The sequence below is a fragment of the Lineus longissimus genome, chromosome 16, assembly GCF_910592395.1.
Source record: "Lineus longissimus chromosome 16, tnLinLong1.2, whole genome shotgun sequence".
NCBI lineage: Eukaryota > Metazoa > Nemertea > Pilidiophora > Heteronemertea > Lineidae > Lineus > Lineus longissimus.
In genome coordinates this window covers 15,230,643-15,494,335 of record NC_088323.1, presented here as the reverse complement: position 1 = coordinate 15,494,335, position 263,693 = coordinate 15,230,643, and the positions used below count along the sequence as shown (strand labels likewise).

At 42.4% G+C, this 263,693-nt stretch overlaps 7 protein-coding genes and 1 long non-coding RNA gene across 23 annotated transcripts; 4 read left to right on the top strand and 4 right to left on the bottom strand.

Annotated features, from left to right (window-relative positions):
- Positions 1 to 11,853: 11,853 nt before the first annotated feature.
- LOC135500580 (probable serine carboxypeptidase CPVL) lies at positions 11,854 to 27,922 on the bottom strand. 2 transcript variants are annotated; one of them, XM_064792122.1, is made up of 13 exons: positions 27,783 to 27,922; positions 26,445 to 26,624; positions 25,866 to 25,984; positions 24,162 to 24,276; positions 23,697 to 23,755; positions 22,686 to 22,765; positions 21,204 to 21,270; positions 19,848 to 19,976; positions 19,362 to 19,493; positions 17,955 to 18,053; positions 16,734 to 16,907; positions 14,448 to 14,630; positions 11,854 to 13,615 (listed from the first exon to the last, which is right to left on the bottom strand). In XM_064792122.1, the coding sequence occupies exons 2-13, from the start codon at positions 26,620 to 26,622 to the stop codon at positions 13,517 to 13,519; spliced, it is 1,434 nt and encodes a 477-aa protein (XP_064648192.1). In that variant the 5' UTR covers positions 26,623 to 26,624; positions 27,783 to 27,922; the 3' UTR covers positions 11,854 to 13,516. The 2 variants fall into 2 exon arrangements, with proteins under 2 accessions (XP_064648192.1, XP_064648193.1); XM_064792123.1 differs by having other exon boundaries at positions 27,779 to 27,915.
- Positions 27,923 to 43,000: 15,078 nt separating this feature from the next.
- LOC135500226 (SWI/SNF-related matrix-associated actin-dependent regulator of chromatin subfamily D member 1-like) lies at positions 43,001 to 68,682 on the bottom strand. Of its 4 annotated transcripts, XM_064791526.1 has the most exons (15): positions 68,570 to 68,682; positions 67,292 to 67,466; positions 66,599 to 66,628; positions 62,288 to 62,332; positions 57,292 to 57,376; positions 55,239 to 55,476; positions 54,943 to 55,002; positions 54,076 to 54,201; positions 53,065 to 53,166; positions 49,593 to 49,754; positions 49,035 to 49,132; positions 47,900 to 47,954; positions 47,186 to 47,266; positions 45,373 to 45,495; positions 43,001 to 43,800 (listed from the first exon to the last, which is right to left on the bottom strand). In XM_064791526.1, exons 1-15 carry the CDS (start codon positions 68,642 to 68,644, stop codon positions 43,645 to 43,647), a joined length of 1,611 nt encoding a protein of 536 aa, XP_064647596.1. In that variant the 5' UTR covers positions 68,645 to 68,682; the 3' UTR covers positions 43,001 to 43,644. The 4 variants fall into 4 exon arrangements, with proteins under 4 accessions (XP_064647596.1, XP_064647598.1, XP_064647597.1 ...); XM_064791528.1 differs by lacking the exon at positions 62,288 to 62,332; XM_064791527.1 differs by lacking the exon at positions 66,599 to 66,628.
- A 241-nt stretch (positions 68,683 to 68,923) lies between these two features.
- Positions 68,924 to 74,102, top strand: LOC135500408 (INO80 complex subunit C-like). Its single transcript, XM_064791865.1, has 5 exons — positions 68,924 to 69,087; positions 69,531 to 69,635; positions 70,180 to 70,288; positions 70,988 to 71,055; positions 72,034 to 74,102. Exons 1-5 carry the CDS (start codon positions 68,998 to 69,000, stop codon positions 72,163 to 72,165), a joined length of 504 nt encoding a protein of 167 aa, XP_064647935.1. The 5' UTR covers positions 68,924 to 68,997; the 3' UTR covers positions 72,166 to 74,102.
- Positions 74,103 to 75,126: 1,024 nt separating this feature from the next.
- Positions 75,127 to 85,885, bottom strand: LOC135500107 (WW domain binding protein VOPP1-like). Of its 3 annotated transcripts, none has more exons than XR_010449402.1 (5): positions 85,698 to 85,885; positions 83,850 to 83,980; positions 82,540 to 82,795; positions 75,409 to 81,275; positions 75,127 to 75,365 (listed from the first exon to the last, which is right to left on the bottom strand). XR_010449402.1 is itself a non-coding variant. In XM_064791317.1 (4 exons), exons 1-4 carry the CDS (start codon positions 85,761 to 85,763, stop codon positions 81,024 to 81,026), a joined length of 705 nt encoding a protein of 234 aa, XP_064647387.1. In that variant the 5' UTR covers positions 85,764 to 85,885; the 3' UTR covers positions 75,127 to 81,023. The 3 variants fall into 3 exon arrangements, 1 of the variants encoding a protein (XP_064647387.1); XR_010449401.1 differs by having other exon boundaries at positions 75,127 to 75,588; positions 75,653 to 81,275; XM_064791317.1 differs by having other exon boundaries at positions 75,127 to 81,275.
- Positions 85,886 to 90,011: 4,126 nt separating this feature from the next.
- On the top strand, positions 90,012 to 112,372 carry LOC135500443 (uncharacterized). Its single transcript, XM_064791922.1, has 6 exons — positions 90,012 to 90,066; positions 98,182 to 98,250; positions 98,851 to 98,998; positions 101,031 to 101,173; positions 102,628 to 102,772; positions 111,264 to 112,372. Exons 2-6 carry the CDS (start codon positions 98,190 to 98,192, stop codon positions 111,565 to 111,567), a joined length of 801 nt encoding a protein of 266 aa, XP_064647992.1. The 5' UTR covers positions 90,012 to 90,066; positions 98,182 to 98,189; the 3' UTR covers positions 111,568 to 112,372.
- LOC135500744 (uncharacterized) lies at positions 105,904 to 108,245 on the bottom strand. Its single transcript, XR_010449514.1, has 3 exons — positions 108,108 to 108,245; positions 106,831 to 106,927; positions 105,904 to 106,340 (listed from the first exon to the last, which is right to left on the bottom strand). It is a non-coding gene; the product is annotated as an uncharacterized LOC135500744 (long non-coding RNA).
- Positions 112,373 to 115,669: 3,297 nt separating the features above from the next.
- Positions 115,670 to 123,453, top strand: LOC135500181 (histone-lysine N-methyltransferase PRDM9-like). Its single transcript, XM_064791428.1, has 11 exons — positions 115,670 to 115,808; positions 116,577 to 116,708; positions 117,506 to 117,579; positions 117,826 to 117,949; positions 118,586 to 118,720; positions 119,302 to 119,378; positions 120,041 to 120,250; positions 120,712 to 120,797; positions 121,082 to 121,166; positions 121,606 to 121,714; positions 122,375 to 123,453. The coding sequence occupies exons 1-11, from the start codon at positions 115,670 to 115,672 to the stop codon at positions 123,451 to 123,453; spliced, it is 2,250 nt and encodes a 749-aa protein (XP_064647498.1).
- A 2,450-nt stretch (positions 123,454 to 125,903) lies between these two features.
- On the top strand, positions 125,904 to 260,337 carry LOC135500338 (tyrosine-protein phosphatase non-receptor type 4-like). Of its 10 annotated transcripts, none has more exons than XM_064791744.1 (30): positions 125,904 to 126,041; positions 147,423 to 147,577; positions 151,069 to 151,182; positions 155,090 to 155,125; positions 158,276 to 158,318; positions 165,916 to 165,994; positions 167,309 to 167,406; positions 167,646 to 167,766; positions 169,823 to 169,916; positions 173,284 to 173,372; positions 174,474 to 174,537; positions 176,078 to 176,241; positions 180,767 to 180,835; positions 183,890 to 183,937; positions 188,800 to 188,853; positions 192,672 to 192,698; positions 197,131 to 197,433; positions 198,912 to 199,080; positions 200,093 to 200,122; positions 237,511 to 237,594; positions 239,986 to 240,018; positions 243,764 to 243,814; positions 246,502 to 246,715; positions 248,346 to 248,594; positions 249,425 to 249,492; positions 249,954 to 250,229; positions 251,454 to 251,602; positions 252,148 to 252,283; positions 252,966 to 253,011; positions 253,136 to 260,337. In XM_064791744.1, exons 2-30 carry the CDS (start codon positions 147,434 to 147,436, stop codon positions 253,174 to 253,176), a joined length of 3,093 nt encoding a protein of 1,030 aa, XP_064647814.1. In that variant the 5' UTR covers positions 125,904 to 126,041; positions 147,423 to 147,433; the 3' UTR covers positions 253,177 to 260,337. The 10 variants fall into 10 exon arrangements, with proteins under 10 accessions (XP_064647814.1, XP_064647815.1, XP_064647818.1 ...); XM_064791745.1 differs by lacking the exon at positions 183,890 to 183,937 and adding an exon at positions 183,195 to 183,227 and having other exon boundaries at positions 174,474 to 174,549; XM_064791748.1 differs by lacking the exon at positions 183,890 to 183,937 and having other exon boundaries at positions 174,474 to 174,549.
- The last annotated feature ends 3,356 nt before the right edge of the window (positions 260,338 to 263,693 follow it).

Below are 263,693 nucleotides of genomic sequence, written 5' to 3'. Positions count from 1 at the left end.
GACCAAAAAACTACGGGTATCGCATCAAAGAGAGTCAAGAGACTGTGTGCAAAGTCCGAGGGTTCACCCTGAACTATGGTAATAGTCAAAAAATCAATTTCGAAACCATGAGGGACTTGGTACAAAACCTGAATTTTTCCGACACCCTTTCGGTCGAAAATCCTTACAAAATTCGGCGACGTAAGGATTTCAAAATTACCACAGTTCGGGAGGTGAAAAAGTACGGCTTAGTATACGACAAGCGTTACCTGACAGACGATTTCTTTACATTGCCTTTTGGCTATTAGCTATTATGACATCTCTCTCTCACGTGTATTATTTCGGTGTATTCCTGTTTCGCCTATTCCTGTTCCGCCTATTCCTGTTCCGCCTATTCCTGTTCCGCCTATTCCTGTTTCGCCTAATTCCTTATTCACCTATTCCTGATTCGCCTACTTCCTGTTTCGCCTATTCCTGTTTCGCCTAATTCCTGTTTCGCCTATTCCTGTTTCGCCTATTCAAAAGTATTGCTAACCTCCCCACAGACGTAGGAATATGAACCATCCCTTACTATAGTGTTAAAGGCTATCATTAAGAATAAAGTCTGAAATAATGGATTTAGCGACATGTCAATTATTTCAGTATTATTCGGAATAACTTTGGAAAATTATACATAGCTTACATTGGCTTATGTTTTAGCTTATTTTAAAAGGCAAGAAATAAAATTGTAAGAAAGTTTTACCCTTTCATTAGATTTGAGAAAGGTTTCTCAGACCTGCATTTTATATTGTGGATTCTCTATCTTTTGTCTTAGTCAGTAACTGGCTACGTAATAGAAAGAATACCTATAGCTACATTGTTTTTTACTATGACATGGGTTTTACAGCTGATTTTGATCAAATAATTATGAGAATGTACAGTATTATGTATTTTTATCAAAAACTCATGAATTCCTGTTTTATAAAATAAGCGACTGCTTTACTCTACTTAATCTATTAGTTTTTACTGTGTGTCAGTATAGTCATATGGTCAAATAAGTCCCGGACTGTCCCCGCTTTCAACGTGACTCTTTCAAAACGGTCATGGCATGGTTTGTTAATAAAGTTGATGGCATTTGATTAGTCAAATTGTCATCACATCGTTAACATCATCCAATTGTTCCCTCACATTTTTCCCATAAAATGGACATGCATCCCTAAGGTTCCCCCTGGGAGAGTCGATTTATTGTAGGGGTACTGGAAAGTAGGCGAAACAGGAAGTAGGCGAAACAGGTATAGGCGAAACAGGAAATAGGCCAAACAGGAAATAGGCCAAACAGGAATAGGCGGAACAGGAATAGGCGAAAAAGGAATAGGCGAAACAGGAATAGGCGAAACAGGCATAAACCATTATTTCACCATAGTGAAGTTTACGCGCTCCTTGAGCGCTATTATCATCATTGTACATCTGATATTATTATTTTATAAACATCATTGAACTGTATCGTGCTTACATATATGTCATTTTATAAGGGATGTTATTGTAAAAATTATTGCCAGTGTCATTTTTTAGTCAACATGAAACATCGTTATCATCTCCATCATCATCATCATCATCATCAGCACTGCAGACAACTCCATCCATGCCAGAGATATTAGTTTTTTCTATTATGGTTTCTGCGCCAGAAAACAGGTATAATACCTTGATAGCACTATTACAGACTGTATCATCATCATTATCACCAACATCCACGGTACAATAGATCATTATCTGTTTTTGCTCTAGACAGTTACACTATAACCTATAACAGTATTTTTTTGTTGAATCCCTCATTATATTAGTCGAGATCTCAGCATGCATATTTCAAGTGGAGACCTTCTCTTGAAACATCCATTCACATGTCTAGTAGCAGGGCCTACCATGTGCGGGAAGTCTTTCTTTGTACAACGATTGATATCCAATGCTGCCTCTACTATTGACCCTCCACCTGATAGCATTGTTTGGTGCTATGGAGGCGTATGGCAGAGGCGTTTGCAGCGTTTCCAAATGTGGAGTTCGTCTCTGGTCTGAATTTTTCTGAAGATACATCTGTAGATGAGCGAACATTGCTCATTATCGACGATTTAACGTGTGAAACAGATGAAAAAGTCACAAAGATCTTCACCAAGGATTGTCATCATTTGAACCGGAGAGTCATCTTTATCGTACAGAACTTTTTTTTTCACGGGAGACAGCAGCGCACCATATTATGTGGTGTTATTCAAAAATCCAAGAGACGTGTCTCAGATCACACATTTGGCAAAGCAAATTTCTCCTGGTAATACCAAAGCCCTTCCGGAAGCTTTTGCCGATGCGACGCGTCAACCCTTTGGATATCTATTCTTGGATTTTAGCATCAGTTATTCGATATGGCAAAATATCACATTAAACATTACGTGCGCCAACTCAAAGCACTGAAATCTGCTCAGGTTAAGAAAAGACGCCAGATTCTTCAAACAGCCGACAAAGGGCTCCTTAATGCGGTGGGGGAGTCTGCGAGCAACTGTTTAAAAGGCTACGTACCCCTTAATAGAAATCAATTTAAATGTCTGAAGAAACACAAGCACTCCCTCCGTAAATTAGCGTGCAAGAAGACATCGTTAAAGGAACGAAAACGGCTCATTCAAAAGGGTGGTTTTCTTGGAGCACTGCTAGGCCCCGTGATTAGAGCCATTGGAAGTATTTTTGGTGGTTGATAAATAGCCGCATAATGAGTCAGATGCGCAAAATGGCGTTAATACCTCATGAGATGGTAGATAAATATCTGTATCAGCAACGCCACAAAGAGGATACCAAACCCCAGGCATACAACGCAATGGGTATTGATCAAGAAATGCAAAAAATACTGTCCTCAACAACTATGAATGAGTATGACAAGGCCACAGCATACTCGCAGTTGCTTCGCAAGTACTTGGGAACAATACATTCCCCATCACTAGATTTAAACGCTGGAACAATAGGACAAGCCCAAAATGCTGTTACAACGACTGCCCAAGCTGCGGATACAACTGCTGTAAACCAAATGGCTGCCCAGCCCTCCGTATTGTCTCCGCTTTCCCCCAAGGCGATATTGCAGCAAGTACCCGGGTACTCAAAACCAAAGGCCAAAAAATTAGTACAGGCATTGCAGGACGACCCAAAATTTAGCTGGAACGAAAGCGGCGAAATTTCAATTAACGGAGACGTCATTAAAGGAAGCGATATCAAGTCGGTCATACAAAACGCCTCTTCAAACGCAAAACATTCTAGCCCTCCTGTCGGCGTTGATTCGGTCCTATCTTATCTCGATGGTAAGGGTGAAATATCCAGTAACATGATTACGAACAGGGAATGGAAGAAAAAACTCAAACTCAATGATAGGGAGGGTATAGGGGTCAATAAAACGCCCAAGTCGAGGAGGAGAGACCCATTAGCTTTTTGGAACTCTCCGACGTTTCACAGACAGAGTTCTCCTGTATTCGACAGTCCTGATACCATCTTCTCCACATGAAAATATGACGACAAAAATGAAAGCTGGGAAGCGTGGTAGTGACAAAGCAGCCAGGCTATTGAAAAAGATCTATTACACACCTGGTATTTCCGGTAGTTTTGGAGGTGTAAATACCTTAAAGAGGGTGGTCGGTAGTAAGATATCGACCTCTGACATCAAGAAATGGTTAAGAAGTCAAGCCACATACACGCTCCACATGCCGATCCGTCGCCATTTCAAACGAAGGCGTATTGTTGTCGCCGACGTCGCCGAACAGTGGGAAGCGGATCTCGTTGATTTGTGTAGAATAGTCAAATATAATAAACCTCATAAATATTTGCTCACAGTGATCGATTATCTTTCGAAATTCGCGTTGGTGGTCCCTTTAAGAACTAAAACAGGGGCAGAACAGGTGGATTCATTCTCTAAAATATTTGCCACATCCAAGCGAAAACCAAAACATTTAAGAACCGATAAGGGGGGGGTGAGTTTCTGGGCAAGAAATTTCAAGCCTTTCTAAAAAAAGAAAATATCAATTTTTTTACTTCGAATAATGAGGTTAAAGCAGCTATAATCGAGCGTTTCAACATAACTTTCAAATAACACATGTTTTGTGCCTTTACATGGCAGAACACTCTGTCATACCTGTCAATTCTTCAGAAACTTGTACATTCATACAACAACATGTGGCATAGGAGCATCAAGAGGAAACCCAGCGAGGTGAACGAGGGTAATGCAGATGACTTTTGGCACGTACTCTACTCAAAAGAAAACCTATCAACAAAAAACGTCAAATTCAAATTTGAAATTGGCGATAAGGTAAGGATTGGCAAGACAAAAATGCTATTCGAAAAATCTTATTTACCCAACTGGTCAACAGAAATCTTCACTATAAAAAGACGCGTTAAAAGTCATCCAACCCTGTACGGCGTCCATGACGCGCAAGGTGAAAACATCTTAGGCACTTTCTACGAAAAAGAGCTGCAGAAAGTAGATGTGTCGCCAGAAAAGACCTATAAATTCGAGAGAATACTTGCAGAACCCGGCAGGGGTAGAACAAAAGAATATTTAGTTAAATGGGATGGATATCCAGCAAAGTTCAACAGTTGGGTGCGCAAGGCAGACGTTCAACATCTATGATTTATTCTACACTGTCACAGACACGTTTGATATTTGAGTAAACAAAGCATGATTGCAGAAATGTCACGCGGATCTGAAAACAAGGAAGGCGACGGCAACGATTCAATCACTTCACAACAGAAGAATTGGAAACTTTTTGGTCACAATGTCCCTAAACCCGAGATAATTTCTTTGCCCAGATCATAATTATTTACATAGTGATCGTTACTGCTCTCATTGATATAGCTATTGCCAACGGTGAAAGTACTGTGTGGATCTCTCTCTCCTGTGCAGCTGTTTAGGTTACTTGTTACCAAATCTATCAATACCCGAGAACACGCGTGCATTAACCAAGAAACGTTTTCCCAATTAAGGCAAAATGACTACTTTTAATGACCATTTTTATGTTTCTTTACCCTGCAATAGCTCCTTGAAATACTTTCCCGACAATACAATAGGTCATTACACAAAGCAGCTCAGCGCAGCCATCAGACTTGGCTCTGCTGAAAATTTGGAGGTCGGCCTTGCGGAGATAAAATATCCACGCACTTGGAGCAATGTCAACGAAACCAATAACACTTTTCACATTTACATCCCAACCAGCGATGACCCCGACCCAAAAACGGGTAAAATCCCTGAAGCTTGGAAGACATGCACAATACCTACTGGTCACTATAGTGGACGCCTCTTTTGTCACACTTCTGCAGGCATTCATTTGGAAACGTGATGCAAAAATAGCAATACAACAATTTTATTCAAGTGTTTTATAATACAGCATTAGAAAGATGCGGAATGAATACAATGTTTTCTCTTGACATCTTGACAGCCGGACATCAACATGAGTAGAGACAATTTCTATGGACGCTTGTCTATGCCCTGGTGATGGAAAATACCACACATTTCTATGGATCGCACGCATCGGCGATGTTTCGGAACGTGCCGGTGTAAAAGTAGAAAGTGTCCCCCTCCCCCTGGAAAAATAAGACCCTGGAAGTCAAGGACACTGTAGAGCCCAGTCTTTAATTTAGTTTCAAAATCTTAGGATAGGAGGCAGCTCTGGTTTGGACCTTTTAAATTTGCCTCCCTTTTGACATTTTTGATTGGTTATGGTTCTGTGGACCTCTAGGTAGCCCCTTACATTCTATGTGGGCCTCTTTTGGACTTGAAGATGGTGGAGGAGGTTTAGAAAGGATGTTGTTCCCTTTCTTTTCCAATTTCTTCTTGGAAGTTTTGGATTTTAAGGATTTGTAATCTGTGGGATTTATAGTGAACCAGTGGAGCAAAGTTTGGTGAGTTTTTTATTTTAATTATCTTTATAATTTTTCTGTAATTTTGAAGTTAAGATATAGGGCCTATGGTTGGTAATTTTGTATGCAATGTTATGCATGTGCATTTTGCAGCACATGTTTTAGGCCCTTGCCTCGGGTCATTTGCTGGGTTAATTGACCAATGCACCCTCATTTCAAATGTGACAGATGGTTTGAAAATAACCTTCACCGTTTCAAGGACAAGAGTGGGCAAACACTCATCTTTCTCGGTCAAGGTCATTCTCAAAGCATTCCTATCCTCCAAGGTCAAGGCCATGGGAGGTCAAGATCACTTGAAACTAGGGCAAGGCTAACTAGGTCAATTAAAGGTCAAGGCCATGGGAGGTCAAGGTCACTTAAAACTAGGGCAAGGCTAACTAGGTCAATTAAAGCCATCTTTCTCGGTCAAGGTCATTCTCAAATCATTCCTTTCCTCCAAGGTCAAGGTCATGGGAGGTCAAGGTCACTTGAAACTAGGGCAATGCTAACTAGGTCAATTAAATCGCCAGGTACCTGCTATACTACTTACGACATGGTCCCTCCTTATCTCTTGAACAGACCTTTTGAGTGAATGAGTGGGCATTGTGTTTTTCATGGCAGGGTGGTCAACAGACCTTTTACAAAAGGTGGACATTATTATCTAAATTTGAATATTGACAGGCCTATTCAATTATTATTGTGGTGGGTTGTTGATCAATTTGAATGCTTTTAAGAAGTGACTTGTGGTCATTTACCTTTTTGTGTTCATTTTAAATTTGAATTTATATTGGAATGAATTGATCAACTGGTAGTTTCTTGCATGGCCCATTGTAGGCTTATTTGTGAGGCGTAACCTTGTGGTGGTAGATCAATTTCATTGCCCTTTCTGGGTTCGTGGGTATATTCCACTCTTTGTGGCCATTATGCACCATCATTATCTAGTCCATTTTAGGCCTATTTGAAAAATAACAAATGCATAGTGCATCTTCATAGGCTTTTTAAAAATAACAATGAAATATAAATGGATGTAGGCTTATAAAGGGGGAGTCTTCATGATGAAATGTCAGAAAGCAAAATGCCACGAACACAAGAAGCTGTGGAGCTTGCTCCAAACAGAAGAGCCGATATCATTCAGCTGAGAGAAGACGGTCTCTCTCTCCGTGCGATTGCAGCCGCTATTGGTTGTAGTAAGTCGACGGTATCAAACATAATCAGGAGATACAGAGAGGAAGGGGACACCAGGAGAAGGGATAGACCGGGGTGACCGCATGCCACCAACGACAGGATAAATAGACACATAGGCAGGAGATCAACAGAGAACCCTTTCTTGTTACCAAAACAGCTAAGAGCAGAGATGGGTATGGAGGCCAGCACCTGCACCATTTAACGGCGGCTGGTGGACGTTGGTCTGAATGGGAGAATTTCAGCCAAGAAGGACATGCTGAATGAAGGCCACAGGAATCAACGCTTGGCATTTGCAGAGGTATTTATTGCCATACTTATAAATAAATTATTACTATAGACAAAAAATGTATAGTATTGCCTTTAAGGGACCCCTGCAATGTAGGCCTATTTTTGATGATTCGGCCTGGCACTCCGTAATTTGATACAACCAATCAAAAAAGACCAATTTGAAATAATCGATGGCCATATGAACTGATTTGAAACTAAATGGTCATTTGCAACCCCCTCCTTCACCCTGCTTTGAACCGTAATATTTACCGCTTTATATTTTGTCTTTCCAGGCCCATCGTGACTGGACAGTTGACCAATGGCAGCAGGTCACATTTGATGTTGGTGAGTTTGGCCAAGTGTGGATACGAAGACGTGTTAATGAACGGTTCCTGAGAAACAACATCCAAGAAGTGAAGAAGAGTGGTAGATTTAGTGTGCCAACGTGGGCGTGGATGGACAACTCTGGGAACGGGACAATCCACCGAATAGATGGACGTTTCAACCAACATCAATACAGACAGATATTGGAACGGTGTATCCCGGAGTTCCGGCAGCATTTTCCAGATGGATTCCCTTTCCAGCATGACAGGTAAGCCTTCTTAACTTCTTAAAACATGATGCTTGTGTTATTATTGTAAAAGACACGAGTCACATTTTCTGGTTGGGCGGTAAAGAGGAAGAGAAACTGATAGTAGCCAAAATGATTGAAAAACCTAGCAAATTCCCCACTTTAATACTGAGCCGTGCATACAAATTGCATGCATCAGATGGTCGCCAAAATAATAAACCGGGACGGATAATTAACTTTTCTAAACACCCACATAGCGCCAGCAAAAATCCTAATATAAATGTGTTCATATTTTAAAATTTCAGGTCTCCAGTCCACACGGCTCGTGTGATCCGAGGCTTCCTAGAAGAACAGCAACTAGTCGTTATTGATTGGCCGCCCAAGGGATGCGACATGAGCCCAATCGAAAACGCTTGGGCTCAAGTTCTGCATGAGATTAATCATATTGGCATCAACAACCAGGACGAACTGTGGGTGCGAGTAGAAGAGGGATGGAACAACCTGCGGAGGAATGTGAACTATTGGGCTACTTTAATTAACTCTATGCCAGAGAGGATGGCAGCTGTTGTTGAAGCAAGGGGAGGGTGGACAAGGTATTAGGCTGTGTAGTATTGTTGAGGGGAGGGTGTATGAAATTATATATTTGCAGGTAATAAATCATTTGGTATGAAATAAGATCTTTCAATTTCATTTTCAGTGAACAGTTTGCCATTAGTCCTCTATATATAGTAAAAGTTGAAAACAGACGTGGCTTGTCAGGCCCTCTTAATCACTGTCCCCAAAATAACTGTCGCCATTCCTTTAGCATAAATTAGCGTAGTAGGCTACTCGTTCCATACAGTCAATTAAAATGGTTACGTGCAGGGCAAGCTATACTGATAAAGTGTGAAGTAAAGGACAGACAATGTTTCCGGGACACCCTGTAGACTCTTCATAACAAATAACAATCAACATCTAGGCCACTTCATGTCACTTGAATAATTGTGTTGGGATTCCCAGATTAGTAATCTGACATGACCAGTTAATTAAAATGACAACCATGTAACGCAATTGGTAATAGACCTGACAATAATCGTTGGGCCTGTGCCGAGTCATTGTGAAACAGACATATCACAATACAAGACAATTGGCATTCATTCACAACCACTTCACTTCATTTGGAGTTGACAATGGTTTAATGGGACTATGTCAAAGGTGTCTCCAGTGGGGTAAAAATCATTACCGTAAAAGTGGCCAAAAACCACATTTCTAGTTTGAATTATTTCAAAAACTGGATATATTATGAAAGGCCTTCATGAGTCGAACATGAGGATGTAATTTTTATTGGGGAATTCCTGCTAATAAAGAAGAAGTGAAAAAGAGACATTTACCAAATTTCTCCTATCAAAGGCAAAACTAAACAGATTTTTAAAATTTTAGCATTATTCAATAGCCAAGATCATTTGCTACAATCGGTGTTAGGTGAATGTGTCTGCTTAGCCTAGTTTTTGAGAAATTCAAGAAAAACTGGTGTCCATTTACTTTTGACCATGAGTGTACATTAGAATCTTCCTCAATAGCGGCCGCCTCTGTTACAAGGACATCTCTCTTATAAGATCACTGATTTTTGGTCCTAAATTTGAAATCGACAATGAGAGTGCTTGTTGGCTTTTGATTTTGAAATGTTGACATACCATTCGTGTACAGTGGAATCTTCCTCAATAGTAGACACCTCTGTAATCAGGACACCTCTCTTTAAGGGGACAGCATTACTCAGTCCCAAAGGTGTCCTTAAAGGAAGAATACGGGCAGGAGGCAGGAAGGACAGATAAAGTTACGCAAAATTGCTGATAGGTGACGCTCTGATCTCACAGTACATCAAAACTATTTTCGCTTGTATCAGCAATATAGTGATGTTGTTTAATCGAACACAACCTGGACCCTAGATGGGTAAAAAAGTCACACAGAGACGGAAAGTTTTATCCCCTATCTCCTGCCTATACTCCCCCTTTAAACTGTGATTATTGAAAAGACAGAAATTCTATCTTCAAAAATCATATTTGAACATTGTACAGTTAGTGTCTTAAAGTTTATCTGTAGAAACCATCAGTTTTGAACTGATTTCTTTAATGCATAATATCTGTTGTACTATATTTGCAGCTATCTATGCACATCCTGTATCCTCCCCCCCCCCCCCCCCCCTCTTCCCCCTGCTTAGGCGATATCATGATTTGGCAGGATTGCAGAGAGCTCTATACTGTGTGCATGAGTTTAAGCCAGCCATGAGCTGTCTTTACCATATATACCTATGTGTAGGGCCCTTTGTTGGCTCAAACCAGTGTACACAGTTAATAGAGTTCGGCCAGAGTACGGGACTGCCGAGAGCTCTATACTGTGTGCATGAGTTTAAGCCAGCCATGAGCTGTCTTTAACATATATACCTATATGTAGGGCCCTTTGTTGGCTCAAACCAGTGTACACAGTTAATAGAGTTCGGCCAGAGTACGGGACTGCCGAGAGCTCTATACTGTGTGCATGGTTTAAGCCAGCCATGAGTTGTCTGAATGATGTAAAGACCTATGTGTAGGGGCATTTTGTTGGCTTAAACCAATGCACACAGTCGATAGAAGTCGGCTTAAACTGGTACACGCAGTTGATAGGAAGTAAAAGCACTCGATTTGTAAATACATGATATTGTGCATGTGACCCATCAGATTAAATCAGGTTGAAGTTTGCCTGGCCTAGTTTCAGGCGATCACTGACAATTAATACAGGATATGACATGAAGTGCTTCCCCCTCTAGATACCAGTGTATAAATACCCCTTGCCTACACTCGGTATAGACCAGTAAAGGCCATTTTTCTGTCCCAAGATACGATACCAGAGAATAGCAATGATACACAATGTATTACAAAACCCAAATTCAAATTCAAATTCAAATTTGATTAAAAATCAAACATATCACAGAGTGACACGTATGCGGCAAGATAAGGACTGCATATTGGGTACAAACACAGGAGTGAAATAAATTACAAAATATTTAATGAAAACTACTAAGATAGGGTCCCATCTTTCTCAAATTAAACATATTACATGTATTCACAAAGTTAAGAACATGAATCAAAACATCGTTATCGTGACTTCCAAGTATTTTATAAAAAACATCAACAGATGTACAAGGGTGAACTCCCGTACAGGAAGAACACACATTACCACTCATTTATGAAAACGGATTTTTTTTCGTTTATGTGTCTGTAATGTCATGTCTGTATCGCCAGAAGAAAGGGTTAAGACTGAGCAGACGTTTTGTATGTATAAATATACCGTGGACCAACATGTATTTGCCGAGTCTAGTTTGAGGTCCAGTTTGCCTGAGGGATCCCAGGTGTGAGGTTGAGATAGGAAAAACATTTAAATCTTGGTATGAGGTTTCCTTGGAGTGCATTTTGGGACCTCAGCTGTGAGGTCTAGTTTGACTTAGCGATTTTGGAGTTCACTCGGATACCTGAGCTGTGAGGTCCAGTTTGCCTGAGGGATCCCAGGTGTGAGGTTGAGATAGGAAAAACGTATAAATCTTGATATGAGGTTTCCTTAGAGTGCATTTTGGGACCTCAGCTGTGAGGGCTAGTTTGACTTGAGGGTACCACGGGTGAGGTTGGAGTGACTTGGGACCGGAGGTGTAAGGTCCAGATTGACAAGGGGTCACAGGAGTGAAAATGAGATAGGAAAAACTGTCCCAGCCTCGATGGTGGAGTTTATTCAGCGGCTTCAGCTGTCCCAGGTACACTTGGGTAGGGTTGAGGTGATATCCCCTCCCAACCAAATAGGGTACCTGGGCCCGTCTTCAAGACCCCGGTGAGATATAAGCTCTACCAGCACAGAAGAGACCAGCTACTGCCCCAGTTACATGAGCTGTATCACATACATCCCAGAGGTTCATGAGCTACTCGAGTAAAAATACCACACAAGACATGTTTTAATGATCAGTAGTTTATTACAAATATTCATGCAAAAATATGTTCTTGGAATATTTCAATAGATCACATATTGACATTATCACAACACATTCATACAAAAATAACACCTACACATTGCTTTTAATTTATCTCAGATTGGATATTCCATTCGTCTTTGGCTGCATACTGAAGTGTGTTTTTTAAATGAAAGTTTTAGCAACAGTGTGGAGTGATGTCCACAACACAGTGATTGAATGGAGTTCAGACTATTTTGTCTAAAAATGTTATACACTGACAGGGTTTCCACCAGAAAAAATATTTTGGGTACGGACTAAAAGTGACTGGCGAAGCCTGTCACCAGATGCCAGAGACCAAGGGGTTGTGACTGGCTTTGAGTCGGGTACATGTACTTGATATCTGGATGGCTTCATGTGACTCACTGACTTGAATCAGTCTCTCTAATCACAGCTGCATTCATTCTGTAGTCTTGTAACATGTATATTCAACACTAAATTCACAAAAAAAAATTCGAACTGATTTTTTCGGTACTTATCTTTACCCTAGGATTTATTTTGGGTACGTCATTTTACCCATTTTATCCTCCGGTGGAATCCCCGACTGATCTCTGGACACTCTCACTCGATATACACCCAACGTTGTCTGCGGAGAATGCCTCACTTTCGATTCCTGCACTGGGGGTAATGGGTATATTCGGGAAAAGATCCAAATACACATCACGAACATTCCAGAGAGCTCTACCTTGGCCTTTCTGGGGAAAGTCTATTTGGCCCATCAGTTTAACCAGTTATTACTCAAACAACCAGGTGAAGGTTCAAGGGAGCGTTTTTCAGCTCTGACCCCCCCCTCCCCAATGCTTTTGTCGACACCCTACTCTCTAATGTTCCCATCTGGCAAAGAACGTGGGAACTTGTTCAGAAGTCTCGTGGGAACTTTCTCCATTGTGCGTCGGTTGAGTATGGACAGGGTTCGAAAGACCAGGGCTATATTCCCAATAACTACGAGGGTCCAATTATCACATTCTTTTGCTACAGAGGGCTATTTTGATGCAAAGAGGGTATTTTTTCAATCAGCTATATCCCGTCAGCATGAAAATGTGCACTTGTTCATGCTATACAACCAAGAAATGGGCAATTGGATTGTTTTTATTGTGGTATAGCAGGGTATGCTGATGACACACTTGTATAGTGTTTTCATATGGTTTTAGCCAAAGGTTCTCAGTTAAACTGAGGAATGTGACCAGATCACATTAACCAAAAGATAGTGGACAAAAGATAGTGCACAACACTAGATTATTCATATTTCACGGTGTCAACTAAAGCCGGTCAACTATGACACCGGCTGCCCAGGGCTGTGTAACATAACGATTTGTGATCACAATATTTACATCACTTTGTACCTTTGACCATATCTCTCTGAAAAACGCAACACACAGTGGTCATGCTCCCAACAGAGTCGACGAGATACAGCGACAGTTTCAGTTAGTGTCAGCTTTAAACGCCAGAGGACAGCGTTGGTGCGTCTGCAACTTTTATGAAAAGATGTCATGTCGTTTACGCTGATAGAGATTTTAACCCTTGAAATTAATCGTGAATACGAGTCTCGTCATTTGTTACGTTTGTGCGGAATTTGTCTTGTACTTTCAGGGTTTCTGCCTTGACGCTGCGGTTTAGAAGAACGGTCTCCCGCTGATGAAGCGGTTGATGAGATCGTGGCCAACCTCCGGTTGGTCATGGGGGAGAATGTGTCCGGCAGAGCGTACAATCACCTGGTAAAAACAAGAGGTTTTTGAAATAACAAGAAGTTCTTGACCCTTTGAAGACATAAGTCGTAGTTCCACCTATCATAAAACCCCGTGTTTTTTCAAGACCCGTGTCTTCGCCGTGTGTAAAAAAACCCGGGGCGCACTTACACCTATCAGTGGTGTTAGATAATGGTTAATAGCCCCGGCGACAGGTGCGCTGTAGGTAGGGAGCTCTCCTGTGTTTCTTTCCCGTTGGAGGGGAATTTCGCTTGCGCAATACCGAGGCAACTACACCGCGCCATCTGTCGCCGGGTCTTAGAACTTGCAATTGCCGGGGCTATTCAGATTCCACCTATCAAAAAACCTGTGTTGAACACGGGTCTAAATTAGCCCCCGATTAGCCCCATCGAGCTCGATGGGGCTAATAGACACGGGGATTTGACACACGGGTCTATTTAGACACGGCAATTCATAGGTGTTAGCGCAAAAGACACGGGGATTTGATAGGTGGAGGTACGACTTAAAATCAAACTTACAACCTTACAATGTTCGAATCTCGAAGTTCCGAATTTGAGTCATATGCTATTCCGTTCACCAATATCGTTTATCGCATTAACCTTCATAATGTAAACAGTGGAACCTCCCTTGGCAGACGCCTCTCTATTAAGGACAACCTCTCTTTTAAGGACACAAATCGCATGAGATGATAATTGCCTCTTTGCAGTCGCGATCTGTGAGTCAATATCAAGCACATTGATTTTACCTGCAGACAAGAGATCCTTTGTTGCATGCAGCAGTGATAATAATTGCAGGGAGCTGCAATTTAAACCGCTGGTGTGCGTGGCACTCTACTCACCTGGTAGAAATCGTGTACCCGTCGCACATAACCTGCCACTTCCCCATCATCGGGGTGAACCTTCCAAATATGGCGCTCTGCTCGCTTATATTCATCTAGGTGTTGCCACGGGACAGTCATAAGGAAGCTCTCTGTCGATGGAACCGGAATGATGACATCGAGTTGTCCATTATAAATCATCACCTGAGGACAAAGAGAGAAAAATTAGACGCACAAAATTCTAATTGACTATGAGATGTAATGTTAGTTCTCACCGAACAATGAAGTTCAACCCTTTCGCAGCTAAACTATTCAAAAGTGTCGCCATCTATACTGTAAGGAAGAAACTAATTATCCCCGAGTGCGTATGGCGTGTTTAGAGAGGGTGCGACCACGTGCTGGTCAATTTGTATTTTAGATGGGTTTGACGTGCCATTCACGTCACCCGCAGTGAAATGGTTAACGAAATACAACATTCTCAAAGTGCTTTATATTGATTCCCCCCCCCCGTCTATAATGAAGCCTTTCTGTAGGGCTTACTTGACTTTGCGCAAAGAAAATAATGCAACCCAACGAGTGAAACCGTTCCTAGGTGCATTTTCCTATATACAATGCACAGCCTGGTCATCCTAGGAACGTGGTTACATGGGGAGTTATCATTGCAAAAGTAGACCAAATGGAAGCTTGAGTCAATCAAGGTTAACACTGTAAAATATTCTCAAAGCGCTTCATATCGATTTTTCTTCATAATTTTGAAGATTCAATCTTTAAGGTTAGGCCTATAGGAAAATGAAATGGCCAGGGCCATTGTGCTCACCTCATGTGGAGGAAAGATGGATAAAGAGCATGGTATTGTGTCATGTAGTGTTAGGTTTGATGTAGGTCCAAGCAATTACAATTTCCCCAAAATGGCCAATTTACAGTACATTCGACCTATGTGACCTTGAAAAGCAGGTCAAATCAAAGAAGACCCGGGTGACACATTGAATGGTTGTTAGAATTAGATGTACCTATGATATAAAATTGGTGCCAATCGGGCAAGTCATTACTAGAAATAATGGCATTTTGAAGAATTTAGGATTTGGCCCCCTCCCTGGAGGCCAAACGGCAAATCAGATCGCACCAAACTTCGGTACCTGAGATCACCTGACCAAGGGGTACATGTGTACTTAATTTGTGATCAATAGTCATTGCAGTTAAGAAACGTGCCATAGTTACGGCCTGACGGCGAATTTACGCCATTTGACCTCTGTGAACTTGACAAGAAGGTCAAATTAAAAACCTGTGTGACATATACTGTATGGTGGTTAGATGTACCCATGATATCAAATTGGTGGCAATCGGGCAAGAAGTTAAGGAATAATCACATTTTTAAGGTTTTTGGATTTTGCCACCTGGTGGTCAAGTGGTGAATCATATTGGACCAAACTTCGGTCCCTGAGATCACCTGACTAAGGGGTAAATGTGTACCAAATTTGGTATCAATAGTCATTGCAGTTTAGAAACGTGCCATCGTTACATCCTAATGGCCAATTTACACCATTTGACCTCTGTGACCTTGAAAAGGAGGTCAAATCAAAAACCTGGAGGATATATGATGCACCTTTGCTAGAAGTACCTACCATATTTTTTTCAAAATTTCCCGACTACTATTAAGGGAGATATTGCATATTTTCACTTTTAACGTTTGGCCCCCTGGTGGCCAAACCATGAAACGAATCGGACCGAAACTTGGTCTCCAAGGTGTCATTACATAAGGGTACATGTGTACCAAGTTTCAACTCAATAGCTCTAACAGTTACGAAACGTGCCCTGCTAACGGACGACGGACGACGACGGACGACGACGACGACGACGACGACGACGACGACGACGACGACGACGGACGACGGACGCCACGGTATGGGATAAGCTCACCTCTGCTAAGAGGTGAGCTAATGAGCAATGACTCCTCTTTTTCCCATCTAATTCAAGATAACTGAGACTGATTGAAGAATTATTGAAATATTGAATTTTTGCCCAAAAATCACAACTTTCCACTCAAAGATCCACCTGATATTTCCACCATCTGCAAAAAAAACACTCAACACACTGGGCTAGAGGCCAAATCATTCGCTATCAAAATACATAACATGAATGGTGTAGACACCTGGGGGGAAAATATGAACTAAACGTGGTAAAAACTTATTAAAAAGTACATGTCTGGCAATGAAAGTGTTTAATGCATATCACTGTCTATTCTATTCAAACCAATTATGTCCCAATGACTCTGCCTCAGCAATATAAGATCACACACCCCTCACTCACCTTATAGTAGTTCATAAGCACCGCCAACCAGGGTTTTATCGACTGCATCACATCCGTCAAGAGGTGTTTTTCTACCTCTGTTCCTGCATTAAACGTGAGATTTCCAACGTGGATTGCCAGGCGAACTTCGGGCAGTGCAAGGAATTTGTAGAAAAAGTTGAAATCTGCGGGTGACTGAAAACTCAGAATTTCAATCGGTTCAGAATATTATGCCTACACTCATTATAACACAAGATGACTTGTTTTCTTGGCAAGGATGTTTCAAGCTCTGCTAACTACAGTGGAACCTCTGTTAGCGGACACCTCTCTATTAAGGACACCCTTGGGACAGACCAGTGCAGCTGTCCTTGATAGAGAGGTGTCCTGATTAGAGAGGTGAAATTGAATGGAAACAACCAATTTTGGCCCAGAACTAGTGTTCTTAATGGAGAGGTTGTCCTTAATAGAGAGGTGTCCGCTAATGGGGGTTCCACTGTACATGAGTTTCACGAAACAATCATAAGGAATGTTGTCAAGCTGCTCTTAGCATGCGCACTTGCATTTTTTCGATGTACAGTGGACCCTCCCTTAGCGGACACCCCTCTACTAAGGACAACCTTTCTATTATGGACACAATTTCTGGTCCCCAATTGGTTGTTTCTATTCAATTTGACCTCTGTAATCAGAACACCTCTCTATTAAGGACAGCATTTGTCCGTCACGAGGGTGTCCTTAATAGAGGGGTTCTACTGTATCTTAAGTGCCCAGTTTTACCTGTTAGATCTCCTATGTGGTATTTTTCATCAATATCTTGGCAACTGCCCAATTAGGAAAAATCTTTGAAAGTTTAGTTTACAAGCACTTCCATATCTTTCCTTTTGCGAGTCCAAAGTGTGCTAAATCTTGCACCTGGCTGGACATCAGGGGCAGAAAGAGAGAGGGGGCCGCAGAGTTTAGGGTGCAGCACAAAGACATGAGCAGCATTTTATAGCACTTTTCTCACAAGAAAAACGTGATTTTTTAAAAGTTGACAGAAGAGGGGCCGGGGCCAGGTCGGGCCAGGGCCAGGGCCAGGTCGGGCCCCCTGGATCCGCCTCTGGAATAGCCTGAGGTCTTTTCTCTACAAAGTGTTCAGCAAGAACAGTCATGTCTATCTCGCCGAAATTTGCTGGTAATACGTGATGAAAATGCTAGGCCTCAAACATGGATTATGCATGCTTGAAGTGTGTTTGAGATACCAACCTTTGTCCGCATGTAGTTGTAGTAATCGGTTGACCCCGTCACGTTCGTATAGAAAGAGGGATACGGAGCTAGGTCACCGTTCAGCAAATTATCAAACGTCTGTCAAACAATATGAGAATGTCGTTAAAGGAGGATTAACAAATGTTTAAAAAAGAATATAATATCAAAAAGATTATCAATTGTCTAAAAACCATATAAGAATGTTGTTAAAGGGGGACTATATAGACCCAGGAGAATCAATTCCCCAGATTGCTGAGAATCTGACAGGTATTCCAGTTTGCAGAGATAGTCTCTTCTTGGGAAGGAAGAATTATTCTATAAAGTTGCAAAAGCCGTGTGGCTAATCGTAATATTGTTGTTTTCATCTGGTAATAAGGTTATTCATGATTTATCACTATCATCATCTAACCGGCGTCGTAACCCTATTGGATTTTTGCCAGAGGTATGGAGTCCACTAAAGGCTACTGTCCACCTATGTGGGATCTTTTACTTCCCCTGGCATAGACACTCAGGTACAAGGGACCACAGCTTTTAGTCTCATCCGACAGACCCTCAAGTATTTCATACGTTATATTTTTTGTAAAGAGCCAGGAGTTTTAGTTCCTTGAAAGCCACGCCGGTTCATCCAGAAAGACAATCCTGGGTTCTCCCCGGGATCGAACCCAGGCCCTATTGCGTGGTTGCCAGCAGTGTTAACCACTAGGCTCTGGGTTTTTCCCGGAATCGATCCGGGGCCCTATTGCGTGGTAGCCAGCAGTGTTGACCACTAGGCTCTGGGTTCTCCCTGGGGTCGAACCCAGGCCCTCTTGCGTGGTAGCCAGCAGTGTTAACCACTAGGCTCTGGGTTCTCCCTGGGATCGAACCCGGGCCCTATTGCGTGGTAGCCAGCAGTGTTAACCAATAGGCTCTGGGTTCTCCCCGGGATCGAACCCGGGCCCTTTTGCGTGGTAGCCAGCAGTGTTAACCAGTAGGCTCTGGGTTCTCCCCGGGATCGAACCCAGGCCCTCTTGCGTGGTAACCAGCAGTGTTAACCACTAGGCTCTGGGTTCTCCCCGGGATCGAACCCAGGCCCTCTTGCGTGGTAACCAGCAGTGTTAACCACTAGGCTCTGGGTTCTCCCCGGGATCGAACCCAGGCCCTCTTGCGTGGTAACCAGCAGTGTTAACCACTAGGCTCTGGGTTCTCCCTGGGATCGAACCCGTGCCCTATTGCGTGGTAGCCAGCAGTGTTAACCAATAGGCTCTGGGTTCTCTCAAGGATCGAACCCAGGCCCTCTTGCGTGGTAACCAGCAGTGTTAACCACTAGGCTACGAGGCTTCTCATCTGCGCACAATATAGAGAAAAATGTGCTGCCAGTTTGTCCCAGGGAAATGGCAAATATGTTTGGAATTAGAGTATTTCACCAACCTTGAAAGCATTGATCCACTGTTTTTGTTGAATCTGCTCCACGATCTGATCTGTCTGCGTCTTGGCGTATGCACTCTGGTTCTCATCCATGAGGCCCGCATTGTAAACGAACCCAGAAAACGCCGGGAACATCTGAAATACAAAATAATTCAATGAAAATTCGAGAGCAGTGTAGCTCAGTTGGTTGGCTGTCAGCCCAGTGTTTACATCCAGAGTAGACCTCTGTTCTTGGAATGCGTCCCCAATTACAACATGACTTACCATTTCTGGATCACAAAGCCCATCCCCAATTACGATATGACTTACCATTTCGGGATCACAGAGCCCATCCCCAATTACGATATGACTTACCATTTCGGGATCACAGAGCCCGTCACCAATTACGATATGACTTACCATTTCGGGATCACAGAGCCCATCCTCAATTACGATATGACTTACCATTTCGGGATCACAGAGCCCGTCCCCAATTTCAATATGACTTACCATTTCAGGATCACAGAGCCCATCCCCAATTGCGATCCCACGCAGGTTGATCATGGATTTGGCACTTCCATTTGCTTGGACAGAGTGGATTTTATACGCGATGGCTGGCACATACTTCCCAGCATACGACTGTAACGAAAGATATTCTCAAGAATGACCACTCTAGACGTGAGAGAGCTATGCTTCTCTTGTATAAAGCCTGACTTACATATCTGAGCTCCTCCCATCCGTTGACCCCGGGTGATCCCTGAGGTCTGAAGACAACTGTCTCCTGAGGATCCCCATGTGTCGCCTGGAGACGTTGGGTGGCAGGAGCTTCCTTCTGCAGGCGGCCAGACTTTGAAACAAACTCAGTCATGATATTCAAAAGGCTGCGTCTGTTGCCATTTTCAGGCTAAAAACCCATCTACTTGGCAGATGATTTAAGACACCGCATCAGAACAATTTTTGGGATTCTGCGGTTTACTGATGTAAATTTCAATTTCAATTCAATTCAACTACTACTGTCCTCCAAACCGTGAAATCACCTCACTGGCAAATTCTTCACATTCCACCAAAAATCACTCTTCACGCCAATAATCAGTTTTTCTTCAACATAATCATGAGACTAAATCTATGTGTAATGTCATTTTAATCGATTTGACAATTTCAACACAAAGTCAACACTCCAGGAGGGTCAAAAACCAAAATAAAATTGAATTTTGAGGCACCAACAATCACACACTCACAACTGAACAATGCATATTTTGGGTAATTGAGCGGCCTGGGTCCAGTTGTTTAAAGCTTTGCGATCTCCGAAAGGTGGTTTGACGGAAATCATCATCATTGAGTGTTGCCAGTTAGCTCCATTTGGTTTAAACGCTGCTACCTTCCGCCAGGTTTTAGCGGAACCTCAAGGGTGATGCCAAGTCTAATGGTGGCTACTAAAACTTATGCAAGTATCAATTCATTTCTTGTACCCCCCCTCCTCAAGGGTAGTTGAGCTATCACCACTAATCTTTGCCGATGCTTGAGTAGTGTTTATATTTCCTTCAGTGAAAATTTGGTGAAGCTGGAAAGAATAAGGATGCTAATGTGTCGATGTCTTGTCGAACATACAGCCTTACCCAGTAAAATTAGTCCGGTTACTTTATATGACGGTGATAACTGATATATTGTTGATGGTGATGTCTTGACGAAAGAAAAAGTAGCATTGGTGAAAAAAGGGTGATGCTTGAGCCTTAAGATGTCGTTATAGGGTGATAAGGTGTCGTACCCTTGAGGAGGGGGGGTACAAGACACGAATTGATACTTGCATTAGCTGTGGCTAAACTACCCAGGGTTTGAACAACAAGGCCCAGATGGTCTGAATATTACCTCGCCGGTGACGTAAAAGTCAAGTTGGCTGTACTCGTAGTAGATTTGGAAAAACTGGACCAGGGCGCTGCAAAGATGAATGATAATACATGTAAGTTATTGTACAGCTTGAATTTGAAATTTGTAATTGAATTTGAAATTTGTAATTGAATTTGAAATTTTTAACTGTGATAATGTGCTTTGAATATACATTTCAACATTGCCATTGTGTAGACTGATATACAAATACTACGAATACCAAGTTTCAGCAAATTTGTATGCATAATAACTCCACTACGACATTGTGTATTAACTGCATTTCTATTTTCCTGGACCACCAGTAATTACGAATGGCATGAACAAACGTGAGAGTATTCCAGGAAAAAACTTCAGGATTTCTTTCCTCGCGACTTTTTTCTCCCAAACTGCGAGTATCGCTGCCAATACGGTATCACGCCTTTGTTTCAGCAGACGAGCTGTGAGGTGCTAAAACCTTGTTAGCGCAAACATGCTAATGGTATATCACCTTTGTAGCATGGGAAATGTCAGATGCAGCATGATAGTTAGCAAGGGCAAAGGAAGCTAGGGGGCAAAAAATTACCTCCAACCAGATGTCGCAAAAAACATGTTTTGGGCCGAAAACCCCGCCCAGAGAGCCTTTTGCCCCCCCCCCCCGACCAAAAAGCTAGCTCCACCCCTATTTTGTTTTTAGATATATAGAGAGTGTGGGGGGGACGCTGGCATTATCCAAGCATATGTACATTTCAAGTCAATAGGTTTTCATACCCGGTGGGGGTCCAAGTTGACTTTGGTGCGCTGTGTCTTTCAACCAGTATAATTCAATAGTGACAGTAACTATCAAACAGACTAAAAATAAGGTCATTTATCATAAACCCTAAATGTACTGATCCATCAGACATGTTATGAAAAACATCAAACTTTGCCACAAAAAATAACGGTATGTACAAAAAACTTCTCCAAAATCATGGAAATTGTCATCAATTATGGAATGCTTTTGCTGGAATCCCCTGGACTTACCAGAAATTCGTTTTCAAGCAAACAAGTTTTCTGACATCGACATGCTATTAACACTCTGTGGATCCAACGCCGCGTTTTGCAACCAGAATAACCGCGATCGTCATGACAACCGTCAAACAAACTAAACATAAATAGGACATTTCTATTCGAGGTGTTTAGCAAATCTGGAATCACCTTGACCCACTTTTCACTCTGTTTTTCTACAATCCCAAAAATAGAAGAGTTTGCGGCCGTCATTGCAAATATGGGCGTTCTTCGCCGTCCTCTTTCACAAAAACATGTGAGTGAAGTTTGCGCGAGCGCCACCCAACGTCTGTTTTTTTATACGACCGCGTTCTTCGACGTCCTCTTTCACAAAAACATGCAAGACAAGTTTGCGCGAGCGACGACCGCTTACAAAAACATGTACAGATTTTTTGCGGTTTTCACGGCCCATACGCAAATGCCTCAGACAAAACTACTCACCTGTACATATCATTTCCAACGTCTTCTTCATCTGTTGCATACCCGGCCTCATTCTCGGTAAAGCTGAATCCAGTGCCAACCTAGAACAAATCAAGACAGTTTCATAATGGACTGCTGAAAATATGCGACTTGTTCCAGTGTACTATAGACAACCTACCAGTAAAGAAGGAGACATTTGAGGAAACGGAGCCTAACGGACCAGTAATTAGGGACCTATTGAGAATGCGCGACCGCCGGGATTATTCTATTCTAAGTAAAACAGAGATTGAGCAGATGCTAAATGTAGTGTGTACAGATGAGACTTGATTAAACTGTATGTAATAACTATGTTCTTATTATAACGCCTGTAATTGCACAAATATACATGTACATGCACCCTATTAACTCACTGTCTATTGTACTTCGTACGAAATAAATAAATAAAAAAAAAAAAAAAAAAAAAGGAATGCCGTTCATAATTACTGGTGGTCAAGGAAAATACAAGCACGGTTATACAAAATGCCGCAGTACAGTGATTATGCATACAAATTTGCTGAAACTTGGAATTCATAGCATTGTTTATCTGTTGACACAACGGCAATGCCTTAGCATATAAGGTAGAATGGGGTAATTGTAGCCCCTGCATTGTTTGATGCATGGGGATATCAATCAATATCATTGGCAGGGGCTACAATTAAACCGGGGCTACAATTACCCCATTCTACCTCATAGTGTAGACTTTCTCACAAATGGCAGTTACATGTATTTGTAAAATCTGAAGAAAAAAAATTTGAGGTAAGTATTCACCGTTGACCTTACAAATGTGTAAGTAGAGTATATACAACTACAGTTGGACCCCCCTTGGCAGACACCTCTCTATTAAATACAACCTCTCTATTCAGGACACTAGTTTTAGTCCCAAGTAGGTTATTTCCATTAAATTCAACCTCTCTAATCAGGACACCTCTCTATCAAGGACAGCACTTGTCAGTCCTGAGGGTGTCCTTAATAGAGTGGTTTAAGTGAACTTACCGGGTTATCCACATATAACATAGAGTAGTTCGTCTGCCACGTTGTATTTCTCGGCACCACTAGAACACAAAAACATTCATGAAGGACAGATATTTTCTACCAAACTCAGGCCACACTTCTTTAATAAGTTGGATTACGAAACTTCAGATGCAAAACCTGTGGGTGGAGCGGAAATTACTCAAAATCAAATTACTCAGACTCAAAATCTATGTGGGGCCGGGGAAATAAAATAAAAATATGCTTATTTTTTATCAATTTTAGTCTCAGATCATACAAGGGGACCAAAAAAATCAAAATTGGTTGAAATTGGTCGTCGGGAAAACATTTTTCCATCTATATCTATTTCACGGTCGGGGAGAAAAAAAACTGTGTCAAAAACGATTGTCATACCACTATGAGTAAAAGCAAGAATTGCTAAAGACAAAGATCAAGTCTTTATCAATTCTTGGTAAATGTTATACTCACATTGTGCTTTTGCATTCACTCCAAAAGGCCCATGCTCGACGAAGAGGCCGAACATTGAAGAACCCCCGGGGCCTCCCTGGAGCCACATAACCACTGGAGCTTTTGTTGGATTGACCTAAAAAGAAGAAAGGCCTATTTCAGGGTTTAAGGTAAATGGGGCTGAGAAAAGGGAAAGTGCATTCTTCAAACAAAGGCGAAACTGCCCTGGTGTCTTCACCACTTGAAAGCTGCAGTCTTGGCCCTGCAAACCTGGTGACTTATGATCGCGATTGTATCAGCCAATGCAGGGTCTCTTACAATGAGCGATCTCAATTGCAGGTACTGAGCTGGGAGGCTCATTGCCCAGTGGGTAACACAAGATTGGGACCGGGTCCAGCTGGGAAGCTCATGGCCCAGTGGGTAACACAAGATAGGGCCTGGGTCCAGCTGAGAGGCTCATTGCCCAGTGGGTAACACAAGATTGGGACCGGGTCCAGCTGAGAGGCTCATGGCCCAGTGGGTAACACAAGATAGGGCCTGGGTCCAGCTGAGAGGCTCATTGCCCAGTGGGTAACACAAGATAGGGCCTGGGTCCAGCTGGGAGGCTCATGGCCCAGTGGGTAACACAAGATAGGGTCTGGGTCCAGCTGAGAGGCTCATTGCCCAGTGGGTAACACAAGACAGGGCCTGGGTCCAGCTGGGAGGCTCATGGCCCAGTGGGTAACACAAGATAGGGCCTGGGTCCAGCTGGGAGGCTCATGGCCCAGTGGGTAACACAAGACAGGGCCTGGGTCCAGCTGGGAGGCTCATTGCCCAGTGGGTAACACAAGATAGGGCCTGGGTCCAGCTGAGAGGCTCATTGCCCAGTGGGTAACACAAGATAGGGCCTGGGTCCAGCTGGGAGGCTCATTGCCCAGTGGGTAACACAAGATAGGGCCTGGGTCCAGCTGAGAGGCTCATTGCCCAGTGGGTAACACAAGATAGGGCCTGGGTCCAGCTGAGAGGCTCATTGCCCAGTGGGTAACACAAGATAGGGCCTGGGTCCAGCTGGGAGGCTCATGGCCCAGTGGGTAACACAAGATAGGGCCTGGGTTGAGCTGGGGAGGCTCATGGCCCAGTTGGTAACACAAGACAGGGCCTGGGTCCAGCTGGGAGGCTCATGGCCCAGTGGGTAACACAAGACAGGGCCTGGGTCCAGCTGGGAGGCTCATGGCCCAGTGGGTAACACAAGATAGGGCCTGGGTCCAGCTGGGAGGCTCATGGCCCAGTGGGTAACACAAGATAGGGCCTGGGTCCAGCTGGGAGGCTCATGGCCCAGTGGGTAACACAAGATAGGGCCTGGGTCCAGCTGGGAGGCTCATGGCCCAGTGGGTAACACAAGATAGGGCCTGGGTCCAGCTGGGAGGCTCATGGCCCAGTGGGTAACACAAGATAGGGCCTGGGTCCAGCTGGGAGGCTCATGGCCCAGTGGGTAACACAAGATAGGGCCTGGGTCCAGCTGGGAGGCTCATGGCCCAGTGGGTAACACAAGACAGGGCCTGGGTCCAGCTGGCGAGGCTCATGGCCCAGTGGGTAACACAAGATAGGGCCTGGGTCCAGCTGGGAGGCTTATGGCCCAGTGGGTAACACAAGATAGGGCCTGGGTCCAGCTGGGGAGGCTCATGGCCATGTGGGTAACACAGGATTGATTTGGCCCAGAATGAAATAGAAGGGAACTTATCTCACCTTTGCTGGGAAGAACCAGAAGAACAGGTTACTGTTGTACGGCTTGTTGACGGTGAGATATCCTGCATAGCTTTTCACATTGGTTCCTTTCAAGGGGCCCACCAAACTCAGCTGTCGGGCTGGAAACATAAGGACCAAAAATTAACCAAGATGGCCAGGAGACACATCCGCCTTGAGAGCTGGGGCTGAAGGTGCGAAAACAATAATATTGGTAGGTCAATTTGATGAGCTGTTGGTCAGCCCTGCCCAGTTGAAGGGACACCCTCTGCCTGGCTGGATGGGCTCTCCATCCAAGCTTGATGGCATGCCCCGGCTGAATGGGGCACGACTGACGAGCTGGATAGCACAATCTGCACCCAACAGTCGGGGTGGGACCAGACTGCTCCATTGGTTAAAAGGTCCAAATACTAATGTGAACTAGATTTACGGAAGGAGATGGCTTTTAGTTGAGCTATCTTCGGTGTTTTTTGTCTCCACTGCCGACTGAGCAACTGGGGTCTGATTTCTAGCAAGATGGGCTGGTACGGACTTGAAAATTGTAGATTGGAGCCATGGATTGGCCACAAACCAATCTCTTACCCTTTTCAATTTGTCCGCTTTCAAGCAGAGGTGTCAGAAACAAGGGTTTGCCCGGGTCGATTCCATTCTTCACCATAGGGGGCGTCACATCGAGGAACATCGATCGCAGCGGTCCTCCACAGATGACAGTCAATGGAGAGAGCAGAAGGAGAAGAACGTTGAGTGTAATTTTTGCCATTGCTGCAAAATAGATAATGAATAAAGGAGTCAATCAAATTTTATGAATTTGCTTCAGGATGGACCCAAGGATAAACTAGACATGCAGTGGAACCTACCTTAGCGGACACCTCTCTACTGGGGACAACCTCTCTGTTAAGGACACTAGGTTTTGTCCCAAAGTGGTTGTTTCCATTTAGTTTGACCTCTCTCATCAGGACACCTCTCTATCAAGAACAGTACTTGCCAAACCCAGTGTCACTAATAGAGAGGTTCTACTGAATTTTCTTCGTGCTTTTCACCAAAAAATCTAGATGGAGGTATTTTTGCACTATCTTTACGATTATATAAATTGGGATTGCCTGATATGCACTATGCCATGACAATGTCTCGTAATGTCAAAAACTGGGGAGACAAAACTATTGGTCAACACCTGACCATGAGCACAGATCACGGAGAGGGTGGATTTATAGCTGTGGCAGAGAAAGGGTTAATTTTGACGACTATACTGGGGTCCCTGTCTTCTCATTCGTCGACAGGGTGAGGGGCAGTACCGTTGTGTTGGTGAGCGTGGAGTGTGGTCCCACTACCAGCATGTGGCTGTGCCGGGGGGGGGGGGGCTTAGAAAGGGCTGGGTATGCACATCGGTGTCCCGGAAAAAGCTGGCAAGGGATGAGTATTCATATCAAAGCAGCTGGCATGCGCAGGGTCTTCAGAAAAGTTGCAAAAAACCATGGTATTGCAACTTTCTGCTGAATTTATTCACTAAAACACAACATTGCATGGTTAGCCTCAAGGAAAGCCGGATAGCCCTGATTTTAACACAAATCTTTTCTTTTGGGAGAGACCCCACCTCGTCCCTTTGGCCCACTCCCAGCTTGTCACTGTAGTGGCACTGTGGAGATACATTAAGATCACAACACAACCCAAACTCAAATAGGCCCTTTGCCAGGCGTTGTCAGATACGCCGGTGCCGTACCACCTATTTGGAAAAGACTGTTTGGGAAAACTATTTTCGTCCAAAATATGCATGAAAAGCAAATGTTTTGAGTGCTTGAGGGGAGGGCAGGCCCCGCCCACAGGCCACAGTCAGGTCCCTCCCCTCTCAGTCTAAGTAAATATGGCCCTGATGAGAGAGCTTACTGCCTAAAGCTTAGAAATATCTCCCCTAAACGTACCTACCTAATCACCGGTTCCCAATCCAGCAATGCCTTTCAACAACTAGATACTGAACTTTGTCTCAGATAACTCACATGAGAGATCAGCAGTCACTCAAATCGATTTTGGAACAAAAGTTTGGACATCTGACATTGGACTTCCGCGTTTGAGGTTGTATGACCGACGTACCATTGTGGGCTGTTTCGAAATCGCGGAACAATATTGCGGTGAAATGGAATGGGGAGCAATCATAAATTTCGGAACAATTATGGTGTCAGGGAATTGGGAGTGGTCATTGTTTTTATCAGAAAGTATTCGGAAACCTTTAGTCATTCTGATTATAGCATACCTTTGGTCATTCTAATAAGAATATTGTGACTTTTGCTCTTGTGTAATTGTAAAGATATTTCCCCTGCCCCCCCCCCCAAGACTCATCATACCTTATGCTTCGTGAAAGTATAAATAAGGTGGTGATATACAGCGCTCGAATCCCAGGATTGAGTAGTGGGTCTGTACACTCCGGCCTCGTCACTCATCCTCATGGGGCATTGGACCGCCCCGGGAGTCTACAAGGCAGGGGCCACTTCCGGCTGGTCGTGATTTCCAGTTTTTGTTATAAAATCTGGGTTTCTTTCTCGTTCGTCATTACAAAATATCGCGAGGCAGTGTTCATTGAAAACCACACGTTATATATAGCAGGATGCCCGCTGGAGGCATTGCGTAATGTTTTTTTATTTTGATATGGCAGCCGCCGTCGATGGGCGCCACCGTGGCGATGGTATAAATGATGAAGAACTTGACTAGTCTCAGTCACTGATCCCGAGGTCTATCGTCAACAACCCCTGGAGGTCTCTTGTGATGTTTTGCCAGAACGTACTCGAACAGGTTATGGGGATGGACATTGACCGTCGTGTGCGGGACTCCAAAACCCAGTCATTCCTGGACCAGCCATCTGAATTTAAATGCGACCAGCTCACAAAGGAGACATTTTCCCAGCGAGTGCGCTTCCGCCCCACGCAGAACATCCACCCTGAGAAGAATGCGAAGACGCCCTGCGCCAAGAAGGGCAAGAATGTGGAGTTGTCCAGGGACCAGTGCGACCTAGTCATCCAAGGTGCCGTGGTATTGGCATGCGGAGGGGGCGGTCCACTGCATTTCGCGAGGTAGGTAACTTTTATCCGGGTGTTCCCTTCCCTGCTTTTATCAAACTTTCTAATCGGGGATGCGGTTTCCAGATGTGCCAGTCACCATTAGTTAAAAGGACTCTTTAAAAAGCAGCTAAGTAGGCAAGATTAAGTTACATTAAGTGGCCAATAGGGGTATCTTGTATTTTACAGTGCGTCGAAACTTTTCACGATTGCACGAGTTGCGAGGCAGTTGTGAATATCAGGCTGGCCTATGGTTATATCCTGTTTATTGCAGTTCAATTATTTTCAATTGTCCTCTTTATTTAGAGAAGTCGCGGTCCTGCTGGAATTCATTTTGTATGAAAAACCAACATGTCTCATGCCCAAGTTGTCCCTTAAGACCTCACTTACACTCCCATGACAGTCCATTCGTAGGTCGTTGAGGGACGAGGCCGGTCCACTGATTCTGGAGTGCAACCTTTCATTGTTGTGATCGCATCTGAAGTCGAGGCTCGCGAACAAAAGCATACCCTAAGTTCAGAGGTCAACTTAAGTTCTTTCACTGAAACAGTGTCCGCGAAACAAACCAATCTTCATATTATTTTAGACTCCGATCACCAATTCCTGGCATCGCACTGTGTTTCCCATATACGGCTCTACGGCTCTCAGACTCGGCTCTGGAGCAGTCTCTGGTCCTGGCCAGCCCATCTCGTCAATCTGATTTGGTCTCCTTTGTTAGGGTGAGGAACGAGGCCGGTCCACTGCGTCCGGAGTTTATCTCACAATAGAGTCGTTTAGGTTTCATTACGTTTGCCAGTACGTCAGGTCGTACATCATTTGCGTGCATTTCATTTACAGGCACATTCTGGAAGAAATGAACGACGATGACACAGCAATGATCCAAGCGCCAGAAAAAGTCAAGAAGGACGCATGGATGACCATGATCGCGCTGGTGGGGACACCATCTAAAGTTCGGGAGGGCACCTACCGGTCAAGGTGTTCGTCTCTCAGCTCGTCACGGAGAGGGAGTCTTATCGGCGACCGGCCGGCACCAAACAGCCCAACGGGTCAGCCATTAATGAATGCTTTTGCCCACGCGTTGACTCAGCGAATGGAATCACGCGAGTTCCATGCTCCCAGGCTCACGCACCGGCAAATGGAGATGTCAACTTTTGAGCTGGTGAAGAAGGTGCAGAGGGTCACCTTCCTCGCGCCAAGCATCCCTTATGACCCAGAAGACGAGGCAAATCCGTGTCCATGCAACGCTGCGAGTAACACGTTCAAATATCTCGAGAAGCAGTGCCGGATAAGATCCAGTGATGCGCTTCATTACAACAGATACAAGAACTTCGACAAGTTCTCGTATATTCTCACGGGAGAGTTGGGCGCGGTAAACATGGCGATTGCGCTCTATTTGTCGGCGGTTGAAGGCGTGGCTGTAGTTGATTGTGATGGCGCTGGGCGTTCAGTCCCCCTGGTCAACCAAATCACATACGCGGACAAGTTCTCGGTCTCCCCTACTGCTATCATGTCACCGCAGCCAGGGCCAGAGTTTGACAATATCGCGTCAACGCTGCTGGACTTTCCATGCGGGAAAGAGAAGATGGTCGAGGAAGTTGCGGCTGCGCTGATCTCCGACGAAGACGGACCTTTCCATCCGTACATCGGGTACGGCACGTACGTCATCACAGGGGAGCAAATGGGTGACGTACCCGTTTTCGGTTCCTATTCCATGACCCTGGAAGTTGGCAAAGCAATGGATGATTACAAGGGAAAGGAACGCGCGGAAACAATCTCGAACGTATTGACGGCGCATGGACGCCCGAACAGTGTCGTTTTCCACGGCTACGTTACGGAAAAAGTGCTCCAAAGTGACAAGGTCAAGGATACCGGGTACCTCGTCATCACAGATATCAATGACGAAGACAACAAGTTTAAACTTTGGTACAAAAATGAGATCATACTTGCCGGGCGCCCGGGTGAGTCACCATCTTATATGGCACCGGATTCCATCTGTATCCTGCCTGCGGACGAGGGTCCAATGGACATATCATCAATCCCAGACCCAATGTCAACAGATGATCGTCTGGAAGTCTTCCTACTGGTCATCCAGGCAGACGACAAGATCAAAAATGATAAAGTCATCAAAAGTTTCGAGAGTATTTACAAAATGTTCAAAACATCGAATGATCTTTATTACGATGGAGAATATATCCCATGGTGCAAAGCAAATTACGAGGACACCGACGCAGACGTTTGCAAAAACAATGTAACCCACTTCACTCCGATAAAAATCTGTATACAAGAGCCTGAATCGTGTGTGAGTCGTTTCACGTTACCGTTTACGTTTAATCCATAAATTCTAAAGGTCTCCAATATTGTGTAGTCTTCCATGGCGTGGAGACAAAGCGAAGTTGATGGTCACTCTCCGTAGAAGAGGTTACGCGTGTCAGGTTTGATGTTTACAATCTTGACACCAGAGGCGCTGATTTCGTCTTATGACGTCTAAAATTTCTAAATTTCGTCACTGTGCGAGTTCGTGATGCACTCCATCCTGATATCAGGCTTTTTTTACTCCTATGTAGTATCAAGAGGCGGAGTATTGACCGGCTTCGTCAACGGGTGTTACTTGTCAGTGACCACGTGAGCGTGTGTTGGAGGGGGAACAGGTTTGGGGAACTTTTTAAATCTGTTTGTCTGCGATATATAAATTCCTGTGCAGTTATGAATTAGGTGTCTAGCAGTCAACATGATGTTGTGTAGGCCTATGCAAACGATGTCAATATCTATTACCAGGTATCATGTCATTGCAAACTGATATTTCGCCGTTCTGCAAAATATAATAAGCCCCCCTATGGCGAGGCGGGTTGTTCGTCGGTAATCTGCGAGACGAGAAATTGGATTGTCGAACAGCGCTGATAAATCGGCATGGGAGGGTAGGGCCCGGGGGTGGGGCGGCACAGAAAAATGATAATTGTCACTCCACTGGCGAAAATGTAAACTACTCTGATATGTACCGGGGCGCGACAAGACGAGGGCGGTCGTGTAACAGGTGGTCCACTCCGTCCGGAGTGTAGAATGTATGCAGAGGAAAGTGGGGTATAGTGGGAAATCTTTGGGCTGTTGTCTGTGAGAGGAATTGAATGTCAATAGGTGGATTTCATTGTACCATAGAGTTCAATAAACGTATTCATATAAGATATACAGCATGTTTTTTTAGGCAGCCCAACCACGGCGAATAACCGTAGCGGAATAACCGTATATCAGAGCCGGGTGTCTTCAAGAAGGATTCTCATCTTGGAGGAGACTGTTCTCTCATATATCAGAGCTAAGTGTCTACAAGAAAGATTCTCATCCTGGAGGAGACCGTCCTCCCATATATCAGAGCCATGTGTCTTCAAGAAGGATTCTCATCCTGGAGGAGATTCTCCTCCCATATATCAGAGCCATGTGTCTTCAAGAAGGTTTCTCATCCTGGAGGAGATTCTCCTCCCATATATCAGAGCCATGTGTCTTCAAGAAGGTTTCTCATCCTGCAGGAGACTGCCCTCCCAGATATTAGAGCCGGGTGTCTACAAGAAAGATTCTCATCCTGGAGGAGACCATCCTCCCATATATCAGAGCCGGGTGTCTTCAAGAAGGATTCTCATCTGTGAGGAGACTGTCCTCTCATATATCAGAGCCAGGTGTCTTCATGAAGGATTCTCATCTTGGAGGAGACTGTCCTCTCATATATCAGAGCCAGGTGTCTACAAGAAAGATTCTCATCCTGGAGGAGATTGTCCTCCAATATATCAGAGCCAGGTGTCTTCAAGAATGATTCACATCTTGGAGGAGACTGTCCTCTTATATATCAGAGTCAGGTCTATACAAGAAAGATTCTCATCCTGGAGGACACTGTCCTCCCATATATCAGAGCCGGGTGTCTTCATGAAGGATTCTCATCTTGGAGAAGACTGTCCTCCCATATATCAGAGCTGGGTGTCTACAAGAAAGATTCTCATCCTGGATGAGATTCTCCTCTCATATATCAGAGCCGGGTGTCTACAAGAAAGATTCTCATCCTGGAGGAGACTCTCCTCTCATATATCAGAGCCGGGTGACTTCAAGAAGGATTCCCATCCTGGAGGAGACTCTCCTCTCATATATCAGAGCCGGGTGTCTTCAAGAAGGATTCCCATCCTGGAGGAGATTCTCCTCTCATATATTAGAGCCATGTGTCTTCAAGAAGGATTCCCATCCTGGAGGAGACTCTCCTCTCATATATCAGAGCCAGGTGTCTTCAAGAAGGATTCCCATCCTGGAGGAGATTCTCCTCCCATATATCAGAGCCGGGTGACTTCAAGAAGGATTCCCATCCTGGAGGAGATTCTCCTCTCATATATCAGAGCCATGTGTCTTCAAGAAGGATTCCCATCCTGGAGGAGACTCTCCTCTCATATATCAGAGCCAGGTGTCTTCAAGAAGGATTCCCATCCTGGAGGAGATTCTCCTCCCATATATCAGAGCCGGGTGACTTCAAGAAGGATTCCCATCCTGGAGGAGATTCTCCTCTCATATATTAGAGCCATGTGTCTTCAAGAAGGATTCCCATCCTGGAGGAGACTCTCCTCTCATATATCAGAGCCAGGTGTCTTCAAGAAGGATTCCCATCCTGGAGGAGATTCTCCTCCCATATATCAGAGCCAGGTGTCTTCAAGAAGGATTCCCATCCTGGAGGAGATTCTCCTCTCATATATCAGAGCCATGTGTCTTCAAGAAGGATTCCCATCCTGGAGGAGATTCTCCTCTCATATATTAGAGCCAGGTGTCTTCAAGAAGGATTCCCATCCTGGAGGTGACTGTCCTCCCATATATCAGAGCTGGGCGTCTTCAAGAAGGATTCCCATCCTGGAGGAGATTCTCCTCTCATATATCAGAGCCGGGTGACTTCAAGAAGGATTCTCATCCTGGAGGAGACTGTCCTCTCATATATCAGAGCCAGGTGTCTTCAAGAAGGATTCCCATCCTGGAGGAGATTCTCCTCCCATATATCAGAGCCGGGTGACTTCAAGAAGGATTCCCATCCTGGAGGAGATTCTCCTCCCATATATCAGAGCCGGGTGTCTTCAAGAAGGATTCCCATCCTGGAGGAGATTCTCCTCCCATATATCAGAGCCGGGTGTCTTCAAGAAGGATTCCCATCCTTGAGGAGATTCTCCTCTCATATATTAGAGCCGGGTGTCTTCAAGAAGGATTCCCATCCTGGAGGAGACTGTCCTCTCATATATCAGAGCCAGGTGTCTACAAGAAGGATTCTCATCCTGGAGGAGACTGTCCTCCATATATCAGCGCCAGGTGTCTACAAGAAAGATTCTCATCCTGGAGGAGACTGTCCTCTCATATATCAGAGCCAGGTGTCTACAAGAAAGATTCTCATCCTGAAGGAAACTGTCCTCCCATATATCAGAGCTGGGTGTCTTCAAGAAGGATTCTCATCTTGGAGGAGAATGTCCTTTCATATATCAGAGCCGGGTGTCTTCATGAAGGAATCTCATCTTGGAGGAGACTGTCCTCTCATATATCAGAGCTGGGTGTCTTCAAGAAGGATTCTCATCTTGGAGGAGACTGTCCTCCCATATATCAGAGCCGGGTGTCTACAAGAAAGATTCTCATCCTGGAGGAGACTGTCCTCCCATATATCTGAGCCGGGTGTCACCTGTGTCACTTCTGCCTTTGGTAGAGCTTTTCTTTTGGAGATGGGCCAAAACACCCTACTAGGCAGTACAAGTAGCCTTCTCGAAGTAGCTCATGCCCCCAAGACACCTCGTGTACCTTGGACAATATCAGGGCCTTGTGTCTTTGGTAGAAGGTCAACCTAACTATGCCTAACACCCTGCTTGGCAACTCAAGTAGCTTACCTGTAGCTCATGTACCCACGGCACCTTATGTCCCTAGGACAGCAAGAGGTCTCTTCTGCCACTGGTATATAGAGCTTCTATCTCACGGTAGTCTTAAAGACAGGCCAGAGTACCCTACTAAGCTACTCAAGTGGCTGACTCGGCATAGCTCATGTAGTTGGGACAGTATCAGGGCCCTTCCGTCTTTGAGCAACTGTCTCAATGTACACTTGAAGACGGACCAGAGTACCCTACTAAGCTACTCAAGCGGCCGACTCGGCATAGCTCATGTAGTTGGGACAGTACCAGGGCCCTTCCGTCTTTGAGCCACTGTCTCGATGTACACTTGAAGACGGACCAGAGTACCCTACTAAGCTACTCAAGCGGCCGACTCGGCATAGCTCATGTAGTTGGGACAGTACCAGGGCCCTTCCGTCTTTGAGCCACTGTCTCAATGTACACTTGAAGACGGACCAGAGTACCCTACTAAGCTACTCAAGTGGCTGACTCGGCATAGCTCATGTAGTTGGGATAGTACCAGGGCCCTTCCGTCTTTGAGCCACTGTCTCAATGTACACTTGAAGACGGACCAGAGTACCCTACTAAGCTACTCAAGCGGCCGACTCGGCATAGCTCATGTAGTTGGGACAGTACCAGGGCCCTTCCGTCTTTGAGCCACTGTCTCAATGTACACTTGAAGACGGACCAGAGTACCCTACTAAGCTACTCAAGTGGCCGACTTGGTATAGCTCATGTAGTTGGGATAGTACCAGGGCCCTTTCGTCTTTGAGCCACTGTCTCAATGTACACTTGAAGACAGGCCAGAGTACCCTACTAAGCTACTCAAGTGGCCGACTCGGTATAGCTCATGTAGTTGGGACAGTACCAGGGCCCTTCCGTCTTTGAGCCACTGTCTCAATGTACACTTGAAGACAAGCCAGAGTATCCTACTAAGATACTCAAGTGGCCGACTTGGTATAGCTCATGTAGTTGGGACAGTATCAGGGTCCTTCCGTCTTTGAGCCACTGTCTCAATGTACACTTGAAGACGGACCAGAGTACCCTACTAAGATACTCAAGTGGCCGACTCAGCATAGCTCATGTAGTTGGGACAGTACCAGGGTCCTTCCGTCTTTAGTAGAGCTACTGTCTCAATGTACACTTGAAGACGGACCAGAGTATCCTACTAAGCTCCTCAAGTGGCCGACTCGGCATAGCTCATGTAGTTGGGATAGTACCAGGGTCCTTCCGTCTTTGAGCCACTGTCTCAATGTACACTTGAAGACGGACCAGAGTATCCTACTAAGCTACTCAAGTGGCTGACTTGGAATAGCTCATGTAGCTGGGACAGTACCAGGGTCCTTCCGTCTTTGAGCCACTGTCTCACTGTACACTTGAAGACAGGCCAGAGTACCCTACAAAGCTACTCAAGTGGCCGACTTGGAATAGCTCATGTAGTTGGGACAGTACCAGGGTCCTTCCGTCTTTAGTAGAGCTACTGTCTCAATGTACACTTGAAGACGGACCAGAGTACCCTACTAAGCTACTCAAGTGGCCGACTCGGTATAGCTCATGTAGTTGGGACAGTACCAGGGTCCTTCCGTCTTTGAGCCACTGTCTCAATGTACACTTGAAGACAGGCCAGAGTACCCTACTAAGCTACTCAAGTGGCCGACTTGGCATAGCTCATGTAGTTGGGACAGTATCAGGGTCCTTCCGTCTTTAGTAGAGCTACTGTCTCAATGTACACTTGAAGACAGGCCAGAGTACCCTACTAAGCTACTCAAGTGGCCGACTCGGTATAGCTCATGTAGTTGGGACAGTATCAGGTTCCTTCCGTCTTTGAGCCACTGTCTCACTGTACTCTTGAAGACAGGCCAGAGTACCCTACTAAGCTACTCAAGTGGCCGACTCAGCATAGCTCATGTAGTTGGGACAGTATCAGGGCCCTTCCGTCTTTGAGCCACTGTCTCAATGTACACTTGAAGACGGACCAGAGTATCCTACTAAGCTACTCAAGTGGCCGACTCGGCATAGCTCATGTAGTTGGGACAGTACCAGGGTCCTTCCGTCTTTGAGCCACTGTCTCAATGTACACGTGAAGACAGGCCAGAGTACCCTTCTAAGCTACTCAAGTGGCCGACTCAGCATAGCTCATGTAGTTGGGATAGTACCAGGGTCCTTCCGTCTTTGAGCCACTGTCTCAATGTACACTTGAAGACAGGCCAGAGTATCCTACTAAGCTACTCAAGTGGCCGACTCAGCATAGCTCATGTAGTTGGGATAGTACCAGGGTCCTTCCGTCTTTGAGCCACTGTCTCAATGTACACTTGAAGACGGACCAGAGTACCCTACTAAGCTACTCAAGTGGCTGACTCGGCATAGCTCATGTAGTTGGGATAGTACCAGGGTCCTTCCGTCTTTGAGCCACTGTCTCAATGTACACTTGAAGACAGGCCAGAGTATCCTACTAAGCTACTCAAGTGGCCGACTCAGCATAGCTCATGTAGTTGGGATAGTACCAGGGTCCTTCCGTCTTTGAGCCACTGTCTCAATGTACACTTGAAGACAGGCCAGAGTATCCTACTAAGCTACTCAAGTGGCCGACTCAGCATAGCTCATGTAGTTGGGATAGTACCAGGGTCCTTCCGTCTTTGAGCCACTGTCTCAATGTACACTTGAAGACGGACCAGAGTACCCTACTAAGCTACTCAAGTGGCTGACTCGGCATAGCTCATGTAGTTGGGATAGTACCAGGGTCCTTCCGTCTTTGAGCCACTGTCTCAATGTACACTTGAAGACAGGCCAGAGTATCCTACTAAGCTACTCAAGTGGCCGACTTGGTATAGCTCATGTAGTTGGGACAGTATCAGGGCCCTTCCGTCTTTGAGCCACTGTCTCAATGTACACTTGAAGACAGGCCAGAGTACCCTACTAAGCTACTCAAGTGGCCGACTCAGCATAGCTCATGTAGTTGGGACAGTATCAGGGCCCTTCCGTCTTTGAGCCACTGTCTCAATGTACACTTGAAGACAGGCCAGAGTACCCTACTGAGCTACTCAAGTGGCCGACTCAGCATAGCTCATGTAGTTGGGATAGTACCAGGGTCCTTCCGTCTTTGAGCCACTGTCTCAATGTACACTTGAAGACAGGCCAGAGTATCCTACTAAGCTACTCAAGTGGCCGACTCAGCATAGCTCATGTAGTTGGGATAGTACCAGGGTCCTTCCGTCTTTGAGCCACTGTCTCAATGTACACTTGAAGACGGACCAGAGTACCCTACTAAGCTACTCAAGTGGCTGACTCGGCATAGCTCATGTAGTTGGGATAGTACCAGGGTCCTTCCGTCTTTGAGCCACTGTCTCAATGTACACTTGAAGACAGGCCAGAGTATCCTACTAAGCTACTCAAGTGGCCGACTTGGTATAGCTCATGTAGTTGGGACAGTATCAGGGCCCTTCCGTCTTTGAGCCACTGTCTCAATGTACACTTGAAGACAGGCCAGAGTACCCTACTAAGCTACTCAAGTGGCCGACTCAGCATAGCTCATGTAGTTGGGACAGTATCAGGGCCCTTCCGTCTTTGAGCCACTGTCTCAATGTACACTTGAAGACAGGCCAGAGTACCCTACTGAGCTACTCAAGCGGCCGACTTGGTATAGCTCATGTAGTTGGGACAGTATCAGGGCCCTTCCGTCTTTGAGCCACTGTCTCACTGTACACTTGAAGACAGGCCAGAGTACCCTACTAAGCTCCTCAAGTGGCCGACTTGGTATAGCTCATGTAGTTGGGATAGTACCAGGGTCCTTCCGTCTTTAGTAGAGCTACTGTCTCAATGTACACTTGAAGACGGACCAGAGTACCCTACTAAGCTACTCAAGTGGCCGACTCGGCATAGCTCATGTAGTTGGGACAGTATCAGGGCCCTTCCGTCTTTGAGCCACTGTCTCAATGTACACTTGAAGACGGACCAGAGTACCCTACTAAGATACTCAAGCGGCCGACTTGGTATAGCTCATGTAGCTGGGACAGTATCAGGGCCCTTCCGTCTTTGAGCCACTGTCTCAATGTACACTTGAAGACAGGCCAGAGTACCCTACTAAGCTACTCAAGTGGCCGACTTGGTATAGCTCATGTAGTTGGGACAGTATCAGGGCCCTTCCGTCTTTGAGCCACTGTCTCACTGTACACTTGAAGACGGACCAGAGTACCCTACTGAGCTACTCAAGCGGCCGACTCGGCATAGCTCATGTAGTTGGGACAGTATCAGGGTCCTTCCGTCTTTGAGCCACTGTCTCAATGTACACTTGAAGACAGGCCAGAGTATCCTACTAAGATACTCAAGCGGCCGACTCGGCATAGCTCATGTAGTTGGGACAGTATCAGGGCCCTTCCGTCTTTGAGCCACTGTCTCACTGTACACTTGAAGACGGACCAGAGTACCCTACTAAGCTACTCAAGTGGCCGACTTGGTATAGCTCATGTAGTTGGGATAGTACCAGGGTCCTTCCGTCTTTGAGCCACTCTCTCAATGTACACTTGAAGACAGGCCAGAGTATCCTACTAAGCTACTCAAGCGGCCGACTTGGCATAGCTCATGTAGTTGGGATAGTACCAGAGTCCTTCCGTCTTTGAGCCACTGTCTCACTGTACACTTGAAGACAGGCCAGAGTACCCTACTAAGCTACTCAAGTGGCCGACTTGGCATAGCTCATGTAGTTGGGATAGTACCAGGGTCCTTCCGTCTTTGAGCCACTGTCTCACTGTACACTTGAAGACGGACCAGAGTACCCTACTAAGCTACTCAAGTGGCTGACTCGGCATAGCTCATGTAGTTGGGATAGTACCAGGGTCCTTCCGTCTTTGAGCCACTGTCTCAATGTACACTTGAAGACGGACCAGAGTACCCTACTAAGCTACTCAAGTGGCTGACTTGGCATAGCTCATGTAGTTGGGACAGTATCAGGGCCCTTCCGTCTTTGAGCCACTGTCTCACTGTACACTTGAAGACAGACCAGAGTACCCTACTAAGCTACTCAAGTGGCTGACTCGGTATAGCTCATGTAGTTGGGATAGTACCAGGGTCCTTCCGTCTTTGAGCCACTGTCTCACTGTACACTTGAAGACGGACCAGAGTACCCTACTAAGCTACTCAAGTGGCCGACTTGGTATAGCTCATGTAGTTGGGATAGTACCAGGGTCCTTCCGTCTTTGAGCCACTGTCTCAATGTACACTTGAAGACAGGCCAGAGTATCCTACTAAGCTACTCAAGCGGCCGACTTGGCATAGCTCATGTAGTTGGGATAGTACCAGAGTCCTTCCGTCTTTGAGCCACTGTCTCACTGTACACTTGAAGACAGGCCAGAGTACCCTACTAAGCTACTCAAGTGGCCGACTTGGCATAGCTCATGTAGTTGGGATAGTACCAGGGTCCTTCTGTCTTTGAGCCACTGTCTCAATGTACACTTGAAGACGGACCAGAGTACCCTACTAAGCTACTCAAGTGGCTGACTCGGCATAGCTCATGTAGTTGGGATAGTACCAGGGTCCTTCCGTCTTTGAGCCACTGTCTCACTGTACACTTGAAGACGGACCAGAGTATCCTACTAAGCTACTCAAGTGGCTGACTCGGCATAGCTCATGTAGTTGGGACAGTATCAGGGCCCTTCCGTCTTTGAGCCACTGTCTCAATGTACACTTGAAGACAGGCCAGAGTACCCTACTAAGCTACTCAAGTGGCCGACTCGGCATAGCTCATGTAGTTGGGACAGTATCAGGGCCCTTCCGTCTTTGAGCCACTGTCTCAATGTACACTTGAAGACGGACCAGAGTACCCTACTAAGCTACTCAAGTGGCCGACTCGGCATAGCTCATGTAGTTGGGACAGTATCAGGGCCCTTCCGTCTTTGAGCCACTGTCTCAATGTACACTTGAAGACGGACCAGAGTACCCTACTAAGCTACTCAAGTGGCCGACTCGGCATAGCTCATGTAGTTGGGACAGTATCAGGGCCCTTCCGTCTTTGAGCCACTGTCTCAATGTACACTTGAAGACGGACCAGAGTACCCTACTAAGCTACTCAAGTGGCCGACTCGGCATAGCTCATGTAGTTGGGACAGTATCAGGGCCCTTCCGTCTTTGAGCCACTGTCTCAATGTACACTTGAAGACGGACCAGAGTACCCTACTAAGATACTCAAGCGGCCGACTTGGTATAGCTCATGTAGTTGGGACAGTATCAGGGCCCTTCCGTCTTTGAGCCACTGTCTCAATGTACACTTGAAGACAGGCCAGAGTATCCTCCTAAGCTACTCAAGCGGCCGACTTGGCATAGCTCATGTAGTTGGGATAGTACCAGAGTCCTTCCGTCTTTGAGCCACTGTCTCACTGTACACTTGAAGACAGGCCAGAGTACCCTACTAAGCTACTCAAGTGGCCGACTTGGCATAGCTCATGTAGTTGGGATAGTACCAGGGTCCTTCCGTCTTTGAGCCACTGTCTCACTGTACACTTGAAGACGGACCAGAGTACCCTACTAAGCTACTCAAGTGGCTGACTCGGTATAGCTCATGTAGTTGGGACAGTATCAGGGTCCTTCCGTCTTTGAGCCACTGTCTCAATGTACACTTGAAGACGGACCAGAGTACCCTACTAAGCTACTCAAGTGGCTGACTTGGCATAGCTCATGTAGTTGGGACAGTATCAGGGCCCTTCCGTCTTTGAGCCACTGTCTCAATGTACACTTGAAGACGGACCAGAGTACCCTACTGAGCTACTCAAGTGGCCGACTTGGCATAGCTCATGTAGTTGGGACAGTACCAGGGCCCTTCCGTCTTTGAGCCACTGTCTCACTGTACACTTGAAGACAGTCCAGAGTACCCTACTAAGATACTGAAGTGGCTGACTCGGCATAGCTCATGTAGTTGGGACAATATCAGGACCTTGTGTCTTTGGAAGAACACCCTACTAGGCAACTCAAGTAGCCTGCTCGGAGAAGCTCATGTCCCCAAGGCACCTCATGTATCTTGGACAATATCAGGACCTTGTGTCTTTGGAAGAACACCCTACTAGGCAACTCAAGTAGCCTGCTCGGAGAAGCTCATGTCCCCAAGGCACCTCATGTATCTTGGACAATATCAGGGCCTTGTGTCTTTGGAAGAACACCCTACTAGGCAACTCGAGTAGCCTGCTCGGAGTAGCTCATGTCCCCAAGGCACCTCATGTACCTTGGACAATATCAGGGCCTTGTGTCTTTGGAAGAACACCCTACTAGGCAACTCGAGTAGCCTGCTCGGAGTAGCTCATGTCCCCAAGGCACCTCATGTACCTTGGACAATATCAGGGCCTTGTGTCTTTGGTAGAACACCCTACTAGGCAACTCGAGTAGCCTGCTCGGAGTAGCTCATGTCCCCAAGGCACCTCATGTACCTTGGACAATATCAGGGCCTTGTGTCTTTGGAAGAACACCCTACTAGGCAACTCGAGTAGCCTGCTCGGAGTAGCTCATGTCCCCAAGGCACCTCATGTACCTTGGACAATATCAGGGCCTTGTGTCTTTGGTAGAACACCCTACTAGGCAACTAGAGTAGCCTGCTCGGAGTAGCTCACATACTTGGGACAGCATAATGCCCTTCTGCCTCAGTTACAGCTAGGATTCCAATGTGCTCTAGAAGACAGACCCAAGTACCCTTCTTGGCACCTGAAGGAGCCCACTTGAAGTACTCAAGGACCTTTGGGCTCTATCTGTGACGGTCTCACGGATAAAACTGTACTCCAGCTAAGCTACAAATTCAAGATGGAGAGTTTTCTCATCTCCACTTGCCCAGGGACCCCTCAGCATTCAGTCAAATTCGACCATACCCGGTACACCGGACGCACCAGAATGAATACCAAAATAAAGACCGGGAATTGTTCCAAACCGTTGCTATTGAGAAACTATTCAAAGATTTCAAGTTGATTTAGTCATTTTATGGTCGGCCATTTTGTGTTGAGAGTTTTAAACCTGTTGATACAGTGGATCCTCCCTTAGTGGAAACCTCTCTATCAAGAACAACCTCTATTAAGGACACAAGTTGTGGTCCCACAGTGGTTACTTCCATTCAATTTGACCTCTCTCATCAGGACACATCTCTATTAAGGACAGTACTTGTCAGTCCTGAGGGGTGTCCATAATAGTGAGGTTCTACTGTACATGTTTCATGCATGTCAGCATAAAAGGAAAACAAAAGAAATTTACATTATGAAAGTTTATTCAATATTTTTTTACAAGAATGAATACAAAAACAACATACATACATCGTGACCTCAAGATGCCCAAATTACATATCAGGTATGGTACAATTATAGGCCCTGTGTGACCTTCGAATGCATCCATCAGTGTTCTACACTGTAGGAGCTATACTTAGGAGTTTACCTTATAATAGCAGAATAACGCCTTTTGAGATGCAGAAAATGCTTCGGGGGCAGGGAGGGGGGCAGTTATCGCTAAAAACAATATTTTTTGGTCTGAATTAAGGACATGTGGCACCCCTTTAACTGTTAAAGGCAAATACAGTTCATGAAAAAAATTGAATTTGTATTTGAATTGAAAATTTGCTTCTGCGTATCATGTAGCAATAACTTTTAGCATTGCCATTGTGACGACAGATATACAATTACTATATCAATGACGTTGTCAATTTCAGCAAATTCGCACAAAAACTTCACTCCGGCAGTGTGAATAACAGCATTTTTATTTCCTCGGACCACCAGTCATCACAAACACTGAAACAGCGCCCCCTTTAACCTTAGTGAAGTGAACACCATGCAACTGAAAGGCCTCAGCTGTATTTAGTCAAAGTGGCAGCATATTTATTCCAATCTTTTATTTACTCTCGTCTGTTTATGTATTGCGGATTCCAAGCGCCTGTTCCAACTCGACCCGGCGCTGCTGGACTTTCCCGTAGAAATAGCGACACACGGCCTCGCCGGCCCACGGCTGATGGAAGTAGTCAGCTTTCCTCTCCTCCTCCGGATTACCAACAACATCGGTCATCGTCTGAAACAAAGAAATCGACACAGGATATTTTAAAGAACCTGCTTGGTATCCTTTGAAAGGGCCCGGATCAGGATTATTGACTGGTTTACCCTGATAGCCTGCTGGTTAACGCTGGTACCAATAGGGCCAGGGTTTGATCTCAGACAGAACCCAGGATTATATTTCTGGATGAACCGGCATGGCCTTCAGGGGACTAAAATTCCTGGCTCTTCACGGTCCTTCGAATGAGACTCAAAACCGAGGTTCCTTGTATCTGGTGTCTATGCCAGGGCAGGGTTAAACACCCCACCTAGTGAGAAACATGAGTAGCTTGCGTGGACTCTACCTCTGGCCGAAGTCCAAGTCACTAGGGCAATGAACCCAATTAGTGGCGGCTTGCTATAACGCTCATCCCGCCTTGGAGGAGGCATACTCCCTGAATAAAATCACCTCCAAGTGCACAGCAAATTCTGTTTAGCCTCTTCTTCATTTTTTGTGTTCAGTCCAGTTTGTAACAAGGCACAAGTGTGCAAAGTCGGGATGCTTGTAACTTTAGGAATCAGTACCACTGGCGGTCCTTGGTTGTCTAATCAAGGCTTGGTAGTTCTGATTCGACAAGATGCACCCCGGCTAGATAAAACATATGTTTTCATCGACGATTCTACGATAAAGGATCTTCATCACAGAATCATTGATCGCCCATGGTGGAATTAAAGGTGATGTATCTGCGTCAAAGACACAGTGACGGAATCTTTTGCCTGTGATGCCGAGATGAAACAGGTGCTTAGCTCTTTTGCCTGTGATGCCGAGATAAAACAGGTGCTTAGCTCTTTTGCCTGTGATGTGTTGATAAAACAGGTGCTTAGCTCTTTTGCCTGTGATGCCTAGATAAAACAGGTGCTTAGCTCTTTTGCCTGTGATGCATAGATAAAACCGGTGCTTAGCTCTTTTGCCTGTGATGTGTTGATAAAACAGGTGCTTAGCTCTTTTGCCTGTGATGCATAGATAAAACAGGTGCTTAGCTCTTTTGCCTGTGATGTGTTGATAAAACAGGTGCTTAGCTCTTTTGCCTGTGATGCATAGATAAAACAGGTGCTTAGCTTTTTTGCCTGTGATGCATAGATAAAACAGGTGTTTAGCTCTTTTGCCTGTGATGCATAGATAAAACAGGTGCTTAGCTCTTTTGCCTGTGATGCATAGATAAAACAGGTGCTTAGCTCTTTTGCCTGTGATGAATAGATAAAACAGGTGCTTAGCTCTTTTGCCTGTGATGCCTAGATAAAACAGGTGCTTAGCTCTTTTGCCTGTGATGCATAGATAAAACAGGTGCTTAGCTCTTTTGCCTGTGATGCATAGATAAAACAGGTGCTTAGCTTTGGAGATTCAGACAAGCAGTTCCCTCCAGACGGGCCAAACCATTTGCCAGACAGGGGAGTCCTAGTAGTCCATGTAGTGCATTGCATTAGTACTTCATGTACATGTGACCCCCTATTGGGCAGTACCCATTCACTCATCCCCTGGGAACAGATGTTACTAGTTTAAACATGTAATCAGCTGCTTCACAGGCCAGAGTCAGCAATCTCAGAAACTTACCTTCAAGTCTCGGTTCTGAGAGAGGAGCCAGTTGTTTATAAACTGTTGTGGATCTTTGGCGAACCCAAGGAGGAAGTCACGATTTGTCTTCAGTTGGTTGATTGTGCCAACGGTCTCATGAATCTGTAACAAAAATGAAATTTTCAAAATTGAAAATTTGATTAGTGATCTGTGGTTAACTGATACAAAGTGTAAAATTCCTGGGAAAAATTGTCGGTATTTCGCTGTCACAGGCTCATTCTTGATGATGTATAGTCCAATTCTGGCCAAGTAAGTGTTTTTAAATGCTTTGGACTTTTAACGTTTCAGATGAAATATGACTTCCTATTTAACTTTGTAAGAAATTCCCAAAAATCAGAGTGATGTTTTTGTGAAATTGACTATAACCAATACAGTATTATAATAACTTACAACATTTATTTCTCATATAACGTTTTTCCTGGTTTCCCTCCTCAAATGCTTTTGGGATACCATATTATTATTATTATCACCTCGGTCTCCACAGAAATCAATCAGGGATTTCAAGGAGCAACCAGGTGCTCACTTGAACTCAACCAGTAGAGTAGGGGAACCAAGTGATTCGGCAGAGTGTCGAACCCACGACCTCTTGAACATGAGGCCCAAACTCTTCTACTACACTACTGCGGCCCCCTAATACGTGTTTCTTTCGTAACCTGATAAGCAGTTACTCTATCCTGTCAATTTTCGTGACGGGACTCCCTTTCACCTCATTCATGACTCGTCCATGATCAATGAGCCATCACTTGTAAATCCTTCTCAAATGGTTTTATTATTAAAAACTTAAAGTTAAAGTGATACTATGATGTGATTTACAACTTTGCGGAAATACGTCCGTTTTTAATTGTTGATCACAAATGTGAAGCTCAAATTTTCCATTTTTGATTAGATTTATTATAAAATCGCTGAATGTAAACCACCGCGACCGCGAAAATGTTCACGTTGTGACGTCATCAAGGAAAACGGCATCGAAGCGAGCCGTCCGGGCGGGAATAAACCATCAATTTCTAGAAAATGTGCATTTCGATTCGAAAACCTACCGATTTATGAGAAAGTGACGTAGTCATTTGTCAAAAACAGCTAAAACATTATGTGGTGAAATTGGACATGAGCTACCCTTTAAAGTTTTGGGTTTATAGTCTGATACCAACTATGATAAAGCTATAGCCTAGCGATAGGCTATAGGTTATCATCAGACTTTACACTTTAAGCCTCGTCTGTCCTGAAACCTTTCAGTAGACCTCCGATGAGCTGCTAACCAGCGCTGTAATCTGAGACTTCCTGACCGGTACCCATTTATACACCAGGGTGCAGAGGCAGATGAGACAAAGAGACCTGCCTACAGTCTCACGCAAACAGTGGGGTTGAACCCAGGACCTCTTGACAACTAGTCCAGAGTCCCAGCCACTTAACCAATGTGGCTTCTTCTTGTTCAATCAAATATGACATTTCTAAAGCGCCCAAATTTGGTGAAAAATTTCACCAACTCTCAGGCGCCTTTGAAATACACTCGAAAAAGGTGTGCTTTTATCATCTTTCCAAAAGCTGCCTTTGACTCCGCAAGTCTAATGTGTGTGGGCAGCCCATTCCATAGGAGTGGCGCCGCCTTGTAGAAGGATCTGTCACCAAAACGTATGCACTTGGTGCGTGGCTCCTGTAGAAGGAAAGCGGCATCAGCCCCGAGGGAATAGGCTGACCCACATCGGCGTTGTACCATATCAGTCAGGTAAGCCGGTGCCGCTCCATGGACTGCCTTGTGTAACTTGACCTTGTTGCAGTGGCTCCCTCTGCTTACCTTATTATCGAGATTAGCAATTTCTTGTTGACTCTGTGTTGACAACAAGAAGGAATTCATCTGCTGCTTCAATGTGTCGTCCTGAAATTCAGACAAAACGATGATCACAGTAACTGAAATACTCTAGATTCACCAATGTAAGACTCGTTCTGAATATTCAATTCAGGCTTGATATCAGACACATGGTCCTTTAGTGCCATTCAAAAATTCATCCGGAACTTAAAGGGAGAGTATAGGCAAGAGCTAGGTGGGCCAGGTCAAGTTACACAAACTTGCGTATAGGTGTCTCCACTACTTCGCAGGAAATCTACACTATCCACGCTTGTACGAGGAATAATTTCATCACCAATTTAGACCAGATTAGCTATGTAACTGAACAAATAAGTCACCCCAGACCAAAATTTAGGCCTTTTTGGCCGCTATTTCTCAATACTTGACTTGCCAAACTCAGCTCGACGCCGAACTGCAGCGCCACTCGCGGACAAAGATAGAACAACTCGACATTTTTTTCACCGGTTTTCTCGCTGCGCATGCGTACCAGCGGAAATCAACAAAAGATGACGCTGGTACGCATGCGCAGCGAGAAAACCGGTGAAAAAAATGTCGAGTTGTTCTATCTTTGTCCGCGAGTGGCGCTGCAGTTCGGCGTCGAGCTGAGTTTGGCAAGTCAAGTATTGAACACATCTGGGTTGCTGGATGTCAGGTATGACTTACCACTTCAACATCAATGTCATAGCAAGATGTCTTCTTGGAATCAGGACCCTCAACACTGAAAAAATAATAAAAAACCTTCTCATATACAGCAGAACCTCCCTTAGCCGACACCTCTCTATTAAGGACAACCTCTCTATTGAGGCCACTACTTATGGTCCCAAATTTGTTGTTTTGATTCAATTGGACCTCTCTAATCAGGACAATTCCCTATAAAGGACAACACTTATCAGTTCCAGGGGTGTCCTTAATAGAGAGGTTCTACTGTAACAGACTTTCTCATATAACCTGAAAGTTTTTTGGGTCAGGTTTTTCCCTGATAAGGTCATATCGTGGGACTTCACACTTTTATCCTTGTCTGTTTTGAAACAATTCAGAAGAACTCAGATCGGCAGCTCAATCAAACTATATTTTCAGAGAAGAGCAAGGATATTTTGAGGAATACAGTATCATGTCCTGTGTTCTTCATATGATACAGTATATATACAGTAGAACCTCCCTTACCGGACACCCCTCTATAAAGGACAACCTCTCTATTAAGGACAACCTCTCTATCAAGGACAACCTCTCTATCAAGGACAACCTCTCTATTAAGGACAACCTCTCTATCAAGGACAACCTCTCTATCAAGGACAACCTCTCTATCAAGGACAACCTCTCTATTAAGGACAACCTCTCTATTAAGGACAACCTCTCTATTAAGGACAACCTCTCTATCAAGGACAACCTCTCTATTAAGGACAACCTCTCTATCAAGGACACTGGGTTTGGTCCCAAATTGGTTGTTTCCATTCAATTTGACCTCTCTAATCAGGACACCTCTCTATTAAGGACAGCACTTGTCAGCCCTGTGTGTGTTCTTAATAGAGAGGTTCCACTGTATAATAATAATTTTGATATAGTGCTTTTCCATGTTTCCCTGTTCAAAGTGCTTTTGGGATACCATATTATTACACCGGTCTCCACTGAAATCCATCAGGGGTTTCAAGGAGGAACCAGAAGGCGCTCACTTGACCAGCAGGGGAACTAAGCAGTGACTCGGTAGGGAGTCGAACCCACGACCTCTTAATCATGAGGCCAACTCTCTTCTACAGCGCTACCGCTGCACATAATAAAAAAAAAACTAAATGCAACTTACGTGATGATGTGATTGATAACGATTGGGTCTGGTGGCATCAGCAGGGGGTGAAGTCGCTGGGGAATCTCGGCAAATTTCATCCGGCTACACTCGAAGATCTGAAATACAAGCGATTCACGGAAATATGATTTCTCATTTTCTGAACATGCGGTTTCGAAACCAGAGAGAAGCTATGGCAGCCAAAAACTTCTTAATGGGGGCTTTATGTCTTGCACAAGAGCCAATCAGAATGATCACTTTAAGAAAGCTTTCAAATACAGTAAAACCCCTCTGTTAAGGACACCCATTCGGCTGTCAAATGTTGTTCTTTACTGCGAGCTGTCCTGATTAAAGAGGCGAAGATTGAATGCAAGTTACCAATTTGGGACCAAATACAGTGTCCTTTACAAAGAGGGTGTCCTTAGTAAAGAGGTGTCCGCTAAGGGAGGTTCCAAAGTATTTTCAGCATCACACACAACAGATGAAAACATTGATTTTGACAAAAACTTCAATTTTGTTCAGGTTTTTGTCTGTTGAGTTAACTTAGTTGACACAGTCAAGTCGATTTCCCCGGCTCACCTGCAAAAGAAACTGGTCACAGTTGATGTACTCTCTCTCATGTGGATCTTGAAGTTTATGTGTTTTGATGTACTGCCACAGAGAGTTAATGATGACTGGTCTCGTCTGTGTGTGAACTCCAAGCAGCCGGGCCAGACGGGGATCGAGTTTGAACTGCATCGGCTGGAAAGAGAAAACAAGATTACATGAGGTTATTCTTTAGCTTTTTCAAGAACCCTAAAAGAGACTTAAATGTGTTCAATACCCTTGCCAGCCGAAACTGAAATTGTACATAGGTAGTACAGTAGAACCTCTCTATTAAGGACACCCTCGGCACTGGCAAATGCTGTCCTTAATAGAGAGGTGTCCTGATTATAGAGGTCAAATTGAATGGAAAGTACCAATTTGGGACCAAAACTAGTGTCCTTAATAGAGAGGTGTCCGCTAAGGGAGGTTCTACTGTACATGTGAAGCCTACTGTGGACAATGTGTGAAGTTTAAATTGACCGAAGTCAGCATTGAGAACTCCCTTGGTTTTTATCAAGCAGTGAAACAGAACGGCAGTATCTTTGCTTGGGCCTTATCAAGAAGGAGTGGCTTCATATGAGTGAGGGCAAAAACGCATAAGGGAGCATCCATTAAGTACGTACGCACTGAGGGGGGGAGGGGGGGTCTATGAAATCCGTACACTATGCGTACAGGGGGGAGGGGGGGTTAATGGTCTTGCGTACGTACGCAACCCAAGAACCATTTTTTGAACAAATAAAAAATAAATATTATCATAATAATCTTCTCCTCTTTCTTATTCTTATGTGGATAATCATACTTGTTCTTCACAAGATGTGTGAACTCATACGCTTCTGGGTTCGGATGTTACCCGACTACGATGTTTTAGCAATTTCAAGCGCCGTTTAATTTCCTGGTAATGCGTGTCGCCGTCGGAGAAAAATTACGCAGTCGACTTGCCAATACGACGCCAATCCGATTGTGGCGCCACAATGTAGCAAAATGAGGTACTATGTCTGTTCGTCTGCTAGGGAATTCTCTAGGCGTACGCTCGTACAGGGGGGAGGGGGTATGAGGCAATGCGTACAAGGTGCATACAGGGGGGAGGGGGGTCTCAAAATTGGCATTTTCGTGCGTACGTACTTAATGGACGCTCCCTATTCTGAAGTAATAAGTTTTTTGTGAGCGGTATCAACTGTCTCACCAGATACACCTCATGACATACACTTCAACGAATGAGCTGCTTAGATGCAGGGGCTGCTATTGCATTCAGGAGCTCGAGCAGCAGCTGATGTTGTGAACGCCATCATGGAGAACAGCGGTGACAAGAAGGAGAGTGTAAAGCTTGCAGCACACTGGACGCCAACTCCGGCGGCAAGGCGCGTTTTTTGCCGCAAGAGTCCTGAACGCCTGAAAAATCCGTAGTGTGCTACGGACGGCGTCAGGCAAACGCCACTTGCCGCCAGATATCTAGCATGTTTGATTTTTGACGCCTGTAGCGGCGTCTGAACGCCAGTGAATGCAAGAAGAATCCAGGTGTGCTACGGATCGCCGCCAGAGTTGGCGTCAACCAGCGTCAACGGCGAGGCTTTGGCCAATCAGCTTGCGTCTTGACATCACATGATATCAAAATGGCAGCCCCCACGATTCTTGGAAGTGGGAGACAAGACCACTAATGAATATTCATAGGTTGGAGGGTCGAGGCCTATCAATTAGACGAGTGCATGTTTTTTACTCTCAAGTACATATTTGGAGAGGTATTGAAAAAATATTTGCTGTGGCAAGTCTACAGATATAAAGAAATTATTTGATGAAAAAATTAATTTCGAATTTTGCTAATTGGGTAATAGGGGGCGTGTTTTGAGTTTTTTCTGCCAGTTGGCTGAAAACAGTGGAAATATCAAAGTCTGTCTAATTTGTCGATTATAAAAAAATTTCCGTGGTCAATCACCAATTTCCATCGCACCAGTTACTCGCAAGACTAACCCGTATATCATATCCGAATTTCAGTTTCACTACTTGACGCGTTCTTTGATGCGTCGCGGTCAAACATTGACAATTTAACTGCTAAAAGGCTTAAAAAATCAATTGTGGTCTTGTCTCGTGGCGGAAAAGACGCTACTGGACGCCAATTCTGAGTAGGTGTGCTATGAGCGCGATCCACTGCCGCCAACTCTGGCGTCGAGCGGCGTTCAGTCGCGTTCAGTCTGACGCGCCTTGCCGCCGAAGTTGGCGTCCAGTGAGCTGCAAGCTTTAGACTAATGTGGTCCATCGAGAGTTTGAAAGAGAAGGCAGTTTAGGAGATGGTGAAGTTAGTCGATGAAGGGAAGGGATTTCTGTGAGAGGAGGGAGGTTACGCTCAGCTCCGACTCCCACTCCCACTTCGGGTGATTCCCTTTTTGTGAACTACGTCATCAATAAGAACGGGGTTTCACCGCGTTATGGTACAGTAGAACCTCTCTTTAAGGACACCCTTGGGACTGACAAGTGCTGTCCTTAATAGAGAGGTGTCCTGATGAGAGAGGTCAAATTGAATAGAAACACCCAATTTGGGACTAAAAGCAGTGTCCTTAATAGAGAGGTGTCCGCTATGGGAGGTTCTTCTGTATTTACTCGCTCGTGAAAACGACTGGGACCTGCCAGAGTCGTAAGTATTCTCCGACTACTCCGACTTGAAAAAATCAATATTTCTTAATAAATTATTATCATAAAATGGGTTTTTAACTCTTTGTAATAGTTATGTAGAACAAGTGCATCAAGTTTAGTTGGTTACGACACCTATCGTTACGGAGCGGAACTGACTACCCGGCTGATGAGTCGGGTTCGGAATACCTAACCGCGTCATCGCGTCACTCTATCTATCTATCTATCTATGTATCACATTTATATAGCGCCCTTATCAGTCCTATATTGGGCCGTTCAAAGGCGCTTAACAAAAACAGAGTCTCTATAAGAAGTATAGTCTTTGACAACAATAAACAATTCTAATGTTCGTAATGTTGTTGAAAAAGGTAGGTCTTGAGGAGTGTCTTAAAAGTTGTGATGGAGTCCGCATTTCGAATATTACTAGGGAGGTCATTCCAGAGTGCTGCTGCGGCACACTGGAATGTACGCTCGCCAAATCTAGTCTTTGTGCGCGGGGGCACTAGCGAGATGGTATCTGCTGATCGAAGTACTCGCCGTGACTGACGGATCTCTAAAAAGTCAGACAGGTACCTGGGGTTGGAGTTGGAGTCGGGAGTCGGAGTGGGAGTGGGAGCTGATCTTAACTTCCCTAGTATCAAGTAGCTCTGGGAGGGATTTGAAGAATGGGGCTTCGAGGACTACTGGCATGATTTGAGAAGGAGGGCCAGTGTCGTAACCAGAAGTGTTGTTAAACTAAGATCAAGGCTACACTTTCACCAGAGAGGGTAAGATACCAATAACGCAATACTCAGGGTGGGGGAGGTGGGGGAGGTGGGGGGGTTCTGCGACATTCATACCTTACCTGGTAATCTAACATCAGTAAGACTGTACATTTGACATTCTGATCTCCCGGACGCTTCACCTGAAACCCATCAGTCTCCTGCGTGGAGGGTGTCCGATGCCACTGGAAATATGAAATTGACATACTACTATGGATGTCGATTGCAAAAATAAGTCAATTTGAACGTTTTTGAAATCTGAAACACCTTTTTCAAGCATTTCAGCCATCAAATAACAGCTTTAATAGTACATATCGTGTACCAATTCTAATATGTAAAGAGCAAGCTCTAGTGAACTCACACAACTGTATGTCCTAGCAGACGATTTTTAAATACATGATGTCCAACACCCGCACTTCAGTGGCGCCGGTGTGAATAAATCGACTTGTGTGAATGATCAATGGCTCATTACCTCATGAAATAATTGCGTCACGAGGAAGGAAACAATGGGATTCACGTCGGACATCGTAACTGTGGGTGCGGTGCGTCATGAATGCAGGATCGGCCAACGCACGGCCCGTATGGAATGTGACAAACTGTACCGGAACCAGAATTGTGTCATGGGTCTGCACAAATTTTTTCAGATTCGATGGACATGGACATGATGGATATATGAATTTTGTTTACACTTTACATACAGTGTATACGTAACCATTACACTCACTACGTTGTGTGTGTGATGAACTGCACAAGCGGGGAAAGGGGGGAAGACCGTGACCTTCCCTTGACACAGAATAGAGTAAGATAGTGACTATGACGAACAGGTGGTACAATCTTCAAAACAAGTTAACATCTTAAAATTAAATAACGAGTTGAGCAGATTTTCAACTGGGACATTTTATAACCTCTATAAACAATATTGGGATGTTACATTGTCAGTAGGAGGAAACCAGAGACCCCGGAGGAAACCTACTGTCGAAGACAACCACCCTCTCATACATAAGTGCGTCAGGACTGATGGGAATCGAACCAAGGACCTCAGAGGTGACAGGTGCGGGTGTTACAACTGCACCACCGCGACACCCCAAGCTTACCTCAACCAGGTGGTTATCTGGTCCGTACAGATCCTTATCGAGCTCGATCACCAAACTCTTGAAGAATGACGAGAATTTGCGTTTGACTTTGCTCTGGTCCGTTGACTTGCTGGCATTGCTGTATTGCTGGAAAAAAAACGTCCATAAAAATGAAACCAGAACTTAAAGGGAACTGGAACCGCCGAGCGATTTATTCAACTTTTCGACTTTCACCGCCCGAGAAAGTCAAACTTCCAACTTCCTATTCGAGTTCAGATTTGTAGCTCCGCCCCCAGTGCCCGAGCATGCGCAGTTCAATTTGTTATTATTGAGAATCATGTGAGAATCACGTGAGTCATGCGATCTTTCATTCATGAGTTTTCATACTAAATTCCATAGTAGTGACGTCACTCAATGATTGACAGCTAGGCGCCATGTTTCATTCATGCCTCGTTCTGATCACCCGATACGCGGGAAATGAAAACGAGGTCATACGAACTGGCTTGGCGGTTCCAGTTCCCTTTAATCAAGTCAACTTGATAAGTAAATGTCACTGTCTTTTTGGGTTGCTCTGTGAAAATGACAGCACCAATACACCTTTCCAGAAATGGGGCGCCGAGTGTCCGAAATAGTGATGTCATAAGGGGAAACTAGGCCTTATGGTGGAGGGACAAACGAGATAGTCATGGTTGACCAACACACTTGAATGCCTTTAATGACAGACAAGGGGGAAAAAGTTAGTTCCGATGCAAGCCACCAATTTAGGGAAGCATGTATAGCCAAAAGTAAACAAAAAGAATTTCTCAAAAAAAAAAAAATTTTTTCTTCCTTTTCCCTTTATGCTACTCCCGCCCCCTTTTGACAGAGTAGGTCAGTCAGTATACTTACATCATCCAGTAATCTCCCTTCGACCCTCAGCTCCCACGACGGTACATTTTCATCCCCTTCCTGAATATGAAATGAAAATACTCATATAAATTTATAAGTGAATCTCAAATTTCCGATCATCAACTTAGTAAGTGGTGATAACTAGTGATGACAGATGAGAACTGATCACATACTGGTAAGATTTTTTACAGTTTTTGGAATGAAATTTAACATTTTGATAGGGTCCACTTGTCATGAAACATGCCATGACTCTCATCAGACTAAAAACAAAACACAACACCTAATAAGATTTTTACCGATTTGGCCTCCGTGTCGTGCTTCGCCGGGAAATATGTATTCGAAATAAAGATCCGTAACTTTCTCTTCACTTTCATTGGTCGTTTCAGCGCCTCCTGTATGTCCAATCTCTTCCTCATAATCGTCGAGTCAAGTTTGCGCTCGAACGATAACAAATCCATGTATGCTTGAGACTCGGGGACCAAGTCTCGCACACGTTGCGGAAGAATCTTGTCTGCAACCTTTTTCTTCTTTTTCCTGTTAGAAAAAAAAAGGAGAAAACTTGATGAAGAATAAACAGTGAATTTGACATAACGGTGATCATCGCAAACCAAATGAAATGGCCAGGGCCATTGTGCTCACCTCATGTGGAGGAAAGATGGATAAAGAGCATGGTATTGTGTCATGTAGTGTTAGGTTTGATGTAGGTCCAAGCAATTACAATTTCCCCAAAATGGCCAATTTACAGTACATTCGACCTCTGTGACCTTGAAAAGTAGGTCAAATCAAAGAAGACCCGGGTGACACATTGAATGGTTGTTAGAATTAGATGTACCTATGATATAAAATTGGTGCCAATCGGGCAAGTCATTACTAGGAATAATGGCATTTTGAAGAATTTAGGATTTGGCCCCCTCCCTGGAGGCCAAACGGCAAATCAGATCGCACCAAACTTCGGTACCTGAGATCACCTGACCAAGGGGTACATGTGTACTTAATTTGTGATCAATAGTCATTGCAGTTAAGAAACGTGCCATAGTTACGGCCTGACGGCGAATTTACGCCATTTGACCTCTGTGACCTTGACAAGAAGGTCAAATTAAAAACCTGTGTGACATATACTGTATGGTGGTTAGATGTACCCATGATATCAAATTGGTGGCAATCGGGCAAGAAGTTAAGGAAAAATCACATTTTTAAGGTTTTTGGATTTTGCCCCCTGGTGGTCAAGTGGTGAATCATATTGGACCAAACTTCGGTCCCTGAGATCACCTGACTAAGGGGGTAAATGTGTACCAAATTTGGTATCAATAGTCATTGCAGTTTAGAAACGTGCCATCGTTACATCCTAACGGCCAATTTACACCATTTGACCTCTGTGACCTTGAAAAGGAGGTCAAATCAAAAACCCGGAGGATATATGATGCACCTTTGCTAGAAGTACCTACCATATTTTTTTCAAAATTTCCCGACTACTATTAAGGGAGATATTGCATATTTTCACTTTTAACGTTTGGCCCCCTGGTGGCCAAACCATGAAACGAATTGGACCGAAACTTGGTCTCCAAGGTGTCATTACATAAGGGTACACGTGTACCAAGTTTCAACTCAATAGCTCTAACAGTTACGAAACGTGCCCTGCTAACGGACGACGGACGACGACGACGACGACGACGCCGACGACGACGACGACGACGACGACGACGACGACGACGACGACGACGACGACGGACGACGGACGCCACGGTATAAGATAAGCTCACCTCTGCTAAGAGGTGAGCTAAAGACCCATTGGCCAGAAACACACACTATTCTCTCTGAAAGTGAGAGGAGTGAAATACCGAAAGGCTCTGGTTCAGCTGGTATTTAAGAAGTTATGAAATCTTGTGGCCAGGTGGCATGCAAGCCACTCTCCCACACCTAATCCTACACCCATGTGTTAACCACCAGAATATGAGGCTCCTTCAATTTTGTTTTTTATTTTCAATGTACAATTCATTAGGCCTACTCTGGCTGCAGCATTTTTGGTGTTCCACAATCAATCGCTGGTCTGAACAAAATGTGAACCATCACAGCAAAACCAGGCGCATGTCGCTCTGAGCTTGGCAGATTGAGACGGACTGTTTGTTCATTTCTCTATTGTCTGCCTCTAGTGAAATATGAGCACATCAATTTCTTCCATTATCTCCTAGTGTCATCTAGGCTCATCTTCTGTGCTTGGTTTCACTGTGACGGGTCACAAATATGGAAGCATAACATCACATTTTTCACTCACAAAACCGTGTCACAAAAGAAGATCGCAAAGATGTCCGGGTTGACATTTTTCTATCTACGAAATTAGAAAAGACTTACGGTGCTTTACTCAACTGTTGCTGGTGAGCACGCATCTCCTGGGCCTGACGTTTTCGCTCCATTGCACTCCCCATTCTGTGCATAGCTGAAGAAAAGAAAATCAAAATCAAATACCATGGAATACAGCAAGAATTTAGATTCTGAGTTAGGAAGAGGGGACAAGTGATGCCAGCAGTATAGTTTCAAAGTCTTTCAAAAAAAGTAAAGGATTTTCTGGGAATACAGTGGAACCTCCCTTAGCAGACACCTCTCTATTAAGGACAACCTCTCTATTAAGGACACAAGTTTTGATCCCAAATTTGGTGTTTCCATTCAATTTTGCTTCTCTAATCAGGACACCTCTCTATTAAGGACAGCACTTGTCAGTCCCGAGGGTGTCCTTAGTAGAGAGGTTCTACTGTATCGGGACAAACTCTCCATACATTCGTGACACCTTATTAATATGACTTTGAAGGCACTTGAAAAATTTACATATTCCAAAAGAGGTAAGTTTTTCCGTAATGGGAGACTTATTTTCCTAAACAACATAAATGCACTTTATTCATATATATTTGTCCTACGTGTCTCATGATAAACTAGTACAGTGGAACCTCCCTAAGCGGACACCTCTCTATTAAGGACAACCTTCCTATTAAGAACACTAGTTTTGGTCCCAAACTGGTTGTTTCCATTCAATTTTTACCTCTGTAATCAGGACACCTCACTATTAAGGACAGCAATTGTCAGTCCCGAGGGTGTCCTTAATAGAGAGGTTCTACTGTATTTGGGTGCTACCTCTCTTAGAGAATTCTTCATAACCTGATAAAATTCTTAACAACACCAATATGGTGATTCAAATATTGAGATATATTTGTTACGGGTTGCAGAAAATTTACATCAGACTCACCAGAATCATTTGAGGACTGGTGAAATTGAGCGGCAAATGGATTTTCGAGAGTTAGCCCCTCAATTTCAGAGAACTGACAATCACCCTTGAAATTAGCATTCATTTCATTTTGAAAGATTTCTACTGCTTCAGGATATCAAGTCCTTGCGAAAATGGTGGCGACTGTGGTCAATCTTTAATTTCTGAGTCACCCAGCCACAAAGCAAAGGACTCTGGCAGGTCTGTGGTCGATTTCCAGTGGCCTATAACTGATCACTGCTATAAACACTACAATTGTTTTTAAAGTGGAAGCATTCTTAAACATTCAAAGACCAAGCAATCTAAACTATATCTTGCAGCACTACCGTCCTAAATTCTCAAGCAAACAAAACCTTGACAATGCTGAATGCAGCAAAATGCTAAATTAGCTGAAAGTAAAACACCGTTCAGTTTAAAATTTGCAACGAGACACAGATTCTGAAGCAAGGGAGTAAGTCTTCTTTAACTGGAAATAAGACACTGAAAAAATTTCTGATCAAATGTGACCCGTCACAGTAAAACCAGGCGCATGTCGCACAGAAGATGAGCCTAAGGCCGAAGTTACATAGGCCTCATTCGTTCATTTACCACGAGTCACTTTCCGGGTTTTTCTTTCATTCCTCGGTGAATGCACGCCACAAGGCCGTGCTTTTACAGGTGAACGAAAGCAAAAGGGGAAAATGAGTCCTGGGAAATGAACGAATGAGGTCTATGTAACTTCGGCCTAAATGACACCAGGAGATAATGGAAGAAATTGATGAGCTCATATGTCACAAAAGGCAGACAACAGAGAAATGAACAAACAGTCCGTCTCAAGCTGCCAAGCTCTGAGCGACGTGACGTGTGCCTGGTTTTGCTGCGACGGGTCACAAATCTACAACACAGTGAAAGCTGGGTAGTCCTGATCACACAGAAAAATATTGAGACCTGAGCGTCAAATAGGACATTATTCACTCTATAAACAATATCGGGCAATTATAATGTATGTAGGAGGAAACCGGAGACCCAGAGGAAATCTACGCTGTCAAAGAGAGTTGCCCTCTCATATGAGTATCCAAGGATTGACTTGGATTCGAACCTGGGGCCGCAGAAGTGACATGCATTGATGTTTCAACTGCGCAATACACAAACATCATTGAAGATCACAGATTGGACACAATCTCTCTGAGTCAGAACCTGACGTGAAGTCTCTGCTGATAGCTTTGATACAGATTTGCACGTATGATTGAAGAAATTGACAAGGAGTTGAGATTTACAGAGCTAGGAGACAAGACAGTTAAGATACATATTGTAATGGCCAATCTCAAGACACTTCAGGTTGCTTTTATATTACAGTGAAACCTACCTCAGCAGACACCTCTCTAATAAGGACACCCTCTGCAATAAGGACTCACTCTCAAATAAGGACACCCTCTCTATTTAGGACACCCTTGACCACCAAGGTTTTGCAACTTATCAAGATACATTGTTTACCCGGCAACCTTGATAAGGAATATAGACTATGAGGTTCAGGCCCTCCCTTAGCGGACACCTCTCTATAAAGGACACCCTCTCTATTTAAGACACCTGCTCTACATCTTGACCACCAAGGTTTTTACAACTCTTCAAGATATACCCCAGCAATGTAAAAAGGGAGTATGAGGTTGAGGCCACCTTTAGCAGACACCTCTCTATTAAGGACACCTTCTCTATTAAGGACACTAGGTTTGGTCCCAAATTACTTGTTTCCATTCAAATTTACCTCTCTAATCAGGAAACCTCTCTAATCAGGACACCTCTCTAATAAAGACAGTATTTGTCAGTCCCGAGGGTGTCCACAATAGTGATGTTGAACTGCCCATATATCTCAAGATCAATTTTGATAAGGTCAATTTGAGACGGCATATTTGAGGAAAATATAAGACATGGTTGATTTGACCGTGAAGGATGGGCTAGATGACAGATAACATTCAAATTACATGTAATTCATTCAGTTGCAAGGTTAGAAAGTGAACACCAGGTAAGAAAATTAAAGTTTTCATTCATGAAGAAAGTGACAGAAAGTCTTATGTTAAAGCAACTCGGAAACAAGCAATTTTTGTTGCTGCAACCTGCTACAATTATCACTGCGATGAGCAATGAAAAGATCACTCGGCTGCGTGAAAAACTATCGATCGCTAGGTCTGATATTGATCACTGATTTCACTCAGCGATGACGGATATTTGTCACAGGTGCCTGCAATCATCACCGCAAACGGGAGACTTTTGTCACATGTGATCATGATTGTAGGTTGCTGCAATAAAAATTGCTTCGTTTGAGGTTTTCAGTGTCAATTTCACACCCACCATTCATCATGATATTAGTAAGACTGATAGAAATCTAGGCCACACCATTTATTATTTGCGTTTCATGCTCAGCACCTGTTTGTCTGTTATGACTTTTCCTCATCCAGAATTGATTAAATTTACATTAGTTTCAGTTTCTTAACTAACTTCACAGTCTTACAGTAGTGACAGTCCAATTTGATGCCAGAAACTACCATTTTCCATGCAGCAAACTATATTATTTCAAATCACTCTTAAATTCGACATGCAAGTTAACCCCCCCCCCCCCCTGTCCAAGGTGTCCACCCTGAACCAAGCCTTGAATTAAGATTCACGCAAATGCCAATTTTGATGTTTGATTCTTTTAAAAGGTCATATTTCACAGTTACATGTATATGGAATTAAAATGCATTTTAAAGTTTTTTAGCCATCTGGTAGTATAAGTATTGCATGATGATTCAACCCATTCACTACTGGAGATTTTTGACGTTATTCAGTTGACCACTGGACCACACAGTGTCATTCCCGGCAATGATGTAATGACGTGCAATGCGTCATGCATCGAAGTACATTGCGTCATGACATCATCAGACAAAATTCCAGTCGACAGGAGTGTGAGTCTTTGCACGTCGGTACGAAATTTCAAGCAACAGTAGTGAAGTGGTTAAATGACAAACGGATTTCTGAAAAAAAGTATCTAATGTCACAGCCAACTGTGTTCAAAACAGGGAAAAAAGACATTAGTCACGCCCTCTTTACAAAAAGTGGAAAAACAATACATTGAATAGATTTCTGACGACAACCTGTCAGCAATCAAAAAATTGTCAGAGAATTGGGTACAACTGCTCTAAACCAGAAACTAGGTTTCATAACAAAACTGACCACAGGGTGCTTGGGGGTACAATCATACAAACTGTTAGCTCAAGCTAAAAGTGGCTATCAAGGGGGAGTGAGGTACAGATTGGATTCCACTTTGAAATCGACACTCAAGATTCACAAAAGCCGCAAATGAAAATTGTCTGAAATACCAGAACATGCAGATGTTAGCGATGGGTTAATAAGAACCACCTTGATCATTCTGGGGTAGACGTCATTTTATTGACCTTTGATTTTATTTACGTATATGTGTACGTATACGTTACGTATGCGTATACGTATACGGGGTATACGTCATTTTATTGACTTTTGATTTTATTTACGTATACGTGTACGTATACGTTACGTATGCGTATACGGGGTATACGTCATTTTATTGACCTTTGATTTTATTTACGTATACGTGTACGTATACGTTACGTATGCGTATACGGGGTAAATGTCATTTTATTTACGTATATGTGTACGTATACGTTACGTACGTATACGTTACGTATGCGTATACGGGGTATATGTCATTTTATTTACGTATATGTGTACGTATACGTTACGTATGCGTATACGGGGTATACGTCATTTTATTGACCTTTGATTTTATTTACGTATACGTTACGTATGCGTATACGGGGTATACGTCATTTTATTTACCTTTGATTTTATTTGCTCATTTGTTAATTTCAAGGTAAATTACATTCGCCAAAGTGCAGTCGCTGAAACGACTTTGCTCAAACTCACTTGCCCTTATCAACATGGACATAATTTGACTCCAGAAAATTACTTAATTAGGGTGTATATTTCGTTTTCTGAAGAGATGTGACGTCTACCCCAGACAAGTCAAGATGCAAAATAAACAGGTCAGCCGGCAGACAATCGGAAGCGTCACATGACCTCGGCGACAGGCCGGGTACTTACACGGGTCTTTATCCTTATCGGGATCCTGTTTTCGCTCCTTCTTTGCTGGAGGTCAAAGGGGGAATTTTAAATTTGACGGTCGGAAATGGAGAGCTCAGATACAAAAGTTTCCAATCCATATTTGCCCTTTATACTCCTGAGAAAAAGCAATCAGTTTGACTCGATTGAAAATGCATCCGAAATTTCAAAAGGTTTTTCTTCAAAAACAAATGAAAGCATTTTCCATGATTGGTTTGAAGTTTGGCGTAAAGTCATATTAAGGTGTCAAAGTACAGTGGAACCTCCCTTAGTGGACACCTCTCTATTGAGGACAACCTCTCTATTGAGGACAACCTCTATATTGAGGACAACCTCTCTATTGAGGACAACCTCTCTATTGAGGACAACCTCTCTATTGAGGACAACCTCTCTATTGAAGACAACCTCTCTATTGAGGACAACCTCTCTATTAAGGACAAATTTGGTCCCGAATTGGTTGTTTCCATTCAATATGACCTCTCTAATCAGGGCACCTCTCTATTAAGGACAGCACGTGTCTGTCCTGAGGGGGTTCTTGATAGGGAGGTTCTACTGTACATGAATGGATTATTATCAATGTGATCCTTGGAAACTTTTGCGAGCTCTTCGAATGTTGATGTAGGTGTGGAGTTAGTGATGTGATTTAGTAACTACATGTACTACTATTGAAACAATTTCAGTTTTTAGGTAACGTGACTATGCATGGTTGTTTGACTTTGACTGACCACCTCACTCATGAGGCTGAGAAGTTCGCCCAGAGCCCAGTCGGTGCTCTTTTTACCAGGTGCTTTGATAGACATCCCTAATTGTCAGGCCTTTCAATTACGTGGAGACCTCTACACCCTGTATTTTTTTAGCCTATTTTGGGAGACATGTTTTTTTGCTTTTTAGCTTAATTTGGGGACATTTCATCGCGCAAATTTGCCTGAACAGCGACGTCATAGATCAAAGTTAGTGACTGATATCACCACATGCACCTGAAAAATCATAATTTTAGGGTAAAACTATAAAATTAGGCCATTTGGATGAGATTTGGTTATGTTAGGGGTCAAAAAACGCTTCAGGGGGTCATATTATTTAAAAAAAAAAAAAAAAAAAAAAAGACTTAATTTGGGGACATCCTGTACGGCCTACACCGTTATATGGTGTAGGAATCATGTAATTGAGAGGCCTGAATTGTGCAGTCTATTTATGGTGCAATCAGTTAGAATTCGTTACGATGGACCGCTATTTTAGTTAAGTGCACCATGACGCTGGAATATCAGTCTACAAGACGTGTTTCAGCTAAAAGAGTTTCACTAAAAAATTCACAATACTTTTTTTCGAAATGTTTTCTTTTTGCCATGCCATTTTCACTTATGGCTAATTGTAATTTAAAATAGGGCGCTGCAGCCTGCCCAAGCCCTTCTCTGCCCTGCCTTTCCAGATGATCACCCATCCGTCGACCCCAGGCGATCCCCGAGGTCTGAAGACAACTGTCTCCTGAGGATCCCCGGGTATGGCCTGGGACATACACTGGTGGTCAGAAATATTAGGACATTTTCAAATCTAAAAGTCATTTTCCTCCCTTGCTGTCCATTTGTCTCTAACCTGAACATTTTTAGCTTGGCACCTGGGTTATATAAGCCCACGTGATTGCCCATACCAAAGGTAATACTAATAGCATTCCGCGAAGATGACGTCACTGCAGCTGCTGCCCTCTATTTCCCCATCGCTGAATTACAGGCAATGTTGGACAAACATGCGGTTTCGTAATGGATTCAGGCTTTCCAACTAGGGCAGTTAGATTCAATTTGGCACATGTCCGAGTGTTGGAAATACTTCATAATTGTTCTGAATATTTCGCTCTCTGACTCTATGGTATCATTCATGCTAAAATCAATGCAGGGTCAAAGATAATTGACTTTGAAATAAGCTCAAATGCGTAGAAATAAGTGTCGATGTCCGACTGTCACGTGACTAAAACGTCATGAATATTTTATTCAAATGACCTTGTGAGCTATAAATAGTAACTTCGCGGGATGCTATTGGCGTGGGGTTCTGATATATGAGGGAGGGAGCCTCATAGCCTAGTGGTTGACACCGCTGGCTACCACGCAATAGGGCCCGGGTTCGATCCCGGGGAGAACCCAGGATTGTATTTCTGGATGAACCGGCGTGGCTTTCAAGGAACTAAAATTCCTGGCTCTTCACAATACGTACATTAACGTATGAAATACTCGAGGGTCTGTCGGATGAGACTAAAAGCTGTGGTCCCTTGTACCTGAGTGTCTATGCCAGGGCAAGTAAAAGATCTCACATAGGTGGACAGTAGCCTATAGTGGACTCCATACCTCTGGCAAAAATCCAATAGGGTTACGACGCCGGTAATGATGATAGATGATGAATAACAAAGACAATAATGATGCGCTTAGTCCATACTTGTCCCCTCAAACAACTTAGGCCTATGAATTTGAGAGGCTTGAATGGCACCCATCATAATTATCTTTGTTGTCCATGGATCAGCAACCCATTGTCAATAAACTCTTGTGATGGACAATCACAGGGGATATTATTACTCACTTTGCAAGACATAAATGTTCTGATTAATAAGAAAAATAATCAGTGGTTAGAGACAAAAGGAAGGCTAAAGAGGAAAATGACTTAGGCCCAAATTCATAAAGGGCGTTTAAGGGTTAGACGCGTGTAACTTCTCTCTAATCATTTTCAGGGCCTATTCATATTCTGCGAAGATTTACATGAAGGACCAGAATCTGTCTATTCAGTAGTTAATCGCTGTTTTAAGCTAAACGCACTTTATGAATTTGGCCCTTAGAATTTTGAAAGTGTCCTAATATTTCTGAACACCACAGTAGTCATTCGGTGGCAGGAGCTTCCTTATACAGGCAGCCAGACTTTGGAACGAACTCAGTCATGATATTCAAAAGGCTAAGACTGTTGCCATTTTCAGGCGTGGGCTAAAAACTCATCTTCTCAGATGATGTTTTTGAAGCAACACATCAGAGCAAATTCATTTCGGATTTAGCGGTATACAACTACAAGTGTAAATTTCATTCATTCATTCATACTAGCTGAAACACCAGTCTCGTGTCACAATGCATGATGCAATGCATTGAGTGATGTCATTACCACACACTACGTCATAAATCAACAAATCCAGCGTCATAAATCAACAAATCCAGCGTCATAAATCAACAAATCCAGCGTCATAAATCAACAAATCCAGCGTCATAAAGCATCATAACTTTGTTTGGTGGTTTCACACATCAGACAGATATTTTGATGAAAATGACATTCAAACGATGTTATGGTTGATAAACCTGAAAGCAGAGACAAATGAACTCATGACTAAAAGGTATAATTAAGAATTCCTTATACAGTAAAACCTCTCTATTAAGGACACCCTCCGGACTGACAAGTGCTGTCCTTGTCTTTAGAAGGGAGGTGTCCTGATAAGAGAGGTCAAATTGAATGGAAACTACCACTTTGCGACCAATCCTCATGTCCTTAATAGAGAGGTGTCCGCTAAGGGAGGTTCCACTGTATTTCCAATTTAGTCATGTGCCCATGATCTCTTCATTCATTCATCACTATCATTACCAGTTCGTAACCCTATTGGATTTTTGCCAGAGGTATGGAGTCCACTAGGCTACTGTCCACCTATGTGGGATCTTTTACTTGCCCTGGCATAGACACTCAGGTACAAGGGCCACAGCTTTTAGTCTCATCCGACAGACCCTCAAGTATTTCATACGTTGTACATTTACAGCAGAGTCTCACTTTGCGGACACCTCTCTAATAAGGACACCCTTTCAATTAAGGGGACTCATTTCGGACCCAAATTTGTTTTTTCCATTAAATTTGATCTCTCTCATCGGAACACCTCTCTTTTAAGGACAGTACTCGTCAGTCCAGAGGGTGTCCTTAATAGAGAGGTTCTACTGCAATGGTCTCTGCAGCGTACCATTCTAATCTAAATCACCGAGCTCATCTTTTACAAAATGTTGTTTTTTTTCCTACAAGTGCACCGTATAAAGGTTAAGATCACAAGCTATCACATTCTACTTGCAACTAGCGACTGTAATTCTAAGTAGCAAAGCTTGGAAGTTTAAAAACTTCATCTAACTACTTTGTCAATGCAGATATCAACATAAGCTGGTAAATTCATATCATAATATAGCCGATTATGGGAATTGTCTGAATTTTTCCAAACAAAATACGTTGTACATTTTTAAGAAATGTTTTATTTATTACACATTTAGTTAGCAACTCAGACAGTCATGCATCACTCACCTTTCCCTGAGGGACTGCTTGTGGAGGCAGCTAAACGAACGCAAAAATATGAAGCCTATTTTAAAACCCGAGTCCACCTATATTCACTTAATAGTACTTTTTCCAAAACGACAAGCAAAATTGTGATTAATATGTTTTTCTTCAAAGCAAGGGTTCAATAAACATTCCATAGGCCGTAAGTGAAAATAAATTTAGGACATTTCGAAAGTACCCTTTTTTCACAGGCAGCGTAAGTTAACCACGACATAAAAGTCATGTTTTAAATCAAATCATCACCAAAAGCATTCAAAATATCATGAACATTGAAAGGCATGGACAACTTCAAGTAAATTGCTTGAATAAGCTTGTATATTATTACTTTGCCATGGTAAACAAACATTGCCTGTGAAAAGGGTCGTTTCAAAATGACCGAAATTTATTTTCGCAGGGCGTCTATCACCTGACCAAAATTGAGAACATTTCAAAAGTTGGACTACTGTTTAGTTTTAAAAGTACACCACAATAATGCGTCTTGTGCATTTGAAAGATTTTGTGGACGTCGCAATAAAATGATTTCTCTGAGTAAACAATTGGACAGTATTTTTATAACTTATTCTGATTTTGTTGACTGTTGTAAAAAAGAATCGAAAGCAAGAAAAAAATAATTCTCTCCACAACGGAGACCAGTTCTTAAGAAATATTATCAATGCATACATTTTGGCATCCTTGCGGGCATCATGCCGCCCGGCATCGGTCCTTTCGGGCCACCATACGGGCTATGCTGCATCGGAGGCTGACCATGCATCGGCCCAGGCATTCCCATCCTTGGGGGTCCACCTCCCATCTGCTGACCAGGGCCGGGCTGGCCATATGATGGCCGTGGTCCACTCTGAAAGTCAGAAAGACAAGCAATAAATCAGCAGCTCATTAAACATATGGAGACACAAACAAAACCGTATAAGGGTACAAATCAAGCACATTCTGGATTGGGCTGCAGCTTAGGACCACCTCAAGGCTCAAAGTCAAATGGTGCGTTGTCAATTATCATCACCATCTGACTGATGCAGATGTTGTGCCCTGTTACTGTGTTGTTAGTGTTACTGTATTGTTAGTGTTACTGTGTTGTTAGTGTTACTGTTATTGTTAAGTGTTACCGGTACCGCTACCTTTTTGGAAGACGGTGTCATGATGTAGACGACAATGAGAAGACGAGTCCTGTACAAGTGAAAATAGTCTGGTCTACGACGTGACAATGAATAAGTGTTCGAACCTTAACGTGTGACTGGGTATAAAAAGCAAGCAAGGCCAAGGTCCAGGCCTAGACAAGACCAGAGAAGGACGGCCGGGTACGGTACCAGATACATGAGTGACCAGAAGTTTGGGGAGTGACGACATAAGAAATAGCTATGGAAAGTGTGTAAGACAATGAGGAACCGGCGTTAAGATAAATGCCAGTGGCGGCGCCACAATCGATCGTACCTTCTGACGCCATGACGTCATTTTCTGGTCTGTTGACGTCGCATTAGGCCAATCACGGGAAACCATTGCGTACATTTTTGCACAGGATTTCAACAACAGAAAATGTGCCCAATGACTGGCATCGCGCATATTTTCCGCAAAATTATCTTAAGAAACTGATAGCTCAATAGATTTAAAACAGGAAGATGCAAACGTCGCCGAAATCGGTCGAAAATAACCGATTGTTTTCGGGCTTAGAAATAACATGATAATGCATTGGAAATGGAGAGTTTCGGTATGATCGATTGCAGCGCCACGCGGCGGATAAATCGCGCCGGTTCCTCATTGATCAACATTGGTTTATGTACACTGTGACCAGTGTGCCGACCTGATCGATGTACATGGTATCAATCATGTACACAAATGTACAGAGCTTGTAGTACACAAAACGAACAAAGAATGATTTTTGCAAGAGATTATCATAGATTTCCAATGGTTGTAATGAACGGATTGCGATGAAAATTGGCGACCTACAGGATAACCCCCTGGTTGTTGAAATGGTGGTCCCATTGGTCCACCTTGTTGAGGAAATCGTTGCTGTTGCGGCATATTTTGCGGCACACCGGGTGGATAACCAGGTCTAGACGCCATCTTGATAATTGATAGAGCATAAATTAATTTGTACCCCAAGAATGCACATTTTGTTAGTCAGTCACTTATGATCTCAAATTATTTCATGTTTCCAATATTTATTATATCCCTCATGTTTTTATTAAGATTATTAACGGAAGAATAAAGTTAGCCACGCATAATAGCGAAACTGATCTTATTACAAAAATTAATGCTCCCTCATAATAGACTTTACCACCAGATGGCAACATTGTATTTCCGGAATTAAATTCGCACAAAAATCTAAATCTTCATTCATTTTGCACATTTTCATCCATTTCGCGTTGATAAAAATGTCGTCTACACCAAAAAGGAAACCGTCCAAAAGAACTGGAAGTCCTGGTGGAGGCTCTCAGTCGTCAAAAAAGAAGAAAAGTGCGACTGTAGGTGAAATTCTCCAACTCCCAAAATGAACAAGAGCAACTCATGGCGTATGAACTCCGCTGCCGTTTTGAAATTTCAGATTTTTACTTTGTGTTTCAGTACATGCATGTGATTGTTTTCACAGTATAGTCGAACAATGAGGTGGTGTAGGCCCTACTGTAAAAAAAAATAGTCACCCTTGGCCATCTGTCTTTTCCTATGGTGTTTGTGTCATCCCCGCAAGCGACAAGGCTTCATAGTAGAGGTGACGTCCTCTCAGTCCAGTCCAATCACATCATCTGATTCGAATTATGTCATTGCTTTCACTGCAGAACTAAAGTTTTAGTGTTGGCTTCAGTTAGTAAATAGTTCTAAATCTAAGCAGTGAAAGTTTTACCAGCTACCCAAGTTTTCATTGCGATACAAAGAAAAGGCAGCTCCTCACCTTTTTATTTCATTTCAGCCTTCTGGAGTCCCAGACCAAGATAGCCAGGATATCGGAAATGCTGCTGAAACAGTTGCCATGGAAACAGAGAAAATCCCCGTGTTCAAGGATGCAAAGTTTGTTGTAAGCAATCAGATTGAACTACAGTAAAACCTCTCTATTAGGGACACCCTCGGGACTGACAAGTGCTGTCCTTAATAGAGAGGTGTCCTGATAAGACGGGTCTAATTGAATGGAAACAACCACTTTGGGACCAAAACTAGTGACTTTAATAGAGAGGTTGTCCTTGATAGGGAGGTGTCCGCTAAGAGAGGTTCCACTGTATCTTCCAGATTTTCACCGCCTCTGTCTCTAAATCCGAACCCGGCCCTGTAGAGATTCCCTTGGCACGTATGTTCCCATCCTGAGGTTGAGGGTTGTTTCACTCCTACGTCATGTACAAAACCCTTGGGAAGTGGCTGTTCTGATTACTTGAAACACCCGTACATCGTTGTATAGAACAATAAAATAATTTTATACAAGTTCATCAAATATTTTACTCTCTGAAGATTTGGTTGAATATCTTATGCCTATTTCATGGTGAAATGCTGTTTTAAAGTATTTTTGAAATTGACAATACCTGCAGCAAGGCGGGCAGCATAACTGGTGTAATCCTTTTCAATTTCAGCATTCAACCAAAGGAGCTGCGGGTAACAAAAAGACAAGAGTTTGGAAAAACCTTAAGCAGATCGTAGCAGCGGATAGGCAGTTACCATGGCAACCAACAGATACACTTTGTAGGTATTTAACCCGATAAGAGACTGCGGACTATTTTTCGATGGGGAGAGCGGGTTTCTGACAATTGCCAGGTCATACTATAATTTGAGGCCTGTTGTCTGTCTGTCTGTCTTGTTCCAGTGCTCCGCAAAGGTCCTTACACACGTGAGGTCGACAAGCTAAGGTCAAAGTCAATGTCATACAGTCCAAAGTGAACGTAGGATCTTGTCCCACTTCCAGGCCAACTCTTTACCAAAATCAAATGGGAAGGTTCTCCGACTTTCCATTTACCAGTTACTGTTTGGACATAAGAGTGAATGGGAAGGTTCTCCCACTTTCCACTAACCACTTGCTGTTTGGACATCAGCATGAATGGGAAGGTTCTCCCACTTTCCACTAACCACTTGCTGTTTGGACATCAGCATGAATGGGAAGGTTCTCCCGCTTTCCACTAACCACTTGCTGTTTGGACATCAGCATGAATGGGAAGGTTCTCCCACTTTCCACTAACCACTTGCTGTTTGGACATCAGCATGAATTGGAAGGTTCTCCCGCTTTCCACTAACCACTCACTGTTTGAACATCAGAATGAATGGGAAGGTTCTCCCACTTTCCATTTACCAGTTACTGTTTGGATATCAGAAATGAGCAATTGTGTTGATTTGTTGTTTTGTTTCATTTTGCCTAGTCTCTTGAATAAATTCTGAATTCTATTCTAGATGGTAGCATTGAGGCACCACCCTCGTTTAAACCAGCCAAGAAGTATTCAGACATCACAGGATTACCTGTAAGTAAATTAAATCCTCATTCTTGGATATGGCCTCAGGTCAGTGGCGTAGTGGTAGGAGAGATATACCTTAAAGGGGTACACCATTCATAATTACTTGTGGTCAAGTTAAAGTGATACCATGATGTGATTTACAACTTTGCAAAAATACGTCCGTTTTTAATTGTTGATCACAAATGTAAAGCTCAAATTTTCCATTTTTGATTAGATTTATTATAAAATCGCTGAATGTAAACCACCGCGACCGCGAAAATGTTCATGTTGTGACGTCATCAACGAAAAACGGCATCGAAGCGAGCCTTCCGGGCGGGATTAAACCATCAATTTCTGGAAAATGTGCATTTCGATTCGAAAACCTTACCGATTTATGAGAAAGTGACGTTGTCATTTGTCAAAAACAGCTAAAACATTATATGGTGAAATTTGACACGAGTTACCTTTAAATAGAAATCCACTAATACACAATGCCGTAGTGGAGTTATCATGTGTACAAATTTATTGAAACTTTGTATTTATAGTATTTGTCTATCTGTCTACAGAAAGGCAGTGCTAAAATTTATATTTAGTATCTATTAACGCAATTGAAAATTTTCAAATTCAATTACAAATTCAAATTTTTTAACGAATGGCGTTAGCCTTTAAGTCAATCCCGCCTTGGCGAAGGAATGGTTCTTGGAGAAAATCACCTCCAAGTGCAGAACGAACGCTAGAGAGAGAGTCAGGAGGCTGTAGGTTCACCTCTCAGAAGGACAACTTTTCCATGGGAGGATCTTTGATTCTTTCTTGTCATTCAGTTCCCTATAGCCTCATTCGGGGCAATAACATAGTGCCATGATTGCATTATGTGTCATTGTGCATTGGCAATGAGGTCATGAGACAAGAATTATTGTCTGTCCTTAGGTACGTCATCACACTACACTGAAATATCAGCCATCAGAGTTAGTCTCATCTAGTACGTCTTCCGTTTTCCTTTTCTAGGCAAAATACACAGATCCGCAGACTAAACTACGTTACGCTACTCCAGATGAATACACCAGGATTCGGATGTTGCCTCAAGACATCGTTGCTGGTTTGTTGACGTTGAGGAAAGCTAACGCTCCAGTTCCTTGAGAAGCAGAATGCAGGAGGAGGAACTTCTCAACAGGTCTCGGGAAAAGTTGAGGTGCAACATCTATAGGCCTCGTGCTGCAAGACATTGTTGTTGGTTTATTGACGTTCAAGAAGGCTAACACTCCCGTTCCTTGAGCTGTAGAATAAAGGCTAATGTAACTTCTCAACAGGTCTCTGTAACCTTTAAAGGTGCATTTTAAATCTAGGCTCGGTCCGTGCCACAAGACATTGTTGTTGGTTTGTTGACGTTCAAAAAGGCTTACATTCCCGTTCCTTGAGCTGTAGAATAAAGGCTAATGTATCTCCTCAACAGATCTCTGTAAACTTTAAAGGTGCATTTTAAACCAGGCTCGGTCGGTGCCACAAGACATTGCTTGTGTTCCATTTCCCAGACAAGCAGAATATTCCTTGCAAGACTGCTCATGAGGTCTTGGTACAGGTTAAAGGTGCACATTAAAGTGATACTATGATGTGATTTACAACTTTGCGGAAACACGTCCGTTTTTAATTGTTGATCACAAATGTAAAGCTCAAATTTTCCATTTTTGATTAGATTTATTATAAAATCGCTGAATGTAAACTACCGCGACTGCGAAAATGTTCATGTTGTGACGTCGTCAACGAAAACGGCATCGAAGCGAGCTGTCCCGGCGGGATTAAACCATCAATTTCTAGAAAATGTGCTCCAATGTCTAGAAAATGTGCTCCAATGTAGCCCCATCGAGCTCGATGGGGCTAATCGGGGGCTAATTTAGACCCGTGTTCAACACAGGTTTTTTGATAGGTGGAATCTGAATAGACACGGCAATTGCAAGTTCTAAGATCCGGTGACAGATGGCGCGGTGTAGTTGCCTCGGTATTGCGCATGCGAAATTCCCCTCCAACCGGAAAGAAACACAGGAGAGCTCCCTACCTACAGCGCACTTGTCGCCGGGGCTATTAACCATTATCTAACACCACTGATAGGTGTAAGTGCTTCCCGGGTTTTTTGACACACGGCGAAGACATGGGTCTTGAAAAAACACGGGGTTTTATGATAGGTGGAACTGCGACTTATGTCACTAAACTAAAATGTAGATTTAAAAGTCAGGACTGAGGAATTCTTTATAACTACATTCATGTTTGCCGAGATCTGGCTAAACAATCTGAAAGTTTGAGTGAAGAAAGTTGGACTTAAAGGCCCAGAATTAATCCTACGACTGATGCTATTTCAAAATATTGAACAGGACACTGATGTCTTTCAAAAAGCATGATGTTCAGGCAGGTCTTAGTTTCCAAAGAAATAGTGTCAAAATCAGTTGGTTGGGGAATGATCTTGAAGGTTTTGTTCCACAACCAGGGAGAAAATATTTTGTCAACTGTCGCATTGAGCAACTTTTGTAAAAATATTTGACAGAAAACTGGAAATTCTAAGCTTTCTAGCTAAATGAAATGATGCATAGTCTTTATCAAAATGTTTTTGTCTTTGTTGAATGTAATAAGTACTGAAAGTGGTAGAAGGCATGTACCTTGGGATTTTAAGCCAGGTCTTCTATATCCTTAATTCTAGTGGTGAAACATTAACCCAAGCAGCCAACTTTATTTATGAAGCCTCTACATAGCTTTCCATCAAAACTAAAACTTCCATCGTGCCTGCTTCCATTCCACTGTTTCATCTTTTGTAATATACATGTACATATTTTATAACGCATTTATTTTGCTGTTAGTGTTATATGATTTCTCTGTAGACTCTAACGTTTTTTTGTTGTTTTTTTTGTTATCATTTGTACCGGTAGTCACATCACCTCCGCACGCTGATGGTCAGGGTACATTTCCTAAGACAGATCCCTGCCTGTTTTACTTTCCTCTGCATCTTCTCTCTATCCCGCACCAGTTTATTGTATTTTCTAAACCTATATGAATGTAGTATTCATCTGGCTCAATAAACTGCTTTGAATTTGAATTGAATTTGTAATAGATCCTCCCGGCATAAGGGACACTCAGCATCAAACTCATCTGCATGGATGTGCTGTCTGTTGAATCTCATTGACAGCAGATATTGATGTACATGTATTGTAATTGTCTTAAGCTCTCTATTTTCTGAACCGCTCTAATGTGTTTGGCAGTTGCAATGCTCTAAATGGCCTGCCATCGTACAGCCTCTACCAGGCAAGCTTCCAACATCCGTTTTCGTGGTGGGCATGCTTCTACTTTTTGTGTTGGTGTGTAAGACGAGACACTGGTACCTCAAACCAGAAAGCTCTTGGCAGATGAGCTCATCAGCTGTGGCAAGGGATTCATAGGCAAACTCAGAAACAGTACCTGGGCAGATTTCCAATCGCTCAGCCTTGACCAGCAGGGCGTTTAGAAAATCGAGAACTCCAAAAAACCAACCTGGCAAATGCTGGCTGATTGTGTAGTACCCCCAGGTATATGGCACGGCTTAACCCGCCGGCCATGAGGGAATTCCTTTATGCCCCAGTGGTTGGCGCGTTGGCCCCAGAGTGGAAGTTAAGCAACGTCGAGCGCGGTCAACCTTTGGATCGGTGACTGGTGCGTATAATACATCTGGCAGACCTTCCCACGCGATGCGAGCTTTGGATTTGTAGTTCGGTACTGAGACGCATGAAGCGCTAAGTAGGATCGCGGACGATCCATCTCTGTCCGAAGGGGGGAATGATATGTAGTACCCCCAGGTATATGGCACGGCTTAACCCGCCGACCATGAGGGAATTCCTTTATGGCCCAGTGGTTGGCGCGTTGGCCCCAGAGTGGAAGTTAAGCAACGTTGAGCGCGGTCAACCTTTGGATCGGTGACCGGCGCGTATAATACACTGATCAGCAGTGGACGGCCATGCTTCGAGGAGGAGGACTCTTCAACCACAAACTACGACCAAAGTCTGAAGCCTCCAGCTACCAGTAGCATCAAATCGGGAGGCGACGCATAATACGACGTTGGACAGCACAAACAAAAGACTAATATAAAATGGTTAGATGATCTTTATTTACAAGTAGAACATTACATAAATACGTGCACATTTGGTTACAAATATCAGAAATATATGTTCTCAATCAATAGTGATTTGCATCAGATTAAGATTTTACAAAAATAGTCTCTTTATAGACAAATTACAAATTAGCAGAGTTCATACATACATGTCCTACACACTCTTTATAACCTACAAGTCACTAGAGACAGCCTCTGGGTCAACAGAGTCAACCTCTAGGTCAAATAGAGGTAGCCTCAAGGCCAGCAGAGTCAACATCTAGGTCTCTAGGTCAATAGAGGTAGCCTCAAGGCCAGCAGAGTCAACCTCTGGTCTCTAGGTCAATAGAGGTAGCCTCAAGGCCAACAGAGGCAGCCTCTAGGTCAAATAGAGGTAGCCTCAAGGCCAGCAGAGTCAACCTCCCGGCCTCTGCAGCCTCTAGGTCAATAGAGGCAGCCTCAAGGCCAACAGAGGCAGCCTCTTGGTCAAATAGAGGCAGCCTCTTGGTCTAATAGAGGTACCCCAAGGCCTCTGAAGCCTCGAGACCGACCGAAGTCCTATGGAGGCTGGGAGAGTAAAACGTGTTAGGATCACCACTAACTTTGACAATTCCAGATTTGTCTATTTTGGATGATTTCTAAAATAGCTACGATTTAAGCAACACAGAATATGAGGCCCGTCTCCACGACAAAATGATTCATGTTAGTCTCAAAAGAGAGACAATCAATTAAAGACTGAAGTAGTCAAGTAGTCCCTGGTTCAACCCCCACAGGTGGAAATGGGTACCAGTCAGATATGCTCAGGTTGTAAGCCTGATTGAGCGGCCCATCTGAGTCCTACTGACATGTTTCGCAACAGACCTGGGGAAAGGTGTAATGTCAGGTGAAACCTCCACTCACTCTTAAACAATTGTCATCCGACAATAAAAAGGAAACGTAATTTCTTTAAATGATTGTGATCCATAATTGCGGTCACACTCCCCATACCTCCAATTACAATCCCATTCAAGTCCTTCACAGGTTTCCTCTACATCTCGTTATGTCACATATGAGTGTCACACAAGAGTGAGTCTAAAGGCTGGTTTACACATGCAACTTTTTAGGAGAAACACATAGAAACTAAGAGAAACTTGACTGACAGGCTATGTAATTTGAACCATGAAACCTAAAAGTTTCTTCGTGTAGCATGTGTGAACTGGTCAAGAAACATGAAGAAACATGATGAAACCCCTTTCTTGAAACCTTGTAAAACTAGGAGAAACATGAAACAATTTACGAACATGCTCGTAAATTCTGGACAGGCTTCATCAAGTTTCTACAAGTGTCAATTACATTTTAACTCTGTGGCCAATCAGACTGTGATAAAAAGTCATGTGATTTTTACTCCATATCCAAAATGGCAAAATGGCTAAAAGTGACAAGTCAAATGCATATGAGTGGACTTTTGTTTCATAGTGTTTCACTGTGTAAACGTCCAAGGTAAGGTTTCTCGATGTTTCATGTTTCTCAATGTTTCTCCATGTTTCATTGGAAAAAGTTGCAAGATTTGTGGAGGGCGGACCCGTCATCACCCAAGTCATTGGTCAATCAAAGTACTGTCAAAACTTGCTTCAGATTAGCTGATGCCTGCTTCAGACTTTTCTTTTAAAGACATGTAAATATTCAAACTATGTTTCTTCCAGTTGGTATCGGAGAACATTCAGTTGAAAACTAGCCTAGGTCATCTTTTGTCCAACGAAGTTTGATAGGAAGACTGGCCTTTAAATACACAACAGTGAGGAGGGAGATATCTCGAGTACAAGTATTAATAGTTTTATATAAAATCAATTGAAAGTGACACGTAGTTTAGAATCAATTATAAGACAGCTCTGTAGGAATTACAAATATACATCCTACAGAAATTTACTATCAATCATCAATGAGGTTGAATGAGGCAATCCTAAAAATGCTCTCACAAGCGTATAGTGCCTAGTGCCTTCGATTATTTCCGCCTTGCTATATATAAAAATCAACTTTCACCTCGATGTGCATGCCCAGTTTGGCTTAGCAGATGAATGCTCTCATAGCAGGCTCAAGTAACAGTCAAGAAGCATCAAAAAGTGTGACCAAACACTTGATCGGGGTGCATGAGCTGCCAAATTTACTCACTATTTGTCACATTGGCCACTTGAGTCCAAGCTCTTCCATTTCCAACCCTGATTTTATCAAAGAACTGAATTGCTATACACCAAAACTGATCTGTTGACATCGCAAAGCTGGCATTGCAGGATTGTTTGCCGACAACTTCTGCCGGCCATTTTATCCCAAGACACCCGTCCCTGCACCTGAAGCTCACTTCAGAAGACAAGGCACTAGTGCCAAAAAAGAATGCCGGAGTGCTGCCTTTGTAAAAACACTGCCCTAGTAAACGGAAGCCTTTTTAGTATTCCTGTACAAAACCAGCAGAGCCAGAAGCACTTCCGTGATACCCTTGAAGAGTTCTCCACAGGGTTTTCTCAATGTTGGCTCCTACCCTTGAATTCACGTTGTTTTGCCAGTGTGCAACACAAGGTAGGGTGGCCAGCAATTTAAGGTCGGGTGGCCCTATGGAAACCCTTTACAAAATTCTAGAGCAAGGTAGGGTGGCTCTACCAAGGTATGGTGGGCTGCCCTGGATAATTACCTTGTGGAGAACACTGCTTTCTTTTGGTCATTCTAAACATCGTCCACCAGGTTTAAAATCAGGTATAAAGTCATCAAAATAAAATTTAAGAGCCATAAATGTAATAAGTACACCATAAAACACATTTCCTGAAAATTTCATGACATTTGGGTGTAAGATCAGGGAGATGTTGTCTAAAATCACAAGGCTCCTGTAGTATTGGGAAGTCCCATCATTTCCTCCAAGTCAAATCCATCATGGCTGCCGACTGAGTGCAGGTGGGCGCTGGTACATTTTAGACAACAACTCGCTTATCTAGCCCACAAATGTCATGAAACGATCAGATAATGTGGAAAATGTCTTCCTTATTTCGTTTATGACCATTAGATTTTATTTTGATGACTTTAAATATGCTTTTGAACCTGGTGGATGCTGTTAAGTATGACCCCTTTCTTTGGTGCAAAGAAGCGCTATATTGATTGACAGTCAGGGAATGTTCTGACATCGAATATGAGCGACTTACAATTGTGTTTGTCACATGGAGAAATACCTCTGCCCACTATAAAGCAATTATTACAATATATATACCTGAGTTGGTGGATTAAAAACACTTTTGATATGTGAAGTGGCTTAGTGATTTTAGTCCCTACACAAGTTATCTCAGGGCTCTTAAAGGGGAACGCCATTCGTAATTGCTGGTGGTCCAGGAAAATAGAAATGCAGTTATACACAATGGTGAAGTACAGTTCATGCATATGACTTGCTGAAACTTGTTTTTTGAATATCTGTATAAATCTGTCAACTGCTGGCATTGCAGACATTTATATCCGGAACGTCTTACACAATTGGAAAGATTTAAATTCAATTCTAAGTTTCAAATTTTGAACGAACGGCATAGCCCTTTAAAAGTAGCCAGTAACAAAATCTTCTAGGTTACAGTATGTCATAGAATAGATTTAGAATTTAAAATCACTCACTCAGTTTCCATTTTGGAAGTTGTTCATCCCCATTTCTCTGCATGGACTATTCTAGTTAATGCATAATAGTGGACCATAATAATGATTGTGGGGGTGTAAGGTTAAAATTATTTTTGTTCAAGATTACCACTGGTTGCACAAACATCAGCCGAATATTTTGAATAATTTTATGTGAAGATTTTTCATTGTTCGTGGCAGCTTGAAAGTAGTACATATTCAAAAATAATTCAAATACAAATCAAATGAAAAAATAAATGTTGATGTCCAAAAATAGAATTTACTTTCCACAACAATGAACTTCAACACGAAGAAATCAGAAAAACTTAAAAGAACAGTGTTAACATGAATAAATTCCACCTCTTCGATCAAAACTGGAGACAAAAATCATTTCAATAGCACTAATGCCTGGATTTTTTAACAGAGTTGTCCATGTTTTTGAAAAAGAAATTCATGCACCATTTCTTTAAAATTTGTCATGCTACAATACTGGTTCTTGCATTCACCAAACAGGAAATGATCTGCCAAGGCACACTAAGTATCACAGTTAAGCTTAGCCATTGAATAGATATACAGGTACATAGAAATGAAGCACCCACTCCTAAAAGCCGAATCAATAAAGACTAGAATTGAACTTGAGAATAAATGAAATGGCCAGGGCCATTGTGCTCACCTCATGTGGAGGAAAGATGGATAAAGAGCATGGTATTGTGTCATGTAGTGTTAGGTTTGATGTAGATCCAAGCAATTACAATTTCCCCAAAATGGCCAATTTACAGTACATTCGACCTCTGTGACCTTGAAAAGTAGGTCAAATCAAAGAAGACCCGGGTGACACATTGAATGGTTGTTAGAATTAGATGTACCTATGATATAAAATTGGTGCCAATCGGGCAAGTCATTACTGGGAATAATGGCATTTTGAAGAATTTAGGATTTGGCCCCCTCCCTGGAGGCCAAACGGCAAATCAGATCGCACCAAACTTCGGTACCTGAGATCACCTGACCAAGGGGTACATGTGTACTTAATTTGTGATCAATAGTCATTGCAGTTAAGAAATGTGCCTGACGGCGAATTTACGCCATTTGACCTCTGTGACCTTGACAAGAAGGTCAAATTAAAAACCTGTGTGACATATACTGTATGGTGGTTAGATGTACCCATGATATCAAATTGGTGGCAATCGGGCAAGAAGTTAAGGAATAATCACATTTTTAAGGTTTTTGGATTTTGCCCCCTGGTGGTCAAGTGGTGAATCATATTGGACCAAACTTAGGTCCCTGAGATCACCTGACTAAGGGGTAAATGTGTACCAAATTTGGTATCAATAGTCATTGCAGTTTAGAAACGTGCCATCGTTACATCCTAACGGCCAATTTACACCATTTGACCTCTGTGACCTTGAAAAGGAGGTCAAATCAAAAACCCGGAGGATATATGATGCACCTTTGCTAGAAGTACCTACCATATTTTTTTCAAAATTTCCCAACTACTATTAAGGGAGATATTGCATATTTTCACTTTTATCGTTTGGCCCCCTGGTGGCCAAACCATGAAATGAATCGGACCGAAACTTGGTCTCCAAGGTGTCATTACATAAGGGTACATGTGTACCAAGTTTCAACTCAATAGCTCTAACAGTTACGAAACGTGCCCTGCTAACGGACGACGGACGACGACGACGACGACGACGACGGACGACACGGTATGGGATAAGCTCACCTCTGCTAAGAGGTGAGCTAAAAACCAAATCGGCCTAAATTTTACAACTAGAAATTTTCAAAGTCGAGTTAAATTTTTCAACAAGGAAGTTTGCCTTTGGTCTAGTCTAACATCAGTCTTTCAGTAAACACCAGTCACAACCTAGTTAGACGCTAGATAGCCAATTCGGAATTTGATAAGGAAATGGGATAAGTGGAGTTTTTAGAATCAGGTGCTTCAATTCTGGTTGAATGATACGAACTGCTCTATTTAAACATTTAACCCATCCCACCCCATGATTTGAAAGTCTGTAATCTTTCTAACACGCTTAGTAGAAGGCTCAATGGGCAAAGTTTACAATGTTCTGACAGTACCTGGAGGAAAACTTATCGACAACATCAGAGTACCGGGCCTTTAGTGTGAACCTAATATTGTCTCAAAGTCTTCTTAGTAATAATTTTCAATAATTTTCCTAAAATGTGGTTAGGGTGAAACATTTGCATATACACACTCCACCACCATCAAGATGACATGGATTAGAAACAACTCCCTGCTTGTAAAGTTAGGTCGCCACGGTTACTGTTGTGGGTAAGGAGTTGAATTCTGCTGGGGATACGGCGCTTGTCCTTGTGTAGGATACGGCGCAGCCTCTCCTGGAGTCTGGCTTGACGGCGCAGCGACGTACGGCGGTGGCCTAGCAGCACCACCATCTGGTCCGGTTTGATACGGCATAGCAGCAAATCCGGGTTGCGTGGGGTAGGGAGCTCTCATTTGACCATCGGGATGTGTTTTAGGAGGCTGGGGATATTGGTCGGGTTTGGAGATCACCTGCAAGTAACGTTTCAAAAGTATCGTTTAGTATTTAGATGTTATTATTATTATTATTAAAAACATTTTTATAGCGCTTAACGTTGTTAAAACTTCTAAGCGCTTTACAATTTATAATAAAACATAACATTAATACATGATAGAATAACAGTCATTACTAAAGAAAACCTGCAAAGGATTCAAAAGAATTTCTTAAAAATATGAGTTTTTTAGTGCAGTTTTAAAACGACCCAGGGTACTCTGGCCACGAACACTATTTGGAAGCTCATTCCATAGCTTTGGTCCCGCCACTGCGAATGCAGAGGAGCCTATCATATTTTATGCCGTGTGTTGTCACTTTCGTCAACATGGCCGGTAGACTCCCCTGCCGAGTCAAGTGACTACGTCATTACAAGGCCGTCAACACAAGACTGTGCTAGGGATACGCTGCATCACGATTTGTGGAGAAGATCACAGGTGTGTGAAGATAGCAGAATCGTAGCAACTGATCAGCTCCAGCTTCGAATTAGCCAATACACACCGACGCAATCAGAAAAACAATAGACCTATTAATCTTTCGTGTCCAGGGTTAAATACGTGTGTTTTCTGTGAGTTTTGTGTGACTGATCGCTTGCTATTGAACTGTTAATCAGATATCATTATGCACTGGTGCCACATTTTTGACCTCACACAGTAATGGAAGTCAGGACTGGCGAGAGAATATCCTAATTCCTACGGTCTGCTTGGAGAATGTACGGCCTCAAACACGGACAATGTCATTATACTTGGCGTGGCACGATTCACCACTCGATCAGGTTATCTAGTGGGCCATCTCTTTAATGTGGCAATATTTTGGCACAGGAAAAAAGTCAGTTGATCATCTCTCACATTTTATCTGTCACGTTTATTTGATTTTTATTTTTAACCAGGATTCTATGTCATTGCCATTTAGTTAGTTGTTGAGAGGTGCCAGTAAAAAGAATTAATATACATGTACCTGTATTAGGCCTACAAGTAACAGACACTTCTTAACCTGCATTGATACAGTATTTCTTAATTTGAAATGCAAATTGAGAGGCGATCAAAGTACAGTAGAACCTCTCTATTAAGGACACCCTCGGGACGGACAGCACTGTCCTTAATATTGAGGTGTCCTGATTAGAGAGGTCATATTGAATGGAAATGACCAATATGGGACCAATACTAGTGCCCTTAATAGACAGGTTGTCCCTAATAGAGAGGTGTCCGTAAAGGGAGGTTCCACTGTATGTGATAATTCACTCACCTCAGTATAAGCTGGCGGACCATTATACATTGCTGGAGGTTGGGCGATATTTTGTGGCACGCCAGGAGTACCGTACGAGGTGTTAGTGTAACCCCCTTGGAAATAGGGACCAGGTTGAGCACCAGCTGTCACAGGGACACCAGGTTGGATGGTCACACTTGTCGCGGCCGAGTTACGTTGTTGGAGCAGGATTCGACGGCGGCGCCAGTAGCCACATCCCCCGAAGCAGGATAGAAGAACAAAAATTATGATAAACCTGAAAAGTGCAAGATTAAAATTACCAGTTATCAAAGCAGCAATCGGTTTTGTAAGGAGCAAAAGTGAGCGCTTTTACCGGCCCCACATATGATGACGTCGTTTACGTACGAAAGAAATCAAATATGACAACGATTTGGACCTATACATGTATTTTGCAGTTGATTTTCATCACAAATGTCTAGAATCGACATTTATGTCACCCAGTAGTGGTGCCAGAAACTGAAATTATTGTGGACAATGAATTATTCATCAGCCTCAAGGATGCAATTTTTAGGTATCTATGTGTGAATGACATCTGGAAAACACAAGTCTGCATCTAAAATGCAACAAAAACTGGTTTTATCTCAATTTGCAGGCCTTTCAATTACGTGGAGACCTCTACACCCTGTATTTTTTTAGCCTATTTTGGGGGACATGTTTTTTTGCTTTTTAGCTTAATTTGGGGACATTTCATCGGGCCAATTTGCATGAACAGCGACGTCATAGATCAAAGTTAGTGACTGATATCACCACATACACCTGAAAAATCATAATTTTAGCTTAGGGTAAAACTATAAAATTAGGCCATTTGGATGAGATTTGGTTATGTTAGGGGTCAAAAAACGCTTCAGGGGGTATTATCAAAAAAAAATTTAAAAAAATAGACCTAATTTGGGGACATCCTGTACGGCTATATGGTGTAGGAATCATGTAATTAAGAGGCCTGATTTGTACCCGTAGCAAGACGTACCTGTCACACGCTTTGTCAGAGACCCTGGGGTAAAGGATCCCAAACAATAAAGTTAACTTAGTTAAAGCCGGCTGGACTATTGCCAATCAATAAAAAGGAATTAAAAATTTCATGTTCCTACTTGTTAATTATGCAGAAAAACAGGAGAGAAAGAATTTCTATTGCATTCATTTTTTAGTAACCTAATCAAATATCATATTGGGGTGTCCAAGGAGGACCCCTCACCTCAGCATTTTTTCGACTTAGCTTTTGCCCATAATGCATTGCTATATAACAAAAGTGCCTCTTGCCGCCTCCAAGAACTAGCCTATAATTTACTCACCAGAAATACCACATATTCCAGATGTTCCAAGTATAGTAATAATCATCATCGTCGTCGTCATAGCAACAGGAGTCGCCATCTAGACAACAGCTCTGACAGACGATCCCGCTGTCGCAAATTTCTGCATAGGTCTAAAACGAAGAAAGGAGACATGTGAAAACTCGACTAAAAATCATGTGAGTGTGAGATAAACTTTTTTTTCCTGAAAGCTGCTTACACAAATGGCCAATGACAGCTATACCCATCCAGCTGAGGTAGTGAACTTTTGTTAGATAGAGCCCTGCAGATGGCACCACGTCTCGCGTTCAGTACCTTTTCAAGGCCTGAGGGGATATAAAAATATCAATCAAGACCCCACCAAGTTCTGGCTTTTGGGTATGTCTCCTGGCCATCTTTTGTTCAGCCGAGGCATTGTTCCGGCCTATTTTGAGACAAACATGCGCGTTTGCTAGCATAAATAAAGCCTTATATGGGCGTGTGTGAAGTTTCTATTATGCCAATACGCCTCGCCGAGGAATTTCAACATACACTACACGCCCTTTTGATACTAGATTTTGTCATGTCATTAGGCACAGGCTTTCACTCAAGAACAGAGCTCTGGAACAACCCAGTCAGCCACAAAACTCCAGCAGGAGGCCCGTCGAATATCAACAAGAACTAGTTCAGTTCAGCGGCATCGCCCCCCTCCCTCGGCCCCCCTGCAACTTTACTTTGAGGATCATTAGCACTTTCCCTGTCGGCCTATGACTGGGAACCATGAATGGAGCAACTGCAGAATACCCGGGACACTCTGTGCTAAAGGGTCATCTTATTTTTCGTCCAGTGGCGACCAGTGGTGTCCAACGCGAAACAATAGGGTGTATATGGTTAAAAATGTTTTCAAGCTCCTAAAACACTTTCAAAAAACAAGATTTAGAAGTTTGGTGGAGTTTGCAAACCTAGTTTTTGAATAATCATCTCCAGAAAACGATCTTAGTATGCGTCCAGCAAAAGGACTGGACCCCATGTTTGTTTTAAACTTAAAGGGAACTGGAACCGCCAAGCCAGTTCGTATGACCTCGTTTTCATTTCCCGCATATCGAGTGATCAGAACGAGGCATGAATGAAACATGGCGCCTAGCTGTCAATCATTCAGTGACATCACTACTAGGGAATTTACTACGAAAATTCATGAATGAAAGATCGCATGACTCACGTGATTCTCACATGATTCTCAATAATAACAAATTGAACTGCGCATGCTCGGGCACTGGGGGCGGAGCTACAAATCTGAACTCGAATAGGAAGTTGGAAGTTTGACTTTCTCGGGCGGTGAAAGTCGAAAAGTTGAATAAATCGCTTGGCGATTCCAGTTCCCTTTAACTGGCGTTCCTTGGGTTTATAGAAAAAGCGGAATCGGGACCTGGCATCAGGATTCAGGTTGGCACATGGAGATGATGGATGATTAATAAAAAACTAGGTTTGCAAACTCTACTAAACTTCTAAATCTTGTTTATTGAAAGTGTTTTAGGAGCTTGAAAACATTTCTAACCATATACACCCTATTATTTCGCGTTGGATGCCACTGGTCGCAATTTTTAGGATGACCGGTGCTAGTAAATGATAGGAATGTGTACATAATGTACAGAGGGACAGAGTGTACATAATGTACAGAGCCACTACTGTCGCGGCTATTCTGTAGTTAGGCTACCATGCACACTTAGCAGCATTAGCCTTTGCAAAACCATCTTCCCTGTGACTGAATTGACCCCCACCACCAAAAGCAAATAATGAACAGGCGTCGCCGCACGGCTTGTTATTTTGCGCAACACTTCCTGTTTCAAAACGTAGGTAGGCCTAAATGTTTACCTTCGAAAAGAGACCCAGTAAAACGATCAAAAGCGTCACTAACGGACGACACATATTGCTTGCCATGATCTTTATGATTAGACCTATCTTCTAAAACAATTTTCAATACGGAAAAAAGCGAAAATCGGGTAAAAAACACGTCAAAATAACTCAGTTTCGCGAAACTGGGAATTTTCCTTTCTACAGTGCTGCCACCTAGCGGTTATGGCTCATTGACGTCAGCAGTGTGCGATAACAAAATGATGTAACGCAATCGAGTTCGTTATCGGTAGTTTAGTTCTGGCGGGAGATTTTAATAAATAACCCTAACCCTAATTAGGATGACGCAATTAGCTGCGTAAATAGAACATGTTTTTCTTTTTTCAGTCATTTTTTAGTCAAATTTTTCTAACCTATAGATTTTCCTTTTGTCTGAATCAGATGTAAAGTTGACCTGTTCATTGACACTTTCTTACTCCCTAACATTTGCCTAATTCCAAATGTCTACTGCTAACTATAGATATATTTATTTATTTATTTATCTATATACAATAGTATTTGCCAGTTTGAAGTTTCCTGACATTTGCCCGGCTGATCCAACGAGTAGTTTTCTACTTTACTTATTTGCCAGTTTACACTTTCCTCACATTTGCCGCCTGATCCAACGAGTAGTTTTCTGCTTTACTTATTTGCCAGTTTACAGTTTCCTTACATTTGCCGCCTGATCCAACGAGCAGTTTTCTACTTTACTTATTTGACAGTTTACAGTTCCTTACATTTGCCGCCTGATCCAACGTTTTCTACTTTACTTATTTGCCAGTTTACAGTTCCTTACATTTGCCGCCTGATCCAACGAGCAGTTTTCTACTTTACTTATTTGACAGTTTACAGTTTTCCAACATTGCCTGATCCAAAAGTTTCTTTTCCATTTTTTTAGTTTTCTTGCCTTCTACGTTACTTATTTGCCAATCTACAGTTCCCTAACATTTGCCTTATCCAAAGTAACTTCCTATACTTTACCAAATTGTTCGAATAGTTGCCCTCTTCAACATTATTGCAAATCAATATCTCGCTATCGGTGTAGAAGTAGGAAATGTCCCCTGGTGAAAGTGTCCGGTCCTTTTGTACAACGGATCATGGTACATGTATATGGTTCTGTAAGGCTGGGGGCACTCAGCGTCCTCGTCCTGTTGCCAAGAAACAGTGTGCCGGTAGGGTTGTTTACACGGGACAAAGTCCGGATCGGTCTTGATCGTGAAATTAGTCTGCCTTGTAAACCGGCCCGAGTCTGGTGAGGTTCGATGTTTCGTCAATAGGAGACTTTTTACGTCATTCATGACGTCGTGAGCGATGTAAACTGATTTGGTCTCGTCTGGTCGGGTATGGTTTGGTCCCGTGTAAATAAAAACGGCCCTTTTGTTGGCATTTTTGACAACAGGCAACGCGATATCCGTATCTCATTCTCGTCCTCCGATCTAAATCTAAACCTCTCTACTGCTAACAGTATTATCGTCTTTTTAAACAGGTGGCTGGACTGAGACACATATACATGTATACTCAATCTATCACATTTATCACCATATCTACATGTATATCAATAAGACATCTGGAGCAAACGTACGTCACAAACTAGACGCAAAGTACTCCCGTAAATATCATATTTATTTTTGTATAAATAACCTGTATGTTTACATAATGTCTTCTTGAGCAATATCCTCAGTGCACTCACCGCCTACATATTATTACACTCCGGGTGCAGTGGACCGGCCTCGCCCCTCTCTTATACGGAGATCAAATTTGGATGACGCAATGGACTACCCCGGGAGTCAACTACATGTAGGCCTACAGTACATGTACATGCAGGGTGGACTTTCATGCTAAGATACCGACTGGCCTCACAATTAAAAGATATTTTGCTTCAATTGCCCTCTAGCTTGGGACGGTCTCCTGCTGGGGACAGTGGCTTCACTGCTTGAGTCATTCGTTCATTTGCCCTCCAGCTTGGGACAGTCTCCTGCTGGGGACAGTGGCGTCACTGCTGGGGACATTTGCTTCATTTGGCCCCGAGCTTGGGGCAGTCTCCCACTGGGGAGAGTGGCTTCACTGCTGGAGACATTTGCTTCATCTTTACCCTCCAGCTTGGGACGTCTCCTGCTGGGGACAGTGGCTTCACTGCTGGGGACATTTGCTTCATTTGCCTTCCAGCTTGGGAAAGTCTCCTGCTGGGGACAGTGGTATGGCTTCACTGCTGGGGACATTTGCTTCCTTTGCCGGCCCTCCAGCTTGGGGCAGTCTCCTGCTGGGGACAGTGGCTTCACTGCTGGAGACATTAGCTTCATTTGGCCCCGAGCTTGGGACAGTCTCCTTCTGGGGACAGTGGCTTCACTGCTGGGGACGTTTGCTTCCTTTGCCCTCCAGCTTGGGACAGTCTCCTTCTGGGGACAGTGGCTTCACTGCTGGGGACGTTTGCTTCATTTGCCCTCCAGCTTGGGACAGTCTCCTGATGGGGACAGTGGCTTCACTGCTGGGGACATTCGTTCACTGCATGCACAAAACCAGAGCATCCCATGCAGCAATAGTAAGAAATTCAAACGACCGAAAGACCCTTCTGAATACGGCCTGAAACATGATAGACCTCCAATGCTTCGATGCGCTTGATTTCACAAACCAGCAAGCCGTGGGACGTTCGCAGAGAATTCTGGAAGGAAAAAAATAAAGAGGTCCTCTCATCGGGACTCGAACTCGAGACCTCTGCTTTTATTATTGCCAACACTCTTATCCTCAAGGCCAGTGGGCTGCTTGAAATCACTATCGTTTTATACGCCTTTATAGAATGTGCAAACAATTGTGTGTAATCTGTTCAACATCTTTGAGTGGCTTCCAGTGGGCAACTGCAGGAAGAAAGTCATTTTTCTTTGGTGTGCGTGATTATGTATGCGGAGTCTGAGTTTTCTCTTAGCAATGTTCACCTTTGTCTTGGTATCTTCTTCTATTACGTGTACTTGAGAAAATTTCTGGTTCATCTCTCAAAATAAAGCATAATCGCCATTCATATAAGATATATTTCCTGGCAGCAGTTCACAAGAAAGCCCCCCTAGCTCAGACGGTTAGAGCCTTCGTATTCTGAGCCCGAGTTCCCGGGTTCGAATCCCTGGAGAAGATTTTGATTTTTATTCTTCCATAATTCTCCGAGACTGTTCGCATCGTCCTGTGGCTTGCTGGTTTGTGAAATCAAGCGCATCGAAGCATCGGAGGTCTATCATGTTTCAGGAAGTATTCAGAAGGGTCTTTCGGTCGTTTGAATTTCTTACTATTGCCACATGGGGTGCTCTGGTTTTGTGCATGCAGTTCAGCTTTAACCCACTAGTCTGGGCCAGTTCCCTACTGCATTGTTTAGTATCTGGTATGAAAAAAGTTACTATTGAGATTTATAAAACGTCTGCTCTTGTCACATCTACTAAATATTTTTGCGTGCTAATTGCTAATGAAGTTCGCAACCCATGTTTGATCTCAGCAGACGTTCGACTGCCCACGTGATGAATGTTTGTGTGACGTCATCACGCAACCACCTGCTACAGTACTGGCTTTGTTCGAATTGACGTCTGCTTGCATCAATGTCCATAAATTTATGCATCTAAGGTGATGATAATTTTGCAGAAAAATAAACATTTTGACACCTCTTATGATCTCATGGCTATTTTAAGTAAATCTGAGCTATTTATGTATGTGTTCTGACTTGCTCTGAATCGCTACACTCCGTAGCCGCTGCGAATAAAATGGTATTGGCCTATGTGCACACCTAATGTTAGACTCCCGAGGCACGCCATTTTTCCTTCTTACTTTCTCCACTGCGCCGGAGTGTTACCTGATACATTATCAGAAACAAAATCTTCCAATTTACAAATGACTCGGTGACTCTGACAATTCACTCTCTCAATACCAGTCTCAATATTTTCCCGCATCTCATTTTTCGTTCGGCATGTTTCTCAAAAAAGGATATCATAACACTCATGAGGTAGTACATATGCCATGCTAACAATGGGGTGGGACGAGGTCAATCCACAGCGTCTGGGGTGTAGGCCTATAGAAGACCACCATTCTGCATTTCGGTTGTTTTAATGGCAGGTTTGGCAAGAACAGAAAGCTTACATCTGATTGGTTGTTACAAAGGAGACACCCATGGCGTATTTGAAGTTTATATTTGAGGCGGTGAAATTGGTCGCCTTGCTATCGTATCAGCTCACCTAGGTAAGGCGAGAGTAGCTTGTGACTGAGTCAGGTGGGTCTTTGATCTCGTTTTCGCGCGATTCAACGAGATCATAACAAACTTAGCAGACGATCACAGCAAAGGTGCAGGCGTGTTGTGATATCGCTGAAGGAAAGAAGCCAGGTAAGCTTTGAATACACACTTTTTATTTAAGTTGAAACGTGGAGAGATGTTCTCAATGAAATTCACAGGTTTTTTTGGCACCTGATGTATTTTACTCTATCGTTATCAGGTGCTCACGATAGCATGAGAAATGGCGTCAAGATAGCATAAAGATCTTTTACTCGTTGATCATGACGCCTGACTAAAAGTTTCTTTTCGTCTTAAAAAGATAGACCAAGGCTGATTTATCAAAACAACTTCATTAACTTGGCTGTCGTCAGGAAGCTGAAGTCTCAAAATGTTGATCCACTAAACATGTTTGCTGATGCAAAACTGCTGCTTGAAACATAGTTGTCAGGAGTAGGTGTATATGAATCTGCCTGTTGACACCCCCATTTCTTCCGAAAACCTTGCAAACGTGCCCGTTTCCATGGTAACCACTCTCAAAAAGGTATATTTTTGTCAATGTTAATTTCGAACAACTCATAGGAAATATCAACTTGGTTTTAATGTCTATTCCTATTATATATTAGGTCGCCTTTCTCCCAGTCACCTCTTAAAGGTCAAGGTTGGGTCAAAAGGTCAAGGTCAACCTGAAATTTAGTCTTTTTTAGCTGAAATTAAGCAGTGTCATCAAAATGGTAATGGGCCAGGCGCCTATATCATAAAGCATAATATAGTTCCATTAGTGTTAATGGCATCTTGATGACGGTCACTTTAAGAGCAGGGTATATCAAGAAGGTACCTTTAGAGTATCTAGGTTAATGGTAACATTAAGCAGCGTTTCAGGTAGTGCTTTTATCTTGTCTTTTACTAAAAGGGCAGCCTTAGATCTAATGGAAGGTTGGGGTTCCTTTCGCCGACCCAAATACTGGATTTTCGATGCGAGGGTCAGCATCTGAAACGTGGAGACTATCGCGGACACCTGAGAAACGGTTTACATAATATTATAATAGCAGTTGTACGGCTAAAAGACGTAAAAAGCGGCCATTTGAGTGTATGTTTGTGTGGGGTCAGTCGGGGCAGGCAAAGTGTGTTTGTATTTGGTTAATAATAACTCAGTGCTTGCATGTCTATTCTAAAAAGGATCGATAGCCGTCTGTGCCTTGCTGTCCTTAATCTCAGACAGGACTCAAAGCAGGAGGTCGTTTTGATACAGAGTTCACCACTCAGTATCAAAATGTCTGTCACCAAATTTCTGTCGCACTGAGATTTTTCATCTATCCGTTGAATCGGTTAAAACTAACTGAGGGTAGTAATTTCACGTCAAAATATCGTAGTAGACGGGTACATGTTTAGTATCAATACGCTTACTACTTGCCTACAGCCATAGCGCCATTGTAGTCTTAACCACTCTATTTTATATCGAGGAATCATTCCATCAAGCTGTAGCATTTCACCAACAATAGTTCATTCATTTTCATACATCCAGATCCGCTAATTACGGTACAAGCACAAAATCCCAACCCGCGTTTGAACAGATTTTATGCATTCTCATAATGGTACCCCTTAGATTCGAAGGGCTGCTAAAGTTAATGGAATGACAACACGATAAAAACGCTACATGAAAGTATTTAGTGACGTGGCATTACCATGGACTTAAATTCTTCCATTAAAGTACCATGATGGAGCCTCATCAAAATCTTTATGGCATGTGCACCTGGGGCCTATACTATAAAGCCTAATATAGTTCCATTAACGCTAATGGCATCTTGATGACGGTCACTTTACGAGCAGGGCATATCAAGAAGGTGCTTTTAAAATATCTAGGTTAATGGTAACATTAAGCAGTGTTTAAGGTAGCGCTCTTTTCCTGTCATTTGTTAATAGGGCGGCCTCAGATCTAATGGACGGTTTGGGTACCTTTAGTCTGCCATTTGTCTGCCGGAGTTCGACGAGAGAGGACATAGAATGTTACGCTTCATTCTAAAAGGCCTTAGTCACAGTATATCATTGTTTCTAATACAAAATACATTACGCCTCGTTTTGATCGGAGCGGTCTTGGTATCGTAACCAATGACCGCCTGGGTAGGTATAAAATTCTGAATTTTAGCAGACGAATTATTTTCACCAAGAAGCAACGACTCAGCCCCACAAAACAATGTCAAGAACACGAGATTTTGAAGTATTCCCCGATATATTGGGATTTGTGAAGTAGGGAGGATACCCGAGGACTCTTTCGAGGTCGTCAGTCAGGATTCAGAAGAGGTCAAAGACGAGGAAATGGTAGAAATCGAGCTAGCAGACTGGGAATTCCCTTGCTGCGTGACGTCATCTTCACAAGCAACAATATGGCGGAGTTCCGGACACCAGGCTGGATCATTCTTTGACGAAAACGGAACATATATACCTTTCAAATCGTATTTAATTTGTTTAATTTTGAAACCTTTTAGAATAGAAATTAATACCTCGCTGTCGGTCATTGGTTATATAATCAAGACCGCTCGGGTAGACCTCAAATTACGTCCAAAACCCTTGGCGAAGCGCCTCGGGTTTTGGACTGCATTTTCGGTCTACCCGAGCGGTCTTGATTATACAACCAATGACCGCCAGCTCGGTATTAATTCCTTGATGGTAACACTCAGTCATCAGTTGGTGACATTGACCACATAATTATCCCAACGGCTGGGAGATGCATTCGTGCGGTGTCTATTGCACTCTCCGCCCGCATTGACGAACATGTATTCTTCGACAACAATTTGCAAAAGGTAAAGACAAAGCTTTTCGAGATAACAGGATTCCCACGAGTGATTGCTGCTGTCGATGGAACGCACTGTAAGATTAAGAAACTGTCCATAACTGAGCACGTTTATGTCAACCGGAAAGGTTTCAACAGCATCAATGTTTTGCAAGATATCCTTGAGGATCACATGATGCCTTCGTACTGCATAGCTCTGCTCTTGGCAAAGTATTTGAACGTAATCCACCGAATGGCTGGTTGTTGGGGAATTCTGGTTATATTTTAAAAAGGTGGTTGCTGACACCTCCTACAACGGAGCCGCTAATTCCAGAGAAGAAAAGTGTACCTTAAGGGGCAGAGAAAAGCTAGGAACGTGATTAAGAGATGCAGGGGGACAATTTCTTCTTCTACACCGGAACCAGTTTAGCAGGCGGCTCAAAGTTTGCTTTCTACCGCCCCGACTTCAACGTTCACGCCTGCGGTTGTGATTGCAGTGGAGGTTTATAAACTTCCACACGGACAGATACTGTTTTTTCGACTACGTAAAGTGTGAGGCTGTTTTAAAACAGATGTTTGATCGGGTGAAGAACCAGGTGCATCCAATTCCTCCCCCGCTCAAATCACCCAGGGACTTTTCTCACTCTCACCTTACAACTATCGACCTACCGCCTATAACAAAGAAAAAATTGATCTAAACGAAAAGTGTGTCATACCCGTATTTAGATTAAAGGAACTGATACCGAACTGGAGGTCTTGGTATTCTGAGCAAACACCGCATGGTGGAGCTAAAATGTAGGTCAAAACGGCGGCGCATCGCCGAGGTGAAATGTCGGCACTATCCGAGCGGTGTATTGTGAGAAACTAATACCGACAGTGAGGTTGAAGCACCCGAAAGTAAACATCGAAGTATGATTTTGACTGCTTCAGCGAACCAAGCGGTTATAATTGCGTATGTAACCGCTGCCGCCGCCAAAACGAGGCACAGTGTGTAGTACCTCCATGATTATACAGTGGTGGAAGGTGTATCAGGTTCCACTGGGGAGTTTTCAGTTCCCGAGAAAACTACCCTCGGCCCGGCGGGTATTTGAGAAAGTGCGACACCTTTATCTCCGGTTGACGATTCTCTATCACAAACTGATTCCAATCCTCGCACTCCGGCAAGTCCTCGCGGTTAGAAAATAGATCCAGTTTGAAGACAATTTTCAAAGTCACATCTCGTCCCCCATACCGATTAAATTGTGTAGTTCGGTAAGATATAATGACACCTGAGCTATAAAACTTAGTCTAGGATGCCAGCCACTCTCGCTGCAGTCGAAACTAAACCGAGGTTGGGGAACTACTTTGTTTTAAATTTAACCTGGTCACGTGATCAAGAAATCTCATGAAGACAGGTGTGGAAAACGTGAAGGCGATTTATTGTTTGTTCTTCACAGTCGCTTCAAGATGTTGGAAGATTGGTAATGGTGCGGTAGGTCTCTTTATCATCATCACACATTTTGTTCATCAATAATTGTTATTAAAGGGGCAATATAGGCGTGATATTTTATAGCAATTGTAACGAAAATGGCCTTGAGGACCATGACCGCCGCTTAAAGGCCTTGGGATGACTTTCAACTCGACAGACTGCCATCCTTTTAAATTAGTTTTAGCTGTGGTTCCCGATAAACCGCATTTTTCTTTTAAGGGGTTAGGCAGGGTTGTTGGGTCTTTGTTTCGGAAGGCGAAAGTCAAGGCGTGCGGCCAATGTGGTCGTGTGTGGTATTTTGGTCATTGGGGTGGTGGTGGGGGAGGGCTTCGGGGAGGGGGGCATTTTTGGACATATCTGCGCAAAAAACCTTTTTATTGTATCGTCTGGCCCAAGCTATCCTCTTCTAAATACGGCCTTTGGTATCGTGTGACGCAGATGGCTAACATTAAACTTGATTCGAGTCCCGAGTGCTTTGATGGCGACTTTCTGGTTTTGCGGGGTTTGGACAACGCGCACGTGAACTCCATGCAGCCATACGCCCAACTGTTAGCCCATTTGGTACAGTGACAGGTGTATTATGAGATCCTGAATAACCTTCACCGACAATGACAAAATATCAAAAGACAATAGCACATCTCAATCACCTAAGACCCCTGCCAGTCAATTATGGAAATATTCGAACGAGATCAGCAGTTGTTCCAGTAACAAATGCATCGGAAAGACATATATATATAGAACGTTCTAACTTTACATCGGACCCCCACTGTGGAAACATAATGTTCATCATCATTATCATATCTATTTCGTCCAAGAACAATATTGTTGGCCGACACGAATGCTTTCAAGCCTGAAGGCGACAGGGTTCATACAAGCCTGGAGGCGATTGGGTTCTTTCAAGCCTGGAGGGGACTGGGTTCATACAAGCCTGGACACAACAGAGTTCATACAAGCCTTGAGGCGACAGGGTTCATTCAAGCCTGGAGGCGATTGGGTTTTTTCAAGCCTGGAGGGGACTGGGTTCATACAAGCCTGGACACAACAGAGTTCATACAAGCCTGGAGGCGACAGGGTTCATTCAAGCCTGGAGGCGATTAGGTTCTTTCAAGCCTGGAGGGGACTGGGTTCATACAAGCCTGGACACAACAGAGTTCATACAAGCCTTGAGGCGACCGTGCTCATACAAGCCTGGAGGAGACCGGGTTCACCCAATGACGTTGTGGTTATCTCAGCTAGAAATACATATTGGGTAATTTGGACTGGAGAATGTACCTATCATCAGACAGCTAATGTTGAACACCATAACCAAATTTGATTCTTCCAAACAATAGCCTTCGACTAACATGCAAAACGTGTATACATGTATGTATGTAAACAGCGGGACATGCCTATATAAGCATGGCGGCGACAGGGTTCAAATTGTAGCACGGCAGGGGACAAAATATGCCTTTATTTATTAAATTTTTAACAGCCCCTGAAGCTCCCGATGCCCGGGAGTGAGATTTACTGAAAACCTACTCTCCCATTAACCCTTGAACTACATCCACGAAGCGCAGCTGCCCATTTGAAATGAGAGAAAGAATAAGTTTACAAATATATTTATCATCTGTTTGTTGTTCTGGATGGCGATCATTGCAACTGTCTATAAAAAAATTTCATCGACGCACAATCTCTATGTGCGTGTTTTTTTTTAGAAACATTCCGGATCACAAACTTAACCGCACAACATCCGAAAAATGCGCGTGGCACCTGAGCCCCGGAGTTACTAAATTAAGCATAGATTCTTTTTATTAGAGATAAGACAGGTATTCCGTGGGTTAAAACGATATTTCGTTACACGCTTCTCATCTGACTTGAATTTGTGCCATTCCTTCATAGGTCGAAATAACAGATAGATAAATATACATGTAGAAAAGACGCAATTAACAAGTCTTTTAAAGTTCACCGTTTTAACTTGATTACAGTCCGGCGGCATGATCTATATATATTCATCGCATCGCTCGTCACCTTTTATTTGACTGCCAAGTGCTTTGAATGCCAGAGACAACGTCAAACTGGGAACCCTATCCAGAGAAACGTATGTAGCATGTGTTCTAAGGTGGCTCTTCTTCCCCTGGCAAAAAACGGCGTCACGAGCAGCGATTTTCTTCACGTTCAGACTACTTGCAATGTGAGGTCACCCCTTGGGAGAAAAGGGGCAAAACTTACTATAGACAGTATCGCCCCTCCGCCATTTTGACGCATGCCGACTTACCGGCGGTGAAAATCAATCTTGAAGTCTCCTCCTTTCAAGAAGGATGGCTAATACCTCACACAACGACAGTAAATCGGCATGTTTTGACAAGGGTAACTGCAATTACCCTTTTCAGGTAATTCAAAGTTACCTGACCAATAACCCGATTTCGAGTCTTCAATAAATCAATGCAACACGGATAGGAATATGTACAGTTTAATAATTTTCATGGTCCATAGTAGACAATCATAAGTGGAAGGGGGGGGCAGTAAAGCGCATTACCAAAGGATACGATAAAAAACAACACTAGGAATAATGAAGAAAACTTGCGCAAGAACATGCGTTTCCACGCACCTTGCACAAGTCTGAGATGACCTGAATGTTTTCTCGATTTCAGAACATCGATCCATTTTTATCAAGCTATACCCTATCATCCGGTATGCATTATGTACATTGTGTACAGCTTAATGTAGAGGTGCATTGCTCAAGTTATGGTGAATAAGAGTTTCCTTATCTTGCGCTAACGTCAATGGTACGCCGGATGTTAGTTTTGTTTTGCAAAGTTCGTAGTTGTAACGACTGTATCGTAACTATGCGAAGTATTGCTCGGTTGTGTGTGGATAAGGTAACAAAATATATTCTAACGGGGCAATAAGCGAAACTTGTTGCCAAGGTCTAACTCTAGACCGGCCCTGCGAATAAGGCATGGTCCTTCGAAGGTACATCCTGACATAATCAGTGATTTTCAATATACTCCGCCTCGCAATATTTTGTATACGAGGTGGGAGTATCAAAAACCTGTATCGCAGGATGTCGCAAGGAACGGATGCCTGGCGGATTCTCTAATGGGACTGGTTGGTGTCGTCTTTCGCAATAACAGTGCACTCACAAAGGATAGGATGAGGAACTAAAGCGCCGCGCAAACGAGCGATTTAAATCGCTTCGACCTGCGATTATGATCACTGCTATGTGCGACAGAAAGGTCTCTTGTTTGCGAGTAAAACCAGTCGTGATCACTTGGTTCGATAATGATTGCAGGTCGCTACGATCACCGATCCTTTTCATCGGCAGCTGCGATGACCACCGCAAATGAGTGATTTTTGTCGCATTCATCGTGATCGCAGGTCACACGTTTGCGTCCGATGACCAGTGCCGGGAATTCTGCATGGACAAAAATCATCTCGTGCGGTCATGTCCTTGGTCCTACTTGTGGTTAGAACCGAAGAGTATCGAAACAAGTTCGAGGTCCATTTCAAGCATGCCGATCCACCGTCGTTGTGCGTATATGAAGAGACGTTAGGACTGATATTCACCGCCGATAAGTAGGCATGATTTTAAGTTCAACAATAGCATTCCGCGAAGATGACGTCACTGCAGCTGCTGCCCTCTATTTCCCCATCGCTGAATTACAGGCAATGTCGGACAAACATGCGGTTTCGTAATGGATTTAGGCTTTCTAACTAGGGCAGTTAGATTCAATCTGGCACATGTCCGAGTGTTGGAAATACTACATAATTGTTCTGAATATTTCTCTCTCTGACTCTATGGTATCATTCATGCTAAAAACAATGCAGGGTCAAAGATAATTGACTTTGAAATAAGCTCAAATGCGTAGAAATAAGTGTCGATGTCCGATTGTCACGTGACTAAAACGTCATCAATATCTTATGCAAATGACCTTGTGAGCTATAAATAGTAACTTCGCGGGATGCTATTGAGGTAATGGGTGAAAGAAATCTTGACTTCCTTTCTTCGCAGGCTGCTCCATGGCCAACCAACCCGTATGCGATCGATGGTATATCGTCACTGCCGCAGTTTTTATATCAGGTAAGTTTACTCCGATACGTAAATGAAGTGCAAGCCCTGCGGCGCCAGGTTCATCAACATTTGTGGAGCATGGGTGGAATTTGTCTTCAGAAACAGTCAGTTTGATACGGACAACCGACAATATAACGGGTTTGTCACAACTTGCTTTCGGTCTCGTGCGGACGGTCACAGTACTGGGGTCACGGTTTTAAATGTCACCCTGTAAAGTGAGTCCTACCCTATTGTATGTGACGGATTAAGATATGGTCTATAGAGACCAAGGGGGGTTAATACCTCAGATATTGAAAGTGCATATCAAATCCATTATCCCCGAACACTTTACGGACAGATTTTCCGACACCGCTGGTCGCTACGGCAGGGCGTCATCATAGGAAAAACAAGGACTATGGAATGCAGAAACAGTGTACCCTGTCTCACATTCTCCAAAGAAGACATCATATTTTAGCATGGGATCGCCTCACCACATTATTATTAAAAAGGCCACTGCGCCGGAGTATGCAATTGCATGTCTCACTGCCTTCATGGCGTATGAAGGGACGGGACAGACCGATTCGCCCGTTACTGATAATAATAGCCATTTTTATTTCTTCTCCCTTTCAGTTTGTAGTTTCGTGGGCGTGGTCTCCAACTGCCCGACCGAGTCGGACGCCAAAAGATGCCTGGGTGACGTCGGCATGAGCCTTAATGACCTTCGGATGAGGCGTCTATTTGGCAGCAACAATTCCTCAGTAATAGAACCTATTTGCAGGTACGTTAGCAGTAGATTTGATCCCTTAGTACTATTGGCGCATGACAATAAGTGATTATGTGATCAAGCACATGGTCACATTGCGTCATAAGCGAAGCTGGTGATTTTTGATAGTCGATCAGTTCTGCGTTGCCAGTGACTATGATAAGAAACTGTTTATCTTAGTAACAGCAGAGTCTTTCAAATGAGGTAACAGCGAAAACGAAAACGATCCATACATGTACACGGATCAATGGATAGTTTTTAGCCAACCTCTGGGGAGCTTATACGATATGGTGGCGTCCGTCGTCCGTCGTCATCCGTCGGCGTCCGTCGTCGTCCGTTAGCGTAGCACGTTTCGTCACCGCTAGGGCTAGATGGCTAAAACTTGGAGTGATGGTAGTTCTGGGCAATATGCCCAGACATATTTTTCTTTTTTGCGATATGACCTACTTTCTGGCCTCCAGGCGGCCATCTTGGAAATTGTTTTTTGCCTTTTTGAAGCTAATGGTTGTACGTAGAGTGCTGAAATTTTTATGGTGGGTGTATCTAATGAGGTTAAATGACATATCACCCGGGTTTTTGATTTGACCAACTTTTCAAGGTCACAGAGGTCAAAGTTCACTAAATCACCGATAGGTGGCACCTTTCGTTTCTATTAGAGCTAGAAAGTAGATGTAATAGGATAATGCGATCTACGAATATCTACGATTCTGTGTAGGGAAAGGACCAGAATCAAGGGGGAAAACACAAGTGTTTTCCCATTAAAGTTGCCTTAATCCCAATACAAAAACCGAATAATCTAGCACCCATTATCCTATTACTACAACCTTTACAGACTGTACAGACTAGACTGTAAGAAGTAACATAACTGGAATGCCATAACTGGAATGAGTGAAATTTAATAAATCTTTTTGATCAAAATAATGACTGATAATATGAGTGATAGAAACCAAAAGGTACACTGTCCTTCTCGTGATAAATACGTCTCATACAGCAATATGGCAGCCCACAGGAAGACTAAGGGGCATTTAGATAAACAGATGAGTAAGTTAGGGGTACAAGTACAACCTCCTCTTCCACTACTAATCCCTAAAGGTGTAGATAAGAAGCTTGCCTTTGAGACCTGGGAGCTTGATGGCATAAAGAAAGTGGAAGGAATTGAAGTAGTAAAGGAGTTTGGCAAACCTGTGGTTACTGTTAGAGTTAATATTGACAGAGAAGCTAAACAGGTGTATGAATACAGAGAGAAGTTAGAGGGGTCATTCTTCAACTCAATGATTATCACCACAAAATAAGCATATCAGTGTTCGCTCAGTTCGGCCGCAGAGCAGAGCTTGAATCGGCAAGGTCACACACCTAATTCAGTCTCCAATGGAAAGCATAATTTTAAGGAATCGGGCAATCTATGCAGTAACCAACCAGCTTAACTATATTAATACACAGATTGAAGAGAGGTTGTTTCAAGGGTCTCGCTTGTCTCTTAACACAATAGAGTCCTGTGACTTGGCAATATGTTCTTACAAGAGGTGCAAAGGTGGTCATTACATTAGATTGCCATTTTTTAATACCCGCCGTTGTTTATGCTAACAGCAGATGACGCAATCAAGAAAATCTGGAATTAGTGCATTATTGACTCCGCACGTACACCACCTGAAAATGGACCACCAATCTTGGTTCGCGAACCAATGCCGCACCATCGAAAATCCACCAAGCGCTTACACCAGCGCTGCAGCTAGTTATAAAATCCGGCTACAGATGGCGCGCAAACAATAAATTCGAAAACGCCGCCTGGAGCCGAACCATCTAACTAGCTAATTGCCGATCCATTTGCGCGTACACCACGACAAAGCCGAGCTTTTAACAAGCCGGGCGAATTTGGACCATCAAGCTTGGTGGGACAAATTCGCCCGGCAATTTGTATCGGCAATGGATTGCCGAACCAATTTGTCGCGGCAATGTGGTGGTGTACGTGCAATTGGTCCACCAATATTTCGTGGTGTAAGCGCAGCTTTATTAGCGTATCTAACATCTCTTGTTGTTGTTTCTTCAGCTCGGCCAACATTCCCGGTGCCATGGAGTGCATGAAGGTGGCGATCCGTTACTGCCGTCAAGAAGTGGAGTCACCGCATCTCAGACTCATTCACCTAGAGGGATATAAAAAGGCCATGATTTACACCTGTCACAATATAGACAGTAAGTGGCCATGCACGTTGCCCCTTATATCAGCAAATTCAAATTTTCAAATTCAAATTATTTATTTGCACAACTATCACAAGTACAGACAGTATGGCATATATATGCATGAATATTACACAATAAAAGACATTACATTAAAACATATCATAAGTCATATTGGTAAAACTATATTGTCATTGCTCCTGAAGAGCTGCTTGCCTTTCGTAAAAAGCCCTGGAGATAAAAATAGCAGTCTTGATGATGATGTCGTGATCAGTGTTGCTCAATGTGGAAATAAAATCCGAATTGGAGAACAAGTGACTATCTTTACAAAAAGCAATATTCTTAAAATACTCATCTCTTAGTTTTTGAATAGAAGGACATCTAGCAAAAAAATGAAATTCGTCTTCTACTTCGTCACACCCAAATGGACACAGACGCTTTTCCAACTGAGTACCAAAATGTCTACCTTTTTTCGATGAGTAGGTTGTGATTGCTAAGGCGAAACTTAGCCATTTTGGAAAAGACCCCACGATTTTTTAATGCATCGAGGTAGGGCTCAAATTGATACTCTGTTTTAAAAGTTCTGTATGTCCTGCAAACCTCGTCTCTGGGACAGAACTAGCTGGAGGGACGAGGTTACCAGGTCCAGTCAACTCCCAAGCTACTTTAATCTCCTGAGGCTGTTCATTTGTCATCCTGGGTGTAATTCTTTCATAGGGAATGGACGAGGCCAGTCCACTGCGTCCGGAGTGTAAAGCCACTCCGTGAATTAAAAGATCCTTGCGAACGAATCTTTCCAGTCAGTGTCCTTATAACGATCTTCTTGGTTGATTCTAATTCTTTAGCTCCTCATCATGATGCATCATCCTGTAACAGTCGCAGGCCTGCTAATTCGTCTCGAAGATATCAATGAGCATTGGGCAACTGCCTGTAGTACTCTGCTTCTGGGCATTTCATGAAAAAGACAGCATCTTGACCACCAAGTTTTTTGCATCTTATCAAGACTTAAATGGGAAGACAGTAACATGACTCACTGGCCGAATGACTGGTGAATCGGTGTAGATTATGGTATATATTTCAATCAGTTATGAATCAGTCACTGGAAAAACTAACTTACATGGAACGTTGGTTTTAGAGAGTGTCCAAGGAAGCCATCTACTAGAGACTGGAGTCCCTTCCCTCCACCGCCACGGAGGACTACTTTTCAACCTATCACATGCCTGGGACAGAACCGTCAAGAACATCCCTCCAGTCTTATCACGAGATTCTACGAGAATTCCGTCGAACAGTGCAGTTTGACCTGATGATGCCAGTGTGGAAACTGGCGAAACGTAGGATTTGCCCTTGTGAGTTGGTTTTTCCAGTGACTGATTCATAACTTATTGAAATACGTACGATGCCTCGATAGATGAAAGTACATTGTATTCACAAGATTATGGTATATGGCAATCTGCTTTTCTCTTCCACAGTTTACAGGGAGAAAGTCGAGCCTTGTATTCTCGACCCCAGGAGTGGAATAGAGAGAGTGAAGTGTTGGAAGACGCAAGCGAAACAAGCCAAGGCCCACCTAGAACTCAACAAGGCCACGTCGGACTCCAGGGCCATACTTTGCACGTAGGTGTTTTCTCGAATTCTCAGCCATCTAAGACACATCCGTCTTGCGTCTGGACAGGTTGTGATATTTGCTGTTTATTGGTAAACACTCATTTCACTTGCCATTTTGCACTATGAGGCTATGGCTATTACTCACGGATGGCACCCCATCCTTTGTGCCGGACATCAGGCGACAGCGCAACCTCTTCACTTCCTCCTGTCGTTCGCTGCTTTAGGCTTGGGTAGCTCATCCCCAGCATGCCGCATCTCGCTCAGCTCAACTGCCATCGTCCTCCACCATGTGGCCTTTGGTTGGCCGCCATTAAGCTATGTTACTGTCCTCGAATTCAAATCATAATCAAGGCAGGGTCTATTCTACAGACCAAAGACTTTACAGACCTCGTTTTTTGGCTCTCACTTTTTTATTAGTGGAGATTTTCATGAAATCTAAAGTGATGTTAGACCAGAACGGTTTCCGCATATGCTCAGGAAGAGATTTTTGAAAAAAAATTAAATTTTAGTGCCTTGATTTTGAAGAAATAAAAGTCTGTAATTCTCAGAATTCTAAATAAGAAAAAACAGACCAACTTCAAAGGCAGATTAAGATATTTTAAAAACATTTTTTAAATAAAAGATTAAGTTTATTATGTGAATGGTGATACAAAGATTATGAATATGTCAACAAACAATCGATAATTTTAATAGTTAAAGAAATATCACAAATTTTCTGAACACCTCTCAAAACGTCAACAGCAAAAAACATGGCCGCTGGAAGGGAATTTTTGTGAAGTTTATTAATTCATCCAAATTAAAGGTTGTCATTCGGTAAAAGTAGCCTAAAATGGACTTTGAAAGCAAGCAAAATTTCGCAAAAATTTCAGACAGAGTACGCCTAGTAAAGGGTTATGGACTTGGTACACTATGTAGCAACACTGCCATGGTGCGCTATGAAGGGGGAGGGCACATCCAGAAGACATGGGGCACCATGTAGAACCTGACAGAATTGGGGACAAGGCGCACCAAGTAGCGAAAAGGAACATCCATTAGAGGGAAGGGCCAGGCCGGTCTACTGTCTCATTGGCAAAAGTCATTTCTGAAGAACGTGGTTCTCCTCAGCAGATAAACAACATAGAGCCACGGTAAATCCATATGTGTCATATCTTTACAAGTCTTCGTAACTGTCAGGTACCGCCATCTAAGCTAAGAAATTGGAACTAGGCATTTGCGTAAAATTTAAAATATCGCCCGTTTTTAGGGCGGGGGACGATTTACAGCTGGAACCCCTGAACCAGCTCCCGCAGATCCGTCATTCATCAAGTCAAAGCAAGAACCTGGTTTAATCATGCGGTTTATCTTAACTATACCTATCAAGTTGTTTATATACCCGTCAGTTTCTTGCAGCATTGCTCCCATGGGTACGTCTTGTATACGTTCCATGTAGTACTGCTGGTCCACGGCAGGAGAGCGTGGGAGGAAAGATTGTCGTTTGAATTGACCAGAACCTGGCTACACTGCCGTCTTGCCCACACGATGTGAGAGCCGGTGTGACTGCCATCAAGTCAGGCTCGACCCTGGCTGCGGACCTGGCTGCTCATTTGTCAGGGCGACACGGCGACAGAGAGGAGACTGCCAATGACAGAATATTATATATACATGTACCAGTTAACCCTCTTGCATTCAGTCAAGACATGTTGCATGTATGCGCGTTGATCGTTCTGGTGCGTTATTCCGTCCCATAGCAGGCAGTTGAAAGACACCAGTCTTTGCCCAATACACTGTCTATTGTCTTTCAACAATGACCCCTCGCACCTCGGCCTCAATCTCCATGGTCTATTATCTTATATCAAAAGGTCATCAGGGCAAATCTTGTTAACATCTACCACTACGAAACATATGGTCTTTCGAGGACAAATCACAACCAGAATGAAGAGACAAGTTCACTCTAACTTGGGCGACTGAGGCATAAAAAAGTTGGTTCTATGGTGGACCTGTACTCGGGATATTCATGAGGACACCTTTAACGCCACTTTTACCGATAGGGGGACATGGACCGCTTCACCGCTGTATAATCTCCAGTGTTTTCATAACTGAAGCCCCACATTTCAAACAAGGAGTTGTCGCCAATCCTTTTGAGGTCTGTTTGAATATTCTCTGTAACCGATCGTCACTGACACAACTCAGTCAATATTTGAAATCAATATCAACATCATGTAAAGCTTGAGGTTGATTGCTCTGCTTGTTGACACACACTGAAACACTTTGAGATTATTTGATAGGTAAAAAGAAAAGACTTAAGTGGATCTCAACCTTCTCAACCGCAGAGAACGCCATTTTGCTTCCAGGAAAATAATTTCACCAATTTATTTCTGGTCGCAGTATTGATGAATATGAATATTAATTAGTTTGAAAGATATTTGAATGTAATCAAACTTGTCACGTGTCATTTAATCAAGGATGAACTTGACACCTGCACAAGAGCGACTACGTGCGATTCACGTCGATCTCACTTTTGACTTCTCTCGGCGCGTTATGTTTTGAAGCTGAAGCCAATCAACGAACAGGCTCGTGACACGTGACACGTCAGGCTGCCGCCCACCCACTCGAACAGCGCATTTCTGGGTCTGCCTCGTGATTGGCCAAAAGTGGCTACACACTGTGGCCACCTATTCGGGGCGTTCATTATACGTAAGGACAACGTACATCACAGATTTTCATCACTTTTCAAACACGAAATTTATTGAAATTTATTCAAGTATTGGATTTAATCTGCTACGCTGAGTGCATAATAAAGATCAAGTTTGTGTAGTTTATGAATGGGACAGACAACTCATATGACATGTTAGGCTGCCTTGAACTGATCAGTTTATTCCAAAGTGAAGATCGTGCCAAGACAAAGTCCCAGCAGTGGGCGATAATGCGCCACCTTGTACGATGATATTAGACATGAGAAACACGACATCGTGACAATGTGAATCGTATGTGAACCCGACCGTAAATGTCGCAATGGTCGACGAGGATGTTCAATCTCAAATGAAAATTGTCTCCATTGTCAAATGTTGTCATGGATCATGAACGGGGCCTTATGATAAAATGTATAAACAACAACCTATTTGTGAAACTTTTCATTCTTTATATGATATGTTCAGGTCAAATTCATATGTTCATCTTACTGACACAATGGTGTCTTGATCTGTCGAAATACAAACATTATTGAGAGATGTTCTACAAAAGATTGTTCAGCAGGCTCAAACTCCGGTGACAGCAGGCTCTCGTACCGGTGTAGCATTTTTGAATGTTCATCTGGAAAAAGTGTCCTTCCTAATTCATTGTTGTCAGGCTAAGGTATGGGTCTACTGAGACTCTTGACCTTCAAGCGCAAATCAATCATTCTTTCCCGGAACACTCTATCCTAGGGCATTTAAAACTGTTACACTTATTCATCCTGATATATGAGTGCCCTTGATCCACAGTTAACTTTCGTCTCCATGGCGGCCTCGTCCCGTGGGTTGGAGAAGTAGGACAGGGGACTTGTTACATCGATGGAATGATGCCGCGAGTCAGTCGCGGGGAATGCAATTGGTCATTCTATCTGAAGACAAAGTTAAATATATAAGTTTTTGTTTTGCAGGGGGGGGGGGGGTTGCCCAGGAGCACACTGACAGATTAAGGATGATAAAAACTATGGTGCAATCTTCATTTGCCATCTGTTTGCCTTCAAGACCAGCATCCATCTAGTTTGATGCGTGCCTGTGTAATGTTTTTGAGTGTTTCCCCTCATTGTTTGGGAACGCTCAAAAATAGACTGACGAGTATTTCTGTGTATCCCCCCTATTGAAAAGTCGTGGTCTCTCGAGCTGCCTATTGTTTGGAAACACTGAAACATGGGGAACAACCACAGATGTTACACCGGCATGATTGCACATTGGATCAGAGTCCATCATTACGTTACACAGTGCATCATTTGGAAGTTACTTTTGCTTGCATTGGGGTATGCAATTGGATCTCCACTATATTTCTCATTCAAATGAAGTGGGTATCTAAGTATGAAAACTTTGCACGCAATCTCGACGTATTCTTACCGGTGCAAACTTAGCACTGCGTCCTCGTCCTTGTGCAGACTGACACCAACCATTCTGGCTACCACATCTCATAGGCCGGCCTCATGGTACATCACCGCTGAAATGACGAGACAAATAAAGGTTGAGGACAGAGTCAAGATCAATATTTCCTTTCAATAATCTGAAAAAGGCTAATCCTCCGGTTAGACAATCACAATGTGAATTTTGATGTTGAGTACTTGATTCCAGCCAGTAATGCACGGTGCCCGCTGATGGGCTCCCAAAATCTGCAGGACACCAAGTAGCATACTCATGCTAGGTCCTTATGCCCTTAAATCGGAGGAGGCCCTATGACAAACTTTAGACTAGAAGCATCTCCAACCACCTCAGCGTCTTTCCGCAATCAAGTTATTAGTTACCATCGTACGCCTTAGAGGGGGCAGATGGAACTGTTTAAACAAGAAGTCTTTCCAACAGCCACAAGTATCTCTTCAAAAACATCTCAGCAACATGTTCGACCCAAATAATCTGTCAGCTAGCTGACGAGTAGGTTGGGAATTGTGTGTGATCAGTTCTCTCAAAGACACCCAAGACAAGGATTAAAATCTTGTGTTTAACTTTATAGGCTAACAAATGCAAACACTTCCAATGAACCCCCTACAAGAGACGAGTGGCTCTTCGTCTCTCCGACTTTGACACCCTACTACGAACATAGATCAGCCAGCGGTCCTCGGTGTCGCCGCGTGGGATACGCCCAGTGGAATTGCTTGCAAAAGTCAGGGAACCACGATCTGACATCCATAACCAGCGTATTCCCTATTCATGCCAGTTATAGTCGGGTGCTACACCGCAGTCGGGATCGTGGAGCCAAGTGAATAATTGTTTAGATTTGAAATACATTATTCTAAAATGATATGACATACAAGGTACAACGGTCGCAAGACACATCAATCACAAAAATAAACAAGTCCCGCCTTATCAAAAATAACACCGGGAAATTTATATCAGCACTCCGAGACCATCAACATCATCGTAGATTTTGTCTCTGTGACCAAGACTTGGGTCGATAATTTGTGAGGGAAAATGGTAATTGATTAGAGATGGCAATTGATATCGCCAGCGAGCATGTACATGAAATACAACGATGCACATGATCCGTGTAGTAAGCCTTTGTCTCGCTTGCGACTGGAGTTTCTTACTGCGCAGTTCATTCTCTGCCCGACTGCACGACTTTTACTAAAATAAAAACCTATTAAAACCAATCAAGACCAATACGAAGCATAGATACCTCGCCCTACCTTCTGCTGCAGCAGTTTTGACTTGATTACCGAAATATCGAAGGCATTTTATGTTTAAAATCGGAGAAAGTGTTCCGGCGATCTTCTACGCAGTTCACACTCCAACTGACTGGCGTTCAAATCAACCGCGACCGATCATGACCGAAGACAATACATTTCGCGTCATAGCACCATCCGGGCACTATACCCCGCTACAAGGCTTAGCGTTCACTTGAACATTACGTTTCATGAGCTAACGAGAGTCTTTTGTTCTGTCAAAGGATCAATTAACTGGTATTGTCAAAAATGTGGGATTGGCCTAGCATACATACATGTGTATGCGTACTGAGCTGTGGTCACGGAAAGACATTAGGCAGGTTTCGCGAACCAAACGAAGAGGTACAAACGGCGAAGTTTGCGTCATGTAAATGCATTTGATCGACGAATATTTAACATTTCTCCGATTACTTTTCCTACCAAATATAACAGTTCCGTTGGTCGTCGTTCGCCCGGCTAGCGAGACCTGCCGAATGTCATAATAGTACGACATATGATTGTCAAGTTTGATGCTATCAGTGGACTAGACTCATATGCAGTCCATATCGTCATCCTGGTTCTCCTGTGTCTATCGTTGGACAAGACGAGGCTGGCCCATTGCGTCCAGAGTGTATCAGTATAAATGCAGCGATTTTGGTATTAGAATACTAGCATTGTGACAAGGAACTTGAACTACTAGCATTATATTCTGTTTTTTTTATATTTTTTAATGATTCTGTAATTCATTCTTCATTTTGCTACTGCTCTTCAAAGCACCCCGGGCGATTCCTGAGGTTCGAGGACATTGTTTGCTGCGGATCAGAGGAATCGCCTGTAGACGTACTGTGGCAGGACTTTCCTTGTCCAAGCGGCAAGGCTTTGGAATGAGCTCGGTGTTGACATTCAGAATGCTAGGACTGTTACCATTTTCAGGCGTGAATGAGAATGACCGAACAACACCCGAAATTACCACTCATTTTGAAGTTTATGATCAAGCAACAAAATTCGATTGAATTCGTTACGGCATCACGTTACATTGGGCGGTGGCTATGATAGTAAGATGGTGAAAAACACCTAAACTGCTAGAACCAGCTTAATTACGAATCACTTCAAAGGCATGCGATGAGAAAATGGGCAACTTTAAATAGACAATACGACGCTTCGGAACTTCGGTCCAAGATATGACGATGGTACGGTTTGTGCATTACCGTTGAGGTACCGTTCGGTCTGGTTTTGGCAGTCTCCTCTCTGTCGCCGTGTCGCCTGACAAATGAGCAGCCAGGCCCGCAGCCAGGGTCGAGCCTGACTTGATGGCAGTCACATCGGCTCTCACATCGTGTGGGCAAGACGGCAGTGTAGCCAGGTTCTGGTCAATTCAAACGACAATCTTTCCTCCCACGCTCCCCTGCCGTGGACCAGCAGTACTACATGAAACGTATACAAGACGTACCCATGGGAGCAATGCCGCAAGAAACTGACGGGTATATAAACAACTTGATAGGTATAGTATAGTTAAGATAAACCGCATGATTAAACCAGGTTCATACTTGCTTTGACTTGATGAATGACGGATCTGCGGGAGCTGGTTCAGGGGTTCCAGCTGTAAATCGTCCCCCGCCCTAAAAACGGGCGTTATTTTTAATTTTACACAAATGCCTAGTTCCAATTTCTTAGCTTAGATGGCGGTACCTGATAGTGACGAAGACTTGTGAAGATGTGACACTAAATGCATAAGGATTTACCGTGGCTCCATGTTGTTTATATGCTGGGGAGGACCATGTTCTTCAGAAATGACTTTTGCCAATGAGACAGTAGACCGGCCTGGCCCTTCCCTCTGTCTGAAATTTTTGCGAAATTTTGCTTGCTTTCACAGTCCATTTTTGGGCTTCTTTTACCGAATGACAATTTGTAATTTTGATGAATATCGAAAGCGTTAATAATAAGACCGGTATTATATACCCGACCGTCGGATCTACATTGAAGGAAATCGGTCTTGTTGGCCCGACCGTCGGATCTCGAGTGAAGGAAATCGGTCCTGTGTACACGACGGTCGGGTGACCAATACTGAAATTCTTCACTCCAGACCCGACGCCGTCGTGTCTCGAGTGAAGGAATTTGGTTCACCCGGCCGTCCGGCGCAAGTCTGCTGACAAGGTTGCTGTTCGAATTCTGATAATTTTGATTGAAATTGATGAATTTTTGTCCAACCGACAGGCCCACTTGACCTACATCTGCCGCCCTTCCCCTAATTTCCCGCTCACTAACCCTAGTGGCGGCTTCGGGAACGTTGGCCACCAGATGACGTCATCAACTGAGTCGTCGGGTCAATAGCGCAGAAAATCTTCAGTCAAGACACGACGGTCGGGCGAATAATAACTTTCTAAACTTTCACAAAAATTCCCTTCCAGCGGCCATGTTTTTTGTTGTTGACGTTTTGAGAGGTGTTCAGAAAATTCGTGATATTTCTTTAACTCTTAAAATCATCGATTGTTTGTTGACATATTCATAATCTTTGTATTACCCTTCACATAACAAACTTAATTTTTTATTTAAAAAATGTTTTAAAAATATCTTAATTTGCCTTTGAAGTTGGTCTGTTTTTTCTTATTTAGAATTCTGAGAATTACAGACTTATATTTCTTCAAAATTAAGGTACTAAAATTTAATTTTTTTTCCAAAATTTCTTTCTGAGCATATGCGGAAACCGTTTCTGGTCTAATATCACTTTAGACTTCATGAAAATCTCCACTAATAAAAAAGTGAGAGCCAAAAAACGAGGTCTGTAAAGTCTTTGGTCTGTAGAATAGACCCTGCCCATAATCAAGACATTTTGTGAGTGCAGATATCATGGGGTGACTCGCCCACAGTGTGATTCGACATCGCTGAAGACAGGTTGTGACAAGTTCATCGTATTCTCTGGTGCGTGAATCATACTGTCTGAAGGCACTTCCTTCTCAACTGTAATATCACCTTGAACCCTATCACCGCCAGGCTTGTCTAAAATCAAAAAACTCGATTGTCATCTTGACATCCTTCTTTGCCCCCGACACTTTGTCACGAATGAGACCTTTTTGGATTTCGGGGACTTCTCCGTCTCACGAGCTTGACGATATTTTGACATCTTCATCCTTGTAATTCCAGGGACCACCGGCTGATTGAGTACTGCACCGACGTCGCCTACAGAAAAGCCTGCGGGGGACAATCAGCCGACTATCTGCGCCACGTCGCTATCTTGACCGAGCCAAGCAGCTGCGACCGCGCGACTGACCGCGGCTACTGTCCTCCCCCACTGCCCCCACACCCGCTGATCGAAGGAAAGACAACCACGAAGAGGACACCATCCGAGGAGGACGACAAGACGGTTTATGGAGGCAGCTCAGAGGCAAAGATGGACGGGATACGGATGTTTATTATCATACTATTTTTGTTGTTGTCTCTACTGTGAGAAATTTCAGTGAAATGGCTAGGGTCATTGTGACTTTTGTTTCTTTTTCTGATGGATAGGAGTGAGAATTGAAAATTCGTGAAAGGTTGGTTGGTTTTTCTCTTTCCCCGCACGACCACTGCATTAAAAATGACCGGGGAGTGGCACGCTCTTCAGCCAGAAAAGTACAGCTGCGGCGGTTTTTTACCGACGGTTTTTCTGATGCGGTCAGCAAACTTCAACCTCGGTGACGACACACATTGGTCGTTGACATTGACCATGAGGCAGGGCCCTCTTTTTCTGGTACTTGCTATTCCGAAATGATGTTTTGAATAGGTGATTGTGATTTGGTTAGCATGACGACAGAGATCACTTCTACAGGGTGGCCCAGAAATATTTCCCCTCACACAGTGGATACACAATAGAATTCTATTGAGCAAGGGAAAATAACCATTGATAAGTGTAGTTCACTTTAGACTGACGACGCAGGAGTACTGCAAACTCGGCCCTGTCCCGGTCTTCAGTTAGTGCATGAAATACTAAGCGTCCAACTGAAAGACAATGCGCATCTTTAGTTCAAATATACACTTAGGCGCCATGTTTTTTATTGACATTTAAGAATTGCATATTGAGTGATTTAGCAAGTGAAAAATAGTCTTGTCTTGACCTTGTCTTGTGAATTATCCATAAATCATGATATTGAAACCCAACAATGTACATGTAACAAGCTGAGTTTGAATTTTTAAATTCTTAAATCTCGTTCCTGTTGTTGCAAATGATTATCCATATTCGTTTATAAAACGTATAATTGGTGAGTGTGAATAAAGTCCAAGAAATGTTTTATAAAGTAACATACGTTGAATTATTTCATTACAACTAATGTTTGACACGGCAATGCATTAGGGCTGAGATTGGGTACGGACAGTCTTATTTTGAGGGATATGATTGACCTCAGTCAGGTCAACACGTAATTTGTGGTCAGAGACTGTCACCATCAGAGACCATGTTGCCACAACCAGTACGAGAGGACATAACATGCTGGTATAACTAGCTAGAGAGGATAATCCTTTTGTCACAACCAGTTAGAGTGGATGAAACATTTCGTAACAACCAGTCAGGAAAGATAGAACTTGTTGTCACAACCAGTCAGGGAAGATAGAACTTGTTGTCACAACCAGTCAGGGAAGATAGAACTTGTTGTCACAACCAGTCAGGAAAGATAGAACTTGTTGTCACAACCAGTCAGGGAAGATATAACTTGTTGTCACAACCAGTCAGGAAAGATAGAACTTGTTGTCACAACCAGTCAGGAAAGATAGAACTTGTTGTCACAACCAGTCAGGGAAGATAGAACTTGTTGTCACAACCAGTCAGGAAAGATAGAACTTGTTGTCATAACACGGTAGAGATGATATAAGGTCCTTTAGTGGCATATTTTCAGAGTGCGTCTAATAAAGTTCAATGGTTCTATGGGGTTAACTCAGAGTGACTTTTGCAGTCCACACAACGTTTCGCCTTGCGTTCTCAAAGGCGTATCGCTCTCAAAAAAAGGCAAGGGGGTTTCTTGTGAATTTTGCAATCCTAAAGCAATTTTCTTGGTCAATGAACGACTTTTTTCCAAAAGGGGGTGTGTTACGAATCCTATGCAGGGTTCAAACTCTATCACACAGTTTCAGCAACACATAATATTTAAGAATATCAAAGCACTTTCACCACGTCCAACCCGTATTTTGGCGGGAAACGGCGCCGTCCCGGTTACCTGTCCAAGGCTGTGTTTTCGACACACCCGCAGGTGCGCGGCGTCTGCTCCCTGCAAATCCTTTTGTCACAACCAGTTAGAGTGGATGAAACATTTCGTCACAACCAGTCAGGAAAGATAGAACTTGTTGTCACAACCAGTCAGGGAAGATATAACTTGTTGTCACAACCAGTCAGGAAAGATAGAACTTGTTGTCACAACCAGTCAGGAAAGATAGAACTTGTTGTCACAACCAGTCAGGGAAGATAGAACTTGTTGTCACAACCAGTCAGGAAAGATAGAACTTGTTGTCATAACACGGTAGAGATGATATAAGGTCCTTTAGTGGCATATTTTCAGAGTGCGTCTAATAAAGTTCAATGGTTCTATGGGGTTAACTCAGAGTGACTTTTGCAGTCCACACAACGTTTCGCCTTGCGTTCTCAAAGGCGTATCGCTCTCAAAAAAAGGCAAGGGGGTTTCTTGTGAATTTTGCAATCCTAAAGCAATTTTCTTGGTCAATGAACGACTTTTTTCCAAAAGGGGGTGTGTTACGAATCCTATGCAGGGTTCAAACTCTATCACACAGTTTCAGCAACACATAATATTTAAGAATATCAAAGCACTTTCACCACGTCCAACCCGTATTTTGGCGGGAAACGGCGCCGTCCCGGTTACCTGTCCAAGGCTGTGTTTTCGACACACCCGCAGGTGCGCGGCGTCTGCTCCCTGCAAATCCTTTTGTCACAACCAGTTAGAGTGGATGAAACATTTCGTCACAACCAGTCAGGAAAGATAGAACTTGTTGTCACAACCAGTCAGGGAAGATATAACTTGTTGTCACAACCAGTCAGGAAAGATAGAACTTGTTGTCACAACCAGTCAGGAAAGATAGAACTTGTTGTCACAACCAGTCAGGGAAGATAGAACTTGTTGTCACAACCAGTCAGGAAAGATAGAACTTGTTGTCATAACACGGTAGAGATGATATAAGGTCCTTTAGTGGCATATTTTCAGAGTGCGTCTAATAAAGTTCAATGGTTCTATGGGGTTAACTCAGAGTGACTTTTGCAGTCCACACAACGTTTCGCCTTGCGTTCTCAAAGGCGTATCGCTCTCAAAAAAAGGCAAGGGGGTTTCTTGTGAATTTTGCAATCCTAAAGCAATTTTCTTGGTCAATGAACGACTTTTTTCCAAAAGGGGGTGTGTTACGAATCCTATGCAGGGTTCAAACTCTATCACACAGTTTCAGCAACACATAATATTTAAGAATATCAAAGCACTTTCACCACGTCCAACCCGTATTTTGGCGGGAAACGGCGCCGTCCCGGTTACCTGTCCAAGGCTGTGTTTTCGACACACCCGCAGGTGCGCGGCGTCTGCTCCCTGCAAATGGCGGATCCGATTTATCATTTTGTTGCTGAAGAAAATCTATCAACATCGGCCATTTGGAATCGAATAGAATTTTAGAAATTGGGTAGACTATTTAATTGATATATTCAAGCATCACCTGAATGAACTTTTTTTGTCTATTTACGTAGTATTACTTAGATTTTTGAGTATACTTGTTGAGCGTTTGACATTGAAAAAATCATTCAAAATCAAAATGCCCGCTCAAAAAACTTCCAAGCGCTCGAACAATGGAGACTGCTCTCACTTCGGGCGGATCTGTGGTACTTGATGATGACCGAAAGCACTTGTGACCCCCCCCCCCCCCCGGATCAGGCCTATTTATACCGGTAGTCGTTCAAAGCAAAGCCGATGCAGTGCTGAGTGATGGACAATGAAGGTTGTACAGTGTACTTGTAGGGGAGGGGGGTCAATGACAAGGGGGCAGGGCGTGTGGCTGTCTCCCACTCTCTGACTGTGCCAGTTTTTGGCAGTGGGTTGGGTAGGGTGGCAGTAGACCCATCCCACTGACAATGGGCGTGGGTCACATGGGATTGGGAAGGGCAAGGAGGTACATCACTCATCAGCTGGCAAAGCCTGTCTCCAGCCCCCATTCAACCATTCAGTTATGAGCAGAGCTAGCCAGCTGTGCCAACGAAAGGGCTGTGGTCTGCGGATAATGAAATATGAATTGAGCTCTGCCAACGGCATGCTGCTCACTGCCATGCCGACGCCTGCCTGCTGTAGAAGAAGGAAAAATGCTCAATGTCTTGCGAGACTGGTCTGATGAATCCTGAGCAGTGTTCCTCATTCGTTAAATTCGATGATTCTTGGACATTTTTCAAATGTTGCAAATTGATATCCTCGGTCGGAGTCGGACACTGCCCCTGTGAAATTTTTATTAATTTTAATCTTTTTGACAAATAATAAATTTCTGTTTCAATTCCATGGCAAGAAGAAGATCTCATTATGAATTACGAAAGTTTCACCCCAAATATGGATATTGAGGTCCCACCCCTGGAGGAGATTGATGTGGACCAGTATTTCAGTAAGGAAGAACTGGCCACAATTGGAGATTATGAGAAGCTCCGTTACAAGAACATGGTCAGGAATTACCTCACAATGATGTATTTTGGTAGGTGAATCTTGACACGTGAGAGAAAAAAAATATTTGTAAAGAGGAGTTTTACTACTAGTACAGTAGAACCTCTCTATTAAGGACACCCTTCGGACTGACAAGTGCTGTCCTTAATAGAGAGTTGTCCTGATTATAGAGTTCAATTGAATGAAAATAACCAGTTTGGGACCAAAACCGATGTCCTAATAGAGAGGTTGTCCTTAATAGAGAGGTGTCCCCTAAGAGAGGTTCTACTGTAACTAGAAACAAGAAGGATGAATTAGGACTCAACTGGTAGGACCAATATGCATGAAGGCAAAGGAAATTTAATTTCAACATTGATAAGTTGGTTTTTTGTTGTCCATGTGAGCACAATGTCCCCAGGACATTTCATTTGAAAAACCTTTTTCCATTTTTCGATTTTGCAAAATTCCGTGAATAAATGCTCCCAAGAAACATCTCAAAATCCGTTTAGGCAAATTCCGTGCCAGTTTTCCAAATTATGGATTTTCGGGGGCCTAAATTAGCCTTGTAAGGTTGTCCGAGTTGCAAAAACACAAACAAAAGGGTCAAAAGACCATTTTTACAACTTTATTCAGGGTATTCTTGGGACAGACAAATGCTGTCCTACTCCTTGACTTGAGAGTTGTCCTGATTACACAGGTCATTTCCATCAATGTTGGATCAGATACGGTGTCCATAGAAGGGGTGTGATTTTAAAATTGATAAGAAAGCTCCTCGAGGGACGTTCCACTGTGCATATAAAGTCAAGTATTTCCTTCATAGGTCTACCTGTTTCCAAACCTGAGTTCATGAGTGGTCCACGAAGGAAGGTGAGAGTTATGATGCCAGTGGACAGTGACAGTGAGGAAGAGGATTGGACTCCTTCTTTGGCCAGGAAAAAAGAAAAAGAAAAATGTAAGTTTTGTAAATGAGAGGCTGCCATATTATAGATAAAGGATACATCTGTGGCCTTCTTTTCAAATAGCCTTTTGCAGTAGGATTTTGAATTCTGCAAGCCACTCATAACATGTCATAAGCTGTCAGTCAGTAAGAGTTTTGCAGCTAAGGAGTTTTAAGCAGTATGCAGCACTCTGTTTAGGCTTTGGCAGCGCTCTTCTCTGCCTTTTTGGCAGAAACAGTCCTGATAGTGATGCCCCATACCCTTGCTATGAGGAGGGGGGAGTGGGGGGGGGGGGGGCTGGAGTAGTTGGGGTGGGCTCAATGAGCAACAATGCCATGCTGATAGTGACGTGTCCAGTATTCCCCCTTGGCCCAGTAAGTCTTTATATTGTCCCTCTATCTTATCTCTGCTTGGTTGTCAACTTGTGAACAGTTTCCATGAAATGATATTTTGGTTAAAATTTAACCAAAATGAAATCGTTCGCCATTGTGCCTCTATTGGCCTTGGACAAATCTAAAGTAAAATATAATTTAAATTCTCGTGCCACGGTGGTCTAGTGGCTCAGGTCTCTGATGAGCATTCTAGAGGTCCCTGGTTCGATCCTCACTGGCGGCGTGAGACTTTAGGCAGGTGTCTTTGCCTAACAGGCCTAACTCCAACCAGGCCAGTCGGATATGCTCAGGATGTAGCGCTGATTGAGCAGCTCATCTGAGTTCTACTGAAAGGTTTCAGTTAAGATTGGGAATAAATGGAAAGCCCTTTGAGAAAATTTTACTTTATAAACCGCTGTATATAAGAACTTGCATTCTAGTGCCACCAGCTCCATTCAAGTTTGTGCCACCAAAGAAACCAATATTTGTAAAGAAAAAAGTGAAAGAAGTGGACGTAAGTATTAGCTGTTATTTCAATCTTTAAATTAGATTAATCGAAATTTTCATTTAGGCTTCCCCTCAAGTAAGACTCAACAAACTCCTTTGGTTAAAAAAATTTAATCAAGGATCGCCATATCTAGTTGGGTCACTCATCCTGCTTCTCATTACCTCACCACATATCGATCTGTGATCTTGAAAGAACTTATGTCAGTGGTCAAGATTGGTGTTTATTCTTTGTTAAACACACTTGCACTTGCAGAAAACCACAGCTGAGAACACAAGCAAACCCAAAGGAGCAAAGAAATCTGCCAAGGAATGTCCTGCTACCGTTTCACGTCCCCCAGCAGAATTGGCCTTGAAAAACATGATCATGAGGGCAGCAGGTGAAGAAGTTTGCTATTTTACAATAACATAGGCGTTGCCATTTTTGAGACAGGGTACAAGTTTGCTTTAGCAAGTGACAAAGTCAAAGAAGAATCCATATGGTGGTCCAAGCTATGGGTTATAGTCATGTACAAGTCATTGTCAAAGAAGAGTAATTATGTCATCATGTTGGTGGCCTCTTGGTAAAATAGAATTTTGGAAGGGTCTTCTGTGCTGTGGACATTTCTAGGCCTTTGGTTATGGTATATGTGACTCGCCATGACAGAACAAGTCGCATGTTGCTCTGAGCTTGACAGGCTGAGACAGACTGGTTGTTCATTTCACTGTTGTCTGCCTTTTGTGACACCTGAGTACATCAAATGCTTCTATTATCTCCTGGTGTCAATTTAGGCTCATCTTCTGTGCGACATGCGACTCATTTTGTTGTGCTGGGTCACATATTTGTTCTCCTTGTCCTATGGCTTTGAGAGTTTTTAGTGATGTTGCAAGTTCAAAGAGTTTTCTACGTTGACAAGGTTGTGACATTCTTACAATAACTATCTGTTCTCTTGCAAGCGATTATTCCATTTCCTAAGTGTGTTTGTGTATCTAAAGTTTCATTTTTGTTAAAATAGTGTTAATTCTCACCCATTTAGCTCCTCCCCAAGAAGAACCAACCAGAAAGAAGCGTAAGGTTGCTGCAGCCACTGGACCAGCTCGTTACCCCAAGAGGAGTCTGGAGAGAAAGAACTACAGAGAACTGGAGGTTCCAGACGAGGACATTTTCTTATGTAAGAACTTGGTACTTGTAACATTTTAATGAATGCTATTTAACGGGACACAGTCAGGTGCTTCTAAGATCTAAATCCTAAGGTTGACTTCCTTAGCCCATCTTCCAAAGGTAACTGTTATTTAGCAATAAACTAGGAGAGAACTACTACATGCCTGGCATTGATTTATAATTGGCTGCATTTTGTGAGGATTAGCGGTCTTCAGGTTCAAGAAATGAACATGTTTACTCATTTTAAGTCTCCATGTGTAGAGAGATAAATGACGCAGTACCCTGGGCAGTGTTCTCCACAAAGCCATTTGTCAGGGCGTCCCAACCTACCTTGAAAGCAGCGCCCTTACCTTGCTCTAGAATTTGTAAAATGTTTCTACAGGGCCACCCGACCTTAAATTGCTGGCCACCCTACCTTTTGTTGTACACTGGCAAAACTTCCTGAACATCAAGGATACCACCCTCAATCTTGAGAAAAGCCTGTGGAGAATTCTGCTGGATAGGCCTATGGAAATGTGCAATGCCCTGAACTGTACAAACTTCTCTTTTGGTCTCTGGTGATTGTGTGACAGTAGATTGTTTCTCTTTCAGTTTGTGAAGATTGTCAGAAGGAATATCCTGGAGATTGTCCAGTTCATGGTCCGTTGACAATCATCAAGGATAAGGAGGTATGTACTTTAAATAAGATGTTATGATGTCTGCTTAACCAGAGTGATTGAGGCTAGCACATCCAAAGTGCAAAGTACTTCATCCTCTTTGCACCAATCTGCTATATAATGTTATTCTCCTTCTCTACCGTATGTTGCCAGGTCTCTTTTGGTCAGACGGCCCCAGGTTTTTTTCTTGTTGGCTGTCCATCGGAGTTCGCCAGTTGGCCTTTAGTGCACATTTCCCAGCCAACTCCGACATGCCAAATTGTTTGAGCCAATTTTTGGTGACTTGCGTGCACCAGGTTAACAAGTAGGTTTACTTGCTGATCCTGCGCCAAAAGATCTTTCAGGCTCTTCAAAAAGTATCCACAGTCCGCACAGCTAAGTGGAGGGGCTCTAAATATTGTGCCTGAGAAGTGAGTTTCAACAACTACAATGAACATGCAAGCTTTAACAGGAATTTCAGTCTCTTCTCAAACTTCATGGTTATGAATTTCATGCACCTCCACAAGGGGGCAACTGACCAAACGATGGGCTTTATTTTGAATCTGATAACAACATTTGCAGTGTTACCCAGTGTTTGACTGATATGTGATAAATTGAGGGACTCACGCTATCCTCAATCATATTTTTTGCTTTGCCTGACGCTTATGATTTGAAAAAAACATTTTCTCATTCAGGTTCCTCCAACAAAGTCAAAGAGACCTGACCCAAACCATGCAAGACATACCACCCCTGATGGCCTGGTGGTTGAGGAGTCTAAGATCCCAGGTGCTGGACTCGGTGTGATATCAAACATGGCCTTCCCTGAGGGTGTTCGCTTCGGACCTTACAAAGGCGAAATGGTCTACAATATGGATGTGGCACAGGATTCGGGATATTCATGGCAGGTATGATGTGCCGCATGTTATGAATGGAAATACTGGTCTGGCGCAAGAGACATCACTGGGCATTGGCATAGTCAGTCCAGGGGGCGGGCTAATTATACTGGAGGTTGTGGATTCATCTCTCAAAAAGGATCCTTGTCCTTGAGCAAGTCACCTTCCCCATGCACTAATTATCCACATCCTTCAAATGAGACAGAAAATTTAAGTGAGACAAGTGGTAGTGGTAAGAATATCAGGCTCACGGTCTGTAGGTTGGTGGTTCCACTCCCAGAAAGATCACCACAGTTTCACATTTGAGTCTTTAAGCAAGGTACGCAACCATTAAGAGGCACTTTGCTGGCGACAAGCTAAGATCCCACCAAGCAAAATAATTACTTGAGTAGCTTGGATCCTCTCGGCACGTAGAGATGCCAATTCCATAGCTGAGCTGTCAGTGATACCACAACCTATTCTTACCAATTCAGATCTATAAGGATACTAAACCCCATCACTATGTTGATGCAAGAGACCCAGCTAAGTCAAATTGGCTGCGCTACACCAACTGTGCAAGGCAAGTATTCTGTAATACTCGTCGAGAGCCTAAGGACGTCATGGACTTGTCTTCAGTCCAGTGGTGGTACCTATTCCTGATGATTCAAACTCATCAAAGTGCAGGATGTACTGACATCCTTTGTATGAAGAGTCCACCTGCAGAAGCCCATTCATTCTCAAAAGCTTGAGATAACAGGGTAAAAGCCGAGAGAACCCCATATCTGAATTGATTGCAAACCAACAAGTAATTTGACGAATTAGATTGCATTCATTACAAGCAATAAAAATGTTATATTATTCCAGAAATGAAGGAGAACAGAACTTGTTGGCATTTCAATATAAAGGCGAGATCTACTATAAGACTATACAGATTGTCTACCCAGGACAGGTGAGTCAATGCTATGTCAACCCAACACAGTGAATGAAGCTCTGAGACATCATGACATCTTTAGTGGCACAGTCCATTGGCCCTGTATAGAAACTTAGAAGGTTATGCTGGTGTTGCAACTGTGCCGAGATTCAATTTTACTCCTCCCGCTCACATGGTGCTAAAAATACTTCCCCTTATAAATCTTGATGAGCAGAGAAAACTGCCCTGCCAACCATACTTGTCAAAGACACCAATGAAATCGCAATTTTGCAGCCTTTGAGAAATGTATTAGGGACCAACATATTGACTGTATTGATATTTGGCTTGCCATCACCTCAACACTCGTTTTGTGAAAACCGGTGAAAAATAATGAAATATACATGTATGTCATTTTAACCATGGCACAACCTTGTGCAAAGGAGATTAGTGGGCATTATAATGTATTGTGTTCCTCCAGGAGTTGTTGGTGTTTTATGGTGAAGGTTATGCCAAAGAACTGGGTATAGAAGCTACAAAGGAGGTTAGATTGAGGACACATGAAAAGGCATTCACTATGTCTGACACAGGTAAGGTCACGTAATTTCAGCTCACTGAGTGATAGTTCTTTGAAAAATAAGAGATTGTGACTTTCTCATTTTAGGCTCTTGGCCTGTAGTTGTCAGAGTTCCAATCATTATGGTTCATTCGTTATGCATAGTCTTCAAAGTTTTGGGGCTGTGGAGCTCAACCTTCTGGTCAGATTTCTTTGAAGCTGGAGGAGACTGTCTGGAATACTGTCCTAGTGCATGGGTTGTGCACTTGACAGTCGCCCTTGACATCCGGAAGTGAATGCCGTGAAAGTCAGTAGAGAAGTCATGTGCATCATTTATTTGGTATTAAAGTTTTTAACTGGATAACTCAGCATACGATGGAAACTTTCCTCTTCAAGCTTTTGCGTTCTGCTGCATGGCCCTCAAAACCCATTCTCACATGAGGTGGAGAACGATACCTTCCCACATTCTGGAACCACCTTCTCAAGTCAGGAATGAGAGGTTCCTACCACACTTTGAACGTTACACCCGACTAAGCCATCTATTTAGAGATGACACTAAAAACCATGGACAAGATTAGGTGACCAAGTGTAGGTTTCCATTATCCAGAGTCATCTAGTTAAAAACTTTGGTATTTTACATATCATGCTTGGACAGATGCATCTTTTGTATCATTTATTTTGTTCCCTTCAACAGGAGCCCCAGAATACAGATGTCCATTCTGTATCTTGAGCATACCCTACAAGATACCAAACGCGTTGATGACCCACGTGGCCAAAAAACATTTGGAGGCAGACCCGACAGAGGTCAAGGATCTCATGAAAGAACTTTATGCAAAAAATGCACATTATCAGCGTGCTCGAGTAGCTGAGTTACGAGAGGCTGCGGACATAAGTGACAAGGATGTTGGCTCTGCAATGTTTACAGGTGGTTTAAAAGCTGCTGATGCTGGTATGGATGCCGACGCATTTGAGAAATATGGTGAGAGAATAGGTGATAGGTTCAGATGTAAATTATGTGGCAAGGAGTGTAGTCATATTGGTCATCTCAAAACTCATATTCGAATTCACACTGGTGAGAATCCATTCAAATGTCAACAGTGTGGGAAAGGATTTACTCAGAGTGGTGATCTGCAAGGACATGTTCTTATTCACACAGGTGAGAAACCATTCAAATGTCAACATTGTGGGAAAGGATTTACTCAAAGTGGTATTCTGCAAAGACATGTTCTTATTCACACAGGTGAGAAACCATTCAAATGTCAACATTGTGGGAAAGGATTTACTCAGAGTAGTAGTCTGCAAAGACATGTTCTTATTCACACAGGTGAGAAACCATTCAAATGTCAACATTGTGGGAAAGGATTTACTCGGAGTAGTAGTCTGCAAGGACATGTTCTTATTCACACAGGTGAGAAACCATTCAAATGTGAACATTGTGGGAAAGGATTTAATGACAGTAGCAATCTACAAAAGCATATTCTAATTCACACAGGTGAGAAACCATTCAAATGTGAAAACTGTGGAAAAGAATTTACTTGGAGTGGTGATCTGCAAAAACATGTTCTTATTCACACAGGTGAGAAACCATTCAAATGTCAACATTGTGGGAAAGGATTTACTCGGAGTGGTGGTCTGCAAAGACATGTTCTTATTCACACAGGTGAGAAACCATTCGAATGTCAACATTGTGACAAACAATTCACTCTCAGCTGTGCGAGGAGTAGGCACATGAAGACACATCGCACCGTGGAGCAAACTGTGAATGAACAGTAATCATGGTGCATTATTGGTGTGGTAGTCTAGAGATCTACTGCTAACCGATGATAAACCATTGTGAGCTACCATTTTATAGAGGTAGTCCAGAGGCATGTGATCCATATTGTTTATTAACCACTATAAGCTCCTGTAAATGTAGTCTACAGACATGGGATCTGTACTGGTGATACAGCATTGTGATCTCTTGTAAAGGTGGTCTAGAGACATGGGATCCATACTGGTGATAAACCATTGTGAGCTCTTGTAAAGGTGGTCTAGAGACATGGGATCCATACTGGTGATAAACCATTGTGAGCTCTTGTAAAGGTGGTCTAGAGACATGGGATCCATACTGGTGATAAACCATTGTGAGCTCTTGTAAAGGTGGTCCAGAGACATGGGATCCATACTGGTGATAAACCATTGTGAGCTCTTGTAAAGGTGGTCTAGAGACATGGGATCCATACTGGTGATAAACCATTGTGAGCTCTTGTAAAGGTGGTCTAGAGACATGGGATCCATACTGGTGATAATCCATTGTAATCTCTTGTAAAGGTGGTCTAGAGACATGGGATATTGTGGTTCTCTAGTATGTTGTGGTTCATTTGAATCACCACTGTTTATGATTGTTGACAGGGGTTAATAACGTAAGTTACCATCCCCTGTTGTTGACCAATACATGTATGATAGCTTATTTGTTTGTTTCATGTGCTTTTTGCAATGGGTTGTTATTTATCATGATTCATATACATGTACATGTATATCTGTTATTTGTTTTTAAAAGATACATGTAACACGTTCATGTTTGTATCAATTTCTAATGATTGTTCATCGGTTGTGATTTTTTATCCAGGCTGTTGTTTATTTTGTTGGCCTAATAAATATTTTCAATGCTGTTTTCAGCTGGTAGTGGTCGTCTCTTCTCTATATGTTCACTGCTGGAATGTGTGTATCAACATACCCAATGATTTAAAGTGCAGTAGAACATCTAGACACCCTCTCACCCCAGAGAATCAAAATCCTGATCTTCGGGCTATTCGTGACAAGTCCTAATTCCGAGTCATCTGGTATTCTTGAATTCCAATGCTATATAAACGTCTTGTTAGTTAGTATGTTAGTAAGATAAACTGCAGATTAAACCAGGTTCATGCCTGCTTTGATGGATGACGGATCTGTGGGAGCAGGTTCAGGGGTTCCAGCTGTAAATCGTCCCCCACCCTAAAAATAGGCGTGATTTTTAATTTTAGGTAATCGCCTTGTTCGAATTTCTTAGCTCAGATGGCAGCACCTGACGAAAAGAGAAGATGAGTGTCAGACACAGATTTACTCTGTACATATCAGCTGGGGATGACGTGCAGTGTCCTTCAGAAATCACTTCTGCCAATGAGACAATAATACTAAATTGGGTCATAACTTAGGAAAGTGTGTCACGAATGCTCTATTTCACCATGGTAAATCCACAATTCACCATGGTAAACTGACAGCACTTCACCATGGTAAATTGGGACGGTGAAATATTTCACCATGGTGAGCATGGTAAATTCTACATTCACCATGGTGATCATGGTAAACTCGGATTTTACCATGTTGAAACAGATCTTTTTCGTAAGGGAAAGCTTTAATACCAGTCAAATCGGCCCCTGATCGAATCGGCCTCGGGTCAAAACGGCCCCACCTTTTATTTTTTGAATTCACTCCTGAGAGTCTATTTGCAGTTTTTGTTAAACCCTACAAACCCTGTTTAGCATCCTGAGATCAGGGTTTTACTATACTCTTACCTCATATACAAAATGAATTATCGAGAGGGGGAAAATATTTTGAAAATTACTGGTTACGTCAGGATGCCTATAATCATCATCATCATCATCATCATCAATAATATCTATTAAGGCAGTTGCCTGTGGATATGGATATTGCCGGTTTGCAAATGCTTTTGAAACGCGAGCCGCGCAGGTGTGGTTGGTGTTGAGCTATAGTGTTGAGCTTGTTCTACAGTATGTTTCATTGCAGTGAGATCACAACTTAAAACATTGTCCTTTGACTCTCTATATTTGAAATAGTTGAATTGGTTGATTCTTGTAAATGTTTTAAAATAATTGACTCATTTAAGCAAGTTTGAGAGAGGCCGTTTGTGAGACTTAGAAAAAATTCCATCTTCTATTTGACTTTTGTTCACTTTGACACTGAAAGTGTATGCAAAACACTAAAAATAAGGCAAAATTCTTCATAAAACACACTGATATTGATCAAGTAAAGTACTAACTTCACTCGCAAAAAATCTGAAGTGAAAATAGGGGCCATTTTGACTGGATACGGTCTAAAGGGACTATTGATGGGGTGCTTTGCATGACATGGGAACATTCTCAACGTTACACCTAGGCAGAACGATACTATCGCCATCTGCATTTGATAAATAGAACCAAAATGGGCCAGGGTAGGTCACGTGATTTTGTTGTGTGTCCGCCATTTTGGATTATCAGGAACTTCAATCATCGAATTTTGTGGATATCGATTGATTTCGCGCATGGATTAAGGCCCCACTCGGATTAAAGCCCCCTCAATTCTAGGATAATGCTCATTTTTGTCTGTGGCTGAGTTAAACTTAGGTAAGCCGCGTGAAAAAGCTATAAATATCATCGAGACGTCAAGAAAAATGAATGCAAAATTCTGTGTACATTTTTACACACAGAAGTTTGTGTACATTTATAGTGTACAAATGTAGTGTACCGCAAGCATGGCTTCATGTGTCATTTTCGTTCATCTGTGTTGGTCTGTTTTGCACTGAAAAAGGGACGAATAAATTGGAATCTGTGAACCGATGATTTTACAGATCTTTTTAAGCATCTCCATCGGGTTGTTCTGAAAATCTTCAAAATGCAAATAACAAATTACAAATTACATGCATGCCAAAAAAGATCTTTTTAAGCATCTCCATCAGGTTGTTCTGAAAATTTACAAAATGCATGCCAAAAAGCCAGACTGCATTAGTGCATGGCACTCTGCCTCTGGTTGATTGAAACCGTTGATTCTTCATCTATAGAGGCAGAGCCCAAACAAATCAAATGTGTGCGCATGATGATGAAGATAAAATTACTTAATATATGTCAAATTACTTCAGACCATGCATGATGATGAGGATAAAATTACTTCGGACAATAGGCCTCTTTTTGTTTGACAAAGACGAATCACAGCCAAAGCAAAACAAAAGTGCACTCACACTAGTCACAGATAAGGCGGGAGTAAACTTCAAACAATGTCACTGTTGCCCTTTGTTCCAGATAAAATTCATGAATATTGAATGGTCAGCGCCTAAACAAACTTCTTCGAAAAGGTCCATGCCAGCGCAGCGCCGGAACAAACTTTTTTCGATGGTCACCTCAAACAAAATTGGGTGTTCTTGGTCTTGGTTTTTAGAAATTTGATATTTTGGAGTTGATATCTTTTACGGCTGAATGAACACACCAAAACTTACTTCCCCCAGTCCCAACTCTAGTGATTGTCCTTTTGTTGTGGTATGCTCAAGCATAAAATATATGTCAAATTTCATTTGATTGTTATTAACTACAGTAGAACCTCCCTTAGCAGACACCTCTCTATTAAGGACACCCTCTCTATTAAGGACACCCTCTCTATTAAGGACACCCTCTCTATTAAGGACATCCTCTCTATTAAGGACATCCTCTCTATTAAGGACACTAGTTTCGTCCAAAATTGGAAGTTCCTTTCAATTTGACCTCTAATCAGGACACCTCTCTATTAAGAACAACACTTGTCAGTCCCCAGGGATGATACAACGTGTACATATAGCAAGTTGCAACTTAAAATCCTTCAACTTGTTTTGTTGTACCAGAGAGGGAGCCTTCCTTCCTTAGTCCTTGTGGAACACATTTCAGGAAGTGCACACCTTTCATTTGACATGTCAAGGCCATGTGAAGGAATTTAAGTAAACTGCTGCGAGCCTCCTCATTCAGACACTTGTGGGATGATACAAAGTGTAGCAAGTTGCAACTTAAAATCCTTCAACTTGTTCTGCTGTACCAGAGAGGGAGCCTTCCTTCCTTAGTCCTTGTGGAGCACATTTCAGGAAGTGCACACCTTTCATTTGACATGTCAAGGCCATGCAAAGGAATTTTAAAAGTAAACTTGCAGCGGGCCTCCTCATTCAGACACTTGTGGGATGATACAAAGTGTAGCAAGTTGCAACTTAAAATCCTTCAACTTGTTCTGCTGTACCAGAGAGGGAGCCTTCCTTCCTTAGTCCTTGTGGAACACATTTCAGGAAGTGCACACATTTTATTTGACATGTCAAGGCCATGCGAAGGAATTTTAAAAGTAAACTTGATGTGAGTCCACTCTTCATGCAGACCTTGGGCTGTGTGTGCATAGCTGGAATGTTAAAGGCCAACTGACTGTTGACATTCTAGGCCTGAAGTAGTACATGTAATGAAGTGTAACGTAATGTAAGGGTTTGGTTTCTGAATGATGAGGCCAAACAAATAAGTTTTGACAATTTGCAGGACAGGCATACATAATATCATATACATGTAGTATGCATTTGCGCATGATCCTGTTCTTAATAATACTACATTGAGCCGGTGGTGACTGTTTTCACAGATTTCTTTCATTTTCATTCAAGTTAGGTTTTTACTGTCCTGACTCTACTGTAGTATTGATATAATTTACTTTATTCAATACCCAGTTCTTGCCTCATAACCCTTTGAAGCCCGATCTCGACCTTATTCGCCAAAGAAAAACCAGTCCTTTTGCCTGGATGCCGTCTTGATTGTTATCGCCAAAACTCACCTGCCAACCTCACATAGAGTTCACACTTACTACCAGTACAGTTTTGTGCAACTGATGTATTCCGATTGACAACTTTGGTTACGTGGTACTGCGGTAGATGAACAAGATTTTCATGGTTTTCCAGCGTGAAAATTTGAGATCTGTGAGTACATGTATTTTGGTGTGAAAGGTGATCTATTTTGGAATTTGTGCTTTATGTATTTCTGTGGACGCTTGGGCTCCAAAGGGTTAAAGATGACCAAGAAAGGCATGATTCAGATGAGATCAATGTGTGACCTATTATTTTGCTTGGCCCTACACCTGAATTTACCTCAACAATATTACGCTTTTGTTTAATTTTCAGTTGGACAAGGGCCACTTAAAAAGTGTTTGCTTCAGGGGGTTTGTAACCTTTTCAACAATGTTGAGGTGGCAGTGCTTTCTTCAGCTACAGTGGAACTTCCCTTAGCAGACACCGCTCAATAAAGGACACCCTCTCTATTAAGGACACTAGTTTTGGTCACAAATTGATTGTTTCCATTCAATTTAATCTCTCTAATCAGGACACCTCTCTATTTTAAAGCGCAGCACTTTTCAGTCCCGAAGATGTCCTTTAGAGAGTACTGTAGTTACATAGTAATGCCTGTACACAGTTTATTGTGTAGTAGAGAAATACCCTTAGGGGTGTATAGTACCCCCAGGTATATGGCACGGCCCGCCGGCCATGAGGGAATTCCTTTATGGCCCAGTGGATGGCACGTTGGCCCCAGAGTGGAAGTTAAGCAACGTTGAGTGCGGTCAACCTTTGGATCGGTGACCGGCGCGTACAATACAAGGGGTGATTGAGAGATTCAAATGTTTTCAGTCTTGCCTCACATGTAAACTTCAGCCGACATGGCGATTTATACATTGCTGATTGTGATTTGAATTGATGGATTTATGATGGACGTGCAGTCCGGGTTGATTGGTTGTGACCAGATATTTATATAATGAACCGCACCCTACCAACAAAATACATTTAACAAGTATTCCACCAAAAAATGACAATCGCAATGGAACCTCCCTTAGCAGACACTCTCTTGGTCCCAAATTGGTTATTTTGATTCATTTTGACCTCTCTAATCAGGACACCTCTTAATAAAGGACAACACTTGTGTCTGTCCCAAGGGTGTCCTAAATAATGAGAGAGACTAGAGAGGTTAAACTGTAGAACTAGGGGCCAGGCATTTCCTTATAATTAAGGAGCAAAATTGAGCATTTTGGGAGGTGCAGAAAGTGCTCCTTTTTGACCTCTCTAGGTAATAAGGACACCACTCAATAAAAGACAGCACACGCCATCCCGAGGGGGTTCTAAATAATGTTTACTGTAGTTTGGCGAGCCAGGCATTTTTGTACAGGATTGAGGAGCACAATTGAGCATTTTGGGAAGTGCCTTATACTTTATTATTCTAATCTTTATAGAGAACATATAGGGAAACATTGAAAAACATACACTGACATATGTTACAAGGGCAGGAAAAGGCACACCCTACACTGTACTATCACAAAGCTGCCGTACTGCTAGACTTGACACAGCCCAACAATAGGGACCGATGGACATTGTTGTAAACTGCAGTGACTTTATCCAGTTTTACTTCTACTGTACTGCTAGACTTGTATCATTTGTCGACACAGCACCTACTCCGAGAAAGGAGTGAGCATTTCATTCTTGACACTGACTGATATCTAAAACATTTCGTCCCAGTAATATCAAAATGAAATAGTTGACTTGTTTTCATGCACGGAAATGCACCCAGTGCTCCAGGTCAGAGTCGTAGACCCAAATTGAGAGCAAATTATACCTCATTTGGCTGATTAGCAAAGCTGGGTCAGAGAAAATGGGAGGTCATTTAGATAGGGTAAACAATGACGTGCTTATTTTGCCAAATTAAACGATAAACGATAGAACATCTCCATTAAGGACACCCTTGGGACTGATGAGTTCTGTCCTTGATATGATAGAGAGGTGTCCTGAGATGCCAAATTCAGAGGAGAGAGGTCAAATTCAATGGAAGCAACCAATTTTGGACCTAAACTAAGTTAGTGTCCTTATTAGAGAGGTGTCCGTTGAGTTTGATTCCACTGTTTGTAACCCCTCTGTGGACTACTCCTGGCAAAAACCGACTGTGAACTGAACACAACATGCTTTTGAAGTTCCTTGGGGAGTCCGAGCAATCTACATGCCCATTTCGTCCAGACCATGTTTTGCTGAAGAAGCTTACAGCACTGATAATGGTTAGTCAATCCATAAGCATGTTTGCTCAAATGATATAAAAGTTAGATGTCGTTTCGGCTAGACTCTGATCCCACACCTGACTTAGTCAGCAGCCCCCCCCTCCCCCCCATCTCAATTCATGTTGATGGTCTTACAAATCAAATCATCTCCTTCTGTCTGGCTGATTAAAAATGTTGGTTCGGCCAGACTCTGATCCCGTGCATGACTTAGTCTGTAGCCCCATCTACATGTAGATTCATGTTGTGGTCTTAAGAATCAAATCATCTCCTTCTGTCTGGCTGATTAAAAATGTTGTTTCAGCCAGACTCGGATCCCGTGCATGACTTAGTCTGTAGCCCCATCTACATGTAGATTCATGTTGATGGTCTTAAGAATCAAATCATCTCCTTCTGCCTGGCTGATTAAAAATGTTGGTTCAGCCAGACTCGGATCCCGTGCATGACTTAGTCTGTAGCCCCATCTACATGTAGATTCATGTTGTGGTCTTAAGAATCAAAATCAAATCGCCTCCCTCTTTCTGGCCACTACAACATCTAGCGGTCAGACGTCTAACTTCTGAAGAAGGATGGTCGAAGCAATTGAAACGTCAAGGTGATGATTATTAACATCGACTGTGGAAAAACATCATATCATTATGTATTTCACATTTTTGGACAGAGCCACATATTGCTTAGATGAAATGATTTTGTCATCATGATGACATTGGCAGTCGTGGTTCAAGACTGCCCCTCATTTTTCAGTCATACAATTTATACTCATTGTTGCTTGTCATGCTTGTGATGGCATCCACTATGTCTGTAGCGAAACTTCTTTCCAAAACATTTAATGGCAAGCTATAACCAGTTGGCTTATCGCTAGCAGTAGGATACAACCATGTACAGTGTTCTGGCCATACCATACTTCCAGGCTCAGTCAGACGGCCTATGCGCTATGCATACAAACACCTGTACACATATTCAATTGATTTGTTATAGTGGAGGATTCGTTGACAATGTCAGTCATGCCAGAAATCGCAATTTCAAAACATCAAATACCAGAACATCAGAATACACTCACAAAAGTCAACAATGCGATAAAATGTGAAAACATTTGATGTTTACACAGAATCTGCCGGCATGAGTATTATGATTGATTATAATCACTGGATTTGGAAAGTAAGAATATGGAAAGGCTAAAGTCCTCACCCCTGGGACAGACAAATGCTGTCCTAAAATTGAGAGGTGTCTTTCAATGAAACTGAAAGTAACCAATTTGCACCCAAATGCAGTGTCCTTACACAAAGGTGTCTGCTAAGGGAGGTTCCATATAGCTGTCCTTACTATTACAGAGGGATGTATGTGTTGATCTGAGCAAGATGCACAGACATTTTTACGTCAGTTTGAAGAAAAAAAAGAAGTCCGCAAATTTTAGCATGCTTGAAGTGTTGTACAGAATGTAGTCCAGCCAGCCATTTGGGCCGTTCTGCTTGAATTCGACCTGAGGTATATTGTCCTGATCAATATATGTGTACCCAACCTCGGCCTGAATAAAGGATTCTGAGTCGCAACAGGATGAGAGGTTCATCACGCGTAACAAGATCATGGGGTGAGAGGCTAAGTACATTCATGACATTTGAGTGTCGCTCGGTTCAAAACAACAGGCCAAAAAGGAACTGGTTTTGTTGCCTGATATGAGTGTTCATGGAGGGTGGAGTTTTACCACGAGAATTTCGGATGAGCATCACAATGTCCTTCACTCACATCAATCGGTATCAAAGCATTTGAAGCATCATCAAGTCATTACACAAGTTTCTGAATGGTGGATCCCTATTGCAGACCCTAATAGTCTTACTTCCAAAACAGGTTTTAAACCCGGTGCTAATAGATCTGGAGGCTCTCCGGATATAAATAAAACCGGATATTTCTTGGTTCGTGTTCCACTACAGGCTTGCATTTTAAGGTTGATAAGCTCGGCGACAGATGGTGATACAGAAATTTGCTCTCCAGTTACAGACTTGCGTTGTGCACACTTGTATTAAGTGATTGGCGTTCCACCGATCGCCAAATCTATACAACTACAACTATTATCTGCGGTGTTATTGGTATTCCACTACAGAAAACTCCGGTGCTCATCCGGAACTGGGTGCGAAACCCACCGATGATCGCCGGGTATAATTAACCCGGTGTTATCAGCTCCGGGCCTATTTAACCTGGAGATCCTGTAGTGGAATCGGAATAAACTTGGAAACACACTGGAGTTTCCTGTAGTGGAAGTACCACTATTTACCGCGTGTTCATCAGGTCGAGTCCGGCTTACTGATCTGCGCCGGAATTATAAACAGGAGATGAGAAGGTTCATTTTCACCGCCCGAGAAAATGTTAAGCTTAGGCTGAATCGCTGGTCTTGCCAAATCCCTTATGACCTTTGGAACATGTGGAATGGAGTACTTCATACAGCTCAGTCCTTGTGGCAATAGCCTAGCCTTTGTTTTGGTGAAGGTCAGGGCAAGGTGCCTGATCCTTGGTTGAGAGGTCACAAAGATATCGCCAAGTCTGTCTTCTGTTCGATGTGTAAAGTGTTTTGACTGATATCTTATTAGAATCCTCTTGTTCCTAGGGTAAGACTATTCAGAGCATAAGTTGTGCAATCCAAACGTGAGAGGGTCTACCTGGGGGACGAGATTGATGGACGTGGTCACCAGAACCCGAACAAACTGAAAACGAGATACGCACTGATTCGAGGTGTTGGAGGTGGGTGACGAGTCCTAATCGTCAGCCAGGGCAGCATAACTCACGGGATCACAGACAATCAACATTTTCGACTCTTCTTTCAAATAAACTTGTATTATTCAGCAGTAGAAGGGTTAAACTGGAAAGACACAAATTATAAACATGTCTTAGCAAAATGCAAAAGATTCTATCAAATTATCCACATGTGGGAGTAAGTAATCTCAAAAGAACAAAACACACTGCACAGTGGTGCCCCCTATGTGAAGCAGTCAGAAACCACTGCAAAAATACTGGCTCCGGTGTTCAAAATTGACTCAATTTTCTGAGCCAATCCTGGCTGAATATGAGCCGAAGCACATGGCTCACATCCTTGGGAAATTTGCACATGCTCTGTAGCCTGTTTTCACACAAATTCCACTTGAAACAATTATAGGTAACTGACACGGAATGAGTTTAGAATCCCCGATCACACCCCAAAAAAAGGTCATCGGTTGACTAACGAAGCACCACTGTTCAATGGATTTATAGTTGAATGCGATCAAACTACGTCATTTCCGATCAGGGATTGTAAATTTTAACCACTGACACACACACGTGGTTCATTTATAAGCCCCCCTCTTAGGAGGGGCTCTTAAGATACACGTGTGTGCGGGAGTATATAGTGAATGATTAGAAATAAAGAGAGTAACAATTGTATATCCTACAAACAATTTTTTTTGGTATTTTTCTGAATTAACTCCGTTGAGTTTACCGATTTCTCCGCGATCTTCCGGTGGTGGTTGCTATCCCATTGGTTGAAATTAAGTTAAATTAAATTTAATTCTTCATGGGAATTCGCTACATCATATGCCTAAGAAATTGGCCAATTATATTAATATTTTTATTAGAGAAATATCCGTCCTAAATAATGACAGAAAAGGGTGGTTTATTTCAATTTTGTGTCGACATGGTCGAGGTCACGTGACATAAAAACAAAACAATCGCACACACCCGTCCAAAAAAGGCACTTTAAGAAAAATAAATACGTTTTTCCAGCTTAAAACCACACTGACGACTAAGTTATATTGGTCTACTGCCCAAATCTGAAGTATCAAAATGAATCACAAACTAGAACTAGCTCTATTTAGCTATAGTTGCGTGAAAATTTCGGGTGAGCGACGTACATTCTGTACCCTAGCGGCCAATAAATAAACTACTTTCAGCCGTCTGCTCCGGTCTCGTTAGGGAGTTTTTCCCAAATGTACGCGATGATGACGTGCCCCATTAACAGGACGTGACATCTATTTTAAAATGCGTTTCCAAAGTGAATGCATGAGGACAATCCATTTAAGTGTCGTATATCACTGGAAACGCCCGATTCCCGTGAATAAGGACAATCACAATGTATTACATTACCAAAACAAAAATGTGTCGGAAGGAACTATATGCATGGTCCCATCGCACCCCCCCCTCCAGCAGTATGACACAGAAGGGCTAGTTGACTGTCCACCGGGGGGGGGTTTGGGGGGAGCTTCCCCCCAACGCACTGGTAAAAACCTATGTCGACGGAGGGGGTTTGGGGGGTGTCCCCCCATTGTAACAGCTGTAGTTGTTAGAGCTTGCACTTAACATATGCTCGTAGGGGGGTTCGGGGGAGCTCCCCCGACCTAAAGGGGGGCTCACTAAGTCCTTGACTTTACATATTAGCACTTCTTAAATCAACGCTCTACTTAGAAATGGGCAAGTTGTGGCCAAATCTATCAAAACCTGTAGCATCCACAGTGAAATTGGCATTGCGGTTAAAACTTACAATCCCCAATCGGAAATGACGTAGTTTGATTGCATTCAACTATAAATCCATTGAACAGTGGTGCTTGGTTAGTCAACCGATGACCTTTTTTTGGGGTGTGATCGGGATTGTAAACTCGTTCTGGCATTGCCACATTCAGCAAGATTCTTTACCAAAACTGAAGTGATTTGCAACTCGAAACCATATTCATTTCCTTTTAAACTCACATTACGTTGATCTCTCTAATGCCCATTGACATACTGCTCCTCCTTTGAGAGAAATACCAGCATTTTGGCAGCTTTTCTGCGAAGAAAACACCAGATTTATTTCCATGTATTCGTTGTGGTTGTTGTTACCATAAACATCATGAACCGTTTCCAAGCTAGCCGGAACCCTGACTGAGTTACTGTCTTCAAGGCCACGACAGTGGGGCCACTCGGTCTCATGGTGTACTGAGCCTGTCTGGATCAAAAAGTCTTGACACATTGCACTTCTTCTTCTTCAGCGCTGGCTCTGCACTTTGAGGTGATTTTCTCCTGGGCATATTCCTCCGCTGTCCAAGGAGGGATAAGTGCTTTTGCATGCCACTCTGGTTAGGTGCCAATTGGATTTATTGGCCTATTGAGTCCACGCAAGCCACATGTACTTATGGTTCTCATTTGGTTGGGTCTTTGACTTACCCTTACGACACATTTTGCCAGCCAGATGATCAAATGAAACTTGGAGGCCTTATTCTCCAGGGAGGATTCCTCCTCAAAGGCGGGATGAGTGTCTTTACGTGCCGCTACATTTAGGTCCCAATTGGATTTTTTGATTTGCCAAGTGACTTAGTTTTTTGCCAGACGTTTAGTCTATGTTAGCTCATGTTTCTGACTCTTTTGTAGGCCAAAAATTCTATTTTCTTCTTCAGCGTTCGCTCTGCACTTTGAGAGGCTTATTCTCCACGGAGTATTCCTCCTCCAAGGCGGGATGAGTGTCTTTACGTGCCACTACAGTTAGGCACCAATAGGGTTCATTGGCCTAGTGACAACAACTTTGGCCAGGGTAGAGTCCACGCAAGCTACACATGTTTCTCACTAGGTGGGGTCTTTAACCTGCCATGGCATAGACACCAGGTACAAAGAACCTCGGTTTTAAGTCTCATTCGAAGGACTGTGATGAGCCAGGAATTTTAGTTCCTTGATTTAATTTTAGTTCCTTGATTTAAAAGCCACGCTGGCTCATCCAGAAATCCTGGCTTCTCCCCGGGATCGAATCGGGCCCTTATGCGTGGTAGCCAGCGGTGTTAACCACAAGTTATCAGGCTCCTTGACACATTGAAGGTTTTCCCCAAGCTTTTGATTTGACAAAGAACATGTCGGTCCTTCCAAGAAAAGAAAACATTGTTGTACATTTCACTGTTTCCACATCAATTTCTTCCATTATCTCCTAGTTAGGCTAATCTTCTGTGCGACATGTGCCCGGTTTTGCTATAACAGATGAAACTTTAAATGACATATTCTTGGCAAAATTCAAGCATGTATTTCTCAAGTCTTGAAATGTAATAAATTTTCTGCACCACATGACACAAGGTTCGAGAATTCCTGACAATGAAATATGTGACCTGATTATTGGTCTCGCACTAAGACCTTGATAGGCCTGCCCCTTCAATTCATACTAGCCTGAGAAATTAGTCATGAATAACACTATTCTTGATATGTACTTGAGGGTTATAATGCTATCTAATTCTGCACAAAAGGACCTTTTTATGATAATTCAGTGCTGGAGAGCGATATCAGAAGTTAACCCTATAACACCTGGAGGCGCCCTATGACGCCCGCCGCCGATCTCACTGGAGGCGCCCTATGACGCCCGCACACCCATATTCAAATTTTGCGCGCTTAGCTACCGATCTCCTTCAGAGCGCCGCCTATTATTAATCTATGAAACTTAAGCTTTCAAATGCCCGGATGAACAATGGTGGTTGCTGTAGAAGTTTTTGAGATATTTGACGATCAAGTTTTTGTTTCTCTTCAAGCCAGTAAATTCAGGTTGGACATTTGAATTGCTGAAATAGATCGTTTGTTTGATTCCGATTTGGATGTACCCTATCTAATAGGGAATTTCATCTTCTTTTAAATAAACGGGACTTGTAATACATTATTTGGAAGTTCACCTATGTCATTTTGTAAAAAACTGGACCCATCGCAAAAAATGTGATTTCCAGGTAAAATCACGTCAGGGCCTAGTGGAATAGGCACTTGCGCTGGCAATGGCTCTTGGTGTTATAGGGTTAAACCTGCGGAAGTTGAAGTTGAAGTTGAGTAGAATGTTTGTGTTTATTATATTCTGATATCAACTGTGACAGAGTTGTCAAATTGTCATCTGACTGGGTCTTTCCTAAACCTTTCAGCAGAACTCAGATGATCTGCTCATTCAGTGCTACAGCCTGTCCTCAGCATTTCTGACCGGTCTACATATTGGCTGGATGGAGTGAGGCATATTAGACAAAGATATTATGTACTTGGATTATGCAGCTTACAGACTCATGCAGAGGAGTCAGGGGAAAGGACAGCCACAGGCCAAAGTCATTCGAGAAAAAAATTCCGGGGGACAAGTTTTGTGGTGCAGTATACAGTAGAACCTCTCTATTAAGGACACCCTCGGGACTGACAAGTGCTGTTCTTAATAGAGGTGTACTGATTAGAGAGGTCAAATTGAATGGAAACAACCACTTTGGGAACAAAAGTAGTGTCCTTAATAGAGAGGTTGTCCTTAAAAGAGAGGTGTCCTCTAGGGGACACCTCTAAATGACCTCTCTAATAAAGAAACTAGTTTTGGTCCCAAAGTTGTTGTTTCCATTCAATTTGACCTCTGTAATCAGGACACCTCTCTATTAAGGACAGCAATAGTCAGTCCTGAGGGTGTCCGTAATAGAGAGGTTCTGCTATAATTCTTTGTATTGGCACTGGCCTGGGAGGGGAGGTTTTGTGACCTTCGACAATCAGTTCGGAGATGAGGTGAGACTACACCCGAAATACCTCAAATAGTTCAGAAAATCATGAGTTTCTCTCATACATGTCATATTCATAAACTTGTCCTACATTTCTCGTATTGTTCTGCAAACTCGAGCTCAGCCACTCATGTGATTTATGCCGATACATTAGAACCTCTCTATTAAGGAAACCCTCGGGGCTGACTAGTGCTGTCCTTTATAGAGAGGTGTCCTGATTGGAGAGGTCAAATTGAATGGAAACAACCAATTTGGGACCAAACGTAGTGTCCTTTATAGAGAGGTTGTCCCTAATATAGAGGTGTCCGCTAAACGAGGTTCCACTGTACTTCCTGCCAGTAATCTTAAGTGGGAAATTTGACCGTCTACGACAATGGGCCCAATATATTGTCTATTGATAAAATTTGGTACATGAAAAATGTAGTTGACCATTTTAGATGGGAAAACTGGTGATATTTTGTACTGCATTGAATTAAAAAAATCGGTCACATCGGACATATTAAAAAGGCCAGATTTTTCTCTAACTGACTAACATTTGAAACGATCTTTGCGTTGTGTAGTTGGTGTTCAGTGCCTTGCATTCTTGCCTGTACTTTATGGCTCCAGCAAATATATTGTTGTTGCCTACATAGTTGAAGGAATAGTTGCAGGAATAAGACAGCTGTTGCCTGCATAGTTGGAGGAATAAGGCAGTTGATGTCTGCATAGTTGCAGGAATAAGGCAGTCGCTGTCTACATAGTTGCAGGAAAGCAGTCGTTGTCTGCATAGTTGCAGGAATAAGGCAGCTGTTGCCTGCATTGCTGCAGGAATAAGACGACTCTTGTCTGCATAGTTGCAGGAATAAGACAGTCATTGCCTGCATAGTTGGAGGAATAAGACAGTCAATGTCTGCGTAGTTGCAGGAATAACACAGATGTTGTCTGCATAGTTGCAGGAATAAGGCAGCTGTTGTCTGCATAGTTCCAGGAATAAGACAGCTGTTGTCTGCATAGTTGGAGGAATAAGGCAGCTGTTGTCTGCATGGTTGCAGGAATAAGACAGCTGTTGTCTGCATGGTTGCAGGAATAAGACAGCTGTTGTCTGCATGGTTGCAGGAATAAGACAGCTGTTGTCTGCATGGTTGCAGGAATAAGGCAGCTCTTGTCTGCATAGTTGCAGGAATAAGACAGCTGTTGTCTGCATAGCTGCAGGAATAAGACAGCTGTTGTCTGCATAGTTGCAGGAATAAGGCAGTCAATGTCGGCGTAGTTGCAGGAAAAACACCAGTTTTGCCTGTCTTGAAGAAACCTGCTCTCCGTGGTTGCAGAAACTGAAGTTCCCTGATATTCAGAGTTCTCCACGAGGTTTTCTCAAGGTTGGTTAGTACCCTTGATATTCAAGAAGTTTTGCCAGTTTACAACACAAGGTAGGGTGGCCGCAAGAAGGTTGGGCAGCTCTATAGAAACCCTTTACAAAACTCTAGAGCAAGGTATGATGGCTGCTTCCAAGCTAGGGTGGGACACCCTGACAATTGGCCTTGTGGAGAACACTGGAACTGCATGGTTTGGGGCCCAACTGGATTGGGGCAAGCACCAGGATTTGTACCATTGATAATCAAGAAGTTTTGCCAGTGCGCAACACAAGGTAGGGTGGCCAGCAATTTCAGGTGGGGTGGCTCTATAGATAGAAACCCTTGTAGGACAAGGTAGGGTGGCTCTACCAAGGTTAGGGTGGTAAGCTGCCAAGGTAGGGTGGGACGCCCGGACAATTGGCCTTGAGGAGACCACTGGAACTGGTTTGGGGCCCAACTGGATGGGGGCAAGCACCAGGATTAGTATCCTTGATAATCAAGAAGTTTTGCCAGTGCGCAACACAAGGTAGGGTGGCCAGCAATTTCAGGTGGGGTGGCTCTATAGATAGAAACCCTTGTAGGACAAGGTAGGGTGGCTCTACCAAGGTTAAGGTGGTAAGCTGCCAAGGTAGGGTGGGATGCCTCGACAATTGGCCTTGTGGAGAAGACTGGATATTGGCAATACGAAGATAGGTATCGAGACGTCACTTTGTGAATGACAGTATTATCAATAACTAATGAGGAAACCCTTGGAGAACCCCAGTGGTTCGCTAGATCATAAATGCCATGTAAGGTATCTTGCTGGCAAGTGCACGTTACTATGGTAACTGAAGGTAAATTTAGGCCGATATTTTCTCTTGGGTTTCTGTTGATGCTTGTTGCAAATTATCCAGCAATTCCTCATGTTTCTCTTGTGCGTTTATGATACTTTTCCCTTTGAAGGTACCCCCCCACCCCCCCCCCCTGTAATTTTGGACAATCAAACAATTGAGCTGTTAGCTTTTGCGGTGAAATCTTTGGCATGTGTGACTTGTCACAGCATAACCTGCGCATGTCGCTCTTAGCTTGGCAGGTTGAGACGGACTGGTTGTTGATTTCACTGTGTCTGCCTTTTGTAAAATCTGAGTACAGTAGAACCTCTATATTATGGACACCCTTGGGACTGACAAATGCTGTCCTTAATTGAAAGGTGTCCTGATTAGAGAGGTCAAATTGAATGGTGACAACCAATTGGGGACCAAAACTAATGTCTTTGACAGAGAGGGTGTCCTTAAGAGAAAGGTGTCTCCTAAGGGAGGTTCCACTGTACATCAATTTCCCTAACTAAAGTGTCATTTAGGGTCCTCTCCTGTGTGACATGTGCCTCAATTTGCTGTGACGGGTCACATATGGGCAAGAGGTTTTGCAGTCTACGATGTTCCTGTCTTAATACATTTTCTTCCGACCTGAATAATCGATAGTCGAACCTCTCTATTGCAGACACCCTTGGGGCTGACTCATGGTGTCCCTATAGAGAGGTGTCCTGATTAGAGAGGTCAAATTGAGTCCTTATAGAGAGGGTGTCCTTAATAGCGAGGTGTCCGCTTAGGGAGTTCTACTGTACTTCTACTGGTGGAGTTGAACTGTTTTTTTGCCCCCTGGCTAGAACTCCAAGTCTGGCGTTATCTTTCTCTGGAGTATGTCCTACCTTCTGCTACAGGTTGGAGATTAAGAAAGGAATCCAGTCGAACCTGTTCTAATTGTTGAAATGAAAGTTAACGTAGCCATGCCTTGAATTGTTGTCGATTATAAACTAGACGCTAACATAGGTTTGTGGATGTTTTAACTGTTTAGTTCAGGTTTACGTGAGAACCATTGTGTGATTCTGAGATCTCTATGAACCGCTCGTGCATTGGCGAGATTCTGTGCCGGTTTCTGTACCACTGACGGTGTGGAACATCCTGACGGAATGCGTATGGATGATTAATCAATAGAACTCGAGTGCAGACCAAACATTAGTGCAGTCTTAGCGACGTTGGTGCCAGGATCATGAACACCGTCAATGAGTACGATCAATGTTCGTCACTGGTAGTGTAAAGTTGGTGCATAAGTAGCAGTGTTCTCCACAAGGTTATTTGTCAGGGTGGCCCACCCTACCTTGTCAGCTTACCACCCTAACCTTGGAAGAGCCACCCTACCTTGGAAGAGCCACCCTACCTTGGAAGAGCCACCCTACCTTGCTCTAGAACTTTGTAGAGGGTTCCTATAGGGCCACCCTACCTCAAATTGCTGGCCACCCTACCTTGTCAGCTTACCACCCTACCTTGGCAGCTTACCACCCTACCTTGGAAGAGCCACCCTACCTTGCTCTAGAACTTTGTAGACGGTTCCTATAGGGCCACCCTCCCTCAAATTGCTGGCCACCCTACCTTGTGTTGCACACTGGTAAAACGTCATGCAAATCAAGGGTATCACCCTACCTTGAGAAAACCCTGTGGAGAACACTGAAGCAGGGTTAGGTGTACACCGGTTCATATCTTCCAAGCATTTGTCTTGTTCCTTGCGGTGGGCTGGGGTTTTGTGTTACACTAGTGTGAGAAAAGTGAACACTTCTCCAACGCCAGTGTTGAAATCCTGGGGATTTCCTGCCAAACAACGGTTCTTGATGTACACTGATCTCGATGGCCTAGTGGTTAAGGCGTCCGCCTCGTGGATGGAAGGTCGAAGGTTCGAGGCCCGCTGGTAACCTCTTTTCGATGCGGCCGGTTGGTTAGCCGCCAGCTAGTTAAATATAGGGTACAAACTGCCTTCTCGCCAGGCGCCTGGCATTAGAGATAGGAGTTTGGAAGTGAAGAGTGTCTCATAAGCCATAAGCCCTTTCATCAGGGGTGACACTGTAGTAAACAAACTTTAATCTACACCAGTCTCACCCAACACCGATCTGATGGGTGATCAAATGTTGGGGAAGTGATGGTTGCCTTGGTGTTACACCAACACCTAACACTTACTTATAATTACTTGAAGTGTACATCCATAAAGAACTCGGTACGCTGTTTCACAAAAAGAAAAAATGGCCAATCAAGAAGTTTACCATACACTTTATAATACACCTTACACTTTTTCGACTCCAAGACTTAACCTGAAACATTGTCTTGACCACTGGCGCTGCTCTCTGCCCCTAGCCTTGAGTATTCAATGAGTATAAGACACACCTTGTGCACATGTACCAAGGGTACCCTGGTAATAGTCTAGCCAGAGATACCATACAGATGCTGCCAGGGCCAGGGTACACGTCAGGGTACCCTAGAAATAAATCGGCTCAATCACACTCAGGGGGCATGTGAATTGTGGTGTGTCTGCATATTGTGCTGAGAGATTACTTACAAGATATGAATAGATGGAACAGCGACCCCCCCCCCCCGCAGTGTCCTGGGGGTAGCAAGCCAGACTGACCACAACCTAGTTGTGGAGGAAGTCATGAGACATGAATAGAGGGAACCAGAAGACCATGGGCTGCTGGTCTTCCAGGAACCACCTTGGAGATATCGCTTTCATCATTGTGGACAAAACAAAGTGCTGTCTCACTGCCACTCCAGGGCAACATACATTTGTAACCTGTATAATGGGCACAGGATTCACTTGTGGGGGTGTGACACTATAAATCGCTGGCCAGGCAGCCCTTCGGCCTTCTGCCCTGTCATGACTCTTATCACAGACCCCCCACCACCACCAGTTCCCTGGAAACACTGCAGTGGGTCTGCCACTATAAGGAGATGTGGACTTCTATAACGAGCCCTGGATCCACTCTGGGGATGTCGTAATTATTGTGGGCACGACAGACTTCCTGCTTTCTGCTCTGTCTTCACTTGCACATTTGTTGGCCTGGCAGATTTTCCAGCCTCTGCCCGTCATCGGATTCTTTTTGGAGCCAACCTCCGTCAGTTCCCTGGAAACGTTTCAGTGAGTCTGCCTGTATAGGTGATGTGAACCTCTGTAACGATCTCAGGATCCACCTGGGGGTGTCATTGTGGGCATGACGGACTTCCCGCATTCTGCCCTGTCCTCACTCGCATGCGTCGCTGGCCAGTCATCGCATTTTAGTTTTGGAGCCCACCTCCGCCGGCTCCCAGGGATCACTGAAACGGATCTATCTCCCAGTCTGGGGAAACACAACCTGTATTAGGAGCCCAGATCCACCTGCAAGAAATCAATAAAGCCCGTCACTTGCACCAGACAGTCATCTCATGGATTTTGATTTATGAGTGATGGCAGGCAAGGATTACAGCACAGGTTTGTGATCCAATGAGTTGGTGGTGCTTGGCTTAGGGAGACTGGGATTATGATACAGTGGAACCTCCCTTAGCAGACACCTCTCTATTAAGGACACTAGTTTTGGTCCCACATTGATGGTTTCCATTCAATTTGACCTCTCTAATCAAGACACCTCTCTATTAAGGACACTAGTTTTGGTCCCACATTGATGGTTTCCATTCAATTTGACCTCTCTAATCAAGACACCTCTCTATTAAGGACACTAGTTTTGGTCCCACATGGATGGTTTCCATTCAATTTCACCTCTCTAATCAGGACACCTCTCTATTAAGGACAGCACCTGTCAGTCCTGAGGGTGTCCTTAATAGAGAGGTTCTAATGTATACCATTACCAGCGTAGGTTTGTGATCAAATGCGTTGGCGGTGCTTGACTTAGGAAGGCTGGGATTATAGTTTCAGAGTTGTTGCAGTGGAATTAGTAGGAGATGATGGTGTTTTGCAGCTTGGTATGGTTAGGGACAGTGCTGGGCTTGGAACCAACATTATTTGGTTCGACTGCCACGGTGCCCATTGAAAAAACTACAAACTGATTCTATGTCCTCGAGCAAGACACTTTAAAGTGTTCAAGTTGATTCGTTCTTCGGCGTTGGCTCTTCACAGGATAAGTGGGAATTCCTGCGTGCCAGTACGGTTTGGTGCCGATTGGGTTAATCGGCCTAGCGACGCCGTTGCGAACCTGGGTGGTTCAGTCCATCACAAGCTACTGTCCACATTGATGCGTTTGGAGGGGAAATCAAATTTGTTTCATTTCTTCTCCTTCATCCTCTTCGTTCTCCCTGAGGTGGTCAGTGCCGTCCTGGTGATGTAAGCCGTCGTCTGCCTTCGCTGGTCCTGGTCACCGGAGGTTCCCAATGGCTAGATATCCTCCCTTAGGGTTGCAAGGTCAGGGCACTTAGACAGGATGTGGCTGACCAGGCCTCTCAATTGCATGTTCCCCACGCCGGTAAACGTCGTATTGAAAGAGCAAAACGCCCAAATTAGACCCTTTAAAAATCCGCCCAAAATAGGCCCCTGCGCCCAAAATACGCTCAGCTGTACAGACACTGAACTGTACATATACAATAAAGTGTTATAAAATGAAAAAATCATGCCAAAAGTTGAAAATAAAGCAGGATTTTTTATCATTCCCAACTTGATCGAGATCCTTGCGCAAGTCAAACATCATTCCATCACAGTTAGTCATGAATCCAAGAAGCCTGATATGCGTAAGACTAGCATGCCGACCTCGTCTCTAGTTTAAATGTTATGTGCATATGTACATGTTTGGCTCCCTATATTAGTAATTTGGGGGCGCGGTTTTTTAAACTAGTTTGTCGTCTATCAGGGTGTATTGATCTCCATGCAATTGAAAGGCCTGCTGACTGACAGTCATCGGTTCGGAAATATTGCAGAGCCACAGGTCACATTCTCCGATTCCACACTTGTGGAACAGATGGTGTTTTCGTCTGCGATGGCCGGTTTCATTCTAGACCTGTTCTGTGTTTTCTAGCTGATTTTCGTCACAAATGTTAACTAGACTTCATATCTTGTAGTCTAAATGTGTGAATATAGTTTGAAAACAGTCTAAAAATCCTTAACCTAAACTTATTTGAGGGTTCGTGAGACTGGTAGATACACTCCCTTTATAGGAAACATGCATAAATTACTCACTTTTGCATTTCATTCAAAGGATGGTCTGTTGATCCTCTTCATAATTACATGTAGTTTAGCAGGAGAGAAAATCAAGTCCACCAGCGTGAATCACTCGGTGTTATGATTTTTATAAATTGTATTATCGCCAGGCTCGGTATCGAGGGACGCTATTTATGCCTCGTTTGTGAAGCAATAAGTATGATTCATGGCGTCTGAAACCAACTGATCAGCTGCGTTAATCAATTGGGAGAGAATGCTGGGAAGGATTGGAACAGGCGTGAGGGGGGGACGTGGGGTGGGGGTTTCATCAGGGTTTCGGCCAGAGTACCATAAAATGCTTTCTTTTTCAAATTTTCAGGATTTTCTTGGAAAAAGTACAGTAGAACCTCTCTATTAAGGACACCCTTGGGACTGACAGGTGCTGTCCTTAATGGAGAGGTGTCCTGATTTGAGAGGTCAAATTGAATGAAAAACAATTCAAGACCAAAACAAGTGTCCTTGATAGAGAGGTTGTCCTTAAATAGAGAGGTGCCCACTAAGGGAGGTTCTTATTGCTATTCTTATTGCTCTATGACACCAATAAAGCTGCATGTTTCAAATAGCAGCCACAACTTGCAAGTGAATTTTAGTAGATGACCTCAGTTTCAGTTGTTGATCAGCTGAGTGCCAGTTCCTTGGGCCTCTAGTGCCTTAGTGGTTGACTATTTCTCAATACTTATTTCTTAATTTTACCGTCTTTATTTCCATTTTTCCGGTTGCCCTATAAAGTACAATGTCAAGGAAGTGTTATGTCTTAAGTCATGACTCGACCTTGAACTTTCAAGTACAGTTTGAACCTCCCTTAGCGGACACCTCTCTATTGAGGACACTAGTTTGGGTCCCAAATTGGGTCTTTCCATCCAATTTGACCACTCTAATCAGGACTCCTCTCTATTAAGGACAGCACTTGTCAGTCCAAAGGGTGTCCTTAATAGAGAGGTTCTACTGTGAATGGAGTTGACAATATCTTTCATGTTGTGGGGTCAGCTGAGTACCAGGTCCTTTGGCCTAAAAGTGGTAGAATACTTCTCGAATTAAAAAAATATTTTCTTTCAATATTCAGGTTGCTCTATAATGTTTATGAAACTCCATGCTTCAGGTGGCAGCTTCAATATCTGCTGCTTAGAATTGGCTGCTGCTGTTATAAGTTATCACCTTCTGTTTTACAGGTTGCTCTATAATGTCCATGAAGCTGCGTGCTTCAAGTGGCAGTCCCCACCTCAGAGATGGCTGCTGCTGTTATAGATTATCACCTTCTGTTTTACAGGTTGCTCTATAATGTCCATGAAGGTGCATGCTTCAAGTGGCAGTCCCCACCTCAGAGATGACTGCTGCTGTTATAGATTATCACCTTCTGTTTTACAGGTTGCTCTATAATGTCCATGAAGCTGCGTGCTTCAAGTGGCAGTCCCCACCTCAGAGATGGCTGCTGCTGTTATAGATTATCACCTTCTGTTTTACAGGTTGCTCTATAATGTCCATGAAGGTGCATGCTTCAAGTGGCAGTCCCCGCCTCAGAGATGACTGCTGCTGTTATAGGTTATCACCTTCTGTTTTACAGGTTGCTCTATAATGTCCATGAAGCTGCGTGCTTCAAGTGGCAGTCCCCACCTCAGAGATGGCTGCTGTTGTTATAGGTTATCACCTTCTGTTTTACAGGTTGCTCTATAATGTCCATGAAGCTGCTCGCTTCAAGTGGCAGTCCCCACCTCAGAGATGGCTGCTGCTGTTATAGGTTATCACCTTCTGTTTTACAGGTTGCTCTATAATGTCCATGAAGCTGCTTGCTTCAAGTGGCAGTCCCCACCTCAGAGATGACTGCTGCTGTTATAGGTTATCACCTTCTGTTTTACAGGTTGCTCTATAATGTCCATGAAGCTGCGTGCTTCAAGTGGCAGTCCCCACCTCAGAGATGGCTGCTGTTGTTATAGGTTATCACCTTCTGTTTTACAGGTTGCTCTATAATGTCCATGAAGCTGCTCGCTTCAAGTGGCGGTCCCCGCCTCAGAGATGGCTGCTGCTGTTATAGATTATCACCTTCTGTTTTACAGGTTGCTCTATAATGTCCATGAAGCTGCGTGCTTCAAGTGGCAGTCCCCGCCTCAGAGATGGCTGCTGCTGTTATAGATTATCACCTTCTGTTTTACAGGTTGCTCTATAATGTCCATGAAGCTGCGTGCTTCAAGTGGCACCTACAATGTCCGCGCCTCGGAGATGGCGAGGGAGAAAGTCCCGGCCGGGAACAAGACGGTCAGATGCATTGTCCGTTTCCTCGATGACACTGAGCATGGCTTCGATATTGATGTAAGTATAAATTTCGGCCATTTGTTGTTCTCTTTTCACAGGCAATGTGAGTTTACCGTGACAAGGAATAACAAACACTTATTCAAGCAATTTACTTGAAGTCATCCGTGTCTTCCAATGTTCATGATATTTTAGATGATTTTGACGATATTTGAATTTTAAAAACTTACCTTTGTTTTGTGGTAAACTCCAGTTGCCTGTGAAAAGGGCATAACAAAATGGCCGAAAAATTTTTTCGTGGATAATTTACCCGACTCCCATCACATTTCCATCAATAAAGGTGTCTGTTGCAACGTTCCGGGACCAAGTAAAGTGACAGCTTATCAAATAAGTTTCTAGAGTGATATGAGAGAATCGTATCTCAGTATCAATATGTGACTCGCTCTACCAAAACTAGGCACTTGTCGCATCTGAACTCGACAGGTTGATACGGACTTGTTGTTCATTTCCCTATTGTAGACCTTTTGTGAAATCTATTACAAACTGATTTGGTCACATTTCACAAAAGGTCTACAATAGGGAAATGAACAACAAGTCCGTATCAACCTGTCAAGTTCAGATGCGACAAGCGCCTAGTTTTGGTAGAGCGGGTCACATATTGGGTGATATGAATAAAGACTAGCAAATGCTTTTATCTAAAACTCCATGTACATTTACACTAGGCCTTTCTGTACAAAATTGAAGTAAAAGCATTTGCTAGTCTTTATTCATATCACCCAATATGTTGCTCCGTCTTGGAAAATTGTAACAGAAGGTCTCTATTGAGAGGAACACAAGAGGTGTTGGTGAATCACTATTAGCCACATGTAGCAATCCTCGCTAACCAAAGTTTGATAGGAGGACGTGTTCATTTCATAATCTGGTTGGAATACTCGGTATATTTTAGTGAAGGGGGTGCCTTTGGGAGCAAGCACAAATCCTGATTGAAAAGAAGTGTTGTTTCCAAAAAACAAAGTCAATGGGTGATATGAATAAAGACGAGCAAATGCTTTTACTTCAATTTTGTACAGAAAGGCCTAGTGTATATGTACATGAAGTTTTAGATAAAAGCATTTGCTAGTCTTTATTCATATCACCCATTGTCCTTGTATCATCTAGCTACATTACTAGATTGGATTCACCTAGCCTCATTGCCTGCCATGTTGGAGGGACAGACAAAGGAAAGCAAGTCCAAATGACCTGACTGCATTTTATTCCGTTAAGTCAGGCTCGGCAATTGTTCTGGCCTCCAACATGGCTGACTGTGAAAACACTAGAGCTGCCAGTATATCATAATATCTGTGTGTAGGTAACCTCCCGTAGCGGGCACCCCTCTATGGGCACTCTCTCTATTTGAAAGAAGACTACTTTGGTCCCAAATTGTTAGACTCCATTCAGTTTGACCTCTCTAATCAGGACACTTCTCCATTGAAGACGATATTTGTGACCCGTCACAGCAAAACGAGGCGCATGTCGCTCTGAGCTTGGCAGGTTGAGACGGACTGTTTGTTCATTTCTCTATTGTCTGCCTTTTTAGCTCACCTCTTAGCAGAGGTGAGCTTATCCCATACCGTGGCGTCCGTCGTCCGTCGTCGTCGTCGTCGTCGTCGTCGTCGTCCGTCGTCGTCCGTCGTCCGTTAGCAGGGCACGTTTCGTAACTGTTAGAGCTATTGAGTTGAAACTTGGTACACATGTACCCTTATGTAATGACACCTTGGAGACCAAGTTTCGGTCCGATTCGTTTCATGGTTTGGCCACCAGGGGGCCAAACGTTAAAAGTGAAAATATGCAATATCTCCCTTGATAGTAGTCGGGAAATTTTGAAAAAAATATGGTAGGTACTTCTAGCAAAGGTGCATCATATATCCTCCGGGTTTTTGATTTGACCTCCTTTTCAAGGTCACAGAGGTCAAATGGTGTAAATTGGCCGTTAGGATGTAACGATGGCACGTTTCTAAACTGCAATGACTATTGATACCAAATTTTGTACACATTTACCCCTTAGTCAGGTGATCTCAGGGACCGAAGTTTGGTCCAATATGATTCACCACTTGACCACCAGGGGGCAAAATCCAAAAACCTTAAAAATGTGATTCTTCCTTAACTTCTTGCCCGATTGCCACCAATTTGATATCATGGGTACACCTAACCACCATACAGTATATGTCACACAGGTTTTTAATTTGACCTTCTTGTCAAGGTCACAGAGGTCAAATGGCATAAATTCGCCGTCAGGCCGTAACTATGGCACGTTTCTTAACTGCAATGACTATTGATCACAAATTAAGTACACATGTACCCCTTGGTCAGGTGATCTCAGGTACCGAAGTTTGGTGCGATCTGATTTGCCGTTTGGCCTCCAGGGAGGGGGCCAAATCCTAAATTCTTCAAAATTCCATTATTCCTAGTAATGACTTGCCCGATTGGCACCAATTTTATATCATAGGTACATCTAATTCTAACAACCATTCAATGTGTCACCAGGGTCTTCTTTGATTTGACCTACTTTTCAAGGTCACAGAGGTCGAATGTACTGTAAATTGGCCATTTTGGGGAAATTGTAATTGCTTGGACCTACATCAAACCTAACACTACATGACACAATACCATGCTCTTTATCCATCTTTCCTCCACATGAGGTGAGCACAATGGCCCTGGCCATTTTTTGAAATACGAGCACACCTATTTCTTCCATTATCTCCTGGTGTCATTTAGGCTCATCTTCTGTGCGACATGCGCCTGGTTTTGCTGTGACGGGTCACATTTGTTAGTCCTGAGGGTGTTCTTAATAGAGAGGTACTACTCTATACAAATGACACACACAATCCATGATTGTCCATCTCTACACAAACCCTTTGTATCAAAATGACCAAAGATCAAAGGTGGAACACAAAGTGACAAGACATCGTAATGTGATTAGATGTTGTTCTTAAATATGAGAATGAAGTTGGTCATGTACGATTTTAATAATCTATTTGCAACTGCTTCGAGATAACTAGATAACTCATCCAGGGTTTACCTTTCCAGCCCAGGGCGAGAGTTGGTGGAGAATTATCCCTTTTACCTCCTAAAAAAACATTTCAAAAAACTTTTTTCTTCTTGGCGGCGATGTATAGACGTGTCAGCCTTGCGTGTTCGAAACAGGCAGGGAAGACACTGGGGCTGGGCGTGTATCATTACAAGATGAAGAAGAATTAGAAGAAGGCCGCGGGGAGGGCAGTTGCACGACAGTTTGGCGACGGCCTTGTGATCGGGAGGTCCCGGGTTCACTTTATAACTCTTTTTTAACCCTCAACCTGAAATGTCTTGTGGTGCTGGATTGTGACTGCCCTTGGTTCTCCAGAAACGTTTCTTGATAGGCTAGTAATAATGTTTGGGATTGTAAAGCGCTTTGAAACAGTTGGTAGCACAGTGAAAAGGGCTATAAAAATCAATATTATTATTTTTTTTATTTAAAATATTATTATCATTATTATTAGATGTGATTCATCTTTTTCGCTTGTCTCTTTCAGAAACGTGCCAAAGCTCAGCATCTCTTGGACAAAGTTTTCGAACACTTGGAGCTGATAGAAAAGGATTACTTCGGGTGTCAGTATCTTGACACATCTCCGGGGCCCGATGGCATGGTATGTATCTTTCGCCACAGTTCTCCACAGGGTTTTCTCAAGGTAGGGTGGTACCCTTGATATTCAAGAAGTTTTGCCAGTGTTCAACACAGGGTAGGGTGGCCAGCAATTTGAGGTAGGGTGGCTGTTCCAAGGTAGGTTGGGCCACCCTGACAATTGGCCTTGTTGAGAAGACTGGAACTGCATGGTTTTAGGCCCAACTGGATGGGGGCAAGCACCGGGATTAGTACCCTTGATAATCAAGAAGTTGTGCCAGTGCGCAACACAAGTTAGGGTGGCCAGCAATTTAAGATAGGGTGGCCCTATGAAACCCTTTACAAAATTCTAGAGCAAGATACGGTGGCTCTTCCAAGGTAAGCTACCAAGAATGACCTTGTGAAGAACACTGCTCGCATTCGTGAGGAAAACGGTCACCTTTGAGATCAGATCTGGTTTCATAGGGCGTTTCTCCTGAGTGTGTAAAAATAAAATAGGCATTACGTATGGTCCCATAGACGCGCTGGCTAGTCGGTCCTAACTCCTGGGGGTTTCCAGCTAGGGGCATCTTGTTAGGGGGGATGCTGGGCACCAAACTGAACCAGGGGGCACAAGAAAACCGCCAAGCTGGGACCCCCAGCGGCTCAATGCCAAGAACTTTCGGAACATATCTTAACCACCATTGGCACTAAACACATGGCAAATGAGTATAAAGAATAAGTATTTCAGTCTCAAACTGTCCCTGTGGATCTTTAGAATTTCAAAATTGAACTTAAAATGAGCATTTTGGAGGCATTTTGTGCAAGTTGATGCTGGTAGAAGGACAAGATTTTCACAAGAAAAGTTTCAGACTTTTTGACTATTAGCTCACTTGCAATCCTGCCTTTAACTGAGAGTCGAGTTGAAAAGTTGGAATGCCGTAACTGAGTCACACTGCTGTCACATCAAGGCATTGGGCATAAAGAGGGGTGAAGTCCGGTGGTCTACGGGAGACCTACAAAGCCTTTGAAAACGAACTCGACATGAAACAAGAATGATTCGTAACTCATCAAGTGCAATTGGCCATATGATATCTTGCAACATTGATAACTGTTGGCGCTATTAGCCTCATATTTTTTCCGAGGCCATCGCATTGAGGAAAATGTGTGATAAATCATGCTCGTTATCTTCAATTTGCTAATTACGAGGAGAGATAATGTTCCGCTTTTCAAATAAACGGTACTCAGTTGGAACAATTGCAAGTAAGAAAAAATATAGTGTTTGCATATGGTTGGGTCTAGAAACTGTAGTGGTGTAGTGCCTTGAACTCTCGGCTGGTAGTCAAAGGGTCTCTGGTTCGATTCCCGCTTTCGGCTTGAAACTGTAGGCAGGTCTCTTTGTCTAAGGCCTAAACAAATTTTAGGGTAGGACGGTGGGAAGATTATTTCAGGGTCGGGCCTTTTTTGTAGTGTTGGTCGTTCAACCCGAAACACAGTGGGCCAAATTCATAAAGGGTGTTTAGTTAAAACAGCATTTAACTACTGAATAGACAGATTTAGGTCCTTCATGTAAATCTTCATAGAATATGAATAAGCCCTGAAACAAATTAGGGAGAAGTTACACATGTCTAACCCTTAAACGCTCTTTATGAATTCGGCCCGGCCTGACTCACCTCTCTCCACCCAGGGGTAAAATGGGTACTGGTCAGAAAGAGTGGAGATTGTAGCACTGGTTGAGCAGCTGATCTGATCTTTGCTGAAACAATGTGTGCTAGTTGCTGGGCTATTGCTGGTTCCTGGTCCTGGTGTGATCCCCATTGTCAAGTCAGCCTGACACAGTAGGTAGGTCACTTTGTCTAGCTTGTCTCTGCCCAGGAGTAGGCCTATATCTGAGATGTGCTGAAACAATGTGTGGTAGTTGTTAGGCTATTGCTGGTTCCTGGTCCTGGTTCGATCCCCATTGTCATGTCAGCCTGACACAGTAGGCAGATCACTTTGTCTGGCTTGTCTCTGCCCAGGAGTAGGCCTATGTGCTGAAACAATGTGTGGTAGTTGCTGGGCTATTGCTGGTTCCTGGTCCCAGTTCGATCCCCATTGTCATGTCAGCCTGACACAGTAGGCAGGTCACTTTGTCTAGCTTGCCTCTGCCCAGGAGTAGGCCTATATCTGAGATGTGCTGAAACAATGTGTGGTAGTTGCTGGGCTATTGCTGGTTCCTGGTCCTGGTTCGATCCCCATTGTCATGTCAGCTTGACACAGTAGGCAGGTCACTTTGTCTAGCTTGCCTCTGCCCAGGAGTAGGCCTATATCTGAGATGTGCTGAAACAATGTGTGGTCGTTGCTGGGCTATTGCTGGTTCCTGGTCCTGGTGTGATCCCCATTGTCAAGTCAGCATGACACAGTAGGTAGGTCACTTTGTCTGCTTGCCTCTGCCCAGGAGTAGGCCTATATCTGAGATGTGCTGAAACAATGTGTGGTAGTTGTTAGGCTATTGCTGGTTCCTGGTCCTGGTTCGATCCCCATTGTCATGTCAGCTTGACACAGTGGGCAGGTCACTTTGTCTAGCTTGCCTCTGCCCAGGAGTAGGCCTATATCTGAGATGTGCTGAAACAATGTGTGCTAGTTGCTGGGCTATTGCTGGTTCCTGGTCCCAGTTCGATCCCCATTGTCATGTCAGCCTGACACAGCAGGCAGGTCACTTTGTCTAGCTTGTCTCTGCCCAGGAGTAGGCCTATATCTGAGATGTGCTGAAACAATGTGTGGTAGTTGCTGGGCTATTGCTGGTTCCTGGTCCCAGTTCGATCCCCATTGTCATGTCAGCCTGACACAGTAGGCAGGTCACTTTGTCTAGCTTGCCTCTGCCCAGGAGTAGGCCTATAGGTAGTCAGAAATACTCAGTTTGTAGCTCAGCTCACCTGAGATCATCTGAGGTGAAAGGTTTAGGACAGATTGGACTGAAAGTGTTAACTCTGATGACAACCTATCACCGAGTTGATATCAGACTTTAAACCCCAAACTCTCTTAACTCTATTCTGGAGCCTGGCCTCAAATAATAACCAATAAATTTTTGGCATGTGCTGAAGTTTGTCCAAAAACAATCCTCAATACCTTGATGTGAAACATTTTCCCCTAAACACACCTGTCAGTGCTTCACTGTGGCAAGACCCACTTTCGAAAAAGAGCTCAAACTAAATGCAGAAAGCCTCGGTACCACTACCAATAATGTTATTTTTTATCGACTAATTAATGCCAATCCATTTGAATAAAAAACACTCATTAGAAATTGATATTTTTGGAATGCAGGAAATCTCCACCATTTCAAATGTCATTTGGTATAAATCCCAACTTAGTATTTTGAAGCGTTTTGAGGGGGTGTTGATGACTCTTGTGTTTCTGGTCTAATGGTCTGAAGTCTTGATCAGATGATCCGACCAGGACATGGGTCGCGTAGTAAATGATTCAGTGACCTTTCGAAGAGTTGATTTGTTATGGTTGTGTCTACTGAAGCTGCAGTTGATATATTAGATTTGGTTTTTAGCTCAGCTGTTGGGGGCTTTCCATCCATTGTCATCAGTGTCCATTTAGCTGAGTCTGTTTTGGGCAAGATGGCAGAAACATTGCATGATTGTAGCTCAGGGCAATATGCCTAGACCTATGACAGAATAAAATTTTTCGCAATTTCACCAACTTTAAGAAAAACTAGGGGGGTTTTCTAGATTTTGAGGCTAATTGTTGTAGCGAGAGTAATAGGGGTTTCTCGTGAGGGTGCATCCCATTTCACCCTAGTTTTTCATTTCACCTACTTGTCATGGTAACAGAAGTCAAACATTTTCACGTTTCTTTTCCATTTGACTGCCTCATACAAGTCCTCTAGGAGCCATTGTGTGATGTTATGACAAATGGCTTGGCATGTTCCTCATCATTTGACACATTTTGTTCTGATTCGTTGACAGCTTTTGCCAAACGAGCAGTTTGATTCAGAATTCATGGTAAGAACTTACACATTTGCCTCCTAGACCTAGGGTAGCTCCTAGACCTAGGGTAACTCCTAGACCTAGGGTAGCTCCTAGACCTAGGGTAGCTCCTAGACCTAGGGTAGCTCCTAGACCTAGAAGCCTTCTAAACTTAGGATGCCTCCAAGATCAAGTATGCTTCCCAGACGTAGGATACCTCCTAGGCCTAGGATACCTCCCAGACGTAGGATACCTCCTAGGCCTAGGATGCCTCCTACACCTAAGATGTCTCCCAGACCTAGGATGTATCCAAAACGTCTCCTAGACCTAGATGTAGGAAGTATCCTAAACTTCTCCTAGACTAGGATGCCTCCTACACCTAGGATATCTCACAGATCGAGGATGCCTCCTACACCTAGGATATCTCACAGATCGAGGATGCCTCCTAGACCTAGGACATCTCTTAGACCTAGGATGTCTCTTAGATCTAGGACATCTCTTAGACCTAGGATACCTCCTATACCATGTACACCTAGGATGTCTCTTAGACCTAGGATACCTCCTATACCATGTGCACCTAGGATGTCTCTTAGATCTAGGATGCCTCCTAGACCTAGGACATCTCTTAGACCTAGGATGTCTCTTAGATCTAGGATGTCTCTTAGACCAAGGATGTCTCTTAGACCTAGGATGCCTCCTAGACCTAGAACACCTCATGGACTAGGAATTTGAGAAGAAGAAGACAAGCTTTCTAACAGTCTTTTGATCTTGTTGCTTCAATAACTTTGGTGTAAAGGCTTTCTGTCTACCATTGCTTGGGATGAGGCTCCTCCCCTTCTGAAACGATCCCCTATGTCTTTTCTATAAAGTGATACTGGTAGGATTTATCTCAAGTATAAAGAAACTAGCCCTGCACTGGCTGGTCTTGGTACTTAGATTGAGACCTGATGAACTTTTGCCAAAGGTTTGGGGTGAAAGTTGAGCGCCACCTGTTTGTCTCGATTTTAGAACAGAGACCCAGCGCTGCGGTTTTGGTTTCAATTCTTTCACACCTGAAATATAACAGGCTGTCCACAGAAATCATGCTGAAAATTCTTCGGTAGTGGCTTTATCCCACCAAATCGGCTCCGAACCATAGCGGCACACTTAATGCTTACAAGTCCTCACGTTCTCATACTCTTTGGGGAATGATTCCTTCATTCAAGAGAGTGAATGCCGACTAGTAAGAAACTGGTTCTCATCATACGGCTATACCCAGCTCTGCAGCACTTGCCTTCACAGGATCTCCTCGGCTGAATCACCAACCCACCCTGATTAATGGTGCACGCTACCTCTCCACACGTTCATCACCAGTCGATGAGTGTGATTTTCTCGTCGAGTGAACCCATCTTTCACAGCGAGTGAACACCACTAATTCTCGAGGTTCGCCTAATCGATATATTCTGCCCATGGCATGTGGATAATTACTCTGTTGCCTTCTTGAAGACAGACAAGAGGAATTACGTAGTTGTATGGTTGTAGGACTTGGGGTACCTGGCTGCTAACCAGTGGTATGGTCGTAGGACTTGGGGTACCTGGCTGCTAACCAGTGGTATGGTCGTAGGACTTGGGGTACCTGGCTGCTAACCAGTGGTATGGTCATAGGACTTGGGGTACCTGGCTGATAACCAGTGGTATGGTCGTAGGACTTGGGGTACCTGGCTGATAACCAGTGGTATGGTCGTAGGACTTGGGGTACCTGGCTGATAACCAGTGGTATGGTCGTAGGACTTGGGGTACCTGGCTGCTAACCAGTGGTATGGTCGTAGGACTTGGGGTTCCTGGCTGATAACCAGTGGTATGGTCGTAGGACTTGGGGTACCTGGCTGCTAACCAGTGGTATGGTCGTAGGACTTGGGGTACCTGGCTGATAACCAGTGGTATGGTCGTAGGACTTGGGGTACCTGGCTGCTAACCAGTGGTATGGTCGTAGGACTTGGGGTACCTGGCTGATAACCAGTGGTATGGTCGTAGGACTTGGGGTACCTCGCTGTTAACCAGTGGTATGGTCGTAGGACTTGGGGTACCTGGCTGATAACCAGTTGTATGGTCGTAGGACTTGGGGTACCTGGCTGATAACCAGTGGTGTGGTCGTAGGACTTGGGGTACCTGGCTGATAACCAGTGGTATGGTCGTAGGACTTGGGGTACCTGGCTGATAACCAGTGGTATGATCGTAGGACTTGGGGTACCTGGCTGATATCCAGTGGTATGGTCGTAGGACTTGGGGTACCTGGCTGATAACCAGTGGTATGGTCGTAGGACTTGGGGTACCTGGCTGTTAACCAGTGGTATGGTCGTAGGACTTGGGGTACCTGGTTGATAACCAGTGGTATGGTCGTAGGACTAGGGAGTACCCGCTTTTAGTTCTAGGGTCACCATATTGACATCATAATTACATCACCTGATCTTATCTAATCTCCCTTCTCTACATGTTACCACCAAAAAGTCTGACTGCTACGCACTTTGTAAATGCCGACATTGCAATATCGTCTGGTCACTTTGCCTTTTAGTTCTAGGGTCACCATATTGACATCATAAGTGCATCACATGATCTTGTGATGATGATGATGATGATGAAGAAGTATCAGTATCACTAGTGTCAGAGGCACCCAACAAAAATCCAGCGTTGGAATACATGTACTGTATTTGGTTTGACCATTTTGTCTTCTAGTTGTAGAGTCACCAATTGACTACGTAGATGCATCACATGGGCTAATATTTATAAAGACTAGTAAATGCTTTTACTACAGTTTCCTACAGAGATGGCTAGTGTAAATGTACATGAAGATTAAGGTAAAAGCATTTACTGGCCTTTATAAAGACGAGTAAATGCTTTTACTACAGTTTTCTACAGAGACGACTAGTGTAAATGTACATGAAGTTTAAAGTAAAAGCATTTACTGGTCTTTTATGAAGACTAGTAAATGCTTTTACTACAGTTTTCTACAGAGATGGCTAGTGTAAATGTACATGAAGTTTAAAGGAAAAGCATTTACTGGTCATTTATAAAGACTAGTAAATGCTTTTACTACAGTTTTCTACACAGACGGCTGGTGTAAATGTACATGAAGTTTAAAGTAAAATCATTTACTAGTCTTTTATAAATATCAGCCATGGTCTTATTTTCTCTCTCTTCTACTTTCAGAGATGGCTAGATCCGTTAAAAGTACTCAAAAAGCAAATCAGAGGTAAGCTATTTTATGGTGGGGGTGTTGTCAAGTGCTGGTGTGAATGTACAGTAGAACCTACCTTAGTGGACACCTCCCTATTACGGACACCTCCCTATTACGGACACCACTCTATTAAGGACACCTCTATTAAGGACCCTTGTTCTGGTTCCAAATTAGTTGTTTCCATTCAATTTAACCTCTGTAATCAGGACACCTCTCTATTTAGGACATCATTTGTCAGTGCCGATGGTGTCCTTTATAGAGGGGTTCTACTGTATGTTGAGCAAAAACTGGGCTGGGCTGTTTGGGTTGCAGGATTGAACCATCATAGCCTGCAACCCCCGAGGCTGGGGTCCTGGGTCCAATACTCGGTCAGTCCTGGTATTCATGGATAGAGAGGGTTGAATCAAACGAACGTTAGCAAATGACACTATTCTTACAATCTGGAGATTAAGACACCAAGCCATCCCCTTAATCATCCTACACAGTAATCTGAGGATTTGTTCAGCTCAGTGTCGACGTTGAATCAAATCTTTTGACGAACTGTGTACCTTTGTACAGGAAGCTTTGTCGATTACCTGGGTAAAGTTGACTTGGAACCAATGGTAAAAATGTCATCGGTGATCTATTTATGTGAACAGCATCTTGCAAGAATACATTTGAATCTGTGTTGGTTTGACAAATGTCACCCTATTCTGACACTTGAGGTGTTATATGCTGCAGTCTTTCTGTGGGTGGCTGCCTTCGCATATTTCCAAAAAGATGTTCTACAAACATTCATGCAACATAACATTCTACATGTATAATTACAATTTTGGGACACATTTGCAGCATTTCCTTTAACTTTTAAAAAAATCGAAAGCCCACTTGTTTATACCCAAGCCATGCCGACTGACCGGCAGTGAATGTCAACGCTAAAATCTCCTCCTTTCACCGCCGACCAAATAGGTTAGGAAATCCGTCAGACACATGCTCATAAACGGGTGGCCAATGAAATTACTCGACACAAAGTAATTGAATGACGGCCTGAATTGATAGTGCCAACCTCAGGATCAGGTTACCCCTCTTCTATACATGCACTGTGCATTTGTGTCAGTTTAGCATCCCTGGAACCGTTACAAATTGAACACCTTGTCTTCCATTATGATGGCTTTCAGTGCGTGTCTCTTGCAAAAACCACGAGTGTAATGTTAGTGTTGTCGCGACATGGATGTGTGGGAAAGGAAGAGAATGCATGGAGACTACCAATAATGTAAAAACAGCCGTTCTGACGGCCGATCAGGAGGAGTTTATCGGCGGTGAAAGATGGATATACAGTAGAACCTCTCTATAAAGGACACCCTCGGGACTGACAAATGCTGTCCTTAAAAGAGAGGTGTCCTGATTAGAGAGGTCAAGTTGAATGGAAGCAACCTATTCGGGACTGAAACTAGTGTCCTTAATAGAGAGGTTGTCCTTAATAGAGAGGTGTCCGCTAAGAGAGGTTCCACTGTACGCACAAAGACAGTAGATCTGCATCACCCCATCTTGTGGTTGAAACATACTGGATGTTACAAAAGGTCTGAAAAGGCCAGGAAACTTTCACCTTAACTTCTTGCGCTGACAGCCATTGAGATGATACGAGGACACTGACATTGACTAGCATGTTGACCTTTACTCTTCTTACAATACATTGTACAGTAGAACCTCCCTTAGCGGACACCTCTCTATTATGGACAACCTCTCTATTAAGGACACTAGGTTTGGTCCCAAATTGGATGTTTCCATTCAATTTGACCTCTCTAATCTGGACACCTCTCTAGTAAGGACAGTGCCTGTCAGTCCCGAGGGTGTCCTTAATAGAGAAGTTCTACTGTACTTTACTGATGTGCCCTTTTTCCTGGCGTTGTGCTGATCTTCTATTGTGGGAAGGTGAAGTGATATTGATGAATATATGTAATGCAGCTAAGAACTATGTATAATGATAAGAGCTTTCAGTTTGCAGAACTCAGTTAACACTTTCAGTGCTAGGGTTTATTTTAAATAATAATAATGATAGTAATAATAATAATAATATTGAGGTCTTATGTAGTGTTTTCCATGTTTCCCTGTTAAAAAAGCGTTTGGGTTATCATATTACTACATCGGTCTCCACTGAAATCCATCAGGGGTTTCAAGGAGCAGCCAGAAGGTGCTCACTTGAACTTACAGTAGGGGAACCAAGCAGTGACTTGGCTGGGAGTTGAACCCACGACCTCTTGATCATGAGGTTGACTCTCTTTCTCTGCGCTACTGCTGGTCCGGATTTGGCAAGATCACATGGGGAGGGGGATTTTACCCAAAAGTCCTTGGGAAACATTAGCTCTCAAAACCAGAACTTGCTAAATGAGTTGATAGACCGAGAAGCGTACCTCTCCATCTTAGCAATTTTGGGGTTGAATAGCGGGAAAATTTATCTGTGTCGTAGATATACGTTCGATGGCACAACGTGTTAAGTTGTCGGACGTAAATGTACGTTTTGGCACTAAAAGTGTCATGGAAGGCATGGCTAGTAAAAAGTGTCTAGTGAAGTGAGCCTGAGGTTTCATTTCACCAAGAGTCAGCTGCTTTATAGCCTTCAGGCACGGGTGGGCAGCTGACCTATCGTCTTCAAAGCAGACGCCGCATCAGTCAAAGTGCTCTCCTTTCAAGTGGAGATCAGAAATGACTTCAAATGACCAGTATCGTCTTCTGATGGAATATTTTTAGAATCGCCCGTGACTTGGATATGCGGGCGTGAATCAATCCCGTTATCAGATAATCAGGCCTTTCAATTACATGGAGACCTCTACACCCTGTATTTTTTTAGCCTATTTTGGGGACATGTTTTTTTTGCTTTTTAGCTTAATTTGGGGACATTTCGTTGTGCCAATTTGCCTGAACATCGACGTCCTTATCGACTGACATTGTCACATGCACCTGAAAACTCATAATTTAGGATGAAAAGTATCAAATCAGGCCATTTAGGATGAGATTTGGTCATTTAAGGTGTCAAAAAACGCTTCAGGGGGTCAAAGTACCCCTTAAAAAAAAAATAATAATAATAATAATTTTTTTTTTTTTTTTTTCTATTTTGGGGACATTTTTTCAGGGTCTAATTTGGGGACATGCCAAATTTCCTACACCGTATAGCGCTGTGAAAATGATGTAATCGAAAGGCCTGATAATGCATAGGCAAGAGCTACAGGGTAAAAGTTGTGGTCCTTGGATGCAATTTTTTGCTCAGTTCTGTGGGACTTGGTTATGTTTGATTCAGTGGTTAACATATTTTTCCAGCAGGCCTAAATAGTTTCCATGTATTGTGTGATATGAGAGACCCCTATTGGTGACTTTGTATAACTTTATCTTGCCTGCCTGGCTCCTGCCTATAGTGTCCCTTCGATGCGCGGTACATACTTTCAAATGAACCCACCCTGACTGGCGTCTGACCTCGATTGAAAGATCAAGGTCAAACCAGAGTGAGTTGCATCCATCCACGTACATTTGTGTAACAAACATCAGCCGAGCTATATATTATTGTTTATTTTCGCCTAAATTTACATAGCCGGCCTTTCATAGGCCTATGAGACAATACAGTGTAGTTCACAAAATACTTTCAAGATAATGAGTCAGAGACTCACACGGGCCCCGACGTGAGTATTACAGGAGTCTTCGGTGGGCAATATCACCCGTTATTGATTAGTTATTTTATTAATTAGCTCTACTACTGCTAAGACTCCGTAAGCTCCCGCCGGTACCCACACAAGTTCCCAGCGCTCAAACTTCATTTCTCAAGCGGTAAATTAATTCAACATGGTTTGCAAAACGTCTGCCAATTCCAGAGTTCGCAAGTAAAATTTTCAGAATGTCATTTAGCTATATTTAGATTACTCATTCCGTCTGCATTTCATATGAATCTAACCCACAGAAGTACCATTGACGTGAGATCGAGTGGACTTAATGCCAATTGAAGAGAGCAAATCATATGCATTTTTGATTACATTCAAATAAATGAACACGATGAGTGCGTTTCTTGTTCAGAGCAGATGTCTGTACAGGGTGTCGCAAAAACAACAAGCTCGTTTTCCTCTTATAAGTGTTAAAGGGTAACTCGTGTCCTTAGTCTGTTGACTGGATCGATGATTCAAAATTATGTATCAATGCTTTATTTTGTGTTCAGAGTGAATTTGAAATTGACCGTGATTTCATATTAAAGGGTAGCTCGTGTCAAATTTCACCATAATGTTTTAGCTGTTTTTGACAAATGACTACGTCACTTTCTCATAAATCGGTAAAGTTTTCGAATCGAAATCCACATTTTCTAGAAATTGATGGTTTAATCCCGCCCGGACGGCTCGCTTCGATGCCGTTTTCGTTGATGACGTCACAACATGAACATTTTCGCAGTCGCGTTGGTTTACATTCAGCGATTTTATAATAAATCTAATCAAAAATGGAAAATTTGAGCTTTACATTTGTGATCAACAATTAAAAAGGGATGTATTTCCGCAAAGTTGTAAATCACATCATAGTATCACTTTAAATTCGTACTGTTTTGTCCTCTTAAGTGCAAATGCATCAAAATAGTAGTCCGTTTGAAATAACATGCTGTGGAGAACACTGCATGAGTGGACAGATTTTACAAAATCATGACATTGGAGGAGTCACCACTCTGTCTCTGCTATGACAAGCCATGGAGAATGCTGTAGTGTGCTGGTGTTAAATATTATCTACAGTAGAACCTCTCTATTAAGGACACCCTCGGGACTGACAGGCACTGTCCTTACTAGAGAGGTGTCCAGATTAGAGAGGTCAAATTGAATGGAAACACCCAATTTGGGACCAAACCTAGTGTCCTTAATAGAGAGGTTGTCCATAATAGAGAGGTGTCCGCTAAGGGAGGTTCTACTGTATATGATGTGAACGCCTGGTTCACCAGAGAATGCCTGGATGACATCAGGCAGTATGTCAAGGCATCACTTGTCGGTCTAAGGGTGTCCTAAATAGAGAGGTTCTACTGTATTTAACAAAATCATGACATTTGTGGACCACTCTGCTATGAAAAGCTGTGGAAAACATTGATCCAAAATATCTACAGTAGAACTTCACTATTACGGACACCCTCAGGTCTGACATGTGCTGTACTTAATAGAGAGGTGTCCTGATAAGAGAGGTCAAATTGAAGGGAAACAACCAATTTAGGACCAAAACTAGTGTCCTTTATAGAGAGGGTGTACTTTATAGGGAGGTGTCCACTAAAGGAGGTTCTACTGTATCTAATAATATGGGACTGATAAGCACTGTCCTTTATAGAGAAGTGTCCTGATTGGAGAGGTCAAATTGAATGGAAAGACCCAATTTAGGACCAAAACAAGCATCCTTAATAGAGAGGTTGTCCTTTATAGAGAGGTGTCTGTAAAGGGAGGTTCTACTGTATATGATGTGTATGCATGGTTCACCTAGAGAATGCCTGGATGACATCAAACAGTTTTAAAAATACTTGTAAACATAATAGAATGATGTGTAACATCTTCAAAGGTCATCTGTAAATAGCGAGATTAAAGACACATCTTGTTTTCTGATAACCCGCCAATGAGTGTGGCAACTATATGGCTTGAGGTGACAGAAAATGCATAATACTAGTATGCCAGAAAGATTTCAGTCATGACCGAATTTAAATATTTACCATCCCCGTTTAGAAATGATGTACAGTAGAACCTCTCTATTAAGGACACCTTCGGGACTGGCAATAGCTGTCCTTAATAGAGAGGTGTCCTGATTAGAGAGGTCAAATTGAATAGAAAATACCAATTTGGGACCAAAACTAGTGTCCTCAATAGAGAGGTTGTCCTTAATAGAGAGGTGTCGGCTAAGGGAGGTTCCACTGTAGTTGGGCCACATTTGACTAGGAGTCCTTTTAAGAATTGCGCTTATTTCGTCAATTGATGACCTTTTCTGGGCCGAGATTGGGAATTGTAGATGAGAATTCCTTTTAGTTTTCTGTGTAACTCTGAGATACTACTTGAATACTAGCCACAATGCTAACAACTCCATTCAGCTGTGGTTAATCTTAACCGAGGAACTGAAGCCTTTAGGGAGAGCCACACCGATGTTTACCTGAAGTCTGAGTTCAGTTCGTTTCACAGCAATATTACTCATCCTTGTGGAAATATTCAATTAAATTGAAACAGATACAGAAAGCTGTGTGGAGTAACATACATTGGCTAGCTGTAACAACCAATTACAGTGGAACCTCTGTTAGCGGACACCTCTCTATTAAGGACAACCTCTCTATTAAGGACACTAGTTTTGGTCCGAAATTGGTTGTTTCCATTCAATTTGACCTCTCTAATCAGGACACCTCTCTATTAAGGACAGCACTTGTCAGTTTCTAGGGTGTCCTTTTAGAGAGGTTCTACTGTACAGTGTTTCTGCTGCGCCAATATGCTGTGTTAACCCTTTTGCTACCACTGGTCTCTGGCAGTATACGTACTCCTGGCCCTCACCCGGTAAAGACTAACTGGATGGGACCCCAAGTTCGCATTGGAAACGTTTCATTGTGAAGTAGCTAGCATTACCTAATTGTAGGGTAGGGACGAGGTCTGCATTGAGTCTCGTTTTAGGTATAACCAACCAAGGGGCTGAGGTTATGATCACAGGAAAAGGCCTAGCTGTCGTGGGGACTGAGGTTATGATCACAGGAAATGGTCTAGCTGTTGTCGGGACTGAGGTTATGATCACAGGAAAAGGTCTAGCAGCCGTGGGGACTGAGGTTATGATCACAGGAAAAGGTCTAGCTGTCGTGGGGACTGAGGTTATGATCACAGGAAAAGGTCTAGCTGTCGTGGGGACTGAGGTTATGATCACAGGAAAAGGTCTAGCTGTCGTGGGGACTGAGGTTATGATGACAGGAAAAGGTCTAGCTGTCGTGGGGACTGAGGTTATGATCACAGGAAAAGGTCTAGCTGTCGTGGGGACTGAGGTTATGATCACAGGAAAAGGTCTAGCTGCCGTGGGGACTGAGGTTATGATCACAGGAAAAGGTCTAGCTGTCGTGGGGACTGAGGTTATGATCACAGGAAAAGGTCTAGCTGTCGTGGGGACTGAGGTTATGATCACAGGAAAAGGTCTAGCAGCCGTGGGGACTGAGGTTATGATCACAGGAAAAGGTCTAGCTGCCGTGGGGACTGAGGTTATGATCACAGGAAAAGGTCTAGCTGTCGTGGGGACTGAGGTTATGATCACAGGAAAAGGTCTAGCTGTCGTGGGGACTGAGGTTATGATCACAGGAAAAGGTCTAGCTGTCGTGGGGACTGAGGTTATGATCACAGGAAAAGGTCTAGCTGCCGTGGGGACTGAGGTTATGATCACAGGAAAAGGTCTAGCTGTCATGGGGACTGAGGTTATGATCACAGGAAAAGGTCTAGCTGTCATGGGGACTGAGGTTATGATCACAGGAAAAGGTCTAGCTGTCATGGGGACTGAGGTTATGATCACAGGAAAAGGTCTAGCTGTCGTGGGGACTGAGGTTATGATCACAGGAAAAGGCCTAGCAGCCGTGGGTTGGCTAACCAGCCTTTTCACATTTTATTTACGCACGTTTTGTTTATCGTTACAGTCCCCCCACCATATCTGTTCTTCTTCCGAGTGAAGTTCTACGTTTCTGACCCTAGCAAGTTACATGAGGAGTACACGAGGTGAGTCAATGGAATCTTTTTTTCATGGCCGATCTAGGGTCTTCCCAGTCCCACCTTTGCACCTACTTTGGGTTGCAGTTGCACCTACTTTGGGTTGCAGTTGCACCTACTTTGGGTTTCACCTAGTTGCTCCTACTTTGGGTTGCACCTACTTTGGGTTGCAGTTGCACCTACTTTGGGTTTCACCTACTTTGGGTTGCAGTTGCACCTACTTTGGGTTGCAGTTGCACCTACTTTGGGTTGCAGTTGCACCTACTTTGGGTTTCGCCTACTTTGGGTTGCAGTTGCACCTACTTTGGGTTTCACCTACTTTGGGTTGCAGTTGCACCTACTTTGGGTTGCAGTTGCACCTACTTTGGGTTTCACCTACTTTGGGTTGCAGTTGCACCTACTTTGGGTTGCAGTTGCACCTACTTTGGGTTGCAGTTGCACCTACTTTGGGTTTCACCTACTTTGGGTTGCAGTTGCTCCTACCTGGGTTGCAGTTGCACCTACTTTGGGTTGCACCTACTTTGGGTTGCAGTTGCACCTACTTTGGGTTTCACCTACTTTGGGTTGCAGTTGCACCTACTTTGGGTTGCAGTTGCGCCTACTTTGGGTTTCACCTACTTTGGGTTGCAGTTGCACCTACTTTGGGTTTCACCTACTTTGACTGAAACCATGTTTCTCCAAGTGGACCATAGATCGCCAACAAGATTTTTCCACTTGCTCCTGTTCTGGGCAGTTCTCTCAACATGGGTCCAGTTCATCCCTATTATCCTAGCCCTGTCTGCCAATCGTCCCCATGTGGTCCTTGGACGCCGTCTGCATTACGAATTCCACCAGAGTGCATGCCTGGTGATGCTGTTCCTTGGCACCTTCCTCCATCTTTAGTCTGTTGACAGGATCGATTATTCAAAGTTGTGTACCAATGTTTTATTTTGTGTTCAGAGTGAATTTGAAATTGACCGTGATTTCATATTAAAGGGAAACTCGTGTCAAATTTCACCATATAATGTTTTAGCTGTTTTTGACAAATGACTACGTCACTTTCTCATGAATCGGTAAGGTTTTCGAATCGAAATGCACGTTTTCTAGAAATTGATGGTTTAATCCCGCCCGGACGGCTCGCTTCGATGCCGTTTTCGTTGATGACGTCACAACATGAACATTTTCGCGGTCGCGGTGGTTTACATTCAGCGATTTTATAATAAATCTAATCAAAAATGGAAAATTTGAGCTTTACATTTGTGATCAACAATTAAAAGCGGATGTATTTCCGCAAAGTTGTAAAACATGTATAAGAACTTAGTTTTCATTTTCTTCTCTTTTCAGATATCATTTCTTCTTGCAAGTGAAGAAGGACATCTTGGAAGGGCGGTTAAAGGTGCCTATCTCAACGGCAGCAAGTTTAGCAAGCTATGCAGTGCAATGTAAGTAGGAAGCTTTCCTGAGCGCATTTTAAGATGCAGCAGCAAGTCCGTTTGTTGTCTGACATTAAAATGTCTATGCCAGGGCAAGTAAAAGATCCCACATAGGTGGACAGTAGCCTAGTGGACTCCATACCCCTGGTAAAAGTCCAGTGAGGTTCTGATACTGATTGACTTGGAACAAACACATGTATTTCTTGCCTCATTTCAACAAGGACTGTAAATTTATTGTATCTTTTCAGCGGAACTAGGTGATTACAATGCAGAGGAACACACGAACGGTTATCTGCAAGAATTCAAATTCATTCCAAATCAGAGTGAGGAGTTCGAAAAAGAAGTTGCCAAATTACACAAAACTCACAAGTAAGTCATTGTAGCTGAACGATATAAGTGGTTGATAGTGGCTGGTTCTGAAAACCTTTTATCGTTCCAATTATGGAGTCCGAAATCAGAGACTATAGTAGTACGTCCATGTGGCAAACTTGGGCGCAAGATGCGGCGTTCATTGATCAAGGGAAAACTTTGTCTTCTTCTTCCCCGAATAAGTTCCTATAATGTCTCGATTCCAGTACATATATCGTGTCCGTGAGTTTCAGAGTATTCCACGCGGACGTTGGTTTTGTGGTGGTGAACAAGCTGTATAAGAGAACAAACCAAGTCTTAATCAAACTGTTACAAGACACCTATCTACGAAATGCGAAATAACCGACCGAAAATGGGAAATTCCGACGTTACTTACGTGGTCCCAGGTCTTTTTTATCAGAAAATACAGCCAGATCCCTGTCTGGTCTAACACAGCCAAAGGTCTGCACGCTCGGCCTCTGTCAACATAACTAAAGCACTATAGGGCCTAGGCCTAGCAAGCCTCTAAACATGGTAAACAGCATTACCTAATCATATTGATCATATTGACTTAGGTATTAACCACCTATGCACAATAGGGGTTCTACTTTCTATTATTTTGTCACAGTCCACAACATGGAAAACCCTGGCGGTTTTAAACCCCGGGGATACTCCGAACCAGAAAAAGCCCGGAGAGGACACGGCGAGGACTTCCACTACATGGAAGCAGTTACTGAACACGGCGATGGATGGCGTGGTCTATGTGAAATTCCTGTAGAACTCTCCGATTTTTTGTTATTGTTGGAGTTGCGATTGGTGATGGTTACGTTCAATGTTTACCATTATTGCGATAGAGAGAAATATGAAATACAAATAATGTCGATGTCGTCAGATTACAGGAGCGTCGCGGTTTTTCTGCAATGTTTACCTTTTTGACGCATGCGCAGTGGTAACCACGCCGCCTGTCGCCGAGTGTAGAAACTAACTGACGCCGACGTTTTTGTGATTACACTACATAAAACGCCGTGCTTAAATTAGCCCCCATTTAGCCCTGAATCCATCGCCGTGACACGAAAACACCGGCGTTTTCTAGCACCGGTGTTTTCGAGGGGAAAATTAACAGGCGTAAGCGCAAAAACTCCAGACCAACACCGGCGTTTTATGTAGTGGACGCGACTCTTATAGTTTTTTTGTAAGTTTGTGAGTCTACCTTGATGACGTTAGCTGGTCTCTTGGGTTATCAGATCTGAGAATCTGATCGTAACTACGTGAGGTCAGCAGACATCGTCATCAAGCGATCTCTGTCAACCATAGTATTGATAAAATCTAAAGTGTATTTTGAAAAAGAACCCTAATATCTAAAAATATCTAAAAATATCTAAAAATATCTAAAAATATCTTTAAATATCTAATCAAGAACGAAGCTGATTCTTTTTTGGTCAATACTTGGGATATTTCGCTCATTGTTCACAGAAGTGTTATAGTTTGGACCCTCCCTTAGCAAACACCTCTCTATTAAGGACACTATATAATGTGGTCCCAAATTGGTTGTTTCTATTCCATTTGACTTCTCTAATCCGGAAACCTGTCTATTAAGGACACCTTTCTACTAAGGACCACACCTGTCAGTCGTGAGGGTGTCCGCAATAGCATTCCGCGACGTTACTATTTATAGCTCACAAGGTCATTTGCATAAGATATTTATGACGTTTTAGTCACGTGACAGTCGGACATCGACACTTATTTCTACGCATTTGAGCTTATTTCAAAGTCAATTATCTTTGACCCTGCATTGTTTTTAGCATGAATGATACCATAGAGTCAGAGAGAGAAATATTCAGAACAATTATGTAGTATTTCCAACACTCGGACATGTGCCAGATTGAATCTAACTGCCCTAGTTAGAAAGCCTGAATCCATTACGAAACCGCATGTTTGTCCGACATTGCCCGTAATTCAGCGATGGGGAAATAGAGGGCAGCAGCTGCAGTGACGTCATCTTCGCGGAATGCTATTGAGAGGTTATACTGTTTAGAAATAGTATTTTGAATGTTTAATTTTGCTTCCAACCTTCCAGAGGCCAGAATCCGGCGGACGCGGAATTTAACTACTTGGATCGAGCAAAACGGCTCGAGATGTATGGGGTAGATTTACATAATGCTAGGGTAAGGGTAAGCATTTGTAGCCGCATGTGGGATGTAGCCGGTAGCACCTAGCACTGGACTGGTTCCTGGTCCTACTGATATGCTAAGGTTCTAGTAGTAGGGATTGGGAACCAGTCCGCGAACTGTACGTATAATGCCTTTGGACGAGTATTTGATGAATCAGCAAACCATCTCTTAATGTTTTGAACGGAATGTGCTGTGTAGCCATATTGTATGGTGCAAATGTATGGTCTTTGATGGTGAAAAAACAATGGCATTTTGTCAGTGCCGTGCACGCCAAAAATATGTTATGAGAATGTCGCTCGCTATAAGTGAACACCGATGAGTGCAGTGTACTGACGTAAAGTTGATTTGTCATCCGAGACCATGTGTTTTGCATCCAGAATGACGATGATGACGTCAGTTGCATGTCATGCGATGATGTCATATGCGTGTAGAGTGATGAGGTCTTTTGCACATCTAGTGATGATGACATTTGCATGTAGAGTGATGACGTCATCTGCACCAGAAGTGAAGACTTCATCTGCACATCGAGTGATGACGTCATCTGCATGTAGAGTGATGATGTCATCTGCATGTAGAGTGATGATGTCATCAGTACCAGAAGTGATGACGTCATCTGCATGTAGAGTGATGATGTCATCTGCACCAGAAGTGAAGACGTCATCTGCATGTAGAGTGATGATGTCATCAGCACCAGAAGTGATGACGTCATCTGCATGTAGAGTGATGATGTCATCTGCATCAGAAGTGATGACGTCATCTGCATCTAGAGTGATGATGTCATCTGCACCAGAAGTGATGACGTCATCTGCATGTAGAGTGATGACGTCATCTGCATCTAGAGTGATGATGTCATCTGCATGTAGAGTGATGATGTCATCAGCACCAGAAGTGATGACGTCATCTGCATGTAGAGTGATGATGTCATCTGCATCAGAAGTGATGACGTCATCTGCATCTAGAGTGATGATGTCATCTGCATGTAGAGTGATGATGTTATCTGCACCAGAAGTGATGACGTCATCTGCATGTAGAGTGATGATGTCATCTGCATGTAGAGTGATGATGTCATCTGCACCAGAAGTGATGACGTCATCTGCATGTAGAGTGATGACGTCATCTGCACGTCGAGTGATGACGTCATCTGCATGTAGAGTTGATGATGTCATCTCCACTACATCTAGTGATGACTTCATCTGCACGTCATAAAAAACGCTCAGTATTAGATCTGACACCAACTCCTCACACGTAGAATGACAGTACCAGTGACCCTTGCACTTTCACCCTCAACCAAACTTGCACCGTATGCCTGCACACTCCCAAGCACCAATTCTCTCCTCCATTCAGCCAAAACTCCAACACACCTAAACATGTTGTATTTGACATTGGTAGCATCCTCGTGTTTGATTGTTCTAGAGTCGTGTGTGCGTCACGCTTAATATTTTGAAAACATTTCCTCAGTCAAGCCGCTACGTTTATAAGACCATGGGTGATATGAATAAAGAATAGCAAATGCTTTTACTCCGGTTTTATACAGGAAGGCTTAGTGTAAATGTACATGGAGATTTAGATAAAAGCATTTGCTAGTCTTTATTCATATCACCCAATTACAAGTCACGTATTACCAATGGTTATTCTGTCCATTGTGTGCGGAAAGCTTTAGACATCACACCTCAATTATCAATGGGTGTCTCATCCCTACATTCTACGCCCCCCCCCCCCCCATGTTACCCCTGATGTACACTGGCAGTCATGTAGTTGTTTGTCTTCTAAATGCTCAGCTCAAAGGGAACTGGAACCGCCAAGCCAGTTCGTATGACCTCGTTTTCATTTCCCGCGTATCGGGTGATCAGAACGAGGCATGAATGAAACATGGTGCCTAGCTGTCAATCATTCAGTGACGTCACTACTATGGAATTTACTACGAAAATTCATGAATGAAAGATCGCATGACTCACGTGATTCTCACATGATTCTCAATTATAACAAATTGAACTGCGCATGCTCGGGCACTGGGGGCGGAGCTACAAATCTGAACTCTACTTTCTCGGGCGGTGAAAGTCGAAAAGTTGAATAAATCGCTCGTAGGTTCCAGTTCGCTTTAAGCTTAGAAGTAATTGTATTGCCACTGTTATACATGCTTCCCGAAATCGGTGGCTTGCATTGGAACTAACTTTTTCCCCTTTGTCCGTCATTAAAGGCATTCAAGTGTATTGGTCAACCATGACTATCTTCTTTGTCCCTCCACCATAAGGCCTAGTTTCCCCTTATGACATCACTATTTCGGACACTCAGCGCCCCACTTCTGGAAAGGTGTATAACTTGTATCAAAAACCCATTACTTCTGAGTAGAAGTTTGAAGTAATGTTGCTTGTATCTTAAAGATTTATTACAGTGGAACCTCCCTTAACAGACACCTCTCTTTTAAGGACGGCCTCTCAATTGAGGACACTCGTTTTGGTCCCACATTGATGGTTTCCATTCAATTTGACCTCTCTAATCAGGATACCTCTTTATTGAGGACAGCACTCGGCAGTCCTGAGTGTGTCTTTAAAAGAGAGGTTCTACTGTATTCAAAAGTTCGGTCGCACGGTTGAGTTTTCAAAATACATCACGACGGAAATCTATTTTCAATATCTTAAGATTCGTGAAATCATAATAGAAGTTGTTTAATACAAAGACAGCATCAAAATTTTCTCTTGTCCTCGTAAATGACAAAGACTGTGGCCATTGGACTGGTCTTCCTCTCTATAGCAATGTGTCCTTGTGACACACTCAGGTTGAGACGTCAGGACACTCTAATGGTACTTCTTCCGATCTGACGCCAACCCAGTCACAACGGTATTATCCATTGACTAATGCAAGTATCAATTCGTGTCTTTTACCCCCCCCCCTCCTCAAGAGTACGACACCTTATCACACTATAACGACATCTTAAGGCTCAAGCATCACCCTTTTTTCACCAATGCTACTTTTTCTTTCGTCAAGACATCACCATCAACAATATATCAGTTATCACCATCATATAAAGTAACCGGACTAATTTTACTGGGTAAGGCTGTATGTTCGACAAGACATCGACACATTAGCATCCTTATTCTTTCCAGCTTCGCCAAATTTTCACTAAAGGAAAAATAAATACTACTCAAGCATCGGCAAAGATTAGTGGTGATAGCTTAACTACCCTTGAGGAGGGGGGGGGTACAAGAAACGAATTGATACTTGCATAAGGAGCACGTAAAATTCGTTCCCAATGATAGTCGGTTTTACATACGAGTAACACATTTTCCTCTCGGTAAGTCTATCTGAAGTCGTAATCATCTTCACGTTAATATTCCACGTTTTAATTTTGCCTTCCAAACTTTTTCAGGATCAGAGTAACTTAGAGATCATGCTAGGGGTGACGTCGGTGGGTCTGGTCGTCTTTCAGAATTCCATGAAAATAAACACGTTTTCGTGGTAAGTATTTGTGGGTCTTCCTCTTCCTCTGGTTCTTCTTCTCCAGTCACTCTACACTTGGAGGAGTTATTCTCCAGAGAATAGGTGTAGTCTTCCTCCAAGATGGAGTGAGCGTTTTTGCGTGCCACTACCTTTACGCACCAATTGGGGCTACGCGCCAATCTTGGTTTTGGTCAGAGGAAGAGTCTATCAACCTTTTCGAAGAACTAGACGTTTTTTTGGGCGCGATCAATGTTGATAGTCTTTGCCTGCCAAACTCGTTCTAGAACGACTGCAACTTCCCTCCCGTTTCCTGCCAAACTCGTTCTAGAACGACTGCCACTTCCCTCCCGTTTCCTGCCAAACTCGTTCCAGAACGAAATTATTAGTTCTCCGTCATAACACCAGAGGTCATGTCGGTACTGAACCAGGAAATGGTTTGATGTGTTCGGCTTCCATGCAGACGATGGTCTGCTCATTCTATGCATGCATTTCGTTACTTCATCAAGTGAAACTGGCGGGAAAAACCACATGTTTCCTGCTGATGGAAGCAAAACCTGCAAAGTACCCCTCTGCAGAGGTGATTGTTTCAATGACTACCATGGAAAAAAGCAGTACAACTGATTTGTAGATGAAAGAGTAAGCCGAAACAAAGAAAATCAAACAGGTTTCAAGGATATATGTCTTCTTGTTTTTTTTAAAAAAATTATTGAAAATCTGGTAAAAATAGTGAAATTGTGGCAAACTGGGGGATATTAATTAAAAATAGCTGTGGCAGGGAAAGAGTTAATGTTTCCAAGCATGGATTAAACCAATCTATACGTGACGGTTCAAATAGATCCACCATTCTTCTACAGAATTTCAACTTCTGACCGCTAGATATTGGACAGACTTTGATCCAACATTTGACTTAGACTGAGGCCTCCTCGCTTCAATTCATGGTTGTGGTCTTACAAATCTATCTTCTAAATCATGTCGGCTCGCACTTTTTGCGGAACCATTGGAAATGTGACGTTGCCTATTAATTAACATCGATTGTGTGGAAACTATTTTTTGATTGTTACAGAATTCACGCTCATGAGGACAGTTTCACAGAATCCAAGTTGTACCTTTTCATTCCAGGGCAAAAATTGTGAAGATTTCATTCAAGCGACGTCAGTTCTTTATTCAACTGAGACGAGAGCTCGTAAGTGATGAGGTAGACATGAATATTTATTCACCATTTCACTTAAAGGGAACTGGAACCGCCGAGCAATTTATTCAACTTTTCGACTTTCACCGCCCGAGAAAGTCAAACTTCCAACTTCCTATTCAAGTTTAGATTTGTAGCTCCGCCCCCAGTGCCCGAGCATGCGCAGTTCAATTTGTTATTATTGAGAATCATGTGAGAATCACGTGAGTCATGCGATCTTTCATTCATGAGTTTTCGTAGTAAATTCCATAGTAGTGACGTCACTGAATGATTGACAGCTAGGCGCCATGTTTCATTCATGCCTCGTTCTGATCACCCGATACGCGGGAAATGAAAACGAGGTCATACGAACTGGCTTGGCGGTTCAGTTCCCTTTAACGCGTCCGGGATAACCGGGAGGTCGGGAAATCAATACATGCATCGAATCATCGTTTTTAGCTACGCTGTCTTTGCTGCACTGGCTTTGCAGCGGAGCTTATGATTTGTACTGGAGCTGGCCGAAAGTAGTTCCAGCAAAATAGTTGCATTTTCATCAGAATTTGCTGTAGCTGGGCCAGGTAATGTGCCAGGATACCAATATTTTAAACTCTTGTTTCGATGGGATTATAGCCATTCACAGCAGAAAGACTAACCGCCCCGTAATTGGCAGTAATTGGCAGTAATTGGCAGATTTTAAGCTGAAAATTGTCTTCTGCTCAAAACTGGCAAAATGGCCTCGGTCCTACCTGTCTCTGTAATGTACTGAACCGGCTACACATAAGGGATTGCCCTAAGGCATTGCAGCCGAGGCTGGTAATGTGATGGGCGTTTTGCGAATGTATAAAGAGTGTGTACATTCATTTGAAAACTTAGTTCCAATCTAAATTTGTCATAACGAGCAGTTTGAAAGTGGTATTTCCCTTTATTTTGATTCTCAATGTCAATATGCCTTTGAAATTCAGTTATTGATTCAGTGGCCAGTCCTTGTTGTGACTTCGTCTTCTTGTCTGTATGTGTTGGCGTGTCGATCTTTTCTCACCGTGTTGTGAATCTTTATTCTAAAATACCTTGATATTCCCAATCGTCATTTTGTTCCTCGTTCTGAGTGCAGATGGCTGGTTTATAGAATTGAGTGAAAAAATTTTAATTGAATTTTTTGGAACGTTGAAGAAGAAAAAAATTCAACTTTTTAAAAAATTCCAAAAAAAATTTTTATAAATTATTTTCGAATTTTTTTTCCTTCTCAATCTCAATTTTTTTATAAATTTTTTTTGGAATTTTTTTCCTTCTCAATCGTTATCAAGACCTCCTTTAGTCATTAAAACCAGCATAGAATGCACCCTGAAACCCTTGAAAATACTTTTAAAGTCCTTAAAACTGTGAAAATATAACTTTAAAAAAGTATCTTAACAACAAAATTGGTGTCTGAGGAAAGAACTTAATAGAAAGCTTGTAGGTCTGACGCGTTTAAATCAGAACATAGAACTGGACATAGATCTGGACATAGAACTAATTGGTTGATGAATTAACCAACTCGTTATTGGTTTCTTTTCAGAACGACTCGGTCGAGAATTTGATAGGTTTTAACATGAACAGTTACCGGTCATGTAAAAATTTATGGAAATCTTGCGTTGAGCATCATACGTTCTTTCGACTACACACACCCCTGCCGCCCAAAAAATACGGCCTTTTTTCGTTAGGATCGAAGTTTCGGTATAGGTAAGTATGGGTTTGTTTTTATGTCCCTGCAGTGTCGGTAAGCCTAGGGTGTTGAAGTGTTATCTGTGGTTGTTGTCTTATCTGGTTAAGCCAGGTAGTGATTAATGAGACAAATTTTGCTAAGTTCTGTAAGATGGCTCCTCCTATTTCAATCCAAGTTGAGGAAAATAGCCTAACTTTAAAATCAGGGTGCCAAAAATCAAGACTATTTTACCATGAAATCAATAGGCTATTTGCCAAATACTCCTGTACCACCTAGGGTCAGGATAACAAACTAACTTTACAATAGGTTTTTACGATAGAGACGTCAGACAATGGGTGATATGAATAAAGACCAGCAAATGCTTTTACTCCGGTTTTGTACAGGAAGGCCTAGTGTAAATGTACATGGAGATTTAGATAAAAGCATTTGCTAGTCTTTATTCATATCACCCAATGCCTCTCGATCCTTTGTCTAGGGTCTTTTACCGTGAAGATCTAGGGTAAAGATGGTTTGTTTTCCCGACCCTAGGTGGTACTGGCGTATTTGGCCAAGGGGCCTATTGTCAAACAGGATACAAATCAACATATGTCCCGTGTTGCCATCTGTGAGAAATTAGATAAACCAATTACTAAATTCAAAGACAAGATTCGGTTGTTTAGCAAATTGTTATTACTCAGCTAAACTTGTACGGATATCAGAAAAGATCCCGCGGCTTACCTAATTGCACCTGGACGATTTACGCCTACTCAGTGTTCAACCGATGTTACTCGTGCGCGATGTTGTGTGGCTCAGTTGCGATTTGGATAGAAACCCACATCTTTTTGAACGCTGAGAAATGGCTTTAACAAATCTAACGCTCAACTGGTGTGGTAGAAACGTCTCCTGTCTAACCTTGACCTTGTTGTCGAAAGTAGTTTTGTCACTATTGCTTGGGGTAACTTGCTGTAAAGTCTAATTGGCTTCATTGAAAGCGATAACACCAAGTATCGCTAACGCTAGCGTTAGTGGCAAAGCTTGTTTTGAACAACCAGGGCCTACGTCTAATTAACACGTGTTGGGAAAATGGATCTTTTTGTCAAATTTATGAATGACGGTGATTTTGTGTACTCAAGTTCCTGTGCCTATGCCGGGAGGCCAACATAAATGTGTGTTCTAAAACATCTTCGTTACAATGTTTACAACGGATTGTATATTCGCCTCGTTTTGACTAAATAATTGTCGGTGAGACAATCACACGGTTTTTGCTAGCATGGGGGCCGGACAAATACCCACCTTTGCTTCAAGAAGGTAGGTGTGTGCCGCCCTTCCCAGGGTTTCATACAGAGGCGAGACTTGTGTTTTAAGCCTAAAGTTTTAAGATACTAAGAAGCAGATTTAAGCCTTTTCAGGTGCAAAAAAGCTTTGGGTGGGGCCATTTTGGAAAGAAAAAAAAATGTTTTGTTTTTCATTTGGATTTTTTCTTTTTCTTTTTGTCCCCCCATGAAAAAATCCGGCCTAAAACCCTGAATTATTACCTATAGGGTTTGTATAATATGTGTCAAAAGTAAATTCTCTGTGGAATATGCCGAAAATATATCAATTCTTCAGGGAATATCTTTGTGCCTCCGCCAGTTGTGCGATTGGCTTTATAGTGATGTAAAATTTCCCATTTTAGGCCAATTTCAGACCTTTATTCTCTTAGTACTAAATTATAAATTTGATAGCTGGAATAGAAACATATCTCTCTCCATTCTCTGTTGATCTTTGAATTTTGAAATTTGTACCAAAAGTAAATGTTTCAGAGGTATTTTTGTGCAAACTAGCATAATAACCGTGGCGCGGGTTGTTTTAGGGTGTTGGCTTACTGTGGGGTTGGGGCAATTTGGGTGAAATGAAATGATATGTCTTGGGGTTGTGATGTTGTCTTGATTTTGATGATTGGGACAATCTGGGTGATATGGGTTGATTGGTCTGAGGGGTTGTGACCGGAAAAATCAAACTCCACTCCATTTTGACGAACTACTTCGCGAATGGTGAAGAGGCAATGGCGTGAAGTTACGAACTTTACAACAAATGCCGCGAGCATAGTGGGTGGCAGCACCAGACGTAGAAAGTAGTTCGCCTAGAGTTTTTTCGACACCCTCCGCACGGACTCCACTTGTCCGGAACACTCACTTACTTGTTAATCTGCAGTGGTTAGCCTGTTTTGTGCAAATGGGTGCTCATCTATATACAGTAGATATATAACCCTGTTGGCTTGTAAGCAGAAGATCAAGGGTTCAAACCCTGTTGGTCAGACCTTTGTGTGTTATCTCTTGTTGGTGGTATTCAATAATCGCAAAACAGTAATATCAAATCAATGTCAGTCACCAGTTAGTTCCGTTCAGTGCCACCATATTCATATCATATCTTTTGGATTCGTTTATTGTGACACTGAATGGTACATCTGAGCAATGCTGGTGATGTGGGGTTAATCTGAATCGCAACTGAGCCCAGAACATCGCGCGAGCAAACTTCTAATTTGTCTGTCTGGGTCTGTGAAGTCTGTCTTGGGTGGTCACTGGGTTAAGGTGATATGTATTGTTTTATGTAATAAACTCTTTCACTGTCCAAAATGTGGACATTTTGGGTCATTTTCACCACCCAAAATCTCACAAACATAATTTGGATACTCTCATTAAAATTCTTCAAGACCTTTGTATTGTCTTTACCCCTAGCTTCAATAAAGCAGCAGTAATAAGTAGGGGCATATTGAGATTATTATCTAACAATTTTTAAAAGAGTGGTAATTTTGGCCAATTTTCACCATTTTTACCCAGAATGAGGTGTGGCAGACCCCACTCCACCCTCTAAGTCAAAAAACATTATTCGATTTTGGACGCCCTAGGCCAGAGAAATCATATAAAATACATTTGAGTAGCTGGAGTCATCTGGTGTTGTCTGGAGGAACTAAAAATACATGTACCTTAAAAATTTAGGTCGTACATGTATGATCTTGGCAGTGAAAGAGGAAATGTAATTTATGTAATTAACAAATATCTTGATTTATGTTAACCCTTTTGGCTGCGAAAGCCATTTTGGCCTGCACAGGCTCATGTATTGCAGTGGATACCATTGCTGTTCGTTAAACAGTGCTTACGTTTATCTAAACGGGCAAATAGAGTTCAGAAGTGTCGCCATCTTTGGTATTTGGATCAAACTAATGCTGCCCACATGAGTTTGGCATGTTCGGAGAGGCTGTGGCCAAGTTCTGATGAATTCATATTAAAGTACAGCATGACGTGCCGAGCACGTCGCCCGCAGGCAATGAGAGCATGTGACATGACGTGCTGTGCGCGTCGCCCGCAGGCAATGAGGGCGTGTGACATGACGTGCTGTGCACGTCGCCTGCAGGCAATGAGGGCGTGTGACATGACGTGTTGTGCACGTCGCCTGCAGGCAATGAGGGCGTGTGACACGACGGGCTGTGCACGTCGCCTGCAGGCAATGAGGGCATGTGACATGACGTGCTGTGCACGTCGCCCGCAGGCAATGAGGGCATGTGACACGACGGGCTGTGCACGTCGCCGACAGCAAAGGTGTTACGTTGTGACAAGAAGACTGCATGGTCAATTCTGTGGTGTGATTTTAACTGGTCATGTTTGATGGCAGACATATCTGTTCTGAAACACTCTATTGCCAATCACGTGACGATATGTGATGTTACGTTACATTACATATAAGCACGTTACATTATGTTATATATAAGCACGTTACATTACGGTACATATAAGCATGTTACATTATGTTACATATAAGCACGTTACATATAAGCACATTACATTACGGTACATATAAGCATGTTACATTACGGTACATATAAGCCAGCCTACGTCACTTGGTATGTGACATCACAGAGTGCATTGTTGTTTATTAACTGTCGTTACATAAGCGTTTTACCATCCATGGCTGCGGTTTTGCCACCCAATGAGATGATAAAATTGTCCATATGGCAAAATGTTTAAAATCTCAAAATTCATTAAAAAAATTTCTATACTGCAAAACGTCAAATATCTCAAAATTCGCAACATTTTCTATACTGCAAAACGTCAAATATCTCAAAATTCGCAAAATTGTCTATACTGCAAAACGTCAAATATCTCAAAATTCTCAAAATTGTCTATACTGCAAAACGTCAAATATCTCAAAATTCGCAAAATTGACTATACTGCAAAACGTCAAATATCTCAAAATTCGCAAAGATGTCTATACTGCAAAACGTCAAATATCTCAAAATTCGCAACATTTTCTATACTGCAAAACGTCGAAAATCTCGAAATTCTCAAAATTGTCTATGCTACAAAACATTAAAAAACTGAAAATTCTCAAAATTGTCTATACTGCAAAACGTCAAAAATCTCAAAATTTCATTGTCTAAACTGCAAAAGTCAAAAATCTCAAAATTGTCTATACTGCAAAACGATAAAAATCTCAAAATTCTCAAAATTGTCTATACTGCAAAACGTTAAAAACTAGCGAGCACAAACGAAGAATGCATTAATGAGTTTGCCGTGATCTTTTCAGTGGTAGAACAGAGTACCAGACGATAGAGGATAGTAAACGAAGAGCGAGAGTGGAGCGAAGTTTTTCAAGGTGAGTTCAAGGACAACAGCATTTAGCGCCGTAAGGGCCCTTAGAATCTGCAAATTTGAAAATTGGGAATGATGTTACCGGCAACAACTGAGAATCGACCCGGTGCCTCTGAGGTGGCAAGTGCTGATATTTCAAACAGTGCTTAGAATGAACTAGCTCAACCTGGGGCATCATTCCTGGGGACCCTGGTTTTAACACTGCATCCTGTGCGCAGTGTACAATTGGGCCGTCCACACAAATCAGAATACTGTAAACCCCGGGACTTATTGTGAGCGTTTTTTTGTTGTGATTTTTGCACATTCGCTCTCAAACATGAATTCAAAAGCGAGAAAATTTCATAGCTAATCCATCATTAACCATTGAATTTCAACAGAAAACTTGGGAGTTAATAAACCGCTTTTAGAAAATGGGCTAATATCTGAAGAAAAAAAGGCTAATTGTTAATTTTTTAGGTTTGCCAACTTTTCGTGGTTTACAGTACTTTTGAGCACAACCTCGGCAGGGTGCCTCTGGCCTATATTTTAGCTCCACCCGTGTGGTTTTCGGGAAAATAACCAAAACTTCCAGTTGGTTATCAGTCCCTATTCTAAAACACCGCATAAACTTACTGAAAAAATCTTCATTAAGAACACCCAAAGGTTTCTGGTGTAGCAAAAAAAATCTTTATGTCCCCACTCTTTAATTTCAGTCTATTGAACAAGTAGGGTTTGTTTCTAGCAGTTTTCAGATCACAGGCGAGTGAAAATACTCAAGTCGGCCCCAACTCTCCACACCCTCCCCCTGTTCTGATTGAAATTTAAACATACATTTAGTGGAACCTCCCTAAGCAGACACCTCTCTATTAAGGATACCCTCTCTATTTTTGACACTAGTTTTGGTCCAAAACTGGTTGTTTCCAATCAACTTAACCTCTCTAATCAGGACACCTCCCTGTTGAAGACAGCATTTGTCATTCCATATGGTGTCCATAATAGAGAGGTCTGTACACATAAAGAATATTCTTTTTGTGTATTGTCAATAGGGCTAGTGACAATTAGGGGGTGGGGTGGGGCTAATTTGGTATTTTCACACACCTGTGTTCAGACTGGGACTTGTCCTGCTGTACACATGTTTTACAGTAATTTTGCTTCTCACCTTGTTTTCCTGGAGTTGCCGATTTTGTGCCCATTTAATCCCTGGGGACTGAAAAAAATTTGAAAAAGGTTTAACCGGAATGGTACCATCAGAACGAACTATTTATGAGCTTTCCAGTGGATGGTCATGTCAATATGTTTACTAATGGTACCATCAGAGAGGACTCATTGAGAGCTTTCCAATGAATGGTCATGTCAGTGTGTTTAAGAATGGCACCATTAGAGAGCTTTCCAATGAATGGTTGTGTCAATATTTTTACTAATGGTACCATCAGAGAGGACTCGTTGAGAGCTTTCCAATGAATGGTCATGTCAGTGGGTTTAAGAATGGCACCATTAGAGAGCTTTCCAATGAATGGTTGTGTCAATATTTTTACTAATGGTACCATCAGAGAGGACTCGTTGAGAGCTTTCCAATGAATGGTCATGTCAGTGGGTTTAATAATGGCACCATTAGAGAGCTTTCCACTGAATGGTTGTGTCAATAGGTTTAATAATGGTACCATCAGAGAGGACTCGTTGAGAGCTTTCCAATGAATGGTCATGTCATTGGGTTTAATAATGGCACCATTAGAGAGCTTTCCAATGAATGGTTGCGTCAATATGTTTACTAATGGTACCATCAGAGAGGAATCGTTGAAAGCTTTCCAATGAATAGTTGTGTCAACAGGTTTAATAATGGTACCATCAGAGAGGAATTGGTGAAAGCTTTCCAATGTATGGTTGTGTCAATAGCTTGATAATGGTGCCATCAGAGAGGACTCTTTTAGTGCTTTCTAATGAATGGTGATGTCAATAAATTTACTAATGGTACCATCAGAAAGTACTCTGAGAGCTTTCCAATGAATGGTACCCCAAGAAAGGACCATTATTGTGTCCTGTATCAACTTCAATCAGTCCTTAAGGGGTTAATTAGACACACGTACTGTACGCTATGTACTTTTTGTTGTGCGGTTAAGCGCGCTGCTAACGAGTGATTTTATCGCAATATTGTGTGATATGAATCGTATGCGATAAAAATTGCTTGTCTGCACACCTGTAATGAGACTCTTTCACTGGTGCGAGTATCAAACCTGTTTGGTTTTTATCTGAGACAAGAGCTGAGGGGAGACTGACACAAATTATCGCAAAAAAACATTGATGATATGCATTTTGATTGCGTGTGCAGAAAATCTGAATAATTTTTTATGGTTTTTTTTCCTGACGTGAAACTTTATGTCTTTTAGTTATTCGATGCGATTCGGCTTTAAATTAAGCATGTATGTATAAAATTGAAAATCTATTTTTAGAAATCTATCCTTTTTCAGTTGGTACACTGTTATGACCTTTTATGACCTTTGGCGATTTGGTTAATGACCTTGACCTTTGGGTACTTCACTTATGAAATATTTGTTGTGGCGGAATTTTTATTTTATTTTCCTGCTTGTTGTAGCTGTGTACGGGCAGTTCCAAAAAAATACAATATTTTTCTGGAGATTCACTCGGATATCCAAGTTTTCCAGTTTTGGGCTCCTAATTTGCTGAAAAAGATGGCCCCCTCCTCTGTAAAATCTTGCCAAAAAATCTGTGACCTCTGATCCAGAAAGATAGTCTTGCTGCTTCAGTAAACGTTTTTGACTGGTAATTTTCAAGGCTTTTGTCTAGGTTGAGTTAAAAAATCTCCGAAAAAGTTTTCGGAGCAGAAAATTTACCAATTTACATGACGATTGAATATCCAGAGTAACATGACAGGTATGGGAGGGGCATTGGGTGGTTTGCGATTGGACCATTCTGCGTACCGTGATTTCCACAAAACATCAACAACACCAAAAACTCCAGCATGCAGCGTGGTAATTTTAATGAATTATCGAAAACCTCATCCAACTATCTTCCAAATATGACTCTTAACTAATAATTCAAAGGATTTCATTCACAATTGCAGATTTAAATTTAAGTCGAAACTCAAACCAGTCGACGAAAATTGCACAAGGTAACGCATTTCTCGTGTCTTACAGAATCGAGTGTCCAGTTTGCCAGATTTTTATTTGACGAGTCCTGTCGTTTGTGTGACCCCTTATAAGCTTAAGGTGGCGCTACAGTTTCCTAATCCCTAAAGAAATAACCTTTTAAATTGGTACATTGGATGGCGCTAAAACGTCTTAATACTTAAACATAACTTGTTTAACTGGTATCGTGGGTGGCTATTTGATTAATCGCCAGATAAGGTAACCTGGTACAACTATCGCCTACAGTGTAAAATAACCAACTACAGCCCCTACAGTGTTAAAATAACCTCTTTTACTAGTATCGTTGGTGGATCTATTTGATTTAATGCCAGATAAGGTAACCTGGTACAACTATAGCCCTACAGTGAAATAATAACCTCTTTTACTGGTATCGTGGGTGGATCCGTTTGATTAATCGCCAGATAAGGTAGCCTGGTACAACTATCACCCTACAGTGTAAAATAACCAACTACAGCCCCTACAGTGAAATAATAACCTCTTTTACTGGTGTCTTGGATGGATCCGTTTGATTTATTGCCGGATAAGGTAACCTGGTACAACTATCGCCCTACAGTGTAAAAATAACCTCTTTTACTTGTATCGTTGGTGGATCTATTAGATTTGTCGCCAGATAAGGTAAAAGGTACAATTATTGCCCCTACTGTGTAAAAAACAGCTGGCAGTACATGGATGTGCACATAGGCTATAATTGTATCACATTACCTTACTAATTTACCTTGACTTTATCAAACAGAAAACACAATGCCTGTCCAGGGGAAACTGAAGTGTTTGCATTACTCTCATTTGAAACATCATCTAACAGAGAAACTAACGCAGAGATAAATTTACCTTTCTCAACATTAAAATTTTGAAAATTGGGCTCGAAGTGAAACTAATACGTACTGCATGGGCTTGAATCAGGTGGTAACCGTCGGTTACATCACATGCCTTGGCGTAACGTCAAAAAAGGGCGGGACAATTTCCCGACAGTCACCATGAGGGCTTGATTGAACATTCCTTGCAGTGCATCATCCGTGCATGAAGCCCCTTCCCGCTACACCAGCTGGCGTCGGTGTGCCTGATTGGCTGATTTCAAAATCAGCTCAGTGTGCATCTTTTGACGTTGAGTTTTTACACAGGATGGACAGGATAAAAAATTGTGTTATATAATGCCTTTGATATATCTATACTGTTGCTGAAGTTGTTGAAATCAATCTGAGTGAAATGGACTGAATTTTTTTCAACCACAAATATTCTCTCATTCTAAACTTTGTTTTGGAATTGCTTTGGGTGTGTTCTGATTGACCTGAAACTGATTCACTGAAAGTGGGAATCGATGTGTTGGAGTCCGATTTGCAGATTATAATCTATATCTAAATTTAACCTAATACATTTCATCACGTATCAAGAGTGAAAATTAACCAGTAGAGCAGTGTACAAAAATATGAAATGTAATATTGGCTAAGACCAGACCCCCTCAAACTCATTTTACATAAAATTCACCTTAGGGTAATTTTGGCAAGAACTCCTTTAGGACGTCCCATTGGAACTGCCTTTTCCCTGCTTTCTGTCAGCATTCTGGGAATATATCGTTGAAATCTGCTGTGTTATGTCGTAGCTGGTGCTGCCCTCTTTATTTTGGTGTCGTGTTTTTTCCCGTTTTACTTACGTAATCGACATGTTATACCGCTTACCGCTGTGATTTCCCTGGATGTTGATTTGAACGTGTCGTGTCGGACCTACCGGCGTTTTATGACGTTTTTCAGATGCCATTTTTATTGTTTGACGATTCAAAAAGTTAAATAGTCGAGGAAGGCACTTTACAGTCCGATATTTCATGTTTTGAATGTTGGTCTAATTGTGTATAACACTTCAGAAAGGCCCTGATATTCTGAGAAAAAATGTCAAAAAGTTTTCTAGTCAAATTTTACCAAAATGTGTTGTTCTGTCAAAAAAATACTTCTTTAGGGTTTCGAAATGAATTCAAATCAAAAGTTTAGTCTAACATCTAACATGGGTTGGGTTTGAAAGGTCTTGTTTGTATTTGGTTGCTCAAATTTGTAGGTGTAGTGCTAGGACCGGGACCCAGCATATGTTGTGTATTTACTCCTTGTAAGATGCTACAGTTGATGGGTGTAAAAGATGTAAATTTATTGACCCGTTTAAAAGATTACTGATATTCACAATTTAGCATGGCATGGTCATCAAAAGCATGCAAGATTAACAAACGGCTCTGTGAAGCTGTACAGAGGCCACTGTATGCTATACAGAGGCCACTGCATGCTGAACAGAGGCCACTGTATGCTATACAGAGGCCGCTGCATGCTGAGCAGAGGCCACTGGGGCATTGTATGCTGTATGGAGGCCACTGAAAGCTGTACAGAGGCACTGCATGCTGGACAGAGGCTGCTGCATGTTGTATAGAGGCCGCTGCGTGCTGGACAGAGGCCGCTGTATGTTGTACAGAGGGCGCTGTAAGCTGTACAGAGGCCATATGTGCTGTGCAGAGGCCGCTGTATGCTGTGTTAGATTGGCACAGCATGCTCATGGATCACCGAACGCATGGACAAATATCTGATGCATGTTTTATAAAATTATTAACCTGAACTGAATATTTTATTATGCTTTTCAGTTTATTTTCCCTGGCACTTTCCCTCCGATTCTCATACGGATACTGCAAACTGCCAAATGTTTGTGAGCGTTTTATTTTTCACTGATTTCATGAATAGCTTCAATTCAGATATGAGAATTGGGAAGAAAAAAAAATTTCATTAGAAAAGGCAAAAGAAATTTTTTCATCTGGCAAAAAAAATATCAAAAACTGATTTTTTTTCAAAAATTTGTGCAAATGGCAAAAATAAAGGTCCGAAGATTTGGCATTTTGACAGGTATTTTAGGTTTCATGACTTGTTTTCTCATCCATTACTAAAAATGCAATCATATTACATTCCTCCCAAAAAGCATGTTCCTCATCTCTTCATAGCTTTAAGTCATTTTTTCGTCTGAAAGTCTACGAGGAGACGCTGATAACTTTCACACGAAAAGCGACTGTGTGATCTTTAGCCATTGGTTGCTCACCTGTTTTGATATAAATACGATGACAGCCAAGACCAAATATCAGAATTTGACTACAAAGTAAAATTCTGCCAATTCCTATGTTTATTTCTGTGCACATTTTCAAATTCAGATATGCAGTCAAATTTGACATACAGTAGAACCTCCCCTTGCGGACACCTCTGCCAGGCGGACACCTCCGCATTATTGACATGTTCGTTCAGTCCCGATTTTTTCTAAGTCATTTGCTTTAACCAAAACTTCTCTAGGGCGGACTCCGAACTGTGGACACGGCCATGGTGACTTCTTGGTCCAATCGCCTCGCAATTACGGACAGTAAACAAAAACAATGGCTTCCCGTGTTCACTTAGGTAGTCGATTAGACCTAATAGGTGTGAAGTCAGCGTAATCGATGAACATAATTATACACTCAGTTCAGTTAATAGCATTCTGCGATGATGAGGTCACTGCAGCTGCTGCCCTCTATTTCCCCATCGCTGAATTACAGGCAATGTCGGACAAACATGCGGTTTCGTAATGGATTCAGGCTTTCTAACTAGGGCAGTTAGATTCAATCTGGCACATGTCCGAGTGTTGGAAATACTACATAATTGTTCTGAATATTTCTCTCTCTGACTCTATGGTATCATTCATGCTAAAAACAATGCAGGGTCAAAGATAATTGACTTTGAAATAAGCTCAAATGCGTAGAAATAAGTGTCGATGTCCGACTGTCACGTGACTAAAACGTCATCAATATCTTATTCAAATGACCTTGTGAGCTATAAATAGTAACGTCGCGGAATGCTATTACCTGGTGGAGAGAATTTAATGTCCGTTGCCCTCCTAACTAAAACCGAATGTATCGTTTGATGATCTTCACTGTGCATCACAATGTCAAGTCAAATTTGACATATTTTCCTCATGGACTAAAGTAGTCATAGTTCCACCTATCATAAAACCCCCGTGTTTTTTCAAGACCCGTGTCCTCGCCGTGTGTCAAAAAACCCGGGGCGCACTTACACCTATCAGTGGTGTTAGATAATGGTTAATAGCCCCGGCGACAGGTGCGCTGTAGGTAGGGAGCCTCCTGTGTTTCTTTCCCGTTGGAGGGGGGCGCAATACCGAGGCAACTACACCGCGCCATCTGTCGCCCGGTCTTAGAACTTGCAATTGCCGTGTCTATTCAGATTCCACCTACCAAAAAACCTGTGTTGAACATGGGTCTGAATTAGCCCCCGATTAGCCCCATCGAGCTCGATGGGGCTAATAGACACGGGGATTTGACATACGGGTCTATTCAGACATGGCAATTCATAGGTGTAAGCGCAAAAGACACGGGGATTTGATAGGTGGAAGTACGACTTATGACATGTCCAGTTGAACTTTCAAATACATACAAATCAGTGTTATTGGCTGAAATTGGTGTGTAGATCAATTCCTCTATGTGTGGCTGAAGTCAAATTTGACTGAAACTAAAAAAAGGTTGGCTGGATCTAAAGTGTGGACGAGCCATAAATTTAATGGAAAATTTGAAAGGAAATAGGACTTTATTCACCAGGCGTGTTAAAAAAATACTCCTCTGTGAAAACGTATTCTGAGAGGTTGCCAGGAGAGTTGCATTTATACTCGGAGTGTCATTGAGTATCCAAAAGCCTTGAATATTTTTGTCTCAATAGAAATGAGTAAATTAACAAGAATAAAAACTAACATTTTGTTTTCAACTCAGGTGAGCCAACCCTCATTTTACATCTGCCGTCATTTTCATCCTAATGTTTTCTCATTTCATCAGAGGCAGCCTTGCGAGTCCGAAGACCTCCCACGATTCCCACGAACCATTCTCTAGGTACGATTAGAACGTCTATCGTAGATGCTAGGGGGGTTAGCGCCCCCTTTTGGCTTAGTTTCACCCTCGGTCTAGATCTCACTGTTAAAGGAGGAGTAGCTTGGCGGGAACTAATTATAGTCACAAAGTCACTGTACAGAGGGCATCGCAGATACTGTAAATGCCTTTATTTTCATGGACCTAAATGTTTGCAAAAAAAACATCATTTTCAGATCTTGCTTCACCATATTTTCGTGAATGGGTGCATTTTCCACTGATAAAACCATTAAGTTGAACATTGCTCCCTTGGAGTATGCGATTGTACCCCTCTTGCAAAAATTGTGAAAATCGGGCAAAATAAAGGGTTTACAGTATGAGACAACCAGTGTGCACAGACAATTTTACGATTGTCTGTCAATGTTTGTTTATTACCTGCACAAACGCCCCCTATTCAGGAACTCTGAAACTATCTGTCCTGCCCGTCCGGTATTTCCGCTACACCGCCTTTAAGGGTCTAATTCTTGTGTCATCTTCACCTTGTCCACGTCTAGTGTCCACCCGATCATCAATCCTTTAGGCCCCTCCTTCGAAACGTACCTAGGTTGAATTGTAGACGCTCGAAAAGTCCAAATTTGAAAATCCATCTTCATATTTGCGCGTTAGTGAGCATTTCAGCCCTTGCTATTTTTTGCTGCCAGGCCCATTAACAAAGTTTGGGACGTGAAACGCTCATCAACAGGTGTATGTGGAGATGGGCCTTTAGATTTGATTGTGTATTTTCTCCACAACTCAGAAATATTTGGAGAGCAGTTGCTGTTGCGTTGCCTTGTGTCAAAATGCGACGGCCCGGTTGATCAAAACAAGTTTTGTCGGGAACCGTGGCATTAACCTAACTCGGCGTAAAGGCTGGTTTACATATGCAACTTTTTCCAATGAAACATGGAGAAACATTGAGAAACATGAAACATCGAGAAACCTTACCTTGGACGTTTACACAGTGAAACACTATGAAACACTCATATGCATTTGACTTGTCACTTTTAGCCATTTTGGACATGGAGTAAAAATCACATGGCTTTTTGTCACAGTCTGATTGGCCACGGAGTTGAAATGTAATCGACACTTGTAGAAACTTGATGAAACCTGTCCAGAATTTACGAGCATGTTCGTAAATTGTTTCATGTTTCTCCTCGTTTCACAAGGTTTCAAGAAAGGGGTTTCATCATGTTTCTTCATTTTTCTTGACCAGTTCACACATGCAACATGAAGAAACTTTTAGGTTTCATGGTTCAAATTACATAGCCTGTCAGTCAAGTTTCTCTTAGTTTCTCTGTGTTTCTCCTAAAAAGTTGCATTTGTAAACCGGCCTTTAGTCTACAGGACCTTACTGAAGGAGATGACGCCAAGCTAGCATTATTGACAAAACTTTTTTGAGCAACTCGGCCCAAGTCAATGAACATGCTCGACTGCTCTCTGGTGCTTTTTGAAATGTTTTTCACCCAGCATGCTTAGCCTTATGCAAGTATCAATTCGTGTCTTGTACCCCCCCCCCCCCCCTCCTCAAGGGTACGACACCTTATCACCCTATAACGACATCTTAAGGCTCAAGCATCACCCTTTTTTCACCAATGCTACTTTTTCTTTCGTCAAGACATCACCATCAACAATATATCAGTTATCACCGTCATATAAAGTAACCGAACTAATTTTACTGGGTAAGGCTGTATGTTCGACAAGACATCGACACATTAGCATCCTTATTCTTTCCAGCTTCGCCAAATTTTCACTAAAGGAAAAATAAATACTACTCAAGCATCGGCAAAGATTAGTGGTGATAGCTTAACTACCCTTGAGGAGGGGGGGGTACAAGAAACGAATTGATACTTGCATTAGTTATCACTGCAATGATCTTTCACCCGTTTTGACAATTCAGTGCAAAAAAAGCCAGCTGTTGGCATCAATAATGTAACCCCCCTCCCCAGCAATGCCTTGAAAAGCCCTGCATTGGACTCCGGCCCCTCACTTGCTCCTCGTTGGCTTTCGAAGGTTGCCCACGTTTTATCGATGTGATTTCATCTGAATTCATGCAGTCACTCTTAAAATCTGCCTCATCTTGGCTAAGTCTTTATCAAAGGGAACTCATCAGATCGCAAAACAACCATTGTGTGTGCGCATCATGTAATAAGCCTAATTTTGACAGAAAGGATAATGTGACAGCAAATTCTGAAGCTGCTGTGGACGAGTGGCTGGGCCTTGCAGCTGGCTGTCAAGAGGCCCATGGTTCAACCCCTCAGTCGGTCTGATACTCCAGGCAGGTGTCTTTGTTTAACTTCACTCAATCCAGGGCCGACCGAATTGAAACTCCGATAGTGCTGACAGGACCTAACAGAGTATAGTGTAATGGTTAAATGCTTTACACTATTCTCTGTTAGGCCCTGTTAGCGCTATCGGTGTTTCGATTCTGTCGGCCCAGGTGTTTATGACTGGGTACCAATCAGAAATGCTCAGATTGCAGCGCTGAATGTGCAGCTCATCTGAGGTCTATTGAAAGGCTTCAAGACAGACTGGGATTGAAGTGTGAAGTGGGATAACACCTCTAGTGCAGTTGATATCAGTCTAAAGCCAAAACCTTAACTACAGGCAACAACGGTACCTTGTCTCTGCTGAGTTCTGACGATTCTCAATTTCTGTGACTATTACAAATGTGACCCGCCATGGCAAAATGAGTCGCACGTCGCTCCGAGCTTGAAAGGTTGAGACGGACTGGTTGTTCATTTCACTATTGTCTGCCTTTTGTGAAATCTGAGTATATCAATTTCTTCTATTATGTCCTGGTGTCATTTTAGGCTCATCTTCTGTGAGACATGCGACTCATTTTACCGTGGTGGGTCACAAATGTTACACAATTTTTCAATGAATTCTGAACTTTTTTTGGCTAACTCTGTGTTCTGATAGAGGAAAAAGATGTTGCGATCACTTCCGACATTTTGAAAAGTTCCATACGTTGAGATGAGGAAGATTTGAGGGTGTTCTTGCTTGAGACATGTTTTCACCATATCATGTTTTGGCTAAACTTTAGAATTACCGATCGGATGTTCCTCCGCACTATATAAGTTGTGAATCGGTTTAAAGGGTTAGGGTTAGGGTTAGGCTACTTGTTCATTATTCGGTATTCATTCGCGCCTTAGACCTATACTTCCGATCGGGAATTCTAAAGTCGTTCCCATGTTTTCTTTGCTTGGCTTCTTTGCTTGTCACCAAATAACATTTTCAGCACTTTCACCAAATAACAATTTACTCACCTAGCACAAGATGGCAGCACTGTCTGGTATGATAGGTTAATTGGTCATTTCCTAGCACTGTACTTCATACTTTTAACTTTCGTTGAGAAATGGGGTGAAGTTTTCGCAGACGACTTTTTGAAATGAGCACCGAAAAGTCACCTTCGTCGAGGTCAAGAGGATGAAAACTTTTGAAGTCCAATTAGCTGTAGTCGTTATCTCAAAGTACATAATGTCTTTTGATGTTTAAAATATTTCGTTGGGGTGTGGTTCAATCTGGGACAGCACTACTCAAGGCAACTCTACCGAAGACTGCCAGAGGGTTTGAAACACGATAGTAGATTGTTATAACTTAAAATTGCTATAACTTACATGTAATTTTAAAAACCTGACAAGGCCTCACACGTATTTGGCGACAACTAATATCGTTCTAATCAAAAATACCCTAATTTTGAATTCCATTTCAAATGTTTCTGAAAAATCCCATTTTGAAAATTGTGTCATTAAACGTTTGGAAGAATGTCCTGATTTTCACGTATTTCTTTGAATTCTGAAAAGATGGAACCGCTATGACGCATACTTCGGGTGAGTGAGACGTCAACCCACTCTGCATCGCTATTGTTTGCACTTTCAAGCGCACCGCACACACGTGATTTTAATTCCTGCGACATGCGATTAAAATCACATCTGACTTGGGCGATAATCGCCCGTTTGTAGTTGTCATAGTGTCAACCTTCAAATCCATATCGTACCCAGCGATTACTAGTTTTTCTGCAGACAAGTGATCTTTATGTCGCACATTGCAGCAATTTTAATCGTAGAATGCTGCGATTCAAGTCGCTTGTTTGCGGGGCGTTTCAGTCCATTTGATGCGCTTATCCTGTCAGGTTGATTATTATTGTACCTCAGACAACCCCACAACCTAAGACAACGTTCCCATGATGAGGCCAGGAGACTAAACAGAGGAGTGAAGGGCTGATTGCAGCTGCGGGATGTAATTGATCACCACAGCTGCACGACACAGTCACCATCTTAAACAGTCAATCATGAGCGCCCCTGGTGGTAGAAAAATAAACTAATAAACACATTGTGTTCGTATCACTTTGTCGCTTGTTGATAAAAACTTCCAATTGATAAACAGCACATTTGTGGCTCTTGCCATTTTGAGTCTGACTTTTCTCCGTGTCGTGTGTTTCAGAGTTATGTAATGTTTAGTTTGTAGTTTAGTTCAAGGTTATGTTATGTCTTTATATACTTGGTGGTCGGACATCGATTTGAAAGTACAAGGGGCTGCAGCAAAATCAAAGTGAAGCCAAAAGAAACAAAATATTTTAGTTTCTCCTCCAACCCCTCCCCCCCTCAGAAACTAAAAAAATATGATTTTTGGCTTCACTTTCCACAGCCTTAAGCTTCACCTTTTGACTTTTGGCACTTTGTGACAAACTTCAAGGCGGGATCCTTATCTGCTAGAGGGCAAGTGGTCAAACGGGGGTTTGAAAGTTCTGGTAGTAACAGGCTACCCAGGAAAAGTAGGAGGCTACGAGGCATTTAGGAGCAGGTATGGGCATTTCGAGGGCCTTTAATTTTGTGAGACACTTGCCTTAAATATTTTGGAAAGTGTGGTGAAAACATTTACAATTGAAAAGGTACAGTTTACAGTTTTCAAAGATGATAAATGGAAATGATTGTGAATGCACCACAAAGCCAAAAACAATGATGTTAATGATGGTGGTTTTGACTTGAAATCTCGGGGAAGGGTGTCGGTTCCTTTCTCTTTAGAGAAAGAGAGAGCAGCGAGGCCAGCATGTCTTGCGATTGGTGATTAATTTTGATGTGTGCATGCCTCGTATTGAATGATCAATTTAATGATGATAATATTGAGTTCTATATAGCGCTTTTCCAGGTTTCCCTGTTCAAAGTGCTTTGGGATACCATATTATTACACCGGTCTCCACAGAAATCCATCAGGGGTTTCAAGGAGCAACCAGAAGGTGCTCACTTGAGCTCACAGTAGGGGAACCAAGCAGTGACTTTGCCAGGAGTCGAACCCACGACCTCTTGATCATGAGGCCGACTCTCTTCCACAGCGCTACAGCTGCTCGAAAGTAATAAAATTTGACATCTGTGGCCTTATTAGACCCTGCAGGGATATCAAGTTGGCCCATGACATCTGTGGCCTTATTAGACCCTGCAGGGATATCAAGTTGGCCCATGACATCTGTGGCCTTAGTAGACCCTGGAGGGATATTAAGTTGGCCCATGACATCTGTGGCCTTAGTAGACCCTGCAGGGATATCAAGTTGGCCCATGACATCTGTGGCCTTAGTAGACCCTGCAGGGATATCAAGTTGGCCCATGACATCTGTGGCCTTATTAGACCCTGCAGGGATATCAAGTTGGCCCATGACATCTGTGGCCTTATTAGACCCTGCAGGGATATCAAGTTGGCCCATGACATCTGTGGCCTTATTAGTCCCTGCAGGGATATCAAGTTGGCCCATGACATCTGTGGCCTTATTAGACCCTGCAGGGATATCAAGTTGGCCCATGACATCTGTGGCCTTATTAGACCCTGCAGGGATATCAAGTTGGCCCATGACATCTGTGGCCTTATTAGACCCTGCAGGGATATCAAGTTGGCCCATGACATCTGTGGCCTTATTAGACCCTGCAGGGATATCAAGTTGGCCCATGACATCTGTGGCCTTATTAGACCCTGAAGGGATATCAAGTTGGCCCATGACATCTGTGGCCTTATTAGTCCCTGCAGGGATATCAAGTTGGTCCATGACATCTGTGGCCTTATTAGACCCTGAAGGGATATCAAGTTGGCCCATGACATCTGTGGCCTTATTAGTCCCTGCAGGGATATCAAGTTGGCCCATGAGGTAGTTAGAGCTGAAAAAACTTCTATAAGCTCCCCCCAGGTGTCATCCTGGTAGAGTTTTCACAAAATAGATTCTCTACTCTTCAGTTTGTCTAGTAAAACAGGCCTCGTCTGATTTTGGGTAACCTGACATGCAGATCACGGTCATGATTTATTTGAATTGTGCATGGTGTGACCAGACCCACAGTGAATGCTTCCTAATTAAAGTGATAAGTAGGCCCTGAATAGGGCCATGTGAATTAATCATGTGTTTTACACTGCATAGTTGAAGTATACACAGAACGATGTCATCGAGAAATGGCGTCCTGTCCTGCAACCTTAACACTGCTGAACGTATGGAATACTTGAGGGTCTGTCGGATGAGACTAAAGTCGTGGTCCCTTGTACCTGAGTGTCTATGCCAGGGCAAGTAAAAGATCCCTCATCAGTGGACAGTAGCCTATAGTGGACACCATACCTCCGCAACGATCTGATAGGGTTACGACGCCAGTAATGATGAGATGATGAGAATGTTGTCTAATTAAACCTGCATGAGCATTGTCTGATTGAAAAAATGTCATTCCTGGTTGTTGGAAAGAAGGAGGGCATTAATTTGGCGTTAAATTTACTAAACTTATCTGGCCAGGCTAAAGTTTTTGGCTTGTTTCGAAAAACTTGGCCCTGTTAAACTAATGTTTCGTTTGTTTGGCCTTGTGATTGCATTTTTTACGAAAAATCTCCAAGCATGACTTGTGGTTTGGTTGTGCTTGTCATGTTTTAGTTCAGAGGTAGTGAAGTAAGTCTACATTTTGTAGGTGTTTATGCTGTAAAAACTCTAATATCTCTTCTATAAGACCATTTGTAAATACTATTCAGAAGTTATTAAAGAAAATTATGAGAGTATATTGAGGTCCATTCTAAAATTGTGATATAATTTGTGGCTGGTTGCACAAATTGTTTTGTCTCATGACCCAAGTCTGAAGTAGAAACTCATTTGAAAGTTTAAAGCAAATGGTCTTATAGTAGTGAGCATAGAGTAGTTGTCCCTTCCACAATAAATAATATGTCATGATCTCCTGGATTTCGTGCTTCTGAAATTTAGAACTGTATGCCGATTCAGTCCCATTTGACAAATTAAAAGGCTTTACTGATGTCCAAATTTCAGAAATTCACTCAAAATGGACTTGTTTTTAGTCGTAATTGATTGTCTTTCATCATGAGTTTTCATGAGCAGTGGAATCGCTTCGGAGTTGTGTCGGATAGGTATAAGTTGCCGGTCGGGTGTGGATCAAGGAGCCAGAAGAAGAGTTGGACTGCACTACATGGCTCATTGACATACTGATGTGTGCCAAATTTTCATGGTCGAATTTGAAGATTTTCATAAACTGGGGGGGGGGGGGGGCATCTGGTCAGACTCCCACCCTTGAAATTGGCATTCACTGAAAGAGTTCTAATTGTTTTGGATTTCATTTTCCAGCTGAAATGGGGGGCCTGTGGTCAACCCTTACGCAGACATAGGTCTAAAACTGTTTTGGCAGGGACCCCTTTACCATTTTCATAAAGTTCTCCAATTGAACACCATCGGTCAATCATGATTGCAGTTGTGGTCAAGTCTCATATTAGTGAGGTTTCGCAACCATCCGGTTAGGCCCGATGACGACGTTTATTTATTGTGTGAGTTTACCCGAACAATTGATAAACGTCGCCGTAGGGCCTAACCGGCTGATTGCGAAACCTCACTATTGTTTTTCGAAGTTCTGCTACACTGCTAAGGTTGTTAATGGGTCTGTACCTGGGGACCTACAGCTTCCCCTCGCCGAATATGTTCAACATACGAGGTCAATCGCTCCTTAGCTTCAGGCTATAACAAAAGTGCACTGAGACCTCGTTTGGGGACAGAAGTTTTTCTGCGAGTGGGACCCTTTTTTGGAACCAGCTGCTTGCCAATACCAGGACGACAGAAAACGTCATTTTGTTTAAAAGGTTACTCAAGATATCGCTGTTTGAGAAACATTTTTGGGGCCCTTGATCACGCTTATACACTGGTGAAAAGTCGCCCTATATAAATCCGAATGTTATATTACATGTGTGACTCTGCAATAGATGATATTGATTTCAGGCTACTGACTAATCTCTTCAACCTCACTCCAGGTCGCCTAGCAAACGATACGCCCGTCGAACGGTGGGGGGCACAACACGTGATGTCATATCAGAAGAGCGTAATGTGATTGATCGGCGGAAAAATGCCCCGCAGCGGCCCGGGAGCGAGAGTAGCAGCAAGGTCACCGGCATTCCAAACTCGAACAGCGTGCCACATATTAAACATTATGAAACGTACAATAACCACGTTAGTCAGCCGAGTTCGGCACAGAGTTCGTTGCAGCGGAATTCGAACGGGCGGCCGCCGAGGAAAATGTTAGAAAATAAAAATGCCAAGGATACCGATATTGACGAGTAGGTTGATAATCATTAAGTGTAATGCTAGTTCGTTTGAAGACATAAGTCGTAGTTCCACCTATCATAAACCCCGTGTTTTTTCAAGACCCGTGTCTTCGCCGTGTGTCAAAAAACCCGCGGCGCACTTACATCTATCAGTTGTGTTAGTAATGGTTAATAGTCCCGGCGACAGGTGCGCTGTAGGTAGGGAGCTCTCCTGTGTTTCTTTCCCGTTGGAGGGGAATTTCGCATGCGCAATACCGAGGCAACTACACCGCGCCATCTGTCGCCGGATCTTAGAACTTGCAATTGCCGTGTCTATTCAGATTCCACCTATCAAAACACCCGTGTTGAACACGGGTCTAAATTAGCCCCCGATTAGCCCCATCGAGCTCGATGGGGCTAATAGACACGGGGATTTGACACACGGGTCTATTTAGACACGGCAATTCATAGGTGTAAGCGCAAAAGACACGGGGGATTTGATAGGTGGAAGTACGACGTGAGTGTTTTTAGAAAACTTCATCTTGGTATGTCTTGAGTGATTTTGGAACCTGTAAGCGTCTTGAGTAGTTTTATGAAAGTGCACGATTTTCCCGATTATAAGATCCACGTGAGAAGCTTATGGCAAAAAGAGTGGAACCTCCCTTATTGAACACCTCTCTTCTAAGGACACCCTCTCTATTAGGGACACTAGTTTTTGGACTCAAATTGGTTATTTCCATTTAGTTTGACCTCTCTTATGAGGACACCTCTCTATTAAGGACAGCACTAGTCCCAAGGGTGTCCTGAGTAGAGAGGTTCTACTGTACCAACCAACTTAATAATAAGTTGATAATTGAGAGCTTTTCATCGAGCGACTTCTTGGTAGGTTTTGAAAATCCATAACTTTTCAAAGTAATTTCTTGACAGAAATAATAGGCTAAACAGTGCATGAATACTTTCTCTCCTATAGAGACGAAAGATTGTCGCCTTCTGTTCCTCAGAAACGGTACGTTTGAGAGATTCGGGTTAATACTATTGCACATAAACATGGCTGGTAGGCTGTTGAGAGATAAGGAGCACTATTGCACTAACATGGTGGGGAGACTGTTTCACTAAAATAAGGTGGCGTGCACATTGAGAAGGCTATAATTACAAAGTATGAGGGGTGTTGGCTTGTAAAAGGGGTACAGCATTCCTAATTACTGGTTGTCCAGTTAAATAGAAATCCACTTATAAAAAATGTTAAATGCTAGCCCGAATGGAAAGATTGCTGTGTCAACTTTCTGTGGATCCTTAAATTTCAAAATTGGACAAAAAATGAAAGTTTCGCAGGTATTTTTCAAGTGAATGCAAATGAAATGACAAGATTTCTTACAAGAAAAAAATGCAGACTTTTTGCTCTGGGTGATCGGCATCCCTGACAGTCACCATGTTCTCATACCTCTGTCGCTGCGACTAAAAGCGCACCTCGCTAAAGAATCGGATCGATATTCTCCTAATTATCTTTTCAGTGACGGTGGATTCCTATCACGTGTGCCACGAGAACGTGACGTGACGGACAGAGCCCGTGATTCGTACGCTCCTACACTGCCACCAAAAAACTCTGGATATATGGACGATGACGACGGTAAACTCCCGCAGGCCGTCTACGATCTACCCATGTATAATGAAATAACTGTGGTGAGTGTTTTTATTTTCTCGTAAGGTTTTTTCGATGTTTGAAATATGCGATCGGTCGCAGTCTAATGAGGCGCAGGTCGCACAGAAGATGAGACCAAATGCCACTCGGAGATAATGGAAGAAGTTGATGTACTCCGATTTCACGCAAGGCAGCCAATAATGCATCTTGACCCTCAATGTATTGATATTGCTAAGCTTTACAGACACCACGCATCAATACTTTGACAAAAATTACAGCATGCTTTTGTATGCAATCTTTTTCAAGCTGAAGTTGATTGGCTATTACTCAGTATGACAAAAGTGAAATGTACAACCCCCATCTCAATCTGTCTGGTTAAGAATGACCTGGTTTTGCTGTGACGGGTCACATGTGTAACCTATCGCAGCGAAACCATGTTTTTGTTGTGGCGGGTCACATACAGCACCCCGTCACTCTTTAAAACGTTTGAGTTTTGTTGATGTAATAAGAAAACTGCATGTCTCTAGCTGTGTTCTCACTAAATCTGATCTGAAGTCGTTCTCCGTAAAACGTCCGACGGAAAACGTTTTAGCAAAAACACAGGGGCCACACTAGATTTTAAAAGCGTTCTCAAAGCGTCTTCAAAACGTTTTGAGCGGGTCACACTGAAGTCGTTTTGGTTGTAATTTGTAAGCTTCAGAACGGAAGTAAAGTAAAAATCACTGATGCGCGTGCATACAACGCATTGATAGCACCACATTCAAAACGCCACAGAACCGTTTTAGCTGAAACGGTTTCAAGACGACTTGAAAGCACATCATGAACCATTCTCGTTAAAACGGTTTCAAAACGTTTTAAGGACCCTCTAGTGTGGCACCCTAAACCATTTTAAAGACTTAAAACGTTTTCAAGACGTTTTTAAGGCCCAGTGAGAACACAGCTTCTGAGTAGCTGATCCAAGTCATGAGACGGAAGTTCCGATGTGTTGTATAGTCGTCGCATTCCAATTTTGTTTATAGTCCACCTTTGTTTTGTTTACTTGCTGTGTTTTAGGAAAAACCATTTAAAAGGCGAAAATCTGTGGTAAATACATTGATGACTCGTATTTCAGCGAAAACTGTCTCTTGCTTGGCACTGGTATTTAACAAACATTCCGTAGACTAGCTTTTCTGAGACTAACATCCCTTTTCTATTCGTCAGGGCCCGGTTGTTCAAAAGAAGAAATACATTTTTAAAGATAACTTAACATTAAAATTCCTAACTTAACGTTGATATTTAACTTAACATCAATGAAATTTAACTTCTTTTGAACAACCGGGCCCTGCTGTTCATCTTTTGACGTTTTGGCCGAAGCAACACGTGAATCTATGAAGAGAAAAAATCTTGGGAAAAATTATATTTCAAGAGTTTAGATGCAAAAGTGCCACTCTGAAAACAACTGAGATTTACTTGGGTAAAATGTAGCTCAGACTTTACCCTTGATCCGAAATCTAAGTGTTTCATTGCAAACTTACAAAATCCTAATAAGATTTTACTTTTTTTTAACAAACCATTTGAGTCGGAAAAGTTGTATACTCAAAATGACCTAAAGTGGATTTAGTCCCTTTTGCATGTGAACTCTTCATTTGTGGACGACTCTGTCCTGAAATTTGAAATGAATTTATTGGAAGAATTTCGATTCTCATCATCGAATGAGGTGGATTGACACTTAGGGAGTCAGAGATTAGGCGGAGGCAGGATTGGCCAGAGTCGTTCGAGGCTCGACACCTGAGGTCACAGTGCCTAAAAAGTGTACTTTCGGAACCAATGAACTTCTCGCACATCGCAATGGTGATGGTAACGATGTCTCTGATTTCCTGTGACATCACGTAACATTCGATTTGTCACATGCTGGTCGTTTATTGGTGACAAACACATGATTTTACGGCACTGCGAGCGCTGCCATCAGGCTCGAACGATTATAGCAAGTCTTGCGTTGATCGTTTCGGTACTTTTCAGAAGCAGGATTTTCGAGGCCAAGCAGTTATTTTATTCACTGTATGGTGCTGCCCCCTACAGTTCGATGCTTCAACCGTGACTTTGAAAATTTGCAACTTGATATACAATCTTTCGAGCCTGATTTTTGCTATTTTTTGCTTTTCAAAAGAGATACAGCTGACTTGGCAAATTGAATAAAATAATGCTCACATTCTTTGTCTTTGTCTTCTCTTCTCCTTTGCACACAGAGTAGAATTGTTAGTAGATTTGTTTATTTTCTTGTAGTCTTTGTGTAGGTTGTTTTGGTCTTTGTATTTCAGGAAATTATTTCTTATCATTTTCTGTTTGTTTGCTGAATTATCAGAGATGTCACCCCTGCATATAAGGCGAATTTACATATTGATTCACATTGTCATATTTACATAAGATTCACATGGTGTATTTACATAGGATTCACAAATGTTTGTGTGTGTTTACATAGGATTCTTTTTTTGTGTTTATATAGGATTCACATGTCGTATTTACATAGGATTCACATTGCCATATTTAAGGATTCACATTATTGCATTTACATATAATTCACATTGCCGTATTTACATAGGAGTCAATTTTTGTTTACATAGGATTCACATTGGCATATTTACATTGGAGTAAATTTTTGGTGTTTACATAGGATTCATATGGATTATTTACATAGGATTTACAATTTTGTGTGTTTACATAGGATTGACAATTTTGTATTTACAGTGGAACCTCCCTTAGCGGACACCTCTCTTTTATGGACAACCTCTCTATTAAGAACACTAGTTTTGGTCCAAAATAGGTTGTTTCCATTCAATTTGACCTCTCTAATAAGGACACCTCTCTATTAAGGACAGCACTAGTCAGTCCCAAGGGTGTCCTTAATAGAGAGGTTCCACTGTACATAATAAGATGCACATGGCGTATTTACATATGATTCACTTGTGTGTTTACATAGGATTGACAATTTTGTATTTACATAATAAGATGCACATGGCGTATTTACATAGGATTCACTTTTTGTGTGTTTACATAGGATTCACGTTGTCATGTTTACATATGATTCACATTGCTGTATTTACAAAGGATTAAAAAAAATCGGGTGTGCCGTATTTACATAAGATTCACATTGGCGTATTTACATAGGATTCACTTTTTTTGTACGTTTACATATGATTCACTTTTTTACGTTTACATAGGATTCACAATTTTGTATTTATAATAAGATTCACATGGCGTATTTACATAGGATTCACATATTGTATATACATATGATTCACATTATCGTATTTTAGTCCATTTATCAGTATGCCATTTATTTAGGTATAAATATTTAAAATTTGATGATATATCCATATTACCGTCATGACGTGGTCTAGAAATTGCCCTCAATTGCAAATAATCTGTTTCACTGTTTGTATTAGTCAACTTTAGAAGAAAGATGGCTATTGACTTGACTGGCTTCTGTTTGGGTCTGAAGACATTCCTATTTATGTAATATTAAATCTTTGAAAGCATTCATGTCTATTACATTGAATGATACATTTGTATCAAAGTAAAATGCCCAATTTGAGAAAAACTAGGTCAAAAATTGCCCCGATTTTGAAATGTTGACAAAATTTGAACCAAAAAACTCATGAGCATGTCGACTGTACTCAGGTCATACTGTAAAATGTGAAAATTTCACAAGCATCCTATTTTCGTGGTTTAAACGAATGCTTGAAAAGTGTATAATGCTTTAACAATAGATTATATTTAGGCCGTGCCAATTGAGCAAATTCACGACATTCTGACGTCACAAATCTTTCCCGACTCACGCTATTTTAGTTCCAGGGACCTGGATACCCCAAGTGAGATCGCAAAAAACTTGACAAGTTTTGAGTGGCATTGACATTTTCTAACACAAATTCCCCCGATCGTCAACAAGCCTTGCTCACTTTTGATAGGCCTTTATTGAACAATGAACAACTTCAAAACCATCGAAGCATTGTATGGAAATTGTTGGAAGTTCGACATCATATTATCCTGACTGTTTAATGTACATATCAGGTCAAGTGCATCGAATGCATGCGTTGACGCATAGCCAAAATTTGGACAGACTGTGCTTTATTTATTTGTAAATGAGTTGAGCTACTGTGTTCGGTATTTTGCTAGGCCTAGTGTAACAAGGCTTGGACTAGTAAGCATTTCGTGGACAGACTGCAATGTAGGGTCTATTTTCTGTCGTGGAATAGGACGCAGTGTATACGCAATGAGATGGGGATTATGGGTAGTCAACCAAAAGATGGAGACTTGAATAACAATGATGTAAGTCACGATATTTTGGTCGTAGTTAGAATACTCTTAACCAGAAAATATTTACGTGGGAAAAAATTGGTGACGTGGCTCATTTTCGTGACATATCTCACAAAATTACGTAAAGTTAAAAGTTTTGGGTTTTATAGTCGGATATCAACTTTAACCCTCGTCTGTCCTGAAACTTTTCAGTAGACCTCAGATAATATGCTGAACCAGCGCTGCAATCTGAACATTTCTGACCGGTAGCTATTTATACCCCTGGGTGAAGTGAGGCAAGTTAGACAAAGCCACAAAACCACAGCCTGCATGCTTGGACTGTGAAGCTCCTGCCATGGTGTGTTTTAAGACCCTGTCTGAAGATTTGCTCACTAACTGCATTCTGCAGATCAGGACTGAGGCTATTCCACAGCCTGCATGCTTGGACTGTGAAGCTCCTGCCATGGTGCGTTTTAAGACCCTGTCTGAAGATTTGCTCACTAACTGCATTCTGCAGATCAGGACTGAGGCTATTCCACAGCCTGCATGCTTGGACTGTGAAGCGCCTGCCACCATATATCCGAAGGCGAAACCTGGGGATCCTGAGCAGACATCTGTCTTCAGACCTCAACGATCGTCCAGGCACATACAATGGCAGGAGTTCTGAGATGTAAGTGGGTGAAAGTCCCTTCAGAGATTTAAAGACTAGCAGAAGAACCTTGAATTGGATTCGCTGGTGAACATGAAGAAAACGAGTATCTTCATCGACTCTAGTCCATCTGTTCGGGGCATTGTCACGACCTCTCAATAGGCTGTGTGATGGATTTTTTATACACGAACCCCTCTAATTTACCCCCCTTTCAATTTGGGTCATGACCTTCCTGATGAATAAGCACCAAATAATGACGTTAGTTCTGTTACCGGCTGGCTGTCGGAAGAATGAAACCATTCAGTTTGTTCATCTCAGTTTTCCTGTTTGAAATTTGAGGCATAGCGCAGCTGCTCAGTGATCTGATGCAGTGATGTTCACTTGCTTGTGATGTTGGGCAAGTCACTTACTTCCTTAACTACAGTAGAACCTCTCTATTAAGGACACCCTTGGGACTGACTAGTGCTGTCCTTAATAGAGAGGTGTCCTTATTAGAGAGATCAAATTGAATGGAAACAACCTATTTGGGACCAAAACTAGTGTTCTTAATAGAGAGGCCGTCCCTAAAAGAGAGGTGTCCGCTAAGGGAGGTTCCACTGTACATTCTTTGAAAGATATGTAAACCAAGATGCGCAAGCAAACAAGCCGTTTTTGTTGCTGCGACTTGCAATTATAATTGCTGATGTGCGACTGAGATTGCTTGTCTGTGTGTGAGAATGAGGAAAACCCGTCCTCGTTTTCATAAAAGGAATTTCGCTCCACAAACAAGTGAATTTTATTGCTTCAGCTTGCAACAATTATTGCGGCAATAAAAACATTGCCCATCTGCAGGTACATTTTAAAACATGTAATCGCAGGGTTTGTTTTTGATGACAGGTCGATGCAATTTCCGATATTTATTGCAGGCACATGTGATGTCGACCACAAACAAACAAATTTTACATGTGATTATGATCACAAGTTGCAGTGACAAAAATTACTTGTATGCTGGGCGATTTAGCCAGGGGAGGGGAAATTCCATACAAGTGGGGGCAAGGGGGGCCTAAAGTAGAAATTATTGAATACTTTTGTACAGTCACTGAGGTGGAATGTAGATGATTCGGGCCAAGACTTGTGGGGTTTAACAAGAGTGTCCTAAAATAACATCAAGAAATTGCCTCTTGTCCAATACAGAAGAGTTAAAAGGGCTTTAAAGGCCAATGCCATTCGTTAAGAATTTGAAATTTGTACATGTAATTGAATTTGAAAATTTATATTTGCGTAAATAGGGACAGAATTTTTACATTGGGGTTCTGTAGACCAGATAGACATATACAGTAGAACCTCTCTATTAAGGACACTTTCGGGACTGACAAGTGCTGTCCTTAATAGAGAGGTGTCCTACTTAGAGAGGTTTCCTGGTTGGAGAGGTTAAATTGAATGGAAATAACCAATTTGGTACCAAAACTAGTGTCCTTAATAGAGAGGTTGTCCTTGATGGAGAGGTGTATGTTAAGGGAGGTTCCACTGTACTCCATACCAAATTTCAGCCAAGTTGCATGCATGATGGCTTCACTACGGCATTGTGTATAACTGCATTACTCTTTTCCAAACCAAGACTAAACGGCAACGGTGCACCCCTTTAAATAATGATCTCCTTAAATCTGTTCCCTGCCTATTGAGACGCTCGCCCATTGTTACTAAAATGGCGAATTGACGATTTGGACAGTCGCCACGAGCCAGCATGGAATCATGGGATAGATTAGGGTATTTTAATCCCTGTAAGTTTGTTTGGGTTTTCGTCGGTGGTAATCTCGTTAGATGTGACAGGGGTCGAAGTTGAGGTCTTGTTGTGTTTTCATTTGGAATTAGGCTGGTCGCAAGCAGGTTGGGGACATTGGAAACCCTGATTTGGCTGTATTCGAATCTTTGGCAGGGTACTTGAATCTTTCCTATCACTTTGATACAATCCTTGTGGAGCAAATTCAAGAAAAGTAGTGTGCAGGGATGTCAAATGTTCAACTTTAGGCAGATTTCAAACTTCTTTCTCTTGCTTAATGTTAAATTTGATAGAAGGAATGGAAAGCTCTCTGTCCTTGGATGTGAAATTTCTGATTCAGGCAGATTTCAAACATCTTCCTCCCATTAAAGTCTAACTTTGATGGAATGAATGAAAAGATCTGTGTCTAAACTCTATGTGAGTCCTTGAATTTTCAAAATCGGACCAAAATTAAGCATTTTAGAGGTATTTTTTGCAAGTGAGTGCTGGTCAACGGACAAGATTTTCAATAGGAGAAAATCCTTAGCTCATTGGGGTGTTGTGCTGAGAGGGCTGAGACCAGTCACAAGGTGTTTTAAGACATAGGAACTTGTAAATTCTGACTGATTCGTCGCATTAAATGGTCTTGTGGACTAGCACGTTCGGATTATCTTGTTGGATTATCTTATGAAATGTAGCAGTTGGTCTCAAACGGTCACCACTGGTTATGTTGACATTTTGGATTTGGCCTTTTGTTCGAGTTAACGCGATGGATATTTACAAGTGTCTGAATTGGACATTAGCTTTCTCTGTTGTATTTCAAAACTTTAAATAGTGGTTTGTTGAAAAATTATGAGAGAATATGGATAACTTTGATATGAGATTTGGGTATTTGAGGAATACGAAAGCATCTACTTTTGTCATGTAGTTTAGCTCGGTCGTGATGGTAGTGATAGTGCTGTGTGGATTATGTGGAGCCAGGCCCGCAAAAGTTAATGTAAGTGAAAACATCATTTCTATCTATATAACCCCTTAGCACACTGCACAGATGACTTTTGTGAGCGTGTTAATTATCGCTGCGATGGGTGATAAAAAGATCTCTCATCTGCCGATAAAATTGATAGTCGCTGGGTGTGATATTTATTTCAGGTTGTAGTGGTCACAAATTCTTGTCGGAGGTGCCAGCAATGACAACTGCAGACAAGATACTTTTATCACATGCGATTATGATCGCAAAGAGACAAAAATCACTTATCAGCTGGGCTGTGATAAAAATTCCTGCAGTGATTGATTTTACTTGCAGACAAGCAATCTTTTTATCGCTAATTGCATGTCATTCTTTCGACCATTATGTAATAAAACAGACATGAAAAATTTGGATTTGCGGAAATCATCCCCCCTCTACTCCACATGTAACGGCCCTCTGTTTATGATATTTGAAGGTGTGAAAATGTAAACCCAGTTGGTGCTTGACACTTTTCCACTAGGCCCGTCTAATCCCCAAGACCTGTGTTCTCAGACGGCCGAGACATCAAGCAAAGAATGTGCTGTTTAGGTATTAATGACATTTTATCCATGTTGGAATGCTAAGGGGGTGACTTAAACAGTTATACCAATAATGATTACATTGTTGTTGGTTTAGGCCTGGTGGGAATGGATCGCTTGTGCTATGCTGATCATGATTGGCACTCCTGTGCAGGAGATTTGTAGCGGAAACGTGTCATTAGTTTGCCTAAATGTGTCATCAGGCAGTTTGCGTGAACTTATTCTCGGTTTGCGGGAACATGTCATCAGTTTGCAGTTATGTGTCATCAGTTTGCGTAAAAATGTCAGTTTGTGAGTTCATGTCATAAGTCTGCGTCATGTCATCAGTTTGCGTAAACATGTCATCAGTTTGTGAGTTCATGTCATCTGTTCGTGTGAACATGTCATCAGTTTGTGTGAACATGTCATCAGTTTGTGTCAACATGTCATTAGTGTGCGTGAACATGTCATCAGTTCGGACCAAAATCAAGTTCTTGAAGTCGACACACCTCCACTTCTCAACACACAGAGCCTCGACCTGCATTAACCCTTTGGGGCCCAAGTCATGACTTTGCCCTCAAAGGACTGGTCATTATAATCAAACGCCACAAATTCTTTGCCCAGGGTTATCTATGGGTCACAAGACAAAACGTGGAACCCTGTTGATTGTCAGAATAACACATTACCCACCAAATAGGATTATCCAGTATTAAACCGAATTTGACATGGGTCTTTGCATGACAGACTCGAGATTGGAGGGGGCATCAAAATAGCTTAATGCAGGAAATCAGTTAAGGACAAAACATGGAGAAAAATGGGACAAAATAGTGCCCTTGGCTGATCCCAAAAATAAAGTGACTCCAGGGAGCAGGTTGGGTTTATTTCCTGGATGCCGCTGTCACACAAAGGAAACTGGTGATATTTTTGCTGGTCATCATTGTGTCAGGATGCATCCTGATTTCATCTAAACTTGTTCAAAGGATCTAATTTTGTAAAATACCCGGGTTAAGATCCGTTTTGGTGTCGTTATGGGATGTGGCGTCAGTCCTGTGGTGTGCGTAGGTGGACAGGTTCGAACATTTATGAATGTAACTGACAAATTACCCGTCATGCGGGCAGGTTGAATTGGGCTTTGTTAATTGTAATTTGATCATGTAAAACTCCCATGTGGCCAAGTGTTGCATCCATAATCAGCTCAAATTTATTATTTATGATTAATCTATTAATAGTTTTCTAAATTCCTTTCATTCTTTCCATTGACTGAGCTGATAAAATATTGTGAATGTTTTCAATAATTCATCGCTGATGTCATTGGCAGTCCTTGGATTTCTTGCATACTAGAAGATTGGTGTACAAATAATTACTCTCAGCATTGTTTTTTTTGGCCGACACCCTGTATATTATCCTGAACCTCATAGTCTATACTACCTTTGAACATAGCCAGGCTTGATGAAATGCAAAAACCTTGGTGGTCAAGATGCCTTATATCTGTGAATGAAAAACTTCTGAAATAATCATATCATTACCAAATTTGCACCCCAACCAATCATGGTATGTACAGTTGTACCTCCCTTAGCGGACACACCTATATTGAGGACAACCTCTCTATCAAGGACACTAGGTTTGGTCCCTAATTGGTCGTTTCCATTCAATTTGACCTCTCTTATCAAGATACCTCTATGTTAAGGACAGCACTAGTCAGTCCCGAGGATGTCCTTAATAGAGAGGTTCTACTGTACATCTCTGTACCTATTCAATAAAATACCTATTTATTTATTCAAAAACCCCATAACTGAGGACATTACAGTAACAATACATAGCAGGACATACAAATATACAATCTTTTAAAAACCAGTTAAATACATTGTACCCAACACCCTAGGGCCAACCCGGTGTGACAGCGGATATAGTCCCCCTGGAGTCATAGTCCGGTAGCATTGTATTTGACCAATTAAGCAGCATGATCTATTGTACCGCTAACCCTAACCAAAACATTTAGCAATGCGGGCTATTGTTACACGGACTATCAGCCCTAGGACTACTATCCCTTGCACACCGGTACAAAACATGACCATCGTAGGCCTATGAGGCCTTTACTAAGAGACAAACAAGCTTATGGTGCAGTGATGCTTTACGGTTGTAACTATCAGAGAAAATAAGAGACCGTATGGAATCTTCAATTCCATTAGGAGGTGAGGCTTCCACTTAATTATTATTTATGCCGAAAATAAGATCCGAGGGAGACTGACCACTTCCAATAATTCTGCCAAGCAACCTATACTTTCCTGAACACTTGTCCATCAAATCTGTCCAAGCTGTTAATTATACAGCTCCCCATTAATTAGTTATGCAAACTCAAGGATGGCCTAATTAGTGTCAGTAACTATGACGACTAATTAGAAAGCTCTGTTCTAATTGGGTTTGTTTTCTTGAAGAATTGTCAGCTTGTGTCAGATAGCTTGTGTCCAAAAGTGGAGTCCCTCTCAACACTGATAATAATTAGTCAGAAAAGTTAATTAGAAAAAGTGTGACATCAACTCCTAGTGTGTGTTGAATATCTTCATAAGGAGGACACTGTTGCATAAGGTCAGACTGTCTGTGAAATAGTAGCTGTATCATTGACGCTGTTGCAAAGATTTAGGATGCCATCACTATTGCTGGTAAGAATTTACTGTCCTTTCAGTCTTGCTGAAGCGTTTAATTGGGTTTCATTAAAATTCTTATTAGCCAAGGTGCATTAAGAGATGATTCAAGACTTGATACTGCAGATCATTTGTGAAATTCTTGTTCCTATCAATTACCAAAAAGTTTGTCTTTTTATGCTGCAAAGCATCAAAGGCCTACAATATTTTAAAATTCGAAATTTGTATCTGAATTCCGATTGCGTAAATCTTTACTGAGTATAAATTTCTGCATTGCCATGGTGCAGACAGATATACACACACTATATGTACCAAGTTTCAGCAAATTTGTATGCATGATAACTTCACTACGGCATTGTGTATAACTGCATTTCTATTTTCCTGGACCACCAGTGATTACGAAAGGCGTACCCCTGTAGCTGCATCTTACGATATCTTACTTATCTCTCCGCAGCTGCTACTGCCAAGGGGAGACGGTTAGCATTACCTTGGCCTCGTTCTTCCTACCTGTGTCCACCTAGATAAATTCTTTGTTTCACTTCCCTGGCCTTGGAGGAAGCATTGAACTCGACTGTTAGAATGCATTTTCCATTGGCCTATTTGTGTTTTTTGCCTGTTTGCCTGTCAAAAACGGAAAAAATTACCCTTTTGTACTATAGCAACTTGAATTTCTTGCTAGTACTGTGAAACGTCTCTTTTTAAGGACACACTTGGCACAGACAAATGCTGTCCTTAATAGAGAGGTGTCCTGATTAGATAGGTTGAAGTGAATAGAAACAACCAATTTGAATCTTAAACCAGTGTCCTTGATAGAGAGGATGTCCTTAGTAGAGAGGGTGTCCTTAGTAGAGAGGGTGTCCTTAGTAGAGATGGTGTCCTTAGTAGAGTTGGTGTCCTTAATAGAGAGGTGTCCTGATTAGATCTTGATTGAATTGAATGGAAACAACCAATTTGGAACTTTGGACTAGTGTCCTTGATAGAGAGGGTGTCCTTAGTAGAGAGGGTGTCCTTAGTAGAGCAGGTGTCCTTAGTAGAGATGGTGTCCTTAGTAGAGAGGTGTCCTTAATAGAGAGGTGCCTGCTGAGGGAAGTTCAATTGTAGTTGACTTAGCTATGATATGACCGCGTTATAAAGCTTTAGGAGGTCAACTGCATCAAACGCAAACCTATTTATCTCTTACCTGCTTCCACTACTGAAGGGGCCTTTGAACGATTAGTCAAATATGCTTGGCCTTACCTCTGTGCTAAGAATGTCAGAATTATAGAGCTGCTTCTTTGACATAAGAAACATAGCGTTACCTTCAAGTTTCTCGATTTATTATTTTGATATTTTTTGCACAGCCGCTGTTGTTCGTAGCTTGTGAGGCTGTATCTCCATCGGTTAGTTTCCCGAGAGTCAGATAACCGCTTTAAAAATCAGGATATTCCGATTTCAAACTCATCATGTGAGAGAGATGAAATTCATCGCGCAGGAAACGTTTTATCGCTGGTCTTTTGCCGGCCGGGAGTATCTTCAGCCTCTGCAACAACCTTGGAAAAAACAAAGTCTGGATTACCTCAAAACTACCAGGATTATGTGATTTGAGTCTTTATGATTTTAGGGAACCGTTATTCCATGTGATACACAGCCTTTTCAGGAAAATTTTCAGCCCCTGAGATGAACTTGGGAAAAAATAGGATTATTGACGTATAAAATGATTCAAAACCACCAGGAATATGTGATTTGAGTCATTAAGATTTGAGGGAACCATCATTCACTGTGATATTGAGGCCTTTCAGGAATAGCATCAGCCTGATGAAAACCTTTGAAAAACCTACTTCTGGATGGCGAGTACCTAACGTTCATTTGACTTACAAAGTTGTTGAAAACTATCAGAAATATGTGATTTGAGTCTTTTAGATTTGAGGGAACCATCATTCACTGTGATATTGAGGCCTTTCTGGAATAGCATCAGCCTGACGAAAACTTTTGAAAAACCTAGTTCTGGATGGCGAGTATCTGACGTTCATTTGACTTACAAAGTTGTTGAAAACTATCAGAAATATGTGATTTGAGTCATTTAGATTTGAGAGGACCATCATTCACTGTGATATCGAGATTTCGCTGGTTACTTTTGTGCAAAATATGGATCAAATATCAAACTGACAGAATGCATAGTCTGGAAGCACACAAGCACCGACACAGACCTACACCACTTAATATGTTCTATTTTGAGAAATATTTCCAGCCTGCTTTGGGTGCAGCAATGAGTTATTTTGTTGAGGTAGGAGAAGAAAAAATTCTTTAACTTTTTCACCCCTTTTCCTCACATGGACTCTTCCAGTAAATGCATTAGACAATGTCAGAAGGGTCCATTTCAGAAACTTGGGGTGTAAAGGTTGAATCCTTTTGCATGGTCCTGCACTATTAAACTCATCTTCAGGAAAATTGGTTGGTGTCTTGACCAATAGCTGTGTACTGACCTCTCTATTAAGGACCCTCGGGACTGACAAATGCTGTCCTTAATTGGAGGTGTCCTGATTACAGAGGTCAAACTCAATGGAAGTGACCAAATGCAGTGTCCTTACTAGAGAGGTGTCAACTAATTGAGGTTCCATTGTACTTCTTATTACAAAAGTCTTGTCTTCAGGTTTCGTAGGGTTAAAATACCTATAGGCCTATTATACCTGTGTTGCTATACCAGTATACACAAGGTAGGATTGTTGCGCTTCGATGCAGAAGGATTTATTGCAAAGATGACGTCATGTTTTAGAGACAAAATACTGTTGAACCTCTCTTAGCTGACACCTCTCTATTAAGGACACTAGTTTTGGTCCCAAATTGGTTGTTTCCATTCAATTTCACCTCTCTAATCAGGACACCTCTCTATTAAGGACAGCAATTGTCACGTGAGGGTGTTCTTAATAGAGAGGTTCTACTGTATTTCCAAGCTAAGGGAATAACACAAGGGTTAAATGTCTTCTGGTCATAACATTCACTTAGAGTTCAATGGACAGTAGAACCCCTGTATTAAGGACACCCTCTGGACTTACAAATGCTGCCTTAAAAGAGAGGTGTCCTGATTACAGAGGTCAAGTTGAATTGAAATGATCCATTTGGGACCAAAACTAGTGTCCTTGATGGAGAGGGTGTCTTCCTAACAGGGGTGTTGGCTAACAGAGGTTCTATAATAATGACGCCAAGCTGATGTAAGACAAGGAAGGAAGGTGTAACCGGCAAAAAACACAAAAACATTGCTTATTTATTTCCCCTTTTGGAGCCCCAGGTTTTTGGGTTTTTTTATAGCAATTACATAATTAGAGGTGATTGTAGTATAATTTGTTTTGATCAGTTGTAGAAATCTTTGTAGGAAATGCACAAGTACCTCCCCTCTCCCATAAAAAATTCAAAGAAAATGAACACTTACTACTTTCATTGTTTCCTGCAGAGGTATCTCCTTCCATCCAAGTCAAGGCAGGGCTCTGGACTTCACGGGACGTACGTCTAGGAGAATTTGAAAGTTTACGTACATTTGTGGACGTCTTGCGACTGTCTGTCTGAAGGGAGTATGGACTGGGAAGAATTTCTTAAAGGGGTACGCCGTTCGTAATTGCTGGTGGTCCAGGAAAATAGAAATGCAGTTATACACAATGCCGTAGTGGAGTTATTATTCATATAAATCATATTTGAATCATATGTACGTTGTAGCTCGCTCTTTGGAATTGAGTTCGTTCTTCATATTAATGCAAGTATCAATTCGTTTCTTGTACCCCCCCCCCCCCTCCTCAAGGGTAGTTAAGCTATCACCACTAATCTTTGCCGATGCTTGAGTAGTATTTATTTTTCCTTTAGTGAAAATTTGGCGAAGCTGGAAAGAATAAGGATGCTAATGTGTCGATGTCTTGTCGAACATACAGCCTTACCCAGTATAAAAATTAGTCCGGTTACTTTATAAGATGGTGATAACTGATATATTGTTGATGGTGATGTCTTGACGAAAGAAAAAGTAGCATTGGTGAAAAAAGGGTGATGCTTGAGCCTTAAGATGTCGTTATAGGGTGATAAGGTGTCGTACCCTTGAGGAGGGGGGGGTACAAGACACGAATTGATACTTGCATAATTGAAGAGTGACATGCAATTATGTGATTCACGTTGTCACTTGTTAACTTTTACTTGTCACAAGTTTCAAACTGACCTTAGAGAGGGTGTCCGTAGTAGAGAGGTGTCCGCTTAGAGAGGTTCTACTGTATGCTGTTTTATGTCACCATGCATAGTTCAGTGGCAATAGCGGTGTTTAATCATGCAGGATTTCATCAGGGATATTAAACTTGTGCATAAAGAAACCCAGGGGATTTGGTGTGATATTAATCAGATCAAACCGTTTGATATATTGGATCAGTTGAAGTGGTGGTGTGGGCTCTGGCAGCAGTGTTACAGCTGTCTAAATCAGTGATGCAGCCCTTGAGTGGATTTATGCACGTGTGTGCAATATTTAACGGTTTGGTAGTGCATGGATATCACATGTTCCATCTTAAGCTCTGTACACACTGACAACATTTTGGGAAACATGTTGGCCAACATGTTGTCCAGGTGCGATGTTATCGAAAATGTTGGCAGTGTGTACAGTTCGGAAACATTCGGTAACATGTTGGCCAAATGTTGCTCAAATGTTGTCGAAATAATACAAAATCAATTTTGTTGCCGAGATGCTAATGATGTTGTCGAGTTTTATCCAATCAGAAATAGGCCACAAATCACATGATCTACCTTAAGCCATGTGATGTAGTCAAAATGGCAGCCTCAAGCAAGGAATGGTTACTGAGTGAAGTTGAACAACTTATTGCAGTATGAGAAAGTTGTGCCTGTTTATGGGATGTAACATCCAGGGAATATAAAGACAAGAACAAAAAGAAAGCTGCTATTCTAGAAATAGCTACAAAATTTGCCCCATGCTGGTGTCTCATATAAATCCATGGTCTTGTCCACACTCTTTTCTCATCTTTACGTCTTCTTCGCCATCTTTCAATCAGGATACGTAAAATTATGGCAGAGCCACCGACAATACATCTTCTTCTCTTGGAATCTTCCATTGTTTATGAATTTCCCTCAAAAATATTCCCTCAAAAATCCTCATTTCTCGGAAACATTCGACAACAAGTTGCCCAACATGTTGTCGAATGTTGTCATGTGTATACAGGGCAAAATTTTCGATAACATCGCACCTGGACAACATGTTGGCCAACATGTTTCCCAAAATGTTGTCAGTGTGTACAGAGCTTTAGGCACCTTCTCCATAGAGCTATACCCTATACTACACTTTACGCGAACAATGGCTTCACAAAGGGTGCATGACCATGAAACTATTGTTCGCGTATAGTATAGTATAGGGTATAGCTCTATGGAATAGGTGCCTTAGGAAGATTTCAGACTATCTTCTCTTACTAATGCTATACATTAGGACCTCTCTATTAAGGACACCCTCGGGACTGACAAGTGTTGTTCTCTTTAGTGAGGTGTCCTGATTAAAGAGGTCAAACTATCAACTGTATGAACTGAAACTGTGGCAATCTAGGACTGTTGTGTGACATAATTGGATTGCACAACATTTCAGACTATTTTCTCTTATTAATGCTATACAGTAGGACCTCTCTATTAAGGACACCCTCGGGACTGACAAGTGTTGTTCTCTATAGTGAGGTGTCCTGATTAGAGAGGTCAAACTATCAACTGTATGAACTGAAACTGTGGCAATCGAGGATTGTTGTGTGACATAATTGGATTGCACGAGATAAACCTCTGGTGATAATTTCAGTTATCCTTCTTGGTCTAAGAGGTCATTTCCTCGAAAATTCGAGAAACTTCCTGACGACTTTTCTTGACTGGATCAGTGTTGGCACGTTGCCAAGAATGATGAAATTCTTGTCCAAGGAGGAAATCGGCAACAAAATCATGACTTTCATTCCCTATATTGCAAATATGGTAGAACCCCTTTACTAAAGACACCTTTGGGATGGACGAATGGTTTCCCTTATAGAGAGGTGTCTGGATCAGAGAGGTCATTTTGAATGGAAACAACCACACTTGATCAGTATTGGTGTCGTCCTTAATAGAGAGGTGTCCTGTTAACAGGGGTGTCCGCTTAAAGGGGTTCCACTTCTTGACTTCTCCAGACTAATGTAAATACTATCTGGTCACAAGACGCTTGAAACTGGATAGGAACGTTCTCAGTGACTGTACTAATTAGTGGTATAATCGTTACTAATTTAATCTGACGTGACTAATTAGGAATTATGGACATCGCATGATAATCGGGAATATGATAATACAACTTTGTTAAATGTCATGGGTTTTCCCTCGGTTATGAGCTCCTGACGAAATTTCACCAAGAAATGAAATTGAAGTTGAAATCGACATCAGATAAACAGGGTTATAATCGATATTTAGTTTTGAATCGAATGAAGTGGTCGTGTGCTAGTGCTGCGTAATCTTTTCTCAGTGACGTCAAGGATGAGAGATTTCCGATGTTTGGAGTTGTCCTAAAAATGATTTCATTTGACCACAGAAATGTAAAGATAGGCCTATATATGCCTCATTTCTCCGTAGGAATTGGGATTTTTGAAATCGGATAAGAAACAAGTATTTTAGACTCAGAGGCATATTTATTGTCAATTTTTACATTGCAAAATTTCCTGTTTTTTGCTCTGAGATTGTGACATCCCTGTGATATATAATGGATTTAAAATATAATTGAGAAGTGTTTGTTAGCGATATATCTTGGGTTTCTTTTGTGTAGGATTTGATAGTGAGGATACATATTCATGATGTGTTGAATCTTATGTTAGAATGGTTCTACTCGGAAAATTTAGCCTTCGAATTTCGATCTAATATCTGGTTGATTTTGACCATAATTGGGTCTGATTTGTAGCGAAAACAATACAAATAGGAGTATCATAACTAACAATGGATCTTTTTAGTGGGGTTAGACAACATTTTCATAACTTTGACGTTGAAAGTGATTCGCGATGTTTAGACGGTGATGTTAAGAATCCGTTTGCTGATATTTTCGAAAACTGGAGACGATCGCTCCAGTCAGATTCACCTGATGAGGAGGATGATGATTCTAGTTCGGGAAGCTGTGGAAATTGTGCAAATGTATCTCTAGGATCTAATCCTGCGCCGCTGAAATTTGACTACACTCACAATTTTGGATTAGTAGTGGAAGAAAAAGTAAGTAATGATAAGTGTTGGACATTTTTAAAAATTCACATCCGTTGAAATTGTCATTGGTGCACTGATGGGGCACAGTGGTTCGTCGTATTTAGGAAAGCAAACTTGTTTTCATTTTTACCCTCCCCGCAACACAATTTAGGCAAGGCTTTCATTAAATTGATTAAATTACCATATTTTATAGTGCCCTATACAGGTAAAACGAGCTCTAAGGCACTTTACATTAGTAAAACATTGGTGTAAAACATAAGAAATTTAAAACAATGGTAATAAAGGAAAATATTAAAAAAAAAAAAAAAACTAGAGCACTTTACATTAGTAAAACACTGGTGTAAAACATAAGAAATTTAAAACAATGGTAATAAAGGAAAATATAAAAACAAAAAAAACTAGAGCACTTTACATTAGTAAAACATTGGTGTAAAACATAAGAAATTTAAAACAATGGTAATAAAGGAAAATATAAAAACAAAAAAAACAAAAAAAACTAGAGCACTTCACATTAGTAAAACATTGGTGTAAAACATAAGAAATTTAAAACAATGGTAATGAAGAGAAATATAAAAACTAAGACTTTACCCATTTAAAAAAATTTGGAAAATAAATGAGTTTTGATGGCCCGCTTAAAGTCACTGACTGCCTCCAAGGTTCGTATTTGCTCAGGGAGACCATTGAACAGTACGGGACCAGCAACAGCAAAAGATCGGTCACCCAGCTTTTTAGTCTTAGAGGGCACAGAGAGGGTTAGACTTTCATTGTTGATTTCTGAAGTAATATTCCGACACCTCTTAGTAGAATATTCGAAATCCTCTCACCCTTTGTATCAATTCGACACGAAGCTATTTTCTCCACAATTTTATTAAAATTCCACTCAGAATTAGCCATGAGCGGTTGGAAGGGTGGAACATAAGCCGTGCGTACACCACCTGAAAATGGACCACCAATCTTTGTTCGCGAACCAATGCCGCACCATCGAAAATCCACCAAGCGCGTACACTACCGCAGCAGTTAGTTATAAAATCCGGCAACAGATGGCGCGCAAACAATAAATTGCATGCGCAGGAAGCGCCATTTCAAAAGCCTGTCGCCGAACCATCTAACTAGCTAATTGCCGATCCATTTGCGCGTACACCACGACAAAGCCGAACTTTTAACAAGCCGGGCGAATTTGGACCATCAAGCTTGATGGGACAAATTCGCCCGGCAATTTGTATCGGCAATGGATTGCCGAACAAATTTGTCGCGGCAATGTGGTGGTGTACGTGCAATTGGTCCACCAATATTTCGTGGTGTACGCGCAACTATAGGCACCACCATTTTGGCTAGAACTTGAAAACCTTAAACAATAGCATTCCGCGAAGTTACTATTTATAGCTCACAAGGTCATTTGAATAAGATATTGATGACGTTTTAGTCACGTGACAGTCGGACATCGACACTTATTTCTACGCATTTGAGCTTATTTCAAAGTCAATTATCTTTGACCCTGCATTGTTTTTAGCATGAATGATACCATAGAGTCAGAGAGAGAAATATTCAGAACAATTATGTAGTATTTCCAACACTCGGACATGTGCCAGATTGAATCTAACTGCCCGAGTTAGAAAGCCTGAATCCATTATGAAACCGCACGTTTGTCCGACATTGCCTGTAATTCAGCGATGGGGAAATAGAGGGCAGCAGCTGCAGTGACGTCATCATCGCGGAATGCTATTAGAACTTCCTCAAAATGTAGTGAATGCCCATTTAAAAGCTGGGAGGCCGTTCTCTGGAAAACACCGAACAAAACCGCACCCTTGAAATTGGCATACACTTCGTTTTGGAAGAGTTTTAATTGCTTAAGGATTTCATGTTAAGCCAAACTGGCTGTACCCATGATCAACTCTTAAAGTGATACTATGATGTGATTTACAACTTTGCGGAAATACGTCCGTTTTTAATTGTTGATCACAAATGTAAAGCTCAAATTTTCCATTTTTGATTAGATTTATTATAAAATCGCTGAATGTAAACCACCGCGACCGCGAAAATGTTCATGTTGTGACGTCATCAACGAAAACGGCATCGAAGCGAGCCGTCTGGGCGTGATTAAACCATCAATTTCTAGAAAATGTGCATTTCGATTCGGAAACCTTACCAATTTATGAGAAAGTGACGTAGTCATTTGTCAAAAACAGCTAAAACATTATATGGTGAAATTTGACACGAGTTACCCTTTAAATATTAATTGGTACTGTAGCTTAGTTCCACTCTTGTCTACCAGATGTCACTACCTTTGAAATCCGTTCCATCGATTTCCAGACCGATACATGTTTATTGTTAGGAAATGCACTTGAGTTAATGCACATGTTTGTGGCTTGCATTTCATCATGGGGGTAGGCTTTTTTGAGAGGGGTGAGAATCACCTGATGAAAGAGCAGAAAATCTGGCATTAACTGTATGAAAAATACCTTTTTTGTGAGCCTAAGTGACCATATACAGTAGAACCTCTCTATTAAGGACAACCTTGAGACTGACAAGTGTTGTCCTAAATAGAGAGGTGTCCTGATTAGAGAGGTCAAATTGAATGGAAAGAACCAATTTGGGACCAAAACTAGTGTCCTTAATAGAGAGGTTGTCCTTAATAGAGAGGTGTCCGCTAAGGGAGGTTCTACTGTATTCCCTTCGTCAATGAGCTTCAATTTTCGAAACCTGTCTAGTTCAGATTTTGTCTGCCAGGTGTCTCTACTGGTCTTGTTTACTTCCTCTGAAAAGCTTGCAAGTGTTTCAAGCCCATTTCAACCCAACCTGAGCTTTAAACACCAATACATTTGAATCAGACACCTGTACATGAGTACACACAACTTAGGACTAACTAAAGGTGGAATGAACTTTCTATTCATCTGGCCTTCCTGGTAGTGGGCAGGGCTCTCCCTCTCGATCCCCAACTCCAAATATGGTCATGTCATCATTTCCTTCCCAATTCCTGACTCAACTTTCCTTTATACCTTCCCTCATAAGAAGACAATGACATTTTTGTTCTCAATATAAGACAGGTTTCTTTAAATAGTTGATTAGTCTATCTTTAGCTGTGGAGATTCCGCTGCTGTGTCTTAATCTCGTCCGAAATGTCAAGATCGGATATTCTGCTGAGTCATGTCCTCGTGGGGAGGTCCTTATTTGAGTCTTAATTGATGTCAAAGGTATTCCTAATTACTGGTGGTACAGGAAAATAGAAATGCAGTTAATACACAATGCCGTAGTGCAGTTATAATGCATACAAATTTGCTGAAACTTGATAATTATAGGACAGTGGAACCTCTGTTAGCGGAAACCTCTCTATTAAGGAAACCTCTCTATTAAGGAAACCTCCCTAATACTAGTTTTGGTCCCAAATTGGTTGTTTCCATTCAATTTGACCTCTCTAATCAGGACACCTCTCTATTAAGGACACCTCCCTAACACTAGTTTTGGTCCCAAATTGGTTGTTTCCATTCAATTTGACCTCTCTAATCAGGACACCTCTCTATTAAGGACAGCACTTGTCAGACCCGAGGGTGTCCTTAATAGAGAGATTCTACTGTATTTGTATATCTATCTACTCATCAACATTGTGTTTGGCCTGGTCTACATCTTAGCTCCACCCGAGCGATTTGAGTGAGACAATCAACACTGACAGTGAGGTATCAATTTCTATTCTAAAACGTCTCAAATTAAATATCGAATAATGTGGTTTGAAATGCTTTTTGACTGCTTCCACATTTTACACCAACCCAACCATAACCACAAATTCAAAACGAGGCTTCATTGGTGCATAGTGCATTTACACTGTAATGTGCGGTTCATTCTAACCCAGGTGTTTTAGAATAGACAAACACCACCCAAAGATTGTGACGAACTCAATTATCTTGCTATCGTTTTGATTTGGAAGTCTGGGCATAAGGTTCATTCACATGCTCCTCCCATTGTTTGTTACTGGCTGTGGCTAGATACTGGAAACGACTTGATGGCTCACGATCAAAAACTAGCCGGAACTACATTAGACCGCTCCACCACCCCCGAAGGCCGTAAACAAACTCAGTTATCTTGCGATTAGTTTGTGTTGGCTGTTTTTCCTACACCATCTCGGACCGATCCCATTTCTGTTGCAGTCTTGGCACTGAGCCAATTTTCCTCGCAGATTATCTTTTCTTCTTCTATTGATAACCATTCAACCCCAGATAATGGGATAAAACAGAACTTTTGTAAACACAATCCGTTTCGCTGTCGTTTTCAAGGCCTGTTAGTTGCCATAGCAACACTAATTCACGAGTCATGACAATTTGATATTGTTACCTTGGGCGAAATATATGTTCATTATCAAATAGAACCTTTCATCTTTGTTGCAAATTTTTAGATCTGAGGAAATAAACATTTTAAATCGTTACATCTGGGGTACAAAATCGACAGTCTATTGTTACCGATTTACTAAAATATCCGATATTATATTTTTTGCGAATGGCTTGTTTAATCGCTCGGCGCATATCACCTTCTGCCTATTGCGAGTATTGGAATGGTGATTACAGTGGAACCTCCCTTAGCGGACACCTCTCTATTAAGGATACCCTCTCTATTAAGGACACTAGTTTTGGTCCCAAATTGGTTGTTTCCATTCGATTTGACCTCTCTAATCAGGCCACCTCTATTTAGGACAGCACTTGTCAGTCCCGAGGGTGTCCTTAATACAGAGGTTCTACTGTATATCTAAAAATAGTGCCTGAAGTTTGCGTGACTGTTCACGGTTATGATGAAACCGAGGAGTATTGGTTTTAAAATATGCGTAGTAAGCAGTAATTTTCTGGCATTTTCAAAGCTTTGGTGTCAAACATTTCCCAAAAAAACCTAAATTACCTGAACACTGGTTTTGATGATTCTGATAGTAAGGCAAAAACACCAGTAAAACTGGCAACCGAAATGAATTAATGCATTTTCTCAGCTTAGCTGTCAAAATTTTGGCCCATAAACCTTCACCTTGGGGAAGTAACTGAAATACCCTGCCAATGTTTCTGATAAATTTTCAATTCAAAAACAGTAGAAATATTGATAAAACTGGCAACCGGCGTGATTTGATGCATCATTTTAACCATGTCGCAAACTTCCAGGTGAAGAGGCCACAGGGGTTAAAGGGGAAGATCGAATGACCACTAAAAGGGTATGAAGAACTTAAGGGGTTAACGTCATTATCGCGGAACCCTTCATCTCCTAAAATACATACATCAAGCAGATTACTTCGCTACTAATCCACTACTCTCTAAAATCCCAACTACAAAGAGCCAATTCCATCCTCCATTCATCGGTCGGCACGGAAACCCTTGGGACGAGGTTCGAATGTGTGTATACATTTACGTAGCCCCTAGGGACGAGGTAGTCAATCAAAGGCTGCTAATTCCACATCCTCCCACGCACGGAGGAGTGTCCTTTTGAGGCCGAGCAATCGAGTGTTCGTTTCTTTTCACCGTTTGTTAATTTTTTTCCCGGATTTGGTTTCCCTGGTCGTCTGCCTTGGTTGGTTGGCTTTTATCAGAGACGTCGCCTTTGAAAGCTGATATGAACAATTTGTTGATTGCAACTTTACTTTCATTTAGACACTGTTTTGAGAAATCTACCATGGCCTTAATTGGGGAAATTGTCAAAACTAGTATATGTGACTCGCTCTACCAAAACTAGGTGCTTGTCGCATCTGAACTTGACAGGTTGATACGGACTTGTTGTTCATTTCCCTATTGTAGACCTTTTGTGAAATCTATTACAAACTGATTTGGTCACATTTCACAAAAGGTCTACAATAGGGAAATGAACAACAAGTCCGTATCAACCTGTCGAGTTCAGATGCAACAAGCGCCTAGTTTTGGTAGAGCGGGTCACATATCACCTCTTTGTGTTGTCTTAAAGAGTAAGTAGATTAGAGCCACTGTTTTTCATTACTGTAGTCCCGGCGAGCATTTAAAACGACCCAGAAACTTCTGAGCGGATATCGGGTCGTAAAAGACAGACTTCCATGGGCCCATTTACGTTTGGCTGGCCATTCCCGCCCAAAAAACGCACTGGTCCATGGAGGCCGCCATTTACATCGTATGACGTCACAAAATTATATGTTACGTCATACGGACCTCTATTGCACCGAGGTGCGTAAATTTTGCAAGTACCCGACCTGCGGCGACTTGGGATTTTACATGATATGACATCATTTTCCAAAACATGGCTGACGTCTGTTTTTGGCGCCAAGATATTTGCCCCTTGAACAGCAGATTTAAATCCCTGATATAGGTCATGTGGCAATATTTCGGCGCAGAAATTTGGTCGGTTGTGATATATCGAGTTAATGTCTCGTGGGTGAACTGTATTTCGAATGATTTCAAAGTCTTTCTACTTACTCTTTAAGTATTTTGAGATTTTGCATCACAGTTAGCTAAATTACTGACCAAACCCCAAAACATCACGTAGACACAATGCTTCTGGCCTTAAAGGAAACTTGTCACGAAACACTGAGAAGGAAGAGGAGTTTTGAATGGCCCAGTAAAACCTTATGCGGGAATGCGCTCTCAATCATAAATCTGAGCAGTTTCGAGGACAGCAGGTGATAGCATGGCATACTTCTTAACTTTATTTTCATCTCATGATAAAAAGAATCCTGCAATATTAGCTGAATAACCTTTCATTCATAGTGCAATTCCACCTCGAGTAAGAAGTCAACAAACTATGAAATAAACCAGCTTAGCCTAACGAAAGGACTCCAAATTAGCTCAAGTGAGTCTCTTTAGAATCAATTATATATAGAATTGGTGTCATGCAAGGGTCATCTGGGGGGGGGGGGGGGGGTTAAAGCAAGCCCATCCCACCTCAATCACCTGAAACAGATCAATAAACATTGAAATTAACCACCTTGGCCTTACCAAAGGACAAACTCAGAATCATATGAAGTGACTCTCTCGAGGATCAATAATATGTATACATATCGCTTCGATGTCATATCAGGGTCATCCAGGGATTTGAGGCCCATCCCAGCTCAAGCGACTAAAATTGATCAATAAACATTGAAATAAGCCACCTTGGCCTTTCCGAAGGCCAAACTCTGAATCAAATCAAGTAAATCTCTCGAGGATCATTAATATGTATACATATAGATTCGATGTCACCCAGGGTCATCCGAGGGGGATTGGGGATATCGGAGACGTATTAATCATCGGCGATCGATGGCTGAACAGCGCACGGCCTTGACTCTATTAACTGGAAGTAGCTTGTTCCGTCGCGTCGAGGGCTTGGGAAGTCATTTGTGGACAGTACTGCTTATGTATTGATGGGAGTGAGGTTTATCGGTGTGTCGCATCAGTTGGGTCGGTCGTGCTTCGATATTGACGTACTATAGTTGATATTGGTTCGATGAGACATTTAGAGCAATTTGGACATCCTCTCCTCTGGTTTGGCTAGTCTTGGTGTATATAGTAGAACCTCTCTATTAAGGACACCCTCGGGAGTGACAAGTGCTGTCCTTATTAGAGAGGTGTCTTTATAAGAGAGGTCAAATTGAATAGAAACAACCAATTTAGGACCAAAACTAGTGTCCTTAATGGAGAATTTGTCCGTAATAGAGAGGTGTCCGCTAAGGGAGGTTCCACTGTATCATGAAGAACAGTATCTTCCCTCTTCAGGTTTCAGCCTGTTTTATTTTGTGTCCATTCCTCAAAATCGCTGTGATTATGCTAATGCTTCCATGAATCCGTAAGATTTCCTGGAATAAATGGCCGAATCATCATTTATGACAATCTGTGGCTTCATTTGGCGCTGATGATCCACTGTAAACCAGGAAGGATCCATGACTATTATGGTTCGTGTTTTGTGGCAGTGCAAAGTTCTGAGACAACCCCAATTTCTGTTGTGCATTTCAGCCACAAACATCAAACAAATGCCATCAATGCCATTGATCTCAGGTGCATCATGATCCGTAACCGTGGTGATCAGAAAACGAACCGTAGGTGTGTGTAACGTGTTTAGTACTTCAGATAGCATGCTAATATCTTGGTTAGCCTTGTAATGCTAGCGTACGTGACATAGCGTGGCCTACACAAGACATGTTTCTCTCGTGTTGAGTGTCCTTCCTCGATCTCGTGACATTTTGCAATATGATCTCATGTCATGCTAGGGTAGCCATGACTGGTTTGACCTGCTATAACTATATTGCTAAGGTACAATTTAGCCTAGCCTACATCGCCAGATACTGCTAATTTTACAACTTGGCAGAGGCAAGCACTTTTCGAGAGATGTTTCTTTAAATTAGTAGAACTTCTCTTTGTCCTTCTCCAGGACACCAATGGGACTGACAAGTGCTGTCCTTAATAGAGAGGTGGCCTAATTAGAGAGGTCAAATTGCGCGTACAGAGGTCAATTTTGATTTGGACTGTAGTAAAACACTCACTTGATGACATTTCTCTGAAATACAACAACAATGACGCTTTTCAAATTTATTTCAGGGATAGACGTAAATGTTACCGATGTTGCATTGCTGTAAATTTTTTCAGCGAAAACGAACATTTCATTTTAACATGAAAAAAACCCCATATGTTTGTCTAAAATCATACACACTGAAATCCACTAAATAGCATTCCGCGACGTTACTATTTATAGCTCACAGGGTCATTTGCATAAGATATTGATGACGTTTTAGTCACGTGACAGTCGGACAGCGACACTTATTTCTACGCATTTGAGCTTATTTCAAAGTCAATTATCTTTGACCCTGCATTGTTTTTAGCATGAATGATACCATAGAGTCAGAGAGAGAAATATTCAGAACAATTATGTAGTATTTCCAACACTCGGACATGTGCCAGATTGAATCTAACTGCCCTAGTTAGAAAGCCTGAATCCATTACGAAACCGCATGTTTGTCCGACATTGCCTGTAATTCAGCGATGGGGAAATAGAGGGCAGCAGCTGTAGTGACGTCATTATCACGGAATGCTATTGACATGACATCGGCACTAACTATACAAGGAGTGGCTTACAATGAACAGCGAAAAAACCCAGATATTATTCTGTTCTAAAATCATTGAGATTATTATGTATTTTCGCAATTTGATTCCATTTTACCTGTGGGCACACTTCAAGCTACATATACAAGTTACGAGAAAAAAATCCACAGTGATTGAATAGTGATTCCATATCATTCAATTGTTTCCAGTTTCCGGTGATGATAATTATTATACCCTGCGGTATACTTCCAGAGATTTACGATTTTGCTATTTGTCGATAAATTTTTCGAGTTGAAAAGTAGGACATTGTGACAGGAGCAAAAGTGTCAAGCTTCTTTTGAACATATTACACCCTACGGTATACCCCCTGGAGATTTACGATTCAACTATTTGGACGTAAATATATCAAACTAAAAAGGACAATGTGACGAGAAAAAGTATGAAGATCAAGTGATTGGTAATTCAGTTTGATTCAATCGATATTCCATTGTTGTTATATTACGGCCTGGAGTGCACCCTGCTGAGATTTACGATATTGCTATTTTGGGAAGGTTTAAACCCCGTAGCAAAGTTGATATAGCTCGAGGGTTTATCGATTTTCTCTGCAGCGTGTTGTCATCAATGCCATACACCCATACATCTTGCCTCGAGGCCGATGATTTTGCCATTTAAGGGGAAAAATGTATCCTTTGTAGGCTGCAAGTCTGTTGGAATGATGATTTGGCAAGAAAATTGGGTGCAACGCCCGGGGCAATGCACCCTTAGGAAATTCACCGTATTGGTATTTCAGGGAAGATTTCACAGTTGATTTCATAGCTCGAGGGTTTATCGATTTTCTCTGCAGCTTATCTGTCATCTGTACACCCACGCATCTTGTCTCGAGGCTGATGACATCGCCATTTAAGGGGAAAAAATATGTCTTTTGTCAGCTGTGATAGGAATGATGATTTGGCAGGAAAATCGTGTGTGAAAGCCTATGGCATACGGGCGACTCAGTTATGACCATCACTGCTGACTGCGTGGAAATTTAGTTAAGGTTGGTAATGATCACAGTTGGGAAAAGATATGTTCATCGTCGGTTAGGTGTCTTTAGGAATGATGATTTGGCAGGAAAATTGTGTGTGAAGCCCAAGGCATACGCGCGACCTGGTTATGAGAAGTCTTTGACACCAGTATGGATATCCAGTCAAGGTGACTCTTCGATGACAAATTGGTTTCAGCAGGCTGCCTACAGACAACTTAATATGGACAACTCATTGGTGACTCTTAACTCTTTCACTGCCAGCCCTATTTTAAAGTTATTCCCCAATCTTGCCAGCATTTTTGCCATTTTTACCACTTTTTTGTAGGAGGAGCCGAGGGCCCTCTTTGGCGCCCTCAACCACGTCCTCGGCCACGTGCAGCTTGATTTCCACCTGCAGCAGGCTGCGCCCCCTGCCCACCATCACCTTAGTCATTGTCACTACTACTTATATCATTAGCCCCAACTGCCTGGTCATTATCACCATCAGAATCAGGCTGATCACGCAAATTGGTCTCAAATGGGTCTATCTTCACCAATTCACCTGACTCGAAATACCCACTTCCTGGGGACGAGATTGAGCCGAATGCTTCCGAGAACACTTCCGAAGACATGGCGGGAGGTTTAAATCAACGTAGAATCAATTGCTTGGTTTACTTTTCGAAGAGTAGATGGAAACACTGAAATAACGTTCTGAAACGTTATTGGCAATTTAGCGACCTATTTTCAATAACGTTTTAAAACGTTATTGGCAGTGAAAGATTTAAAGGGGGCTGTAGAGAGGGGCAAGGGGGTCAAATTTGTGGTCTTCATAATGTGAGAGTCAAACCTCTTGATTGTTCTCCTTTCTGTTTGACTGGTCAAACTTTTACAGCGCTGGTCCTCAAGAACATGGCAGTGTGACGCAAATCTCCCTATGTTTTTCATAGTTCTTTTTGGAGAGATGTGGACTCCGGTAAGGCCTCCCCTCGGCTGGCAATCAGTGGAGATCCCTCTAGGATGTTTTCCGGCATTGCTCTTGGTTTTCAGCCAAACCTTTCCACCCTCTGCAACTATTGGATCGTACCTATTCACCCCTACTCAATCCTAATGCAGCGTCATGGCCTTACCATCATAAAACCTTGAGAAATGAATATAATATTTCAAAGAGAGGATATGTTTTAAATTTCTCGCCTACTTAGATTTACAAGGTTCACACAGTACACAGTTCGAGTTGAAAATTTATTTAAAGCGACCTTGTCATGATGCTGACAAGGGAATCTAATCTCAGGCCTGAAGTTCTGATTCACAACATGACCACCAGGGGGCCAAATATGAAAATCTTAGAACTAACACGTACCATGAATGAAATACAAATACTTTGTAAAGTTTGACGCCAGAAGATATGGTTGATATTCTAATATTTTTAATACATTATATTATGAATTTAAATAACTGGTGATGCTATTCATCGAATAAATGTAAGCTGAGTACTGTGCAAGCGGTTGGTGTCCTCGAAACTGCTGAGATTTACAAATGTGAACTTTATTCTCACTGTACATTTTTACCGGGCTGTTGAAAACAACCCCCATTTGTATGCGTTTCGTGACGGGTTTCCTTTATATTCTTATATCACAATACCAATGCTTGTTTACGATTATACCGCAATATGTGATAAAAATGATAAAACCTTGAGCCGTGCTAAAAACTTTGTTAGCGAGTTTGTGAGCTTGCTAACATGACAAATTCTGTGTTTTTCACAGTGAATCTTTTCATAGTAATGGTTATCATCATCATACTATTAATCAATACCAGTTCATCTAAGTGCTTTCTGCAGCCTTTCAGGTATTAAAGTGGTCCTGTCACAATGTTGACAAAAGGAGATAACCAGCACTGTGAGTTATATGATGCGGAAGAAAGACTATTGACTCTGTTTTCTGCGAAGCCGACAACTCATGTTTCTGGTGTGGTCGTTGCTTGGAAAAACTAAACTGACTTCTCCCTGGGATCGACCGGGCTCTATTGCCAGCTAGCCAGCAGTGTTGACCACTAGGCTCTGGGTTCTCCCCATGATCGAACCCGGGCCCTAGTGCGTGGTAGCCAGCAGTGTTAACCACTAGGTTCTGGGTTCTCCCCGGGATAGAACCCAGGCCCTAGTGCGTGGTAGCCAGCAGTGTTAACCACTAGGTTCTGGGTTCTCCCCGGGATAGAACCCGGGCCCTAGTGTGTGGTAGCCAGCAGTGTTAACCACTAGGTTCTGGGTTCTCCCCGGGATAGAACCCAGGCCCTAGTGCGTGGTAGCCAGCAGTGTTAAGCACTAGGCTATGAGGCTCTTCAGTTGATGGCCTGATTTAGTTCCACACAATTAATCTTGACATTAGTAATTGGTGGTACTGTTCATAGGATAAAGATAATGACAGGTGCTGGTGTCCTACTCAGGTCTATAAATGAGAATTCATTTCTCCCTAGATTTTTACCGGGCCGTTTAAAATTTCAATTTTTATAAGCGTTTCATGACATGTTACCTTTAATAGTGTATTGCTTCTGGCACTATTAGACAAAGACACCTCCTTACATCCGGTATTCCATGGTTGTGTCTTTGTCATCCGCTGCCTCTGAATAACTGCCCTCGAGATGCTGTAACTCACATGTTTCTGTTTGATAACTACAGCGGAACCTCCCTTAGGGGACACCTCTCTATCAAGGACAAATTCTCTATTAAAGACACTAGTTTTGGTCCCAAATTTGTAGTTTCCATTCAATTTGACCTCTCCAATCAGGACACCTCTCTATTAAGGACAGCACTTGTCAGTCCCAAAGATGTTCTTAATAGAGAGGTTTTACTGTAATAATTTATGCTGTTAGTAATGGTGTTATCCACCTCAACTTGAATGTGATGCGGACATATTGCATTTCGTGCTGATTCATGTGTTTGTTTGTTTTTGTCAGTGGAAGATCAGTGTTTTGAATTGAGCGAGTGCATTTGAACCCTTCCAGAAGCTTATGTCAAGGCTGAAAATGTTCTTATTTATGAGGTGCCTTATACAGTAGAACCTCCCTTAGCAGACACCTCTCTATTAAGGACACACTCTCTATTAAGGATGCCTCTGCTAAGGATGCTCCTTCTATTAAGGACCCATCTCTCTTCGTACACCCATTTTGGTCCCATTCAATTTGACCTCTCTAATCAGGACTCCTCTCTGTTACGGACAGTACTTGTCAGGCCAAAGGGTGCCTTGATGGAGGGGTTCTACTGTATCATATTGAGGTTCTTTTGAAGTACAGGGGACACCTCTCTATCAAGGACAAATTCTCTATTAAGGACACTAGTTTTGGTCCCATATTTGTAGTTTCCATTCAATTTTACATCTCCAATCAGGACACCTCTCTATTAAGGACAGCACTTGTCAGTCCCAAAGATGTTCTTAATAGAGAGGTTTTACTGTAATAATTTATGCTGTTAGTAATGGTGTTATCCACCTCAACTTGAATGTGATGCGGACATATTGCATTTCGTGCTGATTCATGTGTTTGTTTGTTTTTGTCAGTGGAAGATCAGTGTTTTGAATTGAGCGAGTGCATTTGAACCCTTCCAGAAGCTTATGTCAAGGCTGAAAATGTTCTTAATTATGAGGTGCCTTATACAGTAGAACCTCCCTTAGCAGATAACTCTCTACTAAGGACACACTCTCTATTAAGGATGCTCCTTCTATTAAGGACCCACCTCTCTTCGTACACCCATTTTGGTCCCATTCAATTTGACCTCTCTGATCAGGACTCCTCTCTGTTACGGATAGTACTTGTCAGGCCCAAGGGTGCCTTAATGGAGGGGTTCTAATGTATCATATTGAGGTTCTTTTGAAGTAGTATGCACTACAATGACACTTCCGGCTTTCCAAGGTGATGCCTTTTGTGGACGCCTACCTGCTTCTGAATAGCCTCCCTCATCCTCATCAGCCGCCCCCCCCCCCCCGCTACCTTTATTATGGGTATGAATATGATACACTCAGAAGGATGACAAAGTCAGTCGAGGATGAGTTGAATATTTCAGCAGAATCAGAGATGAGACATTTCTGATTTTCGACAAAGTGTTGATCACCTGACAAAGGGGTACAAGGTTGACATTGACTGGTGCATTATAGCTGAACGAAGGGGGTACAAGGTTGACATTGACTGGTGCATTATAGCTGAAGGAATGGGGGTACAAGGTTGACATTGACCAAGGCATTATAGCTGAACGAAGGGGGTACAAGGTTGACATTGACCAGGGCATTATAGCTGAACGAAGGGGGTACAAGGTTGGCATTGACCAGTGCATTATAGCTGAACGAAGGGGGTACAAGGTTGACATTGACCAGGGCATTATAGCTGAACAAGTGGGGTACAAGGTTGACATTGACCAGGGCATTATAGCTGAACGAAGGGGGTACAAGGTTGACATTGACCAGTGCATTATAGCTGAACGAATGGGGTACAAGGTTGACATTGACCAGGGCATTATAGCTGAACGAAGGGGGTACAAGGTTGACATTGACCAGTGCATTATAGCTGAACGAAGGGGGTACAAGGTTGACATTGACCAGTGCATTATAGCTGAACGAAGGGGGTACAAGGTTGACATTGACCAGGGCATTATAGCTGAACGAAGGGGGTACAAGGTTGACATTGACCAGGGCATTATAGCTGAACGAAGGGGGTACAAGGTTGACATTGACCAGTGCATTATAGCTGAACGAAGGGGGTACAAGGTTGACATTGACCAGTGCATTATAGCTGAATGAAGGGGGTACAAGGTTGACATTGACCAGGGCATTATAGCTGAACGAAGGGGGTACAAGGTTGACATTGACCAGGGCATTATAGCTGAACGAAGGGGGTACAAGGTTGACATTGACCAGGGCATTATAGCTGAACAATGGGGGTACAAGGTTGACATTGACCAGGGCATTATAGCTGAACGAAGGGGGTACAAGGTTGACATTGACCAGGGCATTATGGCCGGCGTGCCTATCTGATATCTAACCTCAGAGAACAGCGCAGGAATCTTCCCGTTCAAGGTCGTATTGGGTTTTTTGCCACGTGATTGATCGCCTCGGGTAATATTGTCTACCAACGCGGTAAACAAGAAGGCTTTGTTCGGAGTTGTCGCAATTTTTGAAACGGGCACTCCTTGAGCTATGGCAGGCCTTGTGTAAAACGTGTTTTGTTTTAGGTGTGGTACCTTCTTAAGGATTATGCCAGGTTTTCAGAATTATAAAAAACTTATCTCGCGTCAGGTGTTTTTGTGGAATTGTTGTGATAAGTAGTGATTTTCGCGTCACTTTTTTTTAATTAGGCAAAAATTGTGATAATATATTTCTCTTTTTTTGGCCAATTACAAAATTAGTTCCTATCAAAAAATACATTTTGTGGTTTTTAGATAACATGGGTGAGCACATGTCAACAAGTTTTTTATTTTCACAGATGGCATTTATTTGTTATTATCAGACCTTGAGCGTGGTTCAAAAACATGAGATCTCGATGTGCTCACTAATTAATTACCTGAGGGGTCATGCTCACTAATTAATTACCTGAGGAGTCGTGCTCACTAATTAATTACCTGAGGGGTCATGCTCACTAATTAATTACCTGAGGAGTCGTGCTCACTAATTAATTACCTGAGGGGTCGTGCTCACTAATTAATTACCTGAGGGGTCGTTTCAAGAAAGAAATGATACCAGTGATAACAAAATAATTACGACTTTTTCATGTTGATGTTTATTATCATGATATACACCAAGGGCAAGTTATGAAATATTGATTATTGAATACAGTACAACCTCCCTTAGTAGACATCTCTCTACTAAGGACACCCTCTCTATTCTGGATACCAGTTTTGGTCCCAAATTGGTTGTTTCCATTCAATTTGACCTCTCTAATCAGGACCCCTCTCTATTAAGGACAGCACTTGTCAGTCCCGAGGGGTGTCCTGATTAGAGAGGTCACATTGAATGGAAACAACCAGTGTGGAATCAAAACTAGTGTCCTTACTAGAGAGGTTGTCCTTAATAGAGAGGTGTCCTGATTAGAGAGGTCACATTGAATGGAAACAACCAATTTGGGACCAAACCTGGTGTCCTTAACAGAGGGGTTGTCCTTAATAGAGAGGTGTCCGCTAAGAGAGGTTCTACTGTATGTTTATATCTATTTACACAACAGAAATGTTGACATTTATACTCAGTACAAATTTACGCAATCGGAAATTTTCAAACTAAGTTACAAATTTCAAATTTTGAACGGACTAGCCAAGGATGGTATACCTTCTGGTCTGAAGAACATCAAGACAAAGTTGACTGAAGTCTCTACCACTTTTTAACACATCTGCGGCAGATGAGGTTTTAATCGTCGAGTGGGCTTTCTACTCATATGAGACGACGACAACGTCGCTATTTTTAGAAAATGTCGAGAAATTACGCCGGTTAACGAGGAACGGAAAAAGGGTTTGTGTGGGTGAAGATTATCATTCCAGGTATTGGTGGCCGATTGAGAATTCAAAGTTTTTTGTAACAGCTACGAGCAGCTGTCTGCATTTCTTTGGCATTTATCCTGAGATCAGAGTTTCACACACAGTGGGGATCGAACCAGATACCTCTTGACCGTTAGTCAGAGACACAAGCCACTACACCACCACATCAACAATTAAGGTAAAGTGGCCCAATTATAGCCCCATTACAATTGTAGCTCTTTTAGTGTTGATAAGAGCTGGCGAACAATCGATGTCAACTGAGGCTATAATTGGACCATCTTACCTTACCCCAGTATGGTAATCTTGCCTTACCCCAGTATGGTAATCTTACCTTACCCCGGTATGGTAATCTTACCTTACCCCGGTATGGTAACCTTACCGTACCCCGGTATGGTAACCTTACCTTACCCCGGTATGGTAATCTTACCTTACCCCGGTATGGTAATCTTACCTTACCCCGGTATGGTAACCTTACCTTACCCCGGTATGGTAATCTTACCTTACCCCGGTATGGTAATCTTACCTTACCCCGGTATGGTAACCTTACCTTACCCCGGTATGGTAACCTTACCGTACCCCGGTATGGTAACCTTACCTTACCCCGGTATGGTAATCTTACCTTACCCCGGTATGGTAACCTTACCTTACCCCGGTATGGTAATCTTACCTTACCCCGGTATGGTAATCTTACCTTAACCCGGTATGGTACTCTTACCTTACCCCGGTATGGTACTCTTACCTTATCCCGGTATGGTAATCTTACCTTACCCCAGTATGGTATCAAACCCTTAAATACAATCAAAACTTGACTCATCTAATGCTGTAACGACACAGCCACACTCTGCTATGATAAGATAACTGCCATTATCTACGACATTGCTCAAAATCTCTTTGAAGGCAACTCCATGTTGGTTTCCCCATCTCCACAATGGTAGAGTTAGCAATGTTTACTATTTATTGATGCTATGTCATCTTATCTTCTTCTGCTTGTCTATTTCTCGTTGCCATTCTAAGAAAGTCCCTGGTGCCCCTGTCGATTTCATTCATACCCCGTTGTTGATTTCATATTCAACGAAAATAGATGATACGGATGTTGAATAAAGATGCTGAATGAATACAATGTCTTGGAAATCGACATCAGGCCCTTTGCAACATCCAAAATGGGATTGAGTTTTTTGAATTCGTGATAACAGTTTGAGAGTATTAACAGTCCTTTTATTGTGGTAAGATGGGGGCATTCTTCATATATAAAGAGCTGTGATATAAACCTAGTTTCCCGTAAAGATAGTTGCTCCTTCAACTCATATATTGACAGTAGTTGGCAAATAAATATTGCTGCTTCTATTATTTTAATGCTTGCTGCATAGAAATGGTCCAAGGTAAGAGAGCCGCCCTCCCCCCACGCATGGAAAGAGGTGTCATGGGAGTGGGGCGTTACCTTTTATTTGTCCCACACTGGGTTATGACGTCAGGTGGCCTACTCACCATTCTGTTAATAAGTTCAGGGGATGAATCAAGCTGCACCCAATGCACATGCATAAACACTATCGCGGTGTGTAGGGTGCACTCAGGATTGGAATCGCGATAGCCTGATAATTCAGTCAGGTTTTGAATTTGTCATTTTTTGGGCAAGTCAATGATGGTAACTGTTTTCGTGCAGTGCAATTGGCTGGGCCTTTGACAGCTTGGTTAAAGTGGCCTTGATAATCCCACTGGTCCTTTAATATGTTCCTTGTTGTGACATTTGTCACATACTGTAGCAACCCAAGAAAAACAATACATTTATACATTGTTGTGTGGATGTTTTCGCGTCCGTTGACAGTGGTTTGTGTGTGTGGGGAGGGGGGGGGGGGGGGGAGGGGGGTGTTTATATGTGCAAAAGCAACCCTGGGAAAACAATGAGTTAGGCTCAAACATCAAATTTTTATAGGCCCATGTTTCTGGATTTTGGACGTCACCCCACCCTCAGGAGTGCTAGAAAGTTTACATCCCCTTTTACGAGAAAGTTTCAAAGCTGCCGGTTCTCTTTTATTTGGAACAAATTGAGTTCAGTCTTAACCAATGCAAAGTGTGTAACGTATTGTTAAGCAGTGAAAGAGCCTTGTTTTTGCACTCTGTTCGCGAATGTAACGCGTTTTTCAGTGTGATGCTTTTCCTGGAGACGCGTAAACATTCACCCCAGGTGTCGTCAAGAAGTGGCAAGTTTGCCAAGTAAGGAATAAGTCTACAATGTTCGAGAAAGTTCGAGCTAGTCTGATACCATTTCCTCAAATCATGCTTATTTCCAAATATGGGTTTTTTCAGTTTTCTCTGTGTTATGATGCAATAACTATAAATTCTCTTTTTCAAGAATGATAAATTTCCAAGAAACTTTCTGACTGCAGAAGAATCCCTTTATTAAGGACACCCATTGGACTACCCATATATATTCACCATGAGTTCTCTTTCCAAGAAATTTCCATGAAATTTTCTGAATATAGTAGAACCCCTCTCTATTAAGGACACCCACTGTACCGAGCTGTGGTGTCCGTAATACAGAGGGGTTGATCTGTAATCAGTAGAACCTCTCTATTAAGGACACCCTTGTGAAAAATACTGTCTTTATCATGGAGGTGTCTTGATTGCAGAGGTCAAATTCGATAGGAACAACCCATTTATGACTAAAACCAGTGTCTCTATCAAGAAGGTGTCCTGTTAAGAGGGGTGTCTGTTAACGGGGATTCCATAGTATATCTCGGGCCTTGGAGGGTTAGTGTACATCAACCTAGTGAACTGCACAGGTAGAACATCAGACGCAGAAATCATTACCCAAGGTGTAAAATATAGAATGCAGAAAAACCGATCCATCTTCCTCCCACGCAAACATACTCTCATCCGATTGGCTAGCGCTACGCGGGCAACGCTCGATCAATAGTTATGAGTCTGCGTTCATTCATACTCGACTAGCGATGCTAATCGGTTGCGATGAATGACTCGTAGTGGATGTGTATCGTTGAGACTAAGTGCGAACGTGAGTTAGCGTGTTTCTTGGGATGTATGTGCACAGCTAGCGGAAAGGAGCATGGTGGAAGGATGGTTAATAAGCTAGGATTACTCATAAGGATACATCGGGTACGTTAGCGAACATTCGAAGGGTTTCTGTGGGAGAAAGTGTAAAAGTTTGTCACTGGTGTCCTTGGGGGAAGTGTCAGGAATGTTCTGGTCTTGGTACTTTTTCAAATTTGTTCAGAAACTGCATGAACAGATAAGGTTTTTGGGTTGAAATCTTGAAATTCTCATATTTCTGTGTGATGAAAATTTACAACATGTAAAATTTCATTTCGGGTGTTTCGTGGAAAGTGTCGGAAATGAGAAGATCTTGGAACTTTTCAAATTGGTTCCATTTGAGGAATTGTAAAATCAGATACTTGGGTTTGGTTTTGGGGTAAAAGTCTTGAATTTCTCATCTTTCTGTGTAATAGACATGTATATAACATGTGAAATTTCAATTCTGGTGTCTTAGGGAAAGTTTCAGGAATACATAGCTCTTTAAACTTTTCAAATTTGTTCCGTTTGAGGAATTGTACAATCAGACACTAGCGGTTGGTTTTGGGGTAAAAGTCTTGAATTTCTCAGGTTTTTAGATGATGTTGACTTTTCAAAACTTCTGAATGGATTTTCAGGGGTTTTCTCTTTTGTACTTCAGTAGATTTTCAGTGTTTTTTTGTGTTCTATGCCTTCAAATTCAGGAAACTTGCCTCATGGATTTAAGAATTGGAAATTTGAATTGGAAATGTCATAATCTTTGAGACTGTAATTTCGTGGTCACCAAAATACTGTAAATTTATCATATCATATTTTTTTCAGGAACTCAAATGAGGAAGTCGTAAAGAAACTGTTTGTTGTTGTTTAATTATTTTTTGTTGATTGTTGCTTTCATCTCTAAATGTCCTCTCTTGTCTCTTTCAGCCAAATGGGAGCGCCTACCAAGAAGGCCTCGTCTCAATAAAAATGAAACCAGACGACCAAGGCCGGTTTGGTTTCAACGTAAAGGTAGGTGGCGTTTGGTCTATCCCGGTGGTAGTGGTGCATATGGGGGGGTCTCTGGCAAAAATTCCAATGGACAGTGGCGTTCCAATGGTATTCCAGTAGAGTTCCAATGGTATTCCAGTGGAGTTCCAATGGTAATCCAGTAGAGTTCCAGTGGAGTTCCAATGGTAATCCAGTAGAGTTCCAATGGTAATCCAGTGGAATTCCTTTGGAATTTCCAGTGGCGTTCCAATGGTATTGTTTTGGACTTCCAATGTTATTCCAGTGGGGTTCCAATGGTATTCTTGTGGAGTTCCAATGTTATTCCAACAAAGTTTCGATGGTATTCCAGTGAAGTTCTGATCAAAATAACACCACATTGGACATCAACGACATTTTTCTTTGGCAACTCTCTCGGCTGTTTGATACAAACATAACAGCTGTTTGATACAAACATAACAGCTGTTTGATACAAACATAACAGCTGTTTGATACAAACATAACAGCTGTTTGTTAAACTTAAACTTGGATTTTTCAAATGGTGCTTATCCTACAAAACTATGCCCAAAACACTTTGTTATTTCGTCATTTTTCCAGCCCGCTATTGCTACTGTTATGACTGTAGAAATGATGAGATGCGAAACAGCCAATTGTTTGATGCAACCATGGCTACCGTTTCCAACATCTGCTTGGTAATTTCCAACCCTGCTGCCGCCTTAGGCCCGTTTTGTGACTTGTCGATTGCGTATTGAATGCATATCGGAATGTATTCGTTGCAAATGCATAGTGAATGTTCAAAAAAGTCGAGGAAAATTCTTATGAATGTTACTTCATGAAATGTTAAGACATTTTTGATTAGTTTTGACCCAAGTCACCACCGTGACTTCTAGATTTTGCCAGAGATCTTCTTTTCTCTTGCTTTCCTTGCTTCATTTGAAATTTACCTGAAAGACCAGAGGGTCGGGTCGTAACAATTTGGCCACCACATCGGTGTTTTGTGAGCAGGAGTGCTGTCCCTTGGTGTCAGGATATTGAAGAATTCAAAAATATTTTGTCGCCCCTAAAACCATTACTTCCGTTTTGTTGTTACCAGTGGTATTCCAATGGAGTACCAATGGAATTCCAGTAAAATTCTAATGGTATTCCAGTAAAATTCCAGCGGTATTCCAATAAAATACTTATAGTATTACAGTAAAGTTCCAGTGGTATTCCAGTAAGATTCCAATGGAATTCCAAAAGAATTCCAGTGGTTTTCCAGTGGAGTTTCATGGGTAAGGGAATTCTTCTGTGGCAGACTTTGGTAAATTTCAAGTGAAGCAGACCCTGTCTCGGTGTTTTAGTGAACAGTCTCTTATCTTTTGTTCAAATTCGCACAGGAATTAATTGGGAAATCTTTGGATTTCGATATCCTTGATGAATTTTTCTTCCGGCAGAAATCAAGTTTTCGACACATTCGTTTGGCAAACATGGCCATCCATGATTGTTCCAATTTGCTACAAAGGGCCAAAATGCCGGTCTAGTGTGCGGTACAAAGGTCATGACTCTGTGAAAACGGTATTTTGGGCAACGGTAGCACTGAAAATGTCATCGTAAGATATGCTGTAGTGAAGTGGTTAAGTGCAGTGCTCAAGGAAAACTAAATTGAGCGTAACTGTCAGAATCGAGTGTGGTAGTTTCATGTCCTATGACCTATTCAGTCGCACGTGAGCGTTGAAATAATAACTGACCAAGATTTCTGGACGTGGGGTGGCTTTCTCGACTGGTAATGGGTAAATGTCTTGCACTCTCCGTACTAAACTACCGCGATACTAATTTTTATCTTCACCTCGAATAAGGGCGGTTTCGAACAAAATTTGTCAAATTGGTTAAATTTCTGATGTTGCAACTCATGGTGTCCCCATGTCAACTCTTTGCTATGCAGTAGAACCTCTCTATTAAGGACACCCTTGGGACGGACAGGTGATGTCTGTAATAGAGAGGTGTCCTGATTAGAGAGGTCAAATCGAAGGGAAGCAACCACCTTGGGACCAAAACTAGTGTCCTTAGAAGAGAGATTGTCCTTAATAGAGAGGTTGTCCTTAATAGAGAGGTTGTCCTTAAAAGAGAGGTTGTCCTTAATAGAGAGGTTGACCTTAATAGAGAGGTTGACCTTAATAGAGAGGTTGACCTTAATAGAGAGGTTGTCCTTAATAGAGAGGTTGTCCTTAATAGAGAGGTTGTCCTTAATAGAGAGGTTCCAGCTTAAATCAAGCTATCACCTCAGCGACATGGCGCGCCAATTTAAATTGAGTGACAGGGTGACATCATGAGTGTCATATTAGGTCATATTATTAGACATAACACTACTGACACCTTCAGGCATTGGAAGGAACTAGGTCAATATCTGTCTTTAACACCTTTTTCTTTGGCATCCAGACTCTGGAGAACGTTATACAGAAAAAGACACCGGTAAATGATTTATTCAAAGTTTTTAACAGTTTTGATTTCCTTTGTTAATACAATTTAATCGCCTTTATTCTGCTAAACAGAAAGTCTCTAAAATCTTCTAATTTTGTTTAAAAAATTTAAAGAGTGTCACAAAAAAACTTTTGTGTTATATCACTTTGGTATTGCAAGAATGATTTTATGTGTTCAGTTCGGAAAATTTCTGCATCATGTTGAAAAAACCAATAAATGAAATGTATATATGTCTTTGGATTAAAAACAAAAAAAGCTGTTATCATATTGATTTCTGGGAGCTTTATGATTATCAGATATTTTATATATAGTCTTTTTCAAAAGTAAATGTCACTGTCGTTTTGAGCCACTGTGCAAAAACTATGTGGTGAATTTCTACAAAGTTTGTTTTTTCTTCCAATCTCCTTCCGCCCCAAAATCAGGTTTAAGAAAACCCAACTTTGATGAAATCGACCCAGTAGTTTGTGCAGAGAAACCCAAAAGGACAGTGACATTTACTTATGAAAAAGACAATAGGGGTCGGGACTGTAGGTGGTTTAGGAGTTTACCGGTAAACCCCGGTCGTAGGCCCCTGCCAGTCTGTTCCAGTAGTGCTGCTTTCATAATTAGAGATGTCCCCACATAATTTAACCCTTTAGCTACTGTCACAGCACTGTTTTTGGGACCCAGGTGAACCATGTCTGTTAAAATCCTCACCATGGCAAAAACTACACTCTACAAGAAAGTTTTGAAAAAACTCATTTGACCGATGATGAATTTGTGTGTGACAAGCAGAGTTACTTCTGACTAGAACTGTAGCTAGACTATAAATAGAAATCAGGTTGTAAATGTCTGCGTGATAACTTCTGATTTCAGTTTGCACACTCTCCTTGTACTGTCTGCACTTCATGTCAATATTAACCCTTCGTGGCTCAACAACATTTCACAAAACCACATAAAATTACCCAAATACCTCTTTCACAGGGGCGCTGTACCTGGAGTTAGGATTTTGATCGGTAGTGACCCCTGTCGACAGTCCTGCAAAAAGTCTAGAAAAACATGGCTTTTCAATAGCGCTACCGTGTTCAAAAATTTCGACTGAAGTTGTGTTTTGAAACGTCAACAGAATTCCTGAGGCAACAACCTCAGTCTCAGACAGAAAGATTTACCTCAAATCTCTATTTACCAACTCCTAACTGAATATTTACTATTTATACAGGGTGTCCCAAAAACCTACTCACAGTTTTCGGTCAAATGAAAAACTGTTTTTTCGGAACACCCTGTTGTCGCAAGGTTGTTATTTTCCGGTGTAATGAGGAGCCTTATTGCAAATACTTGCTGCTGAATAAAGAGCGTTTTGTAGATGAAATTGACATGGACTAGAAATCTTTTGTGTATTGGAGCGCTAACCACTGCTGCCTATTGGTAATAAATTTCCTCATGTTCTTTTTGACATGTTGTTAGGCCTGAGTGGGTTAATAACTGTGTTCTCTGCCAAGCTGTACATTGTCTTACTGCATAATCTCTTAAAGGTCCACTGTAATCGTTCTTTCTGTGTGTTCTCTGAGAGATTACCTACAGTCCTAGTCACAAATGACATCTGTCCTGCTTCGCGTCAGTGACGCGCAACGCCAGCGTGAGTTGTGCCTCACTGACGCACCTGTGACGACGTATCTCACTATGATTTGCATATACAGTAAAACCTCTCTATTAAGGACACCCTCTGGACTGAAAAGTGCTGTCCCTAATAAAGAGGTGACCTGATTAGAGAGGTGAAATTGAATGGAAATAATCAATTTGGGACCAAACCAAGTGTCCTTAATAGTGAGGTTGTCCTTATTAGAGAGGTGTCCGCTAAGGGAGGTTCCACTGTATTTCGAAGACCTACGCACTGGGTAGAGTGTCAGTGACGCGATTTACAGGATGTCAGTTGTGATTTGGACTGTACTTGCTTAGAAAGACAGGGTTTCGAGCTTTTCAAAACCTTTGATGGTTTGTTGTGTAAATGAGTGCTTTGAAATGAGACCACGATTAGGATCGAATGTGTTTTATAGCTCATGGTGAAAGTGACATGGTTTTGATGATGTTCTCCTATGATGACTACCATTAAGACTACTCAACCAGATTCATGCAATGTATTCAGTAGAACCTCTCTATCAAGGACATCCTCGGGACTGACAAGTGCTGTCCTTAATAGAGAGGTGTCCTGATTAGAGAGTTCAAACTGAATGAAAAGACCCAATTTGGGATCAAAACGAGTGTCCTTGATACAGAGGTTGTCCTTAATAGAGAGCTGTCTGCTAAGGGAGGTTATTCATCTATTGTTTCCTGAAATACTACATTCTTTCTGAAATACTCGATCTCAATCTTATCTCGTGTGTCTCTTCTCTCAATGTAACTTTCACGTTTCTGAAATAATGAAAGGTTGCTACTGAAACTGAATCCTCAGTTATTGGGCGTTTCTCACCATTGGGTCATCACCTAAGTTCGGCCATCACAACACGCCCTTTTGTAATTAATCTTTTTCTCAAAACTTCAATAAGTTTCAAACCCACTAGTAGGTGGCGCGCTGTTTTCAATAAGTTTCAAACCCTCTGCTATGTGGTGCGTTGTCTTCCTCCCACTACTAGGTGGGGCGCTGTCTTCCTTCCACTACTAGGTGGAGCGCTGTCTTCCTTCCACTACTAGGTGGGGCGCTGTCTTCCTTCCACTACTAGGTGGGGCGCTGTCTTCCTTCCACTACTAGGTGGCACGCCATCTTTCTCCCTCTTTTAGGTGGGGCGCTGTCTTCCTTCCACTACTAGGTGGGGCGCTGTCTTCCTTCCACTACTAGGTGGCACGCCATCTTTCTCCCTCTTTTAGGTGGCGCACTGTCTTCCTCCCACTACTAGGTGGCGCACTGTCTTCCTCCCACTACTAGGTGGAGCGCTGTCTTCCTTCCACTACTAGGTGGCACGCCATCTTTCTCCCTCTTTTAGGTGGCGCACTGTCTTCCTCCCACTACTAGGTGGAGCGCTGTCTTCCTTCCACTATTAGGTGGGGCGCTGTCTTCCTTCCACTACTAGGTGGGGCGCTGTCTTCCTTCCACTACTAGGTGGCACGCCATCTTTCTCCCTCTTAGGTGGGGCGCTGTCTTCCTCCCACTACTAGGTGGAGCGCTGTCTTCCTTCCACTACTAGGTGGCGCGCTGTCTTCCTTCCACTACTAGGTGGCGCGCTGTTTTCCTTCCACTACTAGGTGGCACGCCATCTTTCTCCCTCTTTTAGGTGGCGCGCTGTCTTCCTCCCACTACTAGGTGGGGCGCTGTCTTCCTTCCACTACTAGGTGGCACGCCATCTTTCTCCCTCTTTTAGGTGGCGCGCTGTCTTCCTCCCACTACTAGGTGGAGCGCTGTTTTCCTTCCACTACTAGGTGGCACGCCATCTTTCTCCCTCTTCTAGTTGGTACGCTGTCTCCCAATCTGAATGGTCATATCTACATGACTGACATTGTTGCCAAGTTAATCTCTTTTCAAACTGAAATCTTAATTTCTTGTGCAGTTTTTTCTTGAAATAACATTCATTTTAGGATATTTAAAAGATTGAAGTTTAATCCTTTCATCTCCTTTGCTTCAGAACTTAGACTTCACAAAACTAGACTAACATCTTAACAATTTAGATTCCTAGCATTGCATAACCGCGATAAAATGTATAATTTTCCCCAAGATGGACCAGATTCTGATTTTTGTCAACATGTCATTGTATTATTGTTGTTGTAGAGTGTTCCCGTAACAAGGTCGATTCGAACGCGTTCCCGAACAGCCAATCAGGTACTTCATAACAATTAACCAATCAAACGTCAGCAAAGTTTTACGCAGGTGGTTTGGGAGTCTGGCATCAGCGAGATATGCTCTAGCATTTTTTTGCACTCATTATTTGCACTTTCTAAAAATTGTGGACTGAATTACATTTTTGATTACAAAACTGGTGGAAATTGGAAAATGTGAAGCTTAGGGGGGATTTAAGGGTTCTTTTAGTGATGTTTCATGGACCTTTGATGCTGGTATATTTTTTTGATGCCAGAAAATACCCAAGCCCAGGTAAAATTTATTGACAGATTATTAAATCAATATTAATTTCTGGTGAAAGTTCACTTTAAGGGGGTAGCTTATTTGGAAAGTTCATTCACTGTAAATTTGATGGAATCCCCTGTTTGTTACATATCAACTTGTAAAAGGAAACTTAGTCTACAGGGTATGTCCAAAATAATGAAACCCAAATAGATTTCACTATGGGTCTAATATCCTGGGAACTTTTTTGGGCCACCCGGTAATTTGGTCAACTTTGTGTGACAATTTTGAGTGGATTTTGTACTCAATTAAGTACACAATACAGGGTGATTCAAACAAATTGCGGTGAATTTAAAATGTTAGTTCAAATGCTGTGCAAACAAGTTATTTTAATCACTACGACCTGCAACAGTTGACAGAGCAATTTTCATTGCTCCATCTCATGTCGCGGTGACTAAAATCGCTTGTTCGTGTGGCACTTTTGTTTCCTGTCCCGTCACTATTTCAGTCCTGTGGAGAAGGAAGAAATCCACTACCTCGCTTTCGTTGTGGCGTCTTCGAATATTGAAGTCGGCATTGACATAGTTGGCACCAGCTTGGAACAGCAGCGCAACACACTAGTCATAGAGCAGACACTCATATTGTGTTTTGACAATGACGTCCTGTGCTGGTGGAATTTGCATTTTGTTGCATTTGTCGCCAATTTTTATTGTGGAGATAGGTTTGCTTTGTGGTGGTAATTGGTGCCAACTGCAGTGATACGCACTACTTTCATGATTCAAGATTTCCTTAAACACATTGCAGAGGAGCGATGTAAATCGCCATGACATGCAATTGTTGCTGTCTGCGACAAAATAATTGCTTGTCTACTATTAAAACTGTAACGGCTGGATTTGATATTAATAGTAGGTCGCTCCGATCATTGGTGCGTGTGACATTTATTGCAGGTCGCTGTGATCATGGATTGTTGTTGCAGGCACCTGCGATGACCACTGCAGACAAGTGATTTTTGTCACATGTGATAATGATTGCGTGTCACAGCGTTTTAAATGGCCTGCCCGTTCGTAGAGCTCTTTAACTAAGCATATCTTGGTGGTATATGATATCATTGCTGATTTGTATTATCCCGTCTATTAATTTCGAGGTGTCCAAAGCACCCCGCAAACAAGGGACTTTAGTTGCTGGGACCTGCGACAAAGATATGGCAACTGAGGATTGTGGTTTGAGTGCTGTCGCCAATTTGTAAAATTGCCGTCCCTTGTCATGTTGTCATGAATATGTTGCAGGTTGCAGAAACTATAATCGCTAGTTCGCGTGGTGCTTAAGGCCGAGTTAACATTTGATTCACGTTGTCACTTGTGGTATGTCACGGTTCATATGTGACTTATGACTTGGGAATATGATGTGACGTGTGGGTAAAGAGTGACATCGTGAAGCACGCTTTTTGGAAATGACTTGTTCCTTCTCAAAGTGACGACGTGAACTTTATGTATCAACCTAGAGTTTTACCCGATTGTCTCACTGGTGGAAGCAATAAGAGGATTGGTCATGCCTGCCATGTTTTCATATAAATGTCTGAATGATTTCGTGCAATTCTCGGCGGTCGAGGTTACATCATGTCACATGTCATAACAGCAAGCACTGATTGGTTGAGAGAATTTGTTATGAAAATATGATGTCCACACATCGCCAAGTACGTGCATATGACGTCATTAAAACATGGCAGGCATGACTGATCTTCTCATTTTGTTGTGCTGCCATCTGTCAGACTGTCGGGTACCAATCTAGTATAAAGCCAGCCTATGAGGTGATGGGGCCATAATATCATGGTGTGTTTGGGTGGTCTGTAATACCTTAAACTGTTGCTTTCAGGGCAATGTTAGGGGAGAAATGTAGATTAGGTATGGTCCCAATCGAGGCCAGGAAGTTACACGACTGTGACTGAGGAGAACGGTGAAATCCAAGTTCAGACATTACTACTATAATTACCCTGCGTTTGAAAAATCAGATGGCCCCAACCTTGATTTCATATTGAAACATAAACAAAAACTGCTTGATAATTATTTGGGAGTTCTGTTTATAAAAAAATCAGTCGTCTTTTGATTTCATGTCAAACTGCATAATTCGAAAAACTGGTTGGGTGCTGTTGTGATAATTATTCTGTAAAGTTTGGCATCCTTGCGGTGAAATATCGTCAGAGATCCCCCCCATAAAATATAACGTAGAACTTCTCTATTAAGAACCCGCTCCGGACACACAAATGCTGTCTTTAATGGAGAGGTGTCCCGATAAGAGAAGTCAAATTGAATGAAAATGACCATTTTTGTATCAAATGTGTTGTCCTTTATAGAGAGGGTGTCCTTAATAGAGAGGTATCTGCTTAGGGAGGTTACTCAACACTGTACCATCATTCTGTCCCTTACGTTTAGTTCCTTCTTTCTCCACAGGGTGGTGCTGACCAAGGTATGCCTATCATCGTGTCGCGGGTGGCGCCCAATACCCCCGCCGACCTGTGTATTCCGCGGTTGAATGAGGGCGACCAGGTCTTGTTCATCAACGGTCGTGACGTGTCGCAGCACACTCATGAGCAGGTGGTAATGTTTATTCGAGCGTCGCGGGAGACGCACTCGGGAGAATTGGTGCTTGTCGTTCGACCAAACGGTAAGAAATCTAACCACCGGGTTTTTTCCTGAAAATGTCTGAATAGCATTCCGCGATGATGAGGTCACTGCAGCTGCTGCCCTCTATTTCCCCATCGCGGAATTACAGGCAATGTCGGACAAACATGCGGTTTCGTAATGGATTCAGGCTTTCTAACTAGGGCAGTTAGATTCAATCTGGCACATGTCCGAGTGTTGGAAATACTACATAATTGTTCTGAATATTTCTCTCTCTGACTCTATGGTATCATTCATGCTAAAAACAATGCAGGGTCAAAGATAATTGACTTTGAAATAAGCTCAAATGTGTAGAAATAAGTGTCGATGTCCGACTGTCACGTGACTAAAACGTCCTCAATATCTTATGCAAATGACCTTGTGAGCTATAAATAGTAACTTCGCGGGATGCTATTCCCAAATGACACAAACTGTATCATAAAACATTGAACATTCAAAAACTGTTTAGGGTTCTGCATAGGTTGTGTGTAAGTTTTGTGTACATTGTGCATTACATACGCAAATTAAGGTATGTCAGTTGTGATCAGGACTGTACCTCTAGAAGGCTTGAATGTCATAACATGATAGTATGGCTTTAAGTTTCATACATGAATTTTTAACGTGGGCCTGTGTGTATGGTGATAGTTCCTAAATGACACCAATTTGAAATGTCAATAAAAGGTCGCGAATGCAGAATGCATGCGACATATACTGAATGGAAGGCTTGGATTGCCGATGACCTTTATACCTCCTATCTGATGAAGGTGGGATGGATTACCAATGTTTATATGCTTTGAACTAGTAGTAGAAACTGTATTGTGTTTGAAAGTACAGTAGAACCTCTGTATGAAGGACACCCTCGGGACTGACAAGTGCTGTCCTTAATAGAGAGGTGTCCTGATTAGAGAGGTCAAATTGAATGGAAACAACCAATTTGGTACCAAAACTAGTGTCCTTAATAGAGAGGTTGTCCTTAATAGAGAGGTTGTCCGCTAAGGGAGGTTCCACTGTATTGTTTATACAGAAATCTAACCTTGCCAGATGGATATTTTTAGAGAGAAAAAAATCTGAATATTTGACGACATTCTGTGCTACTTCCCCAATTCATGTAGCAAGATAGGGCCATTTGGGGGGTTGATGTTGGGTTTGAGGGCTTGTGATAGAATTGGAGACGACACTTCCATCTGGTGGGGGAAATGTGAACTAAGTCCTGTTTGTCCATTGTGCAGCCTCATCTCAACTTACCAAGTGGGCATAGTATGTGTACTCCTTGGTTGTCATGGATTTGACACTTTTTGAGAGGCGTCCTGATAAGAGAGGTCAAATTGAATGGAAACAACCAATTTGGGACCAAAACGACTGTCTGTAACAGAGAGGTTGTCCTTAATACAGAGGTGTCCCGATAAGAGAGATCAAATTGAATGGAAACCAATTTGGGAGAAAACGAGTTTCCTTGACAGAGAGGTTGTCCTTATTACAGAGGTGTCCCGATAAGAGATGTCAAATTGAATGGAAACCAATTTGGGAGAAAACAAGTTTCCTTGATAGAGAGGTTGTCCCTAATAGAGAGGTGTCCGCTAAGGGAGGTTCCACTGTATTGACATGTAGATAAATCATATTTCCGCTCGTTGCAGTTTACGTTGGTGACGACACGATTGAGGAGCCAGACTTCCAATACATCCCCGACACGCATCATATATCAAGCACGTTACCTCAGTCGGACCTGTTGGGTGGTTCTCTCATGCTCCTACAGGAGGCGCTGGAGTCCGGCGCAGCGTTGGCACAGTTTGAGCAACTTTATCGGAAGAAACCAGGGATGACGATGCAGGCCGCACGGCAGTCGGAGAATATTCCCAAAAATAGATATCGCGACATATCACCTTGTAAGTATGACAGAGAATCGAACTTCAGTGCTTAAGTAGTGTGCTTAAGTAGTGTGCTTAAGTAGTGTGCTTAAGTAGTGTGCTTAAGTAGTTTGCTTAAGTAGTTTGCTTAAGTAGTTTGCTTAAGTAGTTTGCTTAAGTAGTTTGCTTAAGTAGTTTGCTTAAGTAGTTTGCTTAAGTAATATACTAAAGTATCGTGCTTAAGTAATATACTTATATGTATTGTACTTACATAACATGCTTAAGTATTGTGCTTAAGTAAAATATTTAAGTATTGTGCTTAGGTAACATACTCAAGTAGTTTGCCTAAGTAACATGCCTACTTAAGTAATATACTTAAGTATTGTGCTTACGTAACATGCGTAGGTGCTTAACTAACATACTTAAGTATTGTTATCAGTATTTTGCTTAAGTTAAATATGTTAGTACCATACATAATTAAGTGATATTCTTAAGTAGTATGCTTAAGTATTGTACTTAAGTATTGTACTTAAGTATTGTACTTAAGTATTGTACTTAAGTATTGTACTTAAGTATTGTACTTAAGTATTGTACTTGTTGTACATTATTTAAGAAATTGATTGATATGCGTTCCAAAAAAAATCTGTGTAGAAGAGGTGGGAGTTGTGAAAAATATGATGTTTTTGAAAGAAGAATCAGTTTGTCAATTTCGCGTAACTGAGGTTGTTGCGCTGATCGTACAGCTTATCTATTAGTTCTGCTGAAAGGTTTCGTAATACACCGTGGAATTGATGTAAAGTGAAGTGCTTTGAAGTGCTTACCTCATTAAGTGCTCATTGGAAGTTATATTTATGATTTCGTCTCTGCAGATGACCAGACGCGGGTTAAGTTAAAGGCAAGTTCGTCGGGAGACTATATAAATGCAAACGTTGTACATGTAAGTATATTATCAAGTTGATGACATATTTCAAACTTTCTGGGAAGTTGGTTGAAAAGACCCAATAAAAAACTGCCATGAATCCATTGAGGCGTTTTCACATGAAACATGTCACTCTTCCCTATTCATGAGCGACGTGACGCACAGACAAGACGTTTTCAAGGAGCGGCCTACAGACGATTCACGATGTCACTTTTCACGTTTTAAAGTCGGTTTTAAATCTTGACCTGTTACAACGTAAATCTTATTTTACTCTGGCATAGGGGTTAAATTGCGTCAATGGACATCAAAGATGTATAAAAATAGCATTACATCTTGTTCAAATATTTCATTTTCTTTGTGAAATTAGAAAAAATCAGTGTCCTTTTTCGTTAAATTGAGTATAGCCTGGGAGAAAAAAGTAACATTTAAAAAAATTTGTTCAGGTTTTATCGACCTAATTTCGACCTCTTAACTTTCAGATGGAGATAGTGGGTTCGGGCATTGTAAATAGATATATAGCCGCCCAGGGCCCACTACCGAACACCGTTACTGATTTCTGGCAGATGGCCTGGGAACAACAGTCCACCCTCGTCGTCATGCTCACGTCAAAAATCGAACGTGGTCGTGTGAAATGCCACCAGTACTGGCCCGATCTTTACGAGACGGCCGACCTCGGACAGTTACAGCTCTCCTGTGTGAAGGAGGAGGAAACACCGTCCTTTGCATTTAGAGAATTCACTCTTGTTAACATGGAGGTGAGTTTCATCCTTGGTTTTGTGAAACTGATGTAAAGCTCGTACATTGGAACCTCCCTTAACCACTTGGCTCTCGGTTTTCCCCGGGATCAACCCAGGCCCTATTGCGTGGTAGCCAGTAGTGTTGACCACTAGGCTCTGGGTTCTCCCTGGGATCGAACCCAGGCCCTATTGCGTGGTAGCCAGCAGTGTTAACCACTAGGCTCTGGGTTCTCCCCGGGATCGAACCTGGGCCCTATTGCGTGGTAGCCAGCGGTGTTAACCACTAGGCTCTGGGTTCTCCCCGGGATCTAATCCGGGCCCTATTGCGTGGTAGCCAGCAGTGTTAACCACTAGGCTCTGGGTTCTCCTCGGGATCGAACCTGGGCCCTATTGCGTGGTAGCCAGCGGTGTTAACCACTAGGCTCTGGGTTCTCCCCGGGATCTAATCTGGGCCCTATTGCGTGGTAGCCAGCGGTGTTAACCACTAGGCTCTGGGTTCTCCCCGGGATCTAATCTGGGCCCTATTGCGTGGTAGCCAGCGGTGTTAACCACTAGGCTCTGGGTTTTCCCCGGGACCGAACCCGGGCCCTATTGCGTGGTGGCCAGCAGTGTTAACCACTAGGCTCTGGGTTCTCCCCGGGATCGAACCCGGGCCCTATTGCGTGGTAGCCAGCAGTGTTAACCACTAGGCTCTGGGTTCTCCCGGGGATCGAACCTGGGCCCTATTGCGTGGTAGCCAGCGGTGTTAACCACTAGGCTCTGGGTTCTCCCCGGGATCTAATCTGGGCCCTATTGCGTGGTAGCCAGCGGTGTTAACCACTAGGCTCTGGGTTCTCCCCGGGATCGAACCCGGGCCCTATTGCGTGGTGGCCAGCAGTGTTAACCACTAGGCTCTTGGTTTTCCCCAGGAACGTACCTGGGCCCTATTGCGAGGTAGCCAGCAGTGTTAACCACTAGGCTCTGGGTACTCCTCGGGATTGAACCCGGGCCCTATTGCGTGGTAGCCAGTAGTGTTAACCACTAGGCTCTGGGTACTCCTCGGGATCGAACCCGGGCCCTATTGCGTGGTAGCCAGGAGTGTTAACCACTAGGCTCTGGGTTCTCCCCGGGATCGAACCCCGGCCCTATTGTGTGGTAGCCAGCAGTGTTAACCACGAGGCTCTGGGTTCTCCCCGGGATCGAACCCGGGCCCTATTGCGTGGTAGCCAGCAGTGTTGGCTCAAGTCCTTCCTCCCGTTTCAGACTAACGAAGAGCGACATGTCAGACAGATGCAATACATTGCTTGGCCCGATCACGGTGTGCCAGAAGACTCGGCCGACTTCCTCGACTTCATCCTGAGGGTGAGGCAGAATCGTTTAGGAATGACCGAGCCCACCATAGTACATTGCAGGTATGTAGCTGGTTACATGGCAGAGGTTGTTGAAGACAGAGAGAAGTGTAGTCCAGTCGTTATAAGTTCTAAATTGACTGGACTATGTGGTCTCGTAATTGTGTTATCAAACTGGTGTTGGTATGATGTTGTGGGGTTAATACCAATCACCGACTCAGTATTTGGCTGGTTACACAATAGAGGTTGTTGGTCTAGGTGGAGAGGAGCAATGTAGTCCAGTCAGTTTAAATCCTACATAAGTTTGACTATGTGGGCTTATTGTTGTAGGGTGGATGCCCATTAAGATCTTATTGTAAGGCAGATGGCTAGATTTTCATAAAAGGCCTATAAATTTGAAATTGAATTTGAAAATTTTCAATTGCGTTAATACGTCCTGAATGTTAATTTTAACATCGCTGTTGCATAGACAGATATGAATAAGACAGATACAGTAGACAGACAGTAACTCCACTACGGCATTGTGCATAACTGCATTTCTATTTTCCTGTGCCACGGGTAAATACAAATGTACCCCTTTTAGAGTAACTCTATCATTGTTTTTTCAGCGCGGGAATCGGTCGGACGGGCGTCCTGATCACGATGGAGACGGCGATGTGCCTCGTGGAAGCCAACCAGCCGATCTATCCCCTGGACATCGTGAGACAGATGAGAGACCAGAGAGCAATGCTCATCCAGACAGCTGTAAGTAAACAACTACCTTTAGACCCCTACTTCTCTTAATGGACTTGCCTCATGCATTGACTGGAAGAGTTCATGCGGGGAATGGGGGTGAAACGCTTAAATTCAGTTTATGGAATGGATTCTTCTAACATTGAGTAATGCATGATCAAAACTGGAAGAGTCCATACAGGTAAATGGGGTAAAAAGGTTAAAAATATTATTCTTTACACCCCCAGTTTCTGGAATGGACTCTTCTAATATTGTCTAATGCATTAACTGGAAGAGTCCATAAAGGGAAATGGGGTAAAAAGGTGAAAAAAGGTTAACTTTTACACCCCCAGTTTCTGGAATGGACTCTTCTAATATTGTCTAATGCATTAACTGGAAGAGTCCATAAAGGGAAATGGGGTGAAAAGGTTAAACCTTCCGTTTGGTCAGGAGAAAATCGAAAGGCTGGCTGTCATCCCAAGTGCCAGTATTATCTGATAACTTTGTCGTGAAATTTGTCACAAGTTGTAGGAAAGTACTGAAGGTCCCCGATATTTTCCTTCAGTAATCAATTAGTAGCACCGAAGATATTGAAAAACTGATATTTAGGTCAAAAATATTGAAAAAATAATTTTTGGGAAATTTTTTTGTAGAATTCTCAAAATTTAAATTTGTGTGCAGGTTTTCTGATGGTGAGTTCTTCTCGTTGTTGCAGAGTCAATACAAGTTTGTGTGTGAAGCGATACTGAGAGTTTATCATGGTAAGTGACAACCCTCAACCCCTTTATATAAATCATTGAAATTTACAATGAATTTTGCCAAAATTACCTTCAGGCTGACTATCAAAAAAGAAGAGTTGTATAACTATATATTCCTCCTTTACAGATGGTATCGTGAAGCCATTGGACGAATACTCAAAAAGCTAGTGACGTTGACACGAAATTTGAAATTTGAAATTTGAAATTCGCATGCCACGTGGAACTGGCAAGTTGATCTGTGTACAATCATAAGGAGTCCCTTCTTCTCAGGATAGAGACAAGGAATTGTCCATTTCCGTACCTTGTGTAGGCCTTTCGGCGAGGTAGCCCAAGTAGAAGGGTTTCCAGAGCGTTGGTACCTCAGATAAGAGGGATCCCAGAGCGTAGAGACCCAAGATTGGCGGGCCCTGGGCACAGAGAGCTCCCTGAAAGACAGGTGCTTCGTTGGGTCCGCCATGGTGAGGTACAGTGTAGGACCTCATCACTGGAGCAGCCCTCGTGAGTCAGATGACCCGTGTCGATTCTTACGTTTGTCCCGGAAAGTGAGGAAGGGTTTTCAGTCATCAACTTAGTCTCCTCTGTTTGTGTCTGAGGGCCAATGGCTTCTGCTTGGAAGATGTCAGGGCCCCAGTCATGAGGCGCGCCAGTTTGATTCCCTGTCAGTCTAATCTTATGCAAGTATCAATTCGTGTCTTGTACCCCCCCTCCTCAAGGGTACGACACCTTATCACCCTATAACGACATCTTAAGGCTCAAGCATCACCCTTTTTTCACCAATGCTACTTTTTCTTTCGTCAAGACATCACCATCAACAATATATCAGTTATCACCGTCATATAAAGTAACCGGACTAATTTTACTGGGTAAGGCTGTATGTTCGACAAGACATCGACACATTAGCATCCTTATTCTTTCCAGCTTCGCCAAATTTTCACTAAAGGAAAAATAAATACTACTCAAGCATCGGCAAAGATTAGTGGTGATAGCTTAACTACCCTTGAGGAGGGGGGGTACAAGAAACGAATTGATACTTGCATTAGTGAGTCGGTTAAGGTTGACCTGACGCAATTGAGTCAGTCCTATTGACTTCACCGGGGGAAGTTGCACCGATGCAGGGCCGATGCCATAAGGTCTTGGAAGCGGTGGATCAACCAGTCGATTTCAACGGAAAGGTACATAGCGTGGAATCTGATGACATATTTCGCATCGACTGACGCCATTTTTAGTCTTGACTGTCATAGATGACTGCGTCTAGCCCTGATTATGTGTTGAGAGACTAAGAGATGCGGGGCCATTCCAATTAACAACTTGATTGAATCGTTTTGAAAACAAATGTCAGAACGCGTTGAGCCTAACTGTGACATAAAACAGAGAAGTTTATTTTATTGGATGCGACAAGATTTTTTATTCAGAGATTGAGTTATGACGATATATGATCAGTTTTTAGGCGGCTGTTGCTTTGAATTTATCAACTGGTGGCAGTTTGAGATATGAATATAATTATCAGTTATTTATTCAGTAAATTCTAGTGCGTAGTTGAATCATGGTCGTTGCTTATAAGCTTGTTGGTGTAGAGGGAATTGTCTCATATTTCACCAGATTTGAGCCGAAATTATTCATAAATGTGGCAATAAGGCAAAAAATAATGGGAAGAAATTCATCCCTCGTTTTTTCTGCCAAAGTGGAATCATGGCCTACATGACTAACATGGTTTTGAAGGTACAAACCGGCATCCGACCCAAAATCCAAATTCCGTATTTCCCGATGTAGTTCATTCATTTTTTCCTTGCTTGAATCTTCTGTCTTTTATTTTGCAAAGCGTCCAAAAATATAAATAAAACAGAACGGATGCACTGAATTAAAGGATTCCCTTAAGATGGCGCTGTCTTGGTAATGCGGCGACATTCGTGTGAATGAATTCTGTGATTTTAGTGAAATTGGACGATTTCTGGTAGCCATTTTGTTCGATTTATTGACGATTTTTTGGCGGTCGTATATTGATGGTTGTGGAGGTCATCACTCTTAAAGGGACAATATGTTTCTCTTAAAGGGGGAATAAGAAGTACGTCATGGCATATTTTGCACCATTTTAAAGTCCCTTTCAGCTGTAATGATGTGGTATGTACTTAATGTATAGGATTCTTTTAAAGGTGTCATCGTCATTTTACAGCGAAAACTGCGTAAAGGTCTGGATTCTCACGCGTCTTTCTTGAGCCAAAATTGTTCTAATCACCGCGCAGACGAGCGATTTAAATCGCAACGAAAAGATCTCTCATCTGCGGGTAGGCTGGAAATGGCAGCATTTGCTATTGATGTAGCAGGGCGCTGCCATCAGCGATTCTTATCGCAGGCACCTGTGATGACCCCCTGCAGACAAGCAATTTTTGTTGCACGCGATTGTGATTGCTGGTCACTGCAATCTAAATCGCTATGAGACTATCAGGCGGATGAGAAGGATCCAAATTTGCAGTTTTAAAAACGTCCCAAGCAAAGCTTTGTTAAACGAAGAAAACATTGGTTTTTCTCCGTTTTTGCCTGTGCTCAATGTCCAATGCAAGTGAAGTGCGTCCCCTAAGAACTTGAACCAAAGACAGTGTATATTATCATAATTAATCCACAGTATAGTAAGGTTCTACGAAACGTGAATTTATAAATAGAATAAGTTGTACATATGTGTTGTATACAGTGTATATGATGTCATAGCAATAGTTATTAAGTCAAAGTTAGAGAAATCTTCTGTTATATCATTACCGTGTATATTTTAAGATTGCTTCAGACACGTAATGGATGAGAGGTCCCCATATATAGATCTTCGTGGCTTTTAGACAATGTGTCCTTTTTGTGCTTAAGGCATTTGAATACCGGGGCAAGATGGCTTCATCTTGTCACCTCTAAATCATGTGGGACTAAGGCCATGGGAATGATTAATCCTGTTTACGGTCCGAGAGATTTAAAAAGATGATGAGGCTTTTTTTCATTTTTCATTATTCATTATCGGTTTACAGTCTGATTTACTGGTCAAAACACGCGATTCAGCAAGTTCCAGTAAATGGAAATCAGGTCGGTCATCATTATGAGGCATTGAAAAAATGTCATTATTATGATGAAGAGCCTACTCTGCCAAGTTTTTATTGTGTTTTTCAATCATTTAAGGTAAAGATGAACCACTGGAAAGATTATTTAAATAAAAAAATGATGGCAACAATAAAATAAATAGATTTTTTTAAAAATAATGAAAATATTTCATGTTCGCTCAGAACCCATGCGGGAGGTGGACGGTAAACAGGATTAATAATTCCCATGGCCTAACAAGAGTGGCACCATTAGGTAAATCTTGTACGGCTGGCGTTCCTGCTCTTTTTTGAAGGCTCACATTGGTTCAATGTTCAGCAGGTCAGAGCCTATTTCAGTGGGCTACAGGCTTCAGTCGATGAAACCATGGGGGCTGTCTTATCCATCACATTGGCAAATATTATCCGCTTGCTTCGGTCTCAAGTTTTAAAATTTTGCCTTCATAAGGTATTTAAGTTGTGTATGTGATCAACATGTATCATTTTCACGCATTGAAATCATGTTCGCCATCTAGCTGTGGAAATCTGGCACTCCATTCTGCCGAGGTAACATAAAGTTCGCCATCATGTAGAGTGAAATGACAGTGTATTTATTATGATCAGGACTTTAGTCTGTAATATTTTTTATAGTTTTCGAGAATCAGTCGTGTAGATTATGGCATTGCTGCCTCGGAGAATGGAGCGTCGATAAAGTTGGATGCCACAGGTGGATGGCGAACAGGTTTTCACGCTTTTTTATGGTTAAAAATGACACTTTGGGTTGTGAAATGTTTGTTTACAAGTCCGTGTCGGTCAATAAAATAGTCAAAGATTGTAAATGTTTGTACAAATTCGTCCGTGCATGTTGTTATTTTTCATCAATTGGTCAAAGTTCAGCTGCATGCTGAATAAAATACTTCAAGAAGTTGTCCTAGACAATTCATAGTTGGGTCCCCCCCCTTGGAAGAAAGTAGATTTGCAGCTCTAGTTGAGGTTCCAGAGACATTTTAAACAGCGTGCTATGGCATTTTTTACAGCACTTTGTGAATGATATGATAGTCCATCGCAGTGAAATCGTTATTTTCTTTCAGCGACGCACGGTCATAGAAACTTGTGCTTATTTCGAGCTAACACGTACAGTTTATTGTTGTCTGATTCAAAGGTCACGTGGTATCTATTGTATTTTGAGAAATACCTTGATAGGGGAGTGAAGAACCACCTTTAATTTCATGCATGTATGAAAATAAATCATCAATTCGCTCTGAAATAAACAAATTATGATGCTTGAAACTGATTTTGTAAAAACTTATAAAAACACTTTTTGCGAAAAAAATGGCGGAACTGTTTTGCGATGAGAAATATCATATCAGCTAATTTCAGGGTGGAATATATTTGTCACGATATTACTGAACCAGTCGTGGATTGTAAATTCTTGAAAACGTATTTCTTTGCGTGATTTGCCGAGAACTTTTAGTAGGCCTACTGGCATGAGGAATACAAGGGTGTTTAATCTGGCCAAGGCTACTGTTTTGTATTGTGAATAAATATATGGATTTTCGTAAATTTTTTCTACGTTTTCATCATGCCAAAACTGTTTGGCGTATGCATACATAGTTGCGAGTCTTTTGATGATAGTGCAGATGTCGGGCCAGCTTTTTATAAAAACGAATATTCCACATTTTGCGAAAACATTTGTAAATTCTGTCGGCGCTTAGTGGGTTTTCTATGAAGCGTCCTTGTTGTTTTATGTCGTGAAATCGTCGCCGTCAATTTTGACCGGGCGAGTTTCTGCGGTTAGCATTCACAGCTTTGATAATAGTCTATTCATCTGCCTTAGTTACCTTTCAAGCCAATGAAATTAGATTACTCGTTTCTTGTCTCCATCCTGTTTTGAAAATATGGTGGACGTTTTATGTCCAATTTGCTGCGGTGTTATTTTCATGGCAAAGGTGCAGAGGACACTTAGCTTAGAATTGGCACATTTTGTCACCATGACATCTCTCCCTCAAATAACAGCAGAGTTCTAGCTCTTACAACCATATAAATAACAATTTTATTATTATTATTATAACCCATTCTGACCACTGGAAGCATGGCTGATTGGGGCCAAACTAAAAATAATTTCCTCTCCGATATACAGTAGAACCTCTCTTAGCGGACACCACTCTATAAAGGACACCCTCTCTATTAAGGATGCTTGTTTTGGTCCCAAATTGGGTCTTTCTATTCAATTTGACCTCTCTAATCAGGACACTTCTCTATTGAGGACAGTGCTTGTCAGTCCCATGGGTGTCCTTAATAGAGAGTTTCCATTATATACTGATTTCTTTGTAAAATAACAAAATTCTAAGAATAGTGAAATATTTTGTGCGGGTCCAAATCATGTGCAGGTAGGGACAAGAATCAGTTAATCTTATATCAGTGGCCCTCTTTTCTAGGTTTTTAAAATGGTCACAGCCCTCTACTTAAAGGACCGACAGAGTTATTGAGGGCGCTTTACCAAGCTGTCGGCTGCCCAGTCGCCTTCCTCCATACTGTGGCAGTTCCCATCATTAAATTGCACATAAAATTGAAAAATTCAATATATTACTGAATTGTCGCGGTATTCCGACGTTAATTCTGACTGTCAAGGCCACATCTTTCCCAATTCAAATATGAATATTATTCAGATTAGTTGGATCCACTTTAAAATGCTAAATTGTGACTACAAACTTGGAATACATCCTTCGTCCAAAAAAGAATTTGGTTATAAACTCACAAAAAACACTCCTTCAACTTGGGTTCCATTTCTCTTTTAACCAAAACACCAAATTAGAAAGTGACTTTGGACTTGGAAATTTGGTTCTGTAAATCAGAAATTTTGGCAGTTAAATCAGAAATTTGAAAATGTAAATCAGAAATTTGGAAATTTGGAAATGTAAATCAGAAAATTGGTTACGTAAATCAGAAATTTGGAAATGTAAATCAGAAATTTGGAAATTTTGAAATGTAAATCAGAAAATTGGTTACGTAAATCAGAAATTTGGTAATTTAAATCAGAAATTTGGAAATGTAAATCAGAAATTTGGAAATGTAAATCAGAAATTTGGTTATGTTAGTCGTACCTGGTGCTCTTTTTGAATTTTCGTCGTAGACTTCTTTCGTATTGGACACATTTGTTTGTATTTATTGTCATGATCTAATAGTATCTGTTGGAAAGCTAGCTTATAACTTGACAATTTCAGTCTTTGTATTGTATTTTATACTTACGACAAACTTTTGCGATGTCAGTTGGATAAGATATTGTATACTATTTAAAATGTACAGACACAGTGCATGTTTGTTGATAAAATGTCAGACGAGGAATCATTTTGGACTTGTTCCATTCGAGAAAGGGGGTGTTTTGGACTTGTTCCATTCTAGAAGAGGGGTGTTTTGGACTTGTTCCATTCTAGAAGAGGGGTATTTTGGACTTGTTCCATTCTAGAAGAGGGGAGTTGTGGACTTGTTCCATTCTAGAAGAGGGGTGCTTTGGACTTGTTCCATTCTAGAAAAGGGGTGTTTTGGACTTGTTCCATTCTAGAAGAGGGAAGAGGGTTGTTTTGGACTTGTTCCATTCTAGAAGAGGGGTGCTTTTGGACTTGTTCCATTATGGAAAGGGGGTGCTTTGGACTTGTTCCATTCTAGAAAAGGGGTGTTTTGAAAGTGTTCTTTTCAAGAAAGGGGATGTTCTTGACATAACTGATCTCAAAGATAATAATAAACTTGCAGGTTGTTATCATTCTTTTGTGTGTACCGATTTTGGCAGAGGCATTTCGAGAAAAGTTGGGAAATCACCATGGCGATGAACAACAGGTAGGAATGTTCTAGAAGTATGAACAATTATAAAACCAATGTTAATGGGTCACCTTGAATAATTTTCTGGTGACGGAAAAAATACAAATTGGGAAAAGACACAATCGTATTTAATACCTCCAAAAAAATTTCTGTGAAAGATCTTCGTCGAAAATGTTAGGTTCTGTTTCTTTTCATGAAATGTTATTTACAGAAAAGTTAACCTTATTTTGATATCAAATTTTCTCGAAATGCCTTGGTCAATAGATGGGCAACAACTCATTAGACGTTTCAGGAATCCTTTAATATGCGATAATGTCAAGTCTCCCATAACTTGAACTCGATTGCATCGCCACTGAGCTAAGGTAGAAATATATTTTTATCAACTGAACAATAGTCACTGAGTCATTGCAGAATATTGTAAAAACACAGAAATAAAATGTGGATCTTTTCCGAAAAAGATAAACTATTGGTCTGTTTTTAATTCGGCTTGATTGACGTAGCCAGTTGGTGTGCGTTTTGAGTTGCCGTTGGCAGAGGTCTGTGGAGCGACCAACCCAATCTCCAACAACGAGAGACGTTGGAACTCTGTTTTGGAGATTGTGTTGTCTCATTTGAATTTGGCAGTTGATGCAGGCTTCCACACTGCATCATGGGATCGTCTTACACCTCAATGAAACAACTAAGTTCTCGATCAACTGGGCTGACGGGGGACACTGGATCAGGGCCTGATTGTTCAAAGCTCCACTATCTTGTTTGGTGGCCGCTTAACTACCATTAGCGTGCTGCGAAGATTGCTCTGTTGGGCTTAGCTGATGCTATGCCTCCAATAAGTTAGCAGAACCTCAAGATATTCGCCAGGGGTTCCATCAAGTCCTTGGCAGTCTTTAAACTGATCAGACTTTGAACAACTGGCCCCAGGATGTCGGCGAGAGTGTCACAAGGAAAGGCCAATCCTGTATGTATGGCTGTGTTATCACGATTGGCACCAGCTAAAACACTCGGGCAAGATCAGCTGTTTGTAGTGCCATGCTTTTGTGGAGCCTTCTTTAGGTTATGACTTCCTCATGGTATGACAACGTCCATCCTCCTTACTGCAATCGTGAGGTTAAAATCTACCAAAGTTGGATTTGGCTGCCCTTATTGGGGGTACCAGAAAACAGTCACACATGCAAACGTTTACCCTTTGGTTAAATGCAGCTCTGGCACACGGAAGGGGTGTATGCCCATGGGCAGAGACAGTAGGCCTGAATGGGACCAGGTAGGTGGATCCAAAGATCAAGCTGCCTCCTAGATCTAAGCTAGCCAATGTCCCTCTAGCACAAGGCAATGGGTATATGACCATGGGAAGACCCAGTTGGCCGCAAATTGGACCGAAGAGGTGGATCCAATGATGAAACGGCCGCCTTGATTAAAGCTAGCTGCAGCCAATTTCAGGGGGACCCTCGTGGCTTACAGCTCGGGAATGCAAACCAACAACAACCGGTCTGAACAACATGTCTGAACCAAGTTCGAAAAGGTTTCTTAACAAGGATGGATGATTCAACATAGGGCCATAGCCAAGACGGACCATGAGACACTGGTGGTGATGACACGATCAAAAGAGGTCATCGAGATGCAAACGCTAAATTAATGGTAAATGGGAGTGGCTCGCCTCTCAGCAATAGTTTAAATTACATCAGTAGGGTTGCCAATAAGTCCAAATTTGAGCTAGTTAAGGCTGGCATCAGCATTGGACTTTTAAATGACGCTGAAAATGACGGCAATGTATTAATTGGTGCTCAAATTAGAGAGTTAATTTCCATGCGGGATTATGGACACCCCTTATTATCCAAGGTCGAGATTTCGGATATGATAGAAATTCTTTGCGTTTCATAGCTGTAACCTGGACTCATGTGATTTTTATTTGCCAGCGGAGAAGACACAAAATGTAACAATTGTCAGTTGAAATGTAAATTTTTCCACCATGTACTCTAAGCACTGCACAGTTATCAAGTGTATCTGATTTTGTTATCTTATACGAATAAACATATGTATATATATATCCACAAGTGTGTCCCAACCGAGGTGGAAAATATGGAATTGTTATAACATATAGAATGATCATCGTGGACACTGAGGTATCAAATAAAGGCTCTGCAAGAGCGTCCCAACCAAGATTGATAACGTGCTGTCACAACCAAGGTCACATCAGGGACTGTGATGACATCAAACGAAGATCATTGAGATTCAAACTGAAGTAGCCGTCTATCTGTAGAGAGTCCCAGTAAATCTGTACATTTGTTGTACGAAATAAACAAATATATATGATAGATCATAAGTCACAACCAATGGGGTCTATCGGGGACATTTTCCTACCAAAGTAGGCTGTCCGCAAAGAGGGCTATCATTCCTGCCATCAAAGTATGACCTTTATATCTGTCGAACTGTCTCGGTCAAGGTGCCACCGTCAGATCCATTGAGGACTATCAGCCCTGTCGTAAAGTGTGGCCTATCACAACCAACAAGGATATCCTGAGACAATGTCACACCCAACGTGGCTGTTTGCAAGAGAGTAACAACCAAGATAGATGAAAAGTGACCAACGGGACACTTTCCTACCCAAGTAGGCTGTTGCTATAGGGTCCAACCAAGATGGATAGAAACACAGTCAGGCCCAATGAGGACTATCAGCCCCGTCATAAAGTGCGGCCTATCACAACCAACAAAGATGTCCTGAGACAATGTCACACCCAACGTGGCTGTTTGCAAGAGAGTAACAACCAAGATAGATGAAAAGTCTGACCAACGTTGACTATCAGGGACACTTTCCTACCCAAGTAGGCTGTTGCTATAGGGTCCAACCAAGATGGATAGACACACAGTCTGGCCCAGTGAGGAGTATTAGCCCCGTCGTAAAGTGTGACCTATCACAACCAACAAAGATGTCCTGAGACAATGTCACACCCAACGTAGCTGTTTGCAAAAGAGTAACAACCAAGATAGATGAAAAGTCTGACCAACGTTGACTATCGGGGACACTTTCCTACCCAAGTAGGCTGTTGCTATAGGGTCCAACCAAGATGGATAGACACACAGTCCGATCCAATGAGGACTATCAGCCCTGTCGTAAAGTGTTGCCGATCACAACCAACAAAGATGTCCTCGAGACAATGTCACACCCAACGTGGCTGTTTGCAAGAGAGTATCAAGATAGATGAAAAGTCTGACCAACGTTGACTATCGGGGACACTTTCCTACCCAAGTAGGCTGTTGATATAGGGTCCAACCAAGATGGATAGACACACAGTCTGGCCCAGTGAGGAGTATTAGCCCCGTCGTAAAGTGTGACCTATCACAACCAACAAAGATGTCCTGAGACAATGTCACACCCAACGTAGCTGTTTGCAAGAGAGTAACAACCAAGTTAGATGAAAAGTCTGACCAACAGTGACTATCGGGGACACTTTCCTACCCAAGTAGGCTGTTGTAATAGGGTCCAACCAAGATGGATAGACACACAGTCCTACCCAATGATGACTATCAGCCCTGTCGTAAAGTGTTGCCGATCACAACCAACAAAGATGTCCTCGAGACAATGTCACACACAACGTGGCTGTTTGCAAGAGAGTATCAAGATAGATGAAAAGTCTGACCAACGTTGACTATCAGGGACACTTTCCTACCCAAGTAGGCTGTTGATATAGGGTCCAACCAAGATGGATAGACACACAGTCTGGCCCAATGAGGAGTATTAGCCCCGTCATAAAGTATGGCCTATCACAACCAACAAAGATGTCCTGAGACAATGTCACACCCAACGTAGCTGTTTGCAAAAGAGTA

What these genes read in the sequence shown, in the direction of transcription:
- LOC135500580 (XM_064792122.1), bottom strand. Translation starts at nt 26,622, where the DNA reads ATGGCAAAAATTACACTCAACGTTCTTCTCCTTCTGCTCTCTCCATTG. An exon ending in TCTGGTTCTTCCCAGCAAAG is followed by an intron (nt 24,277 to 25,865) that starts GTGAGATAAGTT and finishes TCTTCTTTTTAG; the next exon opens with GTCAATCCAACAAAAGCTCC. An exon ending in ACAACTACATGCGGACAAAG is followed by an intron (nt 16,908 to 17,954) that starts GTTGGTATCTCA and finishes CTGAGTTTTCAG; the next exon opens with TCACCCGCAGATTTCAACTT.
- LOC135500226 (XM_064791526.1), bottom strand. Translation starts at nt 68,644, where the DNA reads ATGCCGCAACAGCAACGATTTCCTCAACAAGGTGGACCAATGGGACCA. An exon ending in AAGCAGTCCCTCAGGGAAAG is followed by an intron (nt 62,333 to 66,598) that starts GTGAGTGATGCA and finishes TTTGACCTCCAG; the next exon opens with CAAAGAAGGAGCGAAAACAG. An exon ending in GTTATCAATCACATCATCAC is followed by an intron (nt 47,955 to 49,034) that starts GTAAGTTGCATT and finishes TTATTTTTTCAG; the next exon opens with TGTTGAGGGTCCTGATTCCA.
- LOC135500408 (XM_064791865.1), top strand. Translation starts at nt 68,998, where the DNA reads ATGTCGTCTACACCAAAAAGGAAACCGTCCAAAAGAACTGGAAGTCCT. An exon ending in TCAAGGATGCAAAGTTTGTT is followed by an intron (nt 69,636 to 70,179) that starts GTAAGCAATCAG and finishes TTTCAATTTCAG; the next exon opens with CATTCAACCAAAGGAGCTGC. An exon ending in GCAACCAACAGATACACTTT is followed by an intron (nt 70,289 to 70,987) that starts GTAGGTATTTAA and finishes ATTCTATTCTAG; the next exon opens with ATGGTAGCATTGAGGCACCA.
- LOC135500107 (XM_064791317.1), bottom strand. Translation starts at nt 85,763, where the DNA reads ATGGCAAGCAATATGTGTCGTCCGTTAGTGACGCTTTTGATCGTTTTA. An exon ending in TGGAATATGTGGTATTTCTG is followed by an intron (nt 82,796 to 83,849) that starts GTGAGTAAATTA and finishes TGCACTTTTCAG; the next exon opens with GTTTATCATAATTTTTGTTC. An exon ending in GTCCGCCAGCTTATACTGAG is followed by an intron (nt 81,276 to 82,539) that starts GTGAGTGAATTA and finishes CGTTACTTGCAG; the next exon opens with GTGATCTCCAAACCCGACCA.
- LOC135500443 (XM_064791922.1), top strand. Translation starts at nt 98,190, where the DNA reads ATGGCCAACCAACCCGTATGCGATCGATGGTATATCGTCACTGCCGCA. An exon ending in TGCCGCAGTTTTTATATCAG is followed by an intron (nt 98,251 to 98,850) that starts GTAAGTTTACTC and finishes TCTCCCTTTCAG; the next exon opens with TTTGTAGTTTCGTGGGCGTG. An exon ending in CACCTGTCACAATATAGACA is followed by an intron (nt 101,174 to 102,627) that starts GTAAGTGGCCAT and finishes TCTCTTCCACAG; the next exon opens with TTTACAGGGAGAAAGTCGAG.
- LOC135500181 (XM_064791428.1), top strand. Translation starts at nt 115,670, where the DNA reads ATGGATATTGAGGTCCCACCCCTGGAGGAGATTGATGTGGACCAGTAT. An exon ending in AGACGAGGACATTTTCTTAT is followed by an intron (nt 118,721 to 119,301) that starts GTAAGAACTTGG and finishes TTTCTCTTTCAG; the next exon opens with TTTGTGAAGATTGTCAGAAG. An exon ending in CGCTACACCAACTGTGCAAG is followed by an intron (nt 120,798 to 121,081) that starts GCAAGTATTCTG and finishes ATATTATTCCAG; the next exon opens with AAATGAAGGAGAACAGAACT.
- LOC135500338 (XM_064791744.1), top strand. Translation starts at nt 147,434, where the DNA reads ATGTCCATGAAGCTGCGTGCTTCAAGTGGCACCTACAATGTCCGCGCC. An exon ending in AGCATGGCTTCGATATTGAT is followed by an intron (nt 147,578 to 151,068) that starts GTAAGTATAAAT and finishes TGTCTCTTTCAG; the next exon opens with AAACGTGCCAAAGCTCAGCA. An exon ending in CCCACCATAGTACATTGCAG is followed by an intron (nt 251,603 to 252,147) that starts GTATGTAGCTGG and finishes TTGTTTTTTCAG; the next exon opens with CGCGGGAATCGGTCGGACGG.